The sequence below is a fragment of the Aricia agestis genome, chromosome 17 (assembly GCF_905147365.1).
Source record: "Aricia agestis chromosome 17, ilAriAges1.1, whole genome shotgun sequence".
NCBI lineage: Eukaryota > Metazoa > Arthropoda > Insecta > Lepidoptera > Lycaenidae > Aricia > Aricia agestis.
In genome coordinates, this window is record NC_056422.1 from 288777 (window position 1) to 577134 (window position 288358).

Sequence of the window (288358 nt, forward strand, 5' to 3'; positions counted from 1 at the left end):
AATATGAAAGACTTATCCGAGGTGTAGCGAGCAGCTACATTCATCTGAACGTGACTCAATTCACTCACATATTATTTTCATTTGTGTACGATGTTTTGTGTCCGAGTATGTTTAAAATGTAAATGCATTAAGTAGCAGTTTAATCGAAGCTTACATCAAGTAGAGCTGTGGGTTGCCTTAGCAAGCTTCGATTAAACGTCTTAACGTTAACTGGTTTGTTAAGAGGATACAACAGGGGCTAGAGAAATGAAAAAAAAGTACGTGTAATATCTATAGTCGTCTCCCTTACCTCAAGCCTATACCGCAGAACGCGATAGAGACAACTGCAGAAAATCCAGAAAATCAACGATTCGTTGTCCCCTGATTCCTTCTCCAAAACTTAACCGATTTAAGTACTTTTTTCATTAAGGATTAAAAAAAGGCTTGAGCTGTGTTCCTATGTTTTGCTTTTTTTGTATAATCTAGCCAAATCTGTTTTCTGGACGTTTGAACACAGCGGAAAATCTGGCCATTTTTTTGGGTTTTTGAACGTTCATATCTTATTAAATAATTAAATTATGAAAAAAAAGAAAACATAGGGACATTGTATTAGTGGCCGTAGATATTCAGGAAAAAAATTATAACTCTACTAGCATTATCCAGGGAGGAAACAGGGGACAACATATTTTGTATGGAAAAAAGGGCGGTGTGGAATCCTCTTAAGTTCTCTTTGATGTACTCATAGTTAAATATCTATATGTAAGTATGTAGTTTCTTCCGAAATACCTACCATAGATAGTACACTTGTAATTTGTAATTTCTCACATTTACTACGAATAATAATAAATATCTCTCATGAACAAAAAATGTGCTGGGCGCCGCGCTGGCAGTAAGAGTTGTTATCTCATATCGTCTATTCGAGCGTCGCGTCGTGAATTGCAATATCGCTGTCATGACGTGGAACCCTAAACCTGTCCCTTATCTTTTTTCGCAGTCGTGTGTCGGTCCCGGGGGGCGAGGAGGAGGGGAAGGGATCACGCGGATCAGAACAGGTGGTTCGGGGTTGCGCGTTCTTTTGTTCCGTGCACCGGAGCCGGCTTTGTGTACACTATACGTGACCGTAAGCCCTCTTTTGAATTTGGAAGCACCCCGAAGTGGGCCGAACCGACCAATAGCGGGACGGCATTATCACGCCACGGCCGAAAATACTTTCGCCGGTTGAGGCAAATTATTTGTAGAGCTTACTTCAGATGCGGTTATGAAATAAGGCTCTTTGCCAACTGCCGACCGATCTCCGGTGTGAGCTGACTCCGAGCACTGATCGAGCCATGTGTGTATACTATATAACTGTGATAATGCTGAATCTATATCAACCTCTATTTATGCAATAGAATTTGTTAAATTACCTACCAGACTTATTATTCCAGACATACTATTGGCTGAGCTTTCATTTAAGTGACTGAAAACTCAAATATTAAATAATTTAGTTAGGTTTGCTACCGCCTACCGGTAAACCTTATAAGTAGTAAAGAAAACTTCATAAATCATAATATGTAAGTAACATATTATGAAGTTTTCAAACATGCTAATACCACGTAATACATAATCTCTCGCATTTATTATTTTGTGTTTCTCAATTTATTCCAAATTGTTGATTCGAGTTGAAATAACTCAGGACGATTTGTGCGACATTGAAACAAAGTTATATGTAAGTATACTTACATAAGTACTTATAACATTTGGAATACTCACGAAGCTTTTACCTTCGCGATCGTTTTCGCTCGGAGCTTAGAGTTATTGATTTATGATATACTCGGGAACTACACAGTACCTACACAGTCATTTTGAGACTTCATTTCATGAGCTGACTCATGAAAATAAAGAAATTAAAGATTAAAGATAAAATTGTAAAGACGTCTGAGTTGCATAACTCATAACTCATAAGTCATAACATATTCGCTGCATACACGTAGGTGCATAAGGTGGATGGTGGATAAGTGGATAAAATTTTAAGATGTACCTATCTACTAAATATCTAGGTAATAACTAGATCATTTTAAAGAATTAAGTAAAATAAACATGTTGCGACAATGTTGAATAATATTATTATGTACAAAGAATCACTGCAACTGAATCAATAACAACAGCTGCCATAATATGCCGGCTATAGCCTGTATGTAACTGTCTGTCAAGTGTCAACCTGATGGTGGCGACGTGACGCTGGAGCCATACATCTAGAAACCACGACATGACACCGCGGACCGAACCCAGCTATGATCTCACTCGTTACTTTTACATTCTCCACTAATTAATTGCTCATTTTAAAATGGCTGCCCCGAGTCGTTTGAAGGGCGATTTGACCTCGACCGTGATTGCGGCCTCCGTCTCGCTCCTCCCCGTACGCCAGAGCGGGACGGTCGCGCCCAGCGCCGCTGACGTAGGCATCAGCCGGTGTTTCGAGTCGGCTGTCTCCGTCGCTCGCCCGACGCGGAGTATCGCCGTCCCGCTCGCGCACGCGCGCCGGTAGACAGGGTGTCGCCGCAGTATCGGCTCGGCGAGGCGTGACATCGCGAGTGGGTTCCTGACGATCGTGGACGATGTTCGATTTCCGGAATTCCTTTGTACCTTATTAGTTATTACTTATATTTATTTGGCAATCTAAAAAATATCTTAAATCATAGAGTAGACGTAGATTTCCTTAGAAATCCCTCGCTTTCAGTGAAAAAATGAAATGACAAGGGTCCTTATTACACGAAATCGTCGATGCAAAGTTATGGACAGCTCACAGCCTCGGATAATCCGCGCGGCGTGCCACGGGCCTCGGCCGTGACCGAACGATGGCACCGATTACTAACCCACCTCGGGTCCAAGGTCGACCCAAATTATATCTCTCAGTTAATTTCGATCCAATTTGTGAGGTAACCTCGCGCGTTGCTAGGCGGCGGCGGCGGCGGTGGATGCCCTTTTCAATATTTTTTGTACCTTTTGCCGGATTACACGTCACGAAGCACTCTTCGTGCTTATAACGATACCATTGGACGATCTGCGTGTGTCTCATAGCACGAAGCTTCGTACGATAGACGCATGTGCGGCCGCGGCATAACATTTTATTTTATTTGCTTGGTAACATGAACCTCCTCTTCGCATGTATTTAAATATTGTTTACTAAAGTCCGAGAAATAGAGTAACAAATGAATAAGACGGGCTACAGTATTGTTCTATTCCCAAAGGAAGGAAGGCTCTGGGTGAAGTCAAACGAGTCGTGAATCGCAGAATTTCGGTCGCGTATTATCTTTTCTTACATATCATGACTGACAAAATTACGCTCGTGTCTATACTCTAGGATCAAAGTACAGCTGGACTTTTGTATGAAACTGAATGCAGCAAAATTTCTGCCAGCCAAAATTCTGTGACTCACAACTCACAAGTCACAAATTATAAAATTACGCTCGTTTGGATTCACCCTAACTGTTAACAGGTTTAAATGGAGTAGTATTTACTAGATATTTTTCTAAACATCTAAATCAGCTTAATGATATAATATTTGTTCCTCAAACAACTACTACCTACCATTTATTTAATTTCTGAATGTTCGGTGGGTAAACAATAATGTAAACACCAAACCACGTCTTTTTAGTTTTGACTCTAGCAGTACCTACCGGCTACCACCCACACAATATCATTCGTCAATGACATTATGAAGAAATGGAAGCAAACATACTTATTTTATTCTCTTCCAGTCCTATTTGCGTCACTCTATAAATATGCCTGCAAAAGGTTCTAGGGATAAATAGAAGCAGTCATTCTAATTTTCTCATAAGTATTTGCCTCACCCCGACAAATGGAGCATGTATGCCTTTAGGTTTATTTACTTCGCCCTTCCGCGTATGCCTGGCGGTGGAGGTGTAGGTGCGAGCAATTCCGGCGAAATGAGGCGACGTGACTTCCCTCTGCGGAGCCCTCCACCTCCGTATCGGCTGTCGGCTGTCACGTTTCCGCCCTGAGGTTAGCGCCGCTCCGGGTCGCGTATTCCCAGGGTATCTATTCCATTCCTGGAGCTTCAGCTGTTTTATTGTCCTATACATATTTGAATCCCTCGATGCTGTTGTAGTTTGTTGTTGTTACTTGTTAGCCGCAATACTTATACCTGTAGGGACTCTTTTAAACTCCCCCATAGGACAGGCCTTGCCTAGTTCGGGGACTGTTAATTATTGTAAAAACCCTTTGTAAACATTATGGTCAATAAACGTTTTGTATTTGTTTGTATTTGCTTCCGTTAAGGGTCTTGGATATTTCTCAGAAAATCCTTGACAGTTTTTCTTTTATCAATAACATTTATTTAATTTAATTATTTTAGCAACGTTTTTGACTCTCGGCCAAAAATATCATTCCTGTCGCGATGTCTCCCGAGACCTGTGACAGGGATTTGCAAATGCGATTTAGTAATATTGGAAATTGAGTTCTAGCCGAGTGCCAACATTTGGGAAAAGTCAACAAAAAACCTTTGAAGCTGGCACGCGCTAAATTGGGGACTGAAATAAATTTTGCGTCATCGAAAACAAATACACCTTGTCGCTGCGGAATCTTCATAAATCAAAGTATTCCGCTCTCTAGAATTTTCCGTCATTTCTTTATGCTACTGGAAAACTTTTATAGTATTTTTTTCGTAACCTGACAGATTTAACGTGACTGTTTCCTACAGATAGGACTGATCACAGAATGGGCATTGTCCAAAAAAAATCACATGTACTTTTTATATTTTTTTTCATTAAAATAGGGTATTTTAAGAATATAAATTAAATAATTTTGAAATTCGTTGGCTAGTTTTTTCTCAATAAATTTTTAAAGTTTCGCTCTGACGTCATCATCGGCCGCAATTGACCTCTGTAGTATGTTTTAAATTTCCTTTCAATCTTATTTATAATGGCTGGTTCGTCAAATACAAGTTCTCATTATGTGAAAGCTGATAGGAGAAGCTTACCAAAAGTTCGAAACGTAATGTTGGTCGAATTTATTGCTAATTTAACGCCATTGAAGGTCAAACAAAAGTTAAACATATTTGTTCAAAAATATAAGTAACTAATAGATATTTTTTTCGTTTATATACAGAAAAACGATCACTGACCTTATTCCTCGAAATGTTTTTGTAATGAGCAAAATTAAAAAAAAAATGGACAATCCCCATTACTTGTGCTTAAAACATCAGCTACTCCTACAATAATTCAGGTCTTACAGAATATTATTATTATTTCTGTCTGCCAAAATATTTTGTACAACGCCGGCAAGTAGTTTGAGCCTAGGGGTAGGATTCTAATCAGACTTTCTTGTAATAAGGATTCTTCGGATTATTTGCGCTCTATAATAATTAATAATATTATAGAGCACCCTGGGTACTGCTATTTCTCTTTGTACACTCAGACTAAAGACTCACCAAATATGTAATTTTCTTGCATTGGTTCAGGTTTCAGAGCGAATTGGCTTTAATGAGAGTGATCCTTACTTTATCATTATAAAGGTCCTAAGTGGGTCACACTGAAAGTGTTTAGAACTAGCCAGTTAGAAACATTACTAATGAAAACTTTTTTTAAATTACAATTTTAGAACTCTTTGGTAACATAATCTGGTATATTACATTTATTTGTCGTTTGTTTTGGTGAATTGGCGGCAAATCTAAAACTCTTGTTACACGTGAAAATGAACTTAACGCGAGAATATTTTCAGTTAATGATTTATTATGACTTTCGTTGTGGGCTTACTCAATAACAAAGCTTTGATAGGCTGCTATTATCATTTTATAATGAAGTCCCATCTCGTGTCACTATTTACAATTGGTTTAACGAGTTTAAACGTGGACGTAGCAATCTCATTGATGATCCGCGTGCGGGACGTCCTTTAACAGCGACTACTGAAGTTAACATTAGTGTTGTGCGACGCACGATAGAGGGAGATAAAAGAGTGACCTACCAGCAGATACGGGCAAGCCTAGGCATTGCTATGAGTCAAGTTCAAAAAATATTACATGAACATTTAGGCGTCAGGAAGCTTTGTACCAGATGCATTCCCCATACTTCAATCGACGACCAGAAACGCCTTCGCATGGACTAGTGTCGCCAAATGTTAGATAAGTTCAACGGCGGTGACTCAAATGCTGTATTTGACAACCTCACAGGTGGTGAAAGCTGGATATATTGCTACGAACCCGAAACCAAAAGACAATCTGCTCAAGGGGTGTTTTCTTTCGAGGTTTGGCCAACTAAGGTAAAGAAAGGAAGAAGTCAAGGCAAAAAGATGATTGTCTCATTCTTTGGTCGGAAATGTAATTTTGCGACAGTTGTGCTAGAAGATGAAAGGACAGTTACTGCAGAATGGTATGTCAGTCGCTGTATGCCTGTCGTCTTGGAAAAATTTCGACAGCAGCGCCCTCGAAGCAGGACACTCCTTCACCACAACAATGCTTCAGCGCACTCCGCGAGACGGACTGTTGAATATTTGACTATGGCACGTGTTGAGATATTGAGTCAGGCCTGACGCCCTGCGGCTTTAATTTATTCTCAAGAAATAAAGATAAAATTCGAGGTACTCGCTTTACGAGCCCTGAAGATGCGATGAAAGCGTACCAAAATACCACAGAAGAGACCCCTAAGGAAGACCGGGCCCACTGCTTTTTTCGGTGGTTCCATCGAATGCGACGATGTGTAGAGAGGAACGGAGATTACTTCTAAAAACAATAAAAGTATTTTCAACTTTCTACATTAAGCCGTTTTTCATTTTCTAAACATTTTCAGTGTTACCTAGGTATCAGAGGTGAAATCACTGAGAGCTGTCTGTACAATCAGCGATTAAAACGCTTAGCTGAAAGCGGCCTGAAGAAGCCGCTAATGAAAGCTGACGATGTGCCGGCTGCTGTCACTCCGCACACTCGCCGTGACACCTCGTGGCTCGTGCGTCACGCCGCTGTTGCCAGCCAGCCCCGAGCCAGCTGCTGCTGTCTCTGATGTTTACCGTACATCAGCTTATGTATTTTTTATTAAAATTACGAACTTATAAAATATTGGTCTGAGATTTTGATCGCAATAAAAATTTGGTTTTATAACTTGCCAAAAAGTGTAAACTATGAAGGTCATTTCTAACGAGAGATTTTTAATCAATTTTCTTTCGAATAAGATAATATTGTTATTTCGGTGCCTATAGATCGTCGTAAGTACTCTCTTCATAATGTTAATTAGTTGATGCTATTCCTGAAGAACTTTACAATTTACATGATAATAGTAGTTGCTTTATAACCTTATAAGAGACCTCTCTTCACAAGTTCCATCTTTTACTGATATATTTAAAGTCGTCCAATTTCATAAAAATGTTTCCAGAGAGATTTCCCGTTGTGATTGGTCAGTTCGGATATTATTTCACAGTTCGCACTAATTTAGCAGTTTAACATGGACCGTGTCGGTGGCGGTTTTTTGCGTAAGTAAAAATAATAATCAATGATCCGCGGTGTCAGGGCCACCATCATCGATTCTCCACGCCTGTCCCCCTCGGTCCTCGTCCCCCCATATGCCTGTCAGTTGGGCCCGCCCCCCCACGCCCCTCCCGCCGCCTGTGTCATCTGCGCCCGCGCAAAAAGTTCGGAATATTCCGTCAGCTCATCACCGCGTTACCGAGCAAATATTGTTTCGTCGTGCTCTCCTTTATTGGAGTTAATAGCTCCGCCATGAAAACTGTTCACATGATTGTTTTATTTAGGGGACAAAAAGTATAAATTAACATCTATGACGATATGAATACATTATCGAGTTACATCTTTTCTTTCTATAACTGTAGCACGTCGCTTTACATGACACGAATTTTCTTCTCTTATCTTTGCAATTTTACTTCCTTTTCTCTATTCGTAAATATTTATGTTGCTAAATGTGCAATTATGTTCTCGACTCAGAAGTCAGAGTTCGCAAAGTCTTCAATCTTCATCAGCTCGATGAATAATTTCCTTTGCTTTAATTACTTTTATGTTATTTAACTAATGCTATAAAATCCATAGGTACAGCATTTAATTGCCGCTGCAGCGAAGTGAGCGACTGTACTGTAATGACAGCAATTACCGCGCACGGCGCAGCCAGCTTGGCGACAGCGGCTCAAGAGCGCCGCGCGACCTTAGCATTAGCAGTTAGCACGTAGTCTGTTGGCAACAGTCGTCTGTAACAGCTCGGGAACTAATGGGTTCGGCCTCTGACGCGTTTCCTCCGGAGATAAACATGTATACTATACAGTGTACATAGTTATATTAAAACGCGTAAGTATTTATCCTCTTGTCTGCAATTTCTTCAAGCCCAAACTGCTAACCGATTTAAATGAACATTAGCTACGTCCACACTGTGCACTTTCATCTTCAATTTTCGTTATCAACTTTTATGGCGCATTCAATAATTGAATGCGTCAAGGAACGCAACGCCAATTTATACGTGGGAGAGCCATGCTTCGGCACGAATGGGCCGGCTCGACCGGAGAAATACCACGTTCTCACAGAAAACCGGCGTGAAACAGCGCTAGCGCTGTGTTTCGCCGAGTGAGTGAGTTTACCGGGCGGAGGCCCAATCTTCTACCCTATTCTCTTCCCTACTCTCCCCTATTCCCTTCCCATCCTTACCCTCCCCTATTACCCTATTCCCTCTTAAAAGGCCGGCAACGCACCTGCAGCTCTTCTGATGCGGCGAGTGTCCATGGGTGACGGAAGTTGCTTTCCATCAGGTGACCGTTTGCTCGTTTGCCCCCTTATTTCATTAAAAAAAAATGACATTTTATAAGTTTTGGATACGGTCAGATTTGGATGCGTCGCGGGCATGCCTCACGTTCGCTGTTGACTGCGCTATAACGCATGCCCTTGACGAACAGAAAAAGGCACAGTGTGGACAAAGCTATACATATACTTTGAGTCACGACTCACGGGAAACGACATAGTATATTTTTGTTTACTTACTGCAAAATGTAATATATTGTATATGTATGATAATTGATAATATTATTTCGCGTTATATGCGAATATCTGCGCAACGATGAACAAAGTCCAGGGTAGATCTAAGCTGAATCGAACTGAAATTGGAACGGAAAACTCTCGCCTTTCGAGAGTTCAATTTTCAGCTCTTTCGTATTAACCCAGAGTTCGAGGGCCTGCGAAATCTTGAACCCAGAGAATAGAAACCCATGGGTGCAACCGGCATAACTTGGTGACTATAATATGGTGCACATCACTAATGACTAAAACTAATATAGTCACTTCTTTAGGGGCGTGCTGCGAAGTAACAAGAAAGGTTAAGAGTTAAGACCGGTTCAGAGTAAAAAAATATATACTTACATATTGTGTTTGCTCGCTCCTGGATACTGGAAAAAATAGTAAGTATGACCTCATTCGAGCAAGGAGGAACGTGTAAGGCCTTTTGTCTATTTTACACAATTCGCTGATCAATTTTGATTGTGTTTAGTATGTGTGTTGTTTCTCAGGCGGTCACCTTGCCGCTATCGGTGCTCAGCGGAGCGAGACTGGAATACTAATAGCAGCCTGAGTCCTTGCTACACTCCGAGTTGTTACTTCACGATACTGATCCTTAGGTACTTGGCTTAAAGATGTTTTCAGAGGTAAAACTACTTTGAACGCTACGTACACCCTAGATAAAACAACACAGTCACGTGTAAGCGCAGAAAAAACTACAAGTGCAATGTTATTTAGAAAGGACAAATACTGGGTAAAGTCAATAGATTTGGACACTGGCTTTAGACAGGAGTCTCATCGAAAGAATGAACATACAAATAAGTATTTATCCCATTTGTATCTTTTGTAGCCTAGAACCATGTAGCATACCGTAGGCCGTAGCAAAAAAGAGTGGCCAAAAAAGTGCCACTTGGGATATTTTAGTTTTTTGTCACTTTTGATAATATTATTATGATGTTGACTTTAATATCGTTACTTTTTATTGTTTTACCATTTACGCTATTGATGATGATACACCTAGTAAGTAACAATACATACATACATAGTCAAATAGATTGACTCGCGAACAGTACCTCTTTATTTATTCTGAAAGGCTCCGTTCATTGAATGCAGATAAGATCAACAATGATAGTGCCAATACTGATTGTAATAGGATTTGGCTAGATCGGTGGGCTGGTGGGATCGGTGGGAGCGGTGGGAGAAGGCGGTTCGTTAGCCGCAGAGGGCAGGGGTCACGGGGATGGGGCTGGGAGTAGCGGACCTGCTGGCGGAGAGCGGGGCGCGGGGCTGGTAGCTGATGTGATTGCTGCTATGAAGAATCGCTATGGCAGTCATAGAGGAGAACGGCACTCTTCAAATAGAGACCAGCGGGGCTAAAATGGCCGCTTTGGAGAATCATATTATGAATCATAATATGATTCATTTTTTTTAAATCGCAAAATGCAAGTCTGCTTGCAATTCATGTCTAGTAATTCTTAAGTTAATTTGACATTTGTCAGTTTGACAGTTTTGACAATTCATTTGCTGAATTGATTGAGAGGAATTAATTGCTAAATGTAACCATTTTAGCCCCGCAGTACTTTCTCATTCAACAAAATGATCCTCATTCCAAAGTATTATGGCGTTAGCTGTTTTTGCGAGAAAATGTGGCGTAAAACCCAGCGGTGTCTTATGTTTTTCGATTTAAAACCACAACTCAACTTATGTGAAAAATCTTGAGAAACCTTGCATGAGTAGATGAATCTAGATCTCGTAAATGAAATTCCGACCTCTCGAGCGCTAGCACAGAATATATATATATTAGTAGTACCAACTTACAGTTCGATACCTACACTCACGAGTGGGACAGGCCTTGCGCTAGCGAGAAGCGACATCTCCGCCTGTCTCAGTGCACCACCCTACTCCCTAGCGATGACTTTTTGTCTGTGAAACTGACAGTCATTGTCTTAATACCGGCTTAGTATTTAACTATTTACTATTTACAATCAGCTGTTCTGTTGCTACGCCGTGTGCCACCGCCCCGTAATTATTATCTACTTTCTTTTAACGTTACCATCGTGGACGGCGGCGGTGAAGCGGCCCGAGTAACTGTCTTTTAGTAGTCAACTTAAACAATAGAACTAGTTATTAAAAGAAATGCTTAGACAATTTTATAAATTGATTGACGATTTGAGGTGGTGATGAACGATCACATGGATCGTAGATCGTAGTCTTTATTATACTTTATTATTAAGTATACTTCATTCTGCATTCTATAGACTATACTACAGTATACTTACTGCTCTTGTTTATTTAGTATTCTGTAGTACATTATAACTCTTGAAACGTTGAATCGTTCGTCCTTCCACAGAACCTTTCTGTCCTCGAAAGTTTAGTTCAATATTGTTCCCGACGTTACCCGGAGCATCCCGACCTCCCCCGAGCCCCCCGGGGGTGCGGGGGAGCGGGGGGAGCTGACGTCAGCCAACAGGTTCGGGATCGCACTTCAAGTTTACTCGGTTTATTTTTGGACGACCACAAAAAAGGTTTTACGATGATATCGTATGGATCTAAGCCCACGCGAGAAGCTTTAGAGACTTGGAACTTTTTATTTACTTACCTACTTGAGTATTCTGTGGCTGAGCAAAGGATTGAATTTTAACAATTTTAATTTTCCGTTTTAAATGCCGAAAATGAATTTAAGGTCTTTGCCTAAAGTTTTAAGATCTTCAAGTCCCGAAAACTGACAAAAGAAAACAAAAATTTAATGCGACATTCGGAATGTATTAGGTACTTAATGGAATTGTCAGTGGGGCTAAAATGGTCACATTTAGCAATTCCTCTCAATCAATTCAACAAATGAATTGTCAAAACTGTCAAACTGACCAATGTCAAATTAGTACGAAATTACTAGACATGAATTGCAAGCAGAGTGACCATTTTACGATTTAAAAAAAATGAATCATATTATGGTTCATAATATGATTTTCCAAAGCGACCATTTTAGCCCCGCAGGAGTCATCAGTCAGGAGTCAGGAAGGGTTGTGTGTTACGCAGGTCAAGGTCACAGGGTAACATTATAAGGGCAGGTAACGTGGCCGTCGCGGGAAGGGCGAGGAATGTAATTTAAAATGGGAAGGGTGAAGTCGTGACGTTAATGTTATTTATATGATGTTAAATATGTTTGTATTGTTGGAGCTATATTATAATACAAGGGTAATGTCGCTAATAGTACAGAAAACAGACGAGAAAGCTGCATCGTCCACACTCCACAAAATATAAATGACAATCCCAAGTGCTACGCTAGAAAAAAAAACGTGTGTATTACCCATTGCCACAGAATAGATGTATTGCATAGAAATTTCCTTATTAGTGTACGTAATTATGTACATTAATCATCAGCTATATATAAACGACACTAATTGTCTGCCTGGTTCAGTTGGATCTTGAAATCGTATTATTAAGCTGCCACGAGCACAAAGCTGTAACAGCACGTACACGATGCAGCCCTTACAGCTCAAGTACAGACAGCATGAAGGTGGCGTTTAATATTATCTAAAACGTCTGCTCCAATAACACAGAGTCACATAAAGCGAACTTGAGACTCTCTCACTTGAGATACGACAGTCTTAGGATAGACTAAAATAATTTATATTGTAATTGGTATACATAATACTAATAAATAATACTTATAATATTATGATGTTGCATCCGCAGAAACTAATAAACCACACGGGTATCAGTTAGAAACAGACTGACGTTTGTTGAAGTAAAAAGTAAGTTTTTCACATGCTTAACTAGGTGGCGCTAACAGTATCATTTTATACTTGTTACAACAAAAATTACAGAAATACTTAAATGTGTGTTTTGTGTATAACAATTTACTTTATAAAATATATGTAAATTGTAAAACTATTACCTGCTTACTAAATAAATTTTCAATTAAAATGATTTTTAAAATGTTCGACTTAAAATTAAAATGTTTGAATTTGAATACATTTATAAAAATTAATAAGTTAGTTTTGGGAACGATAGCATCAGTGCAATATTGTAATAATAATAGTACCTGCGTGCCTACTTATTTAGTGTAGAATAATTCTAAAACCAATTCTAAAACACAATAAATCTTGTGTACAATAACATGCACAAAAGATGAAGCTCGACATGTTTTCATGTTGTTTTGTGTTCAAAATACATATAAAAAATTACAGTAATTTGAATGTAAACAGTGGAAAAACACAATAGCCCTCCTGTTTTCAAGACGTATTTGTTGTTTTATCTACTTACGAATAAGATCCAGAAGTTTGAACTAAAGAAATTTGTAGAACTCTACATTCTATAGTTGAGAATAGAGACCCTAGGACCTAAAACAAGCGAGCTATACAAAATTATATAAGTACTTACTTACTTACTATTTACTTACAAGTTACCACTTCAATTCTATTATGTTACGTTAAAAGTATATCATCATTATTCAAAGCAGCTTAGAGTAAGAGGATTTAATAGAAAGGAAAGAAGATTACAGTACCTTCATGCAAAAACAATTCAGTAAACAATAAACGCTTTAATTGAATGTGACTTGTGAGCTATGATTTATGAACCATCCTAATTTTTCTGTGTCGTTTCTAAATCACTGAGGTGATTATCATCAAAGGTGAAATAATTCCAGTCTCTATCGAGATTCGAGAGAGGAGAGTATATAATATTATGTTAAAATGAACTATAATGTCAATGCGTGATAAACAAATTCCTCCGCAATTCCGCAAACATAGTTGCGGGCTCCATCTACTAGATAGTTAAGTCTAAACAAACTAGTCAGCGTGTGCTTTTGACAAAGATAAAGACATCCATTAATAACGCTTAAGTTGTAAGGCGTGAGCCCCCACCAGTCACATCACACATGTATGAATACAACTGTTACAGAACTATTAATATCACTTGCCACTCACACTAATGATGAATAAGACGATTATAAAGAAGTAGGTATTAAATAAGTTTTAGTTTAGTAAGTAATCGACGAAATATGATCTACGTTCTAAGTGATGTAAAAGATCAGCGGGGCTAAAATGGTCACATTTAGCAATTCCTCTCAATCAAATCAGCATTTATGAATTGTCAAAACTGTCAAACTGACAAATGTCAAATCAGTACAAAAATACAGTTATGAATTGCAAGCAGAGTTGCATTTTGCGATTTTAGAAAAATGAATAATATTATGATTCATATCATGATTCTTCAACGCGACCATTTTAGCCCCGCAGAATTGTGATCTTATCAATAACGATTCTTCCTGTTAAACTCGTCTACGTAAATATCAAAGACTATGATACCTAATTAAGATTTAAGATGTGTTAATATATTAAGTACATATATGAAACTTTACAATGTTTTGCACTGACTATATTCGAAAGAACTACCTACATTAAATATATTCTTTAAGTCATCTTCAAATGTTCCACAGAATTTGGAATGACTTTGTAGATGACTTTAGTTTAACATTATGGACACAAAGTCATTGCATCGGACTCGTGATGACTCCTGTGACATCCACAACCTTCGTGTCAGATCCTTATCACCAAGACGGATGACAGGAACATTTAAAACATCATCAGAAGTCATTAATCCTCATCAACATCCAAAACGTGCAGTTAATTTTAACAATCGTCTTATCCTTATCTAGATTTGTGATTATTCTTAGCTTAATATCAATTTAGATTTGTTTTTTTGGTAAGAAATAATGTGTATATACATTACTGTATAATATTATGTTTATTTGTACATTATAATATATGTAATTTTTGTAAGGTGGAGAAATAGTAGGTACATAACAATTTTATACAGTGTGTAACAAAAATAAGTGATAATACTGTAGGGAGTGTACGTGTTCCTTGTAGAGAGTTCACTGTGAAAGTAGCAGCGCTGATAGACGAAAAAAAATTTACTTTTGTATGGGCAAGGGCCCGAGCGTCACGAGTTTCCCCATACAAAAATGAAAAAAAAAATTGGTCTTTCAGTGCTGCTACTTTCACAGTAAACTCTCTACAAGGAACACGTACACACCCTAAAGTATTATCAATTATTTTTGTTACACCCTGTATGAATGATCTGAAAAAGTCATAAAGTTAATATACCTAGCGGAATAGAGAAACAAAGGCCTGAGCAAGAGAGATGTCACTATCAGTTACACTGCGTGGTAAAAAGAGACGTATGATACATGACAGCAGAACTCTTTTTTTGACGTCCAGTCGGCACGTATCGACAATTTAATCTTATAGAATTCATGTCCAATCATGCTTGTGTAAGTGTATACGTACCACTGACCTCTATAATGTAGGTACCATCGAGGAAGTTGATTCCTATGCAGTTGACAGACCAACGTTATTTGGTCGAATATGTCAATTCAATGTTAATTGTGATCTGTCAGCTGGGTTTGACGTAACGCAACCAAACTACTTAGGTCCCCGATTTGCATAGGAATCAACTTCTCTGATAGTAGGTACGTACACATATTATTCACACAGATGTAAACCAATTTTGGTTTCGTTCGACAGCTCGAGATTGTTGCTCTATTTCGCTAGATATTAACTTTACGGAAAAAGTAGAACATTTCAGTTCTACTTTGTTAGTTATATTTTACTTTGAAGCGTTTAGTTCTTGTATTTCTTTCTATCGGAAAGACGATATATTTTATCGCTCTCCCTGGTGCCGGTCCTTAAAATATGATATCACCCATTACAACTTCTGTACGATCATCCAGCACGCCATTACGGTCGTTATATCCACACACATTAGCATCACACTAGCATGAATTCGTTTGATACTAAGTAACATAAGATTTGATCCGTAATCACAGTCGGCTCGGGGATCCTATCGCGCTGTCATAAAGGCTTATTTCGCGTGGCACGGTTCGTTAGTGTAATAATAATGATGGGAGAGTGGTCTGACATAATGCGGCAAAAAATATGCCTGTAACATATTTTGTCTGTGCGTTGCCATGGCGACGGTGACGTCACACGGCCACGCTCCACCGCGCTTCGCCAAATGATGTAATTTGCTTCCAATCAAAATAAGAGAAGTTTGTATAGGAGACCAACGCATTGTTTGTTTTGGCCGATAATGATGTTGATCGGTGTTTGTTTTGGCCACTTTTGGCTGGGTAATGTTATTCGTTAGAGTACCGACTATTCCTACTTATGTCTATGTAACATAACACCCAAACATGAGAGTTTGGAAGGATTGGGTGTTTGGTAAGTACTGTTGGGCAAAAACTACGCGCATAAAGGGGCAGACGAAGGCTAGACTCGAATACTCTAAAACACGCAACACAATGGTAAGAACAACTGAAATGTTTACAATGCAATGCTACAACGTTAAACATAATAGTCACTAATTGTCTCTTTACCTTCTGAGTTCTACATATTTTTAGACTGGAGCTGGCTGCTGATGCCTGATGATGATGGCGAGTAAGTCACGTCGCTAGTTGCTAATTCAATTATCACAACATTAGTATTCTGTTCAAAAACAAGTAATTGACATCAAACCACTTACTTCCGTTTCCTTTGAAAACAACTATTAAGTGATACATCAGTGCGCCATCTATCTCTATTCGGCAAAAGCTTTTAAATAAGGACGCAGATATATTGTTACATTGTAAGTATAGCGAGGTAAACACGACTAGGCATTTTAGAACGACTATCATCATGAATAATATTGAGCTCTATGCTGTGTAAGCTAAGGTATAAAATAACTTAGGGTGTGATGAATTTGAGCTGTCACGTTGCGGAGTGTACAGCGAAACCGGCGAACAATAAAACATAACCGGCGCGGCGCTTTACAGCGGTGTGCCTACAGCAAATAGATACCACGAGTCGAGTAATAACGACTTACATGTACTGCGCGGACAACATAAATTACACCCTATCGTGTACGAGTAAAGTCTAAAGCCGAATGAAATGACGGAGAAAATATGATGTGCCCGTATGTAACAGAGCAACGAGATGTTAGATTAGAGCGTAAACAAGCGATATGGACACGTGCACACGCACACATGAACACACACGCAGGTATACACACATACACACGCTCATTATTACCACATTAACTGAGTTAATTGGTAGTTCTGTTGATTTATACCGACGACGCTTACGGCGGCTTAAAAACCCGCGACAGATTTATATGGATTACAGATTACTAGCGATGTAGCGACTTCGTAACCACTCGTTATTAATGGAAGTATTTACGGACACTCAGAAGAACTGAATAGCTTGTAAGATGTTATGTAGTATGTACATCCAGTACTTGTTCTAAGAACAAAGAAATAGGTCGGCAAAAACATTACAATACACAGCTCTGCCCACCAGATGGCTGGAACACCATTGTTTCCAATTGTTTCAAATTAATTTCGGCAAACGCAAAAGAATATTTTAGATATTTTCACAAACATTTCGCCGCCTAATCTCGAAGTATAATTAGGTGCTCGTCGAGGAATATTTTGGCCTAATTTTGGGCGATTAACATTCAGCTGAGCTTTATAATTATTTGAAGTCTTTCTAAGTTGATGAGAGATAATCACTACCCCACAATCCACATAAAAAGTTAACCGTACCATCATAGTTGCACGAAAATCAGACTATTGATAAGGAATATCCATGAAGATAGAGAACTTATAATATTATCTTCATGGAATTCCGCGAAGCACAAACTATGGCCGGTGAAACTTTAGGAGTTTTCTGTACAGTGTACCTACTTATTAGGATGTTTTAAATTTTTTAGAGACCGAGTTAGTGGTGTGTCCTTTCCGTGTCCGTTTATTCTTGATTGATTAATCGTCTATAGGTATGGAAGATTATATTTGAATTACCACGCGTTCTACAAAATATTTTTACTTTTACTACATAATTATATTGCACTATTATTTATAAAATATCCATAATTCCATACTATACGTACTAATATTATTACTGTATGTCTGGCGCAACGTAGTTGCGAGCATCAACTAGTAGTATTATATTTAAATTAAGTAAGTATATAAATAAAAATAAAGCTAAATTTTTATAATTTATTAAGATCAGATTACCTTATATTTAAAAAAAACAACAAACAATAACACGTTGCGGCAGACAGACAGACAGTAATTATATTAGCACGGATATTATGGAACTATGGATATTTTCAAATAATAATGAAAAACACGTTATGCAGTGATTAAGTAAAAGAAAAAATATTTTGTAGTACGCGTGGTAATTCAAATATAATCTTTCATACCTATGGACGATTAATCAATCAAGAACAAATCAAGAAGAAAAACGAATAGCATATCAGCCACGAGTGCCACGACACGAATTTCGCGTTATGGTCTTTTTGTGATTGCCAGAACGCGTTGTGGCCGTTTTCACTAGGGCCACGACGCGAATTTCGCGTCATGGTTGTTTCACTGTGACCACAACGCGTTGTGAGCCATTTTTTCGCTCATTGAGCGATTTCGGTCTTTGAGCGTAACATTTATACGTCAGTGGACGACCCTAAAATTTTATTTCGTTTGATGTTTTGAGAAAAGAATACAGTAAGTATCATTTCCATTTTCCAAGTTCCATTACCGTTTCAATTCATTCTACAAATCTCTGTAGTCTGTCTTCATTAAGTACTTACTTATTATTTTTTATATATTTTAAGTAAGTACCGTACTTAATTTGATCTTAGGTTCATAGTTTTTTGTTACAGAAAAAGCCCTCAGCTGTTGTTTTGCCTGGAGTTTGTAAGGACAATTATGATTTCGTAGAATACACAGGTCTAAATTAGTCTCTTCCACCATGTTTTTGTCATAGCCTACTGTCGCTAATGATGTTATTACATTTTTCGATCTTATTGCTATAGTGACAAAGTTGAAAATCATACTTCTCAGTGAATGTGCATCTTTCGTGGAATAAATCGACGGGTGAAAGCAGAAGTGGCGTATCTCGAAAAACCCAACTTTTTTCACACAGATGAAAACAATTTTGGTTACGTTTGACAGCTCGAGATTGTTGCTCTATTCCGCTAGGTATACTTCATGATCGACACACAAAATATTATCTTTGAAACTACGTCTACATTCTTTACTACCGCAAGTGAATCAGCAGGAAATTGTACGACGAGGCAGTATCTAAAATCTTTTAAATGAAATCTTTCGTCGAACGTGCGTGGCGCGGCGCGGCGCGGCGCTGCTCTTTTACGACGCAATAACATGCGATTTCTCCGCCCTTATACAAATCAAGTATTCCTTATTAAAAACCAAATAGACTCGTAAACATTTTACGAGTTTTTCATCATCGGGGCACGGCCTGGATCGACGAAAAGAAAGTAAACGGGCCCGGGTTTATTTGGTTTTATCGTAAATTGAGTTCGGAATGAGTTAATCAATCTGTTCTATGTCTCGAAGTTCGAACCTTTCGCCCTTTATTCCTTTACTAACTAAACTTATTTAAAAACAATTGAGTTCCTGCTGCTAAAGTGCAAATGGCGCGGGCGTATCGAGGCTCAAAACTTCGTATAAAATGAAAAAAAGATATATTAAGTAAGTATAAGGAATTTTGTGCCTCCTTATTTTATTTTATATTCAGTGTATGATAACTCTAGAGTTATCATACACTACTATAAAACGTGAGTGATAACACAAACGTACTTAACAATAATAATTATAATGGCCTGTAGGCTCGAAAGTGGGTCACTATAATTGACGAAAACTGGATACAATATAGCGCCTTGTATTTTGCCATTAAAGTTTTAAGCATTAAATCAATGACAGAAAAGCAGATTTTATGCAAAAAATAAAGAAAACAATAGAATGTGCAGGGGCGGGGGGCACCTCGGTATTCAGTATCGCAGCGACGCTCGATTAAGAGTCACGCATTTGCCTCGCTAAGCTGAATACACTATACACAGGTAGACGGCGCAGTGTGTGTATGATTCTTGGTAGTGTGGGTGAGCTGGAAAACGGCTAATTTACCTTTAATCCTTGTTTCTCATATTTCGCGTTATTTCACCTTTCAATATGAGCGCACCCGGGAAACGAGTCAACATGTGTTTAACGTTACGGGAGAAGGTGGACATAATAAACGCCATCGACAACGGCGCCACGCGGAAGAAGGTCATGTCGGAGTACCGGGTGCCTGCGAGCACCCTGAGCTGCATCATCCGTCATCGGGACCAGCTGCTGAAGAGGATGGAGGAGAGGGCGACTAACCCGTCCTCCAAGAGGATCCGAGCGGTGGAGAGTCCCGAACTTGAGGAGAAGATGAAGGAGTTCGTGAGCGAGTGTCGCAGAAATGGAGACGCTCTTACCGGTAAGTTTGTTTGATCACCTGGATGGCGAATGCGCGATAGGTATGCAGCAGATGTTTTAAAGCAGATCGCACAAAATCTTCTGTTCGTCTGTATCAAGTCTTGAGCAATATTTGCTGTCAACCTGTTTCATATTTGTCGCAAGATATTTGGCTATTTCTCCAGATCGCAAAATTTAGTTTTCTATTTTTTTATAAGTAAGTATAGATTTATTTATTTTTTATAGTAATTTAATAAATTAATATCGTAATCTAATAGCTGACGCAACGCTGCCGTTGCGTTATTTTACATACAAATAACCAAGGTGTTCACACGGTGCGCTGCATCGTGACAGCAGCGCGCAACGCACGCGTGACGGACAGCAGCCCCCGAGACAAAGCGGGGGGGGGTGCTGACGTTAAGACTGCTTCGTAATAAAATAATAACGCTGCGAAGACGCAACACGCCGTGTGGACAGACTCTGAGTTCTGACTTGGCCACTTAGGTAGAAAAACTTAATTGTAAATGTAATCAAAAAATTCAAAAGTATTAAAATTGATTCCCTTGTCATTTCCCCAAAATTCACCAGAAAATCCTAAAATATACCCACAAATATATAAAAGTATAAATAAATATAATTATGATATATCGTTATATAAATAGAAAAAATCAATCAAAGATAGTGCACATAGTGATTACCTTAGCGAGGCGCGTACCTCCCTAGTTACAAGTAGCACGTGGTACCGGATGTGCGGGGAAGTGGGGCGGGGGATCAGTTGCGCTCTAAGCATCGTGGAGGAAGGTCACGCAACTCGTTGCTCTGATTCCGAGTAACGAAGGTAATTATTTGATTCCCTATCCTATATATTTTGTTCTGTTTGTAGTCTATTACACTATTGTGTATTTCATTTATCTGATTGGTACACATATTTTTATTTTTATATGAAAATAAATGACATTCTCTTCATATTCTGATTTCTGATACAAGTCAATAACATCAATAAAAATAATGTGTATGTAGAAAAAATTAAAATGGATAATATTATTATAATATAAGCTTACATATTATATTATAATTTAAAATGTGTTGACCCAGTATTGGTACTCATTTTAAAGTCGGACGTTAGTTATTGGTTTTATTATTAGTTACATTAGTTATGTAGTTATTTTATTTCTAAAAAAATTTTACAGATTGTCAAAATGCCACGTCAACAAAAAATGAGTAAAGAAGAGATTAGAGAGAAAAAAAAACTTGCCGCTAGTCGTAGGTTGGAAGAAATAAAAAAAGACCCAATTCGATATGCAGAGTTAAAGGAAAAAGAAAGACTGAAATATTTGAGAAAAAAAAGATTAAGACAAGTCGTTCCTGTAAGCGAGATGAACCATAGGCAGCGAGATCTAGCGAGACAAAGAAGTCGACAAAGTTCATATCGTTACAACATTAAGCGAAAATTAAAGAGATTATGCGAGAATAAAGAAGAAGTTGTTATCTTCGAGGTCCAGTCACCTACCTCGTCAAACCATTCACTTTCTGAGTCTTTTCAAAACCAAGAAAATACTGATTTTGATCCTCTCACTCCGTCTTCTAGTACGTTACAAAAACTATGTTTATATAATTGAACATATCAACGCCGAAAAAGCTTTATTAAATTTTGATTCCCTGTATTATGATTATTATTTTTTTTATAATTCACTTAAAAAATTATTTGTGATTTGTAGTTTAAAAGTATGCAGAAATAAAAAAAATGCTAGGGAATCAACTGGAGAATCCAAATCCGGAGAAATGCCCATTCCCCAACCAGAAACGAGTTGATCCGGCGATGAATTAAGAAAACCGGCATCTTTTACTAATTATAGTTTGGTATTTTCCAGGTAACCTGATATTATCGAAGGCTCGGGAGTTCGCGGGAGAGCTGGGCCTGACCACCTTCCGCGCCAGCAACGGCTGGCTCTACAACTTCAAGAAGAGACAGGGCTTTCCCTCCAGGAGGAGTAAACCCATGATCGATTCGCCGAAAACTGATAGTACAAAGGTATCGTATCTTTTCTTTCCTTCTTATTTTCTTTTATAGATCTGGTGTACTAAGTTGCCTGATTAGCATATTTCTTCAAAGAGACTGTATACTGGATATTTAAACGAGTGTCTGCTACAGTGTAGTCGCCGTATTTATAGTAGTTTAATAGTTTTAATTGCATAAATAACTAATTTACCAGGGAGTACCCTAATTTTAACTAACTCCCTATATTCCAGGCTAAACACTCAGAAGAGAGAGACACCGAAGACAATGAACAAGCGAAACCTACGAGCGAATCGCATCAAGAGGAATACAATCCTATTAACGACGAAGATTTAATTGCAGTCGACGTAACATCACACGAGAGAGATGCACTCAAATTGGAGGCGCTCGATACAGACGACGACCAACAGGACAACAACGATATCGCTATAGATTTTGTTAATGCTAAAGATTTTGATGATGCTGTAGATTTTAATGATTCTACCGAGCAGAACGATACTCGAGTTAGTACCACAGAGGCTGGAAAAGCAGGTGGATGTCCAAGAGGAATAGAGGACGAGTTCTCGTGCTTCGGGCGGTACATAGCTCAGGCGCTGCGGGCGATGCCGCCGCGTATGTCGGTGCTGGCGCGCTCCGAGCTGCAAGCCGCGCTCGCGAGGGTCCAGATGAAGTGCTTCGACATGAAGACTGATCGTTGATTTGACTGTGTAAAATTATTATTATACTGTTATGAGAAATTAATCATTAGCCATCCTTAAAGTGATTGTTAAGTTTAAACATTAAATAATTCAGTTTACGTTATATCTTGTTTATGTTCTAAATTCGTTATTAACCGTACAATTTCAAGCATGAAGTACGTCCTTTTCCGGGACTCTAAGTACTAAATCTTAGCACTTATAAATCTTAAAATACAAAACTTAATCAAAATCGTTTCAGTGTCTCAATCTGAACTGAGATTTGAGAAACAGACAGACGATACACTTTTTCATTTATTATAGCATCAGAGTCAAGGTATGAATTTTACAATTTGAATATTAGGTAGACCATACTAAACAGTATTTGACAAAACTTTGTAAATTCATACATTCAATCTTGTAGGCACTGACTAAATACGACATAAGATTTTGTTAAACGATACTTATGACAAAGCTTTAATTAAACCTCTAAAGTACTTAAGTGTTAAGTATTCAACTTTACACTAGTTATACACAATAATTAACAGCTCCCATTGAGGCACTGAGCTGCCAACCGGAAGTGTCCGGAAGGCGTAATACGTCGAGTTCTAAAGCCTCAACTCAAAGGATCCGAAAGAGTTAATGCTAAGCGAGGGACAATTACAGCTTTAAATATTTCCTCGCGCCGCCCCGACGCGCATTGCGACTTCCTGTGACTCTCTAAAGTCACTTTAGAGTCGTCTTGAGTGCCACTAAGTCCCCCTGAGTAGCTGTGAGTCATTCTGAGTCGTCCTGAGTACCGCGTGTCGCCGTCAGCACCGTCTTTGTGCTCGCGCCTCGCGGGAATATTTCTTCGCCCGGCTCTTAGAAATCCTCTGAAATTTATCACCCGTCGATTGCACTGAAGGTAATTGTGCGGTGTAAATTATTGGCGTTTTGTTTCTTCTTTGCGGATCGGCTCCATGTTAAATAAAAATACTTTGATATCTTTTTGGTTTTTTTATAACAAATTACATAGATGTAAGTAAGTTAGTTTTTGTTACATCTTAGCTTAGCAGTTAGCACTAATATACAGTATTCTGCGATCTTTTGTTACGATTTTCTGCATAGTTACGTTGCTACATCATTTTTTCTGAAAATCTATATCTATATATATAAAACTCAAAGGTGACTGACTGACATGGTGATCTATCAACGCACAGCCAAAACCACTGGACGGATCGGGCTGAAATTTGGCATGTAGGTAGATGTTATGACGTAGGCATCCGCTAAGAAAGGATTTTGATCAATTCTACCCCCAAGGGGTCAAAATAGTGGATGAAAGTTTGTATATAATAACACTTGCTAAAGCGAGCGAAGCCGCGGGCAAAAGCTCGTACAAGTATTAAAATCCATACGGTAGTAACTAATAACTCTAGTAAGTGACAAGAAGGCATATTCAGCACACTGTACAAGAAAAATAATTTAATATACTCTGTTGTTACTAGTTACTTACTACCTATAATATAAGCTATGGTTGTTGACCTTATAGTCAGACTACTTAGGGTGGGTTGCACCAGAGGCGTAGTTAATGTTAAGGTTAAGGTTATCGTCAAATATGGCGTCCATTATGGACTTTTACTACGGAATTTGAAGGTTCATTTGACATTTTGTTAAAGTTAAAATGATAGTTAAAGTAAGTTGGTGCAACCCACCCTTAGTAGTTAGATTGTAGATAAATACTACGTACTTATATTAGAAATTAGAATGCTATTCGAACCACATTCGACGATTGATACGATCTATCTCCTATTGTCCCCTGTGTTGTGGGGGGAGAGGAGGGAGGGGAGAGTGTGTCACTCATTACTATTCCGCGTCCATTTTAATAAGCGACACGTACTTCTTAGTACTAATACATGAGTATTTTGTAACACAATACAGTACTGTGAACCGCGCAAGTTGTGCCTTACTGTAACAATTAGTTTATGCAATATTATGCTGTATTGCCCATGTAATGAGTACGGGAATCCCTTGCAATGTTCTCGGTGACGCGACCGCCGTAGACCTTGGGTCGGCAGACTGGGCGACGCCCGCGCTGTTGCCAGTCTCATTGGTCTCAACTCTCAACTGAACCTAGGTTATCTATTTGCAGTAACTCTAGACCTAGAATATGAAATTAACTACTATTGAATATTGATGTCACTTTATATGCTAGCTAATGGGATTCGAAGGTTAATCTAATACTTATATAAAATTCTCGTGTAACAATGTTAGGCCGCGTACTCCTTCGGCTTTAAGTACGGTACTGATTTTAACTAAATTTTATATGGATATTCAGTGGGTCTGAGAATCGACTACTGGGTACTTTTTAACCCCCGACAAAAAAGAGGGGTGTTATAAGTTTGACGTGTCTGTCTGTCTGTCTGTCTGTGGCATCGTAGCATCCAAACGGGTGGACCGATATTGATCTAGTTTTTTTTTGTTTGAAAGCTGACTTAATCGAGAGTGTTCTTAGCTATAGTTCATCATCATCAGCCTGCTCCGTGCTGGAAAATCACGGTTCATCTGGTTCATGAAGGGACGATTAGCAACTTGCAGTCGTTTGGTGGGCTTTATATTTTGCATTCTACTTCGTGACATTTAAGAATATTTACACATTAATGGAAAGTTGACCTGGTGCTGCAGCATCACCTGGTAATCAATAGGATACCCAACTCCTCGCCAACTTCAAGCAATGGTTTCGTGTTTATTTCTTTTAATTTCGACAACTAGTAAGACGTAGATAAACAGTAAACTTTTGCATGTTGCTGCTGCAGTATCACCTGGATTCTATAGGAGCCGAGCTCCATATGAACTCAAAGTGGAGGTTTCATGTTTGGACTCATATTGAAGGTCTCATCCAAAAGGTCATTGCTAGATGGTATTCATTGGGATATAATATGATCCTGTTGATAGGAATTATTATGCACTATAACCAACACAAGTTTAAAAAGCATGAAATAAAATTAAATTAGGAAATTTAAAAAAAACCCCGCCAAAGAACTTTAAAAAGTAATGAAATAATATATTTTACTGACTTTAAGTTTAAATAATTCGTGTAAAGTGATATTTTAGTCCATAATTGTTATCACGGTGTGTCGGGGGACCGCTAATGTAGAATGTAGATGTTTGATTTCACGTTACATTATAGTTTAAGGGTCAGTTCACAGCGAACCGAATCGAGACAATCGGTGACATACCGATACAAAAGGCAAAAGACACTGTTGGCGGTCCCCCGACACACCGTGACAGCAATTATGGACTAAAATATAACTTTACGCTTAAGAATTATTTAAACTTAAAGTCAGTAAAATATATTATTTCATTACTTTTTAAAGTTGTTTGGCGGGGATTTTTTTAAATTTCCTAATTATATTGATAAGTGCATTTGTTGAATAAATAATATTAGAAAATATTTCGACGACGACCATTGTTTGTGCGACGGGATAGCGATGGCGATGGACGTTGCCATGATGACATACTTATTTAGTCACGTGACACGTCTTCAATAAAATAATACTGGCGAATCAATACTATATAAGTATGGCAAAGAAACGTTTGCCGGGACAGCTAGTACTGATTAAGTAAGTTCTGCTGGGGGAAAGCGGGTTTGTTTTAAAGTTAAAACTGCTAGATTTTACAAGATCTTGTTGACAAGAGCCACAATATGATAACAGGTATTAAAAATCTACATCGTATCCATACCTACTAATATGCGAAAATGTGTCTGTCTGTCTGTCTGACTGTCTGTTACCTCTTCACGCCCAAATTTGCCGAACCGAAATTGCTAAAATTATGTATGGACATACATTTGAGTCCCGGGAAAGGACATAGGAAACTTTTTATCCCGAAAAAGTGTACGGTTCCAGCGCCATTTAAACGAATTTTGGCACAACCACAAAATTGAATTAATATAATACTTATTACTCAGTACAACCACAGAATAGATAATAGTACAAGTAGTACAACTTACAAGTAGCGGCACGGAGTGCAACGGAGTCGCGGGCGGTTAAAACTGAGAACCAGAAATTAATTAAATACTTACCTATTATATCTAAGTACTTAATTATTTTAAAATATGTATAAATTGATGAAAATTTTTCATCGATATGCAAATGAGGTAGTTTACTTTGGTCAGCCGAGAGATGTCGCTAGCAACATCATTTGTGAATATGGAGGCCGTAAATTTCGTAAGTTTATGCAAAATATCATAAGGGAGTTTATATTATAAGAGCTTAAATTATAGTGAATTTATATTAAAATCCCATTTTATTATCATCTATTTGTGCAATTTCTATAATATTTTGTATTGCACAAACGAATCTCACGGGAAGCCCACATTTTTTTATGATAAAAAACCTTTGTCCTTTTCTGCGGCTTAATCTCAGACCAAATTAAAAGTTAAGAGTTTAAGACAGATCGCTGTGAACAATACTACGCCAGCCTGAGTACACATTTACTTAAACTACGCCAGTATTGTCAGTAGCTATTGTACTCGTGAGAGCACAACACGTTTCGTCACAAATCATTGTTAACCATTTAACAATGCCGAGCTGTGTCGTGAAAGGGTGTACAAATAATTCGTCCAAAGATAAAAAGCGAGATGGAACCACATTTCACACGTAAGTTGTTTGAAATTTAATATTTTTAATATAATTACTTATCAAAATATATAATTACTTATCAAAATATATTTTGAGATTATCGCAGTCAAATATGCAAGAAAACACTAGTGTTGCACTGCCAACAAAAAAACGTGTTCTTATTTAACCTATATTTTATGATTTTGCCTTAAATATTTTGACATCATACTACGTAATCATAAGAATTTATAAGATAGTTCTCAGTAAATTGTAACTGACTTATAAAATTGAGGATATGCTCAATTCGACTTTATTTTTTCGCCTAGTTATTTGTTTATGACTACGCATAACGCAACGTGATATTATCTTCGCTGTTTTTGATTCGATTTTTTTCAAATTGGTTTCAAAATGAAAATGGCTATTTGACAGTTTTGTTGCTATATAAAATATTAATACGACATTATTTGGTCTGAGGTCAAAGTATGGAGAAGTAAAATGAAATAGTTTAGCACATTCAGACGGGAGATGGCGCTAGCAGTTTCGTTAATTTTATGAAGCATTAAGCTCTGACGTGTGAGTTGCTTGTTTACGAAAACGCGCCGGTATAAAAATTATTATCATATCTAATATGAGCGTAAAATTTATTTTAAGGTGACGCCGCGTTAAAGTCAAAAACCGTGTTGGATATGTTTTAGATTGCTTGTTTTCTATGAGAGGCCGACCCGGCCTCTCATAGAAAACAAGCAATGGAACAGCAAGAAATGGAACGGGCGTAGCGAAATTTCTTAGCTTTAGTCATTGCTGAGAAAAATCGCTTCACTGCTACAGCCAAATTATCAAGGCGTCGCCTTAACTTATTTTCATCTTAACACAGCTTTGCCTGCAATTTTGCGGAAACCGCAAATTTTGTCCGGGATAAAAGATACTGTTATTTGTTATTAAGTAGGTATATCTTTTCCTTTTAAGGTTGGATTGCACTAACTTATTTTAACTATAACTGTAACTTTAACTATAAATACAGTGCAAAATGTCAAATCTTTGGTTAAGACGCCATATTTAACGGTAAACATAACCGCTCATTCATACTACAAATGTTTTCGTGTTTCACAGTGTTCTTATAGCAAATATTTTTCCTGTCGATTTTTACGGTTACTTCAATTTTTTATTTAGTCTCAAATCTCAATCCCATTAACTGTAGCTTTGTTAAAAAAATAAACGCAACAGACATCTGTCAAATTCTGTGGTCAAAGTGAAGGTTAAAGTTAAGTTAGCTTTAACTATAACCATAACTTTAATTTTAACCACGCCTCTGGTACAAGTTGCAATTTGTAAGTTGCAACTAGGGTTGCCAACCGTACTTAATAATAAAGTATTGTACGTTATTTGAGGTAATTGTACTTTGTACTTATATTAATAATAAAGTACGCGAAAATACTTTATTTCTCATAATTTGAGATTTCTCTTGAAGTCGTAAGTATTTTTCGTTTAACGAAATTTATGGATTAATGTTGAATCGATGTCGCCACTCGCCAGCGCCACCTTTTAATACGATCAAATTAATAAAATCAGCGGAAATATTTCGTGTAGTTTTGAAAATCGCTACAGTTATTCCTTGTGATATCCAGATGAACATGTCAAAAGTCCTCAAGGGTGGGGGGTGAGCTAAGAGTGTAGGGGGGGGTCAAAGGACCCTTTTTTTAGGTTTTTGCTCATACGTAAAAAACCTGTACAAATAGCATTACGGTTACTTCTAGGAAAATTTTCTACATAAAATTTCCTCTAAATTATGTCCTATAAATTTTTTTGTACGGTCGATACTTTAGGAACTACAGGGGGGGTCAAATTCCTCAAAAGTGCGAATCGCGAAAATAACACGCATCGAACGTCCGAGACTAAGAAAACAACTTATTCTGATTCAAATACCTGCTATTCACAGATAATTATTTGTCCTAGCTGCTATTATTACAAAACGTTAGACTAGTCACCATGGAATTAGGAAGTACTATACAGCTGGAAGGCTTACTTCATCATTTTGAAATATTAAAATGAACCTTACTTCCATGTGCTAAAGTATTATTTTTATTAACTAATATCTCCTTATAGTAGCGACTAGCGAGCACGAGCGAGAAATCGATTTTCTTGGTTTGTCCCTTTCGCACAATTGCCATGTAAAATATACGATAATACATTGGTAGTAAATTGAAAAAAGCATTTTTCGTAGAAAACGATAAAATAAGGCATAAATATTATATAAACGACATGTTTTAATACTGCGCTTTCCTGCTTCAGTTTAATATTATTTAATTTCAATAATTGTTATTAAACTGAGCTTCTCAGTTGTGCGATTTTCTTTTAAAATGTCTTAAGATTTACACATAGGCAAGAAGCATGGTTACACTAGTTTGAAAGGGACAGACCAAGATGAATGAAAGTGGAAATGCAAATATTTTCCTCACAAGAACTCCAAAAACTCTCATTTTGCTCTTCCATTCTTTTCCTACATAGCTTCAGCGGTTGCGACACAACTTCAGCTATTTACAGGAAAGGCAAAGTGTCAGTTGTTAAGCTATTTGATCAAAAACCAAAAATCAAGTACAAGAGTGGTTAGGTAACGCACTGCCTCCTGAAATGTGGGGATGGAAGCGAGGAGCTGATGGAAACCTCGAGCCTGTTACCACTCATGATCCTCCAGCTCCTGACACCGTGCTGAAGTCAATATTTTGTCGCTGCAAAAGTGATTGCACTGGTAATTGTGGATGCCGAAAAGCTGGTATCACGTGCAGTCTAGTATGCAACGGCTGCTTGGGTTCGTGTACAAATGGCGTACCTGTAGTATTGGTAGATATAGAAGGTGAAGATGATGATGATGTAGTAGAAGAAAATTATTGATTTAATTAAGACTGTCTTATTATTATTTTCTAGTTTTGAATACATTTTGAAAACATACCAATTTTATTTTATTTATAAAACCGTCTCATTTTTTATACCTATATAAAGTTGAACACTCTGTAACTTCTAAAGTATCGACCATACAAAAAAAATTATAGGATCAAATTTAAAGGAAATTTTATGTAGAATGTTTTCCTAGAAGTAATCGTTACGCTATTTGTGCAGGTTTTAGACTTATGAGCTAAAATCTAAAAAAAGGGTCCTTTGACCCCTCCCTACACCTTTAGCTCACCCCCCACCCTTGGGGATTTTCGATACGTTTATCTGGATATCTCAAGGAATAACTGTAGCGATTTTCAAAACTACACGAATTATTTCCGCTGATCGTCCATTTTCGGCTTAATTTTCTTAGGCTATTTAAGCAATTTCTGAACGCAACTGAACCTGAAATGTCAACAATGCCGGGCTGTCATCAGTCAGCTGTCACTTGTCAGCGCAGCGTCATTGTCACAAGTCACCTGCACAAATTTAGCACCCCATCGAAGGATTTTTGAAATCAAAATGACCTTAATCGATAGGTCTACGTTAGGTATGTATAGGTCCACCACAATTTTCGTTAGGTTAGGGTTAGGTATAGTTTTTTAATAAATAATTTTGCAAAAAAAAAATGGTATCTTAGCACCTCATCTAAGCCGAAACTGATTATTTTTTTATATTTTTGCATTTTTTATCGTTAGGTCTGTATAGGTCCACAATAATTTTTGTTAGGTCCCCTATAGTTTTTTAATAAATATATTTTTTTAATTTTGCAAAAAAAAACTAATTGCATATTAGCATCTCATCTAAACCGAAACTGATTAATTTTTATAGTTTTACATTCCTTATCGTTAGGCGGATCAGTGCTGGCAGTGAGATGTCATTGCCAATGACAGCCCTGAGGGCCGTCCGTTGTCCACTCCAGGAGGGACAGGCCGTCAGGGTATGCTCAGCCGTGTCCCTATCCGCGTCGCAGTGATGGCACCTTGGTGTTTCCTCTCTTCCAACGACCTCGCAAAGGTACCAACCGAAGCATCCGTGCCCGGTCAGTACCTGTGTCAGTCGGAAGGAGAGGGCGCCGGTCTCTCTGCTGATCCAGTCCCTTAGCACTGGGCGGATGGCCAGCACGCTATGGCACGCTCTCGTGCATTGTCCCTCCACCGACCTATACAGACCTAACGATATAGAATGCAAAAATATAAAAAATAATCAGTTTCGGTTTAGATGAGGTGCTAAGATACCATTGTTTTTTGCAAAATTATTAAAATATTACCTAACGTAGACCTATCGATTAAGGTCATTTTGATTTCAAAAATCCTTCGATGGGGTGCTAAATTTGTGCAGGTTCACAAGTCATAGTCACAACTAAAACACAAGTTACTACTTACAAGACTCCATACTTACAAGTTGATAAAAATATAATTACTTGTTTATTTATAAATTATAATTGAAATATAGACTGTAATTCTTTAATAAAGATGCTCATATACTGCAAAAATCAATACAACTGTTTCTTTAAATCAATACAACTATATTTTTAAATAAAATAATAAAAAAACTAAATTGTACTTTATTTTTATCCATATTAATATTATAAATGCGAAAGTATCTCTGTCTGTCTGTCTGTCTGTCTGTCTCGCTTTCACGCCAAAATTACTGAACCGATTGCAATGAAATTTTGTACACAGTTATTCTAGAGTCTGAGAAAGGACATAGGCTACATTTTAATGTGGGAAAATATCTTATTTCCATGAAAATATCGATGAAAATTAATGCGCATTGCGCGTGGCCAGCGCTCATCCCGGGGGTCCTGGGTTCGAGTCCCGCAGGCGGAACAAAAAGTTTTCAATGTTCCTGGGTCTTGGATGTGTATTAAAATAATATTTCAAAAATCTTAAATATATTTTATGTATAATATTATAAAAAATCCAGAAATATATCGATGCAATGAACATTTTAGTTCTAATACGATTCAACAGATGGCGTTTTATTTTTTACTTCATTGTAACATAGAACTAATCATACTTATTAGTTATTATGTTTTTGTTTATATTTTTTAATACGTTAGAATATTATGTTTAATAATATTATCACTTGGTATAATAATAATAATCAATATATCTTATCTTATAGAACTCCTACTGCATTTCTAATATATCTGACAAATTGACAACAGAAGGCGCTCTAAAATCAAGGAGTTCGAGTGTACCGTGTTGGCCTATATTCCATCCAGAAAACATATCAATGCAATCAACATTTTAATTCTAATATATGAAAACAGATGGCGTTTTAATTTTTACTTCATTATTGTAACAGAACTAATCATACCTACTTTATTATATTATATTGTTTTTATTCATAACTAGCTGTTGCCAGCGACTTCGTCCGCGTGGACTTTAGTTTATAGCGCGCGGTGTCAACAAAATTTGTGTCAAATTTAAAAACTTTTTAAAACCCTGGTAAGTGGTACCCCTCTTAGGGCCGCGCTACACCGGAATGGCAGCGCTGAAAGGGCTCGCCTCGCTGCTGCCATTCCGGTGTAGCGCGGCCCTTAATTAATCAAAATAACCAAAAACAGCTGTGCAGTGTGCACATAATCTATACTAATATTATAAATGTGAAAGTATCTCTGTCTGTCTGTCTGTTTGTCAGTCTCGCTTTCACGCCAAACGCCAAAACTACCGAACCGATTGTAATGAAATTTTGTATACAGATAGTCTAAAGCCTGAGAAAGGACATAGGCTACTTTTTTACTGGAAAAAAGGTTTGTAAGGGGGTGAAAATGCGTAAATTTGTTCAAATTAAGTTAGTTCCAAAAATTCATAATAGATGGCACCGTGCGTCTTCTACATCGCGCTGACGCTTGCTTAAAAGTCTTTCTATAAGAGGTGGTATCATCTTACATTTAAGTTTTGATTTTTTTCGATTGTTATATCTATTCTACGGTATTAAATAACTCAGTACTTTATCTGTGCAGTGACGTAACCTTAAACCTATCAATGATAAATAGTTTATGGGTAAAATTGTGTAATTGGGGGGTTAAATAAGCTTTAAAATTTGGCATAAAATATAAAGTTTAATATAAAAAATGAAATACTTATTGTGTGCACACTGCACAGCTGTATTGATTTAATTATTTAATGATTGACCAGGGTTTTTTTATAAAAGCTTTTGACACCAATTTTGTTGACATCGCGCGCTTTAAACTGAAGTCCACGCGGACGAAGTCGCGGGCAACAGCTAGTACTGTATACTTTATTTTTCGTAGGTACTTAAAGTAACCAATGTACTTTAAATGCAAAAAAAAAAGTTTCTGCTCAATATCGTAGCCATTGCTAGCAAAAATTGGGCACTCGAGTAGAAGGTGAGGAACCGTCTCCTCAACTCCGGGCTGACACAGGCACGACGGATCCTCCTTCAGCTTGAGTCTGTTCAAGTAGAAGGCGAATCCGCCGTGACCGGTCAGAATCTGTGTGGTTATATTATTTATTATATTAAGTAAGTACTTATTCCTATTTAGTAGGATTTATTTTAAAATTATTATTATTAATAAAAGTGTATTAATTATAGTCTGTCAAGAAAGTGAAGAAATTAAAAAGTGGCAACATCGTAGTGTCATCCCTTTTTTTAGGGTTCCGTACCCGAAGGGTAAAAACGGGACCTTATTACTGAGACTTCGATGTCTGTCCGTCTGTCTGTCCGTCTGTCTGTCCGTCTGTCTGTCCGTCTGTATGACCGTCTGTCTGTCTGTCTCCAGGCTGTAACTCAAGAACGGTAATAGCTAAAGAGTTGAATTTTTTCAGATTATGTTTATCTGTTGCCGCTATAACAAAAAATACTAAAAACAAAATGATATTAATATTTAAGGGGGGCTCCCATACAAGTAACGTGATTTTTTTGTCCTTTTTTGCTTTATATCAATAATGGCAACAGATAGGTACTTGAACTACTTTTTCTCAAAGTCCTTAGATATATCATGTGTATTTTATTATTTAATAATAATATAAAAATAAAATAAAAAATTAAGGGGGTTCCCATACAAAAAACAATTATTTTTGGCCTAATTTTGCTCTATAATGGTACGGAACCCTTAGTGCGCGAGTCCGACTCGCACTTGGCCGATTTTTTTTTTTTCATTAATCTAAAAGATATGACGCTACGATGTTGCCACTTTTTAATTTCTTTACTTTTTTACAGACTATAGGGTGACTTCCGGGCAAACAATCATACAATGCTTAAAATGACACTTCTCCTTATTTTTAATAGGTAAGTACTAAGTATAGGTAGGTAGGTACCTACACGTTCAGTTTGGATGATATAAGTGATAACACGATAATATGGTATGTGTAATGTGACATCAGTATAAATAAGTACTTACTTATTTATACTGATGTCACATTATGACATTACACATACCATATTATCGTGTTATCACATAAATCATCCAAACTGAACGTGTAGGTACCTACCTACCTATACTTACAAACTTTCAGCTCAATCGATTAAATATGAATTAAGTACTTCAAAATTAAGTTCAAACATTCCACCCGAACAAACATATTATGTTGCAAAGCTTTTATTTAGCTTTCTCTGTATACAGACTACAGAGGAATTTAAATAAAAGCTTTTAAAAAGCTAAAATAAACAGAGTGAAGTTGTCAACAGGCGGTGCGCATTGCCCTCTGCTAACTTCACTTCAGTAGCGTCCCGGCTTTGGAACGGAGTGGAAGTTTGTAACAGTTTGTTAACAAATAATATAAAATTGCGCGACCGAACTTCAGTGTGTAAACCAGATTAAGCCAGATTATACCTGCAGTAATTTTTAAGGTACCTACTTACTTGTTAATTCTGTCGAAAATTTCATCGCGGTCGCGCGTGAATCGCGACTTACTTAGCGGTAACGTACCATACAAACTTCATACAAATTCACAAACTATACAGTGTATTATGTACCTACCTACTGTACCCAAAAAATAAGAGACTGATTACATAATAATAGGTAATATTGTGACGTATATATTTTAGTATATCTGTGTATTATATTATGTAAATTATGTGTCCATGGATGTAATATACAAAGACTTGTACCGTATGTTTTGACGTGGGAGAACCATGCTTCGGCACGAATGGGCCGGCTCGACCGGAGAGATACCACGTCCTCACAGAAAACCGGCGTGAAACAGCGCTTCCGCTGTGTTTCGCCGAGTAAGTGAGTTTACCGGAGGCCCAATCCCCTACCCTTTTCCTTTCCCTACCCTCCCCTATTTCCTTCCGTACCCTCCCCTATTCCCTTCCCTACCCTCCCCTATTACCCCTTAGAAGGCCGGCAACGCACCTGCAGCTCTTTTGATGCTGCGAGTGTCCATGGGCGACGGAAGTTGCTTTCCATCAGGTGATCCGTTTGCTCGTTTGCCCCCTTATTTCATTAAAAAAAAATGTCAAGGCAATAGAATATCACGCACGCACGCGTTAGCGAGCACACAATATACTCGTAGTCGTAAGTGGCAAATCCAAGTAGTCCGACCAACGCTGATTGGCCTCGCAGAAGTAATATATGCGTAAAGCAGGCGCCAGACATAGCTTCACTTGTTTGAACACTTATTTGATTGCTATGTGTGGCACGATACTTTGAATATGTGTTCAAAGTTTGAACAAAGATTTGCACTTTGCCATGCGGAGTAGGTTTATTAGCGCACATTAAAGCGTTCAAAGTTTTCTGTGTTCAAATGTTTGCGTAGCCTGCCACACTTGCGCAAACTCCATTTGCCAAACAGTGTTGAGCAGAACGGTTGTCTGTGTCTATGCGCGTAAACACGTCCCAGATATTCGAAATGGACTGAATTTTTGAATTTTCGAAATGGACAAGTGTGTCCTTGAATTTGTAGAGTTGCTACAAGTTGCTGCTGTTGCTCACGCCTTCTTCTCGGACGTTTACTTAATTTTTTTAAAAGCACTCAAATAATATAAGTATATCGCGTCCACCAATCCGTCGTCCATCTTGTTTGTCGTTCTTGCAACAACTGTGAAGTGAAAATGTCTGTGAAACATGTCTGGCAGTGGCAGGTAAAACATACAAGTGTTCAAATGTGTGAGCAAAGTCTTAAAAGTCTTTGTTCAAACATTTGTCTGTGGCTGGCGCCGGCATTACGCTCTGGAGTTAAGGTTGAATTTTCTGTGTTCAGTTTCTGGGAATTCGCTTCGCCTCTGCGCTAGTATAAATTGTCCCTTAGCTGTTTGATGCACAGCATCATGCAATTCATTTACGTCACGTACTTAAGAAATTCAGCGCCACTTAAATTTAGAAGAGCTTCAATTGATTACATTTAGAGTATAATAATATATTGGAACTGAGTATGAAGCTATTGCTCGCAGATCCGCCCGAATAAATATCAAATACTTACCTATATTAGGTGAGTCGCAAAAAATATTCGGATTGAAAAAGGCAGTAGCGTCACAGTATAGCAATATGATACTAATATTGCTATACTGTGGTAGCGTCATGCACTACGTACATAAAAATAGGCATAGTTTGTTGTTGGTAGAACTCTGTCTAAACTTTTCGTTCCGTATGACTTATGAGGTATGTACTTAACTACTAATTACTAAGAGTGTCACTGTGAAAGTATCAGCGCTAAAAGATCTTTTTTTTTTCACTTTTGTATGGGGGAACTAGTGAGTCGTGAGTCGTGACGCTGGGGCGCTTGCCCATGTAATGTCCATGATTTGTTACTAAAGTTAATCCATAATATTATGACTGGCTCAAAAAACAGTCCTTGTCTTCGTACGTCCTGTGTATCATTTCCATGGCCATTTCAATTTATTCCATTTCCCACCCCGAATGTTCGACTTTCGACCTCAAGACATCGCCGGGTGAGGGTCGTCACCGAATTAAGGGTCAAGACGTCGCGCGTTTGTATGAAGATAGCTCGCCGAATTAGGGGTTATGACACTATTTCACCGAAGTTCGGTCGCGGTAGCTCAGCTTACCGTGTGTAGCATATTATAGTCTACCGCGTCTTTAAAACCTCGTCTGCAGGAGCTCGAGCTTAGTTTTACGGAAACGACATGCCCCCCGCGCACGCCTCGGCTCTTCGACGACGTCGGTGGAGGGTAAAACGGGCCAACGAAACCGCGGTCGAGAGGGAAACGCGCCTGCAGAAACGACGGGACTGGAGGTTCCATCAACTCCTCAACGAGCCGCTGCAGGACAGGTTCTTCAGGCACTACATCGACAGGATCCACGCTCAGGACAGACGGAAAGGCGAAACTCCCGAGGAGCGCGCGGTGAGAAACGAAAAATGCCGGCTTCGAGCACGAGAGAGAAGGATGGTAATGCAGACGTGCAGTCGTTGCGGAAAGAGTTACCGTCCCCATCAACTGATCAAGTCCAACGGACCGTCCGATCCCCTCCTGCAGGAGCCCCGGCCCGCGGAGTTGATGCTGTGTACCCAGTGTTATCGTGTAAGTTAAGATGACGTTTGTAATTCATATTTCATAGTGATTAGTGGCCCGCTTAAGACATATAAATACATATTATAAATATTATGCACGTTCTTCAATTACATATTGCAGTCTATGGAGTATGGAGTTATTTTTAGTTCGCAAGTTCGCATTACTCCCAAAAGTAACTGCAGTACTAATTAAAACGAAAACCTCAGACCAAATAAAAAGTGAAGACAGAATTCTGCGAACCACTGTGATCGCTTTACTTTGTAGTGTGTCACGCACACATGAAACTACGCGCCCGATCAATACTACGCCTCGCCGTATAAATTACGCTACGTCACGCACACATCAATCTACGCCTCGCCTCAACAGTCGTCTACGAGCACTCGCGGCATCGGTCGCGCTTTTTAACCTGGGACTAATTAAATAAAAATGTAGCATTAATTTTTTTCTGAAATGGTAAACTGCGTCGTAAAAAAATGTGCTAGTCAATCCTCTAAAAATAAAAAGCAAGATGGAGTCACGTTTCACATGTGAGTTGACATCGATCGGTCGGGAACCACTAGGTTGCCTTCGACTTTGACGGATTTATCCATTTTGTACGGTGCAACCGTTGGGTAAATTCATCGAAAAACGACAACTCAGCAAAGTACGTTGTAACAACTCGTCAAAGTATTAATAAGTACTTAATACTAATAACTAACAACAGCAATCTAAAAACTATCTTGTTTGTTACCTACTTCACTGCAGTATATCTAGGTATATAAAAACCGCTGTCTTTATCTGTCGAAGGACTTTTCAAACGTGCCAGACTAAAACAGACACACCACTCTACGTATTATTTATCAGGACGAGCTAAGCGAGCCCTAGTAGATCCCACAATCTGTACATTTTGTCATACACTTTACGGAAAAACTATTACGCCTATTGATTTGTGCTTTAACATAGTAATTTTTTAGATTTCCGTCTCGCCACCAACACATGCAGCAGCTGGACAAGTGGGTCGATGTGATCCGCGTGAGCCGCAATGACCCCACCTGGCTCCCCGGCTCCCGCACCGTCATCTGCTCCATGCACTTCCACGATGATGACTTCTACACCACCAAGAAAGGGCTACGACGGATAAAAAAGAACGCGTACCCCAAGGTCGTCTACACACTGCAAAAACAGAATGTATTTCATGAAGTAAATGAGGTATATAGCACGTTATGTTTTTAAATGTGTGTTTTAACTTTAATGTAATACGTAACTTAATTATTATATTCAGAATATTGTCAATTATGGTGATACGGTCGCCATTTTTCGCCTATATTAAGTGTATTAAACCGGCCGCAGTTTAATTCACAATCGTCACTTTTTATTTGGTCTGAGCGCGGAATATTATAATTTATAAGTTGTGTAGACTGTAGGTATTCATGGAGCTAACAAAAATACGGACGTAACATCACAATATTAAATTGTTTAAAATATTATGTACTTAGTCGTATTTCGTACGTTGCGCATTACGTAGACACAACTCACGCAGTCCCACACACTCACATGTAATGCAGTCGGCACTCGGCAGTACACACTGACGCACTAGGTCCGACAAACGCCGCCAGTATAGCTCGGGCAGCCGCGCCGGTTTCGCCGATTTCTGAAATGCCGTCCTGCGTGGTGAAATGTTGCAAAAACTACATCAGTAAAGTCAAGAAGCCCCAAGGAATCACCTACCACGTGTAAGTGATTTTTCTGTGTTCGCTTTTAATATATTACTTACATGTAATTAATTAATATATAGGACAAAAGTAAAGCTGCTGTGCTGCCACTTTCTATATAGATGTGTATACGCAGTATACGTAGCGCTCGCTGTGTTGTAGGTTTCCTAGAAACAAAAGATTGAAGGACAGCTGGATTTTAATGATTCGGAAAGCCAGAGGGGATAGCGACTGGAACCCAACACCGTTCAGCACGGTCTGCAGCGCCCATTTTGATGAACAAGATTTTATGATCACACCAAAGGGGCTCCGTCGTTTGTATCCATGTGTCATTCCAAAAAATGTGAGTCTCGTTGCATTAATACTCGCATTATACTTGCGAGTGTGCATGTCTGTCTGTTAACTCTCAAATTAATTGTCTGTTAGCTTGAGTGCCTAAAAACCTAAAAACTAAAAAGGCTACTATTCCCCGGAAATATTTACGGCTCTCACAAGTTAATAATATTACTGTTAAAAATATTCGTTTAACAGTTATTATAATTACTGTTAAACGAATATTGGCGAAACGGAGTTGCTGAAGTTATCTAGTTTCTTATAATATTATAATATGTATTGTTTCATTTATTTTTGTTATTACTTGCAGCTACTTACGGACCCGGAAACAGATACACTGAGCAGGTTTTCACCAACACGGCAGGTACAGTTATTAATATTATTGACAATGTAGGGCTGAGGTTCCCATAAAAGACTTCTTCGTTATAATATTGTGTGATGACACTACGACGCGATGTTGCCACTTTTTAATTTCTTCACTTTCTTGACAGACTGTACACGATGATGTTATCCAATTAAATTGTGACACTACGCAATTTCGATTACACGTACTTTTTTTTCATATCTCTAGCCCCTCGTGTATCCTCTTAATACGTCGTATAACGTATTATATAGTCGCACGCACACGGCACATGTAAACATTGTGCCGAAGTCTGGCAACGTCGCACCAACAAGCACAGCGAAGCGGCAACGTCGCGCCGCACCGCGCGCGGCTTGTATGTGTGCGCCATAGTATCAATGCGTCGCCAACTCGCCACACGGATCTCGATTCTCGGAGTGTTTTCGCAGAGTAACAGTCGGGGCTAGCACTTTACAATGCACGCCCGCGCCACGCCGCGCCGCGGCTAAACGAATCAAAAATGTCCGATCGTAATCGCAGGAATAATAATAATAAATATTGCTGTGTGTTTGGGTGTTTTAATACTAATGCAACAATTCCAGAATTGTCTTTCTTTAAATTACCTGTTGAACAGGAAAGGTAAGTACTTACTACTCACTTATTCTAGCATAATATTATATTTTTTACTTGATGATCAGATAGGTACCTAGTTACTTCTTTTTTATTGTATTAGTTTTCTATCATACAAAGGAAGTAGGTAGGTAGGTAGGTCTACTTTCCCACTAGAACATAGTATAAATAAGATAATGTTTTAGGTACTTTTGATCCGTTAACTAATTTGCCGCTATTGCTTTGTTTACGTTTAGTAATGCCGATTTCTCTGTATTGTTGGTACTTATATTAACTAACTACTTACAGTATTGACTGTAAGTAGTTAGTTAATATACTGTAATAAGTAATTGTACTTATTTTAAGTAATTGACTAATTGTAAGTCGAATATGTCATAATATATGTAACACATAAAGCAAAGTTCGAATCATAACAACAGATATCATTATAGTTTAAGAGACAGGCGTTAGTTTTTAATGTTGTTTTCCAGGGTAAGTATAATAATTATAATATTATAGACTAAAAATTCAATATTTGATTTTGAATGTTTAATATAGGTACCTAATGTGTCGTGTAATAAACGTGCTTTTCATTTCAGACGTCTTCAGTGGCTGCGCATAATTGACCGCGAGGATTTGATAAATAAACCCGAATTTCACAAAAAAAATGTTTGGCATGCTGTTTGTGAAGCCCATTTCCGCAAAGAAGACATAACGGAAAACAGTGTTAGAAAATTACTGAAGAAAAATTGTGTGCCGAGTTTAAATTTGCGTAATCTCAAAAAAGTTGACAAATATACACAAGTAGAACTAATTAGTGCTTCAGGGTCGAATGAAATCGATTTAACTATTGAGACTTTATCGTGCCAAACGGATATTAACACCACGGATAACCCTGGTTTTTCTGTAAGTACTCCATGCAAGAGAAAACTAAAATCTGAGTTATTATTATACAATATTATTAGACCGTAGAAAGCGTTTACGATCAAATTAATCGGCAAATTCTTCACAAGATATGTTTTATAAATTATTATGTGATCGTTTTTTGTCTAAGGACTTAGCCGAACTTGTTAAAGCTCAAACAATACTTAAAATATTATGCTAACAAAGCTCAAAGGAAACAGATACTTACTATAAACTCTAATGTCTACAAAATGTTTTGCTTAAGAGGGCTACTGACCCAAAAAATTAAACATCGTCCTTCTCTCTTCACACTCACGCCCGTCTTTCATATGCCAGGTGAAAAAGGACGACGCGGAATCATCGCCAAGTTAGTTTTACTTGACTAAAAGACGAACTATAATGATTATGAAAATCATCAGGTCACCACTTTTGTGAACATGGTACCAAATTCGAACTAAACCCTATACAACACAAAAAGAATTTTGAAAATCGGATCATAAACGGCTGAGTAATCGTTGAACATACAAAAAAGTGAATATTTCAAGTGCCTATGTATGCCGTTATTGATATCGAGCGAAAAATAAAAAACAATCACGTTTGTTGTAAGTATAGCCCCATATATTTTTTTAGTATTTGTTGTTATGGTGGCAACAGATATAGGTACACAATGTGTGAAAATTTCAGAAGTCTAGCTATAGAGGTTCTTGAGATACAGCCTGGAGACACACAGACAGACAGACAGACGGACAGTATGAAGATCTTAAGCAAGAGAAATATCAATACATTCTGACAAAACGTCTTAATCAGGACATGATTGAGAATACTCTGGACTCTAGAGTCTAGAACCAACTAGCAGACAATAATTTATATATTATCTGCTTATCGTAAAATTTTCTTTGGCAATATTACCCGAAAGAAGGCAATTGTACGGAAAATTTGACAGAATCCCTCGTTCAATAAAGTAAATAAAAAAATCGGCCAAGTGCGAGTTGAACTCGCACACGAAGGGTGCCGTACCACAGAGCAAAAATAGGCTGAAAATAGTGTTTTTTTTTTGTATTGGAGCCCCCCTTAATTATTTAATTTGAATTTTATTATTAAAGTACAATTATACAACTGAGTGTTTCGTGAATTCATTACTAAATGTATATCACATAATAATATTATGTTTAGACTTTAGAGCTGTTCTGGCTTCTGCCCCCCTCCCTCCTTCCGAGTCCCGACGCAATCTGTATCACACGACGAGGTTACGTCCGTATTTAAGCCCGTGGTCTCATATAAAAATAACTTATAAGTTATAACAAAACATTCACACATTTAATTGAAATATTTCAATTGGTGAACCAAAGGGAAAAGACACATATACTATTAGGGCTCCATTCCACCGCGGCGCACTGAGAGACTACGCACGTGCGTCAAGCTTCGCTTTGTAAGAAAATAATATATGTGACTGTGTCCACTGCAACCCACGGACACGCTACGCACGACTCACGTAGCTTGCTCGAATATGGTGCACACGTAGCTCAACGCTGGCCACGCTACGCATGCTATAGATCAGTTAACTAAAGCTGGCACGTTCACAGTGCTCACACTTATGCGATTTCACTATATATGTAGTATGTTTAAATATATAATATGTTTGCATCATGATAAAAAATATCGTATAATCTACGTACGATAATAAAATGCTATCGTACATCGTACGTACGCACAAAATTATCGTATGTGTACGATAATTATCGTACGGTTCCGAAAGCTGGCCGAGCGCCGTGCCGATCACACGTTACCGACTTGTAACATCACGCTGTATAACTATTATTTTTATTTTTTTGGTCATCATTGCGGCCATAGTGTGAGAAGTGAGAACTGAGAGTAGAAAAAAGATTATTAAACAACTAGCTGTTGCCCGCGACTTCGTCCGCGTTAGCATTGTAGATCACGTCCCAAGTATTATTTATTGTACAAAAATATTCAATGAACAGAATTGATTTTCCTACGATTTTATTATCTATAGACGTTCCGCGCGGCTTCGCCCGCGTAAATTAGATATTTCACAGAAAAATAATTAGTCCACAAAAAAAAAGCCTATGATCCTTCACGTGGTCTACTTCTTATCTGATCCAAATAACAAAAAAAATTCGTGAAAAACAGTTCGTGAGATAAGCCTTTTTAAATAATTTCCCCCGTTTTTTCTTATTTGCCTCTATTTCTTGGCTCCTATTAGTCTTAGCTAGATAAAATATAACCTATAGCCTTCCTTGATAATTAGGCTATCTAACACTGAAAGAATTGTTTAAATCGGATAAGTAGTTCCTGAGATTATCGCGTTCAAATAAGCCCTTTCAAATAATTTCCCCCGTTTTTTTCACATTTTCCTCTATTTCTTCGCACATATTAGTCTTAGCGTAATAAAATGTAGCATATAGCCTTTCTCAATAACAGAGGGGTTAGTGCGAGTTTTATTCGATCATACGCATCGAGCACGTTTACGCGAATTTATATGGGATCTAAGCAGTATCTACGTTAGCCAGTAGATGGCGCTGCTTGATTGCTTGATTTGATTGGTTAAAATCGCTTCGAAAATTAGCCATTATTTGAAGTTAAAAGTAAATGACAAAAAAATATGTTATTGTGGGATATATCCATAAGAGATATACTTATACGTGGGAGAGCCCTGCTTCGGCACGAATGGGCTGGCTCGACCGGAGAAATACCACATTCTCACTGAAAACCGGCGTAAAACAGCGCTTACGCTGTGTTTCGCCGAGTGAGTTTACCGGAGGCCCAATCCCCTACCCTATTCCCTTCCCTACCCTCCCTTATTCCCTTCCCATCCCTGCCCTCCCCTATTACCCTATTCCCTCTTAAAAGGCCGGTAACGCACCTGCAGCTCTTCTGATGCTGCGAGTGTCCATGGGCGACGGAAGTTGCTTTCCATCAGGTGACCCGTTTGCTCGTTTGCCCCCTTATTTCATAAAAAAAAAAAATACCATCGCGAAGTTTTCTGTAGACCTTTTCAATGTGTACAATGCGCACCCCTGCATTGGTACTTGTACTGTTATCTATTCTGTGGCATTGGTAGCGCCCACTTCGAAACGGGCGTAAATCGCAATATTTTAATTTCGCCATAACTTCTAAACCAAACGTCCAATTTTAATCATTCAAAGAGCAAATATAATCTACATAAACTGTACTTAGTGATGAAATTATTTATTTTGATAAGGATTATTAGCATGAGTAAAATAAGTGCGTTTAAATGTAGTCCAAAAAAAAACAAAATTTTTAACATTTACATTTTTCCGCAAAAAAATAGCTCATGTCCCTTAACGTGGTCTATTCTTTATGTTTACCAAATAACATAAAAATTGCTCCAGTAGTTCTTAAGAATCTTAAGATAATAAGCAATTTTATACAATTTCCCCCGTTTTTTCCACATTTTCCTCTATTTCTTCGCCCCTATTAGTCGTAGAATAATAAAATATAGCTTATGGCCTTCCTCGATAAATAGGCTATCTAACCCTGAAAGAATTTTTCAAATCGGACCAGTAGTTCCTGAGATTAGCGCGTTCAAACAAACAAACCGCCCATGACTATTAACAATGTCGGATGTGCAAAATCGTCATTTTTGTTTTATTTACGAGTATAACCAAGGCTATCATGAGCTGAAAAGAAAAAATCTATATTATGCGTAGTTTCTGAAATAGCCACATTCAAAATGTCGTATATTACTAAGATAGCCGGCTAACAATGTCGGATAGTCACTATCTACGTTATGAACGGAATGCGGAAGCGAGTAAGAGCGCATGATGTGCCACATCTGACTGTGTTAAGAGGATACCACAGCGGCTAGAGAAATGAAAAAAAAGTACGTGTAATATCTATAGCTGTCTCCCTTACCTCAAGCCTATACCGCAGAACGCGATAGAGACAACTGCAGAAAATCCAGAAAATCAACGATTCGTTGTCCCCTGATTCCTTCTCCAAAACTTAACCGATTTAAGTATTTTTTTCATTAAAGATTAAAAAAAGGCTTGAGCTGTGTTCCTATGTTTTGCTTTTTTTGAATAATCTATCCAAATCTGTTTTCTGGACGTTTGAACACAGTGGAAAATCTGGCCATTTTTTTGGGTTTTTGAACGTTCATATCTTATTTAATAATTAAATTATGAAAAAAAAGAAAACATAGGGACATTGTATTAGTGGCCGTAGATATTCAGGAAAAAAATTATAACTCTACTAGCATTATCCAGGGAGGAAACAGGGGACAACGTTTGTATGGAAAAAATGGCGGTGTGGAATCCTCTTAACGGAGGGAATGGACGTCGCGCTGTCACTTGTTTTTTTGCTACCGTAGTTAGGTATATTTTTTTACTTTTCGACGCTATTTTCAATGTCTACAAGATCAGCACGGTCAATTAAAACTTGGTACTCAACGAAATTAAGAAAAATATAGTAAAAGGCAAAAAATGCTGATGGTAATATTATGTCTAAAGCTAACGCTAGTGCGGAAAATGGTATTTACTATTCTTTATAATATTTTTTAAATATTTTTAACAGTATAGCTTATGTTTTATTGCTTTAAATTTGATTATGAGATGATTCTTAACTTCATCAACATTAATTTATCGTAGGTAACTTAAAATTGATGGACCACATCCAACGTTCTTAACCGGTTTTTCAAATGTGTAAAATGTCGGTAGTACCACATACGATATTTTAATCGGTTTTATGAATGGTTAAATTGTCGGTAGTACCACTTCTGACATTGATATGTGGATTTATCTCTTCTGTCTATTACGTCTGTCCGTCTCTCTGTGTGTCTATATGTCTCCAGGCTGTATCTCAAGAACCGCTATAGCTAGACTTCTGAAATTTTCACAGATTGTGTATTGCTGTTGCCGCTATAACAACAAATACTAAAAATAAAATAAAGTTAATATTTAAGGGGGGCTCCCATACAAGAAACGTGACTTTTTTGGCCTGTTTTGCTCGTAATCAATAATAGTAACAGCGAGGCACTTGAAAATTTCACAAAATCCTTAATTATATTTTTACTTCAATAATTAATAATAAAATTAAAATAAAGTAAATTTTTAAGGGCGGCTCCCATACATAAAAATATTTTTTGTCTACTTTTGCTAAGATAAAAAAAAGATATAAACAATGATTTTTTTTAAATCTCTATTATTATTCTATTATCAATATTATTAACTATTGTAAAGAGAATTTAAAAAAATATATTACTTAGACATTTTTTTTTATGTTTTTCATGGGTCGAAACTCAAAAGTAGTAATTTGAGATTTTTCGAACCTTTAAAAATTCACATCTTTAAAAATATTAACTTTATCGTGAAAAGTAATAGGACCATTTTTATTGGCATTTCATTTAATAAATCACGTTTCTTGTATGGGATTTTTTCAGAAGTCTTTGTAATAGGGTTTACTAAGACTTCGTTGTCTGTCCGTCTGTCTGTTTGTCTATATGTCTCCAGGCTGGATCTCAAGAACCGCTATAGCTATACTTCTGAAATTTTCACAGATTGTGTATATCTGTTGCCGCTAATCAGGTGTGGAGATCTGGTAAATGGGTCACAGATTGGAAAGAATCCCTTATAGTACCAATACACAAAAAGGGATCAATGAAAAAATGCGAAAACTACCGTACAGTGTCACTTATATCGCATGCGAGCAAGATACTCCTTCACGTCATCAACAATCGCTTACAAGCATATCTACAGTGGCAAATACCCAAAGAGCAAGCAGGTTTTGTTAAAGGCCGAGGGACGAGAGAGCAAATAGTCAATATGAGACACATAATTGAGAAATGTCGAGAATTTAACTCCCCACTCCTAATGTGCTTTATTCACTACTCAAAAGCCTTTGACTGTGTAAAAGGGGAACATCTGTGGGATATACTACGCGAAATGGGAGTACCTCAACATCTTGTGACCTTAATCGCGAATCTATATCAGACTCTATGGTGAAAATCAATGACACAATGTACATAGTCGTAAGCAACGCGTTTGTATAGCGTGTGCTGCAGTGGAAACGTTGACTCACGTAGTCAAAGAAATAAATCCGTGCACGTCCAAGCGTACGCGTGGCCGTGCACAGCGTGCGCCGCGGTGGAATGGAGCCTTTATGTATGCGTCGGAATTTGGGAACAGCAGAGAGATTGTACGAGTGGGAAGTTATAGTTCTAATACAAAATATTGCTCGCAGATCTCGGAGTCGTCCAGCGTGGAACAACCCTCGTGCTCGTCCTTCGCCGACTCCGACATGGAGCAGGAGCACCCTGAGGAAAAATTGGTGAGTCTGCACTCGTCACCAAAAATAATACCTATCTCTAATACCTAAGTACTTATTATTTTTGGTGACGCTCTTACAGTGTACAACATTACTTACGCAGGATCCGACGACGTTTATGGAGATCAAGCAGGAGGTTCTGTGGGGCGGCGAGCAGAGCTCCAAGGAGCCGGGCGCAGCTCAGGCGGAGCAGGGGGCCGGGGAAGCGGCGCCACCCCGGGGGGTGCTTGGCGAGCGGGGGGAGCGGGGGATCCTGGAGGAGCTGCGGCGGGAGATGGGCACGGTGGCGCGGCGCGACGAGGTCAGCTCGGGACTGGAGGAGATCCGACAGGAGATCAGGGGGCTGGCGCAGGGGGACGAGTTCGACGCCTTCGGGCGGTACGTGGCCTCGCTGCTGCGGAACATGCGGCCGCGCCGGGCCAGCCACGCGCAGCCGCTCCTCATCAACCTGCTGGCCGCCGAGATGATGAAGCAGAACGATGATGACTTGGCCTAGTTCGTGTCCTCGACGTTATGAGTCTGAAAACTCTACAGTTGAATACTTTCTACGAGGCCAGGTGGAACGAAACAATGTGATAATGTTATGTACTTTAGGATGTATATTGTATATAATATGTCCCTTGAATATGTAGAGCTCATTGTGCAAGTTGCAGCTCTACAAAGTCATGAATTTATTTGCCTATACAGAATGCAAATAATATAAGTTACTATTTCAGCGCTGCCACTGTCACAGTAAAGTGTAAACTCTATACAGGTGAGCCGTGAGCGGTGCCGCATAAACGCCCTACACTCTACAGTATTATCATTGTTTTGTTACATCCTTAAGGGCGGATTCGACCAAACTGGAGTAAAATTTTACTCGAGTATAACTGTCTCCTAATCTAAGAGTAAACTGAGAATAGTTGCAAAACAGGGTTCAACTGTCACGGTCGGTATCATTGTGAACTATAATTAACATTTTATTTCATACTCTTTGAGTAACTTGGTAAAATGCAAACGATAATACCCTAGAGTAAATTAAAGGAGTAAAATTATTCTCATGATGGTTATACTCGTGTAACTTCAAGTTTTGTCGAATCGGGCCTAAGGCGGGGATTAATCTCAATCAAAAACGATAACCTTGCACACAACCAAAGACCAAGCGTATACGCATTGCAATAAAATTTATTTTAGCTAAGCATAAAACTGTAACTACTCGGGCGGATCTTCTCTATTTTTCATGTTTTTTTTTAAATATCTTTGGAAGAAAGAGATTTTAATATAGATATACTAACAATTTATTCAAATAAATTGTATAATTATCCTAGTTAATACTTATATTTCGATGAAATAGAGTTTTTTCGGAGGTGAGTTTGTAAATTAATTACAGCCAAAGTATTTCGTTTTATTAAAATGTTTATGGTTTAAGATATTTTAAATATTGTGCTCTATATCTCATATTTTTAACACTTCGTCATTATATTGGAACTAGGTAAACCGGGAGTCATGGAATAACAAATTGGGGTTTATCCTCGTCTTAATAATAAGAAGATGGCATTACTGGCGCAGCATTTGCCACTGAATATGAATTTGATGATAGCATTGATGATCCTAAGTCCTAACACAATGTTACCTGCCTACTGGCTCGAAAACATACTGTTGTTGATAGGTTCATAGGAAATTGTTTCAATATTCATTTTAGGTTTTGTAAATAAAAATTGGTTTCTTATTTGTCATTGTTTATTTTTTTTATATTTATGTTCAACATAAATCCCAGCTTCGCATGTGCATATTCTAGAAACGATATCAGCGGGGCTAAAATGGTCACATTTAGCAATTCCTCGCATAAAATTCAGCAAATGAATTGTCAAAACTGTTAAACTGATGAATGTCAAATTAGTACGAATTACTAGACATGTAGTTTAGTTAAATTGTATTTTTGCTAGGAAAGTTTTGGGGTAGTTCTGATTTTTTCATTCCATATTATGTGTTTTGGGGTGCTAAATTCGAATCTGAGGTTTGCGGACAAAATAAACACTTTTAATAATTATAGTTAGGTTAAGCAAGTAAATAATAATAAACAAAATATATTTAATCATATGCCTATATTTAATTCAGTACCTGGATGACCGAGCTTTGCTCGGTAATAGCAGACACTCATTGTCTTCGTGTTACTTAACAACGCCATCTGCTGGAATAGCTGTTGTTGTGTCGTCAAAGCAATTAGTTGCTCACAAAATAGTATTATTATTCGCCAATAGATGTCAGGAAGAGTCATATTTTTCAGTTTATCGATTATCGATTAAAAAACACGAATAAAAAGACATTTTCTAAAAATGATTCCTAGCTATAGTGCGTCAAGAATATCTAGGAGGCGAAACTTTTTTTTTTAAGCAATAACAACACTCTTTTGACATTTGTCCCTTTGTTGTATCAATACACTATGACATAAAATTTACAAAACAAAGATTTTCAATTTGCTTAAATTTAGTTTTACAATGTGAAAACTACATGTTACTGTGATTAATATGAATAATTAAAGTAAAAGACGTGTCATAAGTGCTGAAAATTTGAATACCATAATATGTACACACTGAACCAGGGGGTTAGCCTACAGTGAACCAACACCAAAATTTTATTAATTTGGAGGTGATATAATTTGTTTAATAAAGTTATTAGTGATATAATTTGTTTAGTAAAATTATTAATAATCAAAACATCAGTTAAGTAAGTAAGTATATATATGGAAATAAGGTCAATGTGTCGAAGTCCGGCATACTTTTCTAAAATTAAAGTTTAACATAATTTATTGACTTGAGATTCGCTTTTTAAAGTAACTTGTGTCATCGGAAATCATAGGCTATAAGTATATTAATTAGACCTATAATGATCTAAAAACAATCTTAGTTGCCGTATTTTTTTACTTTGTTTGAGGTAAGTCCGTCTAGCAGTTATTTTTACCGCTCAATTAAAATTATAAGGGTTGTTGGTCCGGGAGGTAGGATTTTTAAGAAAAGTTCCTGCTCTTTAAGGATCTTTTTTCAAATTTTGATTATCTCAAATAATTTTTGGTTTTTGGAATATTAAAAAAACCAAACCCTTCTTTTTTACTTAGTAGTTAATAACTTTTGCAATTTTTATCAGCCCCTCTTATATGCTATTTTCGTGCAGTAGAATTTGGGCAATGCTATGATTTAGTAGTCCATAGTTTAAATGCAAATTAACAATAAGGACATGTATATTTGAAAAGGTTGACAATATCTGATTCGAGGCAAGACCGGCATATGACGGCCTTTCCTTATGAAAACTAGACGGACTTCCCAATTATTGCAATTTTAGGTTAGACACATATTGCAGGTGATAATAACGAAATTAAAGCGATATTAACGAATCGAACACCAGTAATAAGTAAAAGGATCACTAAATTACTTATGTACTCGTAATCCAAGAAACTCCAAAAACTCCTTCGTATTCCCACTTTTTTTTTTAATTTTTTGGCAGAGACTTACACTCCGATTGCGAGTACAAAATGGAAAAAAAAATTTGAGATCGTTTTTTTCGTAAGAGGTAGTTAGTAGCGACATGTCTGGTTCTTAGATCAAACTAACTTTGCAATTTTGTTTTAGCATTCTTTTACGGCCGTTCCCAATATTTGATCTATCTCTGGTTTTGCCCTACTAGAGATAGGAATAGCTCACATTAGAAATGTCAATTGTGAGCTATTCCTATCTCTAGTAGGGCAAAACCAGAGATAGATCAAATATTGGGAACGGCCGTTAGTGGCTCAACATAGGACGGTACTTTATTTTCTTTTGAGTTTAAATATGTTAATAAAGTAAACGCTTATAATAATTATTAGTATACACATACGATGCGTCAATAGTCAGTCTATAAGCGTGTAATATGTAGGTAATGAAAAACAATAACAAAAATGTACTAGAAATCAAAATTGTATTTACGTAATTTTCAAGTTTTTCGTATGCAAAACAATAATTATAGTCTCCCTTCGCGACTGTTTACGGCGGGATGGGCATGGATGATGGAAGATTGAGTCGAAAAACAAGTTTATTCGCGTTTATGGCACGAATTTTCAACGTCGCATTCGTAAGATATGAATGGTGGGCCACTGTATATTACTGGTTCACTGTCCAACATCTGACCCCTTTGCAAGAATTGCTCGTTTAAAGATATAAGATTTTATAATTTTATTTTATAATATTTGTGGTTATGGATAATGATGGAGGATCAACTCACGGCGCCCCTCTTACCTTTCCACGGCGCACCAGGGCGCCGCGGCGCACAGTTTGGGAACGCCTGATATAGGGGGATTTTATACGTGGGAGAGCCATGCTTCGGCACGAATGGGCCGGCTCGACCGGATAAATACCACGTTCTCACAGAAAACCGGCGTGAAACAGTTTACCGGAGGCCCAATCCCCTAACCCCTACCCTATTCCCTTCCCTACCCTTAACTATTCCCTTCCCTTCCCTTCCCTACCCTCCCCTATTACCCTATTCCCTCTTAAAAGGCCGGCAACGCACTTGCAGCTCTTCTGATGCTGCGAGTGTCCATGGGCGACGGAAGTTGCTTTCCATCAGGTGACCCGTTTGCTCGTTTGCCCCCTTATTTCATTAAAAAAAAATCCGGGGTTTCCGGGGGCGATAAATCGATCTAGCTAGGAATCATTTTTAGAAAATGTCATTTTATTCGTGTTTTATCTAGCTAGTAAATTATAATATGCAAAATTTATATGAGCCGTTGTCTTTTGGAAGGCCCTGAGGATATTCGATAACGATGAGTCCGTTCTGCTTGTTCTGGAAAATAAAAGTTTAAAGTTAAGTCATATTTTATCAAGAAGAGATGAAGATTGCAAAATAGATTAAGGCTTGTGAGATTAAAGTTAAACATACCTTCCGCATCGTACTGAGGTTTTTCGATGGCATCGAGTCCTGGCTCAGGGTCTGATTGCTCCATCGTCAGCGTCGGGAGTCGTTCTCCTGGAAAATAAAAAGAGGTGAGACACATATCATATTATATCAAGGATTTTCCGGTAAGTAATACCTACCGAATACCGATTACCGGTATCCATGCCCTAATCACAACTAAACGCGGCCAATGGCCATCATGTAGAGGCGTTGCGAAAATTGCATAGCCATTCGATCGGCCAGCGCTGGCCACTCATGTAGAGGAGCAATTATTATAGTCGCACGTACACGGCACATGTAAACATTGTGCCGAAGTCTGGCAACGTCGCACCAACAAGCACAGCGAAGCGGCAACGTCGCGCCGCACCGCGCGCGGCGAATGTATGTGTGCGCCATAGTATCAATGCGTCGCCACACGGATCTCGGAGTGTTTTCGCTGGGTAATAGTCGGGGCTAGCACTTCACGCTGCACGCCCGCGCCGCGCCGCGCCACGCCGCGCCGCGTCTAAACGAATCAAATATGTCAGATCGTAATCGCAGGAGTAATAAAAGTAAATATTATTGCTGTGTGTTTGGGTGTTTTAATACTAATGCAACTATTCCAGAATTGTCTTTCTTCAAATTACCTGTTGAACAGGAAAGGTAAGTACTACTCACTTATTCTAGCATAATATTATATTTTTTACTTGATGATCATATACCTACCTACTTCTTTTTTATTGTAATATTAGTTTTCTATCACACAAAGGAAGTAGGTAGGTAGGTTGGTCTACTTTCGCACTAGAACATAGTATAAATAAGATAATGTTTTAGGTACGTCAACTAATTTGCCGCTATTGCTTTGTTTACGTTTAGTAATGCCGATTTATCTGTATTGTAGGTATATAAACTAACTACTTACAGTTAATTACTTATTTTAAATAGTAGGTACTTAATTGACATTTGACTATGTAATTGTAAGTCAGATACCTATGTAACACATAAAGCAAAGTTCGAATCATAACAACAGATATCATTATAGTTTAAGAGACAGGCGTTAGTTTTTAATGTTATTTTTCAAATTCCGGGGTATAATTTATAATATTGACTAGAAAGTCAATATTTGTTTTTCAAATTTCAATGTTTAATATACCTAGGGTTGCCATCCGTCCGGATTTCTTCGGATTTGTCCTAGTTTGAAGGGCGTCGCGTTTTTGAAAAGTGTCCGGTTAAAATCCAGACACTTTTGATTAGAGAAATTTAACTTTTAAGTCATGCAGCAATAAACGAAAGATAAAAACTCGCTAAGCATACCTACACACGGTTTCTTGCACGGACTTGAGTTAGTCAGATTTTTACAAATTCTTGTTGAAAAAGCAAAAATTGGCAAGACGTTATCGTAAATACTGTTTAAGAGGTGTCCGGGGAAATAACCACATTTCGGCCAAATGTCCGGGAAGTTTGTCGTGCCTGACCGGCGAAGGGAATTTGGGTGATGGCAACCCTAATTACATAGCTAATGTGGAGGGTAATAAACGTGCTTTTCATTTCAGACGTCTTCAGTGGCTGCGCTTAATTGACCGCGAGGATTTAATAAATAGATTCCAATCCTGCCATCTTGTTTGCGAAGCCCATTTCCGTAAAGAAGACATAACGAAAAACAATGTTAGAAAATTACTAACAAAAAATTGTTTGCCGAGTTTAAATTTACCTACTGATCCCAAAAAAGTTGACAAATATACACAAGTAGAAATAATTAGTGCTTCAGGGTCGAATGAAATCGATTTAGCTATTGGGACTTCATCGTGCCAAACGGATATTAACACCACGAATAACCCTGGTTTTTCTGTAAGTAATCCATGCAAGAGAAAACTAAAATCTGAGTTATTATATAGTATTATTATTTATTAGACTGTAAGAAGCGTTAATACGAGCAAATTAATCAGCAAATTCTTCACAAGATAGTCTTCTGAAGAATTTGCTTATTAATTTGCTATAAGTAAGTATATATTTGTTTTATAAATAAGTAGGTAAGTATACTATGTTTTATTAATTATGTGATCGTTTTGTGTCTAAGGACTTAGGCTGCGTCCCCATCAGACACGGCACGGCGCCGCCACCGTGTTACGGCACGACGCCGCCACCGTGATACAGTACGGCGCCGCACCGTGACACGGTGCCGTGTATGGTGCACCGCGCGCCCCTATTCTGGTGAAACTTCCGAACAAAATTTGTGTCCAAACTTAAACGAGGCATAATATGAAAATACATATCAAAGTCGCGTAATACAAATATTGTCATGTATACCGAGGAAATTTTATCTATAATAAATAATAGATTAAATTTCCTCGGTTTCTTTTTAACCGACTTCAAAAAATATTTAATGATTCTTGTTCAATCTTCGTCTTAGTAACAACAAGAGAATAATTTTTTCGCGATCCATATCCATTATCCAGACAAGCACTCTCGTTCGAGCGCAAATATCGACTGAATAAGGACGCACCGTACGCGGCACCGTGACACGGTGCGGCGCCGTACCGTATCACGGTGGCGGCGTCGTGCCGTAACACGGTGCCGGCGTTGCGCCGTGTCTGATGGGGACAGAGCCTGACGAACTTGTTAAAGCTCAAACAATACTTAAAATATGCTAACAAAGAAAACAGATACTTACTCTAAACTCTAATGCCTAAAAATTTTTTGCTTATTTAGTTTATAGTTGACATTACGTCAACTACTCAGTCCACAAGCTTACCGTTTATTCGGTTTATGAGACAAAACTCTTGTCTGCCTTGCAGAATGTTAAGGTACTTACTTGTACTATTATCTATTGTGGTTAAGGTTCGTTGCACCAGAGGCGTGGTTAAAGTTAAAGTTATGGTTATTATTCAAACTATGACAAATCCGGGGAAATCCGAACGGATGGCAACCCTAAATATTTATCACATAATATTATTATGTTTAGACTTTAGAGCTGTTCTGGCTACTGCCCGGTGCCGCCCTCCTTACTCCCGACACAATCTGTATCACACGACGAGGTTACGTCCGTATTTTTAAGCCCGTGGTCTGATATAAAAGTTATAACTTATAAGTTATAATTATAACAAAACATTCACACATTAAAATTGTAGTATTTCAATTAGTGAACCAAAGGGAAAAGTCACATATACTTAGGTACTTATACTATTATGTAATGGGTCGAAATTTGGGAACAGCTGCAGCAGAGAGATTTTAGGAGTGGGAAGTAGTTCTAATACAAAATATTGCTCGCAGATCTGGGAGTCGTCCGGCGTGGAGCAACCCTCGTGCTCGTCCTTCGCCGACTCCGACATGGAGCAGGAGCACCCTGAGGAAAAATTGGTGAGTCTGCGCTCGTAAATAATACCTATCTCTAATACCTACTTATTATTTTTGGTGACGCTCTTACTGTGTACAACATTACTTACGCAGGATCCGACGACGTTTATGGAGATCAAGCAGGAGGTTCTGTGGGGCGGCGAGCAGAGCTCCAAGGAGCATGGCGCTGCTCAGACGGAGCAGGGGGCCGGGGAAGCGGCGCCACCCCGGGGGGTGCAGGAGCGGGGGATCCTGGAGGAGCTGCGGCGGGAGATGGGCACGGTGGCGCGGCGCGACGAGGTCAGCTCGGGACTGGAGGAGATCCGACAGGAGATCAGGGGGCTGGCGCAGGGGGACGAGTTCGACGCCTTCGGGCGGTACGTGGCCTCGCTGCTGCGGAACATGCGGCCGCGCCGGGCCAGCCACGCGCAGCCGCTCCTCATCAACCTGCTGGCCGCCGAGATGATGAAACAGAACGATGATGACTTGGCCTAGTTCGTGTCCTCGACGTCATGAGTCTGAAAACTCTACAGTTGAATACTTTCTACGAGGCCAGGTGGAACGAAACAATGTGATAATGTTATGTACTTTAGGATGTGAATTGTATATAATATGTCCCTTGAATATGTAGAGCTCACTGTGCACAGTGCAAGTAGCAGCTCTACAAAGTCATGAATTTATTTGCCTATACAGAATGCAAATAATATAAGTTACTATTTCAGCGCTGCCACTGTCACAGTAAAGTGTAAACTCTATACAGGTGAGCCGTGAGCGGTGCCGCATAAACGCCCTACACTCTACAGCATTATCATTGTTTTGTTACAGTCTAAATAATATGAAGATGGCATTACTGGTGCAGCATTTGCCACTGAATATGAATTTGATGATAGCATTGATGATCCTAACACAATGTTACCTGCCTACTGGCTCAAAAACATACTGTTGTTGATAGGTTCATAGGAAATTGTTTCAATATTCATTTTAGGTTTTGTAAATAAAAATTGGTTTCTTTTTTGTCATTGTTTATTTTTTAATATTTATGTTCAACATAAATCCCAGCTTCGCATGTGCATATTCTAGAAACGATATCTGTACTTTGTAAACTTTCCAAAACATCTGAAAACGAGTACAAAATAACCTATCACGTTTGGCAGCGGTTCAAGCCGGCCATTTCACTAAACTACTCGCCATTTCCATGATACATATAAACAAGGAGCCGGCCAAATCGATTAGACCTGTCCAAACACCAGCGGGAAGACTTTCCGAGAAGTTCCCCCTTCACTCCCCACTCCGTCCGCCTCTCGCTCTGGGACCGAAGACAGCTCCGCGGGGCTAAAATGGTCGTATAGCAATTTCTCTCAATCAATTCACAAAATGAATTGTCAAAACTGACAAAGTCACGAATGTCAAATTTAGACCAATTCAATTGGTCTAAATTCGTACTAATTTGACATTCGTGAGTTTGACCAATTCAATTGGTTTATAACTTTATATTCGTACTAATTTGACATTCGTGACTTTGACAGTTTTGACAATTCATTTTGTGAATTGATTGAGATTTGAGAGAAATAATTGCTATACGACCATTTTAGCCCCGCCGATCAGTTTTTTACTCCATTGTTTGTTATTATGTATATTGAGACACGGCGTGATGTCATCCGCCGGGCAAAAACATAGTCCGATGAATTTTTATCGTGCTTCTTAATTGAGTGCTTTAATTTAGTCATGTCGCGGTCGGAATTTTTTATTTATTTTGCTCCGAACTTTCATCACAGTGATTCCGGGCCATTTTTGTTCGAAATGAAAACAACCACACAATACGTCGCTTGATACTATCAGCGTCTCGGCCGGGACTATCAACTATCAAGTTGATAGTCCCGGCCGAGACGCTCGGAGACTGCCCGTGTACCGGCAGTGCCGAGCAGACTGGAGAGATCTATAGCTGAAGATGTTACGTCGACCGCAGACACTGCCGAGCTTCTGACGTCAAACCCAGGGGACCTGCCACTCTCGGACGACCGGCGCAGATGAGTCGCCAAAACTGTGAGCTCGTGGCGTGTCCTGTCGACCGCGAGCCGTGCCCTCCAAATCACCTCCATTCCGGCGATGACCTAAACAATAGACCCGGCAAATTACGTGTAATGATACCGATTCTCCGCAGTTCATTAGCCCCCGCGGGTTCCGCCGCCCCCTCCCCTCGGCTCAATTAAGCGGCCTGTCAATCACAATGAATGATTTACGTCATCCCGCGGCCTCGGGCCTGTGTCAAGTTCGCGGGGTCAGCGGCCCCGGGGGGAGGGGGTCGCGGTGTTGCCGGGCGAGCACACGCGGACCCCCCGCCCCCCGGGCCGGGGGTCACGCGTTACATCACCGCCGCCGATGGTAACTTTCCGACGCTTTCTTACCGGCCAGCCACTCGTGGTTTTTGCTCGTCCGCCGGACACCGCCCGTCCTGGATCCTGATCGAGTGTTCCTCTAGTGTTGTCACTTTTTATGCCTTAATCCTCGTCATTATCATACAATCGAGTTGTATTTTTTTAACTGATACTTGATAGTTAACAATTTCAATGTTTATTTTGTTGGCAGCTAGGCTAAGCGGCTATAGTGAGTAACACCAATCACCATTCTTCCGGCAAACATTTGGGGAACGACGCGAGCTATCTCGAAAGTGAGTCCTCTAATATCTCAGGATAAAGTCTGGGCGTAAGTCCCAACAGGCTGAGAGGGCTCGCAGACGGTGCACGTGTGGAGGGCTCTCCCCGGCCCTCAGCCCTGGAGGGCCCTTTGTCTCGGGTGCAGTTCTCGCCGGCTCAAATTTAACCTTTCAAATTGTAAACTGACTTTATGCGATGCGGGCTCCTCCCTCGCGCAATTCACGAGAAAAACAAAAGAGTTGTCAGCCCTTGTGTTATAGATACGCCCGCTGTTTGGCGTTTTTTCAACGAGTTTTGAAAAACGATCTTTTACGAAATACGAGTTTGCTCCATTTGTATTCTGCAGGTACTTCAACACAACAAATCACATTTGATATTACATACTGATTAATGATAATAGTGATTAGACAGTAGCAGCGTTGCCAGACGTCCCGATTTTGGCGGGACTTCCCGATTTTTTCATCAAAATTAAATGTCCCGCGCGGGACAAGCTCAGTCCCGCTTTTCTGGCAAAGCCCGAACGTACGTGCAGCGTGCTGAGAAAGAAAGGAGCGTAATGAAGATAAGAGTGTGGGAGGTGGAGGGGTGGATTTTCTTTGGCTACTTTTGGTATCTATTGTCCCGTAAACGTTATTTAACGCAAATAAAATGATGAAAATTAAAAAAAAACTTTGGATTTTTGACCTTTTTTTACTTTGTCCTGCTTTTGACTGGAGAATCCCGCTTTTTCACTCAAAATGTTCCAAAGTCCCGACTTGGCACAAAAAAAATCTGGCAACGCTGGACAGTAGACACATGGTACGAAATTCTTTACCTATAAAGAATTTCGTACCAAAGGCCAATTTACATTTTAGGATAGTATCTTGAGCCTAAAGAGTTTTTTTTTATACTTACATAAGTATTTATGGTTATGCATAAGTATCTGTCGTCTGTAAGATGACACAGCCTGATCAAATAAAAAGACCATGGAAGCATTATCAGCTCTGAGCAATACCGGCTACCTACACATTTAGCATTCAGTAATAGTGTTCCCACATCGGACACGGAGCCTCAATAAACGTCTCGGCCCGGATACCTTCAGGTGGTGACGATGCGGGCTCCCCCGCCAGTCAGCTGTCCCCGAACCTTGGCGCGGCGCGGCGTCTCAAACAGCTGTTTTCTGTTGTCACGTCCTAGCGTCTTATAATAAATTATATTCGAGAGATTTGGGAACACTGAGTTATTTTGAGAAACTGTAATGCAAAACTGCAATGGAGCAACGCGTATGTAAGCGAGCATAGGCAATAGGCAGATCATTCAGCGAGATTTGAGGAATGAGAATTGAATTTTTTCAGAAAATTTGAGGAATGAACCCGAACAAACGTGTGTATGGGTGTGTATCTCTACATAGAGTTTACTGTAAAAGTAGCAGCCCTGAAAGCGACTTTTATAATTTTGATTGGGAAAATTATTCCTATAAGTGCTAGTTCACATTGTTTAATGTAATATTTTATATTGTTTATAATTCTTACCTGCAGGCACCACAGAGCACAATATATTTTGGCGCCAACGTCGTCGTGCTAAGGTGTGGCAAGCAAATAATCATCTCGTGATACATAAACCAATTAAGATGGGTTGCACCAGAAGCGTGGTTAAAGTTATGGTTAAAGTTAAGGCTAAATTTAACTTCAACTTTGACCGGAGAAATTGACAGATGACAGCTGGTCCAACAAGGTTATAAATGAACTGTCAAAAATGGCGTTTTTATGATGACAGCGTTAGTTCCTTTTTGAGCTCGACCTTGTCGAGCTCTATGGTTATGGTTAAATATGGCGTCTTGATGGCGGCCATTTTTAACTTTAACCCAAGATTTGACATTTTGCATTGTAGTTGAAGTTAAAGACTATAGTTAAAGTTACAGTTACCTATAGTTAAAGTTAGTTGATGCAACCGAACCTTAGATTAAAGCAGAATTCTAATTTAAATAATAATTGTTTCATAATAAACCGGTAGCTGCAAAAAACAAACAAAAACTCGTAGAACACAGTCAACGTAATCTAGACTCTAGGATAAGGAGCTAAAGTTCAATTTTAAAATTTGAAGCGCTAACACTTATAAGTATACGATGTAATTTCAACTTTATGTCCGTGTGTTAGGGTTCAATTTCAAACGTTTGTTGTCATTTCTGTAGTCGATAAATTGATTATTTTGAGATTTCCGCGACACTCCTGGACAAGTGGCAGCGTGAGCTCACCGCACGTGGCCCGCAACAATGTGTTATCATAGCACAAAATAATTTCAACCTTATTTCAATTTCATTACGATTCAATTTCGCTTGAACGGTACACACGTGTGCTTTACTTGTTCTTCCAACTACCCACAATTTATTATCAACTCTACAACGCGGTAACAAGGTGCATTTTTGCACAACGATGTTGACATCTTAGTTAAAATTAAGTTTGCAAATACCTAAATGGAGCTGTCTCGTGTTTAATTGTCTTGCGAGTTTATGAGTCACACACAATAACACATACACAAACAAAACAAATTAGAATAAAAGGTACACATTAAATTCGACCCCTTTGTCATTTTGCATAATTGAGGTTTGCTAAATATGTGTGAGTGTGACGAAGACTGCGACTTCCTGTAAACTAAGTACTTTTTATAAAGTCACACACATGACACAATAGTCATTACTCATTAGTCATTATAGTTCGTGCGTTATAAGATGATATGGGTGACAGTTTTCATATTCCTTGCTACGGGTTTTTTTACAAGAAAACAAAAAAAAATCTAAATGTAATAAATTATATTCCATCTACAAAAACAAATGTTTCCTATAATTGTAAATGAATAAAAATGAAAAGATGCTAAATGCTAACTTATTACTTAATAAAAATTATAAATATTAACTGTGAAATAGGAGTAAGTATAAAATTATTTTTACGAAAACATTTGAAAAATGTCATATTATGCATGAAACGGAACTTATGTCAAAAGAGATTGACTCTGTTGAATTGAAATCAAATCGATAAAAAAGGGCGGCCATCTTAAATCGCCGGCACCACTGAAATGTCAGTACGAAATCGATAATTTCGATTGCAATTCCTTTACGAAGTGATTCGATATTTTTAAACTATCGATTAATTTTTGTTAGGTCACTTCCCTACTATTGTCAATTATAATGTGTCACGCATATCATCATAAAACGCACAAACTATAGTTAGTAATTAGGTCTTATAATTTAACTGCAATTACCGTCTATTCGCGTTTTACAATGAGTCTTAGTTGAAATGTCAAAATGGCTTACCTTAACAGACAAAATAATATGTGAACACGGCCCAAGCCATCTTCCATAAACTATTATTAAAATAATAAAAGAATAGAAAATGCTTTATTTGTACGTACAACTTTAAAACTAAACTTCAAATAAACACTACAAATATTATTTATTAATTATTATGGAGCATAAAATACACATGCACAAAGAATCTTAATAGTCTTAAAATCACTTTAAATGAAAGCAAAAATAACAAACGAAAAAGTTTTAAAAGTGTGCGGTCCCAGCGCTGACCCCTGCGGCACTCCCACTTTCTACATGCAGTGGGCAGCGCGCACGTACATTATCTGATGACCCACTGAACTGAACGCACTTCTGTATTCCATTTCACGAAAGAAAGTTCATTGTTAAGAGGAGTCCACACCGCAGTTTTTCCATACAAACGCTGTCCCCTGTTTCCTCCCTGGATAATGCCGGTAGAGTTATGATTTTTTTCATGAATATCTATGGCCACTATTAGCATGCCCCTATGTTTTCTTTTTTTTTCATAATTTTATTATTAAAAAAGATAAGAACGTCCAAAAACCCAAAAAAATTGCAAGATTGTCCTGTGTTCTAACACCCAGAAAACAAAATTGGCTAGAATATACAAAAAAAAACATAGGAACACAGCTCAAGCCTAGCTTTAATACACGTTACACGATACACGTTATAACAACTTCAAGAAAACAAAAACTCCTTAACATGTTATTATCTCGCTATACACTGTCTCACACTTATAATGGCTTGCAATAATTTTAATCCATACTATCCATACTAATATTATAAATGCGAAAGTATCTCTGTCTGTCTGTCTCGCTTTCACGCCAAAACTACTGAACCGATTGCAATGAAATTTTGTACACAGTTATTCTAGAATCTGAGAAAGGACGTAGGCTACATTTTGATGTGGGAAAATATCTTATTTCCATGAAAATATCGATGAAAATTAATTCGCATTGCGCGTGGCCAGCGCTCATCCCGGGGGTCCTGGGTTCGAGTCCCGCAGGCGGAACAAAAAGTTTTCAATGTTCCTGGGTCTTGGATGTGTATTAAAATAATATTTCAAAAATCTTAAATATATTTTATGTATAATATTACAAAAAATCCAGAAATATATCGATGCAATGAACATTTTAGTTCTAATACGATTCAACAGATGGCGTTTTATTTTTACTTCATTGTAACATAGAACTAATCATAGGTACTTATAATTAGTTATTATGTTTTTGTTTATAGTTTTTAATACGTTAGAATAATATGTTTAATAATATTATCACTTGGTATAATAATAATCAATCTATCTTATCTTATAGAACTCCTACTGCATTTCTAATATAATATATTAGAAATGCGTGCATTATGAATGAATGAATGAATATACTTTATTGCGCACATCACAGTTACAAACACACACATAAAATAAAGAACATATAAAATGAAGAGTTGACAACAGAAGGCGCTCTAAAATAAAGGAGTTCGAGTGTACCGTGTTGGCCTGTATTCCATCCAGAAAATATATCAATGCAATCAACATTTTATTTCTAATATATGAAAACAGTGAAAATAGATGGCGTTTTATTTTTTACTTCATTATTGTAAGAGAACTAATCATACCTACTTTATTATATATTGTTTTTATTCATAACAAGCTGTTGCCCGCGACTTCGTCCGCGTGGACTTTAGTTTATAGCGCGCGGTGTCAACAAAATTTGTGTCAAATTTAAAAACTTTTTAAAACCCTGGTAAGTGGTACCCCTCTTAGGGCCGCGCTACACTGGATTGGCAGCGCTGAAAGTGCTCGCGTCGCCGCTGCCATTCCAGTGTAGCGCGGCCCTTAATTAATCAAAATTCCCAAAAACAGCTGTGCAGTGTGCACATAATCTATACTAATATTATAAATGCGAAAGTATCTCTGTCTGTCTGTCAGTCTCGCTTTCACGTCAAACGCCAAAACTACCGAACCGATTGTAATGAAATTTTGTATACAGATAGTCTAAAGCCTGAGAAAGGACATAGGCTACTTTTTTACTGAAAAAAAAAGGGTTGTCAGGGGGGTAAATGCGTAAATTTGTTCAAATTAAGTTAGTTCCAAAAATTCATAATAGATGGTGCCGTGCGTCTTCTACATCGCGCTGACGCTTGCTCAAAAGTCTTTCTATAAGAGGTGGTATCATCTTCCATCTAAGTTTCGATTTTTTTCGATTGTTGATGTATTCTACGGTAGGTATTAAATAACTCAGTACTTTATCTGTGCAGTGACGTAACCTTAAACCTATCAATGATAAATAGTTTATGGGTAAAGTTGTGTAATTGGGGGGCTAAATAAGCTTTAAAATTTGGCATAAAATATAAAGTTTAATATAAAAAAAATGAAATACTTATTGTGTGCACACTGGACAGCTGTATTGATTTAAGGGGTACCAGGGTTTTTTTATAAAAGCAATTGACACCAATTTTGTTGACATCGCGCGCTATAAACTGAAGTCCACGCGGACGAAGTCGCGGGCAACAGCTAGTTTAAATATATATCACCAAAATACGCGAAGACTCAGAACTTAAACACATACTTTTAAAGAAATCTTATGCACGTCGAGATGTATCCGACAAAACATGAGCTCTATTTCTCATTGTACCATCTAATATTGTCATTACCATGTTTTTGCAAATAAACGTTATTATTATTATTATTATTATTATGTTAAATGACTTTCATGCGATATCTTTAACTGAAACGTGGCTGCTCGACAGCGTGTGCGACGGTGAACTGTTCGACAACCGATATGTTGTATACTCGTATCGTAGGGATAGGGACTATAACTTAACTCGTGAGAAATACGGCGGTGGCGTATTATTTGCTATAAAAAAAGAGTACACAGCCATCGGACGTCCGGAATGGTCATCCTCTGCAGAGGATATTTGGATAACTATTTCCTTAAAAACATCTTCTCAGTCAAGTGCAAAGTTACATTTGTGTACTATCTACCTATGTAAGGCTAATCTAGGCAATTTTTTTAACTTCCAACTTTATAACTTTGTACAAAACTTATCCTTAATTGTAAATTCGTGTCCTAATGACTTATTTCTTATAATGGGCGATTTCAACTTGAGCAACATTATTTGGAGCTCAGACTGCAATAGTAATGTTCTATACTCAGGTGCAATAGGCGAAACACAGATGTGCTTTTTAGATACTTTAACTGAATGTAACTTAACGCAGTTTAATTTCTGCAAAAACATAAATGAAAGAATATTAGATCTGGTTCTTTCCAATACTCAATGTGTGGTCTCAGCTTGTGGTTCACCGCTGGTACCTGAAGATGCCCACCATAAATCTCTAGACATAAACTTAATCCTACGAAGCCAAAAGCCACTAGAAGTTAAGCCACGAAAAAAGCACATATATTCCTTAGGTGACTATAACAAAATTAACTGTGAATTAAACAACATCAATTGGAAAGATTGTCTTAACAGAGGTTCACTTAATGACGCAACCACTATGTTCTATGATTATTTATAAACTCAAACTCAAACTCAAAATTTTTTATTCAGAATAAATTTTTTCAAATATTCTCTGAACGTCGGGGCTACACAGATGCCTACCACCGGTTCGGGAACTAACCCGGCGAGAAGAACCGGCGTAAGAAACTCGCACGGGGCCATCTTTTTCTAAAAAGATGGAAAATTACAAAAAATATATTATTATAAAATAACAGTGTCATTATGACTAAATAAAATACAACGAAAGTACAATTATTATACATATTATAATGAAACAGCTCTGCAGGGGGCGACCTTATTCCCATGGTGTACTATCATTCATGAAATCAGTAACTTTATAGTACGCTTTGGTACACAAACGTTCTTTAACAACTTTTTTAAATCTATTAATTGAGAGATTTTGAACGCTTTCTGGGATCTTATTATAAAGGCGTATACATTGACCTTTAAAAGAATTTTTGACTTTAGTAAGTCTAGTCACCGGAATTTCAAGCTTATGTTTATTACGAGTATTTCTCCCATGGGTATCACATTTTTTCGTGAATTGATATATATTCTTTTTAACATATAATACATTTGATAGGACATATTGAGAAGCAACAGTTAAGATTCCAGTTTCCTTAAATTTTTCTCTAAGTGAAGTATTACGGGCCAACTTGTAGATTGCCCGCACAGCTCGCTTCTGCAGCACAAAAATTGTATTTATATCTGCAGCATTGCCCCACAGCAAAATGCCGTAGGACATAATACTATGAAAGTAACTAAAATACACTAGACGTGCTGTTGTTTCATCTGAAAATTGTCTAATCTTACTTACTGCATATGCTGCTGAACTGAGTCTGTCGGCCAACCCAGCAATATGAGGGCCCCACTGAAGCTTGGAGTCTAGTGTAATACCTAAAAATACAGCTGTATCCACTAGCTCCATAACATCACCATTTAAAAGCACATTGGTTTCCGTTTGCCTTACATTGGGCAATTTGAATTTAATACATTTTGTTTTTTTACTATTAAGTAAAAGATTATTAACACTAAACCAATGTACAATCTTTGAGAGAGCATTATTTACTTCGTCATAACACGCATTAAGCCGTTTGATATTGAATGTAAGAGATGTATCATCAGCAAATAATACTATCCCATGTTTATCTTTAATTAAGAATGGCAGGTCATTTATATAAATAAGAAACAGGAAGGGTCCTAATATAGACCCCTGTGGGACCCCCATTTCAATTTTTGCACCAGCAGATTTTTTACCGTTTATCTCAACCCTCTGAGTTCTATTTGACAAGTACGATTTTAGGAGGGCGAGTGCTGTGCCTTTTATGCCATAGTGACAGAGTTTCCTGACCAATGTTTTGTGTTGCACGCAATCAAAGGCCTTTGAGAGATCGCAAAAAACTCCTAGAGCATCCTGCGACGTCTCCCAGGCATTAAAAATACTACTGATCAATTCAACGCCTGCGTCTGTAGTATATCACACCATTAACTCTCACGTTCCTCAAAAATATATAAATAATAGTAGAAACCTTTCAGCTTGGTATAGTTCTGCCTTAAAAAAAAAGTACTTAAGGAGAAATACAAATTCTCAAATCCTAAATATTAATAAGTGTTATACGATAACGTTTAGCCGGGCAGATAAGACCATAAAGAACCTTTCCTACTCACTGCGTGAACAGTCTTTAAAGAAAGTATCAGAGATTCGTGACCTAGGCGTTATTCACGATTCGAAATTCTCATACTCCAAGCATCTGGATCACATTATCTCGAAGGCCAACAAGTCGCTTGGATTTGTAATCAGAATGAGCTCCCAATTCAAAAACATAAAAATTCTAAAAGTACTGTATTGCTCGTATGTACGTAGTGTCCTTGAATATTGCTCCCAAATTTGGAACCCTCAGTACATTACCTATATTAACAGGCTGGAATCCATCCAGAAACGATTTGTGAGATTTCTACAATATAAATGCGGAACATCTGACACTGACTATGAATCGAGATGCAGAAGATATCACATGCTAACCCTGCATCTCAGTCGTCAAGTAGCTGACATTTGCACATTCGTAAATATTGCCCAAAATAAAATAGATTCCTCCCTTCTTGTTTCCAAAATTACCCTGAAAGTCCCTTCCCGCTCATCCAGAATATGCTCCTTCAACCCCTTTTATATTCCAATTTCCCACTCCAATTATAGGAAGAATTCCTTCTTCGTTAGAACACCTGCTTGCCTGAATGATTTGAGTAAACACCATGACATTGTCATTTTTAATTCATCTATGTATGCTATCAGAAAGTCAATCAATAAAAATTGGTTTGAAGCTGGTCACTGATTGTTGGATTCATTACTCTTGTACTATGGATATTATTATTGGGATTGCTTTTGTAACGTGTACTATTGTATCATTGCTAAATACTTTTGTCTACCTAAATGTAAAGCAATGTTGTTAATGTTTAGACTTCTATTTGTGGAAACATGTTAATAGTGCTTAGATACTAATCAGCTTTAATTTTTAATTTAAGTTTTATCACTGTATGTTTTCCGTTCAAATAAAAATAAAAATAAAATTAATTCTTAATGAGTAAAAGTAAAGTAAAAGTACTTAAATCGGTTAAGTTTTGGAGAAGGAATCAGCGGACAACGAATCGAAGATTTTCTGTTCTTTTATTAGAACTGTTGTCGTGTTGTCTCTATCGCGCTCTGCGGTGGAAGACTTGAGATTGGTGAGACAGCAATACATTTTCAAATACCTATTTTCAGTTTCTCTCGCCCCTGGTGTATCCTCTTAAGGCGCAGACAGCTGCCAATTTGATATCTTTGTGCAGTTTTCTAGACGTATGTATTTCATTGATTGGCACAAAAAAATATATGTGATTTTTGATTATATTTGGGAAAGCTTGTTCGATTTAAATAATAAAATAATGTACTCCTACTGGATGAAAAAAAAAATAGGTACCAAAGTCACATCTTTCGGGAACTTTAAACAGTTCTTACTAAAGTAATAATACAATCTATGCTTTAAAATTTTGTTTATTTGATACCTTTTACAAAAATCCAAAGATTGCCCGATTTAATTTTCGGCTCTGACATCTAGGTTTCCCACAATATTTATTTTTCCTCTAACAAACGAAAAATGTATCCACGCTTCTGAGTGAACATTTCACATCTCTCTCTCTCGCATGAAAACCGACAGTGATCGCTGAGGCGCGGTGCTATGTGGACGTGTGACGGATTTCGCTCTGCCGATATCGTGATTTTAGTGTAATTGAAGCGTTTAGTTCTGAAAATTTGTATATAGGTATTTCTCATTGTTTTATAATATTTTAAGTTTATTTTGTAAATATTTGAAATTATATTGCGCGTCTGTAAAAATGGGTGACAAGAAAAATAAAAGACGTCCAGCAAAAAAGCGACAGCTTCGTGAAAGCCAAAAACACATGATGGAAGTAAAGTAAGTTCAATTTTATCTATTTTCTTGTTGCGTACTTTATTTTGAAAAAAAAAACGAACAATTACGACCCCGAATCAAAATATTTCGTCACTCTCAATGTGTTTTAGGATAGCCAGGATCGTTGTGTCAAATAAAACATAAAAAAACTGTATTACGATTGATTACGATTTACGAAAATCCTCTAAGATTCGAACCATAGACCTTGGAAATTGACATAATAATGTTATCACAATCGTTGTGATGACATTATTTATGATTATCAATTTCCAATCGGCCTATGGTTCGAATCTTCGAGGATTTTCGTAAATCGTAATACAGTTTTTTATGTTTTATTTTATCACTGATAATAATTTTGCTTTGTATCTGAACATTTATGTTGGAGTTTTGCACTCCAAAATAAATGTTCAAAAAGTTAAAAAAATCACCACTCATAAAGTTGATTATTTCGTTAGCCTATGTTTTAGGATAGCGTCGCGCGTCGGGGATTGTTCTGATAAATCAATATTCAATCGGTCTATGGATCGAGTTTCAGAGAATTTTCGTAATACTTTTTATGTTTTTTTTATCACTATTAGCACAGAATAAATAATAGTACAAGTACTATTAGGTACAAGTACTATTAGGTACAATGAGTTCATTTTGCTTTGAATCTGAAGTTTTATTTAGGCCTTTATGATTTAAATTTTTATTTCAGGCGGCGGAAAACCATGGATAGTGCAATTATTGATAACCCAAACGAATCACCAAATGCCAAATCAGATCCAGCGGCAGGCAGTATGTTGGAAAGGTAATATAAGTTTAATTAGGTACCTACTTATTATAAGTTGTAAGTTGTAACCAAACGTCCTTCACGACTACGAAACACAGCGCAAGGGCTGTTTCACGCCGGTTTTCCTGTGAGTCCGTGGTATTTCTCTAGTCGAGTCGGCCCATTCGTGCCAAAGCATGGCTCATTCATTGTATTTTTTATGATCCAGTTTATCTATTACAAGCTATTTTAGCCTTTTTATGATATTATTATGATTTAATTTTTTTCTAGTCGACCGAAAACGATGGAATTAGATAATAACGCAGTGGAAAATGTAGCAAATGCCAATCGCAATATATATGTCGCAGCCCACTGGTTTAAATAGCCGTTCAATCAAACAGCTAGCCCTTTGACTGAACAACGGCATTCAATCACACGGCTATACGTCGTTTAGCCGACTTGTTGACTACAACGTTCAACACTACAGCTAGACGACGCTTAGCCAACTGGTTTGTTTTTGTTTTGGCGGGGGGCTGCGCCTCCTCTATTTGACGGCGGTCGCCGGCTGCTGCCGCAGCACGCTTGCTGCGCTCGCTCGGCTCCCTCTGCGTTGTGGTCTAAGTTCTAACCTAACCTAACCAACTTTTGGACTTTCTGGATTGTGTTTGTTTTTGTTTTGACGGGGGGCTGTGCCCCCCGAACCCCCCTTTCGGCAGAGGCTGCGTCCATCCATTTCATAATCCCGTAGTTTCTCCTCGAATATTTGTTGAAATTTTAATTCACTCTTTTGTGCCTCCACAATTTTTGTCTCTTTAATAACACTTGTAACTTTTATTAACTACTTTCTTTCCGAAAAACAACCACAAACACCAACAAACACCTGCTAGTTGACGCCATATTGTAAATAAAACGCACCTAGCGCCGCAGCGGTGCGCGCTGAACTACTTCAATTAGACGGCGGCTTTTGAATCAGCTGTAGTGTTGAACGTTTTGAGCGACAAAAATATTCAATATTAAAGCTAGACGTGTGATTGAATGGCGTTGTTCAGTCAAAGGATCCCCCCCCTGGATCATGTTGACGTCCCTACTAAGTAAATTATCTAGTACTGTGCTAGTACTTTTATCTATAAAAATTAAAAAATAAGAAAACGAATTTTTGCCATTTGTTTGCAATACTTACAAATTACAATATTTTTAACGAAACGAAACGAATTTTCAACTAGCTTATAAAAAATCTGATTTGCCCCAATATATAATTTTGAAATAGTAATAAAGAATGACATCATACTATAATGTGCATTAGTATTATACTAGAGATCGCCCAATGGTCCAAATTCGACCTTAGTTTCAACAACAACATATCCTAACTACCTACTACCTATATTTTATAAAAAAATATTGACTTTATCATATTTTTTCAACTCTTGTTTCTGGGACTCAGCTGATCTCAAACTGGCCGTGAAAGCATTGTCTTATAGTATCTAAGATTCAATAAAAAAACTTTAATCCATTTTCAATTTGTCACCTTGTTGTCAATGTTGTCAACAGACTTCAACCATAAATAAAAGAGTATACTTCGTATGTATAGGCTTGTCACTCAAAAATCTGTCATTTTTCTTAGTGTGTGTGTTGTAGTGTGTGTAATGTTTTATTTGTAAAAAAAATCTATGATAAAAGCACGGACGTAAAAAAAATACGGACATATCCTTCTTATAATCACGAGTGAAGCCTAGTTATGGCCGCCCGTGTAGGACGTGTGCGTGATATGAGGGTTGCCATATAAATCATAAATTTCCCTACTTTTTAAATTTTGTAAACTCAGACAAGTTAAATGTATTTTTTATACTTAAACATTATGTTTTTTTCGCTTCAGAAATGTAAGCGGTTGTTAAAGATGTCATAATGAAAATATTATTTTTATGACACAATAGATAGAAAAAAAACACATGTTACGTACAGAGAAGTATATTATTTACATAACATTATTAGTAATAATGATTATGTACAAACATTTACAATAATAAAATTATTACTAGCTATTTGACACGAACAAAATGACATTTTCTAAAAATAATTCCTAGCTACATAGATTTATCGCCCCCGAAACCTATATACGAAACCTGTATACGAAAAGATATAAGATACTTAAGTCCCGTAACCCGTTTCATCAAACAATCAAGTAATGTTAAATAAATAATGGCTTGTTAAATCAGTTAACGGCCTGTTAGAGCTATCGAGAGTTCTACCATGCGCTAACGTCAAATCAAATCACCTAACATGGTGTTAAATTTATTCCTGGTCTAGAGGTCCATTCAATATTTTCATTCCTACTAGGTCTCAATGACGCTCGGGTGACTACACCAATAGCACCTTCCCTCCCCTACTACTGAAGGAAATCTAAGACAGGAACTTTGAAAACTTTTTGTTCCGTCGGCAGGATTCGAACCCGCGACCCCCGGCTTGAGCTACCGACAGCCCACCCACTGAACCACAGAGGTCGTCAAACAACAATTATATCCACTTTTGTAAATTAAGAAATTAATAGGGGTGTAGACTATTTTTAGGAAATATATTTATTTTAGAGATGTACCATCAAGGAAGTTGATTCCTATGCAATTGACAGACCAACGTTATTTGGTCGAATACTTATGTCAATTCAATGTTAATTGTGATCTGTCAGCTGGGTTTGACGTAACGCAACCAAACTACTTATGTCTCCGATTTGCATAGGAATCAACTTCTCTGATAGTACATAAGTATTTTGTTACACCTAAAAATATGAATAAAAAATTAATACACTCTTATTTCAATTAAAAAAATCACTTATTAAATATAAAAAATATTATAAAGTTAGTATGTCCATTTTTATAATACAAACAAATTCTATAATACAAACTCTCAAAAAAACAATAATTTGTATTAGATTTCGTTTACTGTCTACACCCCTATTAATGTATTCCTGCCTAATTACTGGTCAATAGTATGCTAAATACTTACATGACACTAATAAAAGACAATAAAATTTATTATTTGATTATTTAAAAATAATTTAAAATTTTCCCCGGTTTGGGGAAAATTTCCCCACTTTGTTATGGACATTACTGACCTGTTGAAGTTGAATTAATATTTACATTATTTTATCAAAATACTTTAAAAATATGTTATCTTACCTATGAAATATTATTCCTTGATGTTTTTTGTGTAAGGTTGTATTGTTCTTGCACCATTTTACAACACAAGATGGCATATTTATTTTTATTTATGAATGACAAAGACGTGTCACCGCGATGCAGTCTAATTGCGTAATGGCGGTACGATCGGCTTATTACAGTGCGAGTGCGTGTGCAAGATGTGTACGTATGATCGCCTGGGCTTATTAAGGGTGCTTCACTCATTTCTTAATGGCGATCCGTCCGTATTTTTTTTACGTCCGTGGATAAAAGCATAATTTCAAAAAAATATTAGCTCGATGCACTCCTTCACCATATAAACTATAACTGTGCAAATTTTCATTCACCTACGTTTCCCTATTGTTCGTCAAAAGGGATACAAAGTTTTTGGCTCACGTATTGACATAAAGATATGCAGTGGCGGGACGGAGGTGCATGTGCCTGGTACTCCAGAGTTCGTGTCTCCACTATCGGCACGTGACTTATCAGTACCACTAGTACCAGACACAATGACTCTTATCACAGTCACCGTCAGCAAGTCATGACCACATAATAATATCATACAGCATACAGCGGAGTAACTCAGCCAGCCTGATTCTGCAGACTGCATCGTATTGCAACTTCAAGTTGTCTGAAATTACGCTAATGTGTGCGCGCGCTCGATTCGAACGGTTGTGTTAATAATTTTAGGTAAAGATAGTAAACTGTGTTTTATAATCTGCCATCAGTAGTCCGAAAACTGATCGATCAAACGTATAGGTACTTACATAAATCCTACTTAAATACTGAAAATAGCGTACCTCCTTTGGTACTCCCTTTCCCATTTAATTTTTGTAAACAATCTTAAAAATTTTACCTGTCACATTATTCAAGTTTACCTCATCGACTTTATTGTCTATTTGTTAATCGCTTTGTACTAATGCTAATCAGGGGAATAAATTATGACACCATCGTGAAGTGGAGTCAGGTTGAGTGTGAATCACCAGAAGTCACGACTATGACCAGCTAACGGCCACGATGGTGACTGGAGGACAAAGAGCATGACTCAGAAGTCAGAGCGGAGGTACAGAAATTACATAAGAAAGACATTGAAATCAAGTGCACCAAGGGTTTCATCACACAATCCGTTTAAGCACTTGTTTGCCCATTATTTTATTAAAAAAACGAGCTTTTGCCCACGGCTGCGCTCGCGATAAGAAGTATAATTATATACAAACATTCATCCCTTATTTGAACCCCTTGGGGTTGGAATTTATCAAAATCCTTTCTTAGCAGATGCCTACGTCATAACATCTACCTGCATGCCAAATTTCAGTCCGATCCGTCCAGTGGTTTGGGCTGTGCGTTAATAGATCACTATGTCAATCAGTCAGTCAGTCACCTTTAAGCTTTATATATTTAGATAATCTGTGTGAATTGTGAGATAACAAAATTCTTCCATTTAAAAACAGTCTGAGATAAGATAATGTTTAATGATTGACAGATTGACAAAGTTAACCAAATTGCTCAACTTTCAACTTGGAGTCTCATAGTCTAAAAGAGAGCTCGGTCTCATAGTCATTATACAAACAATCACACCCTCGCAACAAAACTGTGTCGTGTAAATGACAAACACATAAAGTTATAAATAACCGACTCCGCAATAAAAAGGTAATGTGGGGAAAACATTCGAAAGTGCACCTTGGCCGGAAAGGTTAAGGATTGTGCTATTGGCATTTAAATTAAAACTAATTTAATGCAATAATAATTGTATCAAAATTTTCATATTACGTTAACGAAAGAAATGACTAAAGTGAATATAATATGAAGTAGCAGCTACCAGCCGTGTTTAATATTAAGATTCAGGATATTTGAGATTCAGGAAAATTCAATCTAGGAAATTACCACAACAATACATTTTCAAATAGGTACAAGGGTTTCCGACATAAACAACAATAACAACTTCGATGATTCAGGAATCAAAACAAAGAGGCGCGTGTACATCCTCAAGAGCCTTCGCAATAACAAAAGTAATCCCATTTTAATTGAGTTATTACGAGCCCTGAACGACGCGGCGTGGGCACATCCATCCATCAGCTCTCGACCTCCAGATAATTGGCAAATTTGTTAAATGTTCAACAACTTAGTAACATTCGATCTTTTGTCTCCCATTGTTTCGCCCGATAATAACGGTTTGGCGACTTGGCGAACTTTGCCATTGTTGGGTCCATTGGAATGCTATTTTGGAAGCGCTGGTGAAAATTAGGTGTGATGGGATGTCATTCGTCAACAAATAAAGAGTCTTGAGACATAACGCGTATCTCATCAGAACTAGCCCCGCTCCACGTTATCGTATCGACAATCGATACGTTTGCGATACGAAAGTTCGTGCTGGGCGTACAAGTTGTGGTGATTTCTTAGTTGGTGGTGCTCAAATCTGTGGTAAAACTATGAAGAATACTCGTAAAAATATTCTTCGTAGTTGGAGCATAGATTTGAGCACTTGCTGATTTTGTTGCGAGGCACTTTACTTTTTCCCGATGTTTCAGGTGCTCTCACGGGTTTCGAGTGTCCGTTTTGCTGAAATTACCCAAGATTCATCTCGACGCAAAATATATCGCTCCTTTAAGTTAGTTAGTATTAGATTGAAGCTAGAAAATTATCTCGGCTTATGTGTCGTGACTCGTCACGTCTACAGGAGCTGCCGGTGTCGTGACACGTTCGGTAATTAGGAGGGCTCCGAACATAAATTAGTATTTTTATGTTTTAGCGTGCGCGGATCGCGTGTCCGACGGCTCAGTCACTTTTATACGTTTTTTACAGTTATTTAGACTTCGTAATTAATAACGAGCTGAAAGCCTTCATTTTGAATGCATGAAAATAGCGCTATTGCCGTGAATAATTTCCGACAAGCTGGTGTTAAATGTTAAGTTAATTTTTAACCGACTTCCAAAAAGGAGGAGGTTATACGTTCGTCTGTTTATATATATATATATATATATATATATATATATATATATATATATATATATATATATATATATATTTTGAAGGTTTATAATTTTCATGCTGCTTTTCTAAAGTTACAAATAAGCAGCAAATCGACTATTTATCTGTTTTTGAGTTTTCGCTACTCGGTTACAAATTACAATGTTGTGTGTATTTTTAGAGGATTTTTTACATCGTCCGTAAAGTTTTGCTCACACAAGTAGTGTTTGTGTTTGCACAGCCCGAGCTTGTCCACATCTTATCGTCGACTTAACAGAGATAAACTTGTAAACTTTGTGGGTGTACACATTTGTTGACAGTTTTCATACAAGACCGCATGACATAATATTTGATAATTGTACGATATCTTTAGAGAACAGGCTACTATGCAGAACCACTTCGTTTGTTCCGTGAATATTAAGGTGACGTCTGATTACGACTTACGAGTACAATATACGATAGACCTACAGGCTACAGCACACTGCAACTATTAGTATATTTCTCATTGTTTCATCTTATAAATTTTAATTTGTTTCACCTAGGGGGTGAAACATTGGCATATTATGGTTAACTTCAATAGGGAATCTGAAAAAATGGTATTGCATCCGTTGTGCTCGTTTTATACAATATTATTCCAGTCACCACAACAGCTGTACTATGTCGCTATATCTGAACTGTCAGCGAGCAAACACCTCAGATAACCACAAGGGTTAGTCTGTTTGTGCAGTGCCTGGCAGGAGGGGGGAGGAGGGGAGAAGAGGGGGAGCCAATAGGCAACACGTGTAAGGAGAAACCATAGCTTGTAGATTAGGTCACAAAGTATAATACAATGTATGACCACAGATTTTAAAGCTCTTGACTCTTGAGTCTTGAGGGAAGATGTTATCAAAAGATGTTGCTTGGTGTCCGTAAAAGTCTAAAGAACAAGAATTGTATCCACTCATAAGAAATAATTTGCATTTTGTAGTTAAAACCAAATGATAGTACCTTTGTATTGTAACTAGTTATTAGTTATATCAGTATGTTATCAGTTATCACTGAAGCCACCTTTGTCTACCGAAGTTAAACTATGCATGAATAAATGAATATTACTACGCTACTTGCGATATCGTTTGTGCGTAGTTCGACTACACGTAAACGAAAAATCGGCCTTTCTTATCTCCTGACTAGTAAGGGGGGGGGGGGGGGGGGTTTCAGGCCATTTATTGTGTGAACAAGGCCGGGGGTCATAAGCAATTAGTGTTTTCGATAGCGCGTTTGTTCTGCTCCGGAAGCGGAAAGCGGGGAGGGGGGAGAGAGGGGAGCGTTCGTGTCGGGAATGGCTGTGTTAATTAACTATAAATTACTTTAATCCTACATTATAACAATCTTATCTTCGTTTTATTTCTTTATGTCACAAACAGGGTGCTTGGAAGGCTCCAGTTCAAATAGTTCCAAACGTGTAGCTACTAACTGAACGCAATAAAGATAAACGTGAAGAACTATAATAATTTATTTGTAACTGTAACGTGTGGTGTCTAGGTATAATTAATCATTCATCATGTTATATGATATACTTACCTATCCCTTTTTAAATTACTACTTCAAGCAATAACTTCTGAACGGATATCACCTTTGGTATAGCAGTAATTAAGTTAATGTGGATCAATTAATATTCATATCACAATCTTATATGTATAAGTATAAAATTCTCGTGTCACAATGTTAGCACTTAGGCCGTGTACTCCTCCGAAACGGCTTTACTGATTTAAACCTTTATAATATGCATATTCAGTGGGTCTGAGAATCGGCTACTGGGTACTTATTTTATTGATACTTATGTACATTTGTTGAATAAATAATAGTAAATTATGACAACTCGAGAGTCGAGACTGACGGCGACCATTGTTTGTGCGACGGGATAGCGATGGACGTTGCCATGGTGACATACTTATTTAGTCACTTCAATAAAATAATACGGGCGAAATACTTTATATGGCAAAGAAACGTTTGCCGGGCCCGGGACAGCTAGTGTTATTATAATATTTAATTTGTAACAAAACCATCTAAGGTACTTATACCGAACCAACTAAGTATAATGCTGACAAACAGACGGCTATAATTAGCAAAGATTTATTATGTAATATGTATCGAAACGATAACATTTATCCCGAGACTAATGAATAATGATGGGGTATGGTATGCCTTATGGCGTATGCCGTATGCCGTAGGGGGTATGGGGATATACACCGACATGGGCGTTACACCTAATGGAAGTAAGCAGAAGAAAAAAAAAATATGTAAGTATGTATAGTTACTTTGTCTGCTAAGGGTTTAGTCTTCGCATGCGAATTGATACAAGTACCTATTTCTCTAGGATTGTGACATCGTACAGCAAAATAGTACTGAATTCTAAATTCTAATATACATATTATACTTAATAATAATTAATAATATTGTAACGATTGACTTTTAAGAGACTACCACTTTAGTTTATTGAACTTGGTGAAGCAAGACTGCATCGAAATGTAATTGAAGATTTATCGTGCAGCGTGCTTCTGTAATGTTCGGGCCACACTAACGAGAAACGCCGTTAATTATCGCGTAAATTCTAAAACACGTTATAGCATTATCGCCTTTAATTAGTGGCATGTAAAGGCGATAATGCTATAACATGTTTTAGAATTAACGCGATAATTAACGGCGTTTCTCGTTAGTGTGGCCCGAACATAATGAAGTGAATTTGTGCACAAAATCTACTTTAGAGGGTTCCGGGGTTTAAACGTTTTAAATACATACTTACATACATTATACATTCATAATCCCTTAAAATTAAAATCAAACCTTTGATTTTAATTTTAAGGTAAGTAAAGTATTTTAACCCTATTGTTAAAATGTTAACACAAAGTCGTCGATACCATATAAGGTAAGACCAGTTCCGCTGCACCATCAGATGATAGGACCGGACCATTAATTGTCCGTCCCCGATGACAAACAAACAACACAACCGGTCCGCTACCGGACAAACCGCTTCGTCGGTGTTTTCATTCGAGTCTTACCGCTTGACTGTCCGCCTAGTCAGGTTGGAGTTTCACGACCACAGAATTACATAAACTTTGAATGTAACTAACTGTACTTATTAAGCTATAAGTATAACCCGCAACTCCGTTGCACCATAATTGGTTTATAGTATGGGAACCGTATATTTTTCAGGGATAAAAAGTATCTTAATATGTCCGACTCAATGTATCTCCATTAGAGATGTGCCGACTAGTCGGTAATGCTGACTATCCGGCCACTTTCGTAGTCGGCGAATAGTCGGTAAAAAAGCCGATTATGCGGCTTTTTACTTTTTTCATTTTTATTTTTTACTATTATTGGAATTACATTAAGTTAAAGAAAAACCTTGATTATTTATGTGTTCATATCACACTCAATCAGTCTTACACATTTTAAAGTCGTAACCCTGTGCCTCAAAATAAACAAAAAGTGGTTTCAACTAATCAATATTCAAATCTCGTAAGAAACTTACTGCTACTGTATTTATAGCACACTATGTTCCGCATAGCAACAATCTTAGGGTCAATTCATACCGCAACGCGACGAGGCGAGGCGCAGCGCGACATAAAGTATGGATTTGACAGATTCCAATTGCGTGAATCTACGATACGCCCTTTTCATTTTTTGCTGTTCCATTGCTTGTTTTCTGTAGAAAACAAGCAATCTAAAACATCTCCAACACGGTTTTTTACTTACTTGCCGATTTCGCTGATTAACAGACGTGATTTAACAGTTAAAATACAGTATTTCTATAAGTTTTAATGCACAACATGTAAGATCATTTCAATTATAATCTAATGTTGGAGCTAGATTTTTGTTTTTTTTTAAGTATTTTTAAATAATCCAACTCAAACCCGTGACAGTTTTGTGATTTTTGCTGTAAAAGGTGTAGAATATTATCACCTGTTTATGGATTGTATTGATGTATTAACGGTATGAAAAAAATACAATGTACTGTTGAGAAAGTCGTCTATACAATGTTGGAATTACTTTTTCCCACTTTAATATGAAATAGTTGAGTAAAAAAATATGTAACTCGGCAAAATTTTAGAGAAAATGGGCAAAGAATTGCTGTTAATTTCGGCAACTTGGAGCTGTAATTCATAAAAAGAAAACGACAGAAATAATCTATTAGATAAAATTCTATCCGATTCGTGAAAAAAGAAAAGCAAATTGTGCCAAAAAACACGATTCAAAACAGCCTAAATCTCACATTAGCCTTGCGGCGAGTAATATAATGTGAGAGATTTAGGTTGTTTTTAACCGACTTCCAAAAAACGAGGAGGTTATATATTCGGCTGTGGATTTTTTTTTTTTTGAATCGTGTTTTTTGGCACAATTTGTTTTTTTTTTCCTTTTTTCTCGAATTGGATAGAATTTTATCTAAGTATATAGATTATTTCTGTCGTTTTCTTCAAAATTTCGACAAGATTCCGTATACGGACTCTTGAGTACATAATATTTGTCGAAACCCGACCTACGGTGGCTCAAACCGCATCCCGCAGTGCGAACAAACGTCTGCGGTGTCGCTTCCTGCGTATGCGTCGGTTTCGAGGAACTACATAATATACCCTTATTCTAGGCATGGAGGGTGGTTAAGTGTTCTTGCATGACAGTCGTTCCCAGACGCATCGACTAGTTCCTCTGGACCAAGACTATGACGCTTGGTTCACACGGCTGAGGGTTGCCATCACCCAAATTCCCTTCGCCGGTCAGGCACGACAAAATTCCCGCACATTTGACCGAAATGTGGTTATTTCCCGGACACCTCTTAAACAGTATTTACGATAACGTCTTGCCAATTTTTGCTTTTTCAACAAGAATTTGTAAAAATCTGACTAACTCAAGTCCGTGCAAGAAACCGTGTGTATGCTTAGCGAGTTTTTATCTTTCGTTTATTGCCGAATGCCGCATGACTTAGAAGTTAAATTTCTCTCTTCAAAAGTGTCTAGATTTCAACCGGACACTTTTCAAAAACCCGGCCGGACGCACCCCGGACTAACTTCAAACTAGGACAAATCCGGGGAAATCCGGACGGATGGCAACCCTGTCACGGCACAATCCTGCACTTTTTTGCAGCTTTACATACGTCATAAGTTCATAACTCATAACGAATGAATAGTGGCGCACACAATGCAGACCATAATATTATTATAGAATCATTCCCACGTCGATTGTACGTGTGTGAAATATGGGGGCAAACGAGCAAACGGGTCACCTGATGGAAAGCAACTTCCGTCGCCCATGGACACTAACAGAAGAGCTGCAGGTGCGTTGCCGGCCTTTTAAGAGAGAATAGGGTAATAGGGGAGGGTAAGGAAGGAAATAGGAGAGGGTAGGGAAGGGAAAAGGGTAGGGGATTGGGCCTCCGGTAAACTCAGCGCAAACGCTGTTTCACGCCGGTTTTCTGTGAGCCCGTGGTATTTCTCCGGTCGAGCCGGCTCGTGCCGAAGCATGGCTCTCCCACGTCCAATCCATGTCATCCAATCGTGTCCACTACAAGCCATCGCCAAACAAATAGCTACATATAATAAAAAAACGTGCAAGACAATGCCGTGTGAGCCTGGCCTTAGTAATAGTGGCGCATATGTACAATGTATAGAACGGCCATTCACACGTCGATTGTACTGGAACAAATCGTGCAGACTGCAGAATTATGCCGTGTGAACCAACCGTTAGCTTTGTCTCTTTCATACGGCACGTTTTTTATCGAATAGCAACCGACTGAACGTAGTACGAGAGCGTCTTTTGGAGAGGCCGTACATATTTTATGTTTGTTCTTCAAAATGGTTGAGGAATATTCCATAGATAACGAACTATTAATCTCTTTAGTGGAACAAAAGCCCGTTTTATGGGATAAAACTATGGAATTGTATAAAAATCGCGTCGCAACTCAAGCGGCTTGGAAGGAAATCCTGGTAATGATTGTTCCTAATTTGGAGACAAAGGAAGAAAAGACAAGACAAGCCTTAGGTACGTATCTCTTATTATTATTAATTAATTAAATTGCTTTAAAACATAATTATTAACTAGCTCTACTAATGTTGTAGATAATATGTAGTTCTAAACTAGGGCTGGTATAAATAGTCAGTACTCAAGATGCATCTCGGTCTCAAGACTCGGTTCAGGCTCTGTGATTGGTTGGCTGTCAAAATTTGGACCAATCATAGAGCCGAACCGCGTCTTGAGAGCGGGTCGCATCTTAAGTACTATTTATACCAGCCTAAGACTACACGGGAAAAACAATGAATGTCACCGTTTTTGTGAAACTGATTTTTAATGCCAGGGAAATATTCTATTACAAAAATCAGAATTGGGTAAAATCATCGTAGTCAAGTGTCAACTGTTACTTATAGGGACCGTGCAGAAGCTATAGAGGGCGTTGTAATTCGACAGTAGCGTCACGGTGCGAGTAGTGTCTTTTATCTGTGACAAAAAGTAATTTGTGAATTGTGAGTCATATTCACTGACCTCTATTAAACAAGTACGCTGGACTTAAATGATACCCACCTGCTTTTTGTGCCTATCCTACTACCAATGCAATAAAATATTCTATTCTACCTATTTATATTGTGATCAGCGCCCTCAATGCGGGGGAAGAGAACTAAATCTGATGTAACTTGCAATTAATAGCCGCTTAATCGCTATTGGTTGTAGAAACTAGTATTAGTTCCAAGTACTCCCACTACTGCTATCAGCGCCAATATGGCGACTTTCAAACGTCATTTTACGTCAGATTGGGGGCGCTGATTCCGCTTCAAATAGGCACAAAAAATAGCTGTCATTTCAAAGGGTATTGTAAGGTAAAGTAAAGCGTACTTGTATAAAGGAGGTCAATAGTCATATTGGTTTCACATTCTCTTTGACACCGACCACCGACGCGACGCTTCGATCAAATATTCCTGAATCATCGAAGCACCATCTAGTCTTTTTTTTATTTTAGAATCATATAAAGGGATTAAAATTATTATACTTCGATATTTTTATAAAATAAGGGGTCAAACGAGCATACGGGTCACCTGATGGAAAGCAACTTCCGCCGCCCATGGACACTCGCAACATCAGAAGAGCTGCAGGTGCGTTTCCGGCCTTTTTAGAGGGAATAGGGTTGGCCGTAGGGTAATAGGGTAGGGGAAGGGAGGAGCTGGGACATAAGCCGGCATCCACTATACAGAATATTACTTTAAATCTATTATTTAATATATAAATTTATATTTAAAATACAGATTTGGTTCGTCACATAGTATTAGCGCAATTTTTGGGTACATTGGGCACAAAAAATTGTTTTGGTTTAGTACCGTATTTAAAAAAAAATAAACATACGGGTTAGGGGAAGTCGGCTTGTATGCACGCCTCGCCTGTGCGTGAACGTATAACTACCAACTTACCATATTTGTATTTTACAGCAAAACTCATCATGCAAAAGTGGACTCATATAAGAGACAGTTATCATCGGTCATATAAAAAGATACAAGATCAGAAGAGGTCAGGAAGTGGCGGCAAAACAGCTAAGCCTTACGTATATAGTAAACAGCTATCTTTTCTGCAGAAAGTAATACAACCTAAAGAGATAATATGCGATGTTACCGCCGAATACGACACAGAATCGGATAATAGCACAGAATACGAAAACCAGAAAAACGATGCTGAGGTAAACGAAACATTCGAAACATACTCTATAGAGACACATGATAATATGACGTTGACGACAGAGAGTCCAATACCTAAACGTATAGCTAAAAGATCTTTAGAGAATGCCATTAGTCCTGTAGACGCGAAGATAATTAAATTTATGGACTCTTATTCAAATGAACCTAAAACAATGAACCGGCATCTTTCGTTTTTTAATGGGATATTACCATCACTAGATAAGTTTGACGACGATGAAGTCCTGGAATTTCAAATGGGAGTGCTACAATTGATCAAAAAAATTAAAAACAATCGCCAAAACAGTCGTCTAGTCCATTGAAATGTTACGTATGAGCTTTGAATTTTTTGCCGGCGAGACCGTTGATGCCTTCGATACCAATATTAAAGTACAACCAAGAGTGGATTCGTCACCGATGACAGGATGACGTCTGCTCCCTGTGACATTTGTGAGAAAACTGCGGCTATTCGTTTTACACGATTCACGAATAAAAATCTACCACGTGAACATCCAGCTGATTGTACGTTCAAAAAACGAATTTAAAGAAACGTGCAGGACAATGGTGGTTGCTTGGTGGTTGGTCAATCGTTCGGAAATTAAATATCTCGTCAATAACAATATCTTATCTGTAATTAAATGAAGATTTTGAGTTTTAACCTAAGCCCCAAACATTACTGTCAAAATCTCCAATAATTAATTAAAACAAAGTAATTAATGATTGTCTCTGAATGCGACAGTTAGCTGTTAGTTATAAATTATACTTAATTAAGTTCAGCACCAACTACTTCATACAGAATTTAATGGTGTCTAACAAAATAGTATGTAGAAAATGTAAATATGTAGGTAAAGTATTTCGTATATTTTTTTTTGTATTATTTTCTTTCCCTTTACCTTGCTGCGAGTATACTGTTACCGTGACAGAACTAGCAGACAACAGTATATACGTGATGAATAAACAAACAGAATATTATACAATACCTATGTATAAATGATTTTGCGATAGCTCATGGCTCTTACATAAGGCTGTATTTTTCCGATATTCATATTACCACTCTCGACCTTAATACTATATCAATAAGTAAGTATAGTAAACATCATCAGCCTATTGCCGTCCACTGCTGAACGGCCTCCCCCAATGAGCGTCAGCCGCCAACCATTCCGATCTCGGACAGCCATCATCCACCCACTGCCAGCCACTTTCTTCAAATCATAAAATCAAATCAAATAAGTAAGTATAGTAAACTGTAATTCCCAATGTTAGTACAGTGTAAAGGAGTAAAACTGTACATTAATGATGGTTGTAACAGTTTAGCCCAAACCGTGTCGTGTGTAGGAGGTGGCAACATCTTATGTTCACTATTTTGTAATCATACCTCGAATGCTAACTTCGACCGCAAACTTAGGTAACTTTACTTGCGGATGATACAGCATTACAGACTGTGATCGAAGTATTACAGAATACAGGGTTTTGGCCAACCATACATTCCCACCACTGTATCTCCTCTGTCGCACGACGCTGAATCTCAAGGTCAACGGGTAAAACTCCGGCTAACACGGGCAAGGCTTCGGTACTTATGTTTCTGTAAGCTTTGCATAAGAATATAAGAGCAAGACAAGAATACAGGGTGTGAGAATCAGACACCTCACACCGATTCAAAGAGTTTTAAGTAGTTTTAACAGTAACGTCAAATAAAGAAAAATATTGACCCTAGCCCCTAGGCCCTAGCATTTCCTGCGATTTGTTGCGTGTAACAACAATCACGTAGAAAACACATTTTGTCACGATGAAAGTCCTTCTTTGTTGAGGTAGGCAGGTAGGAGGCATCAGGCAGGCCCTCCACAGCCTCGGTACTTCGGTAGCATTAAAATTTAAACCTACCTTATATTATCTTCAGTCCACAGCCTCAGTAGCAAGCAATCAAATATTCATTGTTCTCCATCACATAATATTATGGATGGTAATTTTCACAAGAGGAACTTTCCTATCTGTTCGTTCAAGGCTGCTTATAGAGATTGGAGATACGCACGTGTATGTAAATCCGCAGCACCCGGCGACAGGCGGCTGCGGTGTTGTTGTTAGTTGTTACATCACGGGCACCTTACAAGTTACAATATTACATCATACTTGTTGTGGAGCAAAAACATGAGTTGCAAAAACTGTGGTGTTTAGTTAGACTCGATTTAAATCTATGGTTACACTTACATCATGTAGGGTTGCCACCTTTTTTTATTGCAAATAAAATATATTGGCTACTTTAGGTGAGAAAAAAACAGTACACAGTATAAAAATAAAGTACAATTTATAAAATCATCTGTATAAATAAAAATGAATTCTGTACTTTGTTAGTTTCTTTAAAACTCGAAAAATAGGTGATACGAAGTTCATCGGGTCATCTAGTTTGAAATAAAGTATTTTTGCGTACTTTATTATTTTCGTAAAGTACAAAGTACAATTGCCTGAAATAACGTACAATACTTTATAATAAAGTACGGGTGGCAAGGGTAACCCTAGGCACGGCAATGCACCCAGCCGTTTGAATTTTCACCGGCTTTACCAATTTACTAGTAACATGTCCCACCGAGGCCCGAGCAAGGGCCTCTAACTCTACCAGTCTACCATCTTCCAGAATATGTAATTCATTTTAAAAATCCCCCATTTAGTAGAATTTTGTTAATTAGCGAAACAATAATACTTACTTATACTTATAATAATGAATTGGTGCATAAGTTTCAGTTCCGTAAATGCATACAATGTGATAAGTACTTAATACATAATCACTACATAATACATTAATTATATATTATTAAAAACAAGGATTTATAGTAGTAGCACAGAATACATATTAGTTTAACAAGTAGTAATTACTACATAAATAACAGGTATCTATTGTGATACAATGTGTAGTGTGTACATATACTACATTCAATATTGAAAACAATCAATTAAATTAACATTACAAGAACAAAGACAAAAACCCGTGTAGGTGGTATACTCATTACCTCATAAGTAATAACTCATACTAAAGTATACTTAATTTATTATTATTAAAAATTATTGTTACAAAAATAATACAATATTGTGTGTTTTTCTTTAAAACACAAAATGTTCCAGTGTCTAGTTGGTTAGTTTTATGAGTCATGATCCATGATCTTTAAATATAAAAGTACCTATAAAACGAAAACACTCAAGTCAACGTTGTTTGACAACGAGACATGGACAACTCAGACAAATTTCTGAGTTTTTTGACTTTAAGTTTATCTAATATTCACACCATTTTTGACAAAAAATAAACCAATTAGGCACTGTAGATTACTTAACTATAAGCTCAGCGGTCAAAAAACTTAAAAAACTTAATTTATGAAAAAAAAAAAGAGTTAAAATATTATTATAAATAAAATAGTGCATATTGAAACGTATTTGGACTGTCTGTCTGTAAATAGTGTGTAGTGACTAGTGTGTGTGTATACTGTATAATGTATACAGGGTGTAACAAAAATAAGTGATAATACTTTAGGGTGTGCACGTGTTCCTTGCAGAGAGTTCACTGTGAAAGTAGCAGCGCTGAAAGACCAAAAATTTTTTTCACTTTTGTATGGGGAAACTCGTGACGCTCGGGCCGTTGCCCATACAAAAGTGAAAATTTTTTTTCGTCTTTCAGCACTGCTACTTTCACAGTGAACTCTCTACAAGGAACACGTACACACCCTAAAGTATTATCACTTATTTTTGTTACACCCTGTATAATATTATATCCCTTGGCCAGCCTCAGGCTCTGACACGTTAACAAACACCAAATAAATGAAACCTCCACATAACATTTGAAAAATGAGATCCCTTTGTAAATTACATTTTCATGTTCTGATGTTTGTGAAAACTGGCTTTGACAGCTGGTGCGAGCGGGACGCGCTTACCTGCGCCGTACTCGGCCGAGCGAGACGGATATACACTCGACGTTTACAAGCCGTAGAGTCGTAAGATCGCACTCGTGCGTTTGAAATCAAATCTTACCCTTATGTGTTAGAGTTGAGTATTGTAATATAGTGTCCGGCGGATACGTGAAATGCGAAGTCAATACACGTGTGTCGAGAAACCGGTCGGTTCGGGAGGCTCGGCCGCGCGCTAGGGCCGTCAACTTCATACAGCATACTTATTAATTCTCTCTCGTATTTTTTCTTATTTATCTTTTAAAGAAACTCGTTTTATTAAAGGATGTAAGTAATGAATTTTAAAAGCTACTTAGCGAGATTGGATTCGTTTCCCGCGGCGATATCGTGCGTTTATATTGAAGATGGCACAATACCTATGTACCTATTAATTATTGTTGAGTTTCATTTTAAAACTTTGTTATGGATTTTCTAAGGTGCTTTGCCTGTTAAGAAGACACAGTAAAACTTGTACTCCGTGTCAGACTGTCTGTTCAAACTTCAAAGGTTTACTCTTACTGACATTAATAGACATTAATAGTTTTTTCATAAACTTTAATGAAGAGTTACAAACTTACGACTTACAAACAATCAAAAGTAAAAACAAACTTAATATTATCTATTCCTATTATGTATAATATTTAACTAGAGGTAAAGACTTAAGTGTACAAAGATATTTCTTCAATTATTTTTTATTCAAGAACGAATAATTAAGAACTTACAAAAAATAGTCCTTAACTCCTCAGATCCCCAAATAACAATAATTTCATTACCACCCCATTGTGGCTTAGTGGCTACACTAATAGAATTTCACGGGCTGTCCAACATTCAAACCGTCCGTCAAAAATTTGAGGTCCAAAAAAACTCTCAAATCCCAACCCTACTTCGCTACCGACTTACGCGTCTTTTACTGACCTTAGTAGCTGTGCAGCCACACATACAACTTATCTAACTCAGCAACAACGGACACAGAGAACTATACCTTAAATTTACGCAATACGGTTGATAGTCGCGTGTATTATTTCGAGGTTACAGCTAGCGGGAAGTTGTTACTTGTTGCTAAGTTACAATACTGCCTGGAGCGAGTTCTGTCGGTTCAGGGACAGACCTACGAGATGATTCTGCCAAATCGAATCTAAATATCGAAAGATCTGCGGGGCTAAAATGGTAACTTTTAGCAATTCCTCTCAATCAATTCAGCGACGATATTACGAGCAATATCGTCGGTGATTCATCTAATTTTGTAAAATAACGTCCTACGTCAACGGCAATTCAATTCATTAGCAGATTCATAATTGAAACTGTATTGCCATTCTGAAAAACATAAAACGAACATGACCGGTTTTTTTTCTACATTTATTTATGATTTTATGAATGATCCACGAAATATTTGATATAATTGTTATATTTTATGTATTAAACTACATTTATTGTATATTTGTTAATTAAAATCATTTTATAACTAAAAACAAAATGTTGTTTAATAATTTCACCATAATCTTCAAATATCGTTATATTTTCGTAACGTTATTGCCGCAAGGGCATCTATGCCCATATAACAATATGAAAATTTAACCGATACTTGAAATTATTCATTATATGGAAACATAATATGGTGATTTTGATTTAAAGAGAAGTATCCTAAGCAGATGCTACCAAAAAGTAAGATTTTGCACCAAGGTATGCTATGGTTCCGAAGATACTAAGAGAACTCCGGATTCCTTATAGATAAAAGTTTGGGGGTTCCGGCGTTGTTTTACGAAGAAAGCATATTATTATGCTACTATGTAAATTACATTCATCATCATCATCATCACTACCATCACACCACAGACCAATTATACATAAGACTCTTGAGTCCCATAAAAATCAGCTTGTCTGCAGTTTTTAGTTCTCATCTGAACGATAGATGGCGTTGAGTGTATCAAATTAGTCTAACAAATAAAAAATACAAAATGCACCATCTAGGAGACTATTTTTAAAACACGTTCACAAAATGCAAAATTCTCCCAAAGATGTCGCTGATTAATTTTAATCGGAAATGACATTTATTAAAGCTTTCTTAACTCTTTTAGTTTTTGGCTCTTTTAAAATATCTATTTTTTTTATAAAAATAGATACTAAAAAAATTTTTTTTTTTTTCGCGTAACTTTCTGCTGCGCACTGTAAAACTCTGGAACGAACTGTCACCAGCAGTATTTCCGGACCTATACGACCTGCAAACCTTCAAGAAGAGAGCGTATTCCCTCTTAAAAGGCCGGCAACGCACCTGCAGCTCTTCTGATGTTGCGAGTGTCCATGGGCGACGGTAGTTGCTTTCCATCAGGTGACTCACGACTCACAAAATTACGCTCGTTTGGCCTCACCCTAAGGGTTCTCTGTTGACTACGGAACCCTAAAATATGCGTCATGTCCATTTTTTTTTTATGAAATAAGGGGGCAAACGAGCAAACGGGTCACGGCTCACGGATCACTGAATAATTAAATTAATCAACAATCTTGCGCGTAAATTAATAGTACGAGCACACCCGCGTGCACTATGCAGTGTTAAAACGGTAAGTATAGATGTCCGCATCTAGCACAGTAAAATTTAATACAGACAGACAGACAGACGCCTGACAGACCGAAACTATAAGGGTTCATTGTTGACTACGGAACCCTAAAAAGTAGGTAAGCACAAATCTTGCGAAAAAACTTTGGTGCTCGAAGTTGGGCTTTGAGTGAGATTTCGTGCGTCTACTAACATGAACGGAAGGTATTGCGTCGAACTGGCATCGTTGCATATCAAAACTTACCATTAAAAATATCATTATTAATAACGTTATTTTTATAATTTTTATACCTATAGGTAAGTATCTAAAAATGTTACCCACAGACTTGTATGAATATAAACGAAATGTGTCGCGTCGAACTGGCAACGTCGCATACCAGAAAATAACGATATTTTTACCGGTAATAATAACAGCATTTTTTAAACTATATTTAAATGTTATGTTACCTACTAGATATCGTTAAAAATATCGTTAAGCTACCCTTATAAAAATAACGGTACGTAACGGTAATTATTCTAGTACTCGATAACATTATGAAGCCATGCTATATGCTGGCGACATTTTTTACTTTAGTCATGTTTGTATACAATCTTCAAAGTTTTGAAACCGACTTTGTAATTTTAAATTTCTTTAGTTAAACAATTTCTATAATGTATTACGACATAAGAATAGTTCTAAGATCAAAGATGACGTTTAAAGTAACATTTGATGATTCTGATTTTTACGACTTTTCATAGAAAAATGTCAAACAAATGAATTGCTTAGTACGAATCACTAATGAATTGCACGTTAAGAGAAGTTTAAAAATGAATCGTAAATGATTCATTGTATGATTCAACTAAGCGACCATTTTAGCCCCGCTGTATCTGTGTATCGGTATAACAAATCTTGATAGAGCCGTTTGCTAAGCTTGTCTTGTATGCCAAAGACATAAATAACAATGAATGCAGGAGAACCATTGGAGAACCATTGTTCGGCAGTCGGCACAAATGGGTTGTTCTGTAAAGGTTGGCGGGATACAAATTACAAATCAACGAACAATGAAATTATACAAGTTGTATTTCGTTGAGTGCTTTATCAGGAGTCTGGACTGGAGGCCTAAGAGTTGTGGAGATATTTTAAGGGACTAGATAACGCAAACTCGCAATGTTTACAACACTTATAAAAAAGTGCATGGGCGATGGCTATGTAGTATGTAGTTAGGGTTGCCACCCGTACTAAACTTTAAAATATTGTACGTTATTTCAGGCAATTGTACTTTGTACTTTACGAAAATAATAAAGTACCTACCCAAAAATACATTATTTCAAACTAGATGACCCGATGAACCTCGTATCACCAATCTCTCGAGTTTTAAAGAAACTAACAAAGTACAGAATTCACTTTTATTATTTATACAGATAATTTTATAAATTGTACTTTATTTTTATACTGTGTACTGTTTTTTTCTCACCTAAAGTAGCCAATGTACTTTATTTGCAATAAACAAAGGTGGCAAACCCTATAATATGTAGTCCCATTCCATTCTCCAAATTTTTTTTGTATATTTTGTGCATATTTCGGCCAATTTATCGTGCATACTTGCATGCATATTTCGGCACTTTGATCGTGCATATAATCCGATGTCTAATAAATAATAATATGCTTTTCTCTACTTATACAAGTTTCGCTGAAAACGCTACTAAATAGTTTATAGACCCATTTATGACTATTGACTATACTTATATTATCTATATAATTAAAAAAAAAAGGAAAAAGCTTGAACTGTGAATTGTGATATTACAGTACAAATTGCAATTACTGTCGTTAGCAGTTAGCGCGCTCCGGGCCATTAAATAATTATACGAATATAATAATCATCGCTATTATCTTCCATTCGGCTAAGCGTAAAAATATACGGTTTTCCCCGTACATACCACTTCATACCTAAAGATTCTATTATTAAGGTTCAAATTCGCTTTAAAAATTGAGATGTCAGTTCTTCGTTATGCAAGTTTGTAACGTATCTGTCAAAGTTAAAGTCTAAATTAGATTGTATTAGTGTAATTTAGCGTTATGTAGGGTAGTTGGGTGCTGCGGTTGTAATCAGTTATTATCGTGTTTCGGCTAATGCGAGTAATGCTGTAATGGCTGTGTTATTTACTTTATACTTACTTATACAGGAATAATATTTCTGCCGATACTAATTTTATGTCTGTCACTTCTTCACGCTTTTTTTGACAGTTCATCTTTTCATGAAAGCTGTTGTTGTTTTGACTTTTGACGGTAGATAATCACAAACGGTAGTCCGAACATAATATTTTGTTCTGTATAATGTATTCTGACTTCTGAGTGATTAATGCTGTGAAAAAACTTCAGAAGCCAGTGATCGAGTGTTTTTTGTCACCGGGTAGGATAGGTTGCGGGCTGTAGCCTGTATCTAGTGTTTGTAATTTGTGAAACTTGTGTAGCTCCCTAGTGTTGCTAAAAATCTTTACATTGTATTGCAATTTCCAGGACGGATATATTATTATGAAAGTAAAAAATATTACGCGCTACATCGCCAGGCACCTCACACTAAAAGTAAGTAGAAACAAAGACAACAAAGTTTGCATTTTACAAAGAAAACGAAAAGCATACTTCCATTTTGGTGGATCGTGATCGCCGGTCCCGCGGGAGTCAGGACTACTCACTGCTGGTTTTGGGAGTTTATGATGTGGACGAGCCGTAAACTGACCGGCATTCAATGTAAATGTGCCTTAAGTTATTGACAACCCCGTGCTTCGTTTGCAAGAGCCAGTCACTCGCCGTTTGCTAATGTTATTCTATTAATAGGATTTAAGAAACTTTTGTACTCACCAATTTTTTTTTTGAGACAATGGCTGCAAGATTGTATTCATTCATATTATGTTTAGTTCGTTACCGTTAAAAAAACAAAAAAGAACTACTTAGTTAGATATTATTCCTGAATCCTGGGAAACTTAGCATTTTTGAGTTTTTTAGTATGTGTCTTTATTCATTATTAATATTGTGTCATTCGTTTTGTACATCTATACTAATATTATAATTGGGAAGAGTTTGTTTGTTTGTTTGTTTGAACGCGCTAATCTCAGGAACTACTGATCCGATTTAAAAAATTCTTTTACTGTTGGATAGCCCATTTATCGAGGAAGGTTATAGGCTATATTTTATCACGCTACGTATAATAGGAGCGAAGAAATAGAGGAAAATGTGGAAAAAACGGGAAGAAATTATTTGAAAGGGCTTATTTGAACGCGCAAATCTCAGGAACTACTGGTCCGATTTGAAAAATTATTTCAATGTTAGATAGCCCATTCATCGAGGTAGGCTATAAGCTATATTTTATCACGCTTAGACTGATAGGAACTAAGAAATAGAGGAAAATGTGGAAAAAACGTGGGAAATTATATGAAAGGGCTTATTTGAACGCGCTAATCTCAGGAACTACTGCGGGGCTAAAATGGTAACATTTAGCAATTCCTTTCAATCAACTCATCAAATGAATTGTCAAAACTGTCAAACTGACAAATGTCAAATCAGTACAAAAATACAGAAATGAATTGCAAGCAGAGTTGCATTTTGCGATTTTAGAAAAATGAATCATATTATGATTCATATCATGATTCTTCAAAGCGACCATTTTAGCCCCGCTGATCATTTAAAAAATTCTTTCAGTGTTAGATAGCCCATTTGTCGAGGAAGGCTATAGGCTATATTTTATCAGGCTTTGACTAATAAGAGCGATGAAATAGATGAAAATGTGGGAGAAACGGGGGAAATTATATGGGATTGCTTATTATCTTATGAACTACTGGAGCAATTTTTATGTTATTTGGCAAACATGAAGAATAGACCACGTGAAGGGACATAGGGTATTTTTTGCTGCAAAATGTACGGTTGCGTGAAATTCCTAAATTACGCAAGCGAAGCCGCGCGGAACATCTATAATAAAATAATAGGAAAGTCAATTCTGTATATTGAATATTTTTGTACAATAAATAATACTTGGGATGTGATCTACTACGCTAACGCGGACGAAGTCGCGGGCAACAGCTAGTAATTTCATAATAACACCATGCCAGTAAGCGCAGCATGGTTTTTCGTCGGCACCGTGTAACCGGTCCTTCGCCCCCTCCCCCCTGGTTCGTCCTCCCCGCTCGTCCGCCGCACCTAGTGACAGGCTGACGGGTCCTTCGAGTTTTTGTCTCCCGCCCGCGGCCCGACTCCCGAGTCCCGAGTACAGCTACTAATGTTTATTCAGCTCTCATAATGATTATACTTAATTGTTTCATCATTGATTATTTTATATCAAGTGTAATATTATGATTTATGACTATTGACTTATAATGATGAGGTACGTACGTAAGTCGTAACGTAAGTTGAGCTTAAGATGTGTTTTTTATTATGACCCGGATCAGCTTTTTTAAGTACCTATATTGTAACTTGTAAGTAAAGCATAATTCATTTCTGTGTTGCTGTGTAATTGCTATGCAATATGCATAACTCATGTAATGGTTCCCGCACACCGCACACGCTTGCAAATAGCTTGACAAGATTTTTGCTTGGCAAACGTTTTTAGCTTTAAATTACAAGTTAATTTAATCCAATACTTAAATAATAAGCAAACGGTAAATGCGAAAGCACGTGTCTGTCAGCTGGCTGTTTTAAACCACCAAAGATCAAACCTATTTTGAAATAATCCGTTATCCGTGTAATAAGACAAAATATATTATGTACGTATTTCGTAGAATTTTATGTATCCTCGTAAAGTTGTAGGAACCTCAAATATAAATCGATACCATCTATATATATAAAAATGCATTTTCAATTGTGTTAGTAACGCTAAAACTCGAAAACGGCTGAACGGATTGGGCTAATCTTAGTCTTAAAATGTTCGTAGAAGTCCAGGGAAGGTTTTAAAGTGACACGAAGTTTACCGGGACAGCTATCTCTTATATTTTTGATTAACCTGCGGAGCAACAAACAATGGCTCATCTGTCGGCCACCTTCGTGAATAATGCAGCAGGTTCGGGAGATCATTTGTCCGATACCGACTGACAAATAGACCTGTGTACCAATTCTGATGAAAGCAAAAAATACATTGAAATTCGACGTTTATATTTTGATCTTTAATGTTGAAATATAGTGAAGATTTTGTCTCTAATGACAATTTGATATTCATGCCTACAGATTTTAAAAGCTTTTACAAGGTGTAACAAAACTGAGTGAAAATACTTTAGGGTGTGTATGTGTTCCTGGTAGAGAATTTCAAATTTTTTTTTTACTTTTGTATGGGGAAACTCGTGACACTGTGGCGCTTGCGCCTTGCCCATACAAAAATTTAAAAAAATTTTTGGTCTTTCAGCGCTGCTACTTTCACAGTGAACTCTTTACAAGGAACACGTACACACCCTAAACTAATTATCATTTAGTTTTGTTACACCATACAGGATGTTGGATGTAACGAAACTAAAATTTAATGATCGAAGTTCTTGGTAGATCAATCTGACTTCTAGCGTATACTGTTTATTTTATACCTGTTTATACTCACAAATATAACGATGAAATTAACATTCGCGTAAAACTCGTTTGCGCCAGTAGTCCGTTACAGTAAATTTATTTTGTCCTTGAACGAGCACAGCGAAAAACAACATGCTACTTAAAAATACGTGTACATTTGCGAGCACCCGCGGTGTACACACGTGTACCTTATTACCTTTGTAATAACGATCAAAATTGTAATGTTATACCTGATTTATAATATATAATATTATATACAAGGACACAGTACCAGTGCCTCACTGGCCTACATCTGCGATAACATACAATATAATATAATATTATGTCGCACGCCTGCCGAACACAAGGCCACGCGTGTTTATAATATTTTACCTGATAACCACATATTTTATTTTTGATAAAAAGACGATCTAACCGCCTATAAGTATTATGATTAGTTCTACAGTTTTGTATTGACATTAACCTACCACATATTAAGGATAACCATGATTTGGAAGTTGTCTACTCTCTGTAACTATAGTAAAACTTTAGAAAGAACTGCTCGTCAGCAGTATTTCCGGACATTAAATACATTCCGGTGTCCGGACACAAAATAAACTCCTAATTGAGTTGTGTTATAAAATATTTAGTATAATTTAATTATGTAAGTAAGTTAGTATTTAATAAAATTTCGTTTAAATATCTAGGATTTTTGCAGGTCGCTGTAGCCCATAAGGGTCTATTGTGACTCCTTCGCACTAGAGTATCATCCCCAACCCAATATTGCTCATAAATTGAACGATATGGTTGGGGTTGGTGCCACGAATTTCCTCTGTGGATAAGTATTCGTGGCGACCAAGGTGCCTCTTCCTGCTCTGTAGTAGAGCAGGGCAGTCGAGGAGAAGCTGAATGGGTGTCTTATCCTGCTCCTCACAGGTGTATCAAGACTTTTATGATATCTCATATCCTAGGATATGAGATATCATATAAGTCATACTTTTACTTGGGTGTTTATTCGTAAATCGTATGTTTAAAAAATATATAAAAGGAATTTGGTACACAATTTTACAAAACGGCGGCGCAGCGTCCGCACACGCTTGCCAATCAAACAACACAAATGTTTGTCTGCTTGCTGTTTGTGTACCATTCATATCTAATTACTAATGATTGCATGATTGAGTAATGTTTATTTTTCTATATACCTATTTGTCTATTACATTGGTGACCTAAGTCTAGGTAAAATCCGCATCTTTCCTAGAACCGTGCAACAATTTAGCGGTAATGGCGCGAAATACTGAGCAAATACCGCATTAGCACACCCCGAGCAAACACGCGGACAAACACACACCCAAGGCTGGGCAAACAGACACACGCGACCACAATGTGTGTTATTACATAAATAATATTATCTACCAGAATATTCGCCATGTGTAGACGCGATAATGCATGAAATACGAGTGCAAGATTCGTCTTTATCTAAATTTATTTTTTATGCCGAACGATCAAATACCCGAGTCCTGACTTTTAATAGTCAATATAACCAAACTGACTTCCAAAAAGGAGGACTTTTTTGGAGTCGGTTAAAAGCCAACCGACACTGGCAAAAAAAATCTAACTCCTCTGGTGTTACTACTGACATAGTATGTACTACGTACTAGTACTTACTACCTCAGTGGGTGTTACGGATATGTTTGAAACCTGTTTTTATGACCCAACCATAATTTCTTCAAATTAAATACTCCCTTAGTTTTTAGAGTAATAGTCATAATTATCCCGAGCCAAACCATGGTAAAAGAATTAGAATATATTTTTGACGTGATTCAACATTCACAGGGTTCGCCAAATACACTTGAAAACATAGCCCGCGGTCGGGTTATTTCATAACATTTTAAGTAAACAAAGTTTTGTGTGGTTTTGTCGTCTAAAATTAGAAATGCAAAAATAGCCCGTGAGTAAAGGCCGAGTGCCGACATAAAGTTAATAATTAAATACCGCTCGTAAAAACTAAAACCTTGATTGTGGTGAGGGGCGATTAATTACTAACTAAATTAATTTTACTCGAAATTCTTTATTCTTATTTTATATTTATAGTCCTTACGGTTAAAAATAACCAGAAACCCTTTCGCATTCACGTTAATAGTAATTATGTATTGTCTTTGTCACGACCCACGATTCCCCTCGTCCTACGTACTTCTGTCAATTCAAATTAATTTCTCATTTGCATATGCAACTAATAACAGCTCGAAATGAATCGGCAAGGGCAGGGTATGTAGGTCAGAAGGGCCAATTAGTTCAATACAAGGGCTCGTAAAGCCCACTGACCGCAGGCAACAGTAAAACGCACATAGAACCGACCGCGCTGCAGATACTAAACTATACCGTCTACAGCTACTCCACTTGAATTGAGTGCCAAGTGCTGGTTATGTTTGGAGTAGCCATAAGCCACTGTTAATATTACCTCTTATATTATAGGAGAATCATTCTCCTATAATATCTCCGAGAATGGACCAAAGTGTATTTATTTATGCGGCTTCTCCACGTTGGCCATGGGCCATGATGGGCAAGCGATTACGAGTAGGTTGACGGACATATTTTTGCATTTAATTACTTATGACACCTATTACCTAGTCATATTGTAAGACAGCTAAACATAACATACTGCAGTGTGGCCTTTATTAATAATCTGCAAAGGTCCTTAAAGAACGAAAAGAGATTTTCATGTAAGTCAAACTACGCTAGTACCCGGCCAGTCAGAGTCAACCGATCTGCAAGTTGCAACGAAAGTAGTGTACTTCTATGCATGTGTGCGTAAGCGTGCTCACTTCACAACAACAGCTGCTAGTGTTTTTTATCTGGAGTATATATTTTAGTGTATTAGTATTACCAGCGTGAGCTAGACTTGTGGCAATCACGCGGAGACGGCGTGGCACGGCATTGACAACATCCACTTCACCGTCATTCGCGGTTTATTTAGAAAATGACAAGTTTAAGTTAACATGAAAACCAAACTACATAATATTAAGTATGTGCGTGCGCTAGACGCAATGTGCTAACTAATTTCGATAAACAAAAGGTTGACTGGAAGAGATTGCTTGTTAGCAATAAGTTCGCCTTTTGTGCATCATCAGTTTAAGCTGTCATATGTAAAATGATTTTATTTTGTATTTTTTTGGTGTGCAATAAAGTGTTATTGTATTGTATTGTAATTTCGTTTCTATTTCTGATCAAGCCTTAATTCCCTATCACGTTGTCGTAGGACGTAGATCAAAACAAACGAAAGAATATTATATTGCATCACCCCCACAATCTACATTGTATAAATTAGGCTAGGACCAGCTCGTATAAGGAAATTCGCTGATTGTGTTTTCGTAAACATGATAACTTCACAAATAGGTGATAGTCACGCGGTCGAGCCGTGCCCGCTAAATATACTTAGTAAGTTACAATATTATGTAGCACCTAGCAAGTAGCAACTATACAATGTTTATACATGTGGTGGTTTAGATAGTGGAATATTGGGAGATGATGGTAGCTGGAGTCTGGACCCTGCAGGCCTGCAAGGACAGAAGATGATTTGACAATCGCGTTCCTTTTTTGGTATATGTATATTCTTGATTCCTAACTTGCAGCAAACCTAAGAGACAGCTGTAGTGAATAGATCGTAGAACTTAGTAATAACAATAATATTAATATACAGTTTGCTGCTGCCTGCTTTTTCTGCTGTTGGTAATATTAATATCCTAGCCCTGCTTCGTACAGTCCAATCATTCATAGTTTGAGGAATTTACACATAAAATTATTGCTTTCAACACTGGTGTATAATTAGCGAATTATTCACTGGCAACTGACTGCCCACCCCCTGTCTCCCCTGACGCTGACGAGGAGATATCGACGCTAACCTCCGACCTAATTAAGGAATAAAAATGCAAATGGCCCCCGACTCCCTTGCATTTAAAAAACCGTAAAAAGTAAAAACCAAATTTCTATCATCTCTATTAAACGAGGAGAAAATTGCCCGTTTGAGCCGAGCCTCGTTTCTGGAAATAAACGAGGCACATTATAATAATTATCGCCCGCTGAGAAATTGAAATTCTTTTTTGGAATTAAGTATGAAAATTTTAACGAAGTCGAGTCGGATGGAGGGAAACAGTTTTGACGAGATGGCTTTTGTCAGATGTATTTCTCATTCCCTCTTTATACCTCTAGAAAATATAATACTTATTAAAAAAAAAACCGGCCAAGTGCGAGTCGGACTCGCGCACCGAGGGTTCCGACAGCTTAAAGGTATTATAGACCTGAGTATTTGGTATGAATTTCAATTACCTCTACGCGTTTATGAGGAAATGGGTAGTAAGTTTAAAATTATTAAAAAAAAATATATTATGTGATGTAACTAAAAATTTATGGTTTTCGTAATTTTTCCTTTATCTATGCTATAAGACGTTGCTTCGTACCAAATTTCAAGATTCTGAGTTCACGGGAAGCACCCTGTAGGTTTTGATTCCCTTGCAAGTGTCGAAAATTTGCGGCATAAACGGCTGTATCTTTTGATTGCGTTGGCTTAGAAGTTTGATTTTTTCACAGCTTCAAGGGACAGTAGACCTGAGCAATTGATATAAATTTCAGCTTCATACCTCCACGCGTTCCTGAGAAAAAGGGTCTTGACAGACGGACAGACGGACAACAAAGTGATCCTATAAGGGTTCCGTTTTTTCCTTTTGAGGTACGGAACCCTAATAATTAAAAAACTGTGTGAGATATTTTCATCTGTAGTTTCTCACGTGTACGATGCTCCGTCATCAACTCAATCTCCAAAGAATCGTTGGACAAGTCTTCTCGTCAAGAGTGTCAAGACCGAGAGCTAACAGTATTTTTTACGTAACGTTAACGATCAAAACAATACTTTATTATAGATTACGCAAAAACGACTATAAAATATTTTATGATCGAATATAATGGCGACCATTAAATGAGTCGCGAAAGTAAAAATGTGTCAAAAACAACCGCGACCCCCGCGGGCGAGGGGACAGACAGACACATCGGAATTAACATTTTTATTGCGTCGTAAACTATCGCATACAATTTACAAAGTATTGTATGGTAGCAGCCAGGTGCTGGCAATTGCTCCTCCCTGCGTCGGATTAGCGGGGCCGGGCTCGCATATCTCCGTGACTGACGGATCATCATAAACTAGACGCACAATAGTGACAGTCATTAGTCGACGAACAAAAGTAGTAAAGTTTACAGTCCCAGGGGTTGCGCTTACACTTTCATGTTGCTGTTAATAGCTAACAAAGTTGTGTTTCTAAATAAATAAATGTTTATTTAAAATTAAAAGGCACTGTTGATATCGCTATTACATACATCGATATTAGGTAGGTACTAAACAGTATCAACGGACCGCATCTAGTAAGAAATGATCTGAGTATTTCGCATGTGAGCTCGACCGTTTATGAGACCCATATTTCAGTAATGCTAAATGCGCCTTAATAAAACTTTGTATTATTCTGTACTCTGTAGATATTATTTACGACTCCTGCGGTCCACGTGACACGTCGGGTGTATTTCGGCCTATAAATAAATACCCTGAAAGCAATAACGTTCACGTTGACATTGTTTTATTGCCAATGAACGTTCGACGTAGACCGTAGTAGGCCGCACGTAGAATACGGGAACAATAAGAAATGCGGAAATCATTTTGATACCGATTCTCTTATGCGGGGAGCTTTGTTGGCCATAAAAAGGAACGTGGGCCGTGGCGTACCACGGTCTTAAAGGAAACCGACGTTTCTGCATACGGTACTGGAGTACAAGAGTAGCGTTCAAGTTTTCGGTATAAAATAAAGGCTCGAGAAATACCACAACCTCCAACAAATCCTACGTTTTTTAATAGACCAATACGACCTGCAAACCTTCAATAAGATAGCGTAAGGCCGGCAACGCACCTGCAGCTCTTCTAAAATCTAATGTTGCGAGTGTCTAAATTCTAAAATCTAATGACCCGTTTGCTCGTTTGCCCCTTTAATTTAAAAAAACATAGGGTGCTAAAGACCCCCAAGGTGATGCATTTTTATGATTACCTCTAGTATGCTCTAGTTTTGTACAGACTTGTGTCGGTTGCTATCAGACATTTATATTATGCTCCTTAAAAACAAGACGACCGAATAGATGTTGAGTAATGCATGTACTACATCAAATTACAAAACACGACTATCAGCGGATAACGCTACAAAAACACCGTTATCAATATCTAGATTTAGTGCTAATGATATAATCCTGTACGATAAACAGGGCTAGATGATGCGAGGATGTTTGTACAGTAAACACCGCTGACGGACTGACAGACACGATATTATGAATTGGGATTACTATTGTCGGATTATAATTTACAGGAAACTGATCGTGCAGTTAGGAATTTACTATAAGTAGTGTTTTTTTTTTATTAAAACTTTAGCAGTTTAGCGTAATATCATCCTAATCCTTGTAGGTATGGTATTTGTAGACGTCCACAAATTACGTGAGGTGTTTAAGGAGGAGGAGGGGGTCTAGTCAAATCTAACGTATTTTCATTATTACAAAAAATATATACTTTTGTGGTTCATTTCATCCAGATTGTATGTTTGCTTAAGATTTAAACGTAAGCGTAATCGTAATACGAATAAGATCATTCACAAAGGATGATGGGCATTATGGTAAGTATATGGTCTCAACAACTCTTACTATTTAGTAGTACTTACTACTCTTAGTGAGTAGGTAAAAAAAATTTTTGGCGCCCAGTCCCTAACATTTGTACTTTACGAAATAATGTACAGTCAATGTACAAGGCTGGCGACACTGAAGTAGTTTTTATCGTCTATGTGGTAAGATTTTTTGCGCTTAGAAAGGTAACGAATGTCTTATCTTGGACTGTACAGTGTACACCCTAGATTTACGCTCACAGTAGTAGTTTAAACTCTCCCTCATACCGCTCACCCTTGGACGGCGGATCACGTAACAAAGCGCAGGCGATTTTCGCTCTCTCTTTTAATCAGTCAGTCGTTCGCTTACATTTTTTGTGTAATAATATGTCAATTCACAATATAAGTACCACTATTGGGTTTAAAACCGGCCAAGTGCGTATCAGGCCACGCGCAATATAGGGTTCCGTAGTACCGCTACTTTTTGATATTTTTGTATGGTCAATTTTATAACGTGTTGTTATAGCCCATACATTTTTGCCCATCAATCATTAATTGTCCGAAAGAAAATACTTATATAACTTCATTCATACTTTGATCTTTGATGTAACACGGAGAAACCTATATTTTGAAATCTCACGAAATCTCACCAGGAGGGAGGGAGGAACAGAAAAAAAAAAACACCTCACATAATTTGTGGACGCCCCCTAGAATCATAATTCATAAGGATGGTATATTAGAGGCGTGGATGAGGAGAAAATAATTAATATAAATAGTCATTCAAAGTGACACCATCAGCTTACATTTCGTAAATGGGTCGCAGAATTTCGGTCGCGTACCGTAAATATCTTTTCATACAAATCATAAAAATTACGCTCGCGTGAATCAAACAGGACTTTTCAAGTATGAAACTGAATGCAGAATTTCTGCCAGCAGAAATTCTACGACTCACAAGTCACAAAATATTACGCTCGTTTGGCTTCACCCTAAGAACGGGCTGTATGCTGTGTTTTCTAATAAGTATATTACGATCCCGGAAGACGATTGACTTAAATGAAATTGAGATTTATTTAATCATTGTTTATTTATCTGATATTTGCCTAACGGTAAAACACGATTCGCTTATTTTGACTCGATAGTTATATTTTTCGAAATTATGAATCTTTCTGGGCTTTTCAACAAAATATATCAGTTACACTTATTGAGTTACTATCATTAAATAACTTGCACTACTAAAATCATTCACTTTATAAAATAATGGCTAAAGGAGTAATTAATATTAGTTTTGTATTTAATTTTAAGTAAGTACTTACTTACTTAATTTTAAATAAATATTTTAAGCAATCATCAAAAACATTTTTGGGACTTGCGACCTTTACTTTCGTGCTGTTACGCGATATTGTTCACTATTAGCTGCAGCGCCTGCAGCGCAAAGCACAATGCCCGGGGGGCGGGGCACGATTTTGGAATCTAGAATCAGTCCCGCGCCGCGCGCTTTCGCGGGAGGATTTATGCTCGTCGCGCTTCTGATTATCAAACACGATGGGGAATAAAACAAATAGAAAATATGTTGCGAAAAGAAAATCTTCACAATTTTACAAGGATTTAGCTAGACGAGGAAGAGAGTCTAGACTGTAAGTATCGTATCATTTGTTTCTTAGTGATAATTTGAGGGAGTTGCTCGAAAAAAAAATATTTTTCGTGAAAGTTTACCTAGGTTCTAGGTCCTAGGTACCTACTACCTAGTAACAAATTCTATGAACTGAGAATAATAGGTAAGTACTTAGCTTTTTTTTCGCGATTTCGTACGCGTGGCGCGTGGAAATCATCATCTATCGCTGGAAGTAAGTATATCATATGCCCAGCAGTGGGATAAAAATTATATAATATGTACAGCCATTTAACCGCCTTATTTTTTTAAAGTCGTTTAAAAATTCAAATTAGTTAATTTACGTAAATGCCAAACTTTATCTTCATCCGGGTCCAGACGAGTGTAACGTGTAATGTAATTCATCGTGCAATGTAACACGAATTCTACGTGTGGACGGCACTACGAGCATTACATGTAACGCTCGGGGTTTATCCATCGGCTGTCGGTTTGGACAATTCGCTTTGAGTTCGTGTGCCGTCCACACTGTTGACGCTAAATTACACGTAATCTTACATAACACGTTACACCCGTCTGGACCCGGCTTTAAGTCTAGTTTTTTATAAATTTATTAAGTTTAATAGTACTAAACTAGTAGCTGTTTACGTAAATTCCTTGCTAAACAGATAATTGTAAAAAACTGAGCAAAATATTTTTTTGTGTTAGCTATTTAATTCACACGAGTATAATAAACTTGTACTTATTTAAAAAATCATATATTATGTGGTCTTTGTTACCCTCCCTACCCAACACAAAAAATAAAAATAAAAGTGACAAGACAACTCTATGCTTTCTATGTTCGTAATTTTTGACACCGACCGACCGCGTGGTTGACGCTTGCGTGTGCGTAGTGTATCATCGCCACTGACCTCCTTAAGAGGATTCCACACCGCCATTTTTCCCATACAAACGCTGTCCCCTGTTTCCTCCCTGGATAATGCTAGTAGAGTTATAATTTTTTTCCTGAATATCTACGGCCACTAATACAATGTCCCTATGTTTTCCTTTTTTTCATAATTTAATTATTAAATAAGATATGAACGTTCAAAAACCCAAAAAAATGGCCAGATTTTCCACTGTGTTCAAACGTCCAGAAAACAGATTTGGATAGATTATACAAAAAAAGCAAAACATAGGAACACAGCTCAAGCCTTTTTTAAATCTTTAATGAAAAAAGTACTTAAATCGGTTAAGTTTTGGAGAAGGAATCAGGGGACAACGAATCGTTGATTTTCTGGATTTTCTGCAGTTGTCTCTATCGCGTTCTGCGGTATAGGCTTGAGGTAAGGGAGACAGCTATAGATATTACACGTACTTTTTTTTCATTTCTCTAGCTGCTGTGGTATCCTCTTAAAGGAAGAAGATCTCGATAAGGAGACACTTATCTCAATTCTCAAGCAATACTTTCCTGATTCAAGATGGCACTAGTTCTAAAGAAATAAGCCTTGTATTTACTCGGATCTTTAATTCTGAACCAACATCATGATTCATGCTGTAATTTCTTCTTTAAAAGTAGCTTTTGCATTAACAGAAAATAACTACTAAGGACGCCTTTGTGATAACTTATATTATGTTAACACTTAACTACCTACAAGTTAGTTCATCAGGAAGTTGCTAACGAGTGACTTGTTCACTCTGGGGAATGGGGAGTTGGGGACGGAATCATATCTAATTGGCTATCTCCAAGTTAAGCTAAGTTTCCAGCTAGCTATCGGGGCAAGAGTCAAAATGGCTGCAATTTTGATTCAGGAAGATCTAATAAAGCGAATAATATGTCTATTGTTTCGTTATTAGAAATAGAATATTGTGATGACATGAAACAAATGTCGGCCATCTTGTGACATCAGCGGAGGCCCAAATATAATGAGCGTTTGTCCTTCCCCGGGCCCATGGGCAGAGGAAATGTTAATTACGGAATTATTATGTCCGAATTCTGACGGCTTCTGTCCATTTCCGAATATGGATGATATTGTTTTGTTTCTGGAACTTCCTGGACGTTGGATTGTATATTAAACGTGGTGTTTATGTCGCAGCCAACTGGTTTAAATAGCATCAAACAGCTAGCCCTTTGACTGAACAATGCCATTCAACAACACGTCTAGCTTTTTAATTGAATAATTAAGTCGCTCAAAACATTCAACACCACGGATGATTCAAAAGCCGCCGTTTGATTGAATTAGTTCATCGCTCACCACCGCGGCGCTAGGTGCGTTTTGTTTACAATATGGCGTCAACCAACCGGTGCTTTGTGGTTGTATTAAGATATTTTTCGTAAATATACGTTACAAGTATTATTAAAGAGACAGAAATTATGAGGGCATATACGAGTGAATCTAAATTTAAACTAATATTCGAGGAGAAATTACGGGATTATGAAATGCATCACCAAGGTATTTATTGCAATTGTGTTCAAACTTCAAAATGAGCAATTAATCTGCTTATTATCATTATGCTAGTGTAATAATAGTAAGTACTAAAGTAATGGTCACCTTAGTTAATTTTCCATTAACCAGTTGGCTAAGCGTCATCTAGCTGTAGTATTTAACGTTGCAGACTGCTGTCAACAAGTCGGCTAAACGACGTATAGCCGTGTGATTGAATGGCGTTGTTCAGTCAAAGGGCTAGCTGTTTGATTGAATCGCTTTTTTAACCAGTCGACTGCGACATTTATATCACCATTTCTGTTGTAAAAGTTTTCCACCATAAGTTCGGTGCGTCGCTAGTTTTTACAACTACGTCTAAGCCCAAAGGAAGAATAATGACTAATGACAGTCTCTCTTTTCTGTAAGTACCTTAGTCAAATTTCAAAGTTTTCACCAAAACAGGACAAAGTTAATTGTTGATTTACCATGGTTCTTTCTAGTTCTTCGAAATGATAAAGAGGGCAAGATAAATAGGCGTTTAAAGCAACAAACAGACGATGAGTCGGTCATTTTCGTGCGAATATGCAAATCTCTCCAGCTGGATTCTACACACAATTTCACACAGAATATGCAATTAATGAGGCGAGCTCGTCACTAGGAAGGATACCTCTCATCAGTGATCAGAACAACCTCCTCCCCCCATCCCCTTCTTCCCCCTCGAAGGTCATTTAGGGGTAGGATTCTCGTTATTCTTAGTCTTACTCAAGAATTGATATTATTTCTCGTTAAGTGAGAGTTGAGACGGAACGAAAGGAATTGTTTCAAGGGATTCATCATTCAAGTCCTCAATTAATAAGGACTTATAATTAACTGATCACCAGAAATAGTAACATTTCACAGACAAAAATAGTAAACGATCACCAAAATACAGACCACCATTTTAATGTAAAATGATAACCAAAGATTTAACATCTTAAAACCAAAAATAGTAAATGATCACCAAAATAAGTAAATGATCAACAACATTATACTAGCATTTTAAAGTTAAATGATCACCAAAATTAGTAAATGATCACCAACATTATAGGTACTAGCATTTTAAAGTAAAATGATCACCAAAATTAGTAAATGATCACCAACATTATACTAGCATTTTAATGTAAAATGATCACCAAAATTAGTAAATGATCACAAACATTATACTAGCATTTTAATGTAAAATGATCACTTAAGATTTATTATCTCGCTATCCTATTTATGCAAAATGACTCCAAATAAATCATTGTTACTTAAACCAAAAGTAGTAAACGATCACCAACATTATACGTTAGCATTTTAATGTTAAATTATAACCAAATATATTTTTATTTAGCAAATGTCGTATTAAAGAGAAGAAGACAGATAGACGGACAGACAGACATTGAAGTCTTAGTAAAAGAGTCCCGTTTGTACCCTTTGGGTTCTCTAGGGCCTAGGCTGTAGCTCAAGAACCGCTCCAGCTAGACTTCTAAAAATTTCACAGATTGTGTACATTTGTTACCGCTATAACAACAAGAACTAAAACAAAATAAAATTACTATTTAAGGGGGACTCCCATACAATAAACGTTATTTTTTGGCCTTTTTTACTCGATATCAATAATGGCAACCGGTAGGCACGTTGATATTTTCGCAAAGGCCTTGATTATGTTAACTTTAATAATTAGGTAATAATAATAAAATAATAATTTAAAAGGGGCTCCCATACAAAAACACAATTTTAGGTCTAATTTTGTTCTATAAAGGTACGGAACCCTCCATGTCCGACTCACACTTGGCCGATTATTTTGTTATTAATATGCTTACATGTTTTGTCACATGTAAGCATATTGTCACATTTATTTGGACAGAAATATCGCATTGATTTGCTCACTAGGATTTACTATATTTGGTGATCATTTACTATATTTAGTGATCATTTACTATGTTTGGTGATCATTTACTATATTTGGTGGTCATCTACTATATTTGGTGATCATTTACTATATTTAGTGATCATTTACTATGTTTGGTGATCATTTACTATATTTGGTGGTCATCTACTATATTTGGTGATCATTTACTTTATTTGGTGATCATTTACTTTATTTGGTGATCATTTACTATATTTGGTGTTCGATTACAATTTGAAGTGTTGTCACTACTAAAATAGCTGGTAGTAAGTACTTATTGCAATTTTAGACTTTATTTTTTTGGTGTTAATTATCTTTTTCTGGTAAACAAGTTTAGGGTATCAGTGCCTTTTTTGGTGGTCATTATATTTGTTCCCATTAATAAGTACATACTCGCCAGGCAAATAATAATATAGATATCGTAAGTATCTTGTTACATTATTATTCTTGCTGACAACTACAAGTTTTAATTTGTCTCAACATTAGCTTTCTCCAGCTTGTTTCTAATGTGGTCGTGAACCGGCATATGCGTGCCGAGGCACGGTTCTCATTCGTCAATTTCACGGCCAAGTGGCGGTCGCGAGGCGGAACAACAATAATTCAAAGTAAAAAAACCGGTTTAGTTTGACCCATATTATTGTGAAGTATTTCGTTTTTACAATAAGTTAACGAAGTTTCGCCAAGGTTCAAGTGAAGGACAAAAAAATCCAGTTTTGTTGTTTTCTTGACTACTAATTCTACCGTATCCATGTATCTTTTAACTACCAAGTAAGGAAAAGTCATTTTAAAACTATTACAATCAATAGGTAATTTTTGACCGTGTAATGGGATATTAGTTATTTTTTTTTTTTTTTTTATTTATTTGGAAAACATACAGTGTTTTTTAATTTATAGAAGGCTGTATAAAATCTAGACACCATTTACACGTTTTCACATTTAGAAACTAATTAATTACGAAAGCTTACAAAAATTTACATAAACTCACTTATAGAAAAATTATAGCTTATTAAAGGATAAGTACAGACATTTATAATTATATTCAATGTTATATTCAATGAAACATCTTAAAACTATTAAATAAAGAAATTTATTGAAAACGACTTGACCATTGACAATACCAGCATGAGAGATACAATACAATGAAATTTACACCTTATGTCTCTACATTTAGGACCATATTACAGCGACAATAATAACACTGTACTATTTCAGTTTAATTAGTAATTATTGTTCCTAACTAATACGTTGACTCTGTCCAGAAATAGATTATCAGTTGGTGCTAAGCTCGGCTTTATGGCTAAAGGAATAAAGGCGAGAGTCGCGCGACGTGTCAAGTGGTTAGTTACGACTTACGACTTACGGGCTTACGGGAGGTCCGAAGTGCCTCGTATGATTATCACGTAATGACCGCCTGAAATAAAGTTTCAGATAGTGATGGACAGCATGACATATGTCGATAATTTTCTTTCATATTTTCGGTCTAGATGAGTCTAGCTAGACTGCTAGACTTTAGTAGTTCCGACAAAGTTTCGATAATAATTACAATACCGAAGGTAGAAATAATTTATAATGAAAAACCGGCCAAGTGCGTGTCGGGCCACGCGCAATATAGGCTTCTGTAGTACCGCTAATTTTTGATTGGTCAATGACAAGACTTTCATAACTAGGTCCCAAAAAAAATATACCTTTTTAAGATTTTATATAAGTACTTTAAGTACAATTTTGTCGGCACCATTAAGAGGGCGACTAACCCCAAAAATCAAACATCGTCCTTCTCTCTTCACACTCACGCCCGTCTTTCATATGCCAGGTGAAAAAGAACGACGCGGATTCATGGCCAAATTAGTTTTTTCTCAATAACCACAAAATATAGTTAGTAGTACCAACAATAACTCGATAATTATACAACATTTTAAAAATCCGCTAGGTCGATCTCTCAATGATAGAGTTTTATACAATGTGTAATGTGTTAAAATATTAACTATTAGTTCAATGCACGGTTATGGCAATAAATGAAAAATTGCCATTATTATATTAAAGCCTACCTGTTGCCATTATTGATATCGAGCAAAAATGGCCAAAAAAATCACGTTTGTTGTACAAGACTCTCCTTTAAATATTAATGTTATTTTGTTTTTAGTATTTGTTGTTATAGCGGTTACCGATATTACACAATTTGTTAAAATTTCAGAACTCTAGCTGTAGCGGTTCTTGAGATACAGCCTGGAGACAGACAGACCGACAGATAGACGGACAGACAGACATTGAAGTCTCATGAATAGGGTCCCGTTTTCACCCTTTGGGTACGGAACTCTAAAATGATTCTTTTAGGTTTTAACATTTAAAATAAGTCTTACCCCTTTTCTAACCTTGTTAATAAAATTATGGAAATGTACAATTTGAATAAGTATACTCAGAAGTTAGAAGTCAGAACTCAGAACTTTACCAAAAATTATGATGTCCAGAACAAAAATATCAAAAACTTAGTACTTACTTACTAAAAAAATAAAATATATTCAAGGTGCACAATAAGTACAATGTACGTAGGTACTTATGGTACTATGAATTCTATAATATCAATATTAAATTAAAATAATCATTGAATTCATAATTTTCTAGCAAATAAACCAATACATCACATCTATTACGATTACGATTGTAATTAATTTCAACAACAGGTTTAAGAGGATACACCAGGGGCTAGAGAAATGAAAAAAAGTACGTGTAATATCTATAGCTGTCTCCCTTACCTCAAGCCTATACCGCAGAACGCGATAGAGACAACTGCAGAAAATCCAGAAAATCAACGATTCGTTGTCCCCTGATTCCTTCTCCAAAACTTAACCGATTTAAGTACTTTTTTCATTAAAGATTAAAAAAAGGCTTGAGCTGTGTTCCTGTTTTGCTTTTTTTGTATAATCTAGCCAAATCTGTTTTCTGGATGTTTGAACACAGCGGAAAATCTGGCCATTTTTTTTGGTTTTTGAACGTTCATATTTTATTTAATAATTAAATTATGAAAAAAAAGAAAACATAGGGACATTGTATTAGTGGCCGTAGATATTCAGGAAAAAAATTATAACTCTACTAGCATTATCCAGGGAGGAAACAGGGGACAACGTTTGTATGGAAAAAATGGCGGTGTGGAATCCTCTTAAGATGAAGTGGTAGGGCCAGAAGCGTATAATATCGCGATCTAGGGTATCTTTGAACTTGTTTTTAGATATCAACCGCTAAAATTCATACAATGTTATTCATACCGGCGTAAGGGTGAAGATATGCCTAATAACGTTATATTCTTCGAAATACGATTATAGTAATTTGCCTCGATAGAAAAAAATCGTGAAAATCATCATAAATTGCCATTTTATTGCAATTTTTCGATTTTACGGCGAATTTAGATACAATTCTAGTAAACAAATTATGTTTTCATAAACCTTTCATCAAATCCCATAAGGTAGTATTTATGGTTTTCACTAAAATGATAGTTAGTCATTCAAAATAAAATAATACCTATAACGCTCGCACTGTATGAGGGCGGCGGGGATGCGGGGTGGCGATTCAGTCGGCCGCGGAGCCTCGTCGCAAGCAGAGTGCAGACACGTACTACTCGTCGGCCCGCTCTTTACCAGAATTTGATGTGAAAATGGGAAATAAAAACTGCAGAGGAAAAAAAATATCCCTTTTGCGGAAAAGAAGAATAATTCAAAATAATGTATCTCGGTGCGTACCTACCTACTTTTCCTACGAAATTTAATTAGATAGTTACCTACCTACCTACCATTTCCTTAGCATTTTACAACCGGTAATTCTCAATATTTTGGCCGTGCACTTGATCTGGTAGTTAGGTAAGTATTAGCTATAGGTACCTAGGTGTACGGCATGGGTAAGTATGCTACTCCGAGTATCAATACCATTATATTTTTTCCTCTCTCCTCAGTTTTTGACACATTTTTTTTTCTTAGTAGGCATGCATGAATGAGTAGAGTTGAGAATAAGGGTGACACACTTGACCAGGGCTTGCAAGTGTACTCATACCATGCAAAGTCCACACGGAAGAAGAACAGAGTACTTATAGGTATTATCGGTATTATCTTTTTTTAGTTTTTAGTTTTTTTCCTCATTAGATACGAATGAGTAGAAATAAGGGTCACCGTACACTTGACTGAGTATCGGTATTATCTTTTTTTTGACGTTATTTTTTTCCTCAGTAGGCATGAGAATAAGGGTCACCGCATATTTGACCGGGTACCGGTATGGGTATTGGGTATCTTGTTTTGACTATTCTTTTCCTCTGTAGGCATGAATTAGTAGAAATAAGAATAAGCGTCACCGCACACTTGATCTGGTATCGGTATTGGTATTATCTTGTTTTAGACTATTTTTTTCCTCAATAGGCATGAATGAGTAGAAATAAGGGTCACCGTACACGTGACTGGGTATCGGTACTTATAATATTTTTTTGACACAATTTGACTTAGTAGGTATGAATGAGTATTTAGGGACTCCTAACAAATAGGATGGTAATGTGTATTTTGCTTTGTCTTTTGCTTTTGAAGACCGAAGAGATAGAATGAAGAAGAACGTTATTACATGTTTCTTACAGATATCGAGCTATGGTTGTGCAAAAAAATATAAAAAAAATTGTTCTGATAATTCTGTTCAAGTTTTAGAAGGGTGAGACTTACACATAATTTATTATGCATTAATATAGGTGTCGACGGCGAATATATATTCGTAGTATTCAAATAAAAATAGTGTATAAATAAATAATAATAATTATATACAAAGAAAGAAAACATTGATTACAACGTTTATAATATTATGTACTTACATTGCAGAACTCGAATAGTACATGACCAACCAACACCAATAGAACTTACTCCCGAGTATGCTAACCTAATGCCATCCACGTCTTGCGAGCGGAACAGAGAAATTACAAAAATGAGTTCAGAGGACCATGTTCAAGTTCCATCCACGTCTAGGATACATTCAACTAGTGGTGGTTAATATAACGTATAGCTGATAAAAATAGCGCGCTAGTTCTTCGCAACGAATAGCGCGCGCTATAAATCTATGCTTAAGACGCTACGTTATAACGTACCGCGCGGTCACTGACCTAGCGCTACCGATCGCGCGCGGTTTCGTTCGATCGTTGTCGTGTCGTTTCGTTGTCAAATCGGGTGAATTCGGCTGTCATTGCATTTGCAGTGTTGCGTTGCGTGATAAGTAAATTATGGGTAAATTATAATATTATTATCATGACTTCCATGTGAACGTATTTTTTCTAAATCTGGATACGTTATTGGTGAGTAGTGACAGAAGAAATCGTTTGTCGTCGACAGAAGTGGCGCAAATAATATTTTTAAATGTAAAAAAAACTGACATTGTAAAAAAAGATGAAAAAATATGTACATATTATGTAGTACCAAAAAGAAAAAAAAAGATTTAAAGATTTTTTAAATAATAAAATTGTATACAAAAATAAGTGATAATACTTTAGGGTGTGTACGTGTTCCTTGTAGAGAGTTCACTGTGAAAACGGCAGCGCTGTATTCATTCATTTATTTATGTTTGTTTGTTTGTAAAAGGAATCTGCCTGAAGTTAGCCAGGGATTAGTTTACTCGCGTTCAATGCGAGGCCTATACATACTAGCATAGACTTTGAGTCGGGAATTAAGGATAGGTATGGGCTACGGCTACGGGTCTGGGGCCAGCACTAAAGAGCATCTGTGAGCGTACGGAAGCATTCGAGACAATTTGGAATCGGTAACTAATGAGGTAAGTATCGGTATTCTCTTGTACAATCAACCGATAAGTGTGTACATCAAGTGTACGGTAAACCTTATTCTCATTTTTACTCATTCATACCTACTGAAGTTAAAAAATGCTTCAAACAAGATAATACCGATACCCGGTCAAGTGTACGGTGACCCTTATTTCTATTCATACAATACCAACTAAGGAAAAATTTTTCAAAAACAATATAATACCAATAACAAGTAAAAGTGTTACAAACAGCTTGGACCCCTTGAAATTACGCCGAGATGTAGCTTCACTCTGCATCCTCTATCGGTTGTATCACGGGGAGTGCTCTGAGGAATTGTTCGGAATCATACCACCTGCAACTTTTCGCCATCATCCCACGCGAAAAACATACCATCCTCATCACCTTGATGAGTGGCAGTCTTCCACAGTGCGTTTTTCGCGTAACTTTCTGCCGCGCACTGTAAAACTCTGGAACGAACTGTCACCAGCAGTATTTCCGGACCTATACGACCTGCAAACATTCAAGAAAAGAGCGTATTCCCTCTTAAAAGGCTGGCAACGCACCTGCAGTTCTTCTGATGTTGCGAGTGTCCATGGGCGACGGTAGTTGCTTACCATCAGGTGACCCGTTTGCTCGTTTGCCCCCTTATTTAATAAAAAAAAAAAAAAAAAAACTATACCCGGTCAAGTGTGCGGCGACTCTTATTCTCATTTATGCCTACTAAGCAGGGCTCGAAAAACGTTATATTTTTCGAAACGTTATCGCCTTAAATACCTAAAGAACATTATATTTCGGTTTCGTTCGGAACGGAACGCTATTCGGAACACTATTTGAGAACATTATGATTTCTTCGTTTTTGATCCTTAAAACGGTTTTAACCGGTTTTTGCCATTTCCTCGATCGATATAACAAAAACTATTATATTTATTTTTTGGTCATTTATTCGCGGGATCGCGGCCATGGTGTGAGAAATGAGAACTGAGAGTAGAAAAATAGATTATTAAACAATTTAAAAACATGAAAGAAGTCTTAGTAATAGGGTTTACTAAGATTTTGTTGTCTGTCCGTTTCTCTGTGTGTCTATATTTCTCCAGGCTGTATCTCAAGAACCGCTATAGCTAGACTTCTGAAATTTTCACAGAATGTGAATATCTGTTGCCGCTATAACAACAAATACTAAAAATAAAATAAAGTTAATATTTAAGGGGGGCTCCCATACAAGAAACGTGACTTTTTTGGCCTGTTTTGCTCGTAATCAATAATAATAACAGCGAGGCACTTGAAATTTTCACAAAATCCTTAATTATATTTGTAGTTCAATAATTAATAATAAAATTAAAATAAAGTAAATGTTTAAGGGCGGCTCCCATACAAAAAAAAATTGTCTACTTTTGCTAAGATAAAAAAAGATATAAACAATTATTTTTTTTTAAATCTCTATTATCAACATTATTAACTATTGTAAAGAAAATATAAAAAATATATTACTTAGACATTTTTTTATATGTTTTTCATTGGTCGAAAGTACCCAAATTTGAAATTTTTTGAAGCTTTAAAATTTCATATCTTTAAAAATATTAACTTTATCGTGAAAAGTCGTAGGACCTTTTTATTGGTATTTCAATAAAGAATATAAAAAAAATTGTCCGGTTGAAAAATAACAATTCCTTGCAATTGTTTAAACAATGTTTGTTTAAACAATATGGCACCGGGTTGCGCCCTGGCAACATGCATTTATATCATCAGGAGCCAGGAGGGCAATTTGAAGAGGATGGCATAAAAAAATTGAGGTTGAATAATTTCCGGTACTCATGCGCCGACTCGTGCTGCACTATGTAGTATTTCGACTTTCGAAGCTATTGTCTCGGGAACCATAAATTTTTCCGCAAAAAAGAAACCTATGTCCTTTCATGTTCCTTGTTCCTTCATGTGTGCCAAATAACTTAAAAATTGCTCAAGTATTTTCATAACATAATAAGCAATTTTATATAATTTCCTCCGTTTTTTCCACATTTTCCTCTGTTTCCTATTAGTCTTAGAGTTATAAAATATATCCTAGCCTTCCTCAATAAATGGTCTATCTAACACAGAATTATTTTTTTTTAATCGGACCAGTACTTCCTGAGATTAGCGCGTTCAAAAAAGCCCTTTTAAATAATTTCCCCCGTTTTTTCTACACTTTCCTCTATTTATTCGCTCCTATTAGTTGTAGCGTGTTAAAATATAGCCTATAGCCTTCCTCAACAAATGCGCTATCTAACACTGAAATAATTTTTCAAATCGGACCAGTAGTTCCTGATATTAGCGCGTTCAAATAAGCCCTTTCAATTTATTTCCTTCCGTTTTTTCCACACTTTCCTCTATTTCTTCGCTCCTATTAGTATTAACACTAATACTAACTAATACTGATAAAATAATATAGTCTATAGCCTTCCTCGATAAAATATGGGCTATCTAACACTGAAATAACTTTTTAAATCGGACCAGTAGTTCCTGAGATTAGCGCGTTCAAACAAACAAACTAACTAACAAACTTTTCCGCTTTATAATATTAGTATAGACTAGCTGTTGCCCGCGACTTCGTCCGCGTGGACTTTAGTTTACAGTTGTTCCCGTACATCGATTGAGTCGTTTACGCGCAAATAAGAAAAGTATATAGTGTGGAAACCACACATTTTTACGGGACAAAAAACATTCCTTAACCCATTCAAATTGTGTAGGCAAATATCAAATCCCGGTATGTACACCATAAGAGAAATTATGTTTTTTTTAACTTTATTCTCGGCATTTTTCTTTTTAACTTTTGATACAGACATCTTCTTTACTCTTTCAGGATTCACCGCACTAATTTGTATATACTGCGTTGTTACATTTTTCTCAAAAAATTCAATAAAATCGACAAGAGTTCAGTTTCGAGTATATCAAAACCCGGCAAGTCGGTGTGACTTGCCGAATATCAAAACCCGGCAAGTCACACCGACTTGCCGGGTTTTGATATTCACCTAGACAATTAGTATCTCCAATCTCCATGCCAAATTTCATCAAAATAGATTAAATAGTTTAGGCGAGAATCATAAAAGTTGATTGTGCGGGAACCGTATATTTTCCGGGATAAAAAGTATCCCTTGCCCTTTCCCGAGACTGAAAGTATTGCCATACCAAATTTCATCAAAATAGATTGAATAGTTTAGGCGATAATCATAAAAGTTTATTGTGCGGGAACCGTACATTTTCCGGAACAAAATTAGTATATATTACTTGTCCTTTCCCGAGACTCAAAGTATCTCCATACCAAATTCCATCAAAATAGATTGAATAGTTTACGCGCAAATCATAAAAATGTATCCTTTTTTCTTTTTCGGGACTCAAAATATCTTTATACCAAATTTCTGCAAAATGGGTCCAGGCGTTTACGCGTGATGTCGTGACCACGCGAAATATAACGTTCCGCGCAGCTTCACCCGCGTAAATTAGATATTTCATAGACAAATTAGTACACAAAAATAGCCTATGATCCTTCACGTGGTCTACTTCTTATCTGTTCTAAATAACAGATAAATTGCTCCAGTAGGTCGTGATATAAGCCCTTTCAAATAATTTCCCGCTTTTTTCCACATTTTCCTCTATTTCATCGCTCTTATTAGTCTTAGCGTGATAAAATATAGCCTTTCTCGATAAATGTTCTATCTAACACTGAAATAATTTTTCAAATCGGAAAAGTAGTTCCTGAGATTAGCGCGTTCAAACAAACAAACAAACTCTTCCCAATTATAATATTAGTATCGGAGCCTTCCTCAATAAATGGGCTATCAAACACTGAAAGAATTTTTAAAATCGGACCCCTAGTTCCTGAGATTAGCGCGTTCAAATAAGCCCTTTCATATAATTTCTCACGTTTTTTCCACATTTTCCTCTACTTCTTAGCTCCTATTAGTCGTAGTGACATAAAATATAACCTATAACCTTTATCGATAAATAGGCTATCTAACACTGAAAGAATTTTTCAAATCGGACCAGTAGTTCCTGAGATTAGCGCGTTCAAATAAGCCCTTTCTTATGATTTCCCCCGTTTTTTCCACATTTTCCTCTATTTATTTGCTACAATTAGTCTATGCGTAATAAGGATATAGCCTATAGCCTTTCTCAATCAATGAGCTATCTTACATTGAAATAATTTTTCAAATCGGCCCAGTAGTTCCTGAGATTAGCGCGTTCAAATAAGTACTATCATATAATTTCTCCCGTTTTTTCCACATTTTCCTCTATTTCTTCGCTCCTATTAGTCTTGGCGCAATAAAATATAGCCTATAGCCTTCTTCGATAAATGGGCTATCCAACAGTAAAAGAATTATTCAAATCGGACCAGTACTTCCTAAGATTAGCGCGTTCAAACAAACAAACTCTGCAGAATTATAATATTAGTATAGATTTTTTTTGTTTAAACTTAAAAAGTTATAACAAAAAATCTTTTCACTTACAAAAAATATAACAATTATAATTAATTACCTATATTAACTTTATTAATATCTGAGAAACGCCTTGTATTATTAATTTATTCATAGCACGTTTTGTTTCTTGGATATTAAAATCATCCATTATTAGATTTTCTAAATTACAGTTTATTAGATTATTTTTAGTTTATAAAAAAATCTAATAAACTGTAGTTGAACAATATAATTTATATAATATAACTTAAACAATATGGCACCGGATTGCGCCATGGCAACATGCATTTATATCATCAGGAGGGCAATTTGAAGAGGATCGCATAAAAAAATTGAGGTGGAATAGTTTCCGGTACTCATGCGCCGACTCGTGCTGCACTAAGTATATCCAAAGTACTCAAAATCCGCCAAAGCGATGCGACCCGGCCAAGTCAGCATTCAGCGGTCCCGCTGTGTGGATTTAACCGTTTTATTTCGGTTTTCAAAACGTTCTCATTTTGTTTTCGTTCCCAAAAACGTTATTGCAAAGACCTGTTCCGAACGATTTGAAACCTTTAATTAAATAACGTTCTCATTTCGTTTTCGTTCCCAAAAAACGTTATCGCAAGGAACTGTTTCGAACGATTTGAAACAATTATTTAAAATAACGTTTTCGAGCCCTGCTTCTAAGGAAAAAATTTGTCTAAAACAAGATAATAAGAGGGTAAAATATTGAACTCGCATGCCCGGTCGCCGCTGCCTCTACGCTACGCACCTACTACCAGGCGTGCGCATAGAAAGCGCGGGGCGGAAGATGGTTGCCCCGCGCATGCTCCCGCCACGCTTCATACCTCACCCCCTCAGAAACGCGATGCGCACTGCATCCCACTTCATCTTAATAGCTTTTGAACAAAAAATAAAACAATTTGTTCGTCTGTTGCTAAAAATATTTTCAACAAAAAACAATTAACCATGTTCCGAACATGTGGCATGTTAATTATTTCAAATTGACCCACATTTACAGAACATAATAAATATTATTATGTACATAAAATTAATTTTATTGTTGTACTTTTATACACATGTTATTTTTAATTCTATTTTTGGACAGTTACCTTAAATAGTTTTCAACTGCTTCGTTTTAAACGTTTTTTTTTAACAATTTGCTGTCGGCTGACTATAATATCGTATTTTTTTAAATATTTTAACAGTAGCATCTGACCTCAGCAAAATCTCTCTAAGGTGGTCTTCGTGCTCTTCCCGCTGTCGACACTAGACCTCACTGCAATAGTTTTGGAACCTATTTAATATTTATTATAACAATTTATTGTCCTAGTATATTCTGAATGTCATATTTTCCAAATTTATACTTATTCCATATTTTCTAAATAAAATATTATTTGTTACAATAGCTACACTGATAACACGCCACCGCCCACCACCCCACTCTGGTTCCGTCCGACGCGACGGGACGGAACGGAGGGGAGGTGGACGGGTCTATAAGCAGAGCTCATCCTGCAGGCTGCAAAGGTATCTATTCCATTCTGCAACTCGGCTACAAGTGACTATTGTACTCGACGGTAGTTATTCAGAATAATAAACAACTAAGTATTGAGTGTTTTCTTCAAATCAAGATTCAAATTAAAGTTCGTTTCACTACTAGTAAATAAATAAACAGTAATAAATGTAATACTATCGACTGTCGATATGAAAACTCCACTAGCACAATCTATCGACACACCTGATCCCTTCACTGGTAAAGTCACAAGTGGTGTATCAAGTGCATCAATATCAGCATTTCTATTTGTAGTGTCTCTGCACTCTTGTTAAGTGATAACAGATATCAGCCCCCCGCGCCGTCGCCACCACCAGAGTAGACAGAACCACAGGACCGCCATAAGCTATGTCCACACTGTGCACTTTCATCTTCAATTTTAGTCATCAACTTTCATATTGGCGCATTCAATAATTGAATGCGTCAAGGAACGCAACGCCAATATTGTCATTTGTGAAGTTTTGGACACGGTCAGAGGGCATGCGTCGCGGCCATGCCTCACGTTCGCTGTTGACTGCGCTATAACGCATGCCCTTGACGAACAGAAAAAGGCACAGTGTGGACAAAGCTATGTAACACATTCCTGTGATAACAACAGAAGAGGCTATTGTCGATATAATTAGAATCGTTAAAGCGAGCAGAAACCACATTTTGTTATTAATTATTGACTCCGGGATTACCTAGTTCCATTATAATAACGAAGTGAAGAAAAATATGAGATATAGAGCACAATATTTAAAAGTGTTTAAACCATAAACTTTTTAATAAACAATGATACTTTCGCTGTAAGTAATCAATTTACAAACTCACCTTTGACAAAAAAAATTAACATCGATATAAATTAAAAGTTATCATTGATAAAATGTATTTTATTTTAATAAATAGTTAATAAATCCATATTAATAAAGTATGAACCGACCAGTTTTGTTTCTTTTTGTTTATAGCAAAAGATATTTAAAAAAAAACATGAAAAATAAAATAGAGATGCTAAGCTTTGTGATGCGTACACACTTGCCGCTTGGTATTCGCGTCGCAACTCGCAAGACGCAATGCTTTCAGAATTCAGATTTCAGTGATCAGTCCAGCGTTGCCAGAATGTTACTTTTATAACATTTTACGTTACTTTTGACCCTTGCATGCTACATTCATGTGACATGACTACAGATGTTACTTTTACGTTACTTTTGGTAATTGAAAAAAAAAGATGTTTGAAACCAAAAATGCGAAAACGAAACACTTAGTTTTATTGAGTTTTGTCGTTACAGCTGACAATGCTTTGAATGAACGTGGCGAAAAAAGCAACTAATGCTGCCATCATACAAAAACAAATTTTTGACAGTTCTCCTTTATCAGCAGCGCCCCCGCCCACGAGTCTGACTCGCTCATAAAGGGTTCCGTACCGTGATAGAGCAAAAATAGGCCAAAAATTGTGTTTTTTTGTATAAGAGCTTATGTTATTATATTTTCATTTTAATAGGTATATAATAATAAAATAATTATACGGAATCCAAAAAAAATCACTTCATCTCTATATCTCTATACTTATGTACTTATAGTATGTTTTCGTGCATTGTTGATAACCCCCCCCCCCCCCTGCATTTAAAATATTATATAAGTAATACGAAATGTTACTTTTCCCCTCAAAATGTTACTTTTCGCATGACAATAAGTAACTTTCGAACATACAGCTCTGGCAACACTGGATCAGTCGGCCACCGGCCTACATACAGTGAGGTTGTCTCCGGACGCTCGTGGCTGGATCGCTCCTGAGTTCCGACTTCCGACGCGACGGAACACGTAAAATTAAAATATTTTTGTCGTGATATTAAAATATAGTGACTGGTGAAGAGCGTAAAATATATGGGAAATAAAGGAAGCAAAAAGTTAGCTAAAATAATGATAAGAAAAAGAAAGAAAGTTAACAGAAATGACGGAATGTTCGGGTATAATTATTTTTCAATAAAATATTATTATTACTTATAATTAAAAAACCCGGCCAAGTGCGTGTCGGGCCACGCGCAATATGTATCTAACGGGTTCCGTAGTACCGCTAGTTTTTTAAATTTTTGTATGGTCAATAAATGTACATTTACAACACTACTATACTCCACTCGGGCTAGCTTGTCGCTAGCCGTCGTTGACTCCCTGTCAAAAACTTGTCATTTTCCATATAAAACCACGATAAACAATATCTGACACTTCATTGTCAATCGCGGTTTATATGGGAAATGACAAGTTTTTGACAGGTAGTCAATGACCGCTAGCGACAAGTTAGCCCGAGTGGAGTATAACAACATCATATCAGTTACTTTTAAAGGAATTTGAACGAAAAGCTCCTTTATGCTTCGCCGAATACATTTTTTTAGGTAATTTCTGTCTCTTTAATAATACTTGTAACGTATGTTAACGACAAATATCTTAATACAACCACAAAACATCGGTTAGTTGACGCCATATTGTAAACAAAGGACACCTAGCGCCGCGGTGGTGAGCGCTGAACTAATTCAATCAAACGGCGGCTTTTGAATCAGCTGTAGTGTTGAACGTTTTGACTTTTGAGCGACTTAAATATTCAGTTAAAAAGCTAGACGTGTGATTGGTCAGCGTTGTTCAGTCAAAGGGCTAGTTGTTTGATTGAACGGCTATTTAAACCAGTTGGATGCGACATATAAGTAAAAATATTCTTATTCCTATACTGAATAAGGTTTTTTTTACCGTAACAATGTTAAAGTTTTAACAGACTGCATTTTAGTTATTATTATCTAGGTAAAAAATAATTATAATTGATTGCTTTCAGTTCGAAGAAAAGACGACACGGTCACGATGACGGGCTAACAACCAACGCTCCGACACATGTATCTACGGAGTGAGTATTCTTCATGAATTATTGTATTTTTTAAGTTTATATCACATAGGTAATGAAAACATTTAAGGTGAATGGTAAAGGAAAATGCGTTTTAAGCTGCGCGTGCACTGGATCGGATATTGATTTGTATGGTACTGCGTGCACTGGATCGGCATTTCTGCGCCTGAGACCAGAATTTATGCCGATGAGTCATCCGCAGCCGCGTCTATGGGTCAATTTATATATGTATTTAGTGCAGAGTCAAAGCGCATCGAAACAAAGTATCAAAACTGAACATAGCAAATCCAACCTTAACTCTCACATTTCATATATATAAGCGTTAACGCACACATTTCATATATACATTAATTACTAAATTGCCGATGCGGAATCAGAATGCAGTGGATGCACCCCATCGGCATTTCGTAAATGACGACGCTCCGTACGCTCCGATTCCGATGCAGTGGACGCGCAGCTTTAGACGTCTTTTTGTCCATGTCTTTCAGCTAAATTACAGATTGGAGAAATACAGAAGTTTTGTGTAATTCTTAAGTGTATGTATCTTGAAATAATTTTATATATCGTGGCCGATATTTTTGGTGATCTTTATTCAGTTATCAGAAAATACATTTTTAAAGTGCTATAACTCGCGTGAGATTAATATCTTAGGTCCATTTTTTTTGGTTTAGCTAATCCGTTTATAATGAATATTTGCATACATGTTTCTTTACTTTTTATCCTGGTGCTCACGGTCTATTTTGCAATACTGTTTGTGACAAACAGTATTGCAAAATAGAAGTTTCATAAAACTCTTTGGTGCCTACTGTAAATCAAACTTCACTAGTAAATGTAGTAAAGTATTTGCTCACAAAAAGCAGGCGAAATTAGTTACGGAATGCGACGTTGTCACTTGTCAGTTCGGCGCAAGCCGCGCAACTCATGTACAGTTCGACAAGGCTTGACAAGGCTTTATTTGAACGTGGCGAGTAAAGGAACTAAACGCTTCTATCATAGAAAAACGTCATTTTTGACATGTGTTTGACAGTTCTCCTTTACCAGCAGCGCTCCTGTCAATGTCACCCACGTTCAAATAAAGCCTTGTCGAACTGTACAACGCAGTTGCCGTTCCGCGCACAAGGCAGTGCGTGCTCTTCTAATTGATTTGTCACATTTGAGTATTTGACATTTACCGGCTTAAAAGTTTTAATTTAGTTTGCGCGCGTGTTCTGTGTACATGTTGTGTGATTACGGTTCGATTTTGAAACAAAGTGAAAAATATATTATTTCTTCTTTTGGTGGGCTGTGCAAATGTGAAACAAGATATAAAAGAATTGCGAAACAAAGTAAGAAACCATCATTGAAGTTGCTAAATAATAGAAGATCTCGTCTTGCAAATCAGGCAAAAGTAAAAAAAGCCAAACCAAATAATATTGAAAAGTAAGTACCTAGGTACCTACTTAAATATAGTACTCCTACGGTAATGACATGCATCTATGATCTACGTGACATTAATTGTTGCATGACATGGCGATCGCGAAACGAACATGCGTGCATGTAATGCACAGTCGCAGCCGACTGGTTTAAATAGCCGTTCAATCAAACAGCTAGCCCTTTGACTGAACAACGCCATTCAATCACACGTCTAGCTTTTAGATTGAATATTTTAGTCACTCAAAACGTTCAACACTACAGCTGATTCAAAAGCCGCCGTTTAATTGAAGTAGTTCAGCGCGCACCGCTGCGGCGCTAGGTGCGTTTTGTTCACAATATGGCGTCAACTAGCCGGTGTTTGTTGGTGTTTGTGGCTGTTTTTCGGAAAGAAAGTAGTTAATAAAAGTTACAAGTGTTATTAAAGAGACAAAAATTATGGAGGCACATACGAGTGAATCAAAATTTCAACAAATATTCGAGGAGAAATAACGGGTTTATGAAATACATCACCAAGGTATTTATTGCAATTCCATAAATAATAAATCAGGTATAATTATTGTATGTGCTAAATATGTTTAAAATTAGTTAGAATACAGTTTTTCAGCTTCACCGAAAGGGGGGTTCGGACGGCACAGTCCCCCGCCAAAACAAAAACAAACACAATCCAGGAAGTCCAAAAGTTGGTTAGGTTAGGTTAGAACTTAGACCACAACACAGAGGGAGCCGAGCGAGCGCAGCGAGCGTGCAGCGGCAGCAGCCGGCCACCGTCATCAAATAAAAGGGGGGCTCGGGGGGCGCAGCCCCCTGCCAAAACAAAAACAAACACAATCCAGAAAGTCCAAAAGTATAAGTTCTAACCTAACCAGGTTAGAACTGTGACTGTGCTGGGGCAGCAGCCGGCGACCGTCACACAACACGCCTCAGAATTTTTTATTTTTACTTATTGCATTAAGCTTTTGGTCACCCCTTAAACTTAATCCGAGAATAATCTTCCAATAAAATACAAAAGTTTTCCTATTCTCCCAAATTACATATTAAACTAATGGTTACCCTAGTTAATTTGACATTAAACCAGTTGGCTAAGCGTCGTCTAGCGGTAATGTTGAACGTTGTAGTCAACAAGTCGACTAAACGACGTAAAGCCGTGTGATTGAATGATGCCGTTGTTCAGTCAAAGGGCTAGCTGTTTGATTGAACGGCTATTTAAACCAGTCGGCTGCGACACACATATTGCAGGACGAAAAATTAAAGAACTGCGGGGCTAAAATGGTCGCTTTGAAGAATCATGATATGAATAATATGATTCATTTTTCTAAAATCGCTAATTGCAACTCTGCTTGCAATTCATTTCTGTATTTTTGTACTGATTTGACATTTGTCAGTTTGAAAGTTTTGACAATTCATTTGCTGAATTGATTGAGAGGAATTGCTAAATGTGACCATTTTAGCCCCGCTGGTCAATCTATGTACAGCACGTAGTTTGCATGTCATTCACAAATCACATCAATCAATACAATAAACGATCATGCGTGCATGGCAGCACGTAACGCATGTAATGCTGAATTATCGTCTATTATGTGCCTAATGTCACTAACTTTCCTTAATACAACCAGAAAACACCGATTAGTTGACGCCATATTGTGAACAAAACGCACCTAGCGCCGCGGTGGTCAGCGCTGAACTAATTCAATCAAACGGCGGCTTTTGAATCAGCTGCAGTAGCACGTATTGAGCGACATAAATCTTCAATTAACTCTAGGATGGTAACAGGGGTGCCCCAACACCCCACGTAAGCAATCACGCGCCGATTTATCGAAAATTATTGGCTTTGTCGCTCTAGCATTTTGTGTATTCTTTTGTTTTACTGTAAGTTATCAGTAGCCTTGCGCTGTGGGACCAGCAACACGTCAACTTGGTTTTGCAGGTATGTGTGGGGTGATGCGTCACCCCTGTTACTATTTACGTAGGTAGTTTTTTTGTTCATGTATTTTATTTATACATTATTTTCAGTTCACAATGGCGTTTCATAATGATGAAGGGCTTGAGCGGTACTTAAATACGATATGTTGGAATGATGAGAGTTAAACAGAGCCATTAGATTTATTATTAGCAACCTTCTGAAAATGAAGATATTGCCTCCGTGCATTTCGAAGAAGATGGTCAAGCAGGAATCAATTCTATGATTCTCAGTTCTCTATCTAGAAGTAAAACATGAAAACACGCCAGCTAACAAATTTAGAAGCAATTTCCTTAAAAAACTAGCAATACAGCTAGCCGAGCCGCACATGAAACGACGCTTGGAGTCCAATTTACCTCGAATACTATGGGGAAATATAAGGGTCATTCTAAATGTCCCCGAAGAAGTTACAGCAAGCGAAATCCCCGCCAAATTATCAAAGCAAGCTCGATGTGCATTGTGTCCTTGAAAAAAATACAAAAAAGTAAAGATTTTTTGTTCCAAATGCAAAAGACCTGCGTGCCCTGAATACCGCTTGAAAATTTGTATCAATTGTGTTTAATTTAGAAAAACTAAAAAAAAATAGTTTTATTTTGTTTAGTTACCGATTAATCTGAAGAAAAGTGTTCCTTTATTTTGTTTTTATATTTAAAAGTTTTATTTTTCATTAAACAAAAGTTTTTTATTTATTCATAAGTAACTGGGGTGACCTGGAACCCCTGTTACCATGCGTGGTCGTGTAAATTATGTTACCATCCTAGGGTTAAAAAGCTAGACGTGTGATTGAATGGCGTTGTTCAGTCAAAGGGCTAGCTGTTTGATCGAACGCCTATTTAAACCAGTTGGCTGCGACATTTACACAATAAGAAATATAAACGATTACATTTCATAAACTGTTACCGGAGTGTTACGCCATACTTGATACTTACATACTTTCCGCACACTTGTTTTATTTTAAAAACTCATCGAATCGCTACGTATTTTTCCTAGAACTACAGCTAATATTGTGTAGTTACAGAAAGTCTTCAAAAGTTAGGCAATATCATAGAATTAGAACGTATTTTGATATCGTTAAGTAATATAATAAATTTTCATTCATCATCTTTATCTCTCGAAAATTTCCAACGCGCTGGTATCATGCCGATCCGCTCGCACGACAGAGACAGACTACAGAGCGGCGGCCTAGCGGGTATAGTGGGGTAGTACGCGAAAACGTGAATTCACGTACCTACATTATTGTTGTTGTTTTGATAGCTTTTCGTGATAGTTGAAGAAAATTGCTTGAACAAATATTGTGATTTGTGGTGCTTGAATTTTTGATAATAATGGATACCGAAAGATCGGATATATCACACAGTAAGTACTTATCATATTAATATTATTTTTCTATAAGTTCTTAGTATTTTGTAATTTATAACGTTCAGGAATAGCGATAGGATTTCTCAAAGTGGGGTTCGCCATTCGACGGCTCACGGCATGGGCAGGGGATTTGCGACAAGATTTAGGGCCGGAATACATAAACACGATACGACGTCGTGTCGTATCACGATGCGGCGTCGTTTCACGATGCAACGTCCTGTTCCTGTGTATGCCACAGTTGTTATTCAAAATTTAAAGATGACGTATCGTCAGTTTCTACGACGCGACGTCGTACCGTGTGTCGTGGCACGTTACGATGTCGCGACGTAGTTTTTTGCGATGCTCGTCAGTCGTCAGTCGTCACTCGTCGTAGATTCCCACGACGCGACCTCGCACCGTGAATTCGTGAAACTACGCCGCATCGTGGTACGACACGACGTCGTGTCGTGTTTAACACTGCAGTACACGCGTGAACTACCATGGTAGACCAGTCACTTTTTCAGCGATATTTTTTCAGTAAAGCTCGCTAGAAACCTGCCATTCCAGGTAATCCTCGTTTGATAAATTTGACAAAACCTCAGTACCTCCTGTAACCTTATAGTCAATGGAAATTATAGATATTTAGCATCAAACACGCTGGACTACCATAGTAGTCCGCGCGAGTATTGGTGACATACTAAATTCAACCATGTATGTTTTTTTAATCATTGATTTATAACATTTTTATTGTTTATGATTGCATATTTTATGCATTCACACTAAAATACATTTATGATAAATTGATTACAAACACTTAAACTTATAGACATGACGACCTCTGTGGCTCAGTGGGTGAGCTGTCCGTAGCTCAAGCCGGGGGTCGCGGGTTCGATTCCCGCCGACGGAACAAAAAGTTTTCAAAGTTCCTGGGTCATGGATGTGTATTGAATATGTGTATTATGTAATAAAAATCTTAAATATAATATGTATAGTATAAAAAGTATTAAATATATTTCCGTTGTCTGGTACCTGTAACACAAGTCCTTCAGGTACTTAGCACGGGGCCAGACTGACGTGGTGTGATTCGTCCATAGATATTATTATTACATTTAGAAATTCCTCTCAATCAATTCAGCAAATGAATTGTCAAAACTGTCATACTGACAAATGTTAGATCAGTACAAAAATACAGAAATAAATTGCAAGCAGACTTAAACTTAATTTTTTAATAAGATATAGTGACCTGTGCAGATTGACGTCGTAACCATATTATGAATAACCAGAAACATAGGAAATCTCACCAAATTGCAAAAATATAATCAAAACATTATTAAAAAATGACATTTAACTAGTGTTAAGTATTTAATTAATCAATAAATAAACTATTTTGTAGTTTTCACAATGAAAACTTAGCGTCATCAGTGCCGGTTGTCTAATTTCATCGTCAAGCTTTTGATGTGAATTTTGTAATGGAAAATTGTTATAATTGGCTGTTAACAAAATAAGCGATCAAGAGTAATACAAGTGACAAATAGTGACCAGTTTTGTAAACCCCAGTCTAGGAGTCACACTTGTACGAAAATGAGCTAATCTGATGAGTTCTGAAGTTTAGGGTCATTTATTCTTAGAAAAAAACAATCAAAATATAAAAATAATTGCGTTTTTAAACAGACGAAATAACTTATAAGTATTTTATGTAGTAAAGTTCGGGATTTTTTAAGAATCCAACACGATTTAGCCCCACTGATATGACGTATGGGGCAATGTCAATGCTGCATGTTAACTAGGGAATGCAATCTCGTTCTCGCGAGATCTCGGCCTTTTTTAGCGAGATTGATCTCGGACGAAAACAAGTCGAGATCTCGCGAGTTTGACGAGATTGCACTTGAGCATAAAAACGTCTTATTTGAAGCGCGAGACAGAGTTGCGATCACGGAGTCAAAACAAAGAGGAGCTGGCCTAAGCAACTGTGCGCTGTGATTCTCAACTAGGTTCTGAATTTTGACTTCTCGTTGTTTTGTTAGTTATAAAAGAACGTCACGCTTAAATCGTGGACGCCGGCTTCCATGATAAAATGTTGGGTGTACGTTAAATGCCCTTTTGATTTTACGCACCGCGGACGTTTTGTGCGGTTCAGAAAGGTAAACGTTGTGATGTCCTCTAACGTGCACGTTAAAAAGTTATCGTCGACGAAAATTTAAAGGCGTCTCCATATATTTCCATACATTTTACTTCCCTATGTTATCGTTTTACCGCGGACGTCCACGATATTACCGCCCAAACAGAACAGAAGACTGGCTGTTTCTTTCATTTGTTATTTGATAGATAGTAGATACATAATTATGTCAAAGTTTACTACTTAAAAATTATATATAGACAGATACATCAAACAATGTTTGATGCATAAAATTCTATAAAAAAATTATAATTATAATACTTATTACTTTTTTTTGTAATATATATTCAAATATTGTGATTATTTGCAAAAAAAACCCTCCAAACTGCTAATCTCGCGAGATCTCGACATTGGCGAGATCTCGCGGTATTGTATTCATAAAGTCGCGGGATCTCGCTTGAGCCCCAATCTCGCGAGATTTGCATTCCCTAATGTTAACCCAAATTTTATTGCCAAGAAAGTGGTGATAGATTTGTGATTTCTGGTTTTATTCTGACCTGTAAGTAGGATAGAATCTTGAATAACATAAAACAAACAAAAGTCTAACTTATTTTAATTTCACGTTAGAAATACACATGTTTGATTTCACCAGTACGATTTTTGTCACATTTTTATAGAAATTCACAAATTTGAAGTTGATTTTTCAGTAATTTAATAATTAATTAAATAGTTTTTTATTATAAAAGTAAGTTAATTAATTATGTTTTTGATTTTATTTGTCATTTTAATTTAACAATAATTATTATGAAAATAATTATGATTTTTAGATGGCCTACCATGGTCCATGGTAGGCCACGCGAGTACTCGTGTAAAAAAAAGGGGCGCGTGTACTGCAGTGTTAAAATAATGTGTCCTGGCCCTGCCTGACACAGGAACGCATCGTGGTTTATATAGCTTAAAGTTACATGAAATTTTTAAGTCAGTTTAATTTTTTTTTTATATATTTACTTACTTGTTAAGTAGTAATAAGGGGAAAATTATTCGAACACTCTAAAAAAATTGAATTATCTAACTTCTTTGTGTTGACTTTTTTAATTAATTTGCATTTTGTTGTATAGAACCACGGCGATCAAGCAAAACTCGTTTGTGGCCATCAGTTCCCAGAAAGAAACGACGAGGGAATAAAAAAAAACAAAATGGGCGTCCATTGAAGTGAGTGTCGCATTTAGATTTAAATTTATTATTACACCAACTGATATTTATTAAGTATACAAAATATCACAGACTGTAACTATAAAAATAGTCGTTTTTATTGCAGTCAGAAGTTAATGAATTACTCCCAAGTCCCACTATGCGGTTTACAATGTATGATAAATGATAATACAACATCGTACAGTCCACCTCACACCGGTTCCTGGTGATAAGAGATAACAGTATGGTTATCACTCTTATTCCACTCACATAAAGTCCACAATCCCTCGGGAAGGTGTGATCGTGTTCTGCCCATACAGTCGCTATCGGTGACGCGTGTATGTTTGTCAACATGCGCTAAACCATTGTTTCCCAAAGTGGTCCAGGTGGATCCCAAGGGGTCCACTGAGGACATTTACCATTAGGAATTGGTAGATATTAGGTTTTACTGGAAAATCTTAGGTTTTACTTACTGTAGTTCGAGCTTTTACAGTAACATAATACATAATAAGTATATATGTTACCGTAAAAGCTCGAACTGCAGTAAATTCTAAGATTTTCTAGTAAAACTTAAGATCTACCAACTCCTAATGGTAAATGTCCAAAAAGGTTTGCGATACGAACTTTCAATCTTAGGATTTACGTTAAGGGGCTCCAATACGCGAATGACCTTGGGCAAACGAGTGTTTCCACACCCCACTTCCGTACCTCACCCCCGCGCCATTCGCAATAACGACATCTAGTGCAATATCGAACAATCAACACAACGCAGTCTAAAATACATATTTTAATGTGAAGAGAAAAACTATTATAGACAGTTTGCCTATTTCACATGGTAGCGCAATGAGCAGAAGCATGAATAGTTTACTCTAAATACGGGGTCTCAGGTTCGCTACGTGATGAAAGTTTGTTTTTTATTAATTTCTTTTTTACAACATTTTTTTTGGAATATTTTATTATTATTTGGGTAAAACAATTTTCTTCAAAATGTTATTTATTCAAATTGCTGTTTTAAAATCCCTTTAGTTAAAATGTAACTAGAGTAAGTACTCAAAAAATACGTAGGTAATGAATGATAGCTTATTTATTGACCTTTTTTTTAAATTTTTTTATTCAGAAGTAACGCGGCGGACGGTAGCGTTTAGCGTTTTAGCCTCGTTTTTGAGCAGTCGTGACTCGTGAGCAGTCGGCTGAGCGCTTTCGCACGGGTAGGATGTATGTTGAAACGCTTCGCCGCGGCTGCGCATACGTTTTTAAATATTACGTAAAAACGAGGGAGATCAACTTCAGCTTGAAGTGATTGTTTTGTGATAGGACACCTAAATAAATAAATGTGTAGTGACAGGACACATAATATATAAGTTTTTAAGTTGTTTGTGTGATTTAGTATATTAAGTTATTATTTGTTTACTAACTATAGCTAGTGATAGGACACAATTCTTTGTAATTTATATTAGTAATAGTAACTGATAAGAGTTACACGGTGAAAATAGCTGTTAGATAATAAATACTTGCCAAAATGGGAAGACTGTCAAAACTAAAAAAAATTAGACTACAAAAAATTCAACACTGCCTAGAAATAACGTAAGTATGCCAATGAGTAATGACTATAGTTGCAAAACTTCTGAAAAATTCCGAATAATTCCGGAATACTTCTGGGAAAGTTTCTTTAAATTTGAATTATTCAAAATGAATTCAATAAAAAAAATATATGAATTTTTATTTATGCTGAAAAATCGTATTTTGCATCAATCATCGATCGCCGCTGCGCATAGAGCGTCGCCCGCCGGCCGCTATCACCGCTTCGCACGCGCCGACTGCCACGGCGAAATATTCGACGGAAACATTCAACGGAACATCAACGGAAGGGAGATGCTCCCCGGAGAAGTTTTACCTCACCCCGCGGAAAGATTCGTACCCCGCAATCGAATGTTTCCGTCGAATATTTCGCCGGAATAATTCAATGGAAATATACGTGTTTGTTTGTGGTTTGTGGTGGTTGAGTGAATTATTTGTTCAGTGGCACATTACGTACAAATAAAATATAAATTGTTTATCTATACCTACTTCTAGGTTTAATATTATAAATGCGAAAGTGCGTCTGTTTGCCTGTCTGTCTGTTACCTCTTCACGCTCGAACCGCTGAACCGATTTGGCTGAAAATTGACATGGAAATACTTTGAGTTCCGTGAAAGGACATAGGATAGTTTTTATCGCGGATAAATGTACGGTTCCGGCGCGATAAACGAATTTTGGCGCAACGGAGTTGCGGGCGTCATCTAGTTTTATCATAAATTAGTAATGGCCAATGGGATTGATTAATCTATACTTACCTACTTATTACTTACTTATATCCATACTATTCATACTAATATATCCTATTGTAAGTAAATCAGAATAAAAACCATAAAAAATAAACGAACTTATATGATTAGGTATTATCAAAGAAAAGTAACAAGCCGTTACCAGCCGCTATTTATCGCTAGTAATGATAATAAGCCAAAAAAGCCGTTTCTCGCCGCTTGGCTAATAATGTTAGTAAGCGGCATCACATATTCTTAGATACACAACTAAAGATAAATAGTTTACAACTTCCAAGCGCAATTTTCCTCGTTATTTTTGACAGTTGAAATATTCCCAAAGTTTCGGAATATTTCGGAATACTTCCGAAGTATTCGACGGGAATAATTCGGAATCTTTCCCGCCAGCATCTATAGTAATGACTAATGAGTACTTATTTCATAAGGGTTTTGTAGCCAAATGGCAAAAAAGGATTTATTATTATTTTCTTTTCAGTAAAAGAAGAAAATTGGGCCTCACTGACAAAAATATTGATCCGAATAGTGAGAATACCATTACACAAGACCAAACTCGAGAAATCAATTTAGAAAAAAATACCTCAAAGTAAGTACGTATAATATACCTACATTAGGTAAGTATAAGTATACAAATTCGCAAACAGCCGATCAAACTTGGTTCGGACTGCACCACGAACATGGTGCGCTCCGTTATTTGTACCAAGTTCGATAGTTTGGCGCATGGGGTGCCGCACATGATTATTATAATCATTGCGGCTGGTTCTGAGTCGAGCGCCTGCACATCGAACGCGGTGCGCTCCGCAGACCGCACCATACCGTTCGTATGGAAAAGCATGAACACAATCATGATCGAATTTGGTTCGGGCCGCACCACGCCGTCGTTTTTGAGCTAGCACACGTTACGTTTCGATATGCCGCCTATTCTATCAAAACAGCCCAAAATTATATAATATTATATTGGTTGGATTATGTCAATTTGTCTCAAATGTAAATCAAAGAATTAATTTCTCTGATAGTACCTTGTACAATATAATATATATATATATTATTTGTAAATGACATAAATACTCATAATTTGAGCCAAAATTTCTGGCAATATATTTTGAAACAACAGAATTAAAACAATATTTGTAGGAAAATTATTGCGTTCTAATTTTTTTTTTCTCGTAAACTATACTTCTAAATTAGATTTTTTTTAAAAGGAAATGAAGGTCAATTAATTAGCTATCATTACGTATTTTATATTGAGTACTCTCTTTACATTTGAATGAGCAATAAAGGAAAACTCTGCGGGCAATATGGTATTTCACGTAATGAAGCCCCTTAATGGCACGGTACATGTTGAAAAAAAAATGGCCAAGTGCGAGTCGAACTCACGCACAAAGGGTTTCGTATTGTTATAACTTATAGAGCAAAAACAGGCCAGAAATTGTGTTTTTGGTATTGAAGGCCCCCTTAAATCTTTATTTTATTTTAATATTATTAAAAATTTGTAAAGTATTGCCCAGCACTGCAGGCTGCTTAGTGCTTATAATAATAATAAAGTGGTATTAACCGTAGGAGAGCCATGCTTCGGCACGAATGGTCCGGCTAATGAGATATTCAAAGATGTTGTATGTTGTACGAAAATGATTTAAATAGGTTAGTATTACTTATTATAACTATATGTACCTACTTGTTTTGTCTAATAGTTTATTAAGGTTAATAATTAAGAATTACTCCTTGTTTTATTTTTAAAACCAACATTTACCAATTTACAGTAGTAAAACCTAGCATACTTAAACCGAATTGTAATGGTAAATGTTCGAAAAAATCGTCGTATTTTTAGAAATACTTACATTTAACAAATCGTAGACGTGGGAGAGCCATGCTTCGGCACGAATGGGCCGGCTCGACCGGAGAAATACCACGTTCTCACAGAAAACCGGCGTGAAACAGCGCTTGCGCTGTGTTTCGCCGAGTGAGTGAGTTTATCGGAGGCCCAATCCCCTACCCTATTCCCATCCCTACCCTCCCCTATTCCCTTGCCTTCCCTTCCCATCCCTATCCTCCTCTATTACCCTATTCCCTCTTAAAAGGCCGGCAACGCACCTGCAGCTCTTCTGATGCTGCGAGTGTCCATGGGCGACGGAAGTTGCTTTCCATCAGGTGACCCGTTTGCTCGTTTGCCCCCTTATTTCATAAAAAAAAATCGTATCGGTAAATCCTAAGATTTACACTCAAATCTTAAGATTTACCGATGTTCGAGCTTTTACAATAACATATACAAGAATTGCTCGTTTAAAGATATTTAAAGATAATAATCTAGATGCTGTTGATAAGATGATGAATGTACTTGTTTTGTGTTGCTAACTGTGACTGTGTTGTGACGTTTGTTATGTCAACAAGCGCCAGAAGTCAGAACATGTAAAGGGGGTGACAGACGTGCGAGTAAGTACGCGGACTTATGGCTCGACAATCTTAAGGCGAATAGAGTCGTAAAATGGTCATTTTGTTTTTATGACTTCTCATTCATTTCTGGCAGGAAAAATTGAAAAAAATATATTATGTGAAAGATCAGTTCAACAACTAATAGATCAACATTTTTTGCTGCTGTATATCAACCCTTGCTTCAATAAAAAAATAAAATACGTGACATCGATTTTCGATTTGAAATCGGGACTCCTCCTAAACGGCCGTGATATACGATATTTTTTTTGCGTAGATATATTTGGAATCTATTATTCTTGAATATCAGCATTTTGTATAAAAATCAAACAATATTTTCTTTTGAAAAATATCGAAAAACAGTATTTACGAACGATTTGGTTCGAAGGTGGTCTGCGCGGGCGCGGGCGGCAGTCGTCCGCTAGCATTCAGACGGGGAGGTTGTGCTAGTCGTTTCCAAATCTTGCCGAGCTATCGAGCGTCTGCTTGTGTGCATTAGAACACTACTATATTTGCATGAGTATTTATGTAGAGTAGTTAGACTTAGAGTACAATCAAGTTCAACGAAGATTGTAACGCGGCTCGCGAGTCGCGCATGGACGCTCTTATGAACAGTACATTATTTACTTCATGATTATTTTTAGTTATAAGTTGATTGTTTCACGCGTGCAGACGTTATTATATTAATATTTTAAGTGTTTAAATAAAACAAGTGTATATCTATATATATAAAAATGGATTTTCAATTGTGTTAGTAACGCTAAAACTCGAAAACGGCTGAAGGATTGGGCTAACTTTAGTCTTAAAATATTCGTAGAAGTCCAGGGAAGGTTTTAAAGTGACACGAAGTTCACCGGGACAGCTAGTAAATATATAAGTGTAAATAATTTTCTAAGTGTAGTTTTAAATAAGTACTTAAATAAAAATGCCTCCAACGAATAAATTGAAGAAGCAAGCTGCTAAGAAAGCCTCACTCATGCACGCAGTATTGTAAGTACCAATAGTAGCTGATTAAATTACGATAATATATGGACATAATATATTACGTTCATGATTGTTATTTGTTACTAAGTTAATCCTTCAAGCCTATAAGGGCACCGGTGATCGCGACAACAATAGAATACAATAGCATTTCCAAGAATCCCCGATCGAAGGATTAATGTATTTGTTTAAAAGAAGTAGTAGGTGCAAATAGTTTTCGATCTTATGATTTGTTTTAAATATAATTTCAGACGAGCTAGAAAGAAAGGTTCAGGATTGGCAGACAATGCTGCAATGCTCGAAGACTCGATACAGGTATAATTTAATTATTTATTTATCTACTTAATTATTAAACTTAGCACGTAGGTATACTTAATATACCTTCTTTCTTAGTTGAGTACCCACACCTAACTAGACTAATTAGGTACCTACTTACTTCCTTACCAAATGGCTAAATTACAAGCGTAAAGTAACTACCAACAATCAAGATCGAAAAAAAATAGGTACCAAACTACTACTTGCCTAAACTAGGTATTAACGACGCGGCTCTGTAGTTACCACCAGGGCTCGGAACCGTTTTGTATGGGATTTGTACCTAGCGATGCTCATGGGAGTGAGCCCTGGGCCCATAAAAAATCTTAGTAAACTTCAAACGCGTTCACGATCGAATGTCAAACAAAAAACTCACACACGGCACACAGGTTAAAACACTCTGTAACTAGGTTTTTGGATAATTAGTACATAGATGCATTTCTAAATTTGTATGGATTTGACAGATTTCAATTGCGTGAGACGTCTTGCAAATCTCAAATCCATACAAATTTAGAAATGCATCTACGCGTCGCGTTGCGGTCTGAATTGACCCTAATACCTGATTTTAAATACTCGCGTCTCGTAAAAACTTGTTGATTCTTGCGCAGGCAATTCAACCTGAAAAGAAACCTAAATTTTAGCTATGAAACAAAATATAATATTCTCGAATCTCGCGCGTTGGCTATCTCATCCATGGTCCAATAAAAATGCTCTTACCGTCAAGTTTTTGACAGAATCATGATCATGTACTGAATCTTTTCCTTGATGTTATAATAAAACATGTGATTGGTTGGTTAGTTCTTCTGAAGGTGTGATTACTGATTACAAAATATAGGCGCGTATAGGCGAAAGTCTAGGCGCGATCTGTGGCCTGTCGGCTGGGTATTACGCAACGAAATCACGATGGTATGCGATCTGCCTATGGATCAACATCGCTGATGGTGCATTTTCATAAATTATAGTTGATTTTGCTTACTATAACCAAAGTCGTACATATTATATCCCCGCCGTAAACCTGTATTTTTAGCACAAACCACTCCCCTCGTCCTACCGACGCGTCGTCATATTTACGACTAACTCGATCACAATTTTCGGAGATCCTGCGATTACCTTTATATTTGGGAGGCCGGAATTGAAATATCACCCACGTCCCACACCATCCCACACCACCCGAAGTGGTGTGGCGTCAGTGACTTGATGAGAAATAAGAAAACCTATGCAGGAAAATGAGATTGAACTTCCTGGTTTAAGACGCTCCCCCTACGGACTACGCTACGGAGATGCCGTAATTTACCGTTTTTAGAGCCTTGTCAACTCATAATTTGAAAGCTACATAATTATAATAAAAATACAGCAGTAATCTTCAGTATATGAACGTTCCTTTCATAGTTATTAATTTCCTATTCTAACAGCATGTTTAGGGCTTCCCTAATGAATCAAAAATCAAAATATTTATTTCTAAGTAGGTTATAAGTTAACAAAAAAATTAGGGGAAGTCCCTAAACACGCTGATGGACAATCACAAGAACTATGTAATATGTATATTGGACAAACTCACTTTCTATGATCTAAATTCTAAGCCAAGAAGCAAGAAGTACAGAATACAGATTACATAATATACTTATAATAAGTAGGTAATTAACTATTAAGTATAATAGTTAACTTATTAGTTTTTAGTAACAAGGAGCTGGTTACTAGATTTTATAAAATGTTTACTTTGCTATTTTCAAAGTAAACGATGTCACACTAAAATCAGCTGTTCTGTTTGCAAGCCCATGTGGGCGGAAGGCCATCCTGCACTTTCGAGTCCCCTAACAGCTGATCTTTATATTTAGATTTTGTTTAGTTTCACAGTTTATAGTTTATACCTACTGTTTATACACAAACAAGCCGGCGGCGCGGCGGGCGGTGTCTGGATTCTGCGTATTAAGATCTGTTCGTTTAAACTCTAAAGGTTTTATTGTTCCTGGGAGAAATAACCTTATGGCTTAGACCAAATAAATAGGAATCACAGGCACTGCCGTGAGCCGTCTCACACCCGGCTGTCAGCCGGGTCAGCCGGGTGTGAGACGGCTCACGGCAGTGCCTCACCACCTCTCGGACGGGGAACCTGCGGGCTGCGTCTCTCCTGGGAAGTGGGTACCTTCATAAGTGTCGATTCTTGTGATTTCAATGCCGAAACTTAAAGCAGTTTTCCGGCTAAGGAAAAAGAGAGCGCAGATAATGAACGAAATTATGTAAGTACCTAATTAATATTATACTTACTTAAGTTATTCACCATCATAGGTACATGTTATGTGTATGTATGGCAAGACAGCAAAGCTTATAGCAACTAGAAGTAATAATGTTCAATTGTTATTTTACCTCTTTCGAACAGCTGTTCCTGTAAAATCGCTGTAGGTTGTTAGTTGAAATAATCATCAATGTAAAAAAAAAATGTTTTAGACGCATGAAAAAGTTACGTGGCTGGGTGAAAGAAGAATGTAAGCCGTCATTATCAACGCTGCAATCGAATGAAAATGATAACAGGTAAGATTATTTTATAGGAACGACTGTGCAGTGCGTAGCTATTAATGGCTTTGAATCACGTACATATTGTTTCGTGCTAGGGTTCGAGGATTTGGAGAGAAAGACCTGGTAACTCTCTTGAAGACTTTATTAACACTGCACTAAACACTAATTCACAACACTTAGCACTAAGTCCAAACACTAATCACTAGGTCCAATCACTAAGCACTATCACTGTCCTAGGTCGTAGCCAAGTCGCAGGATTCACTGGTTCACTCACTATTGATCACTTGTTGTCGCCTCGAAGATCGCTCAGATCGAACTGACTCGCCGGGCCTACCTGCGGCTTTTTATATGGCGAGACGAATTCCAGAAAGTTCCCGATTCACGTAAACAAGTAAACAACCGTGGGAACTTTCTAGGAGGCTCGAGCATGTACCACAATAAAACGCCGTCCTTACGATAAGTGCGGTAAGTTGAATTTAATTTAGACCTTATGGACTCAGTCATAAGGTCTAAATTAAAACACGTAAACACGCAAACAAATAAACGGTAAACACGTAAACAAACATTGGACCTTTCTAGAAGGTTCGAGTATGTACTTGCGCACCTCATGCCATCTAGTATTGAGTAGGGGATTTATGTTGCCTGTGCTCCCTCGGTAAGCGTCGCTAGATGGCACCACGTGTCCGTATACCATATACCGTAACAATATTATGCTGAGCCTGACTCAGCATAATATGTACGTCCCACAAAGCTCTCATCTAGGTCCCGCCCTCTTTCTACTGTTCATAAATGATATTACGTTACGAATTCAACATTGCTATAAATCCTATATTCCAAAAAGACTTAGACGCAATAAAAGCCTGGGGCGACTCGAGCTTAACGTTAACAAATGTTGCCATATAAAATATACTCGTAAATTAAAACGCATAGCTTCCGTGTATAAAATCGACGGCATTGCATTAAAAGAGGTTGAAGTTGTTAAAGATCTAGGCGTGACTATCGACAGTAGATTAAAATATAACAAACAGATCGATGCTGTTGTAACTAAAGCTGCTCGTATGCTCGGTTTTATAAAAAGAAACTCTACAAAGTTTAAGCAGCCGGAAACCATAACCTTATTATATAAAGCTCCAGTCCGTACACTCCGTAGCCACATCGAATACGACAGCATAGTTTGGAGTCCTTTTTATACAATCCATTCCCAGCGCGTGGAAAGCATACAGGGAGCATTCACAAAATATCTCGCTTTCGGCACTCATAATTTCTCATACACTTTACGTGGGAGAACCATGCTTCGGCACGGATGGGCCGGCTCGACCGGAGAAATACCACGTTCTCACAGAAAACCGGCGTGAAGCAGCGCTTGCGCTGTGTTTCGCCGAGTGAGTGAGTTTACCGGAGGCCCAATCCACTACCCTATTCCCTTCCATACACTCCCCTATTCCCTTCCCTTCCCTTCCCATCCCCTACCTCCCCTATTACCCTATTCCCTCTTAAAAGGCCGGCAACGCACCTGCAGCTCTTCTGAGTGTCCATGGGCGACGGAAGTCTATTTCCATCAGGTGACCCGTTTGCTCGTTTGCCCCCTTGTTTCATAAAAAAAAAATACAAGCAGCCATATCAACAACGTATGCGAAAATTTGGCATGATGACTACAAAACAGAAAGCTATTGCAAACAAATTGTTATGGCGCCTCTACAAGATGGCCCAGCGCTGGCCCATCAAATGGCGGTGTGGCGCCTCTATAAGATGGCCCAGCGCTGGCCCATCAAATGGCGCATGCAGTGGCTATAGCTAGGGAATGCAATCCTGCAAGATAATTTCAATCCCGGTTTTTGTGGGATTGAACCATCACAATCAATCAACAATTGGATATTAGTCTGTAATGATAGTTGTAAGAATGTTTAATAAATAAATAAATAAATAAAAAAATCCCGCTGGATTCCGGTATTTGCGGGATCCCGCAGGGTGGACTTAAACTTTTAAAATAAATCGTTATAAAGACTATACTAATCAGCGTTGCCAGACGTCCCGATTTTGGCGGGACGTCCCCATTTTTTCATCAAAATTAAATGTCCCGTGACAGTGACAGGCACAGTCCCGCTTTTCGGGAAAAGCCCGAACGTAGGAATGTGCAGCGTGCTGAGAAAGAAAGGTGCATAATGAAGATAAAAGTACAGGAGGTAGAGTTGTGGATTTTCTTTGGCTACTTTAGCTATCTTTTGTCACGAAAACGTTATTCTAACGCAAATAAAAAGATAAAAATTAAAAAAAAAAACTTTTGATTTTATACTTTTTCTTACATTGTCCCGCTTTAGGCTGAAGAATCCCGCTTTTTTTCTCAAAAAGTTTCAAAGTCCCGACTTGGCACAAAAAAAATCTGGCAACGCTGATACTAATTGATAGAAACCGTTTTATTCTTAGAAACTCAAATAAACTCGGTCACTTTTCTTTACAAGGGCTTATTAATACCTACTTCATACCTTAGATATAAAAAAAAACTAAACATTTTATGTTATAATAATGGTTAAAAAACTAAAAAACACGCCTATTTTATTTTCATATATTATTAAAATTATTTATTTTTTCGAAATATAGAGAAAGTTGTGCTAAAAGATTATGTTACATTTATAGGTACAGCCCAAGCTTATAAAATTATGTTAAAAAATTGTTTAAAAAAAGTTAAGGTATTAGTTGTGTCTGCCAAACGGCACAACGACACAAGACGACATTCGACACAAGGTAGCCACTACTCACTAGCCAGCAGCTGAAAAAGTTGGCTCAGCCTCCACGCTGGTTGATACAATCATTGTCATTTAAAGTGAATTATTATAGGTGAACTGAATGTAAATTGTTTAGTGGGTTGCCTGTAGCCAGTTCACGCACCCCCGCGCGCAGAGCACGTATGAATCACGCTTCTTTGTAATCCCGCCAGTCCCGCGGGATCCCGCAAAATTTTCGACCGGGATTAGTCCCGCAAAATACATGCGGGATCCCGGTATCCCGGTATTGCATTCCCTAGCTATAGCTATACAATGGTCGCAACGTCTCTACATGATGGCCGTGTTCAGTTGTGACTTGTGATCTAAACGTCGTTCAAGATGGACGTGGAAGCATTAGCCGCTGCGGCAATATCTGTGCAGCACATACCATCATTTCAGTAATGTGCACACTGCACAATGTTTGTTATTATACATACTATACTGTCGCAGACGGAGTCGCGGGCAACAGCTAGTATAATAGTATCTATGGTCAATCTATGGTCAATATATTTATACAGCACGTACAATTTTCAATTTTGTAACTTCACTAGCTGACCCGGCAAACGTTGGTTTACCACATAAATTATTTCTAATAGGCAATAGAAATCTTATATCTTTAAACGAGCAATTCTTGTAATAATTGGGATCTCGGAACCAATCGGCTCCAACGATTTTCATGAAATTTAGTATATAGGGGGTTTCAGGGGCGATAAATCGATCTAGCTAGGAATCATTTTTAGAAAATGTCATTTTATTCGTGTTTTATCGAATTCCGAGCAAAGCTCGGTCAAATAGCTAGTAATATAAAAATGAGATAGAAACCCATTCTCAGGATTCTAACGAATGTACATACAAAATTTCGTTGAGCCGTTTTGGAGGAGTTCGTGCACAAATACTGTGAGTTGTGACACGAGAATTTTATTTATAAGATTATTATGAGACGACGTACTCGTACTCGTCATTTTGAATGAAATTCTTAAATTGACATACGACGTCCTCAGTCACCTTCCTCGACCGCTCGCTGGGCATTGATACACAAACCCAAGATACACAGTTGCGAACAAAAGTAAGACTCAAAACTGTCGCCAAATACTCGTCTTTACTATAATAGGTACTTGTAATCAAACTATCAACAGTTTTTTTTACATAGGAGTCCACAAAAAGCAATAAAATTTTATGATCGAACTTCGCCGGTAGGACAAGGCATGGTGGTGAGACGTATTTTTCATATATATATTTTTTAATTCAATGAAATAATTAGGTTGTAAGAGTTAATTAAATTGTGTTCTAAACACAAATCACAATTCACAATACAAAGATACTTAGGTTTCACAACTTTCATCTAAGAGTTTATGTTAAATAAATAAATATGTATATGTTTTGCGTATGATATAAATATGTATAAATGAACGAAACAAATATTTATTAGATAAACTGTTATAAGTCAGAAAAAAATAAAAACTGAAAATCGATTTTCTTCGTTTTAATGGCCCCCATAAGGGATAGCCGACTAAAAAAGAGTTAATAATGTAGCTTTTTGTATGTCCTACAAGTATTATATTATAGGTTTTTTTTCTAATCTGTACCAATTTTGAAATATAATAACTTTTCACTTTTTAATGAACGCGGGATTGGGATTTTCTTTTCGAGATAATTCAAAAACTATTAAAGCGAGACACCTGGGTGTTTTTTTCGGGGATTTGTAATTAAGTACTCTTTCGAATCAACAAATAAAAAGACGATGTCCGTTTTTTGGGCTACAATAAACCCTGTTCTCGACCACGTTCGAACGTGGTCGAGAATTCGGAGCACGAAAAGCACTTCTTAAACAACAAAGTTATGTAAAAAATAAAATTGCCGCAGAAGAAATTCAAACTGCTGGTCCATCACCCGACAATCGAGTCCCTGGACTCTTTGAAATAAGGGCGATTGAAAAAAGAGCAAAGTCTGCAGAGGCAACACGTAGATGGAGAATGAAAAGAAGAGGCGTTAGTGAGTTAACAAATAAACTGGCGAAAACTGCAGCTCAACGCATGCGAGAATACCGAAAGAGAAAAAAATTGTAACTATTCATTTATTTATGAAACTAATGCTATTATAGGCTCGTAAAATTGTAAAACAATATTGTGATATATGTATTTTATCAAACATAAATCGAGCAGTTTTAAGTTTATACTGTACTTACTTATACTTACTAATTTTAAAGATATTATAAAAAACATGACAAAGAAGATTTGCCATACAAACTACAATATTATGCTAACGTACTTTCTTAGATGAGTAGGTAATAGAAAAAATATTTGTAGAGGCTGTACAACTGAAAACTTTTTACTGTGTGCGACCCTATGTTAGGTGTTAAGGCCATCCCCCGAGCAAACGACCTTGACCACACATTTGCCGCGTTGCCGAGATCGCACCAAAAACCAATTTTTTTACTTATCATAGTTCAAAGTTGAACTAAAAAAAATTAAAACGGCAAATGATAATATGTAGTTAATGAAGTTGTATTTCTATTGGCGTGTGTTTCAAATAAACGTAATTTGTAAATTACATACACGGGAGATATACTGAATGTATGCTTGAATAAATCGTTATTACTTTGAAAGCTGATATCATTATGCTGAAGATTATTGCTGTATTCAGTATTTTTATTATAATTTTGTAGCTTTCAAATTATAAGTTAATAAGGCTCTGAAAACGATAAATTACGGTGTATGTGATTTTTGATTATATTTGGAAAAGCTTGTCCAATTTAAATAATAAAATAATGTACTCCTACTGGATGAAAAAAATACCAAAGTCACATCTTTCGGGAACTTTAAACAGTTCTAACTAAAGTAATAATACAATCTATGCTTTAAAAAATTGTTTATTTGATACCTTTTACAAAAATCCAAAGATTGCCCGATTTAATTTTCGGCCTGACATCTAGATTTCCCACAATATTTATTTTTCCTCTAACAAACTAAAAATGTATCCACGCTCCTGAGTGAACATTTCACATCTCTCTCTCTCGCATGAAAACCGACAGTGATCGCTGAGGCGCGGTGCTATGTGGACGTGTGACGGATTTCGCTCTGCCGATAACGTGATTTTAGTGTAATTGAAGCGTTTAGTTCTTAAAATTTGTATATAGGTATTTTTCATTGTTTTATAGTATATTAAGTTTATTCTGTAAATATTTAAAATTATATTGCGCGTCTGTAAAAATGGGTGACAAGAAAAATAAAAGACGTCCAGCAAAAAAGCGACAGCTTCGTGAAAGCCACAAACACATGATGGAAGTAAAGTAAGTTCAATTTTATCTACTTTCTTGTTGCGTACTTTATTTTGAAAAAAAAACGAACAATTACGACCCCGAATCAAAATATTTCGTCACTCTCAATGTGTTTTAGGATAGCCAGGATCGTTGTGTCAAATAAAACATAAAATAAAGTAACATAGAATATCATTGAAATAAACTATTATGATTGATTACGATTTACGAAAATCCTCTAAGATTCGAACCATAGACCTTGGAAATTGACATAATAATGTTATCACAATCTTTCGTTGTAATAACATTATATTAATCATAGACATAATATATACTTATGTCTATGATATTAATTTCCAATCGGCCTATGGTTCGAATCTTAGAGGATTTTCGTAAATCGTAATACAGTTTTTTTATGTTTTATTTTATCACTGATAATAATTTTGCTTTGTATCTGAACATTTATGTTGGAGTTTTGCACTCCAAAATAAATGTTCAAAAAGTAAAAAAATCTCCACTCATCGAGTTGATTATATCGTTAGCCTAAATAAGTTTAGGATAGCGTCGCGCGTCGGGGATCGTTCTGATAAATCAATGTTCAATCGGTCTATGGATCGAGTTTCAGAGAATTTTCGTATTACTTTTTATGTTTTTTTTTATCACTATTAGCACAGAATAAATAATAGTACAAGTACTATTAGGTACTATGAGTTCATTTTGCTTTGAATCTGATGTTTTATTTAGGCCTTTATGATTTAAATTTTTATTTCAGGCGGCGGAAAACCATGGATTGTGCAATTATTGATAATCCAAACGAATCACCAAATGCCAATTCAGATCCAGCGGCAGGTAGTATGTTGGAAAGGTAATATAAGTTTATTTACCTACTTATTATAAGTTGTAACTTGTAAAAAACGTCCTTACTCCTTCACGACTACGAAACACAGCGCAAGGGCTGTTTCACGCCGGTTTTCCTGTGAGTCCGTGGTATTTCTCTGGTCGAGTCGGCCCATTCGTGCCAAAACATGGCTCATTCATTGTATTTTTTATGATCCAGTTTATCTATTACAAGCTATTTTACCCTTTTTATGATATTATTTTGGCTATTTGGGTGGAGAAGCTTCAGAGGCAAGGAAGAAAGAATTTAGAAATACTAGAGAGATGCATACTAGAAAGACGAGTCGAGCAGAAACTAATGAAGATTTGTTGCACAACTTTTTAATGAGCTCTGATCCATATTTGTCTTGTCACATTCGTCCAAAGTTGTCTAAAAATAAACACCAAGAATTTCATCCAGACACAGTCGACATGTTGCTTGAAATACCTCTTTTATCAGAAGATTACGAAGAAAGTGAAGTTGTGTCATTACAAGGCGATGATAGCATTGGAGATCCACTATGTTTGTAAAGCGCGTTGGTTTAATTGATTATTATTTAGGTATTATTGTTTATTTATAAGTTTCATTTGAAATTGTTTGAGTTATTAGTGTGTGTAACAATTTTTATTTTATTATAATTACAATAGTTTAGTCAGTAGTTAATTTTACTTTAATGTTGTTTTTGCTATCCATGTTTGCAAGTACATAATAAGTATTGTTGCTTTTTAAGGACTCGTTTTATATATTATTTTATACGTGGGAGAGCCATGCTTCGGCACGAATGGGCCGGCTCGACCGGAGAAATACCACGTTCTCACAGAAAACCGGCGTGAAACAGCGCTTGCGCTGTTTTTCGCCGAGTGAGTGAGTTTACTGGAGGCCCAATCCCCTACCCTATTCCCTTCCCTACTATCCCCTATTCCCTTTCCTACCCTCCCCTATTACCCTATTCCCTCTCAAAAGGCCGGCAACGCACTTGTAGCTCTACAGTCTACTGATGCTGCGAGTGTCCATGGGCGACGGAAGTTGCTTTCCATCAGGTGACCCGTTTGCTCGTTTGCCCCCTTATTTCATAAAAAAAAAACCCATACAATTTTCGTAATTATTTTTTTTCGCCTTAAAACATCATTCTTGTACAAAATTTATAAAGAATTTATTGTTACTCTTTAGGAAATCTATCGAATAGTATTTTTTTCCACACCTAAAAAGTTAGTAAAATTATTTCAAAATTTTGAATCCCTCTACTGCAAAAGGCTGCTCGTAAATTTTCGTATTTTTTTTTCTAAACCTTATACTTATACCACTATAACTTTACTTGTTTCAAAAATGAACCAGAATGACTTAGTAGTTTTTGCAAAAAATCTATTTATAGATTCTTTCCCATACAACATTTTCGTAATTATTTTTTTTCACCTTAAATATACATTTTTATAAAAAACTTAATAAGGATTTATTGTTACTGCTCTTAAAATCTATCGGATGGTATTTTTTTCCACACCAAAATCATCAACGTTGCCATGGTGACATACTTACCTATTTAGTCACTTCAATAAAATAATATTATCGTAAATATAATATTGTGACAAAGCAACGTTTGCCGGGACCAATGATATTCTATGTTACTAACGTAACGCCGGGACAGTAAAAAACGATTCCTGAATTTCGTTTTATTTCTTGCTGTACTTATGTAACTGTAATTTTAATGTACAATGTAATTTAACAGAAAAAATGTTTATGAAAAAATTGAATGTGTTTACGCAGTTGGGTTTTGTGGTTTTGTCATTATTTTATAATATAATAGGTATATTATAAAAGAATAACTGTGTTTTATTTACCATAAGTAAGCCAAGCTACGGTCTACCGGAGACGGGAGAGATCCACCTGTACAGCACGCAGGTATGCCTGCACAGGTATACCGGTAGGTGTGTGGGACCTGGTCGCCTGCGCAGATCCAAAAAACTGCACAGGTATATTCCCACACACATTCCGGTCTACCTGCGTGACGTGTATGGCTTACATTACTACCACAATAGACATAACGAATCAGTATAATATCGACTTCAAACTTTTAAAGATTCCCGCGTATCCTCGAGGACAAACGTGCATTTTTGTAAGGTTCAAGCATTTATGCACTTCAGTTGAATGATTATAAAGTTTATTTTCAAGTGCGTTTATATTACCTCTCCGCTGTGCTCCGTTCTATCTGCATTCTGCACTAATCTTAACATGAGTAAACAATATAATTTATCATCATCGAAAATCGCTTCCGCTCCTCAGTGGAGCCGCACTCTTATAGTTCGCTCATGGAAGTATAGTACATAGTACGCGCTTGTTACGCGCCTTCTATTGAAATCTCTATGCGACAGCTCAATAATAATCAGGTTTATCTTTTAGAAGTTCCCGGTTTAGCCGCTAGCAAAGCTGGCGCTGTCTTATCGGACAATTAGGGGGCGTGGCTTAGAAATGCGAATCCTCAAGGTCATTGGCAGTTGTCAGCGTCTTAACCGATTCAGTGCGGATGACACGGGAGCCGTATCATACATGTTTTTAACGTGTGGCGTATGAATCTCCCTCAAATTACACTTTAGAAGGTTCTACTCTGAACAAAATCATCTTAATTTTCCACGTAGAACAAGCCTTTAGGCTTCGCCTCTGAATATTCTGTGAATTGAAAAAAAGTAGGGGCCGTCAACCTTTTTTAAAAGGTGCTTTCATTGCGGATTACACGACAGCCGCGTCTTATGGGTTTTTTACGTGTGGCGTATGACACGAGAGCCGTGTCATTTAGAAAGCGATTGTATCTCCCTCAAATTACACTTTAGAAGGTTCTAATCCTAACAAAACCGTCTTAACTTTCCACGTAAAACAAGCCTATAGGCTTCGTTTCTGAATATTCTGTTCATTGAAAAAAGTAGGGGCTGTCTTCTTTTTTTGCCCGGCCGTACGCCTGCCGGACCCCCGCCGGAACGCACTCTGTTCATACATTTTGTTGTGGACCCCGCATGCTATCAGAATTTTGACGTGTCAAAATGTATTTTTCTGATCAGAAATTCGGATAATGTGCGGCCGGGCTTTTTAGTAGTGAACTTTTAATAAAAAATAAAGAAGTAATATTGGAAGCCCATATTATTCTATATTATTTTAGTCTTTCAAGTTCTCGCAATTTTTTTTAAACATTAACGTAGAAAAATACTCGCGATGACATCAAAGTATTACTAATCCACTAACGATTTTTGTTTTAATCTAAGTTGTTTCTTTCGAAAATATTTCTATCTAACTGTTTCCGCAAACTTCCTTATCCATAGGAATAAAACGTTTCCCTGCAGTTGAAAGTGGTCTTGTACCTATAAGCTTTATTACTGGAACCCAATTACCGTGCTTATAAAATTTATCGAAAATCGATATAATATTTTATCGAGAACACTTAGTTTTTATGTATGGGATTGTCTAGTTCATATATTTTTTTTATTTCTCTTATGGTTCCCATCATCAGACTACCACTTTTGTGAACATGGTACCAAATCGGAACCGGATTAATCGGAACAAATATGAAATATCCCATACAACAAAAGAAAAATTTTGAAAATCGGTTCTCAAACAGCGGAGTAATCGTTGAACACACATAAAAAAATATCCACAGCTGAACGTATAACCTCCTCCTTTTTGGAAGTGGGTTAAAAAAACTTAACAACGAACTTCTTTAAATTTATCTACGAACGTATAATTTACATCGGAAACCCAGATCTATTTCATATACTCATTTTTCTAACTTTGAAACCTACAAAAGGTTTGCAACACCTGAATAAAAAAATCGCTTAACTGCCATTTTCAGGTTAAAACTTAGTAAAACTACTCGAAATCCACTCAAAACAACGTAGCCTTCCGTTAATATCAATGGTTGGGGTTCAATTAAATAAATTAAGTTAATAAACACGTAAAAATCAAGAAAAACAATAAATCTTTTTGAACGTGGCGGGTGACACGGTAGCCGTGTCATCTGCTTCTATGGCGTGTGACACGGCTCACGTGTCACGAGAAAACTTTATGCCGCCACGACTGAAAGTCTTCAAAAACGTGCGCCGCATTGAATCGGTTAAATGCCTGAACGTCCATTGTAAGCCGGCCCCTTGATGATCGACGACGAGTATTGTGCAATATCACGCTTCAATTTTATTGAACAGTTTATTTGACAATTAGATTGAAGGCGCGCGATGTTCAATATCAACCCTAGACGGTCAATAAATAATAAATTTGATTATTACGCAATACGTGGTGTGCCGTATGGGCTATGGTCTATGGCGCAATAAAATTGCTCGTATAGGGGCCCGCTTAGAGTGTCTTTCGTGGTGACTGGTGTCCCCTTAACAGTTTTATTTAATTTCAGATTAGCAGCCGGAAAAGTACCATCAGCAACAACAGAAGGCAGTGCCTGCAATACGTCATACTCACAAACAATATTTCAAAACTTGGTAAATATAAAATAAATATTATGTATTTGGATCTTTTGACATCTCTATATGGTATGAGTTATGACCACGGAATATAACTAGTCAAAACAAAATGAGGGCCACCACGTTTTTTAAGTGCCTTCAAGAATTTATGCGAATACAGGATAAATTAATGAAAAAATTAGATACATTAATTAAGTAATTTTAAACTTAAAATAATGATAAAAATAATTGAAAAACTGTTTTAAAACATATTTTACTGAAAAATAAAATATTAAAAACATTATGGAGATAAAAAGAACTGTTAACAAGAAAATAAAAAGGTTAAAGGTTTATACTATGACCACAGATATAGATCAAGATAGCTGATACCGCATGTGTAATGTACTTCGCGTGCCATCGCGTTCCCAAACGACCAGCGAATAGCAATGCTCGTCTTTCGAAAGTGTGTTCTTTAGTCTGCGCTCCACCGTTATCGGAATCGGACGTCAATCGGAATTTTAAAAATGCCTAATTGTGCCATATTGAGCTGTACAAATTCGAATAGAAACGTTGACCCAGATAATGGACACGTTTCTTATCATCGGTAAGTAATTTTGTTATTAAATCATGTTTCCTTTATTTTAAAATCAATTATTTGATGTTAAGCGTTGCTGGCTGTAGTTTTTATCATGAAATTACGTAACTCCGTGTGTAGGTACCGCATGATTTACCGCTTTTAGTTACTTATCTTATAGAATATAGAGCCCGTTCTGTTTATTAAGCGCGCAATGAAAAAAAACGGCCAAGTGCGAGTTGGACTTGCCCATGAAGGGTTCCGCAGCAGCAATAAGGTATATTTTTATGAAATTAAAAGGTTTTTAATTTATTTTCATATTTCAGTTGATTTAATGAAAGTTAAATTAAGGCTTGCCATTTATGACGTATAAAAAAAACTACTGGCTAGATCTCGTTCGAACCAATTTTCGTTGGTAGTTTTTGTAGTAATGTACATCATATATTTTTTTTAGACTTATCATGCCCTTACTTTACAAGTTAGAGGGGGGGGGGGGACACACATTTTACCACTTTGGAAGAGTCTCTCTCGCAAACTATTCAGATTAGAAAAAAATGAAATTAGAAACTTTAATATGATTTTTAAATACCTATCCATAAATACCCCACACGCATAGGTTAGATGAAAAAAAAAATTTTTGTTTCTGTTGTATCTATGGGGACCCCTAAAATTTTTAATTTTTTTCCATTTTTGTTTCAAAATCTTAAAGCGGTTTACAGACTACATCTACTTACCAAGTTTCAATAGTATAGCTCTTATAGTTTCGGAGAAAAGTGGCTGTGACATACGGACGGACAGATAGACAGACAGACATGACGGATGTATAAGGGTTCCGTAGCCAAATGGCAAAAAACGGAAAAGCCAAAAAATCACTTTTGTTGTATGGGTGCCCCCACGGAATATATAACACTAAGGCAGACTAAGGGAAAGGGCATGTGGGCGTGGCCCACGTGCCATAGTTATGTTCTCCTGGACATAACTTAACTCGACGTTTGGGTCGAATTGGGTCTCCACCCCATTTCGACAGCTGGAACAGTCTCTCAGTGAATCACCTATCATGGCCATGCCATCAGATGCCATGATCAAGGTGTATAGCTTTTCGAAGCAGTACCAGGTTTTTATACCTTCCAGGGAGGACTGGGAAAGGAAAAATCCAATCGATGTCCGCCCTAGCGACATAGTTTGGTTCACGGATGGATCAAGGAAAGACAATCGTGCGGGAGCCGGAATCTACGGAGGCAGGCCACCAAAAGGCAAATACGCCTGTTTGGGGGAGTTTGCGACCGTGTTTCAGGCTGAAGTCTTCGCTATCCTCGGTTGTTCACTAGAAAGCCTGGAGATGGCCCTAGTTAATAAAAACGTTTTTATCTTCTCCGATAGTCAAGCTGCACTTAAAGCACTGACTGCCGCTGAAGTCTCGTCCAAATTAGTTCTGGAATGCATTGAGACGTTAAACATGCTAGGAAGGAACAACAACATCCGCCTAGTATGGGTCCCGGGCCACAGCAACGTCCCCGGCAATGAAACCGCTGACGAGCTGGCTAGGCTTGGGGCCGAGAGTCTCATATATGGTCCAGAACCAGTCTGTGGTATAACTCCCAGTACCACAAGGCAAGTGCTCAAGGAATAGGGTCACAGACTATGCAGGAAGCAATGGGACCCCTGGCCTTGAACACTCCAAGGCACTAATTCCTGACTTCAACAAGAAACAATCAGAATTAGTGCTCACCTTGGGTAGGAACCAATTAAGAATCCTTACCAGAAGCCTAACTGGGCACTGCAAGCTCAACAAACACCTAAACAGAATGGGTATTTGTAGCATAGTGACTTGCAGATTCTGTGAGGAGGAGGATGAAACACCTATTCACCTTCTCCTCGACTGCCCTGCTCTACTACAGAGCAGGAACAGGCACCTTGGTCGCCACGAATACTCGTCCACAGAGGAAATTCGTGGCACCAACCCCAACCATATCGTTCAATTTATGAGCAGTATAGGGTTGGGGATGATACTCTAGTGCGAAGGAGTCACAATAGATCCTCATGGGTCGCAGTGACGTCAGGGCTACAGTGACCTGCCTTCTTAAAAAAAAAAAATGGGAGCCCCCCTTAAATATTTACTAATACAATTAAGGATTTTCTGAAAATTTCAATTGCCTAGCTGTTACTATTATTGATTACGAGCGAAGAAAACCTTAAAAAAAAGTCTAGCTATAGTGGTTCTTGAGTTAGAGCCTGGAGACAGACGAACAGCCATCGAACTCTCAGTAATAGGGTCCCGTAAAAAAGGGACCCTTTTTAGGGTTCCGTGCCCAAAGGGTAAAAACCCTTTGGGCACGGAACCCTAAAAATGAACTTAAACTAAAAAGTATCAAAAATAAAAAGTTAAAATCGAATAATTTTACGGACGGACCGTAAGGGGAAACAGGCAAAACAACGTTTGCCGGGACGGCTAGTTTTCTATATAAACACAAAAACCATAAAAACAAACAATAAATGTATATTAAAACTAATTAACTAACAGACCTTTAGCATAATTATTATTTTTCCGATTGATTTTATCGATATAATCGATCGACATTATGCCATCCCTTTTTGAGTAACGGCTAGTGACGTCACAAATCATGGTCATGATAGAACATTCTAGAAAAAAGGAAGTGCGCGAGTACGAATTAAAACCTTACTCTAATTGACCTAAGGTGTAGAATTGCGTACAACTTCAAGTCTTTTATCATATTAAGCCGTCAAGCGCCATCTAGCGTTGAATAGCTGAACTTGGTAGTCAAGAGCCGGTATTGCTAAATTTAAGCTAAATTCTTCTTTATTTCAAAAGTGTTATGGTGGTTTTTACGACATGGTATTTTTTTAAAATTCTTTTTGTGATTGGTTATTTTTTTGTGTGCGTAAAATGTTACTGCGTGAGTTTGGCGACAGCAGTTTCTAATGAAACTTATCGCTATGGCCTTTCCATTAGTGTTATGTTATATATTCCGTGGGTGCCCCCCTTAAATATATATTTTTTTGTTTTTAGGATTTGTTGTTATAGCGGCACGAGATATACACAATCTGTAAAATTTTCAACTCTCTAGCTATTACCGTTCTTGAGTTACAGCCTGGAGACAGACAGACAGACGGACAGACATCGAGGTCTCAGTAAAAGGGTCCCGTTCACAGAAATGGATCTAGTTAGATAGGCCATGTGTATGTACTTCGCGTGCCATCGCGTTCCCAAACGTTGTACAATGTAATCTTTCGAAAGTCTGTTCTTTAGTCTGCGCTCCACCGTTATCGGAATCGGACGTCAGTCGGAATTCTAAATAAAAATGTCTAATTGTGCCGTATTGGGCTGTGGAAATTCGACTAGAAACGTTGGTCTAAATAGTGGATACGTTTCTTTTCATCTGTAAGTAATTTTATTATTAAATCATTTGTCCTTTATTTTAAAATCAATTATTTAATGTTAATCGTGGGTGGTTGTAGTTTTTACCATGAAATCTACGTAACTGCGTGTGTACCGCATGATTCATAATACATTGCCGCTTTAGTTAGAAAGTTTGTCCGCTATTGAGCGCGCAATGGAAATAAAACAATCGATATTTTCACTCATCGCTTAGTTTCGAGGTACACTCAATATTCTCATTTTTCTGTCAAATGAAGCAAATAGTGTTGTACATATTCTCGATTATAATTAATCGATTTTCGAAACAGACATGAAACAGAGGAATTTGGGATTTCGCTTTGGGATATTTTGTGACTCGGTAATTATATTTTATGTAATGTGAACTTCGTGTCACTTAAAAACCTTCCCTGGACTTCTACGAATATTAAGACCAAAATCAGCCCAATCCGTTCAGCCGTTTGCAAGTTTTAGCGCGACTAACACATTTGAAAATCCATTTTTATATATAGATGTGTTTATGTTCCTGTTTAGTGTCTGTCTATCTGTCTGTCTGCCTGTCTGTCTGTCTGTCTGTCCGTCTGTCCGTCTGTCCGTCTATCCGTCTGTCCGTCTGTCGGTCTGTCGGTCTGTCGGTCTGTCGGTCTGTCGGTCTGTCGGTCTGTCGGTCTGTCCGTCTGTCCGTCTGTCCGTCTGTCCGTCTGTCCGTCTGTCCGTCTGTCCGTCCGTCCGTCTGTAACTCAAGAACAGCTATAGCTAGACCTTTTATATAATCAAAGAGTATATCTGTTGCCGCTATAACAACAAATACTAAAAATAAAATAAAGTTAATATTTAAAGGGGGCTCCCATACAAGAAACGTGATTTTTTTGGCCTTTTTAGCTCACAATCAATAATGGTAACGGCTAGGCACTTGAAATTTTCACAAAAAACTTAAATATATTGTCACTTTAATAATTAATAATAAAATTAAATAAAAGTAAATATTTAAGGGGGGCTCTCATACAAAAAACACATTTTTTTGTCTACTTTCGCTCTATACCGGTACGGAACCCTTCGTGCGCGAGTCCGACTTGCACTTGGCCGATTATTCTGTCAAATCAAGCAAATAGTGTTGTACGCATCCTCGATTCTAATCGATTTTAGAAACAGAGGAATGATAATGTTCGCTTTGGGATATTTTATGTTTGTTTCTGTTTAGTGATTTATTTCAGAATAATATTATATTTTATAATTACAGGTTTCCAAGTGACCCCGATCTCAAGAATAAATGGATCGAAGCGACGGGCAAAAGAAATTGGTTCCCTACAAAATATAGTCGAATTTGTTCTGCTCATTTTAATGAACGCAGCTTTAAGAAAACAAATAAGTTTCGACGACTATCTTCAAAAGCAATACCGACTATTAATATACTAAAAATATCAAATAATGATGAAGTAAGTGGCAAGACATTTGGCTTGAATATGGCACCATTTTCTCAAACCTAAAATTCTCTAATACATATTTGACAATAAATAGTAGACGTTGTCAATGTTGGATGGAACTCTTTATTCTTCTTGTATTTTATAGACCTCTTGCTCTATCCGATCCGATATTGTTTTTTTTTATTAAATAAGGGGGCAAACGAGCAAACGGGTCACCTGATGGAAAGCAACTTCTGTCGCCCATGGACACTCGCAGCATCAAAAGAGCTGCAGGTGCGTTGCCGGCCTTTTAAGAGGGAATAGGGTAATAGGGGAGGGTGTAGATGGGAAGGGAACGGAATAGGGGAGGATAGGGAAGGGAATTGGGCCTCCGGTAAACTAACTCACTCGGCGAAACAAAGCGCAAGCGCTGTTTCACGCCGGTTTTTTGAGAGAACGTGGTATTTCTCCGGTCGAGTCAGCCCATTCGTGCCGTGGTGCCATTTTTATACGTGGGAGAGCCAAGCGATCGAATATCGATTTCGATAATGATCGATAATGAATCGAGGGAATTCCATCACTAAAGCGCTCTTGTGACCTCACAGTTGGTAGGAAAACATGCGGTATCTATCTTGATCTATATCTGCGTTGTAGCCCGAGACCGCGTCCCCATCAGACACTGCACCGCCACCGTGTTACGGTACGGTGCCGCGAACCGTGCGCCACCCGCGGGCGACCCGTGTCTTTATTCAGTCCAGTGTTGCCAGGCCGTGGGTAATTGCCTACGCCATGGACAATTTTAGGATTATTTTGGAAAAAGGGGAAAAGGGCGGAAGTAGTAAAAAATATTACTTAATATACTTACCTAATACTTAGTATTTCTTTTCTGAAACAAAATTACAAATAAATATATTATAAATGTCATAACTCATAATATTATAGTAACAATACTATCATACTATATCATAATATTATGGCACTTAACAACGTTATTTAATAATTATTAAGTAACTTAACATATTGAAAGAACTAAATATCTAATCAACTTTATATAAAACTAGCTGTTGCCCGCGACTTCGCCCGCGTCAGCAAAATGTGATAACGAAGATAATAAAAAAGAGATAATTTTTCGAACAAAATACTTATATAAAAAAATAAAATATTATATGTTCCTCCTTTATTGAAAGTCAGTTAAAAAGTAGCCTAAGTTACTCCTTATTACATCAGCTGTCTGCCAAAAAAAGTCCCGTCAAAATCGCTCCAGCCGTTTCGGAGATTAGCCGGAACAAACAGACAGACATACAGACAGGCAAAAATTGTAAAAGATGCTATTTTGGTATACGTATCGTAAGTACATTCATATGCATGTAGTAAGAAACGGTTCTTTCAATATTACAAACAGACACTTCAATTTTATTTATATGTATAGAATGTATAGAATTATTATTATATGTAAGTAATATGATATTATCATTGCTTTGCATAAATAGTTTTATTATGTTTTTTGAGGTGATCCTCAGTGACCTCATGGTAAAAAGCGATCTTTTTTATGATGCAAAATAAAAAAAATGAGTGTGTCAAGCTAAAGTTTAATAGATTTCCTTAATTTTGTCTTAATGAGTGTGGGCGTTTTTTGTAGTGATGTCCAACTCGGAAAAAATAAAACTCGATTTAACCCGAGTTAAAATTCACGTAACTCGGGTAGAACTCGAGTTACGTAACTCCAGTTAACAGGATGGACAAGTGAATGCTTTTTTGAATTTTTACCAGTTTATTCCCTCAGCTTCGCATAAATAGTAAAAAAATTGGAACCGACCATGGAACCGACAAAATATGATATTTTTATCTGTAAAAAAGAAAATTATTGTTTGAAATATAATCATTTATTTATGTATTTTTGGCGGTTTACGAACTCGATAAGTGAGAATTGAACTCGAGTGGGTTCGAGTTACGCCCAACTCGTGTTAACTCGAGTTAGTTACTCGAGTTGACCATCACTAGTTTTTGATCAGGTCTGGCAACACTGATTCCATCTGATTGTGACTTCAGTCGATATTTGCGCTCGAACGAAAGTGCTTGTCTGGATATGGATCGCAAAAAAATTCTTCTCTTGTTGTTACTAAGACGAAGATTGAAACAGAAACAGAGGCAATTTTGGGTAAATCTGTATATTTGTACGATGAACCCAGACAGCCAGACAAAAGTCTGATACGAGTCATCGATGTAAATCGTTAAAATTATAAACTTTAGGTATAAAGCTGACCATATTAATATTATTGCGATATTGTTTATACTGGTGACTTGGTTGCAAATAAAGTTTGAGTTTTGAGTTATGCTAGTGAGATGCTAATAATAATAAGTACTTAATTAATATAGGCTGATTCCTATATTAATTAATTATTATTATTATTAGTCCAATATCACATTACTCACTACTCAGTCCCTGTTTCAAAAGTACTGAAGCGCCATAATTATAAGTATAAAGTACCTATCAAGATAAAATATTATCTGCCAGATAAATCCGTCCGATATATCCCTGTCATGGCTTCACAAACTAGTCTCCGTAGGCAGTCATTATCGGGCGGTCGGAGCGGCAACGTCGCATTTACGATCGTACCGCGTACGTTCCAGTTAACGATTGACTTGTTTATTTACTTTAACAACTTTTGTATGGCAGTGGTTTTTTCTTCTTTCTACGGTTTTTGAAGTGGTTTTTATAAGTAAATAACTTAAATAAGTAAGTACCTACTCATAAAGTCGTTCGTCGTTTAAAATCAAGTGGTGTGATAAGTGCATAATGGAAGGGAAGAAACGCGAGAGGAATTCAAATTTTTCCCGTGAAGACACAGAAATACTAGTGAATCTCGTGCAAAAATATAAAAACATACTAGAAAATAAGAAAAGTGATGCCGCGACTTGGCAGGAGAAGGAACGGGCGTGGAAGGCCCTAGAAGCAGAATACAACTGCTCTGGAGCGGAGATCTACAGAGACGCGAAACACCTCAAAATAAAATATGAAGCTCTCAAAAGGGACACCCGTAAGAGATTTAGAAATGGCGGTGGCGCTGATAGAGAACCCCCTTTAACACCAGCACAGCAAAAAGTCAAACAATTGATTTTATCATCTGTTGAAGGGGGTGAGAGTACTTGCGACTTTGATCAACCCGGTAAGAGCCATTTTACTTACTCATTAATCATCATTAATCGTCTTTACTAATATTATAATTGGGAAGAGTTTGTTTGTTTGTTTGTTTGAACGCGCTAATCTCAGGAACTACTGGTCCGATTTTAAAAATTCTTTCAGTGTTAGATAGCCCATTTATCGACGAAGGCTATAGGCTATATTTTATCGCGCTAAGACTAATAGGAGCGAAGAAATAGAGGAAAGTGTGGAAAAAACGGGAGAAATTATTTGAAAGGGCTTTTTTGAACGTACTGGAGCATTTTTTATGTTATTTGGCACACATGAAGAATAGACCACGTGAAAGGCCATAGGTTTCTTTTTTTGCGGAAAAATGAACGGTTGCCGTGACGTTCCTAAATTACGCGGGCGAAGCCGCGCGGAACATCTAGTTACCTATAACACAGAATATATATTAGTAGCACCAACCTATAAATAACATAACAGTCTTGTCGGATATTAATATTATACAGTTTATGTGAATAAACTTATCTGTATTATTTATGCCATCGTTTATATTTTAAATACTTTAATAAAGTATTTGATATTATAAATGCGAAAAAATGTCTGTCTGTTACATCTTCACGCTCAAACCGCTGAACCGATTTTTCTGAATTTTAGTATGAAAATACTTCCCGGTAAAGGACGTAGCATAGGGTACTTTTTATCCCGGAAAAATGTACGGTTCCCGCGCGATAAACGAGTTTTGGCGCAATAAGCACATAATATGCAAGCGTGCGTGCGTGTGTGGCGTCAATGGTGAATGTGTGTGTATTGTGTATGTCCAGTGATGGGCGCATGCAAATATGCTATTCCTATACCTATTATCTGCGGCTTCATTTATTTTATTTTTTCATTTTTGTAGATATTGGTGCCACCGAATCTATTGATATCCCAGAATGGATGGGCTCCGCAGACAATTCAGTGATGTCAATGCCAGATAGTGATAGAGCCAATGGTAAATAAATATTTCCATAATTACTAAATCCTTGACAAATAAACTTTCAAAAATTACTTATATTTTAACTAAGTACTGCTTATTTTCAGATTCAGAAACAACAAAAAATATATTAGAAGAAAATCCATCGCCGAAAATGCCAATGGATTACGTAGATGATCCCGGGCCTAGTACTTCCTGGGTGGATGTGGAAGTTGTGGAAACTCCACCAAAACAATGGGCGGAGTGGAAGCACTCAAACTTAAAACCAGAACATCCTGGCATGTGTAAGTGAAAATGAAGTGCAAATGCTTTTCTTTCTTCCTTCTTTTCTTTCAAAGCTAATGTCCTGCCTATAACCTAGTTACTTACCTCTTATAAGTAATAGAGATGGTTCATGCTGTCAGATGATCCTCCTCCTGTTCTGAGCATGACCTCTTTCTGGTCATGTTAGGTTCTTGTCCCATCGGATATTGGGATCGAACTTAGTGTGTTGCGACTTGCGCATATACCCACTACCCAGGCAGTACCCGGCACTATAAAAAGAACTGGTTTACTGGCCGACTTAGCTGTAGTAGTTGGCAGGACGCCATTATTTAATTAATATTAAGTAATTAAGTATTGTCAGGTAATGAATAATGATTGTATCGACCGCGGTCACAAAATAATGTGGTGAATATTTTTTTTTTATCTGCGCCCTCGGACGGTTCTGGGTTCACAGGTCGGACGAAGTGGTGGTTAGGGGATAGCTAGAAATTTCCTTTTATTATTTAGCAATATTTTGAGATTTTGAGATTTTACCTTAATTAGATACAATTACAATATTACAAAATAAATTACAAATTAATAATAGGTATATTTGCAGGTAAACCCGAAGCAAAAAAACCTGTTAATAGATTAGCTGAGGAAAAGTTACAACTCGTCCAACTGCAAAAAACACTCATCGAGGAGGAATTACAAGAGAAGAAAATGAAGAAACAAATGATGATGATGGAGATGCGTCATAAAAAAGAATTGCACGAGTTGGAGAAGGAAGAAAGACTTTTAAAAATAAGTATTTTAAAAAGTGAATTAGAAAATAATGAGTGGTATTAATATAAATTCTGAATAAATAATTTGATTGCATATTATGTGATTTATTACTTAGATATAACATGCTTACTTTAATATATTTTTGAGGTCATAATAAGACACAATAATGAAAGACAGTAAAAAACCGTCGTACATACTTTGACAGTAATGAGAAAAATAGTCTAATACTATAATTTATAATATACTTGGACCTGTTTCACCACTTTCTGATAAAGTGCCTAATAGGCTATTCACAACTTTTTTGACTGATTCTCCATACTTGATCTGTCAAGTTAATTGGTGGATAGCCTTATCAGGAAGTAGTGAAACAGGCCCTAACCTGAATGAAATATGACTTAATTAGGGGATTTACAATTTACATTAAGTATTCCAATCCAGTGACAAGAGGCACTGGAATGCAATTTAGTACATTCCAGCACCGGCCTACAGCATTCCAGTAGCAATCCAGCGCTGCATTGGAATCATGTAAACCGGCCCCAATGCTACAAACTTGATACAAAGATGTTCTATTTTTATTTTCTATCTTTTTAGGCAAAAACATCGCAAGAAGATCAGCCTTCGACTTCGTTGAGCGAACCAGTAGTATCCTATGGAGAAGACTCAACACATGTGCAAGACCCGCTGGTAAGTTTGAATGTCTGTAGCTCTTTCCTGGTAAAACGGCTAAGTCGTAAACAAAAACGTTCTCCAAAATTTAAGAGGGCATTTCTATATTTTTCTACTTAGTCGTTGGACAGTAATGTGATGACGAATAATGTTTAAATAATATTATGAATATGACTAAATGTATGTATAACATGCTGCATACTACCTACTAAGTTATAATAGTAATAATTACTCAGAGACATTTAATGATGATTAAACTTCAGTTACTCTCATTAACTAAGAGTTTGACAGATAATGGATGGGATAACGAAATATAAGTATTTCGATCACATAATATTATTATTTATTATACATATACCAGATACACAATCCGCGGCAAACAACGACCTCACGAATGCAGGTAGGGTTGCCAACCATACTTTATATTTAAAAACATAAAATTTAAAAAATACTTTCTTTTTGTCCCTAAATTCCCTAATACTAATTTTTTTTCCTATCCAAACTTGTTTAATACGTTTTTTTTTGTCAAAAAAAGTTGGCAACCCTAAATGCAGGGGCCACACTAACGAGAAATGCCATTAATCATTAGAAGAGTGATTTAAGCTTCCATTTGTACATAGATTGGTTCAAGCAAACACTTTAATTTGCCCATAGGTTATATGAAATATATGGTTTTTAAATTACGCGACAAAAACCATTTTGTCGCTTACGCCCTTTCCATTTCTTGTTTTCTATGAGAGGCCGGCCCGGCCTCTCATAGAAAACAAGCAAATCTAAAACAAATCCAACACGGTTTTTTACTATAACACGGCGCGGCGTCACCTTAATGGTATTTCTCGTTAGTGTGGCCCTGGCATAAAATAGCACCAATGCAAACGCAACATTCTGGTGGACTTTTGATTTAGTAGTGCTCGAACGCTCCGCCGGGAAACATGCCTCAGTGCTCGTTCAGCAATTGTAAAAATCATACGTCTACAACGCAAAAAAAGGATGCAGTTTCATATTTCCGGTAAGTATTACTCTCTTCCTAATATATTTCTTACAATTGAATTGTAAATATTGGTATTTCGTTAATAAATCACCAAAATAAATCAACAGGAGGTATAATTATTTATAAACCATCTCATCATCATAGTGCGAATACGTGGCGAATACTCATACTAACTTATCGTAGTATAACATGCCCATTTGAAATGTTCGGGTTATAGGCTACGTTTCTGTTCCATTCGATGGAGTCGCTATTTATTTTTTTTTTTTTTATTGAGGAATTATTTTATTCAGGTTTCCTCGAGATCCAGTTAAATGTGGAAATTGGACATCAGTTATAGCACGGCAAAGAGGCGACGAATTTTTCAAGCCGACTGCAGCGAGCGTTGTATGTTCTAACCATTTTTTTGAGAGTGATGTATATGTGACTCCGACAGGCATGAAGAGACTACACAAAACAGCTACACCTCGAATAGTAAGTGAAATGTCAATATACAGGATGTAACAAAACTAAACTGATAATAATTAGGATGTGTAATGTGTATGAGTCTCCACTATCCTGTATAGTTCACTGTGAAAGTAGCAACGCTAAAATAGTAACTTAAAAAATATGGGCAAATCTCATGAATGTGCCCATACAAATCACAAATAAAATACTTTTAGGGCTGCTACCTACTTTCACAGTGATCTGTTACAATTTAGTACAATAATTTATATAATATATAATTAGTAATTACAATTATTATTTATTACAATCAACAAAAAAATGTTGAACAGTTCGACTCCACTCTTCACTTCGCCCTGTTCCAGCGGAAGTGCGGCCACAGAATACATATTAGTGCGGCCGTAAAATTTGGCACTGTAAGAATTTGAACTTTAAGACGTACACGCGGATGGTTGAATTTAGTTTGAAGCGAGCGTCGGTCGTAAAAAATATTGCTCTTTGTACATTGTTTTATAAAAAGATCTATAATTACTATGATTAAGGTTGATTTTAGATAAATATAAACTTTTTTAAACTATTACTCGGCGACAGATTTTCGAGAGGGTTTGTACGGGACTGTGTATCTACTACTAGTAATGTCATAAATAGTCTTAATGTGATCGAAGGGCTTATGTCTCATTTAATCTGGGGGCACGGGAGTGCCCCCGCCAAGATGAGCCAAGCGAAGCGCGCAAGGGCACTACCTACCTTTTCTCGAAACGTTTCGTCGTATTACAATTTACTTTATTTACAAAACTTAATTAATAATATTCGACTCTGAGTGCGCCAGTAAGTATAACATACCGTGGTTATTACGTACATGGTTATTCGTATCTAAAATGTCCAAAACTACTCATATTATACTTACTTACATATTTAGCGGTATCCACATTCCACACAATAGCAAATTTTACTATGGTGCATTACTATTATTATAACAATAAGAGTTTTAACATATTTTTATTACAATACACAATAAGTATTGTTAGTGTCGGGAATCGAACCCCGACAGCGCTGTGGGAACAGAAAGGGTTATTATGGGCTTAAGGGCTCTTCACATAAAAATGGTGGATTCAATAAAGTATTGTTTAAAATGCGTTATTTTACAGCTTCAGCCTAAACCGGGAGAGGAAATTAAGTCAAGTCTGAATGACACTTAATATTTAAGAAATAATGACCTTTCACACATCTTGTAACTGGTGTAAAGGTATGACCACATTAGGCCGCATTATTCATACAAATTTTATGACTGAATACGCATTGGGTCATAACTCATAATATGTTGTATTAAGTAATAACATAATATTATGTTGAAAAATGCGTCCCACCCCCGCTGCGCCCCGTCGCAATGCATACGTAAATTAACAAGACAAAGACAATAGACATAAATGATAATACTGTCTTAAGGGTGTGTAAGTTTCCCTTGTAATACAATTTACTGTGAAAATAGCAACAGTGACAACACTGATAAAACTTCTTTTTGTATGGACTATCATGAATTCATGACGTTAGGGCATTTCTTAAAAAACACAATTTAAGCCGGTAACGCACTTGCAACTCTTCTGATGTTACAAGTGCCATGGGCGACGGCAGTTGCTTTCAGTCAGATGACCCGTTTGCCCGTTTACCTTCTAATTTTATCAAAAAACTTATTATAAATTAACTAAACTAAGCGTTGTTACGCACACTTCGCTTCACTCTTCACTGCAGTGTTCCCAACTTAGGGGTTTTCCCCCCAGATTTAGGGGTTAAATAAGTGAGATGGGATTTTTTTAGGGGTCTGAAATTTTTAGGGGTATTTTCAGGGATTTTTTTACTTTTTAATATTTTTAAATTGTTGATATTAATATTAATTATTTCTTGACCTAGCGACTTCTAGCGACATCTATTGCCGGCTCTTGATATAGGCGAACGCGTTGGCCAACGCGTCTGCAGACGCGTTGGCCCAATGTGTAGAACGGGCGTTCGCGCGTTGGCCGTAGGTATTTAGACGTTGGCCGACGCATCTGCGAGCTTGCCGCGCGGGTCGGAAATGCCGGCAAAAGATCAAAGGACATTTGTCGCAAGCTTCGCGCTCCATCCACACATAGGCCGCGCGATCAGTTCGCCCGGAGCGGCGATGAAGAGTGCACGTTTCCTTCTTGTGGCGAATTAACATCTAACTTGACGAAATGGCGAACAATATGAGTATCGAGAAAACATTTAAATTTATTGGGCCCTATGGGTCTATACAAACGGACCGCATTTCAACTGCAATCCAACCGCAAATTGCAGTTGAAGTGCAGTTTGAACGCAGTTGACACGACTGCAATAGAACTGCAAACCGAACGCGCAGTCGGATTGCAGTTGACTGCAGTCGTGTGAACTTCATACCGACTGCATCCAAAATGCACTATCCCACCCACCCGCACGCTCCACTCTCCCGCGCATGGAATCAGTAGCAGTGCAGTTTGGATGCAGTCGGTATGCGGTTCACACGACTGCACGCCAACTGCAACTGAACTGCAATCCTACTGCGCATTTGGTTTGCAGTTTTATTGCAGTCATGTCAACTGCATTCAAACTGCACTTGAACTGCAATTTGCGGTTGGATTGCAGTTGAAATGCGGTCCGTCTGTATAGACCCTATCAGAGTAAAAACTGCCTGTGGAACCAAAAATCGTATCAAAAGTTGCAAAAAAAAAATAAGGTTATTGGACATTCTATTTTCCTCACGATGTTTTTAGGGTTCCGTACCCAACGGGTAAAAACGGGACCCTATTACTAAGACTTCAACGTCTGTCTGCATTTCTGTCTGTCCGTCTGTCTGTCTGTCCATCTGTCTGTCCGTCTGTCTGTCTCCAGGCTGTATCTCAAGAACCGCTATACTTAGCTAGATTTCTGAAATTTTCGCAGATAATGTACCTATATCTGTTGTCGCTATAACAACAAAATATACTAAGAACAAAATAAATTAAATATTTAATAAATAATAAATATATATTATTAATTATTAATCATGATAATTATAATAAGTAATAAGTAGATAATAATTTTTATATATAATAAATAATAAGTAATAAAAAAATTAAATTATTTTAATATTAGGTATAAAATATGTAAAAGTGAGTTTATTTCTTTGTTTGTTACGTTTTCTCGCCTTTTACTTATTTAATTCGAGAATACCCTTTTAAAACTTTTTCTTGTCCACATTTACAAAGTAATTATAAGCTGTGAATAAATATACAGCTGCAGCTGTTAGCGACTCAACATCCATTTTGAATCCGTCCGCACATTGGCGCGATCCAAAGCATACTGAACGACCTTCCTATGTGTGGATTACTCACAAACGCCGTTGCAAGCGCACTGCCAACGCGTCTGCAGACGCGTTGGCCAACGCGTTCGCCTATATCAAGAGCCGGCATATTACGTAATTCTATGACCACTCTGTGGTGACTGGCGGCAATACTGGCGCCACTGGCGGTCATTTTATTGTCTGTGCTGTGCATGGACAAAAAACCATAGACTATTTTTTTTAAACAATCATTATACATGTTTGACGTTTGAGTGGGTCTGAGTGGCACCAATTATGTAATAAAAAATGGACAAATACCTCTTCTTCAGCTGATTTTTAATTTGAAGTTTATAATGACTGTGACGCAGCGGGCTGTAAGCATTTTGAAAATATTTCAAAATTTGGATTAGCATTTGTCACTGTTCCAATTTCAAACGCGAGTGTCGAACGTGCATTCTCTGTCTATAATGTTGTTAAAAATAAGTTGAGGAATAGACTATCTATTGAAATGTTGCAAAGCATCCTGATGGTCCGATTTACATTAAATCGTAATGATGTCACTTGTGCAACATTTAATCCAACAAATAAAATGTTGAATTTATTCAATAATAAGATGTACGACTTCAAAACATCTGAATCTTCAGATGAAGATGAAATATTTAATATATTAAATCAATTATTATAATAAAAATGTTTTAAAACATATTTCAGTATATTATTTCTAAACTATTATAAATTTATATATATATATATATATGCATATTTTAGGGGGAAAACAGAAAAATTAAGGCGATTTTAGGGGTTTTTGACACCAATTTAGGGATAAATATTTTTGAGAGGTGGTAACACTGCTCTTCAGTCGCGTCCCGACCTCGCGCCCGGCCAGTCGGTTTTTTTGCGTTTTTTGTTTACGTGATTTTACACAAGCATGCCATATTGTGCCATTCTGCAGTGCAAAAATGATAGTAGGAAAATAAATGTTAAAAAGGGAGGAGTTTCGTACCACAGGTGAGTAATAATTTTATATTTTTTTAAGGAAATGTATTGGAATTCAGCAAATTAAAAAGGAATTTTCAAACCAAAATCAATCATACTGCCTTATAAATGAAGATTATTTTAGATTGGATCCTTTAATTCTGGAATATTCTCCGCTACTCAGTGATGTAGTCTGATCGCGCGGAAACCGTACATATTTCCTTTCAGCAAAATGGGTTCAGTGACAGACAGACTGATGCACTATCGCATTCATGTTATTAGTATGGGTTGATATTATATGGTACGTATACTTGAAGGTTTCCCCATGACTCTGCTATGAGGGAGAAATGGACAGACGCAACTGGTAGGGTGGATTGGCAGCCAACACCATTCAGTACGATATGCTCGGAACACTTCTCCGAGGAAGATTTTACTATATCGAAAAGCGGTTCGAGACACATGACACCCACCGCGATTCCGAAGACAAGAGTGCTGAGGTATTTTAATCAGGTAAACCGGGTTTTTCTTAGCCTATACTATCCCACTGCTGGGATATCCCCCCCGTGTGCGGTGTGGGGTATCCCGGCACCCGTGTGGGGTTTGGACGGTAATTTGCCACGCTGGTCCTTTGCGTGTTGGCAGATATATATCTATATATATAAAAATGGATTTTTAATTGTGTTAGTAACGCTAAAACTCGAAAACGGCTGAACGGATTGGGCTAATTTTAGTCTTAAAATATTCGTAGAAGTCCAGGGAAAGTTTTAAAGTGACACGAAGTTCACCGGGCCAGCTAGTATATGTCTAAATATAATGAAATACATATTTTATATAATAAATATACATAATACTAAATATAATACATACAAAATATACTTTAGGGTGAAACTTACTGAAAAACCAGAAGAGTCGCAGGTACGTTTCCTCTTTCGGGCGTCCGGAAACCTCACTCACTCGGCGAAACACAGTGCCAGCCCTATTTCACGCCGGTATTCTGTGAGGCTGTAGCCTTTCACTGGATGAGCCTGCTGCCTTTGATTATTTACACATCTAGATTGAGAGTTCGAGCGGCTAAACGTCAAAAATATCAGCCAACTGTTGGCTCATAGGCGCGACCCGCCCCGCGCCTGCTGACCGCCCAGTGGCTCAGTCCGCAGTCGCGACACTGTCGTTGTGCGTTAAACACGTGTTTTTTTCATTTGTGTTCTGAGATTTAAAAATGGCGATTTGCGTTATTAAAGTGTGCAGGAATTACAAAGGCCGATTAAGATCAATTAAAAACATCACCTATCATCGGTAAGTAAGCTTTAATTCATTATTTAGTAAAAGAAACAATTACTTAATAAAGTAAAATTTTGTCATATTAAACGACACCATTCGTCGCCATGTTTACAGGGTGGCCAGTTATTTAAATTTAAATTGCCTATCACAGAACTATCGATAGTTACTATTGTCGGTATTATATTATAGACTATTGCATTTTTGATTCTGTATAATTTGTTAGTTGAAAAAAATAAGTTTTTTTCCGTGTTTTAGTATTGTTACTTCTTTATGTTGTCGCGGCTGGATGTATAAATTTGCGAAAAATGTTAAATAGAGATATACTGAACCTTGGATTAACACATAGGCTACTTTAATTTTTGTTTCTTATCAATAATCTTAAATTGTGACCGGTTTGTATAGTGTAAGCCGGTGTAAAGTTTTAATTTAGTTTACTTTATACATATGCATTATTACCAGCATTCCTAACGACCCCATCTTAAGAAGTAAGTGGATAGAAATAATAAGAAAAAGTCGTGGAGAGGATGTCTGGCAACCAGCTAAAACGACTCTTATTTGCTCTGACCATTTCCGTGCCAAAGACTTGTATTTTGTCAGCAACCAAAAGCGCCGAAGATTAAAGAAGGAAGCCATCCCGTGTAAGGTAATTTTAACCAACTTAAAAAAAGAAACCTATTCTCAATAATTCATTGTATTTATTTAGGCGAATATTATGTGGAAAGTAACCAATCAGATACGCGAAACAAATTAAAATAAATTGTGTTTACTTATGTTTTTTTATTATTATTTGCAGGCATTGTTCTTAGCCTCATCAAAGGATGTTGACGAAAGTGGCGATTCAGTTGAAGATACCGAAAAAATAAGCGATTGTTTAACGAATGACTTAGACGGCACAGTAAGTATTTTTTAAATTTTAATGTAAAAAAAAACAAAACAACCGACCGCGTTATCTATACTTATTTAAATATTAATACGCGAGCGAAAAATGGAAAAACCTTGGATCCTTTTTGACGACAAATGCGGAAACGTAGGTGATTGAAATTTTGCACAGTTATAGTTTAAATATGGTGATGGTATGGCATCGAGCTAATATTATTTTGAAATTATTCTTTTATCATACATACATTTTTTTAACAAATAAAACATTATACACACTACAACACACACACTAGGAGATTTTGATTGACAAGCTGTCTACGCCCAACGCGAGACATCACTAGCGCGACCATCCCATCACTAGCGCGTCGATCCCAACTCTTGCGTTTCCGCCTCCGTGCCGCCATCTTGTCAATCAATCGACCCTCAAGAAGATATTTTCAATAAGTGTAAATCTTACATATTAACATATGAATAAAAGTTGTAAATTTACTTGTAGACTGGTTTTGTGTGCAAATTAGTGTTTCTACATATATCACGCTTCCTAAGAATAAACATTTGGCGACCGTGACAGGACACGAACCTGCAATCTTCGGATATTCAAGTCCAATGCACCTGATATTTTCCCCATCTCGACGGTTGACTTGCAAGGAAAATTGAGCTTGAGTGACGCCTCGAGCGCGCTCGGCTTGGGCTGGAGTCCACAATCAGACGAGCTATACTTTACTATCGAAGCTCCGACCTCTGGCTTGCTTGAAAATGTTACAAAGCGAACAATACTATCGTCAACATTCAGTATCTACGATCCACTCGGCCTCCTGTCGCCGTGCACCGTTCAGCCCAAACTGCTCATGCAGCAGCTGTGGCAGCGTGGGCTGGACTGGGACGTACCGGTTCCTGACGATCTACAAAAGGAATGGAAGAAAATCACGGCCAGTCTCTCATCACTAGCGAACATCACAATCCCCAGGAGAGCCTTGTCTGGAGATCCAGTCGAAATACAATTACATTCGTTCTGCGATGCATCAATGCATGCCTACGGCGCATGCATCTATCTAAGATGTAAAGACAAAGAAGGTATCATATCAGTCAATCTACTATGCGCTAAATCGAGAGTGGCACCTACCAAGCCACCCCTCACGATACCAAAATTGGAGCTACTTGGAGCGCTACTCGCTGCTAACCTAACCAAGAACGTTCTCGAGTCACTGCGCTGCTCTATATCGTCGTGCACACACTGGTGCGACTCCAACGTCGTGCTCGCGTGGCTCCACAGCAGTCCTAGCAAACTGAAGAGCTTCGTCGCAAACAAGGTTGTGGAGATATGCGAGCACACCGCGCTGTCGGCGTGGCGCCACGTGCCCGGCGCCGCCAACCCCGCCGACGTGATCTCCCGCGGTGCGCCTGCTGACCAGCTAGCCGCGCACGAGCTGTGGTGGTGCGGACCCCCGTACCTCGCCGCGGACGATTCCCAATGGCCGCAGGCTCCATCTGAAACAAAGAAACAAGATGACGACTTACCTGAGATTATAGTCCTCCCTTCGACGAGCTCCGACTGCGACGATCTATCTATCCCGTTTGAAAATTTCTCTACACTAGGGAAACTTCAGCGAACTTACGCCTACGTTCTACGACTAAAGCACAACCTGAAAAACAAAAACAATAAATTATCAGGTCCACTCTCTGTACAAGAGATTAATAATTCATTTTTATTTCTAGCAATACGAGCACAAAAGCAATCTTTCGACAAAGAATATCATGCACTATCTACAAAGCAAGATATCACTTCAAAAAGCAACATTCTATCACTCAACCCGTTCCTCGATAAGGAGGGAGTGATGAGAGTAGGTGGTCGACTGGACCACTCCACCTATAGCCATGATAAGAAGCACCCAATTATTTTAGACTCTACTCACCATTTTACGAAATTAATCTTTCAGTATGAACACGTCCGCCTGATGCACGCAGGTCCCCAGCATCTCCTATATTCTATTCGTGATTCTATATGGCCCGTGTGCGGTAGGAGGCTAGCTCGCACCACTGTTCATCGCTGCGTAACTTGTCGACGTCACCGAGGACAAACTCTGACGCCCATGATGGGTAATTTGCCCCAACAACGTGTCACACCCGCACTTCCTTTCCAGACCATCGGAATGGACTTCGCAGGACCGTTCAATATTTCAAGTAAGAAGGGTCGTGGCGCTCGCCTCTCCAAATGCTATCTGTGTCTATTTATCTGTCAAGCCTATAAATGTGTACACCTAGAGGCGGTAAGCGAATTATCTAAAGACGCCTTTTTACTCAGCTTGCGTCGATTCATCTCCCGGAGGGGGAAGCCACTTGAAATATTTTGCGACAATGGTCGAAACTTCACTGCAGCTTCTAAAGAAGTAGGTCAATTTCTTAAAAACAATTCTAATGCTATATCTGATCTTGCAACTAACTTACACATAAAGTTCAATTTTCATCCCCCTTACGCTCCACATTTCTCTGGTCTGGCAGAGGCCGGCATAAAATCGGCAAAGCACCATATCAAAAGAGTTATGGGCAATTCCAATCTTACTTTCGAAGAGTTGTCCACACTTTTCGCACAGGTCGAAGGCATAATGAATAGTCGCCCCCTGTCCCCACTATCTTCCCATCCTACAGACTACCTTCCTCTCTCCCCCGCCCACTTCATAATCGGCCGGCCGCTAACATCGGTACCGACGCCTGCCATTGACGACACACGCCCCAGCCGGTCCCGCTATGAAACGATCGAGAGGATGCGCCAACAATTCTGGCAACGCTGGCAACACGAATACATCAGCGAGCTGCAACAGCGTACAAAATGGAAGCGAAACATGAATACGCTACAAGTAAATGACATGGTCTTGATACAAGAGGACAACGTCCAGCCCCTCAGTTGGCGCCTCGGACGCATTGAGAAACTTATTCCTGGAAAGGACGGAATCTCGCGTGTCGCTGATATAAGGACAGCGAGAGGAACAATACGCAGAGCTCTCACTCGTCTCTGCCCACTACCAAATGAAAACTAAATACTAACCTGACAGCATCAAGAAGCTCACTGGAAACCTGCAATAAACTCTACTACTTAACTACAGCAAACTATATTCTACAACTACTTTCTACAAGATATCTAGCTGCAAACTTACCTTTAACGATGACTACACCTACACCTACTTGGAGGTGACCCCGCAGCACCTGGAAAGAAACTCACCAGCTGCCTCGTCACTTTAACCCGGCCCGGAGTATGTCTACGCCCAACGCGAGACATCACTAGCGCGACCATCCCATCACTAGCGCGTCGATCCCAACTCTTGCGTTTCCGCCTCCGTGCCGCCATCTTGTCAATCAATCGACCCTCAAGAAGATATTTTCAATAAGTGTAAATCTTACATATTAACATATGAATAAAAGTTGTAAATTTACTTGTAGACTGGTTTTGTGTGCAAATTAGTGTTTCTACATATATCACGCTTCCTAAGAATAAACACAAGCCTTTACACACGAATTGTACTCTTTTATGTATGGTTGAAGTCTTTTGTCAACAAACACCTATTTGACAAATTGACAGAAGATATTTTTTTATTGAATCTTAAATACAAGTTACACAATTATTATATTTTATTACACGGCCAGTCGGTCATCATTTGACTTCATTAATCTGAAACTGTCGCAGTAATTATGTCTAAGAAATAATAAATTCAATATTTTGACAATAGAATATCAGTAGAAAAGCGTTGGAAACTTATAATTTAATTTTTTATTTGAGGTCGAATTTCGACCATTGGGCGATCGCTAGTTAATACTTATTACTTACTAAAAAGGAAATTCCTTTGGACTATAATTCCTTCTATTTCTTGAACTGCGGGGTTTATTTATTTCTTTTTTTTAGTACTTACCTATTTATTGAAGCAGTCGGGTGCCTGTTTTTTTTTATTTTCACAGTTATTATTCATTTATTAAACTCTCTTATTCTATTTTTTATTAGTATTGCCACGTATTGTGGTAACTTTAATCATGATTTGAAATCCAACTTTTTGAAGCCTTTCATTTGATACATAATGATGTGAGTTTGACGACAGTGTTGCCATATACGGCGCTTCCACTTTTCCTGTGTCCTTGGCGGTTGGCCTGACCGGAGCGGCTGCCGAGTGCCGGCTTCAGTCCACGCGCGCGCCGCAGCCGGGCGGACGTGTAACATGTCGCAGGCCACGTGGTCCAGGGAGTTCCTATTGGAGTTTATCGCGCTATTTAAAACCCTCGAACCCCTCTGGCTGATAAAACACGACGACTACTACAAGAAAGAGACTAGGAACGAATGCTACGACGTGCTGGTGGATAAAGTATTGAGTATAGACCCGTTGGCGACGCGCGAGACGATCACTAGAAAGATTAATAATCTAAGGAGTTCCTTCCGAAAGGAGTACAAGAAAGTTAGGAGAGCTCCGAATTCCTACGTGCCTAAACTCTGGTACTATAGTGACCTTCTGTTTCTGAAGAATCAGGACGAACCCACTGCACCAAAAATCGAAATAGAAGTGAGCGGACTTCCACCGAGTGTCGGGGAGGTGAGTAGAGAGTTGTCAACTTGAAAAAAAAAACAGAAGATTGAAAACCGGGACACTTGCGTTAATCAAATACAAATTAAAATAATAATACAAGTACAAATTGAAATTAAAGTTTTAACTGTTAATAATGAATTAAAACTATATACTCAGCTATAAAAATGTAAAACAAAGTACAAACACTGTAGTCTATTCTTTTTAAATTTAAACTAAGTTATTTAAATAAGCCTGTAGTACACCCAGGACTTCTACAACCCAAAAACTATTCAGGATGGACTACCCTGGGACTCCTAAAGAATTATTAAAACTAGGACGTGTTCCGGGAAATGAAATGAGTGAAAGGAAACGAGTTTGCTTTTGCTAATCAAACGTAAAGAAGATAGTATTTAGTAATACACATGTAGTAAGTATATCGTATGAGCACATAGTGTGATACATGAATCGTGATACGTCCTGACTCCTAGCGTAACGTAGTTCTCTATATCGCCTGGCCATTTAGCCAAGACTTTTTCGTTATCGCTTCGTTGTAGAATCGCTGATCAAAATGTATGGAATTGGCATAAGCGTTCGTTACGGTGACGCCGCGTTAAAGTAAAAAACCGTGTTGGATATGTTTTAGATTGCTTGTTTTCTATGAGAGGCCAAAATGGAACAGCAAAAAATGGAAAGGGCGTATGCGACAAAATGGTTTATGTCGCGTAATTTAAAAACCATAAATACATTTCATAATATTATGTATAAGCTATGGGCAAATTAAAGTGTATGCTTGAACCAATCTATGTACAAAGGGTATGAAGATTTTTGTATGGAGCCTGGCCGACCTACTGTCCGATAAATGTGTTTTTTCGCGTTCACGAATATTATTTTCAAAAATGGATAGCTAACATCAATACAAACAAAAATAATCTTGGACAAAACCGCGTAAGGTGTCACATTTCGAAGATTTGAGCTGCCAAAGTTGCAATATCTTAAATTGGTAAAACTTTAGCAGCTCATATCTTCGAAATGTGACTCCTTACGTGGTTTTGTCTAAGATTACTTTTTGTTTGTATTGATGTTAGCTATCCAGTTTTGAAAAAAATATTCGTCAACTCAAAAAAACACATTTAGCGAAAGTAGGTCGGCCAAAATCTTCGTACCCCTTTTGGAAGCTTAAATTACTCTCCTCTGTTGGCAAAATAGGAAACCCTTTTTGACAGTCTAGGTCTTTTTGATTGATTATTCTGTGTTATGAAAGTTGACCAATCGTGTTATGCTATGGGTAATTCAAAGACAAAGACATGATGAATACTGATAATGAAATTTAATTTCTTAGCTTTAGTCATTGCTGAGAAATCGATATCGCTACAGCAAAATTATCAAGGCGTCGCCTTAATAATATTATGACGTTGACATTTGACTCGTCTTATATCAATTCCATACATTTTGATCGGCGATTGTATAAAGAAGCGATAAAGAAAATATCTTGACTCACCCAGCTGCTTTGCATGTACGAGTATGCTATAGCTTTCATATTAAGGCCTCTCTGTATTCAAAGCGGGTCGATCGAATTCGGTCGGAGTTCGGACTGACACAGACCGACCTAACCGGAATGAGTGGAATCGTTCACTCTCACACACGGGAATAGGGAACGCCCGTAACTCTGCAACTATATGCCGCATACTGGAGGCCTACTATGACGACTGATGTTTTAGCTGGTTCTTTTGAATGTCGTTTCAACAAACATGAAGTCTATTTTATTAGCAAATCAAATAATAACATAACATTTTTTCTGACGTTTGACAACGTCAACTATTATCTATTCTGTGACAACGTCAATATTCTGATTATTTACTGTTTATGTGCTAGTGGCGCCCTCTGCTCTGACCTTTTCCTCTTGTACGTAATATTCCTGATTCTTATTCAACTGACAGTTTCATAAAACACATGGTGGACGGTAACACACCTGGAGGCTGCAACAGCTGTGTCCTGCATGTCCCAACTCCCATGGGCAACGGTAGTTGTTTTCCATCAGAGGACCCGTTTGCTCGATTGCCGCATAATGTTTTTTGGCCTAAAAAAGAGTTGAAGTCCAATCCAATGCCAAGTTCAGATGCACAAATGACAAAAGTGCGTCAAAACTGTTCGTGTAAGTAAATACTGCATGGCAAGCGTTTCCTATGGCGCGGCCTATAGCTGGAACTTGGCCAGCGCACTTCCGTGCACTTTGATTCAATACTGCACAATATACATATTACAGACATTATTGAGGATCAACGAAGTACATATTTAATTAAAAATGTATAGTCATTAGTCGCATCGAAAATAATTATTTCAGCGAAAGAAATATTAAAATTTTACAAAAATGACGATGTTAGAGCTCCATTACCCGTTTGCTAGTTTGCCTCCTTATTTAATAAAAATAACACATTTGTGTAAAGCTATTAAAATTGTTTATAGCGTGGGATCTTCCATCTTTGTGCATAATACTTTTTAATAATAATAAACTGTATTGAAAACCAAACATATTCTATAGAACTTTCGTTATTCTATGCGGAGGAAAATCTGTGGTGTTTTAGAAGTAACAGTTGTAATATGTGGGGGTGTGGCATATCTCGTCAATCCCTGCGCATATGCGCGGGAAGTTGTCACTTGTCATTTGTCAGTCGCATGCGAACCACTCCACGGCGTACACGTTGCCACTTCGTCGTTAATTATTGTGAACAAAATGCCGACTTGTGCTATAATTACGTGCAGAAATCGCAGCGACATTGTGAATTCCAAAAATCGCGGTATAACCTATCACAGGCAAGTGTCATTTATAGGATTTTTTCATTAAACGGCCATCATTCTTCACGGATAATTATTCGCCGCCACACGGCCATATTCAGGCCGCTGACGGCCGCTGACGTTCCGTGAACTATCAAACTACTGTCTCACAGTAGTGATGTGGTGCATCAGCATATTCTGGAATCGATATTTTTTAGGCGGTAGCATTATTCTTTTTTTATTTCTACGACCTAGAAAATAAAAATATGTGGAAGTATTTTTATATACTTAGTTATGAAATTACTTACAATTAGTGCATTTTTGAAGAATGATTCGTGTTACCTACATTGCTTTTAATCGTATTTCAGTTTCCCTAAAGACTCAAAAATCAAAGAGAAATGGATAGAGGCTGCGGCGAGAGGACCTAACTGGTTTCCTCCAAAATCAAGTTCCATCTGTTCAATCCACTTTGAGCAGAGTTGTTTTCAACTTTTAAAAATTAACAAGAAGTTGTTACCGTCGGCAGTTCCAACATTGGAAATTCCAATTTTAACGTCTTCTGTAAGTTGAAACTCCACAAATGATTTATATTTCATGTTATTGACTGCCTATACTTACTTACATGCTGTGTTGTAGTATGTGTAATGTTTTATTTGTATAAAAATGTATGAGAAAAGCATAATAATTTTAAAATAATATTGGGTAGATGCACTCTTTCACCATCTGTGCAAAATTTCAATCACCTATGTTTCCCCATTTTTCGTCAAAAGGGATACAAAGTTTTTCACTCGCGTATTAATATTGTAATGATAATAAGAATCATTAAATAGTGGAGAAATACTGGTGGGCAAAAATGGTCGTATAGCAATTCCTCTCAATCAATTCACAAAATGAATTGTCAAAACTGTCAAAGTCATGAATGTCAAATTAGTACGAAATATGTAGAAAAATGCAAAACATATCTGTTAACTTAAGGCGACGCCTTGATAATTTGGCTGTAGCGATACCAATTTTTCTCAGCAATGACTAAAGCTAAGAAATTAAAGTTCATTGTCAGCATTCATCATGTCTTTGTCTTTGAATTACCCATAGCATAACACGATTGGTCAAATTTTATAACAAAGAATAATCAATAAAAATACCTAGATGTAAAAAAAGAGATTCCTATTTTGCCAACAGAGGAGAGAGATTTAAGCTTCCAAAATTTGTACATAAATTGGTTCAAGCATATACTTTAATTTGCCCATAGCTTATATTATGAATTAATGTATTTATGGTTTTTAAATTACGCGACAAAAACCATTTTTTCGCTTACGCCCTTTTATGAGAGGCCGGGCCGGCGCCAAATCGCCATCCTTATGGGGGCCAAAACCAAGGAGGAAAAAATTGTTTGGTCTATTTTTGCACTTTAACGGTACGGAACTCTTTTGCGCGAGTCCGACTCGCACTTGGCCGATTTTTATCTCCATTATTTCACCTACCTACCTATATAATAAAAAAGATTATAAATGCCTTTAGGGGCGCTAAAGTCCTTTTTTGCACATAGACGCCAGTATCCCTTACGGGGGCCCTGGTCGTGTGTGTTTCGAAAATGTACCAATTATGACTCGAAAGTAAAAAAAAAACATATGGAATACCTACAAAAAACCGCAAAAAAGTAATTAAGTAAGTACCTACAAAAAATATAATACATTTTACTATAAATTATCTAATTCCATTGTAAAACACAACAAAAATACAAAAAAAATAATGTTAAAAACACTGATAATAATTATTACAATAATGTCTGCGTAAGATGTCCCGAAATTGTTACACTGACTGCGGGGATGGGTCTCACATACCTTATCCAACTTTGTGCCCCTGTTACTACCGCTGCGGCCGTCGCAACACTAACGCGTTACGTGTGACTCATAGACCAACTCAACAGCTCCAGCTATTGAGAAATTTGGCAACGCCGAACGCATGGTAACCGAATTACAAGTGAAATAAAAAGTGATGGGTCTCACAGACCCAACCCCCATGACGCCGGGTTAACACTACAAGAAACAATAAAGATACTGGCATCACATACCATCAGTAAATATATAAATCGTCAATCGTCATAAGCACAGAAAAATAATATAAACCTGAAAATTCGGATCGGAGTACCGCTTGATGTTCAGTGTTGCCAATAGGGATGATGACAAGGTCAAAGATTAGCGAATTTTGTTAATAAAATAAAGAAATATCGGTAAAAAATAAGTGTTCCCAAAATTTCAGCTTGATAGCATTTGTATTTTTTTTGTTATGCGCCTTCAAAGTTGGATATTCAAGTCGAATTTTTTTTCAAATAAATTTCTTAATATTTGTATACAATTCGATAACTTAAGCAATTAAAAGCAACTTTTGTTATGAAACCACTTTCATAAACGCAATATTCAATATACCTGTCGAACAAAGTTGTCTCCCGATGCGTACAAACTACGAAAGACTGACGTCATACTTTCGTAGCACTTTGTACGGAGCGTTTCGAGCAGGTCTTTTGTATGAGATATTTGTATTGTCATATCTTGGTGAATTTTTAAGCTATCAGAGTCATTCTTTCAACGATGTTTCTATTTTTTAAGTGTCTTTCAATAACCGATAAGAAAAAAAATCAGTCATCTTGCCTATTACCAGAAACTAAAAATTCCCAAATTTTTCTGAGATTGTGATTTTTATTTATTTATTTATTTATTATATCTTATTTTTTATATTTACATAGTGGCTGAATGGATGAGCGCATTAAAATCTCTAGCTAGGGTAGCTGGTTCAAATTCCGCCAACGGAACAAAAAGTTTTCAAAGTTCCTGGATCATGAATGTGTGTTGTGTATTAATAAATATTAATTATGAGTATCATATTATAATAAAAATCTTAAATACAATTTATATTTTATGTAATTACATATAACACAATAAAGTAACAAATGAGAAAACAAATTTAACATTTGCTTTTTTATGACTCATTCTTAACTTTCGTTAAACTTCCTACCATTGTTTTTGTATTGTTTTCTAATTAATTTCTAATTAGAAAAAAATAATAACCTATTGACAAGATCCTTAAGCAAATAGCAGAAAAAAATATTTCATTTTGGTATGTAACTAAATAAGTATAAGAAATTTCAATATAATAATAGCTTCATATGATAGAAGAACTCTTTAATTAAAAACATTATTTTTAAAAAATCTACAAATATTTTGCCTTTTTTTTCTACAAATATTTTCGCAAACGGCAAAGCATGAAAGCCAAAGCTATTCAAATTAGTCCGCCGCGAGGCTTGCTGCAGGGAGGACGTATCGCTCCGTGCTGCGCATGACCTTCGTTGACCCTTGTCGCGCATACCAGACTAGTGAACATTTATAGCGCGATCGAAAAATATTTTATTTTGTTGGTAAGTAATATATTATATTTTATGTATGTATTTTTTATGGCGGAAAATAATTTTACTATTAAAAAACATTACATTACAGAACTAATGGGAAACAAATTTAAGATGTTTTTAGCAAAGAAAAGAAAACGCAAAAATTTGGAAAACTTGGAAAAGGCAAGAGAGGCTAAAAGGTTGCTATAATTATCAATGTTATCCTTACTTATTTTTTCATTTAATTACTTACTTACAAATAACATGTTTTGTGTGTTTTCTGTTTGTATTTCAGGCAATATAAAATTAAATCAACTGAAGAAACAATAACGGAAGAAGATGAATGTGAAAACCAACACGCAGAAAAGGTACCTTGAATTGTATTTGAATAGCAGTATTTTTGACCGACTTGCAAAGCTGAAAGCTATTAGAAAAGCTGAAAGTTTGCCTGTTTGTGACCTCTACAGAGAAAAGAACGACCAACAACTATGGAGTTTTGGTCGCGATTAATTAAGGAGGTATCCAGTTCTGATGAAATACCTGACCTTCGAGAAAGAGTAAAGCTGAATTTCTTATATTATTATATTATTATTTATATTATTTACAGTAAGTGTAGCAATCACTTCTTCCAGTGCCGGACATTTTTAACCGACTTCCAAAAAGGAGGAGGTTATAATATGTTCGGCTGTGGATATATATATATTTTTTGTTTTTAAATTTTTATTTGTGTATGTTCAACGATTACTCCGCCGTTTGTGAACCGATTTTTGAAATTTTTGTTTTGTTGTATGAGGTTTCACTCCAATTTGGTCCCATTTTCACAAAAGTGGTGACCTGATGATGGGAACCATGAGTAATCGAGGAAACTCCTCGAAATTTATATGGAAACATATGGTGATTTTGGTTTTATGAGAAGCATCCTAAGTATATGCTACTAAAACGCAAGATTTTGCACCGAGTATACTATGGTTCCGAAGATACTAAGAGAACGCCGGATTCCTTATAGATATAAGTTTGGGGGTTTAGGCGTTGTTTTAAGAACTGAAAGCATATGCTACTATGCAAATTACATTCATCATCATCATCATCATTACCACGACAGGGTCACCAATGTCACAATAAATTAACAAAACAAATTCAACCTTAACTCCAGAGCGTAAGGCATACGTTTGACATTACTTCTGAGAAGTAAGTTTCTAAGTTTCTTCAATAATATTTTTAAATGTAATGTACAAATGTTATATATATATATATATATATATATATATATATATATATATATATATATATATATATATATATATATATATATATATATAATATTTATTAAATAAGGGGGCAAACGAGCAAACGGGTCACCTGATGGTAAGCAACTACCGTCGCCCATGGACACTCGCAACATCAGAAGAGCTGCAGGTGCGTTATATATATATATATATATATATATATATATATATATATATATATATATATATATATATATATATATATATATATATATATATATATATATATATATATATATTATTTTATAGTTATATTTATTTATAAAATTATTTATTTCTGGATATGGACACTCACAACATCAGAAGAGCTGCAGGTGCGTTGCCGGCCTGTTAAGAGAGAATACGCTCTTTTCTTGAAGGTTTGCAGGTCGTATCGGTCTGGAAATACTTAAATTTTGTATGTGTGACCTCCATAAGTAAGCGCGAGTCGCGACCGAAACTCCATAGTTGCTGGTCATTCTTACCTCTGTAGAGGTCAGAAACAGGCAAACTTTCAGCTTTTATTAAATATACAAAAGTCTGGCTTTCGCTAGCTATTTATGAATGCTTCACGACACATCAGTCTGGTCCCGTAATTGATTATTTCAGAGAAAAATAATTATTGTTTTTTTTAATGTATTTTAAAACCTTATTATTAATTACTTATATTGATATTTAATGCAAAAAGATTAAAAAAATGTTTACAAAAAAATGTTATAGTCAAATACATCATATAAATTCAAAATAACCATATGTTCCCATTTGAATATCAAGGAGTCACCTCGATATCTCATGGTTTCCATTACCATACCACCACTTTTGTGAACATGGTACCTACTCGGAACAATACAATGTACAACAAAAGAAAAATTTTGAAAATCGGTTCACAAACGGCGGAGTCATCGTTGAACATACATAAAAAATATATCCACAGCCGAACGTATAACCTCCTCCTTTTTGGAAACGAAAATGTGTATCTATTTTTCAATCGTCACCTTTTGCCAATTAAAATTTATGATAAGTACCTAATTTGAAATATAAAATCTGTCAAAGTTGCATATTATTTATTTCTTATAGAAACTCAGGTAAAATAACTCGAACGGACTATACTATCGATAACAAAATACTATACTATCGATAGTAAAATATACATCACTAGCACACGCACACATTGACAGATCGAAAATGGTCACGCATTTTCGGGTTATCAGGTGGTCTATACGACAGTATATATTAAGTCTATGGTAGTAATAGTATGCTAAAATGTAATAGTAAATCATAATCAATAATAATAAATCGACTCGCATCGACATTGCATCCGCATTCCGCACGGATCAAAATCTTTTGATTTGACTATAATGAACCAACTCACGCACACAGTCGCACTTGCTTCTGTGTGAATAAAAGTGCACTGAATTACATGAAACTTGAAATTATTATGCGTACGACGTAAACTCTCTTAACGCGGCGACACTTTAACCGCGCGCGTTATGAAGATTCAAAATATACGTCCCAATTCAGACGTCTTTTATTTAGTCTGCATCGAGCGCAGTCACGAACGTGCCGCCGGCCGCTTCGTTTGTTCCTTTCTCCTCAGACCTCACCGAAATAAATTAAAAATGCCGTCGTGTGTGTTTCGGTATTGTACGAATTATGACTCAAAAATAAACAAAACACATGGAATCTCTTACCACATGTAAGTATGCATAAATACTTCGATTACTTACATAGATTTACAATTATTTTTCCGATCAATCTGGAAACAATCGAGTAACATACACAGCTTGCGTCGTAGCTCAGGCGAAGAAAGAGACAGCGATATGGTTTTGACGCTAGAACGATAAGGATGGTTGCGCTGCAGACATAGATTAGTTAGTGCAGACTTAGATGGTGACTTAAATGCCTACAATAATTGCAGTACTTATATATTTTGTTTTCTATTTTTATACGCTATGCGATGACATAATATAAAACTGTGCTGTGTTTTTAGGTTTCCTTGTGATCAAGTGAAACAAGATTGGATAGCAATTGTTCGTAAACAAAGAAGCGAACCAGGCTGGACACCATCAAAGAGTAGCAGAGTCTGTAGCAATCACTTCAAAACTACTGACTTATATGTTTCCAAAAAAGGACGAATACTATTAAAAAAAAAATCTGTACCATTTGTAGAGGTAAACTTTGATACAATGTATCTATATATATATAATACTCAAAGGTGACTGACTGACATGGTGATCTATCAACGCACAGCCCAAGCCACTGGACGGATCGGGCTGAAATTTGACATGCAGGTAGATATTATGACGTAGGCATCCGCTAAGAAAGGGTTTTGATCAATTCCACCTCCAAGGGACTAAATTGGGGGATGAAAGTTTTTATATAATAATACTTCTTAACGCGAGCGAAGCCGCGGGCAAAAGCTCGTTTAAAAATATGTAGCCATCGCTTCCATTTAAAATTAATTAAGTATTTGGTCATTCCGTAGTTAACAAGGAACCCTTATAGTTGCCGTCTGTCCGTCCGTCTGTCCGCGGTTTTACTCAGAGATTACAGGTAACAGGACCTACAAAGCTGCAATTCGGCATATTACCGATGGCGACAAAATGGTACTTATATAATATTATAAAATCTTTAAAAAAATAATTATGGTAAGAACATAAGTAAGTAATGGTAAGTGTATCTCCCCTACAGGCTACACATCAATCGGGGACGTTTTTTTTCACGTCCATCACACCGTGTGGGGTGTCGTTAGATAAGTTTAAAAAAAAATTGCCAGTATCATAGATCAAAGTTTCAATCAGCTAAACGGTTGCTTCTGGAAATGTGAAAATTCACGGGAATAGGAATTAGTATGCTGAATTTAAAAGGAAAATTATCACGGCTTAGAAGACTTCATATAACTTATAAATTATAATTGAGTAATAGTCGATCAAAAAGATATAAAATGTTTCAGCGAAGTATAAATGAACTTTTCGTTCAAATTCCTTAATATACTTACGTAATTGAGATAATATTATGATATTGTTAGTTATAGTTTAAAACATGTTATAAATGTACATTCATTGACCATACAAAAAATAAAAGTAGCGATACTACGGAACCTTATATTGCGCGTGGCCCGACACGCACTTGGCCGATTTTTTGTTTTATTATTTAGCACACGGTGTCTTCGACTGACGTACCGCGGAGATCTATATCTATACTATTAAATACTTACCTAAAAAGAAAATATATTTTGATTGTTTACTCCGAAATTGGCTCCGAAACTACTGCCCGTGAATTGTAATATGACGTAAATCATTATGTATTTCGTTTATGTGGCAAAAATAAACATTGTAAGTATATTATGTTGTAATTTGATTATTATATTGTATAACGTTAATAATTACTACACATAACACACCTAACTCTCCTTGGGAAAGTTGAAATGAGATGTATTTTTATTCTTTTTATTATTATTCAAACAGACAGTACAACTTACAATGAATAACCATTTTTTGTACGTAATATAATATGTGGGAAAAGAAAATAAAACCTACACAATGAACTACAAATGATAGCTGATATTAGTATGTACTTATGCGATTTAGAAGTAAAACAAGTCGTAACCGTCGCGAATGGTCGCGCTCGCGACACGCGAGACACGAGTCACGACGCGGGCTGCCGCGGCCGGCTGCCGTCTGCCGGTTAGGGTGCTTACACACGCACCGCGGCGCGGGCGGTACCGCTGTAGGCGGTAGAGCTATGTCCACACTATGCGTTTTCGTCTTCAATTTTCGTCATCTTCTTTCATTCAACTTTCATTTTGGCGCATTCATTAATTGGATGCGTCAACGAACGCAACGCCAACAATGTCATTTTTGTTTTTTTGATACGGTCAGAGAGCATGCGTCGCGGCCCGCGGGCATGCCTCACGTTTGCTGTTGACTGCGCTATAACGCATGCCCTTGACGAACAGAAAAATCCGCCGCGGTGGCGCCGTATGTAACTTGTAAGGGCTCATAGAAATACAGGGATGAGTAATGGAGCGGCATAGCCGCGGTGGCGCGGGCCGTGCCGCTGCCGCTGCGGCGCCGTGTGTAAACAGCCTTACGGCGCGCTGTGATGTCATCGTACACCCCGCTCAGTCTGGCTCACTCAGTCCGCTCGCCGTCGCGCGCCCGTGCACTGTGCAGTCGGAATTATACCTAAATACTTTTAAAAATGTCCAATCCGAATACTAAGAAATCATGTGTTGTGCCTAAATGTACAACTACGACTAGAAATTCGCCGGAAAAGTTGTTTTTTATAGTTCCAAAGGACGGCAAAATGCGAAAAACATGGATAAAAGCTATGAAGAGGTTGATTCCATTTGGAGATAAAAGTACAGTTTATTGTTGTGAAGACCATTTTGACGTGAGTATATCATAATTTATTATTTATGTCTTAAATTGAAATATCTTATAATCAACAATTGCGTGGTTACTGTTTATTTATTTAAGATTTACATTGGCAGTAAAATTTAAAATCAATAAGCACGCGATTAATCTGGTTAAAATTATAAAATAGTAAATACAGTCATTAGACATTACTTTTATAATCTTTTGTAGTTTGTACTGACATTCGGTTTTGCTCGATGATCGAGCAATAACGTCGAGCAAAATCCGCGGCTCGGGAATTCGTCCACACATTCAGCATCAGCATTGCTCTATAGTTTTATTCTAAATCGATATATTTAATTCCATCGAGCCGGCTCGATGCGAGCCTTCGAGCTGTCAGTTTTGCGGTCCACACAATAATAATTATTACTCGATTTGGAGTAAAACTATCGAGCAAAACCGCATGTCAGTACTTAGCATTACATTTATTTAATAGTCAGAGAGCCAGAGCCAGAGAGTAATTTTTTTTATTACTATCAAGCTATTTTTTTGTGAGTAGTTTCATTTTGATATTAAGACAAACAACATCTTTATCTGCGAAAAATCTTGAAAGTGGTAGCTAACAGAGATAGAAAGGATTTCATACTTTGATGTGATGGTCCTAAAGTATGGATTGTTAAGTATATTTACAGGACAATGTTACTCTAAAATTATATAACTGTTAACCTACCAATATACAAAAAATCAGCTGGTTAGGGTTCCGTTTTAGGGTTCCGTAGTCAACCAAGTTTTGTTGATTTCAGAACAAAAAGAAAAAAATAGAAGAATATAGATTGTTCTATATTTTTAGTTTGCTCTCCGTTGCGCCAAAATTCATTTATCGCGGGGGAACCGTACATTTTTCCAGGATAAAGAGCATCCTATGTCCATTCTCGGGTGTCAAAATATCCCCATACCAAATTTCATTAAAAGTGAAGAGGTAACAGACAGACAGACACACTTACGCATTTATAATATTAGTTTGGAAGTATGGACGTGACTAGTTCTCTATCGCGTCGGCTAGGTGTAGACGGTAGATGGCTAGTAAGATTTTTTCTTGTTCTAGATTGAAAATGATATGGCGAACTATATTAAACATAAGTTGGTCGGAGGAAGACTTAAACTAAAAGAGGGTGTAGTTCCACACAAATTCATGTGTCAACAGGAAAAGGAAGAGAAACCATTAAATAAACATGAAACTTCGACGATACAAAAACTTGAAGAGATATTTGTTGCTGGAGAGCCATTAAATTTTGGAAATAATGATCAGTGTTTAGAAATATCAAAAAAAAGTAAGGGAGTGCGAGTAAATCTGAAAGCTAAAGGTGGCCATGAGCCAACCAGGACTGTTAACAAATGTTTAAAAAAAAAGAGGAAAGTAAAAATTTCACCAGATGCAGAATCGTTTGGTAGTTTGAACTACACATCTTCAAGCGCCTCTTCTCATGAAATGTTTGACCCTGATCAAGAATCAGAGAACCCTAATGAAGATTCAGATTCGAAACCGGTATGCGAAACACTTTTTTTTGAAACAGCATGCAAAAGGCTGCTCTTTTATCTTCACTGTTGTTAGGTTTACCTAAAGAATGATTTTTTTTGTATTAATATAATCTGAAACAATAAAATGTACCGCGAAATAATATATCGATTACTTACTTAAAAAATACTCTTGTATAAACCTGATTATAAGTACTATTCTGGCCTTATTCTATAAAAAAAATTAAAAGTAATTTTTTAAATAAAAAAAAAACATTAATATAATGATTAAGTATGACAAAAAAAAAACAATTTTTAAGCACATTTTTATACTTATAAAATAGAGGAAAAGAGATCGTGTATTCGTGTCGTCCATTGTGTAATATTCCAAAATTTTATGTATGTTTGTATTGCACAAAATCATCAATGGTTCATACTACTACGCGCACAATCCGCGTACATGCAGCCACGAATAACTGCCGCGCAGCCACCGCGCAGCCACCGCGCAGCCACCGCGCAGCCACCGCGCAGCCACCGCGCAGCCACCGCGCAGCCACCGCGCAGCCACCGCGCAGCGTGCACTCGGTTGCTATCTGGGTCTCCCGCACTCTCACTTCTCAGTACACCCGCAGTTTGCTAAAGGACTTCAGAACTCAAACACGTGTTTGCCATGTACTCCGCGAAAAAGCTCTTAATTTTGTATTACTTGTACAAAAAATTGAAAAATGAAGAGAATGTAAGAAAACATTGGGTGTATCCTATTTTATATATTTATAGTATTAGCTTTAGCATAGTCCACAGAAATAAATCCGAACACGTCGCAGACAATACGTGTTTAGTGTTAGCGCTAGTTTTAGTATAATTGTATGTATGTTAGTCTTTAAGGTATTTAATATTTATAATGTGGGCCAAGATGCCTGAATTAAATAAATATAAATAAAATAAATCAAGATAGAACGGCTAAGCGAGCGAGTACGCGTGTTTTAAGCCAATGCGGGGGACATTAGGTTTTTGCTATATCTGTTTTCAGTACATTTTGTATTAGGATGGTCATGTAGTTACACACCGCTGCGATAATAACGCCGCAATGGAAGTAGGTATAGATATCGCAATAGCGCATGCGATATTTCGACCGATAATAACGCGCCTGTGCGGGGGAAGCTTTAATATTGAACTGTAGTGCAAGATTCGTTGAGCGTTCATTCAGTCAGCGCGCACGTCTCGACTTGATAACACCGGAGCGGTTGTGCAAAAATGCCTTATTGTGCAGTGTCTAATTGTAAAAACAAAAGTACGGAAGTGAATCGGTCAAAAGGAGGTATTTCTTTCCACGGGTAAGTCATTTGTTTTAAGTTTTAACTAAAATCGTGATTTAATGACAAAAAAAGTGAATACATTTTCACTTTTTTTGTCACGAACGACTTATTCATATCCATTACGTGTTTCAAAATATTTTCTAGACCTCGTTTCAAGGGGAACGCGCAATGTAAATGAAATTGCACTCTACTAGTGTTGCGTCGACACTTGAACTAAGATTATCGGTAATCTCAGTTCAAAATGTATAGCAATGTAAATATATATCATATATTATAAATCTTCTATCATATTACATTATACAGTCACGTTTTGGTAAACGTGTATGAAAGACATCGCGATCAATGTAGACAATTACGGTCTTACCACAAAAACTAAACATATTCTGTTGAACAGTTGTTTTGAGATCATTTTGTACTGATTTTTTCTCTAATCAACTGTTCAAAAGGTTTTTAAATCTTTTGTAGTTAGACCGTTGTTGTCCAGAATGACGTAAATGATATAATTTCAGAGTTATGACAGTCTAGTAATGTAAAATAGTAATTAATTATTTACATAATATTTAAAAGGTTAATACTGAATACCAAGAAGGCTCAATGGTTTTTACAGGTTTCCCAAGGATCCAGATACCAAGGCCAAATGGATCGATGCCACAGGTCTGAAATATTGGTTCCCAAATAAAAACAGCACAATTTGTTCCGCTCATTTTAAAGAAGAAAATTATAGCATCACCAAGAAATGGCGAAGATTGTTGCCCAATGCATATCCGACAGTTGAAGTATGGAAGTCGGAAACAAAAGTAAGTGTACGGGTCTGTACACCTTACACGCTGATAATGATGATTGATTATAAAAACAACCGTAAAATGATAACTGTTTATTGATACACTAACAAAGGTACAGTGATATAAGAGAATTGATATAAGAGTAATGATATAAGAATAACTGATCGCGTATTATAGCAGACACATTTTATATACACAAAGATAATGATGAGTATAGCAAAAATTAAAACATTACGAAATCGTTTAAATATTGAGATATTTACAAAATTGATAAACTAATTATTATGCTGACCTAGGAATGTGCGATGCTTGCATCGTACATATTCCCGGCCGCGAGATGAAGATAAAAAAATTTTGAAAAATTAAATTAAGTGAGATCAAATTTAAATGAAATTAAATTAAATACGATCAAATTCAAATGCTGTAGGGACGTTAACTGTAGCGTAGTGGCTTGTTGTGTACTTGTGTCCCGCTTGGTTCTTTGGTGATGCCGTACATTAATAATAAATGTACGGCATCACCATCATTATTTGTGTAAGTCAAAGATATTTGACTGTAAGTCATCTATGTTTAAATTATGTATGTTGCATACCTATATAGTTAGCATTATTAAGCCATTACGTTACAATACATATTAATTATCAGAACTTATACAATAAAGGAGATTCAGAAAATTTGTCTTTTGTATGAAATCGTAGTTGCCTTTGCCCTTTATTCACCTTTCTTTAGAAAGCCATTTATACATATATCAGAATACAGATCACAGAACAAACCAGAAACCATCAACGCACTTGAAAGCGAGGCGGTCACAGCCAGTGGCGTAACTATAACATCCGGGGCCCGTGGCAAATTGATGGGGCCCTATCAGTAAAATTCGTCACGTTAATAATAAAACAATGTTTAAAAAATCGGCCAAGTGCGAGTTGGATTCGCCCATGAAGGGTTCCGCAGCAGCAATAAGGTATATTTTTATGAAATTAAGAGGTTTTTGATTTATTTTCATATTTCAGTTGATTTAATGAAAGTTAAATTAAGGTTTACTATTTATGACGTATACAAAAAAACTACTGGCTAGATCTCGTTCGAACCAATTTTCGTTGGTAGTTTTTGTAGTAATGTACATCATATATTTTTTTAGACTTATCATGCCCCTACTTTAGAAGTTAGAGGGGGGGGGACACACATTTTACCACTTTGGAAGAAGAGTCTCTCTCGCAAACTATTCAGGTTAGAACAAAATGATATAAGAAACCTCCATATTATGACTTTTGAAGACCTATCCATAGATACCCCACACGCATAGATTAGACGAAAAAAATTTTTTTTTGTTTCAGTTGTATCTATGGAGACCCCTAAAATTTTTAATACTTTTTCCATTTTTGTATTAAAATCTTAAAGCGGTTCACAGATTACATCTACTTACCAAGTTTCAATAGTATAGCTCTTATAGTTTCGGAGAAAAGTGGCTGTGACATACGGACGGACAGACAGACAGACATGACGAATCTATAAGGGTTCCGTTTTTGCCATTTGGCTACGGAACCCTAAAAAATCGGCCAAGTGCGAGTTGGACTCGTGCACAAAGGGTTCCATACCATTTATATGGGAGCCCCCCTTAAATATTTATTTAATTTTAATTTTATTAGTAATTATTAAAGTGCTAATACTACTAGGTATTTTGAGAATACACATTTCAATTGCCTACGTTGCCGCGACTGCAAAGAAATCGCATGGGATCACGTTCCATCTGTAAGTAGTACATTTTCAAATCATTGTATTAAAAAATTCAGCCACAGGTGACTGGACGCTTGCGTTTATCATAACTAAACTCGGGATTGAAACTTCTGTACCGTAGTCCGTAACTCGTAAGGTACTAAGGTTGGTTGCACCAGAGACCTGGTTTAAGTTAAGTTATGGTCAAAGTTATACTTATAGTTAAGGCTAATTTAACTTTAACCTTAACTTTGACCACAGAATTTGACAGAAGACGTTGCTGGTCCGACAAGGCTTTATAAGAACGTGGGCGGGGGCGCTGCTGGTAAAGAAACAAAAATGGCGTTTTTGTATGATGACAGCGTTAGTTCCTTTTTTCGCCACGTGCATTTAAAGCCTTGTCGAGCTCTATGGTTATGGTTAAATATGGCGTCTTGATGGCGTCCATTTTTAACTTTAACCAAAGATTTGACATTTTGCATTGTAGTTACTTAAATTTTAAGTTACAGTTATAGTTGGTGCAACCCACCCTAATTACTTATATTATATTCTGGGGTTATGGCCAAAATAAAATATTACGATTTCTGCTGCACGGGCCATTGTGCATTGCGAAGTGGGCGTCACCAAGGCGGGGGTGCGCGTGCGGGAGGGGACTGGGGAGTTCAGATATAGATGAGATACCCGCGCCGGTCAGACGCGATGACGGCTTCCTACGCAGCGGTCGTGCGCGAAGTCTTCATTTTCGTGGGATTTTTTTAGATTTCGTTCTTATTATAACTACGCAAAAGTTCTCAGGAGGAAACAACGGTTCTTTTTAGTGCTAGAATATAACACGCTATTAACATTTTCTTAAACATTTGAAAATGCCTAGGAAAGCCAGGTCACACCTTTCTAAAGTTAGTTATCAAGCAAGGGCAGCAAGAGCACGTCGTATGGGAGAATCTTCACGTGTACAACGCCTCGCTGAGCAAAATCGGAGAAACTGTCAGGTACGCGCACGAGAGTCGATGGTCGAACGTTCGAACCGCCTTGCACAACAGAATCTGAGAAGCTCTGAGTTAGGTGCTCGAGAGTCGAGGCTGGAGCGTTCCCAAGGTCTTCATGAACAGAATATAAGGACGAGTCGTCGAGTGCTGGGTAGACTTTTTGCAGCGGTAACCGACATCCACGCGGGCGGGGCCACGGGCGACCGCTAGTAAATTATAAAAAAAAATATTTACTTGTTATTTATGTATAATTCTGTTAAATATACTAAATATTAAATATGTGATTAAGATTTTTTTTGTCTCCTTTTTATCACTTACTTAGGTATAATATGATTTTGTTTGCTATAACTACTTATAAGTTCGAGTTTGAACTTCGACCAAATTACGGTAGTTTACCATCTGCCTACCAACTTAAAACGACCTATCTCCTAATAGTATCTAATAAATTATATTTAGGACCATATTGAGACATTTGTGTAACGATTAAAATAAGAAGTAGGTGAATTCATGCACGGGTTACCGAGTTATACCTAAACATACAAACAAAAAAAAAAAGGAGCGTTGATACGGGCCAGGCACGGCGCGAGGCGCGCGGGGCGCTGGCTTGCCAGTACACGTTGAGGTGCACGGCAGTTCGGACGCACAGGACGTTTGCGGTCAGAGTTATTTGTTTGCAGATAAAAATAAATAAGTTACTCCTTTATTAATCTATGTTTTAATGCACCATTCTATCCAATCAATCGAACATTATAATACAATACTCGAGAAAAGTAGGGTTTCCGTAACATGGACCTCATTTCTTCTGTGGGTGCGGTTCCGGATCTCCGGAATGTTACTAGTTTTACTAACCGAATCTCTATTGCAGGTCGAGTCCGAGGCTGGGATGGGTCGGCGATCGAAGGCAGCGGAGGCATTGCGGAAGCGACGCGCGGAGATGACGGAGGAGCAACGACAGGAAGTATCGAAGAAGATGGCGGCCGACTACGCGGCGCGCATCGCCACAGAGACCCCGGAGCAGAAGGAGATGCGCCTCTCCAAGCAGAGGAAAACCAGCAGGAGCAGGTACAGGAACATGAGAGCGGCGGAGGACGCGGCGAGACGGAAGGAAGTGTTCGACAAGCTCGCCGCGGAGGGGGGACTGCCGGAGAGAAGAGAGAAGAGGGCGAGAAAGTCAGTCGACGAGGTGACGGAGAAGAAGTACCCCGTGCGATACTACAGGCGCTTGGCGAACGAGGGCCAGCTGCTGGTGCCCGCCCACAGCGTCGCCCTGGACGAGCCCGGACCCAGCTACCGCGTAAGTGTATTTTAACCCATCAATCTCCAAGCGACCGCTCCCAAGCCCAACGCGACACGAATCGCGAGGCGAAGTGCGAGGCGAATTACAGCGAGCGCACTGTTTACACTTTCGTGTTCGTTAGGGTCAGCGCAGACAGAGAGGAGCGCAGCGGAGAGGATTTTTTAACGCACTTAAAAATAAACTTTAAAATTATCACAGTAAGTGCATAAATGCTTGAACCGTACAAGAAGTGATCGCGCGTCCTCGAGGATACGTGGGAATCCCTTATCGCACTTGAGTGTCATAATTTTAAAGTTTATTTTCAAGTGCGTTAGTAAAATTCTCTCCGCTGCGCTCCATTCTGTATGCGCTGGCCTTTAGGGTCAATTTATAAGAGCGCAGAGTCGAAGCGAAGCGATTTCCCAAAAAACTGAACACAGAAAATGCAACCTTAACTCCAGAACGCATACATTACTTCTGCGAGGCCAATCAGCGTTGGCAGGTCGCATTCACGCGAATTCGCGCGGATGCGCGCGCCTTTTTAAATTCTCAGAAGTAATAAAGTGGGTTAACGCTTTTGAGTTAAGGTTAAATTTGTTATGTTCAGTTTTAATAATTCGCTTCGATGCGCTTCGACTCTGCGCTAGTATAAATTGACCCTTATTCGGCTCGCGATTCGTGCGAGTGTTAAGAGGATACACCAGGGGCGAGAGAAATTGAAAATAGGTATTTGAAAATGTATTGCTGTCTCACCAATCTCAAGTCTCCCACCGCAGAGCGCGATAGAGACAACACGACAAAAGTTCTAATAAAAGAACAGAAAATCTTCGATTCGTTGTCCGCTGATTCCTGCTCCAAAACTTAACCGATTTAAGTAATTTTTTCATTAAGAATTAAAGCAAGGCTTGAGCTGTGTTCCTATGTTTTATTTTTTTTCTATATTCTAGCCAGTTTTGTTTTCTGGGTGTTTGAACACAGAGGAAAATCTGGCCATTTTTTTGGGTTTTTGGACGTTCTTATCTTTTTTAATAATTAAATTATGAAAAAAAAGAAAACATAGGGACATGCTAATAGTGGCCATAGATGTTCAGGAAAAAAAATCATAACTCTACCGGCATTATCCAGGGAGGAAACAGGGGACAGCGTTTGTATGGAAAAAGGCGGTGTAGAATCCTCTTAAATGCGGTAATCGGTTACATATAGGGTTGCCAGGTGAGTCGCGAAAAATACCGGACAAACCCAAAGTCCAAACGGGGGGTGGGGTTGTTGGAAGGTCGCCATTATATACTATAACTTACTTCACGAAATAAAGGTAAGGTAGGAGCTTCTAAAAAAATTTAAATCACCTAAAACTAGGTACCAGTAACACCTACTTTCCTCAAAATACCGGGCAGTGTCCTGTCCGGTATGACCGTTTATTTTTTACCGGACAGGCCTCGAAAATACCGGACTCTACGCTTAAAAACCGGACATCTGGCAACCCTAGTTACATAACGTCGTTTGACGGTTTAGTTCACGAGTGCGGATGAGCGGCGTTGCCACACCGCTTCATCGGTCGGTGCGAGTTGCGACGTTGCCGGTCCAGTACCTACATACAGGACACTGGACAAACGACGCGCACCACACATAAATGGTTTTGCACAGATACAAAGAGTTGCCGGCTTCGTTTAGTATCGACCAGTATTTGGAGCCGTTCGTTTTTGTCTCGTTTTTTTATTCAAGACGTACGCGGTAGGAAAATGTCGACCTGTTCTATAAAATTTTGTGGAAAGAATTCCAGAAAGTCAAACTTTACAAAAGATGGTATCACATTTCATCGGTAAATTGAATTAAAAAAAAAATCTATTTGCGCCGCAGTTCAACTTACGCTGGTTGGTAATCTTATGCTGCATTTCCATGCTTGCCAAGGTTTGCCCCGCTTGCCAAGCATCCCACAAGGCACAAGCGTCCAAAAATCTCGCTTGGCATTTGGAAGTTGTTTACACGCTTGTGAATGAGAATGAGAGTGTATTACGTACATCTAAGCATGGCGGACAGGGACACCGAACTTGTGTCGGCTATTACGTTTGGTAACCTACTGTTAGTTAAAATATAAGCAAAGTAATACAAAAGCAAGGAAAGCCGAACGACCACGAAGATGGTGGATAATAAAGATTCACTCTCGACGAAGACGACGATAAACTGTCTTCGCTCGACCAGCCACCCATTTTTAAGTCAGAAATAGACGTGCATTCGTCGCAAGATCACAGCGGTTACTAAGCGCGCGCCAACGTGAGAACGCGTCACAAGCGCTTGCCGAAAGCGCCCTTTGATCTGTGTCCAATGCCGCCTCCCCGCCAACGTGCTTGTTAGTAATCCACACGCTTGCGACAAGTGTCCTTTGATGCTAGCACCATCGCGCGGCAAGCTCGCAAGCGCGCCGACCAACGTTCAAATACCTACCGCCAGTACGCCAACGTCGTTTTACACATTGGGCCAGTGGCTGGGCCAGCGCGCTTGCCAACACGTTTGCCTATGTGGAGTGCCAGCACAAAAACCGATCTATATATTAATATGGCCTTCAGCGGTATCAGGCTGACGTTACATTCACAGTTCGGAAGGAATCTTAAGATGATATTGCGTGACACATTATAATTGACAATAGTAGGGATGTTACCTAACAAAAATTTATCGATAATTTAAAAATATCGAATCACTTCGTAAAGGAATTGCAATCGAAATTATCGATTTCGTACTGACATTTCAGTGGAGCCGGCGATTTAAGATGGCCGCCCTTTTTTATCGATTTGATTTCGATTCAACAGTGTCAATCTCTATTGACATAGGTTCCGTTTCATGCATCTGACATTTTTCAAATCTTTTCGTAAAAATTATTAAATACTCCTATTTCACAGTTAATAATATAATTTTATATTAATAAGTTAGCATTTAGAAACTTTTCATTTTTATTCATTTATAATTTTAGGAAACATTTGTTTTTATAGATGGAATATAATTTATTAAGTACATTTTTTTTGTTTACTTGTAAAAAAATCCCGTAGCAAGGAACATGAGAACTGTCACCCATATCATCATAAAATGCACAAACTATAATAAGTACGCAAGCGAAAAACTATGTATTCCTTTTGACGAAAAATGGGGAAACGTAGGTGAATGAAATTTTGCACAGTTATTGTTTATATGGTGAAGGAGTGCATCGAGCTAATATTATTTTGAAATTATGCTTTTATCATACATTTTTTAACAAATAAAACATTACACACACTACAACACAGTCATAGTAAAAGGAGGGGAAGTAGGATAACTCCGGCCCAATCCGCGATATAATTACCTACTGTCTTAGGGTTGTCAATTTTAGGCGGCGCGGAGGCGCGGCGGGTTGGTGTGGGAGCGGCCGTCCGCGCTTAGTTCGCGCCACGGAATATAATATAACACTAAGGGGAAGGGCATGTGGGCGTGGCCTGCGTGCCATAGTTATGTCCTCCTGGACATAACTCACTCGCTTCGCGGTCGTTGATGTCTCGTGACGTGCGCTGCCGGTGATTCTGATACGCGTGTTTTGTTAAAAAAACCCTCAATAATGACTCGTTGTTCCATCCTTGAGTGCAAAAACAATAGTGGTAGTGGTTTACTTCGATCAGGTGTTTCTTTTCATCGGTAAGTCGTTATTTACTTTTTATTAATTAAAAAATATTTTAGAATTATCTCCATCCATTTAAACCATCAGTGTTAAATTAATAATCTTACGTTTGTACATTGTAATAAAGTCCAAAATTGTCTGACGCCTTGTCCGCTAGAATTAGAAATGGCGTCACCTACGAATAATAAAAACTAAGGAAGAGTAACTCCGTCAAAAAACATGCTCCACAATACTTGTCAAAAAAGTGTACCTTAGGTACACATTTCAATACATTTGCAATATTTAGGTGACCTTGAGCGGTATAAAGGCTGACGTTACATGACAGATCGAATGGAACCAAATTTAAAACGGTAATAGTATGGGAGTTATGTTTCCTTAGTTTTTATTATTCGTAGGGCGTCACGATCGGAACATTAGGGTTGTGACACTGTGATATTATCGATATATCGATTTAATAGTTGTTCACTTATTATAATGTGGACACTTTTAATGGCAAGTTACTGAATTATTTACTCGTTTAATTTATACAACCTATTGATTAATTTGTTTTAGTTTTCCAAAAAATCCGCATGTAAAAGAGAAGTGGATTACTGCGACTGGAAGGGTCAATTGGAAGCCCACGAAATCGAACTGCATTTGTTCGGATCATTTTGCAGAAAATGAAATCCTCATAACAAAAAAAGGATACAGATATTTAGATCGCAATGTAGTTCCTACGAAAAAAATTATGTTTTATCAAGTAAGTATTCACACACTACACAATTTTTGGTTGTTGATTAACTGAATAATTTTCACTAGCTGTGCCCCGCGGTGTTACCCGTGGAATATTATATATTAAAAATATATTATTTATTTTACATTTTAAAAGATAAATTTTCAACTTTGTGGTAAAAAGTGACCCCGTGCGAATTTCTTACGCCGGTTCTTCTCGCACGGCTGGTTCCCGAACCGGTGGTAGGTCAACATGACAGACATTCAATTTACTTAGAAATAAATGATTTTATTTTATTTACTAATAGGGGACAATAAATTGTGAAATTTTGGCGCAGTCCATCCATTTTTATATTACAAGATGCAGTTACTTCAAACTCTTTAAAAAAAAGGATTCTAGAGGAACCAAGAAAAATTAGAAAATTGTATTTGTGCTGCAGAAGCGAGCTATACGATCTATTTATAAAATGTCGTCCTTTGAATCTATCAGTGAAAAGATTAAAGAAATAAGAATTCTGACCGTAATCTCTCAATATATTTTGGACAATGTGTTATACGTGAGAAAAAATGTAAATAATTTTAAAACGAAAAGTGATATTCACTGCAGGAACACTAGGCATAAACACAAGCTAGATATACCAATAACCAGGCTGAGCAAAGTAAGCAAATCTTTCAAAGGTATACGATTATTCAATAAAATAAAATAAAGTTCAATTAATAAATTTAAAAAAGTTGTTAAAGAACGTTTGTGTGCAAAAACTTAGTATAAGGTTACTGATTTTCTCAATGATAGCACACCTTGGGATAAATAAGCTGACAGACCAAAGGTCGCTTCTATACAAATGTACCACATTTTTACTTACTTACTTTACTTACATACTTAATGTTGATAAGCTTAAGCTATCATTGTTATTTTCCACCTTTTTGGTAAAAGGTGGACCCGTGCGAGTTTCTTACGCCGGTTCTTCTCGCCAGGTTAGTTCCCGAACCGGTGGTAGGCCTCATGTAGACACGACGTTCTAAAAGTGTTAACTTTGTTAACCTATGTGTTTGGAAATAAAAATATTTGATTTTGATTTAATTTTATAAACTTCATATAGGGTGTGTACGTGTTCCTTGTAGAGAGTTCACTGTGAAAGTAGCAGCGCTGATCGCTTTTTTATTGTATTAGTTTTCTATCACACAAGTGTGATAGAAAACTAATACAATAAAAAAGAAGTAAGTAGGTACCTGATCATCAAGTAAAAATTATTATATTACTAGCTGTTGTCCGCGACTTCGTCCGCGTGGACTTTAGTTTATTGTTGTTCCCGTACATCGATTGAGTCGTTTACGCGCAAATCAGAAAAGTATATTGTGTGGAAACCGCACATTTTTCCGGGACAAAAAACATTCCTTGTCCCAGATTCAAATAAGTATCTCCAATCTTCATGCCAAATTTCATCAAAAAAGATTAAATAGGTAGTTTAGGCGAGAATCATAAAAGTTTATTGTGCGGGAACCGTATATTTTCCGAGATAAAAAGTGTCCCTTGTCCCTTCCCGAGACTGAAAATATTTCCATACCAAATTTCATCAAAATAGATTGAATAGTTTTAGACTTTAGGCGATAATCATAAGAGTTTATTGTGCGGGAACCGTACATTTTCCTGGACAAAATTAGTATTCCTTGTCCCTTCCCGAGACTGAAAGTATTTCCGTACCAAATTTCATCAAAATAGATTGAATAGTTTACGCGCAAATCATAAAAGTATATTGTGCAGTAAACGTACATTTTTTCGGGAAAAAATGTATCCTATGTTCTTTTTCGGGACTCAAGGTATCTTTATACTTACCAAATTTCAGCAAAATGGGTCCAGCCGTTTACGCGTGATGTCGTGATCACGCGAAATATAACGTTCCGCGCACATTCGCCCGCGTAAATAAGATATATCACAGACAAATTAGTCCACAAAAAATAGCCCAAGATCAGTCACGTGGTCTACTCTGTGCCAAATAACAGAAAGAATGCTCCAGTAGTTAGTGAGATAAGCCCTTTCAAATAATTTTCCCAGTTTTTTCCTCATTTTCCTCTATTTCTTCGCTCCTATTAGCTAATATTATGCTAAGAGCATGATAAAATATAGCCTATAACCTTTCTCGATAAATGGGCTATCTAACTCTGAAAGAATTTTTCAAATCGGACCAGTAGTTCCTGAGATAAGCGCGTTCAAATAAGCCCTTTCAAAAAATTTCCCCCGTTTTTTCCACACTTTCCTCTATTTCTTCGCTCCCATAAGTATTAGCGTCATAAAATATATCCTATAGCCTTCCTCGATAAATGGAATATCTAACACTGAAAGAATTTTTCAAATCGGACGGAAGTAAAGTGTTAAAGCCGACTGGTTATGCCGAAATTTTGTCCGAGATTGGGCGTTTTCACACTGCGACGATAACGACACGACACGATAGACGATACCACAGAATAGATAAGGGCCACCGCATATATACAATTTCAAGTTGTGCAAGAGCAAGCGAGATGTCACTATCAGTATTCAGTAACACTGCGTGGTAAAAAGAGACGTGTGATACATGACAGCAGAACTCTTTTTTGACGTCCAGTCGGCACGTATCGGCACGTTGACAATTTAATCTCATAGAATTTATGTTCAATCATGCTTGGCTTGAGTAAGTGTGTACGTACACATATTTTTATACACAGAGCCCATAGACGGCCGGCAGCCCCGAATCACATAATAAAAAAAAAATATTAGTATGGAAGTATGGATAATGGATATGGATTATCACCTTTTATCTGGATTTTTTCATTAAAATTTATCTGGATAATATCGAAGTTTAACATGCAAGGTATGATCAATGATGTTTTCCTAATTTTAATCTGTCACTTAGTATTGTGACACTACGCAATTTAGTTTGTACGATGGTCGGCCAAATTGAAATTGTATATGTGCGGTGGCCCTTAGGTTCCGTGGTATCGTCTATCGTGTCGTGTGTCGTGTCGTTATCGTCGCAGTGTGAAAACGCCCATTTTGTTGTGTGCCGTGTGGCGACGCATTGATACTATGGCGTACACATACAAGCCGCGCGCGGTGCCTTTGTATGAAGATAACTTACTTCCCCTCCTTTTACTATGACACAGTCAACACACACACTAGGAACGATGACAGATTTTTGAGTGACAAGCCTATACATACGAATTATAATACCTACTCTTTTATTTATGGTTGAAGTCTGTTGACAACAAATTGACGAATTGAAAATGGATTATAGTTTTTTTATTGAATCTAAGATAAAAGCTAAGATACTAGTAGATAATGCTTACACGGCCAGTCTGAGATCAGCAGATTGGGCGATCTCTAGTCAAATTTAGAATGGTAATAATATGGCCCATAAATGGGAGTTAAGTTTCCTTAGTTTTATTATTCGTAGCCATAAGTACCTACATACTCAGCCCTAAATCTAAAAACCGCAATTTTAAACTTAAGACGCGGCAAAATACTCGATTTAATCAAAGACTTCTTTCTACATAATATTTAAACTGAGGTAGACGAGGCACCAATTGTTCCGCCGTTCCAACGGAGCTAATTCACACCCGAGTCCGACATACCGTTGCCGGTTGCAGTCAGTGTTCACTGGCGCGCTGTACGCGACGGTCGTATGCCAAACTGCAAAAAGTGGCATTTTAAGTGTAATAGGGGCTGTATTACACTTATATATTACTGAACGTGTTTAAAGTGTCAATTCGTAACACATGTTGATTTTACCGTAAGTATAGACAATTATAATTTTAGTTTTTAATAATTTTAAGACATTAGTCATTACTGTTTATTTCTTAAACCTAGGAAGCCCCAAACTCAATTCTACGCAAGGTCAGAACGTATGTACGGTTAACAAGCAAATTTTTTAAAACAAACTTTGTTTTATTTTCAGATACTAGTTATTAATATAATCAAAGGGCAAAATGCCATCTTGTGTTATAAGATTTTGTAAAAATTATACAAATAAATCAAAAAGATCTTCAGGGATTACCTTTCACAGGTAAAGTTATAATAGTTGTTCACAATATTATAGATGAATAATTTTACCCGACTACCAGCAAAGTAAAAGTAACAGTTATGTTTCTCACAAGCTATGTATGTATGTATATATTATGTATGTTGTATGTATATATTTTTAATTTGCTTTCAATTGTTATGACTTATAAAAAAACATACAATCGATTTTATTAACTATGCAATGATGCTGTTAGATGGTTGTATTATAATTATTTCGTGTGCTATAGGTTTCCTCAAGATAAACTACGGGAGCAAAAATGGGTTGAATTTGTCAGACTAGAGCGATCTGAAATGAATTGGATACCCAACGCTTACAGTCGAATTTGCTCAGATCATTTTGCGAAGGAAACGTTTTATACGACAAAAAAAGGTTTTCGAAAATTAAATAAAAATGCCCTACCCTGTGGAAAGGTAACATAAATTGAAAGTCGGTCTTTGTATAAATTAATTTATTCATTTAGAAATAAATTCTAGTTAATTGTAACGAAGCCGTTCTATATAAATTATAGATATCCTAAAACGCATTTAACTGTAGTTTAAGTTTAATTAATATTATTATTAAAAACATTATACTAAATAACGAATTTTTTTCTTATTTTGTAATAGACTTTTTTGCAGTCAGTACTAGCGGGCGACAGTATTTCGGGGAATCGCTTGCATTCGGTATGACCGAATACCATACATAGGCCATCCTTGTCAGTTGTCGCTCTTGTTACAAAATAATATTGGCATCTCGCACTTGACTACGTAGATACATTTAGTTTGTGTGTGTAATGTTTTGAGTGTATCTATATCTATACTAATATTATAATTGGGAAGAGTTTGTTTGTTTGTTTGTTTGAACGCGCTAATCTCAGGAACTACTGATCTGATTTGAAAAATTATTTCAGTGTTAGATAGCCCATCTATCGAGGAAGGCTATAGGCTATATTTTATCGCGCTAAGACTAATAGGAGCGAAGAAATAGAGGAAAGTGTGAAAAAAACGGGAGAAATTATTTGAAATAGCTTATTTGAACGCGCTAATCTCAGGAACTACTGGTCCGATTTGAAAAATTCGTTCAGTGTTATATAGCCCATTTATCGAGGAAGGCTATAAGCTATATTTTATCACGCTAAGACTAAAAGGAGCGAAGAAATAGAGGAAAATGTGGAAAAAAACGGGGGAAATTATTTGAAAGGGCTTATCTCACGAAGTACTGGAGCAATTTTTCTGTTATTTGGCACAGATAAGAAGAAGACCACGTGAAGGATCATAGGCAATTTTTTGTGGACTAATTTGTCTGTGAAATATCTAATTTACGCGGGCGAAGTTATGCTGCGCGGTACGTTATATTTCGCGTGGTCACGACATCACGTGCAAACGGCTGGACCCATTTTGCTGAAATTTGGTATAAAGACACTTTGAGTCCCGAAAAAGAACATAGGATACATTTTGTACCGGAAAAATGTACGTTTACTGCACAATATACTTTTATGATTTGCGCGTAAACTATTCAATCTATTTTGATGGAATTTGGTATGGAGATACTTTGAGTGCCGGGAAAGGACAAGGAATACTAATTTTGTCCCGGAAAATGTACGGTTCCCGCACAATAAACTTTTATGATTATCGCCTAAACTATTCAATCTATTTTGATTTAATTTGGTATGGCAATACTTTCAATCTCGGGAAAGGACAAGGGATACTTTTTATACCGGAAAATATACGGTTCCCGCACAATAAACTTTTATGATTCTCGCCTAAACTATTTAATCTATTTTGATGAAATTTGGCATGGAGGTTGGAGATGCCAATTTGAATCTGGTACAAGGAATGTTTTTTGTCCCGGAAAAATGTGCGGTTCCCATCCAATATACTTTTCTGATTTGCGCGTAAACGACTCAATCGATGTGCGGGAACAACTATAAACTAAAGTCCACGCGGACGAAGTCGCGGGCAACAGCTAATATATAATATTAATACGCAAGCGCAAAACTTTTTATCCCTTTTGACGAAAAATGGGGAAATGTAGGTGAATGAAATTTTGCACAGTTATAGTTAATATAGTAAAGGAGTACATCGAGCTAATATTATTTTGAAATTATGCTTTTATCATACATTTTTTTAACAAATAAAACATTACACACACTGCAACACACACACTAGGAAAGATGACAGATTTTTGAATGACAAGCCTATACATACGAATTGTAATCTTTTATTTCTGGTTGAAGTCTGTTGATAACAATTTGACAAATTAAAAATGGATTATAGTTGTTTTTATTGAATCTGAGATACTATTAGACAATGCTTACACGGCCAGTCTGAGAGTAGCCGAGTCCCAGAGACAAGAGTTGAAAGAAAATATGTTAAAGCCAATATTTTTTTTACAAAATATAGGTAGTAGTCCTAATGTCGTTGAAACTAAGGTCGAATTTCGACCATTGGGCGAACTCTAGTTGTTTTAACTTTTAGGATTGCTTTTCAAATGACATTTCATAGAGTACCTACACCACGTCCACCTCAGTTTAAATAGAAGTCTTTGCTCGGGGACATTTTTATACGCAGCTTGTAGTTAATGGATAGTGTGTGCATTGTTTCAGATAAATTTATTAACTTATTAAGCTGTTGAAAATTTTTGTTTTTCAGGCACTACGACCGGTAACTTTAAAAATCGACAATACAAATGAAACATCTGCGGCTGATGCTGAACTAGCTAGAGAAGTAATTACATGGAAACATATACTTTATAATCAATATAATTGATCGTTCTGATGATATTGATTTACTATTTATTATTTCGTCTTCTGTATCTTAGCTCAACTATTTAACTTTTGTATTTATGCTTACACAGAACCACTTCAGTGTGGCTTACATACTCTGCATGCCGGAAATAAATCGTACATACTTACTATATTTTATATTTATTTCAGGCATGTAGACCCACAATACAAATTACAAATGCCTACAGAATAACGTACAGTGCTCCCAAATAAAAGTGATAATGCGCATAGAAATTTTCGTAATTTTTCAGCAACGGTCGTATTTCTCGAGTGTCGGAAGACGTCGCTGCAAGCGCTGTTTTAAACTTAACTTTAAGAAAAACAGCGCTTTGCAGCGACGAAGAGGTGCCTGACGTTGCTTGGACGTTATCATGGTAACGCCGCAATGGCTTCCCGGTGAGTTATAATGGCACGCCACCGGCTATATGATATTTACTTCTATTTCCTTTGAATAAGGTGCAAAATGCAAGTGCATGGTTTGGTGCTCTTACGTTTCATAGATTCGGGTGTTTTCGTGATTACGACAATGAGCGAAGATTTCCTTGAGCATTATTAATTTGGGAGTACTGTATATATTTTTATAATAAGACATTTACTACTACCGTCAATTCTCTATGTCCATTATCGTGTCTAATAAACAAATAATTTACATATAAAAATTGTTTTATCATTATACCTCACTCGTTCTGCCACCGTTATCACTGATCGGTCGTTAAACTCCTAAGTATTTTCCAGAACGACTCGTCTGATGGCGATCAAGATATGGAAGACGACGATGAGCGGTTCGGTGCCATAATAGCTGCCGAGCTCCGGAGCATCGACGACCCAGAGGAAAAAGAGACCGTCATAGCCGCTATAAAGAAAGTCCTACACGAGTCCAGGGTGAGAAGACGGCAGAAGAAGCAGATTGAGATTAAACTTCAGCCCGAAACGCAATCTAAACCCGTCGTGTCGGTTCCCCGGCCGATCGACGACAGAACAGAGGAGGAGAAAGCGGTATCCTCCATAAAGAGTGAGCCGGACGAACCGATAGATGACGAGATTACTCCCACCGATGAATCTATTCCGAACCTGGACTGCCAACCCGAAACCCCAATCCCGATGCCAGTGGACGACAGAACGGAGGAACAAATAGCTGTTGACGCGATCAAAGAGGAGCCCGTAGATCCTTCGTACCTCGGCGACTCTTCTAGTACCTTTAGTCATCCTGAACCCGATCCGTTATGTGACCCAGCAGCCCGTCAGCCTATAACAGATATAACAGAAGCAGATGCAGCCGTAGCCGCCATCAAACAAGAGCCGGTGGAAACTTACGAAATAACAATATCAGATGTCAACATGGGCGATGTTTAGACGAATGCTGCCGGCTCGATATGTGGGTCGCGATCTGGAGCCTTAAACCAAGTTCTCGCCGCGATAATCGACAACGATGTTCGTAAAAAGAGTGAAATACGCCATAAAGGTCGCAAATTGACATTGAACGATGCTGGTGTCGACTTGTCGAGTCTCGCGCATATTATTGTGCGCTATTAATAACAACATTTCAAGCTTACGCTAATGCATATTGCTGTCATCGTCTGTCAAGTGGCTTTACCATCGTATCGGACGAAGACAACAACGTGGATTAGCGTAGAGGTAATATTTTTGTCAATATCGGCGATTATGTTGTACTAACGTCGTCGTGTTTGAAAATAACGTCTTGGTTTAGTGCTCAGGATTAGTAAGAACCATCGAAGAAGTTGATTCATAGGTAGATGCCGGACGTACGTCATTTGGTATATGTCGATTTAATATTAGTCGTGACCTGTCGATTGGGTTACATATAAAGGGAACGAATTATGTAGGTCTGTGATCTGCCTATAAATCAACTTCTCTCATAGTACATTGTACGATAGGGACATATCGAGGGTGTAGAATTCGCCTTAAATAGACGAGTAAGAAACCACGTATATTTCCCGGTGGGATGGAAAGCTCACTTGAAGAAGTAACAAGGACTTTATGAAAATTGCCATGTTATAACTTATAACGCTTATTGTGACAAAAGGTCCGTAAAGACCTTGAAATTAAAATGACTAGTATCCTCGCAAGAATAATAATTTCTTTCAAGGACATTTTTGCTCAGGCAAAGCACTGTTATTAATTCATGACCAACATAGATATTTATCATGTGCAAATAAGCACAATAATAGTTTTTTCACGGCGTCGAAACGTTGACGGAACCCAATTTTTAGTACTTAGTGTTTTATTTTAATGTTTTATGTACTACGAGAAGTATTCGTCCATTTATGTTTATTTCTTTTGAAATGTTCACGTAAATTCTATTCGGGAATAGCGAGCACCACCATGTGTTGTGTAATAATAGAATTCCTCTCCCAGCTGATTGTCGACCGGGAGTCGAACCCGCACTAAAACCCTCGCCCCGTCGCGTTGAGGCGGCTGTTTTGTATCAACATTTTATTACAAGTCGGTTAAATTACATTTCTTTGCTTGACGTTACACCTATATTTTATTTAGTGAGACAGTTTTTTTCGAAGTGTACATAAGTAATTGTTTTATTTTAAGAAATGGATATGTATGAAACTAGCTAGTGACTTCTTGTTGTTTTGATAACCGACCGCAAGATTTTTGATTTTCATTTGAAGATGCTGTACTTATTGGAATTTTTTGGTCAATTTTAAGTTTTTCATGGGCATTGTATCTCTTGTTACTAATAGCAACCTAAAGGTTTCAGAATTTTGAATTTAATTACATATTTAGTTTTTTAAAAGTAAGTAAGTTATACAATTCAATACTGACTTATTGTTTTATTAATTTTTGAAATGTTTCGTGATATTACCATGTAATACCTAAGTTAGGTAGGATTTTCAAATTATAGTTAAGTAATCGTAATTCGTAAGAAACAGGACTAGCATTCAATATTCCTTTGCCCACTGAGATATAAGTACTACGCAGGTACTTATTTCAATGTTTGCTCCTGTCCCGTTCTTTATAATCGCGATACAATATAAAATTTTATAAACCTGTTGTTTTATTTTCATAGACTTTAGCCTCCCGACAACAAAACGTCAACGAAATATAATTTCCAAGAATCCCCGATCGTGGGATTAAACTTAATACTTACTTACTTAATATATAACTTATCAACACTAACAATTAAATTAAAGATTTCTAAAATTAAGAGGTCTTATGCAGTTTATAATACTTCACAATAAGTAATAATTACTCAAGTAACACAATTTAAGTTTCAGCCGTTACACTTTATGACTGTGGAACCCTCGCTAAGTGTAGAAACAACGATGTCACGTACTTAAATCCTTTGAGTAGGTACTTATACATCGTAATCTCCGCTGTAGAGTTTATCACTTTCGACGCAGCCCTCAGCTTATCCCGTACCACAGAATAGGTAAACATATATTAGTAGTACCAACCCGTACCAACATGGTCGTAGCCAGGATTCTATATAGGGCATAGGTCTTTGCTTTCTCTTCCTTCGTAAAAGACCTAAAAACTTTGACTTAAAAGCTTGTCAACTAGACTGTATGTTTTATTCAAACAAGAACCTGTTTTATGTAGGTACTTACTTAAGTAATTTAATGAAAATAGAATACATTTTTGGCACCTTAACTGACTCACCTAGATAATCTGCACTCTGCAGAATACCTGGTTTATCTGCAGTCTAACCGGTTTACGCACATTAACGGTAACATAATATTATACTCTACGCGACCCGTACTTACTTAATTGGCCATAAAGTGCCTTTTTTGCCTCCTGTGGGTTCTATTGATCAATGGTGTAGCAACATGTCAATGAAGAAAGTGGCTGGCAGCAGATGCATGAGGGCTGCCCAAGATCGAGATGGTTGGCGCTCATTGGGGGACGGCAATAGGCTGATGATGAAGGAAATATATTGATGGTGCAGACTGCAGGGTTTGACTACATGTTTTGCCTAATAATTTGAAGTAATAATGCTGTACATAAGCCGCTTACAATGTAGGTAAGTACATAGTATTTTTTAGAAAAAAGTACTTACAATCACTGACACCGTATGTAGTAGTACTTACTACCTCAGTGCTTACAATTAAGAGCCCATATGACCCTAACTTGACTACATACTTTAACCTAGATCTCAAAATCTGTAAGGTCTATAAAACTGATTTTTTGACACAAGTAACTTCAGTTCATAAAGATTAAATGCTCAAGACGAAAACACGATTACTCAAAAAATGCTCGATAGTTTCTTTTTTACAAAAAACCTTGTTTTAGACACATTTTTGCTTGGATCTTCGAAGTTTGCTGTCTTTTCTTTAATATTTTTTAATATCTAAAAAGGTATTGATAAAACCTAAATTTGCTCAAAACACTTTTTTCATAATCATTATAGTTCGTCTTTTATTCAAGTAAAACTAACTCGGCGATGATTCCGCGCCGTCCTTTTTCACCTGGCATATGAAAGACGGGCGTGAGTGTGAGGAGAGAAGGACGATGTTTGATTTTTAGAGTCAGGTGAGCTCTTAAGAAGCTTTTATTTCCTACCAAAAACAACGTAGGTTAAGGTATTTTCCATCTACTTATATCCAGAAGTTTATTTACTATATATTTTCATATTAAATTAAAACTTTAACTACGGTAGGTACACTTAAAAAGCAACCAAGTTGTTAGACACTCACAGAAAATCATATAAAAAATATTACTTTTCGTTTTGGAATTATGTAAGTATAATAAATAATAATCAAAAGTATGATTTAAGTTTATAAATAGTAGACAGAAGCATCTTTATGAAAGCAGAAAAACGTATGCAAGGAGCTGAGGTCTTCATACAAGTCGACTTCGCAGACCTTGGTTCTCCAACGAGGCCCGCTACAGCAGCTGATCTGGGGATCCTCCTCATCATCGTGGCGAGAAGCCGGCAGTACAGGTTCACCATGTCGACTAGTCCTCAGTTTTAGGAATATAAAAATAAATATTTTTGACTAAGTATATTGGCTAGTTTTTTTTAAATACATTTTTAAAGTTTTCGGACCTATGACGTCATCATCGCAGGCCGGCAGCATTGAATAGGTAGGTACATAAAAATTAAAAAAGAGCATTGTCAAGTATCAACAATGTGTTAAAACTTAAATGAATGCAAGTTATCTTAATTTTGTGAAAACTGTTTCGAGAAGCATACTTACCAAAAGTTCAAAACGTAATGTTGGTCGAGTTTATTGCTAATTTAACGTATGGCTTCCAGTGATGACGTCATTGAAGGTCAAACTAAGGTTAAACATATTTGTTTAAAAATATAAGTAACTACTTAATGGATGTTTTTTGAATTTATATACAGAATAACGATCACTGACCTTATTCTTTGAAATGTTTTTGTAATGGGCACAATTAAAAAAAAATGGACAATCGCCATTAGCACACATTCAACTAAGCCAAGCTCAACTTTATAACAACCAAGCTATAAACCGTATCTTAACAATAAGAAACAAAAATGATAAAAGATAGGACTGCTCATTATACGTAAAAGATATTTTGTGTGGACGAGTTATGACTTATGAGAGGCGTGGGCCGATTGTAGGCGAGTTTTTAATTTTTTATTTGAGTTTTTATATCAGTAAGTAACCTTTACACTTCAAACTATTCATTAAATTAAAGTTAGCAATGCTTAAACGTCTTTGAGTGCTGCTATTACTAGCTATTAATAGCTCAGTTTAAGCTTAAGTTAGGTACTTACTAGTTACTACTTACTAGTAGTACTGTACTACATAAATTACATAATGCACACCAACAAAAACTATTTTTTACAACAATCATATTTCCAGAAGTTTCGAACCTTTTACTACCTAGAAAAGTAATCTAATGGTACAGTATTGCAATATTCCCTACAGTAGTGTAACGAATGTACGTACTTGCGCAGAGCAACGGAGGGGTACCCGCGGGGAAGCGGGCGCGGCGAAGCGGGCCCGCGGGCCGCGCTTACCAACTCGCGGAGTTTGTATTCCTGCGCGCGCAGGGGTGACGTTGGCGCGTCGTTGTCTACGAGTTTTGTGTTTTAAAAAGTCTTATCTTATATAAACAATGGGATATAAGTGTTCAGTGTACGGATGTAAATCTGATGCGAAAAACAAAGGGGATTTAAATTTTCATAGATTTCCCCGCGACGAAAGGTAAGTTTAGTTTTGTTTGTTGTCAGTGTATGCTGTATTAATAGCTATCTTATATATTATATAATTCTCGTGTCACAATGTTAGGCCGCGTACTCCTCCGAAACGGCTTTACTGATTTTAATCAAATTTTATATGCAATATGCATATTCAGTAGGTCTGAGAATCGGCTACTGGGTACTTATTATATTGGTGCATATTTGTTGAATAAATAATAGTAAATTATTACAACTCGAGACTGACAACGACCATTGTTTGTGCGACGGGATAGCGATGGACGTTGCCATGGTGACATACTTATTTAGTCAATTCAATAAAATTATTACGAAAATCGAAATAGGTACTTTATAAATTATAAGGCAATAAGTAGGTACTTACTACGTTTGCCGCGACAGCTAGTAATTTATAAATATTGTCCTTTGATTAACTGTTTTATAAAGATATAAAAATTTATAAGAGGTCTACAAAAAACCCCGGCCAAGTGCAAAACGGACTCGCGCACAAAGGGTTCCAACCTCCAACTTCCGTAGAATCCATTATGTATACAGTAACAAAAATAAGTGATAATACTTTAGGGTGTGTACGTGTTCCTTATAGAGAGTTCTTTGTGAAAGTAGCAGCGCTGAAAGACTAATTTTTTTTTTACTTTTGTATGGGGAAACTCGTGACGCTCGGTCTCTTGCCCATACAAAAGTGAAAAAAAATTTCGTCTTTCAGCGCTGCCACTTTCACAGTGAACTCTCTACAATGAACACGGACACAGCCTAAAGTATTACTTATTTTTGTTAAGTACATACTTAATGGATAGTACGGAAGTTGGAACCCTTTGTGCGCGAGTCCGTTTTGCATTTTTACGTATTAATATTATCTATTAGCATTAACTTCTTAATCGCAACCAAGTAATTCAAGATAGAAATTAAAAATAATTAGGTACGGTACCCTATTAGTTGTTACATACTTAGTACCTACCTAGCTAGGTACACAAGGCCACACATCAAGTGTAATATTTTGAGCTTTGGACCGCTCTTACCGCGCACGTAATAAGAGCGAGTTTTGTAACACCTGATGTGTGGCCTACCGTACCTACCAATTGTGTGATTAATTATTATTGGATATTTTGCATTCCAGGCGCCAATCCTGGATAAATGCTTGCCAAAGACCTGATTTAAACGATAAGAGCATCGAACAATTATATAACAAGTTCGTATGTAGTTCGCACTTTGAACGATGGATGTATATGAACAAAAAATTGAAAGACTCTGCTGTTCCCTTATTAAACTTACCGTCTGCTTCATTATATCCCATGAGCACACAAACCGAGGATCCAAAAATAGAGATTATAAAAGATTCAACTACCAGAGGCGTTCAACAAGAGGTCGACGTTGCTACAGCAGGCGTATGTAACGCTGTAATTCCCAGTAGTACCGGCGCATCGCAAAAAAAATTAACAGACCATACTCCAAGGAAGAGAGAACTTGGAATACAAGTCACAAGTTGTACCAAGAAGTTGAAATTGATAGAAGATTCTAAGTCAGCGGACATGACTCGTGAACAGTTTTTTCAAGGATGTGACAAGTTCTCACCTAACGTAAGTAAAATAATTAAAGCACATACCAATTTAAAACCTTCTTCTAAAAGTAACAGATTTTCTAAAGAATTTAAATTATTTCGCTTAAATCTTTATAATGCCAATCCAAATGCGTATAAGTTTTTGCCCAAAAACCTTATGTTCGCCCTCTAAACGTACTTTGATGACATTGACCATACCTGTTGGCACGAAAATTAGGAGCATGTCAAGGGTTTTTTGGCTCGGGCAATAAAACACTGCGGCCTGCACCTTATGAAAGTTCGAAATATTCACTTTTTGTTTACATACGCAGAGATAAAATAATACTGTGTACCCGAAATTGATGATATTCAAAGCTCATATGCAGCTAGTTACGCTGTTACAATAATGCTGCGAGGTATACTTAATAGGTAATTGGAAACAAGTAATAGGGTATGCTTTACTAACAAGTAGTAAAATCGATGAACAATTGGAGGAATGAATAATAAACAAATATTAAATATGGTAAGTAAAACAATTATTTGATTTGGGCTTTAATAGGGCTACTGTGATTTTGTAAAGTTTACCAATTCGAAAGGGATATAGAAAGAAACTCCATATTTTGATAATAAGTACTTAAATGGAAGAAAATTTATCATAATGTTATCTTTGATGTTCCTCATCAAATAAAGTGCCTGAGGAACAATTTGATGAAATTAGACAAATAAAAAGGTTTTTAGTGTGCTCCCAAATTAACCGATTCCTTCATCACATTTTTTAAAACTTTCAGTAGTGGCGGCATACAATTTTCTCGTGACATGTTAGCCGTGTGACGTGTCATACGCCATAGCAGTATATAGATGACTCGGCTCTATCACCAAACATTTCAAAAACAAAAAGCAAGTGCTTAGCAACTCTGTAAGCAGCAGTGGAGACTTACACCAAAGTTGGTACTCTTAAAGAACGTTAAGGAAAAAAAGAGATACTCTTAAAGAAAGTTAAGGAAGAAGGTACTTGAATAAAAGACGAACTATTATCATGATTATGAAAAAGGTTTTTTGAGCAAATTTAGGTTTTATCAATGCCTTTTTAGATATTGAAAATATTAAAGGAAAGACAGCAAACTTCGAAGATCCACCCAAAAATGTGTCTAAAACAAGGTTTTTTGTAAAAAAGAAACTATCGAGCATTTTTCAGTACTTAATCGTGTTTTCGTCTTGAGCATTCAATCTTCATGAACTGAAGTTACTTGACAGGTGTAAAAAATCAGTTTTCTAATGGTTTTCTAGACCTTACAGATTTTGAGATCTAGGTTTAAGTATGTAGTCAAGTTAGGGTCAGCCGTCAGGTGCTATCTTAAGGTTTTAAGGAAGCAACTCGAACGAGATCTAAAGTCTCGGTGCGTCACTGCGAAAGGAAAATACGAATACTTCTGGTAATGCCAATTTGACAGATCGTGCAAATTAGCTTACGTTACGCAGCGAACGTGTTAACGAAACAATCCAACAGTGGAGTATACTCCACTCGGGCTAACTTCATTGACTCCCTGTCAAAAACTTGTCATATCCCATATAAACCGCGATTGACAATGAAGTGTCAGATATTGTTTATCGTGGTTTTAAAGTAAAAGCACTAATGGCAGACGCTTTAAGGAAACATAAAATATTTGGATGTTATAAAATATATATTTATGAAAATAGAGGATTGATAACTTCTTCCATGTCTTCAGTAACTCTTACAAAATAAAACTATTATAATTATTCCTATTATTAGGTATTTATTTGCCGTTTTTTTTAAGATTTCATTTACTTCATCATAGTAACTACATGTATATGAAATATTATCCACGTTGTCTTCAGATTCTATCCATTCTTCTTCCATGCTGAAACTATCTTTCCTCTTATTTTTATTTTTCATATTTTTTTCCTAGTAAATTTATTTTCAGTCTTTAGTCTCCATGCTTCTCTTGCCTCTTCTTTCTTTTCTCAGCTCTCCTTTTACTGCTAAAAAACTAAAGCAATCGATTTTTAGATCAGTACAAGGTCTAATATGTCCATTTTTAGGTACAGTAGTTCTAATTTGTTAGTTTGTTAATAGAATTATATTTTCAGAATATAGTGGTTATATTTGCAGTAGAATAAACTACAAAATAACTTCAGTATGTATTGCAAAACTAATAGATGAGATCCATGTCATCTATTAGGTTTTTTACATTTTCAAGAACTAATAGTAGACATCCTTTATATTGTTAGGGAAAATGGAAAAAAATCATAAATAAACATTAATTAGTGTATACAACATGACCATTAATCCAATGAAATCAATAGTAATTACAAAAAATCAAATAAATGTATTCAAAACATACGTGCAAAATTTCGCCTTCCTTAACCTGTTTGCTAAGAAACTGCCGAGCGCGTGTTGACGCGGTCACATTATTTACGAAAACTGATCCCATTTTAAAATTTTGTTCCCGAAGGCGTCCCAAATATATTTTTTCACATCAACAGATAGCTTGAGAAGCTTATAAAATTTATAGTGTTGAGAAAAAATTTGAGTAATTCTTATTTTTATGGTATTTTTCGTCGTAAGTGTCATCTATTAGTTCCGACTTTCCGAGTCTACTATTAGTGCTCTTACCTTATATGGAAAATGACAAGTTTTTGACAGGGAGTCAATGACCGCTAGCGAAAGTTAGCCCGAGTGGAGTATAGAACCCTTTTATGTACCGACATCGAACGGATAGAAGGCAAATAGTATATAAACACGGTCACATTAACTTGACTCATCGCTGGAATGCAAAGCCCCTCCCGCTTCCCCCCGCATTCCTTTCGCCCAGCAAACGTCAGTACGATCAACATCTCTGTTACCGATACACGCGTCATTATTTTCGTTAATTTTCTGTTGCAGTTTTTGGACATTTTGTTAAGTTTTCATTATTGTTTTGTTAAGTTTGGATTATTGTTATTGGTGGACTTATTACTAGTTTTGAACATGGGGAAAGCTATACATAGTGAAGGGAGAAATCTCGTGTTGAAAGTACTGCAGTATTTTGAGCATGAAAAGAAATGTGGGCGCTTATTGTGCACACCTGTGGATCAGGTTGAGAAACGAACCTGTGCAGCAACTGGAATATCCAGAAGTACTCTTACTCGGATAAAAAGAGAGGCTAAAAATGCATGTGTACAACCGCCGCGTTTTTCGCCCGGCGCTAGTCCAAGCACAAGCACGACTCCAAGTAGTAGTACGGCTCCAGATACTACCCCCCGTTTAAGAATATCTGGCAGTCTAATGAGGGAAATAAAGGTATCCACTCTGGGTAGGGTTGCCATCCGTCCGGATTTCCCCGGATTTGTCCTAGTTTAAAGGGCGTCCGGCCGGGTTTTTGAAAAGTGTCCGGTTGAAATCCAGAGAATTTTGATGAGAGAAATTTAACTTTTAAGTCATGCAGCATTGTTGGAAAAGCAAAAATTGGCAAGACGTTATCGTAAATACTGTTTAAGAGGTGTCCGGGGAAATAACCACATTTCAGCCAAATGTCCGGGAATTTTGTCGTGCCTGACCGGCGAAGGGAATTTGGGTGATGGCAACCCTAACTCTGGGTAGAAAGCGTAAACAATCAGCGAAAAAAATTGTCATAGATGAATTTGATATTTGCGCAATCCGTAATAAGTAGGTAACTAATATCAACAACATGTTTTACACGGTAGAAAAGAAATAGGAATAGGTATATATTATTGACGAATATGCTCTTACCTCTGGCTCTCAGTTCTCACAGTCTCGTATTCGGCAAGTCTCGTGTAGTTTTGCCGGGAATGTGGTCTGTGAAGCGGGCTTTACGCACCAAAATAGGTTCCGCCGTTCCAAGTGTCACTTCCAACGGAGCTAATTCACACCCGAGTCCGACATACCGTTGCCGGTTGCAGTCAGTGTTCACTGGCGCGCTGTACGCGACGGTCGTATGCGAAACTGCAAAAAGTGTCATTTTAAGTGATAGGGGCTGTATTTTTATCACTGAACGTTTAAAGGGTCAATTCGTAACACATGTTGATTTTACCGTAAGTATAGACAATTATAATTTTAGTTTTTAATAATTTTAAGTCATTAGTCATTATTGTTTATTTCTTAAACCTAGGAAGCCCCAAACTCAATTCTACGCAAGGTCAGAACGTATGTACGGTTAGCAAGCAAATTTTTAAAACAAACTTCGTTTTATTTTCAGATACTAATTAATGTAATCAAAGGGCAAAATGCCATCTTGTGTTTTAAGATATTGTAAGAATTATACTAAAACAAAAAGATCTTCACGGATTACTTTTCACAGGTAACTATCATAGTTGAATAATTTTTACCCGACTACCAGCAAATCAAAAAGTAAGGGTATAGAGAAATTATTTTATAAATAATATATTTTCCTTAGTCTATGGTAAGGGCTATGTTTTCCACAGGCTATCTATATTATAATATTATAAAGCGGAAGAGTTTGTTAGTTTGTTTGTTTGTTTGAACGCGCTAATCTCAGGAACTACCGGTCCGATTTGAAAAATTCTTTCAGTGTTAGATAGTCCATTTACCAAGGAAGGCTATAGGCTATACTTTATCACGCTAGGACTATAAACAGGAGCGAAGAAATAGAGGAAAATGTTGAAAAAACGGGGAAAATTATTTGAAAATGCTTATTTGAACGCGCTAATCTGAGGAACTACTGGTCCGATTTAAAAAAATCGGACCAGTTATCGAGGAAGGCTATAGGCTATATTTAATCACGCTAAGACTTACAGAAGCGAAGAAATAGAGGAAAATGTGGAAAAAGCGCCCCTGCTTTTTCCACATTTTCCTCGTTCGTTCCTCGTTCGTCTCGTTCGTGAGATAAGCCCTTTCAAAATTATTTGAAAGGGCTTATCTCACCAACTACTAGAGCATTTTTTCTGTTATTTAGATGAGATAAGAAGTAGACCACCTGTCTTTTTTTGTGGATTTTCAATTGTGTTAGTAACGCTAAAACTCGAAAACGGCTGAACGGATTGACCTAATTTTAGTCTTAAAATATTCGTAGAAGTCTAGGGAAGGTTTTAAAGTGACATGAAGTTCACCGGGGCAGCTAGTATTATAATAATAATCTTTCATGTTTTTGGGGATTTTCATATTAAATGTATGTATGTATGTGTGTATGTTTTTATTGGGGTTTTAATTTTATTAACTATGCAATGATGCTGTTTGATGGATGTATTATAATTATTTCGTGTGCTATAGGTTTCCTCAAGATAAACTACGGGAGCAAAAATGGGTTGAATTTGTCAGACTAGAGCGATCTGAAATGAATTGGATACCCAACGCTTACAGTCAAATTTGCTCAGATCATTTTGCGAAGGAAATGTTTTATACAACAAAAAAAGGTTTTCGAAAATTAAATAAAAATGCCCTACCATGTGGAAAGGTAACATAAATTCCCGTCGGTCTTTGCATGGACGTACAGAAAAAGAAGTCTTTGTGTAAATGAATTTATTCATTTAGAAATAAACACTAGTTAATTGTAACGAAGGCGCTCTGTTTAAATTATGTTTACACATTCGTGTTCGTTATTCGCCTCGTGATACGCCTCGCGATTCGTGCGAATGTGTAAATGCGGTATTACAGACTGTAAGATAACGGATACGTCTAGGAGTAATCGTGCGGGGCGTGCGGGGTGAGAGAGGGGCGGTAGCGAGCCCAAGGCCCAACCCAAGCTGCCATACACTCGCTTGGGACACGACAGCCCGGGTTGACGCTTTAATTTGATTGTTTTAAGTGTTTTGCGACAGTATTTCGTTTGAGTTGTATGTAGATTGTAGGTACTTATTTACAATGGTTCGTACTACATGTGTTATGAGAGACTGCATGTCATCATCTCGTATTAATAAGAATTTGAAATTTCATCAGTTTCCACACACTGAAGAAAGGTAAGTACTTACATTATTATTTCGTTACGTTGCTAGATTCTTTCTGCGTAATAAGAATAAGTAAAATGACGCAAATATGGGTATCGTTTCCATGGTTTTCGGGGATGGGGATTACGATTTACGAATATGGAGTAGTGGTCACTGCACGACTTGATTCATCTATAAACAAATTATTAGTAGTATTTTAAAATCATATTTTTTTTATTTAACATTTATTGCACATAAGACACTATTGACACAAAAATTGACATAGAAAGACGACACAAAGGAACTGCTTATTTCAAAAGAAATTTCTTACAGCAGCCCTACGGAGAGAAATGTGATACAAGACATCAGATAAGCCGACATGATATCACAAATGTATAGCGAAGCGAGTTCCACAATCTGACTGCATGGACGGTGAAGGAGTAGGAGAAAAAGTCATATTAATTCATTTCAGATGTAAGATTTGGATTGAAGCATGTGGGAGACCCGATTTAGTTGGAAGAACTCCCGATAGCCTGAAGAACACACACATTTGCAGTTTGCATTTTCAACCATATATTTACGGCAACAAGTCACTGAAGAAAACAGCGCTCCCAGCACTACTTTTGCCTAACAAAGACACACGTTCAATTCATACACAAACCACTGAGGTAATAAGTGCTACGTACTAGAGCCGCTATTGCAAACAAAAGCACTTGAGGCATGAGTGGGGTGGGAGGCGGGGCGGTGATTGCTATATATCAGTTCCGCAGAAGTGACACAGTTTTGTGCCTACACTCAAATGAATGCAGAATCTATCCGTGACGAACTTTTTAGTCCGTGGACTTAGACTTAGACTTAGTAGTCTGTCGTCTGCGCTGCGCCTAAGTGGATAAAATAAAAATTAAAAATTACTCTTTTACATAATTTATAATTATGTATGGATCCATAGTCCACTATACCTTACCTATACTACTATACCTTATTTAAATTACTTACTCAGATATTTTCAAATACAATAATAAAATTATTATAATGTACGCATGTATAATGTACGTAATACCAAAATACAAACTCGTCTACGTGAGTACTTCATTCATCGTCGTCTTATCATAGATCTGTACTCTGCCTACATTCCACTCTGAATCTACTACTCTATGACAATGCAAAATGGCGCGCGTTTTCGCCTAGTACAGTTCGATAGAGCTTTATTTGAACGTGGGTGACATTGACGGGAGCACTGCTGGTAAAGGAGAACTGTCAAACACATGTAAAAAAGTCGGGATGGGAGTCGGGACAAAGCATTGCGTTGCAAGTCTACGTAGTACTTACCTATATCATATTATATGTCAGCAGTCAGTGACACAAACAGACCCCAAAATATGTATGTATTTTGAATGATGTAGTTATGGATTGTACTCAAAAACGTCCGTCCGATTGTACTCAAAATGAAGGCATCAAAAAAATCAAGAGTGATAAAAAAAGTGTATTAGATCATCTAATACACTTTTTATTTAGATGATAGTTCTCAGACTAATCGCAAATTTGTTGTTAAACAATAGGGAATTTTCATTCACCTTGCAACCCTTTACTCACACACACATAAGCTGCCGCCATTATGGTGCTTCAAGTGTTTCTTAACGAAATTCCGTCCGTTCTTTTTTTGTACGTCCATGGTGTGTCCATTATTTGTGAGTTTATTTACTTATATATAAGCTGTTGAATATTTTTGTTTTTCAGGCACTACGACCGGTAACTTTAAAAATCGACAATACAAATGAAACATCTGCGGTTGATGCTGAACTAGCTAGAGAAGTAATTACATGGAAACTTATACTCAATAATCAATATAATTATATCGTCGTCGATCGTTCTGATGATATTGATTCGCGCATTTATTATTCCTTCTTACTGTATCTTGGCTAAATTATTTAACTTTTGTTGTATTTGTGCTTACGCAAAACCACTTCAGTGTGGCGACTATATTTTTGTGAAACTTTCCTAAAGAAAATATGTAAATGTAGAAAATGAAAAAAAAATTTGGTGAATTACAAATACCTTACAGACTAATATACATATTGATTATTCATATAAATAAGACATTTACTACTACCGTCAATTCTCTATGTCCACTAACGTGTCTAATAAACAAAATAATAGTATATTAAAATAATTGTTTTATCATTATACCTCACTCGTTCTGCCACCGTTATCACTGATCGGTCGTTAAACTCCTAAGTATTTTCCAGAACGACTCGTCTGATGGCGATCAAGATATGGAAGACGACGATGAGCGGTTCGGTGCCATAATAGCTGCCGAGCTCCGGAGCATCGACGACCCAGAGGAGAAAGAGACCGTCATAGCCGCTATAAAGAAAGTCCTACACGAGTCCAGGGTGAGAAGACGGCAGAAGAAGCAGACTGAGATTGAATTTAAGCACGAATCGGAACCTAAACCCGTCGTGTCGGTTCCCCGGCCCATCGACGACAGAACAGAGGAGGAGAAAGCGGTATCCTCCATAAAGAGTGAGCCGGACGAACCGATAAACGACGAGATTCCTCCCACCGATGAACCCACTCCAAACCTGGACTGCAAAACCAAAACCCCAATTCCGATGCCAATGGACGACAGGACGGAGGAACAAATAGCTGTTGAGGCGATCAAAGAGGAGCCCGTAGATCCTTCGTACCTCGGCGACTCTTCTAGTGCCTTTAGTCATTCTGAACCCGATCCGTTATGTGACCCAGCAGCCCCGCAGCCTGTAACAGATATAACAGAAGCAGATGCAGCCGTAGCCGCCATCAAACAAGAGCCGGCGGAAACTTACGAGATAAAAATATCAGATGTCAACATGGGCGATGTTTAGATGAATGCTGCCGGCTCGATATGTGAATTATGATCAGTGATCAGCCTTAAACAAAGTTCTCACCGCTACTAATTACAACGATGGTCGTAAAAAGAGTGAAATACGACATAAAGGTTGCAAATTGACATTTAACGATGGTTGTGTCGAGTCTTATATTATATACTAGCTGACCCGACAGACGTTGTCCTGTCTTGACGATTTAACCATGATTAAAATGAGTATAGCTCCATGCCAAATTTCATCAAAATAGATTAAATGGTTTAGGTGAAAATCATAGTTATCATCATAGTAAACTCACAGAAAACCGGCGTGAAACAGCGCTTGCGCTGTGTTTCGCCGAGTGAGTGAGTTTACCGGAGGCCCAATCCCCTTACCCCTACCCTATTCCCTTCCCTACCCTCAACTATTCCCTTCCCAATTCCCAAATTATCTATTTGTTGACTTCTGTTGTTCGCTCGACGATTCTGCATTGCCAACCGAGCTGTTTCACGGGCTGCTTCACTTTGCTCTCGTGATTGAGAAGCACGAAGTCGAGCCATACTATTGCGGCGCTGTTCACGTGCAATTTCTTGTTCTTCTTCAGTCCTTTCATTTGCAGTATTTTGTATTCTTCTTGCATTACGGCTTTGTCGGGAAAGATTCGATCGTCTTGGTCGCGGCATTATTAATTAAACTTCACTTCACTTCAATCCACTTGTTAATTATTTATTTAATAGAAATAGTTTTAATATTGATTTCTTACAAATATCAAATTGTCATCCATACGTCATTACATAGCTGTCATTTTACGTCAATTACATAGCTGTCATTTTATTATATGATATTATTATATATTGTATGATATTATTATATTATTGTTGTATTTAGTTTGTTTATAATTTTACTTTTAGTGATTAAACTCTTATTTTACAGAGAAACAAAATTGTTTACTTGTTTTCCTCCATACATCAAAATAATCTTATAAAACGAGTTGATGAAAATTTATGTAGACGAAAATGATAATCTTCAATTTGGAGACCAACAATATCTTGAAGAACTTTTTCTTGAAGAACAGGTGATCCAAAGGAGTGAGAATGCAGGTAATATACATGAAATTAAATATCAAAGCCTTAAGGATATCGCAGAAAAATTTATAATTGATAAATTTTCAACTAAGAATATGAACGCAAACTTATGGATTGACACATTTGAAAAAGAATGTGCTCGTTTTTGCGTCACAACTAATGAACAAAAACTAGAAATTCTTAGATTATTTTTTGATAAGAGTTGCATCGACTGGTATAATTCGATGATTATGAAGCTAACACTTAACTCTGAATGGTCTATTTGGAAGTCAAAATTTTGTGAGACTTTTGCAAACAAAGGGTGGAATCCAGTCAATTTAGCTTTATCATATAGATATAGAGATGGTTCTTTACTGGAGTATGCAATAAGAAAAGAAAAGCTTCTACTGGAAATGAGAACATCTATAGATGTAGGCACATTAATAGACCTGATAGCAGCAGGCTTACCAGATCACATATTGCATAAGATTGATAGAGAGATTTTAACAGATACGATAGATTTGTTCAATGTACTAAGAAAACACGAGCATATGGTACAAAAGAAAAGTAATATGATGAATGGAAAGAAAATGTATAAGACTGCCTGGCGAGCTAATGAGTATAACGAAGCAACTCGAAATACATGTAAGATTTGTGAAAATTTAAATAAAGGAGCTCGTTATCACTCAGAAGCTACATGCTGGTTCAAACCAAAAGATGATAATAAGGTAAAGAGAAATTTAATAAGACATGTGAATAATTCCGAAATTGAGGCGGAGTTAAATGAAACTGAACAAAAAAACTAATAGTGACACCATTAATAACTATAAAATTAACAATAAATGAGAAGTTACAAATAGATGGAATTTATGATTCAGGCTCTAATGTTTCTTTGATAAATTCAAAATTACTTAAAATAAAGAATAAAGGAAGGAATGTAAACGAGGCAAGCTTAATAACTATTAATGGTGTCCAAAAAGTAACTGGTTTGACTAGATTAAGAATTAAGATTTTTGAAGTAGAAAAAGACGTGGATGTTTACGTCATTGATGAATATTCACTTTACAAATTATTATTTTAATATATTATGATATGTATGCTTATGTTATCACTTGCTGAAGAAGATCTAGGAAATAAAAACTTGAACCACAGCAATGAATAACAAAGATAACAAATTATTTACGGTAGGGCTCTTTAATGCGGGTTCATTGGGAACCAGACACGACGAGTTTACTGCCATGATGGAACGCTTATCAGTGGATGTAATGGCTATTAACGAAACCTGGCTCAGGCAGGGTGAAGATGGCAAAGCTCCTAAAGTGTCGGGGTACAAACTTCGCCATATGCCACGCCCCAGTAATATCCGAGGTGGTCGTGGAGGCGGAGTTGGGTTCTATGTTAGGCAAGGTGTTAGTTCGCGCCTGATACCTATAGCCGAGACGCAATCTGTTGAGCAAATCTGGCTCGATCTAAAACTGAACGGATTAAAAATAGCCGTGGGAACCGCATACAGGCCTCCCTGGATGGATGTAAATCTATTCATTGATGCTCTGACTCAGACGTGGTGCTCACTTGCATCACATGATTATATTATCTTAGTAGGTGATTTTAATATAAATATACTTCAGCAGTTGGATAATAAGACAAAACTACTCTCACAGTTTTTTGAATCATTGCAAATTAAGCAAATCGTTACTTCTCCCACACATTTTACAGAGCATTCTGAAACCCTCATAGATGTTATATGCACTAATGCAGTTGCACGCTCAGTGTTGGTAAACCACATTCCTGATCTGGGGAACCATGCTGTAGTGACGGCACAGTTCAATTTCAAGAAGCCCAAATTCACCCCATTCCAATGTTCTTTCAGACCACTTAACGATATTGTGTTAGAATTATTTAATCACGACTTGGAGCAAATTAACTGGGGACAACTGGAGAGCATTACCGACTTAAATGAAATGGTCTTAGAATTTAACAGGCTTATACTGCTCCTCTTCGATCTGCATGCGCCCATTAAAAATGTTTACATTAAAAAACAATCTCCTCCCTGGCTGACAGATACAGTGAAGCAAATTATGAAACTACGTGATGATAGTTTCTCCAAATGGAAGGCTACTAGGAACCTAACCTACAAAAAATTATATAAAGACCTTAAGTCTATTGTTGTATCTGCTATACACTCAGAAAAACGTGCCTATTTTAGTAAAAATATAAATTGTAATATTAATAAGCCTAAAACTCTTTGGAACAATATGAAAAAACAACTTAACTTCGGTAAAAATAAAGAACCCTGTCTCCCTGATTTTTGTAATGACCCCAATGAAATAAATAAACATTTTGTAAATATCCCTGATCAATCACGCAGCCCATTAAACTCCAACTCATTACATACATATTTTGAATCACATACAATTGGTCCATCTCGATTTAATTTCTCACCAGTATCAGAAAACGAAATTATGACTATCATTAAAAGTCTTAAATCGAACGCTATCGGGGTTGATAATATCTCTTTACAAATGTTAAATCTTACACTGCCTAACACTCTAGAAGTTATTACTAACATTGTAAATAAATCCCTACTAACCTCTACATTCCCCTCAGTCTGGAAGACAGCTCTGATCAAGCCTATTCCTAAAAACCCTAATCCTTCCTCCCTCCAAGACCTCCGCCCTATTAGCATTCTTCCCTGCCTCTCTAAAATAGTCGAAAAAGTGGTGCACAAACAAATAATGAACTACCTTGAAGCTAATAAAATTTTGCCTAAGTACCAGTCTGGATTTAGGAGAAAACATAGCACTGTTACTGCTCTATTAGACGTCTTAGACAACATTCTATCTGCTCAGGATAATGGAAAGGGTACTATTCTGGTCTTATTAGACTATTCGAGGGCATTTGAAACAATTAATATTCCCCTTCTTATTAGCAAGCTTAAATATTATGGTTTTGAACCTTCTGTAATACAGTGGCTTTCTAGCTACCTGAAACATAGATTACAGAAGGTGGAAATCATAAATCGTAATGGCAGTAAATCCTACTCTTCGGATGCTAGTGTGGATCAAGGCGTTCCTCAGGGATCAATCCTTGGCCCCCTACTGTACATCCTATTTAGTGCGGATATTTGTCAACATATAATTCACAGCAGGTACCACATGTACGCAGATGACACCCAGGTCTACCTAAGTTTTTGCCCTAAAGATTTCGATGAGGCTGTTTCTAAAATAAATGGAGACCTTCTACGAATAGCTGACTGGTCCAACTCTTGTGGTCTAGTTCTGAATGCCAGCAAAACAAAATACATTGTACTGGGCTCCAGAAAACAAGTTGCTGATATTATTGAAAAAAAACCAAAGATCATGATATCAGGACAAGAGATTGAGCAAGTAAATATCGCACGTAACTTAGGTGTTCTTTTTGACTCTAACTTAAAGTTTGAACAACACATGCTCGAGGTAGTAAGAAGCTGCTTTTATCGATTAAAAACTCTTTACAATTATCGCACCTACCTGAGCGAGGATATTAGAATCAGGGTCTGTGATACTCTCATACTCTCGAAATTGAACTACGCCGACACAGTTATTGGTCATGCTATACTTGCCAGAACAGAGAGGCTTGTACAGAGGGTCCAGAATGCCTGTATGCGTTTTTGTTATACTATCCCCCCACGAACACATGTCACACCATTTATTAACAAGGCCAACATACTTAAGATGAAAGAACGTAGAAAGCTCCACTTTGCTGCTCTTCTATTTGATTTAATCCTCACACAATGTCCATCCTACTTATATGAGAAGCTGGCCTGGGCAAGTGATATCAACAACCGTACTCGTGCCTCCCAATACCGGATCCTGACACCAGTTCATAAGACTGTAGCTTTTCGTGGATCATTCAGGTACGCTGCTTCCCGATGTTGGAACAACCTTCCACCTCCCCTCAGGATGCTAAAAACAAAAAAAACATTTAGCAAACATTATAAAACACATTTGCTTCAGTTACAACATCTTTTTGCGTAATATGTACCTTTCGATGGATGCACCTCTGGCTGCGGTGTAGGGTTGGTCCATGGTCGGAATGCGGGACAGCCATGAACAATCTTAGCCTATTTGTTCCACGATCTCCGTACTCTGGAGGTGTATAGTTATACGCCTGTTCTCACTCCACAGGTTTAAATTTTATTGTTATAACATTAAGCGGTAACATCATATTTGAATAGGTTATGCCACGTATGAAACCACGTTACAGTTTTATTTTCACAGAATAAGGTAGGTATGCATAAAAATCTTGTTTTTAACCCATCATTGTTCCAGACGTCAAATGTCATAGACAAATGAAAATTGACAGCTTTTTCTTTTCTTTTTTTTTTTTTCTCCCAATGTTAGGCACGTCATGTTATAATAATTTTTATCTTGTAGCTCTTATTTTCTTTATTAATTTATTTAGTATTTAAGTATTTTTAATTTAATATTAAATATGTTCTTAGTTCCTAATGATATTGTCCACACTTTATTATTGTGAGGTCACTCATTGGTCCCAGCAGAAAATCAGTGCAGCAACTTGCTGCTTATGCTGAGCTGGGGTCCATTTTTGTGAGATCACACAATATAATGTAAATTAAGTACTGTACTGTGTCCTGGTTTTCTCGTCCTTTGTAAATGTTGTGTTGTGTGATGTACAAAATAAACTTTTCTTATTCTTATTCTTATTCTTATTCTAAAAGAATTTCAAACATGATTTTCTCATTGGTTTGGATATGATAAAAAAGTTTGGATTGATTCAAACTGAAAAGTTAACGATTATTCAAAAGAAATATAATTGTGAGAACAAGAATAATATGATAGAAAGTGGAGATGTCAGTATGAAAAGAGAAATATGTAACGATGGAATTACAGAAAATATAAAAATAAACTTTAATGAACATGTCAAAGAAGATGATATTGAAATGAAAGTAGATCATTTAGAAACTGGTGAAAAATATAAAATAAATAAATTAATTGATGACTACAAGTCAGTTTTTGCTAAAGACAAGTATGACATAGGCACTGTAAATGGATATGAAGCTAGAATTGACTTAACAGTAGAGAAATACTGTAGTAAGAGACCTTACAGATGCACGATGGAGGATAAGAAGGAGATAGAACAGCAGATAGCAAAATTACTTGATAATAAGCTAATAGAAGACTCCTACAGTCCATTTGCAGCGCCAGTTACATTAGCATATAAAAAAGAAGACAATAAGAGAACAAGATTATGTATCGATTTTAGAGACTTAAATAAAATTGTAGTACCACAAGCTCAACCTTTCCCGTTAATTGAAGATCTAGTAATAAAAACAAGAAATTGCAAATTTTTCACGACCCTAGATGTAAATTCAGCATTTTGGTCTATTCCTTTAAGAATAGAAGACAGAAAGAAAACAGGGTTTGTAACTCAAGAAGGCCACTACCAGTGGACATGTCTTCCCTTTGGTTTAAAAACGTCTTCAGCAATATTTCAAAGAGTGTTGAGCAACATATTAAGAAAATATAAACTCAACGAATTTACCGTTAATTACATTGACGATATCTTGATCTTCTCCGAGGATTTTGATAGCCATATTAATCACTTAAGACAGTTATTAGAAGCTATAAAAAAGGAAGGATTCAGGTTAAAATTTACAAAATGCACTTTTGCCTCAAATTCTGTCAAATATCTGGGACATATCATTCAAAATAATTCAGTGCAGCCTTTAAAAGATAATATTATTTCCGTACAAAACTTTCCTACTCCTAAAAATCAAAAAAACATTAGACAGTTTCTTGGTAAAATAAATTTCTACCATGAATACATACCAAGAAAGGCTATTATATTGGACCCCTTGCATAAATTGTTAAGGAAAGGCCAAAAATTTGTTTGGTCCAATGAATGCCAAAAATCTTTTGACACTATAAAAAATCTATTATGCTCTAAACCAATATTAGAGATATATGACAGAAATTTACCTATACACATTTATACAGATGCATCCATAGAAGGAGTTGGTGCAGTCTTAAAACAGATACAGCCAGATGGACAAGAAAAAACTGTAGCATATTTTTCGAAGAAATTGACGGAAACGCAGAAGAAAAAGAAAGCTATTTATTTGGAATTGTTGGCGATAAAAGAGGCGGTGTTTTTTTGGCAATATTGGCTAATAGGAAGACCATTTACTGTTTTTTCGGACCACAAACCTTTGGAAAATATGAATTTAAAATCAAGAACGGACGAAGAATTAGGGGATCTTACCTATTACCTATCACAGTACGAATTTAATGTAGTTTATTCTCCTGGGAAAAATAATTTAGAGGCAGACTGTTTAAGTAGAAATCCAGTGTTGAATTCAGATGAAAACACTGATGAACAACTAAGAGTTGTCAATCTTATAAGCATTGAAGACATATTGAAAGATCAAGAAATTAATAAGGAAGTACAAGAACAAAAAGATAAGTTAATAAATAAACATAATGTGTACTTCAAAAGGGTTGGAAAAAGAGATAAAATAATTTTATCAAAAGAATTAAGTTTAACTTTTTTGAAAGATGTTCATGAAAATATGTGTCATATTGGAATCAACCAAATGCAAAAGATGATTGGTAAATTTTATTTTATAAGAAATTTATCAGATATTATTAAAAAGATTTGCAAAAGTTGTGAAACTTGCATAAAAAATAAAACAAGAGGACATGAAAGATTTGGATCTATGTCTCATCTAGGACCAGCAACAAGACCTTTTGAGATTATGTCTATTGATACAATAGGCGGATTTGGAGGTTCGAGATCATCAAAAAAATACTTGCATTTATTAGTTGACCATTTTAGTAGATTCGCATTTATTCATACGTCTAAAACTCAAACAGCAAATGATTTCATAAGACTTTTATCTAGTATAGTGGAAACGGAAGAAATAGGCATGATTTTGACCGATCAATATCCAGGAATCAATTCAATTGCATTAAAAAAAATTCTTGGTGACAGAAATATACCATTGGTATTTACAGCAGTAAACTGCCCTTTTTCTAATGGCTTAAATGAACGTTTGAATCAAACATTGGTGAATAAGATAAGATGCAAAGTTAACGAAGAAGAGAAGAAAAGAGCTTGGGCTAGTATAGCTAAGGAGTGTGTTAAAAAATATAATGAGACTGTTCACACAGTTACAGGATTCTCTCCAACTTATCTTTTGTATGGAACAGAAAAAGTAATGATTTTACCAAAGGAATTTAGAAATAACTTAACGAGTGAGAGTTGGATAAATGACAAAAAAATTGCTTTGGATAATTCAAAAAAGTCCCATGATTACAACAAGAAATTATTTGACAAGAATCGGAAGCATTGTAATTTTAATGTGGGAGATCTAGTTTATGTTGAGAATGGAAATAGACTTAATAGATGTAAGTTAGATGAAGTTTATATTGGACCATTTAGGATTGTAAAGAAAGTGTCGAGTTCTATATATGAAATAGATACAGGTCATAGAAAAGCTGAGTCAAACCTATTTCATGTGACTAAAATGATTCCTGTACCTATGTTAGACTTAAGTTAGACTTATGTAGGCCTTTAGATTTAGTGATGTAAAAAAAAATTGATTTTTTTTTTCTCCTTAAGGGGGGAGATGTAAGTTTACCTCTTAGGCGTTTCTTGTTATAGAGTAGGCTGGTATAAGTTCCAAAGAGAAAGTATGATTTATTTGATTTTGAAGTAAGTTGACAATTTTATTATAATGAAAAAAATGATTTAAGAGAAACGATCTGTGTTAAAAATATTTTAATATTTTATCGGAGGAATAACAATAAACGTAATTGTCGTTTCTCTTATTTTACAGGTATGATATTATTATATTATTGTTGTATTTAGTTTGTTTATAATTTTACTTTTAGTGATTAAACTCTTATTTTACAGAGAAACAAAATTGTTTACTTGTTTTCCTCCATACATCAAAATAATCTTATATATATATATATATAGAGTATATTATATTATTATGTGTGCTATAATTAATAACAACATTTCAAGCTTACGCTTATGCATGTGGCTGTCATTGTCTGTCAAGTGGCTTTACCATCGTATCGGACAAAGACAACAACGTGGATTAGCGTAGAGGTAATATTTCTTAATAATAAAGCCATTGTATTTTAATGTCATCATGATGAGGGATGAGGGACGATGTCTTGGTTTAGGGCTCAGGAATAGGATGAAAAATGCTCACAAGAAGAACAATTTCATTCAAGGACATTTTTGCTTGGGCAAAGCACTGTTATTATTTATTAATTCATGACCAACATAGATTCTACATAGTTATCATGTGCAAATGAGCACACTTGACACTGCGCTATGTCAAGAATAGACTTCTTTAGTAATTCACAGCGTCTTCAGTCTTCACATTGACGAAACCCGTGTTTGTTTTTATGTTTTTTTTTATGTTTTTATCTTCTGCAAGTATTCGTCCATTTATGTTTATTTCTTTAGAAATGCTCACGAAAATCCTATTCAGGAATAGCGGAGCCACACCATGTGTTGTGTAATAATAGAATTCCTCTCCCAGCTGATTGCTCACCGGGAGTCGAACCCGCACAAAAACTATCGCCCCATTGAGGCGGCTGTTTTGTATCAACATTTATTACAAGTCGGTTTAATTACATTTCTTTGCTTGACAGGTAGTAAGACAGCTTTTTTCTAAGTGATTGTTAATTAATTAATTGTCATATTAATTGTTTAAAAAAATGTATATATTGTATGAAACTAACTGACTGTGACTTCTTGTTTTGATAACCAGGGCCGCAAGATTTTTGATTTTCATTTGAAGATAATGTCAATTTTAAGTTTTTCATAGGTATTGAATATCTTGTAACTTAAGCAACCTAAAGGTTTCAGAACTTTGCATATTTTAATTATTAAGTTTTATAAAAGTAATACAATAAGTACGGGAGCCCTAAAACAATTTTTTTTATTACTATAGCTAACTTTTGGTAAGTAGCTTCATTTTGATAAGACGAACAATATTTAAATATTATTTAATAGTAATATAATTTAAGATTAATATTGTCCTACAAATAGAACAATCCATATTTTAGGACCATCAAGTCAAAGTATGAAATCATTTCTATTTCTGTTAGCTACCACTTTCAAGACTTTTCCCAAAATAAAAATGTTGTTCGTCTTTTCAAAATGAAGCTACGCACAAAAAATTAGATCTTGATAGTAATAAAAAAAAATTGTTCTCGGCTCCCGTACTGAATTCAAAATATTGTTTTATTAATTTTTGATAATGAATATTATGCTTTGTGATATTACTATGTTATAAGTACCTAAGTTAGGTAGGATTTTCAAATTATAATTGAGTAATCGTAAGAAACAGGACTAGCATGTAATAGTGATGTAAGTACTTAGTAGTAATATTCCTTTGCGCCCACTGAGATACTCGTATAAGTCGTACTTTTGCTCCTGTCCCATTCTTTATAACGATACAATATAAAATTTTATAAACTTGTTTTATTTCCATAGACATTAGCCTCCCATGTAGCCTCCCCTGCATTATATTATGTAATACCTACTTGTCATTGAATTTCGTTCATCAATAAATGTAGGAACTCATATTCGAATCCAGTTCAAGTCCAGATCGAACATAATGCTAACACCGTCCTGCTCAAAAGTTCTAAGATTTTTTTTAATGAAATAAGGGGGCAAACGAGCAAACGGGTCACTTGATGGAAACCAACTTCCGTCGCCCATGGACACTCGCAGCATCAGAAGAGCTGCAGGTGCGTTGCCGGCCTTTTAAGAGGGAATAGGGTAATATGGGAGGGTAGGGATGGGAATAGGGGAGGGTAAGGAAGGGAATAGGGTAGGGGATTGGGCCTCTAGTAAACTCACTCGGCGTGAAACAGTGCAAGCGCTGTTTCACGCCGGTTTTCTGTGAGAACGTGATATTTCTCCGGTCGAGCCGGCCCATTCGTGCCGAAGCATGGCTCTCACGTATAAATTAATGAAGAGAATTGTTACCCAGACTTACTTAAATAAAATTTTCCTTGCGATGATTTTTACGCTCAGTTCAGCGTCCGAAAGCACGTAGGTATTGGAATGTTAAGTCAATTTTGTAATTGGAATATTGATTATTGATATAACTCATATAACCTTAGATTATAGTTCAATGGGTTAAGTAAGTACAGTATTTTTTGACAAAATTTTGCGCACTAACAATTAAATTAAAGATTACTAAAATTAAGAGGTCTTATGCAATTTATAATATCCAGTATACAAATCACAATAATAATTATTCAAGTAACGTAATAGTTTGGTCAACTTAAATGAAGTAGGTAATAACGTTTAAGTTTCAGCCATTGCACTTTATGACTGTGGAACCCTCACTTTGTAGAAACAACGATATCACGATAAATCCTTTGAGTATACATCGTAATCTCCGCTGCAGGGTTTTATCACTTTCGACGCAGCCCTCAGCTTATCCCGTACTTTATTGGCCATAAAGTGCCTTTTTTGCCTCCTGTGGGTTCCACCACCCCTGGCGGCCATTTTTCACGCTTCACGGGACCCTGTTGATGTAGACTGTAGCCTGTAGGTCGTAGGGTTTGACAACATTATATTATAATATTCTGACTTCAATGTATTAACATTGAAGTCATAATACTGTACGTAATCCGCTTCCTTACAACCGTAAAAGAATAGGTACTAAATAAGTAGGTACTTAATTTTTTACTCTGGGTTTGTAGAAAAAGAAGCTTTAATTTACTGCTATTTCTCCTAGATAACATTAACAACCCTGTAGAACTTATACGTACATATGTATTGTACCTACTTACAAGATGTTAAAAAGTACGACACTAGTAAGTATTGAAAAACCTTTATAAAATTAGAAAAACTTGAACAATGTATGCTAGAGCTGCATGCTGACCGTGCACCGCCGCGCCGCCGCAGCAACAGATTCGGGTACTCCTCATCACCAATCACCATGTCACCAATCACCATAGTTTAGCTCTGAAGGCCAGACTTAAGAGTACCTATGTATGCTCGAACAGACCTCGGCGAATCTAGATTGATCGAATTCTAGATTGATTTTGCGTCGCACTTAGAAAACGCAGGTTTGTGAGTTGTGACGGTAGGTAGTTGTTCCCTTCCTCTGCGGGCTCAGGTAAGGATTTAGCTGTAATACAGCGGAGTTGTAAAAGCTGTGACGTTTATTAGCACACATTCAACATTAGCCAAGCTAAACTTTATAGTTATAAAGATGCTATAAGTTATAACCCGTATCTTAACAAAAGAAACAAAAAAAAAAGATAGGACTGCTCATTATACGTAAAAGATTTTTTGTGTGGACGAGTTATGAGAGGCGTGGGCCGAGTGTGGGCGAGTTTTTTATTTAATTAGGTACTAGTAACTAGTTTATGGTTGTAGATTTGTTGCAGTAGCATTAATTATTATGGACGGATCTGGAGATATGAGCATTAAAATTAAAAAACAAAGCGAGCATCAAATTGAGGGTAAGCTTTTGAGGCCTACTTATACCTACCTAATAAGTAATAATTAGAGTTAACGTTAAGCCTGTGTGAAAATATTTAACATTATCTTTTAAACTGCATAAACAATGAACGTTAAATTCCCAAACTGCCTCTATTATCCTGTATGATATGCGATTATCATTTAAAAGTAATAAATGATCATTGCCTGTTACAATTTGAATTTTTTATTAAGAACAAAAGAAACTTAACATAAAAAAGTTATTCCATGAAAAATTCTAATTTCCGTTGTCTACAAAATACTCTAGTTTTGTAGTTATCGCGAGACTCGAGACTCGAGAGTGACTAACACCTGACCTTGACTCGCCTGACCGGCGATTAGCTGTTGCGAGGACAACCTATTAGTAGGTACAGGTATTATATATAGTATAGTATAGTATATAGTGCTTATACTTCACGAGTCACGACCTAGGTCACAGAGATATCAATATTTAATATTAATATTATAAACTAGAAGACGCCCGCAGCTCCGTTGCGCCAAAATTAGTTTATTGCGTAGGAATCGTACATTCTTTCGGGATAAAAAGTATCATATGTCCTTTCCCAGGACTCAAACTATCTCCATACCAAATTTCAGCAAAATCGGTTCAGCGGTTTAAGCGTGAAGAGGTTACAGACAGACAGACACACTTTCGCATTTATAATATTAGTATGGATGCGAAAGTTTCTGTCTGTTACCTCTTCACGCCCACCGTAGGACCGGTGCTGAAATTTGGTATGGACTATGGAGATAATTTGAGTCCCGGGAAAGCACAAAGGATACTTTTTATCCCGGATAAATGTTCCTTTTGGCGCAACGTAGTTGCGGGCGTCAAAGTTAAGAGTTCATACCTCAAACTTCAAACTACTCATTAAATTAAAGTTAAGTAGCCCCTGCTGTTACTATAGCCTAGTTTAAGTATAATAACACAAACAACACAAGGCACACCAACAAAAACTTATTTTAGGACATTAAGAGCGTTTACACCTTTCACGCTCAATTTGGCTTAAAACTGTACTTTTCAAAGTTGAAAAAATTATCATCCACTTATCTTGATAAAAATTTTGATAACTTATTTTTATAGGAAATTTCACTGTCTATATAGTTAGCAGAGAACCTACCTATTTATTTAACTTTTTAATATAATATTAGCTTCATATCATAGTAGAACTCTTTAATTTAAAAAATTGTTTTTAAATATCAACAAATCTTTTGTTTTTTTTTTCTACAAACATTTTAAAACTACTATAAATCGCTGCGTGCAAAGCAATTCAAATAGTCCGCCGCACGCACAAATATTTCCAGAAGTTTCGATCCTTTTATACATATTAGCTGAAACCTAGATAAGTAATCTAATACTAAGGTACAATTTAGTTATGAACAATGATCTAATACCCCTGCCCGCTGTCACAGTTAACTCCACCAGTTTGTCGACTATTACCTACCTATTTGGTAACGTATATAACTTTTCGCCGAGCTCCGATCAATAACATGCCCATTTACATTGCAAAATACACCTTATTACGGCAAAATAGAGTAGGATCTCCCTCGGCAGGCCGTCGCTGCTTTCGTTCGGCTGTTGCTAAGCGCGTTTCAGCGAGGAGGAGGGATCACCAACCTTTTTCTGGGGCGACCCTACACTTTCACCTTTACAATATTGCTTCTAAGCCATTTTGTTTCTCGTTTATATTGTTTTCTGTAAAAGTTTCATATTCACGATTAATATTATATTTTTGCCGTGTATTTAGAAGAGAATTTTTAATATTGTTGAAAAATTTAAGCTTATGTACATATTTTTCTATTGTATAAATAAACATCTAAATTTGAATCTAATTTTTGAGTTTACTTGCTCTTTATATCGCTTCATTATATTTACTACATTTCAAGTGTTAAAATACTCCATTAAATATAAATTACTTTTAAACGTTTATTCTGCATATTTTAAAATAGTCATCAATCTAAAACAGATGTTTGGCTTTCACAAAAAAAAAAGCTATTAAGTAATTCTCACACATGCGTCCAAATTAACAATATAAAGGGCGTTAATAGTACAACTCGAAACTTTACGAGCCAAAGATTTAATAAAGTAGGAACAAAGAAAACTCGAATAATCGTTCGAAAGCGACCAATAACAATAAGCAACATAAAGCTACACGGGGCTTTTGTTTAACGCACGGAAGGAAGTCAACGTTATGTAAGGTTAACATAAATAATCGTTAAAAGTTTAAAACGAGTAAAAGGTGCAAAAAAAAGGTTGGCAACGGGGGAGCGATACCATAAATGCACTAGCGCAACGCGCGCGGGCCCCCGCAACGACACGACCGAAGCGCCCGCGTCGAGCCACGACGGAAATGAACCCTAGCTCATCGCAATAAGGGCGAAGTGAGTGTCAAAGTCTTTGTGAAGGTCGCAGGCGGTTAGGTCGTTACGTCGAACCACCGCGGCCTGGTACCGGTCACGTCCGCCAGCGAGCGATGGAACAGCTGATTGTTGTTATGATTACTACAGCGCTCGAATAATATCATTACACTGTACTCTGCCCAAATTACATACGATATTGCTGCTATAGGCTACTGTAGTTACTACCAAATAATATTATGGCCGACAAATATTTCAAAATAGTAGTTTTGATGTTAATTTATAAAACACTGAACTGTCAAAAAAGTGAAGAAATTAAAAAGTGGCAACATCGTAGTGTCATCCCTTTCTTCTTAGATTGATTTGAAAGGGATGACACTACTATGTTGCCCCTTTTTAATTTCTTCACTTTCTTGACATAAGTACTTAGAGTACTTACTATAGTTTTAGTCATAAATCGCAGTTCATGTAATAATCGACATGTTTTGTATTTAAATGTGAATTGTGATGTGTAATTTAAAATTTTAGTTGAACTGCATATAAGTACATAAATATTACATCCATTGTTGCATGCACGTAGCAATAGATTGTCAGCTGTGAACGCAGAGCGAGCGCGAACATAGCCGAGCGTCCCCGAGCGTGCCCGAACAAAGCCGAGCGCTTTTGATTGATTGATTCGCTTCTTTGTTCGCTTCGACTAAAATTGGACCATAGCAACGATTCTATTACTGTCCTCGTTGTTATGTAATGCATTTTCATTAATAACGGAGGGGAGATTAAACAACTTTATGAGTATTATCTCCGTTTGACCTTTTTAAAACACAATTTAAAAAGTTGAAATTTTATTTACAACTGAGTAATCTAATGAAATCTAAACGTAAACAAAAGGATCAAATTGGTGTAAGTAATAGTGTTTTATTGACACCTTTGTAACTAACTGCTTAGATTAAATTGGCCGAACGGAATAAACTTTCTATTATTATTATTTATTGTACATACATAAACCTCAGGCATAAACTTATATTACAGTAGGAAGTAGGAAGAATATTAATTCTTTAGGTTCTCAATTATATTTACCTAGGTTAATTGGTGTCTTATCATTCTTTTATTTTTACGCAAGTTCTCTATTGCGATTAGGGTTACCATACGTCCGGAATAATCCGGACATGTCCGGACTTTTAGACTCTTGGCCGGACTTCGTCCGGCCTTCTCATTTGTCCGGATTTTTAATTACTTGATGAAATATGAGAAATAAAACTAGTAAAGTTACATCGAGTGAGTCTTTAATCATCGTTATACTGACTTTATGGACTGGTTGGCGCCATCAGTGCTGCCAACATGAAAACAGTGTTGCCGCCTTGAAAACAGTGTTGCAAATTTTAAAAATATCGTGTCGTGCGTGGGTAGGCGAAAAATGTTTTTTTGTTCTTTTAACTAAGTACGACAAAAAGTCAAAAGTCCGGTCTTTTATTGAAATGTCCGGCTTTTTGTCAGGACTACCTAGATGGTAACCCTAATTGCGATTTGCGCCTGAACTCACTTATCGCGCAGGAACCGTACATCTTTTGCAACAAAACAGTCTATCCTACGTCCTTGCAACAAAACAGTCTATCCTACGTCCGCGTCCTTTCCCGGGGGAGATAGTATCTTTATCTTACCAAATTTTATAAAAATCGGTTCAGTTGCTCATTCGTGTAGAAGTAACAAAGACGTCACACTTTCGCATTTATAATTTTAGTATCGAGTATGGACAATGGACATGGTAACTGGTAAGGTTAGGAAAAAAAAGAGAGTAGGCTCTCATTAACTTTTTTTTCTTTGTTCGTAATCCACGGGCGGGGCGTAGAAAGGGCCAAATTAACCGATTCCCATGATAGCACCGAACCCTTTTTATATTTACGAGTGAACCCCCCGGTTATCTAACCGCTGTTGACTAGAGTTTATCGCTCGGTTAACTTTTCGCTAACGTTTTGTTACTTATCGTTATCAACTTATCACATAACTCCAACTATTAGGATTTAGATGAAATCAGTAGTATCCCCTTAGTAGGTAGTCTGTGGGTGAAATCTTTTGCGTAACTTAGCTTTTGTACTTTTGTAAGTTACTTTGAATAGTTAGGTGATTCTAATATCGCTAATTTTTAAAGCGCCCTGTGCTGTGCTTTTGTTTTTTGAAGCATTTGATATTGAATAGGACATTAGGAGCTTTGAGGATGACAACTCTTTAAACTTAAGAGGGATATTTCATAATATTCATATTAAGTATTACAAGTTACAGGTACTTATGTATAATTATTGTATTGTAACTGTTATACATAGGTATACGTAAGTTTTATTAAAAAAAAGTATTAAGCATACTCATAAATTATAATGTAAGCTTAGACAAGCATTATCTAAGAATGTAAGTAAGTAAGAACATATTATTATAAAGAACACTTTTAGCATTCTACTTTAGGCACAGAATAGATAATACTATTGAGCATTTTTTTAGGTTAAACTATTTACCATTCTGTCGTAATTATTCTTATTTCTTGGTCTTTAGTTCTTTCATCTTTGTTTTCCTTTATTTCCTTATCGCCTAACCGCTAACGTCTTCAATGGTTTTGTTTTCGTGCGTCAATTGTTTAGTTTAAAACACATAAAACAATCAGCATTCGATTTTCAATTATTGTCGTAACTCGTAACTCAAGTCGGCCATTTTGATTGGGAAGGAGAAGGACAGCCGAAAATATACGACTCTGTTTGTCCATTGTCCAATTTTTCTGACTTAATCCATATCGAGACCTCATCGAGTCTATACTGGTACTTAATTATGGTATAGATTCGAATTTCGATGAGGTCTCGGCATGATAAAACATTAAAAGAGTAGGTAATTACCTACTTTTCCTCATAATTTTTCGCGCGGTAAGCATCTGGTCAAAAACTCCAAAAATCTTTTGTTTCACGTTTAATGAATTAATTACAATCCAGTACTTACTTACTTACATTAATTTATACTCTTTAGTAGAATTTAGTATTATTTAAAAAACGTGGTACAGAGTTGTGAGGACAACTCTGTACCACGTTTTTTAAATAATATACAGGTTAAATAATATAAAGGTAGTTTATTGGCTTATAGCACTACATGAAACTGAGGAGTTTCATATTATGTAGTGCTATAAGCCAATAAACTATTACATTTTATACGTCTTAGATGAATGATTGGTCGTCTTTAGATTAATCATTAAGCAATCTAAGTTTTATATTACTAAACTTTTGGATATCGGTGAACGGTAAAACAAAATTAAGTATTAACAATTTTAAATGACAAGAGCGTATTTAAGTTATTTAGTGTGTCGTGTATGAATTTTTGTACGAAAAAAACGATTCCGTTGCGAACAAAAACTTGTAATTTATGAAACAGCTGTTCGTGTGTCCTAGTAAGACGAGGATCCCATAATAGGCCTCGCTTTAAGTTTTATGATATTTTAACGGCTTTTAGTTCGGAACAGACAATTAAGGAAGTGATATTTAGTCGTTCTAAAAATAAAGTCTTCGGAAAGAAATATAATTGGGAGATTTTGTATGAAACAAAACTCAATACATATTTGTCACGTCGAGTCGTAAGTCGTGACTCGTGATAGAAAATGTTTGTATGAAAAGTTCGCCCAACAAAAATCAGCCCCAAAGTGTAGGGTCCATTGGCCATTAATTATAATATTACCACTATTTTTGCCTGAACCTGGCATATCTAATTACGTTTTGATCGAAATAAACTAAAAATCGCTCAAGATATTAAGTTATTAACACAATGGTTGAAGATCCTTTTGAGAAAGCCATATTTTGGTTTTTTTTTATGAAATAAGGGGGCAAACGAGCAAACGGGTCACCTGATGGAAAGCAACTTCCGTCGCCCATAGACCCTCGCAGTATCAGAAGAGCTGCAGGTGCGTTGCCGGCCTTTTAAGAGGGAATAGGGTAGGGGATTGGGCCTCCGGTAAACTCACTCACTCGGCGAAACACAGCGCAAGCGCTGTTTTACGCCGATTTTCTGTGAGAACGTGGTATTTCTCCGGTCGAGCCGGCCCATTCGTGCCGAAGCATGGCTGTCTCACGTATGTTAGATAGATGTAGGTTAGATAACGATTTTTTTAATTATTCTTATGCAAAACTTTGTTTTCCAATAAATAAATAAATAAATAAATAAAACGTGACAGATTTCTACTCTTTAAAATATTATAATGTAGAATTATGATTTAGGTTAGGAGTGATCTCTTTGGGAATACACTATTTATAGCCATGACATTATAAATGAATCAAACCGAAACACATTCAAATCGTTTCTTTGTGATTTCTATCTCTACCTGTGATAAATGATTTTGACAAATAACGTAAACTACGTATAGACTTGGATTATGATAGATTTTTTTTTCATTTTTTTGTCCCTTTTTACCCACACCGTCCCCCGACACACCGTGACAACAATTATGGACTAAAATATTACTTTACACAAGTTAGAAATTATTTGAACTTAAAGTTAGTAAAATATATTATTTCATTACTTTTTAAAGTTGTTTGGCGGGGGTTTTTTTAAATTTCTTAAGAGGATTCCACACCGCCCTTTTTTCCATACAAACGTTGTCCCCTGTTTCCTCCCTGGATAATGCTAATAGAGTTATAATTTTTTTCCTGAATATCTACGGCCACTAATACAATGTCCCTATGTTTTCTTTTTTTTCATAATTTAATTATTAAATAAGGTATGAACGTTCAAAAACCCAAAAAAATGGCCAGATTTTCCACTGTGTTCAAACGTCCAGAAAACAGATTTGGCTAGATTATACATAAAAAGCAAAACATAGGAACACAGCTCAAGCCTTTTTTTAATCTTTAATGAAAAAGTACTTAAATCGGTTAAGTTTTGGAGAAGGAATCAGGGGACAACGAATCGTTGATTTTCTGGATTTTCTGCAGTTGTCCCTATCGCGTTCTGCGGTATAGGTTTGAGGTAAGGGAGACAGCTATAGATATTACACGTACTTTTTTTTCATTTCTCTAGCCCCTGTTGTATCCTCTTAATTTAATATTTTTTGTCCTGTCCCTGGGCTGACACAATTCGCGAGGACTGACGAGGGTGACAGGTGAAGTCCGTTGATCTCAGGAGCGTGTTGTCACCTGTCCGCTTCTACTAGGGTGACTATTATTTACCGAAAATACAGGACATGTCTCAAACAGCAGAAAAGGAAAGTACCGTAATTAAAAATAAAAACAAAATAAGTAAGTATAGGAAGAAAAACTATAGGAAAGTGCTGCAATTAAATATTGGATAAAAAAAGATAAAATCTTTTCAAGGTCGCTGTCAAGTTTCTGTAATAACTAATAACTGATAAATTAAGTTATTTAAGTAACTAATAAGTAACATGTTTTCAAAATAGTCATGACTCATTTTAGTTTAATAGATTGTAAAAATGCAAGTCAAACCAAGTGCAAAACATTTAAATTATACATTTATTACCAAAAAAAAGCAATGAAACTACACACCTATCGAGTAAAGTTTATTTACCAAGAAGCGCATGGGTCTGATTTCTTTTAAAAGGTTAAATTACTTGAAAAATTTTATCATCATGTTTTTAAAAATATGATTCATCTCACATCTGACATTTTTATTACTTATACCTAACAATTCCTCTACAAAATATGAGCATGAAAGAAAAAAATTAAATGACTAATAGGCCTCTTGGATATCTCTAGTGGCGCGGCGAGTGGCAGATTCAGGCAACACGTGGGTGTCAGAGTGCGATCAGCTGTGAAATACAGTTTACTAGTTAAAAATGAAAACACGTTGAAAACGTTAAAAAGTGCTCTGAATAAGGAAAATATGGGCGGTACGAGGTACTGTTGTGTTGTAGGGTGCAAAAAAGGTTTCTGAGACGGAATTGGGAAACGTATCGAAATCAACATGCTGATCATTAATCATGCTTAAATCTAAATCTCGCATGAATATTTCTAAAATATCACGTGCAAGTTATTTTTAATACCATTGTTTTATGTATAATAAATACCAAACAACGCATAATCCTCAAACTCACTTTAGGTCGAAGTTTTATTTTACGATAGGCGATACACAACGGTAGAAATAGATACACCTCACTTCATCTGTGCTTCATCGGCAATTTTCATATCCGTACTTATTAGTATTATTATAAATGTACTTATTATAAGTCCGAAAGTGTGTCTGTCTGTCTTTTACCTCTTCACGGCTAAACCGCTAAACCAATTTTGCTGTTTGGCATGGAGATACTTACTTTGAGTCCCGGAAAACGACATAGGATACTTTTTATCCTGGAAAAATGTACGGTTCCCGTGCGATAAACGATTTTTGGCGCAACGGAGTTGCGGGCGTCATCTAGTACAAACTACAAAAAATAGCACACAATAATATTATGGCAAAACAACGCTTGCCAGGTCAGCTAGCACAAATTAAAGGTGTAATGCATAGCAACAATCAAGCCCTCGTCATAACACAACTTGGTGTATCTGTCCGGCGATCTCCGGCCGGAATGAGCCGGTCCGGCCGTCCGGAACGCGGACAAAGGGCCGGGCTCGTTGTGTATCATTTTCGGACAATAGTTTATTTTTAATTAAAAACGTGGCGCACCTCCTTTGTGATCGTGAATAGCTTGATTACAATTTCAACTTGTGCCGGGTCTTTTTGATCTGTGTGTTTGTGTGTGTGTATGTTGCGTGATTTTACATCAAATAATATAATAGACAACTCCTAGAGGAATTTTATTTAATATAGAAGTTATCTCGGAAAGACCAGTTTCATTAACAAGTTTCAAATCAAATTTTAAGTAATATTATTTTATGTAAGTACTTAATTAGTTTAATATTTTGATGATTAGGTATTTTATCTTTTTGTATTAAGTACTAGCTGTCCCGGCAAACGTTGTTTTGCCCATATTTTATTGAAGTGACTAATATATAAGTATGGCGCCATGGTCGTCCGACCTGGCTCTCTTAGGCATTTTCAAATATTTAAGAAAATGTTAATAGCGTGTAATATTGTAGCTCTGAAAAGATCTAATAGATCTAAACTCACCTCTCGCACGCGACTCCCGCCTTGATTGACGCCCACTTTGCAACGGGCCGGGCCGTGCAGTAGAAATCGTAATACATATTTTAATTTCGCCATAACTTCAAAACCAGACGTCCAATTTTAGTCATTCAAAGACCAAATACTATCTACATAAACTGTACTTAGTGATTAAATAGTATGAGCAAAATAAACGCGTTTAAATGTAGTCCAAAAAAATTCAAGATTTTTTAAATTAAAAAAATGTTGTGCCTCACTCGACATAGATAGGTATAGTGTGTCGCGGACTTTTTTGTAGATATTTATAAGATCTACAATAAATATGAACATTTTATTATTCTATCTATTATACTAGGCAGCGTACGCAAAATAAGTAACTTTTCTGGTCGATTTTTTACATTTTATCTCCGAAAAACCCAAACATCTTACGGAAACCTATTTTTTCCTAAATAAAATTTAGCCTATGTTACTCGTGGAAAATGTAGTTTTTGAATAGTGAAAGAATTTTAAAAATCAGTCCAGTAGTTTTTGAGCCTATTCAATACAATTATACAAAAAAAAGTTTTCCTCTTTATAATATTAGTGTAGATTTAAATGTAACTTGAAAGTTAAAAAACAGGAACAATATTCATATGTATTAAGTAAGTAGGTATATTTATTCTAAACTCTCAAGTGCTAGGGTCTAGGATCTATTATAGGTCCTAGGTCGTTTAGAAAAATGCATTTCACCCATTATAAAAATAAATAAAATTTGTTTTGTTTCTGAGTAGATTTTAAGAAAAAACTTTCAGAACGTTGACTACGCTACGGTGCCTACCATTTTCTAATCTGTCCCTTATTTGTCCTTATGTATAGTCACCCTACTCCTCCCGTTAGGTTCCCCGAAGTGGGACCTAGATGTAGGGACAGGTTATAGGTTAGGTCTGTCTAACTGTAAGTACTATTGATTAACATTAGGCCACGACCGCACCGGTGCCACTTATCAAACTAGTTGGTCTTCTTGTTTGTTGGTCAAAACATAAATTATACAATACAATGTTATATTATTATGATATACATTTAGTGTGTGTTAACTGAATCCGAACCCTACCTAAATTAACTGGCCCTTCAATCAAAAACCTTTATTTGGAAAATGATAAGCAGACTCAAAAGTGAGTCTAGGCACAGGTCTAGAGTCTAGACTCTAGGTATGTCGTAGAAAATGGTCACGCTTCTAATAAGCTCTAATCTACCAGTTTTGATGAATTAATTTTGGTATCGGGAACATACTTTGAGAGCTGGAGAAGGACATCTAGGATAGTTTCTACCTCAGTTTCTACTTTCTATTTTATCACGAAAAGTGTCCCGAAATTCTGGCAAAAACTAGTTTTTATTCTAAATGTATTATCTATCGCTCTTCGTGGTATTCTATTCTTCTAAGTTTGTGAAGTATATGTCATAGTTTAACCAATTTGGCTATTTTTAAGTTGTAGAAACGGATTTAACATCGCCGGGTCACGATGTCTCAATCTCAGATAAGACGAATAAAGAGCTAGGCGAGTACCACGTCGATAGTTTCCGAGATACCATCAGACATACACACGATGTCATGTTGGTAGAGCTGAATAATGGTGCAGAGGTGACATTTCATACGAAATGTAATTATTATAATATACGTAAGCCGTAAGATGGTTTACCGGTGAATATAGAAAATGTCTATTACACATACCTTTTTTTGAAAAGATTGTGTTAGCTTGTAGAAGTCGCAGACTAGCATAGTCAACTTTAGAAAAGAAGTTATCCGTGACCCTTGTCTCTACATCGTTTGAAAAATACAAAACTAATATTTAAATGCACGTACATATATGTATCTTTGTGTCTCTGTTATTACTTAGTTACTGAATATTTGGTAAGGTATTTTTATTATCAGTATCCTTATTTATATTATCAGTATCAGCTAGATAGCTTGGGACCAGTTTATACTGGAAAAATGTGTGGTTTTTGCGCGATAATTTTTTTAGGAGTCCATATAAAGCACCTTTTTCAATATTTTAAAGACGTCAATAGTTTTCGCTATGTATGTATCTGCTCTGTCCGCTGTATGATCACGTGAACTACGTGGGCTGACTCTGTAAGTGGACGACACAGGTTAAGTAACAGGTTGTTGAGGCGGCTATACATTATACATTATGTATACTGGTATATACTATCGCAAGTATAGGGAACGTGCAGGTAATGCTAGCGCAATAAACACAACAAGCTTAGGACTAGCAGTATCGTGTTTATTTTTTTTTTCTTGGAAGTTATAAGTATTAAATACCTATATGATAAACCTAACTAATAAACCTACTATAAATTATAATATTATAATAAAAATCTAGTGACTTCGAAATATATATGTCGCAGCCGACTAGTTTGAATAGCCGTTCAATCAAACAGCTAGCCCTTTGACTGAACAACGCCATTCAATCACACGTCTAGCTTTTATATTGAATATTTTAGTCGCTCAAAACGTTCAACATTACAGCTGATTCAATAGCTGCCGTCTAATTAAAGTAGTTCAGCGCGCACCGCTGCGGCGCTAGGTGCGTTTTATTTACAATTTGGCGTCAACTAGCAGGTGTTTGTTGGTGTTTGTGGTTGTTTTTCGGAAAGAAAGTAGTTTATAAAAGTTACAAGTGTTTTAATAACACTTGTAACTTTTATTAACTAGAGACAAAAATTGAAGAGGCACATACGAGTGAATTAAAATTTCAACAAATATTCGAGGAGAAATTACGGGATTATGAAATGGATGGACGCAGCCGCCTCCGAAAGGGGGGTTCGGGGGGCACAGCCCCCCATCAAAACAAAAACAAACACAATCTAGAAAGTCCAAAAGTTGGTTAGGTTAGGTTAGAACATAGACCACAACACAGAGGGAGCCGAGCGAACGCAGCGAGCGTGCTGCGGCAGCAGCCGGTAACCACCGTCAAATAAAAAAGGGGGGGGGGGGGGGGGGGGCAAAACAAAAAAACCAGTTGGCTAAACGTCGTCTAGCTGTAGTGTTGAACGTTGTAGTCAACAAGTCGGCTAAACGACGTATAGCCGTGTGATTGAATGGCGTTGTTCAGTCAAAGGGCTAGCTGTTTGATTGAACGGCTATTTAAACCAGTCGGCTGCGACATATAAATCACATTAACAATTTATCACATAAAATATGTACCTATGACTCAAACATAAACGTATTGTTTTTAGGGTTCCGTTATAATAACAAAATTAAAAAATGGGCTAGCATGGTCACCAGTAGAAATGCGAAAGTATAGACAAACTGTGGACATAACCTTCAGGTGCCGTTCCGATCTTTTTTCGTTTCGAAAAATTCAATTAAAATGCCACTTTATGACAGACTATAGTCCTAAAAATTTAAATAATATCCTACTTAGGGCATCGAAACCCGGACCCAATTTTCAAAACCCGGGTTTTCGGGTTTTTTAAAATGAAAACCCGGGTACCTGGGTTTTTCGGGTTTTTTCGGGTTTTCTTAAAATTCAAAGATTAACGATGCGAAAATACTTTAAATATGATTTTCAGCGATTGCCAACACCTTTCCAGTAAAATACTATTTAAATACCATAGTGTGCGGTCACGGCAGTGCCCAACCAAGTCTCGAGTGAACGGGCACGGCCGTACCATACTTTTATAGAAGCGACTATTTACATATCCTATTATATTATATTGGATCTTATCAAAGCTAGGGATTAAGATTATGGGGCCAAGATTAAGTATTACAACAAGCTTCACCTCCAAATTACATATTATATTATGAATTATTGTATTTGTATTTTATCAAATATATAAAAATATAAAAATTTATCAATGATTTTTGAAGACAGTAAATGGAAGAATAACCTTAAATATAAAACGTATGCCAACAAATCTTTATTTAATCTTTTACATTTTTATTGCTGATTGTCACGTTATTAATAATTAATTAGTTCTAATTGATGTTGGCATACATTATACCTGTAATTAATTGTTTGTGCGTTTTTTTACTTAAAATTGCCTTTTGTCTGCCTTGCTACAGTATGAAGCCGAATGTTCTTTGCAATTTAAGGTAACTTTTCTGTCATCTAACTTAGTTGAAAATCTTAAATTATTGAAAAATCTTACATTACACTACATCTCAAAGCTTTTTGTAGTCATTAGTTCTAGACACAACAGACAAAATTCTTGTCAGATTACCATATAATTGATCAGACCAGACTATTATATTATGGCAAATGCGGAAGGTTGCTTTTAAGGAATTTGGAAGATTAACCCCATGGTTGGCATTCTGTTACACACAAGAAATTGTCTCTGGCGCTGGTGCTGGTAAAAACTCTGCTTGTTATATTTCATCTCGATTCACTAAAATAACGTGTTTTAATAATTCCGCAGTGAGTATGACATCCACGGCCGGCTAAAGAAAGCCACCATTCGTCCTATTATGTGTTACCAACATCAGTCTCTAAAGCAATGAAAAGCAATCTGCCGTATTTGCCAGACCGCAATACAAAAATATGGATTCAGATTATACTTGATGGAAACACCTTGGCATGGTTTTGTCAGTTTCTAGGGGCTGGTTGCTTTCCTGGAACCTTTTTACTGATTGCATAATCTTATTATTATCGCTTTTTGTTATGTTGTAAATACAAATAATGACAAAAAACATAACGACAAACGAAAACCTTTAAGGGTTTTTAGTAAGTTAGACGACTGAAAATAATGATTTTAAATTCCTAAGAAGACTGGGCTGACGCCACAAGCAGAGCACAAAAAATATTTTTTAGTAAAAACAATGCCAAACATCGATCAGTATAAATTACTGAGTAATTTATACACAGTAATTTATGCGATGTCCCGCGCGGCTTCGCCCGCGTAAATTGGGAATTATACGGAAACCGTACATTTTCCCATAAAAAATAGCTTATGTTCCTACTCCCTTCACTTGGTTTACTCTATATCTGTGTCAAATATTGCCATAAAAATTGCTCCAGTAGTTTGTAATTTCTAATATTTCCCTCGTTTTTTCCTCATTTTCCTGAGTTTCTTCGGTCGTATTACTCTTAGCGTGATAATATATAGAATATAGTCTTACTCGATAAATGATCTAACACTGAGATAAGTTATTAAATCGGACCTGTAGTTCCTGAGATTTACGCGTTCAAGCAAACATACTCTTCATGTTTATAATATTAGGTAGGTAAGTATAGATTTTTGTTATTATCGCTTGACAAACTCGAGTCTCGATCTAAAAGATTATGAAATGGTGATGATGATGATGATGATGATGATGATGATGAAGATGAATGTAATTTGCATAGTAGCATATGCTTTCCGTTCTTAAAACAACGCCGAAACTCCCAAACTTGTATCTATAAAGAATCAGGAGTTCTCTCAGCACCTTCCGAACTATAGTATACCAGTGGTATACCTCGGTGCAAAATATTACTGGTTGGTAGCATATGCTTAGAATACTTCTCACGAAACCACATGTTTCCCTATAAATTTTAAGGAGTTCCCTCGATTACTTATGGATCCTTCATCAGATAACCACTTTTGTGAATATTATACCAAATTGGGATGATACCCTATATACCAAAAGAAAAATTTTGAAAATCGGTTAACAAACGGCGAAGTAATCGTTTAATATAAGAAAACAAACATAACACCTCCCCCGTTTTGAAAGTCGGTTAAAATTGTAGCCTATGTGTTATTCTGATGTATAAGCTATATTATTGTAAAGTTTCATTAAAATCCGTTCAGTAGTTTTTGTGTGAAAGAGTAACAAACATCCATACATCCACACATCCATACATCCACCCATCCATACATCCACACATCCATACAACCACACATCCATACATCCAAACAAACTTTCGCCTTTATAATATTAGTAGGATTACTATTAATTTGACAATCAGCTATAAAAATATCTCATTCGAATGAAATTTTCAGTTTATAAAACGAAATAAAGATTTGTTGACTTGTCATTGATTTTTATGACTGTTGATACCTGTGATTGCTTTAGAAACGATAAAATTCGGAAAAGTGTTTTAATAATATGTTTTTTTAAATACCAAAAAATAAGCTATCATTGTTCCAAACACTGTCTTCAAAAATTCCTGACAGGTTTTTAGATATTCCAAAAATACAAATGTCCCGAAGACTTTGTTGATGGGTGTATTTTATCAGCAATTACGGTCCATACAAGTTTCAACGTTTTGTCACTAACTACTCACTAATCAAAAGTCTACGGTACTTTCAGCAGACTTAGAAGTTAGAACCCTTTGAAGCTGTCCATACTTTATTTTGTAAGGCTTTGATCACATAATAAACAAAACTGTGGTCAATCACTGAATGTTGATTGAAAACTATAAAATAAGTTTAACAGGACTTGGCTTCTATGAAATTTGAAAAGTTTTTGCGAAGGATAGATTGTTTGAAGACACTTGGCTTTTTTTACATTGAATAGTTTTGGTAGGATTTTTAAAATATGTATTATTAATAAATATTTTTATGACAATTAGTCTTTAATGCTCTTAAAACTAAACTTTTACTTTAAAATATTATATTTTTATTTAATTATGATTTATGACCAATATAAATAATTAAACCTATACAATATGTTATAAAAATAAATAATTTGTATGTTAGTTTGTTATAAATACCTTAAATCAGGCCTGGCCTTTATTAATTATCAAAAAAATGAAAAACCCGAAAAGCTCGAAAAACCATTTTTGAAAGCCGGGTTTTTTCATGATTCGATCTCGATGCCCTAATCCTACTCTATGAGATAATATACTAATAGTCTGTCATAAAGCGGCATTTTAATTGAATTTTTGTCAGTAGTGATTAGCCGCGGTAAAGATCGGAACGACACCTTAAGTTTATGTCCACAGTTTGTCTATACTTTCGCATTTCTACCGGTGACCATGCTAGGGCTACTGGTAGGGCTACTAACATGTTTTAGTCGTCTACATAGTCTACATAGTCATAAAGGGCGCACACCTCCGAATAGCTATTGATTGGCCCTTTGTCTGTGAATCTACTGGGATCTAGCAGACAATTGTTGAAGGTTTCTCTGACGAACTCGTACGCTGTTGGCGAATGACCGTACAGCGTGAAGCAGAAGTTCCTGAACTCCTCAGAGCATATAATATCCGTATTGGAGTCCTTGTGGTAGATGTGACGGAAGAGTTCTGACGCTATCCGGTTCTCGCTCGAGGAAGTCACATCACGCTGAATCTTCTTGGCGATTATAGTCTTCAGCGCGAATTTCCTCTCCTCCAACCGTCGAATCTTCTGCTGCGCGCTTCTCAGCTTCGACCTGTAACTATTACAGAGGCTCTCGCTTTTCCTTAACTTCTTCCTCAATCTGTTCTCCATCGCGGTATCGTACACGGAGTCCAGATCAGATTCTCTGATATCATCTTGTTCTAAAAAGCTTCTGGGCATTTCGTGCATTTGGATGGAATTTGAAGGTTCTGTTGATGGTAATTCTTCAAAGGACATCAATTTCACAATATTAGGAGTAGAATCAGGCTCCACTTTTACGTTGATTCCGTCCAAGGGATCCAACTGCTCCTGCTTTATGTCTTGCATATTCACCGAGAGACTCGATTCCTCTATCTTTACGGTCGTTATACGTTGAGATGGACCCGATTCTTCCATCTTCACATTCGATACACCATTAGAGGGACTGCATTGTACTTTTTTTATATTTGGTACATGTTCGAAGGATATTTCCATGGATGTACCCGCTTTGTCTTGGTTTGCCCCTGCTATATCCTCCCTAGTGATGCCGAGGTTTCTCGACGGTTTAGCTTTCTTTTTGGTTAAGCGTCTACCTTTCATGGTGAAGTACATGTCGTCGTCGTCAAAATGCAGCGAGCAGACGACGCAGAATTTCGACGGCGTCCAGTCTTTGTCCTCCCTGCTTTGACGGATGATGCGGATCCACGCGTTGCGGAGATCGAAGTCAGTCGGGAATCTGAAAAGGAACAAGTGTGGTAAAAAAAATATAAGTAATCTAATATCACGGACGTAAAAAAAGTATCTAATATATGAAATTCTCGTGTCACGGAGTGCGTGGCTGAATACCTCTGAAACGGCTCGACCAATTTTCGTGAATCTTAGCGCGGCTTGGGTAGAGAATCGGACAACATCTATTTTTTTTTATATTGTTATTTCCATTTGTTCAATAAATAATAGTAAAATCTAAAATATACTAAATTATTACAACTCGAGACCATAAAGTTAATATACCTAGCGGAATAGAGAAACAAAGGCCTGAGCAAGAGAGATGTCACTATCAGTAACACTGAGTGGTAAAAAGAGACGTGTGATACATGACAGTAGCACTCTTTTTTTGACGTCCAGTCGGCACGTGCCGCACGTTGACAATTTAATCTCATAGAATTCATGTTCAATCGTTTGACAGCTCGAGATTGTTGCTCTATTCCGCTAGGTATATTAACTTTATGCTCGAGACTGACGGCGACCATTGTTTATGCGACTAGGACGGGACAGCGATGATGGACGTTGTCATGGTGACATACTTATTTAGTCACGTCAATAAAATGTGGGCGAAATCATGGCGAAATACTTTGTATGGCAAAACAACGTTTGCTCGGACAGGTAGTATAATAATTATAATATTATATAACCTACTTGGAATCGAAGTAAAATTACAGCAAAATTGTGGTAGTATGTTACATAAACAATTTTACATTTTTTTTACATACACTTGTGTTTTTATAGGATGCCCTAGAATATAATACAAACTTCATACACCCTGATAAAGCTGGAGACAAAAACAGTCGCGGGTGATGCACGCGGCTTGTTTGTATCTGATTAATTGCAAATTGGCTGGCTGGACGTTTTTTTGCGTCCGCGGACGGTATGAACGAGAAACGTGCACATTGTTGACAGCTTAACTCTCGAAAAGTCCCAAAATTCGTTCCCAGGTTAACACTCGTAAATCGATCGCTCAGAATTCAGATATGGGCCCAGTTACCTACTGACATATACGCGTAAATTGTATGACCGACCCGAGTACGACTATCGACAAGCAACCAAAAGTACGAGAGTGCATTTCATCGAAGTTGGAATTTTCGTACTTTTGACACTTTAATTATAAGTTATAACAGCTGTCGTTCTCGTTACTAAACAGTAAACAACAGCATTTTGCTAAACTTCAAAATTATAATATACCTGTGAAACGAAACTCCGTCATCTTTCTTCTGTTTTTGTGAACAACTTTTACAGTGTTTTAATACACAAGACGGCATTTTGACTCGATGAAACAGCACACACCAAAACGTGCGAACAGCGCGGCGGTCCGCGCGGTACTGAAGTGAAGTTGTATTCGCTTACAAGTTTGTATTGACTTTTGCGGCTTCACTCCGTCACTGTCTTGCTCGCTCTATGAGTTCTATGGCAATTTGGCATAACATAGAGTGACGTTAGGGCTGCACACACGGCGGCTATAATGTATGTATATCGTATACTCTTAACTTTTAGTAAATATTGTATATTAATACAATTGCAATATAACTAAAAGTGAAGAGTATACGATAGTACCATCGAGGAAATTGATTCCTAGGCAGTTGACGGACCTATGTCATGTGGTCGGCGTATGTCACTTCAATGTTAGCTGAATCGCAGCGTCAGAAATGCTGCAGGTGCGTTACCGGCCTTCAAGAGGGAATAGGGTAATAGGGGAGATTAGGGATGGGAAGGGAAGGGAATAAACTCACTCACTCGGCGAAACACAGCGCAAGCGCTGTTTCACGCCGGTTTTCTGTGAGAACGTGGTATTTCTCCGGTCGAGCCGGCCCATTCGTGCCGAAGCATGGCTCTCCCACGTATATATATAGGATGAACATATTATTATGTTCATCCTAAGCACAGAATATATATTAGTAATTGTCCTAAGTTATTTATACTTATAATATCATTTCTTTCATTAATACGAAGAACGACAGAAATAAGGAACATCCTTCCAATAACATAATAATTATTTAACCCAGGTTAACCAAGTTACTAAATAGCCTTAAACAAAATAATAAGTACGTACGCCATAAAAATTCACACACACATTTAATATTGGACCTCTACAAATCAACAAAATGCAACATCTATTTTAGGAAACAAAAATGTCTGTAAAATAAATGATGTGATCATCTGTCATTTGTCAAGAGTCACAACTCAGGCTCCTGCTGATATTCATACAATGATCGTCTCTGACTGTGTACAAATATTATTCGTTATTTTGTCACATTGTCGCCAGCTGGTCCTTAATGATGGTGGGAATATTATTGTAATTATTGTACTTACTATTTAAAGAATTAAACGTTTTAACAAAATCAATTACTTAATCATTAAAACTAGAGATCGCCCAATGGTCGAAATTCGAACTCAAATAAAAATTTCAACGCTTTTCTGTTGTCAAAACATTGACTTTATTATTTTTTAGACATAATTTTACGACAGTCTCAGACTAATAAAGTCGAATGATGACAGACTGGCCGTGTAATAATTGTCTAACAGTATAGTAGGTATAAGATTCAATAAAAAAACTAAATCTATTTTCAATTTGACAACAGACTTCAATCATAAATAAAATAGTACAATTCGTGTGTATAGGCTTGTCAATCAATAGCTCTAGCGTGTGTGTTCTAGTGTGTGTAATGTTTTATTTGTTAAAAAAATGTATGATAAAAGCATAATTTCAAAATAATATTAGCTCGATGCACTCCTTCACCATATATCCTACTATCCTACTTAATATTATAAAGACGAAAGTTTGGATATTTGTTACTCTTTCACGCAAAAACTACTGAATGGATTTTAATGAAACTTTACAGTAGTAAAGCTTATACATCAAAATAACACATAACACATAGGCTATAATTTTAACCGACTTTCAAAATAGGGAGGTGTTATGTTCATTTTTATGTTCAACGCTTACTCTGCCGTTTGTAAACCGATTTTCAAAAATTTTCTTTTAGTGTAAAGGGTATCATACCAATTTGGTACTATATTCACAAAAGTGGTGACGAGGGCACTGTAGCGCTACTTTGATAATATTAGAAATGAAATTAGAAAATACAATACTACAAAGTTTTCGTTAGAAGCTTATCTTCAGTTTTGTTTTTAGTTTTTCGTAGTGCTAACTGCTAAAAATAAATGGATTATACATAGGTACTGCTACTTCACGTTATCTACGTATGAAATCGTTGTTAATTTATTACGCCTATCTAAATTACGGAGAGGAAGTCTGTAATCTGGAAACATTTAATCGATAATAGAAAAGACAGTTGTACATCACTAGTATTAGTTAAAATTCTCCCACTACTGCTATCAGCGCCAATATGGCGACATGATGGCGACTTTCAAACATCATTTTTACGTCAAATTTAGTTCCTATCCCTAATAATGGGGGAGCTGCCGCTTCAAATAGGCAATAGGCACAAAAAATAGCTGTCATTTCAAAGAGTATCATCAGTCCAGCGTACTTGTATAATGGAGGTCAGTGGAAATTTCGGACAGTGTGCGGCCGGACTTACTATGTAATTCTATTGTCAGTCTTTTATAAAGGATTTTAAAAATAAGGATAGGCTTCGAGCGTATGACGATTATTTTGTCAGAAAAATGGTTGTAAAAAATTACTTAGTAAGTACCAATGTTTTTTTTAATGTCAAAATTTTACTTTTTATTCGTGGATGTTAAATAGGACTATGTTTTCAAATCCAAGACCAGACGGACTGTGATTTTTATCCAAATCGGTCCAACAGTTTAATGAATTATGGAATGCAGTTATTTTAACAGCAGTTCGGTAGCGGGCGATTAATGTAAATCAAAATGGCTGTTTAAATGTATACAGCGATCATATATCCAGTATTTTATCTTTATTACCCTCCATTAAGAAAGTAACGATCCAAAAATACATTCCGAATATGAGCGAGGGCCCTTAAAGGGTTATAGTTAATCCCCGATGCCAATTAAGTTTAATTAACCCTTGGGGCCTCCCATCAGGTGCGTGATGAGCTCTTCTATTGACCAATATTTTGCTACATTTCCGAAATTAATTTATTACACGGAACCGTACATTTTTCGATATTCCTTTCCCGGGAATTACAGTTTCTACACACCGATTTCATCAAAATCGGTTTAGCGGTTAATCGAGAAGAGGCATTACAGACAGAAAGGCTGACAGACAGACAGCCAGACAAACAAACCATATTTCGCATTTACAATATTCGTATGGTCGGTGGATGATTGGTATGGATTCAAATTCCAACATTTTTAAGCTCTCCCCCTGCTTTCACCTTCAATAGGAAACATGGAGTTTATGGTTATAGGGTGATGCATTGCGCAAGGGTAGGCGACGTCATGATTACACAGAGATAGGTGACAGTCTGTCTCTCTCGTCACGACTCACGGTATAGTACTTTGTTCTTTGTTCTGCAGGGTTGCCAGAAAAACCAGATTGTGGTCATCGTACATTATACCGACTCCACTCCAACTTAACTCACAGTTTGTCATTTAATTTTTAACTTTATGTAGTGTGAGTGTCCACGCGGTTTGCGTTTGCTCTTGTGTCCTAACAATAAAGCTTACATTTCCATGCCATGCTGTGAGTTGGGTAATGGGTTGGCCCTTGGCGTCGAGTCGGTCTAATGTGCGATGACCAAAGGCTGGAATCACACTGGAATCTCCGCTTTTAAGAATTTTCATTTCAACGCTTAGAATGTTTATGGGTCAAGCAAAAATATTTATTCTGTTTGATAAGCACTTTAAATACCTATCCTAAACATTAGACTTCCATATTAATTGGAGATGCAAAGTTCTACAAAACCAAACTTAAGTTTTGTCCGAACGCGCAATCAAAAGTCCGGCTAGATAGTCAACCCCATTGGGGTATAATTTTTTCTGTTTGTACATAAGGTTTTTTCCACTTGTAGTGGAATATAACTTAATATTCCACGTACTTAAGTGGAATAATTTACAAGATACTCAATTTCTAATGCAAAATTATACTAATATTATGTCTTAACATGCTTTTAATTAGCATTTAGCTGTGAAGATACTATATTATATAGCATACCCCGAAATCCTAATCAAAACGAAGCTGTTTGTGGTTAGCGAGACCCTGTCTTTACTTTATAATTTGTAATCTAATTCTGCTATACGTATTTTAGATTATTATTTATGATAAAATATTATTATAGTGATATCAAAAAGGATGGGCATCGGGTTTATATAATTAATAATAATATTAAGTAACATAATATTGTGTTATAATGTTGAAAATATGCTATTTTAGCTGTGTATTTTATTGAAAAACTAGCTGTCCCGACAAACGTTGTTTTGCCAAAAAGTGATTTTCCCTGTTTTCCTGCTTTTCTCTTGAAGTTTTTTCTGAATTTTTTTCTATAGACCTCACGGAGCCCGAGACCTTTCCAACGAATGCAAAACCGTGGAAATCGGTTCGTGCGTCCTGAAATATTTTTATATATTAGATTAAGATAAGCTGGTAAAAAGTGCACTTTGGAGGTAGAAATAAATAAACAGTGTTGTATTTGAGCTAAATAATTAATAAACCACTTAAGTAATTATTATTTATTTATTTTATATACAAGTATACAATTTGCATCACTCTATACTAGTCCGAAATGTCATTTTCTGGAGTAATTTGTTACTCTAGTACAAGGTTTCTCAAATTTTCGTCTCCACGAACCACTATTAAATTTCCAGGTGACAGCGAACCCCTTACTTATATTGAAATCCCCTCTCCCCCTCCCCTTTAGGAAGGGGAATTCACCGCTTTGCGTGAGAGTTCAAAATACTCTGCCTGTCTAGCTGCCCTAAAATCTATCAAAGACCTCCATTTGAAATCAGCTTGAAGAGTTTCATTTACGGACATAATATCTAATAATGACTCCTGTTGCCACCATTACGTAAATCTTGCCGCGAACCCCCTGCCGTCGAATGGCGAACCCCTAGGGGTTCTCGTACCCCACTTCGAGAAACCCTGCTCTAGTAAAATATTTCCAAAATCAGAAGTCGCCTTCCTCCTTTATGACAACTCGGTCCTGGCCGCACGCTGCACAATTCATATTCTGGCTATCCATCTCCATGATAACCTGCATCACTCTTGTCCTAAACATCAGCTTCTGGTAATTTGTAAACCTCTTTAAACTGGGCTGCAGCGATTGGAAAAAGGCTAAATCTTCGCCTTCTAACTCCAGCCGATGTCTCTTTGGATGTTCTGTTAAACTATTTTCATATTCAGACGTCGCTCTTCTCTTCTGTGGTGGATGTGCTGGGTTGGCCTGCTGGTGGGTTGGATCTGACGAAGGTATAAGGGGTACAAAAGTGAACGGCGGCATGGTGGGTGAAGATGGCTCGTCATCGGCTTCAGGCAACGAGTCCTCTGTCCCTTCGATCTCCTTGTCCAGAAAAGTCAAACTTTTAAAATGTTCGTACTTTTTTTTCTTCTTCGCTCCGAAACCTTGATTGTCGGCCATTTTCTCCTTTTTGTACATATCCCGGGCTGTGCGCCATCTCTGTTGAATTTTTTTGTCTGTAATAAAACAAAATTAAAATTTAGTTATTAAAATGCAGACATAAAAACAGCTCTACTTATGTAACTATTTACCCCGACTTATACATACAATATGTATAATAATACCTAAACATATAATATTATCACAGCGTAATAATTAATTGAACGTGTTGTGGTTAGGGAGCATACCCATACTACGTGACCCATTTAGGGGGGGGGGGGGGGAGGGGGGTCTTCAAAATACTACGCTTGGTCACGAGAGGGGGGGAGGGGGTCTAGAGTTTTGTCACGTAGTCAATTTCGCCGAGAGAAACGTCATACGATTTTTTTTCCTCGCCATTTAATACTTGACACTGGCATTTATTATGGTTATTTATAGCCAACAGCCATAAAAAAAGCAGGCACTGTTGTCACTTGTCAGGCATTTTGAAGTTTGGTGAAGCTGTCAAGTTTGGTGATCATTTACTATATTTGGTGTTCGATTACAATTTGAACTACAGTCGTGACTAAAATAGCTCTTATGTACCATCGAGGAAATTGATTCCTATGTGACAGACCAACGTCATGTAGTCGGATCATGTCAATTCAATGTTAATTGTGATCTGTCGGTTGGGTTTAACTTTAAAAGCGACCAAATTACTTGGGTCCGCCATCTGCCTAGAAATTAATTTCTCTCATTGTTCTATTGTAATTTTAGACTATTAATATATATATTATACATAAGTCTAAGTGATAATACTTTAGGATGTGTATATTGTGTTCCTTTCATAGAGTTCACTGTGATAGTAGCAGCGCTGAAAGACCAAATTTTTATTCACTTTTGTATGGAGAAACTCGTTACACTGGGGCGCTTGCCCATACATTTACCGCTGCTATTTGCACTAAGTATATAAGGAATACGTACACATCCTAAAGTACTATCACTTAGTTTTGGTACACCTTGTATAGTATATCTTAATTAATATTAGTGTCAAGTATTTCTTTTTGGCAAACTATTGGGTATTAATGTATTTTTGGTAATCGTTATTTTTATTCTGATCTTTAATTAAGTAGTAATAATCTATATATTAATACTGGAGCTAAATACTTTGTATCCCTTTTGACGAAAAATGGGGAAACGTATGTGAATGAAATTTTGCACAGCTATAGTTTATATGGTGAAGGAGTGAATCGAGCTAATATTATTTTGAAATTATGCTTTTATCATACATTTTTTAACAAATAAAACATTACATACACTACAACACACACACAAGGAAAAATGACAGATTTTTGAGTGACAAGCCTATACATATACGAATTATATATACTCTTTTATTTATAGTTGAAGTCTGTTGACAACAAGTTGACAAATTGAAAATGGATTATAGTTTTTTTTATTGAATCTTAGATACTATTAGACAATGCTTACACGGCCAGTCTCCGATAAGCTGAGTCCCAGAGACAATAGTTGAAAAAAATATTATAATAAAGACAATATTTTTTTACAAAATATAGGTAGTAGTCCTAATGTCGTTGAAGCTAAGGTCGAATTTCGACCATTGGGCGATCTCTAGTTATTATAAACATGGAAAGAGTCTTTTGTAATAAATAACTTAAGAGGATACACCAAGGGTAGAGAAATGAAAAACAAGTATTCGTAAAATCTATTGCTGTCTCCCTAAACCTCAAGCCTCCCGCCGCAGAGCGCGATAGAGACAACTACAGCTTGAATTGAAAATCAACGATTCGTTGTCCCTGATTTCTTCTCCAAAACTTAACCGATTTAAGTACTTATTCATTAAAAATTAAAACAAGGCTTGAACTGTGTTCCTTTGTTTTATTTTTTTCTAATCTAGCCAAATTTGTTTTCTGGATGTTTGAACACAGCGGAAAATCTGGCCATTTTTTTGGTTTTTGAACGTTCATATCTTTTTTGTAATTAAAGTATAAAAAGACTGAAAACAGAGGGACATGCTAATAGTGGCCATAGATATTAGATATTCAGGAAAAAAATTATAACTCTATCGGCATTATCCAGGGAGGAAACAGGGGGGCAACGTTTGTATAGAAAAAAGGCCCTAGTGTTTCCTCTTAATAAACACAAACATGAGTCAAAATATTTTCATTTTCTAGATACTTTTTCTACTTACAAAATGATTAAAAATTATTATTGTCAATACCACGTGAACAATTGTCACGTCACGAGGTGGAGGGGGGGGGGGATCTTAAAAAGTTGGTCACGTAGTATGGGCATGCTCCCTTATGTACAAAAGAAAAAATATATAAGTAGGGTATGTTCCGATATGCACTGCGAGCACTGCGGGGCTAAAATGGTCACATTTAGCAATTCTTCTCAATCAATTCAGCAAATGAATTGTCAAAACTGTCAAAGTGACAAATGTCAAATCAGTACAAAATACAGAAATGAATTGCAAGCAGAGTTGCATTTTGCGATTTTAGAAAAATGATTCATATTATGATTCATATCATGATTCTTCAAAGCGACCATTTTAGCCCCACAGCACACTGCACATTGCTATCACTGTAGAAAAATTTGTTCCGTTATGGACTGCCAGTATACTGCCGTAGTACCCTAGGGAAATATATGACGTCGTCAGTCATCGCCATATTCTACTGTGAGCACTGCGGGGCTAAAATGGTCACATTTAGCAATTCCTCTCAATCAATTCAGCAAATGAATTGTCAAAACTGTCCAACTGACAAATGTCAAATCAGTACAAAAATACAGAAATGAATTGCAAACAGAGTTGCATTTTGCGATTTTAGGAAAATTAATAATATTATGATTCATATCATGATTCTTCAAAGCGACCATTTTAGCCCCGCAGTTTAATCCCAAAGTTATAAAGTTCTGTTATTAATTTGGATTAATAAATAAAACAATGGAAGAATTGCCAAAATTAACGTTTAAATATATAAGTACTTAAGTACTTACACGAAGTTAATATTTAAGTTAAGTATTGAAAAACATATTCTTTTTAATAATAAATTATAAAACTACTTACTTTTATTATATATACGGGATTCTTTTCCGTTTTAAATAGTAACCAGTAATAACTAACTACAAAGAAACGGCTTCACACATAGATTAAGGATATAGGACCTCCATCATCCATGGCTTCACAGTATACTAAATTGACGTCACACCGCAGTCTGCACTGTACAGTGGTCGCAGTGCATATCGGAACATACCCTTAATACGTTTGACGTTCCTTCAATGACGTCACAAAATGGCGACTAACGGTTTGGAGGGAACATTTAGCAATAAAATTTTAAATCAATTGATTTAAAATTGACACTATTTCAAGCAATAAAAATACCAGATAATCATCTAATAATATTTTAAGAAATATTTCAAAAGATTTGAATATAATACCTAATTATATTATAATGTTATGTTGTTCTAATATTATCATAGCCGTTTTGAATACGAATAGAGATACTGATTTTATAAGAGCGAATGAAAGTAAATATGTATAGGTTCCTGGTACATATTATATAAATGTATAGACTATAGAACTCACCGATATCCGTCTGTTCATCCTCAGTGAGGTCCTCGAAATTTGGAATTACTTCATGGCAGATCTCCAGCCAAGCAGCAGCTCTCGCGGCCCGGCTTTTGTACAATTCATTTCGTCTGTGCCACAATAAGGGCCGCTGTTGCACTTCATAAATTACTTTTTCTGTATCTATTTTCATTTTATCGTGCGTGCGGCCCGCGTCAGTGTAAAAGCGGTACTGAGGAGCGCGCCCCGCGCGCGTGCAGCCCGCGTGACAGGAAAAACATCGATTATTATTATAGCAGCTGGCTGCGGCCGATGCGGGCAACACGCGGACCGCAGCGCGAGGCCGATAACACGCATGACGGGAGGACGGGAGGAGGCTGTTACAGTTACAACTTTTGACTTGAAAGTCATTGAGTCATAAGTAAGTAAGTACTTATGACTCAATTTTGAGAGTAATAATAATTATATTTAAAAAATTTAAAAAATAAGTCTAAAAGACTTTTAACCTATTTTTATGAAACTCGCAGATTGAACAATTTGAAATTATGCACATTTGTTCAGATACTAATATAGACCAACAAATGCGATTACTGGGCAGTTCTGGAAAATATACTACGATAAACGATTATTAAATGAAACTTTAAACTCCAAGCAAAACTCGGTCTTCTAACTCCTAGCCCCTATACCTAGTACTTATCGAATGTTACCACTTACCAACATCCGCACAACACACCGGTCGAATCTCGTCCGATCACCGAAGACTAGATTATAGTAACAATAGACTTTGGCACACATACTAATGTTGTACGCCAATGCTGACCGGGATCATTATATGCTAATAGATTTAAAATAAAGCTCTATCAACTCTCTCATCTGTTTAATTTTTTATTTATGATTCGGGCCATAGGGCACAAAATGAATGGAGATTTCTATCTGCGTTAAAACTTTAATAAGTAGACTAGTGTGGTGGGTAGGCGGTAGGCCGAATAAAATCGAACAAAGTCAGAGTTTACGATTGTTTGTCCAAAAAAGATTAAAAGGAGTTCAATTTTTGTAGGGCTTTGAATCTGTATTTTGATATATGAATAATTATGATCTATAAAGTTAAAAATCTGACGAAACAAACTTAAACAAAATGACAAACAAACGTGTTTTATTTTTAACCCCCGACAAAAAGAGGGGTGTTATAAGTTTGACGTGTCTGTCTGTCTGTCTGTTTGTCTGTGTGTGTATCTGTCCGTGGCATCGTAGAATCCAAACGGATGGAACAATTTTGATCTACTTTTTTTTGTTTGAAAGCTGACATGATCGAGAGTGTTCTTAGCTATAATTCATCATCATCAGCCTGCTCAGTGCTGGACAGTTAGGGTTTATCTGGTTCATGAAAGGCCGTTTGCAACTTTGTATTCGTTTGATGGGTTTTATATTTTATTCTAGTTCGTGACATTTGTGAATATACAATATACGTATGCACATATTAATGGAAAGTTGACCTGGTGCTGCAGCATCACCTGGTTATCAATAGGATATCCAACTCCTCGCCAACTTAGAGCAGAGGTTTCGTGTTTGGGCTCATTTTAATTGCGACAACCAGTAAGAAGTAGTCCCCCGACACATCGTGACAACAATTATGGACTAAAATATTACTTTACACAAGTTAGGAATTATTTGAACTTAAAGGCATTAAATATTATTTCATTACTTTTTAAAGTTTTTTGGCGGTGGTTTTTTTTAAATTTCTTAATTTAATTTTATGTTTATTTGGAGTTTGGACGCATTAACTTTGAGAATGGCTGGGCTAGACAGATCAGCCGTTTAGTTTGTCTGGCTATAGATTTAACAACCTGGTAATCCCTATGATGCTAATGGTACCAGAAGTAGAAAACTTGGAAACAAAATAAAATAAAAACATTTGAGTACATATTATTTCGTAAGTATAAGTAAACAAAAGTACGATAACGAAGCTTCTCACAAACACCGATAGCACCAACTTAAAGTAATATAAAAATATCAAACATTCAAATCAAATCAAATTATTTTTTATTTAGAGTAATTTTTTTACAAAAACATTTCCGAACGTCGATACTAAGGTGCCTACCACCGGTTCGGGAACTAACCCGGCGAGATGAACCGGCGTAAGAAAGTCGCACGGGGCCATCTTTTACTAAAAATATGGAAAATTACGATTTAAAACATAAAATATAGGCTTTAAATGAATGTCAATGGGTGCTGCTGGTAAATTGGAGAACTGTCAAAATGACGTTTTTGTATGAAAACAGCGTTAGTTCCTTTTCTTTTAATCCTCACACTTTACAATTAATCCAATTCACAATTAATCCAATTTACAATTAATCCTTACAATTAATCCAAACACTTTTTATATCTCTTCAAGATTCTCATCATTTTGACTCCCGTCTTTTCAAGTTCATTTCTGTCCGTCTTCAAACGAATAAGTACATATTATAATACAAGTTCTACCTGTCTTAGAACATTGTAAGACGTTAGACGTGTTATAAGCAAGACAATATCTGAAGTCTTTGATTTTCCACCCGGGTTCCTCCCCCCTCCCTGGAGTGTGTCAAAGGCTTTGACGCTTTGAGTCCGACGCCTTTTAGCTACACAATATGCAGCCCAGTCGCTAGATCTTTAGTGAAACTAGAACTAGTAGTTAGAGCATATACTGCTATGTATAAAATACCTATATAAAATATACATTATGTATTTTGTTACGTGACCTGGTGGCCAAGTGGTTACCAAGATATTATTATAGCTTAGAGTCTAAAACTCAAAGGGTGAGTTGCACCAACTTACTTTAACTATAACTGTAACTTTAACAATTAACTATAACTTTAGGCCTCATGTAGAGACGACGTTCTAAAAGTGTTAACTTGGTAACCTACTTAGAAATAAACATTTTTCATTTCATTTCATTTAACTACAATGCAAAATGTCAAATCTTCGGTTAAAGTTAAAAATGGACGCCATCAAGACGCCATATTTAACCATAACCATAGAGCTCGACAAGGCTTTAAATGCACGTGGCGAAAAAAGGAACTAACGCTGTCATCATACAAAAACGCCTTTTTGACAGTTCTCCTTTACCCGCAGCGCCCCCGCCCACGTTCTTATAATGTCGTCTAGCCAGCAACGTCTTCTGTCAAATTCTGTGGTCAAAGTTAAATTAGCCTTAACTATAACCATAACTTTAACCACGCCTCTGGTGCAACCCATTACCCAACCTAAACTATCTCTCTAAATTTTAGACATTATCTTTACTAGATGACGTACGCAACTCGGTTGCGCAATTTTTTTTATTTCGTTGCGTTTATCGCACAGAAACCATTTGGTAGGATAAAAATTATACTTACTACGTCCTTTCCAGGGACTTGTGCCTGTTTTCACCAACGGTCTCCTAACGCTAAGTGTTCCCTAGCGATCTTTGCGAGTCAAATATCTCTTAAAACAAACACATTTAAATAAAAAGTAATGTTTTGCTAAAGTTCTTACGCCCTAAGCACGAACGTGACACACAAAAATTCGTGAAATCTTGAAGGATATTGTACCCTTAATGGCCGCTAGGGGACCACAGCCACAATAGACATAACTACTGTCTACTCTGCCACAGCGTTAGGAGGCGGTTGGTGAAAACAGGCATTAAAGTATCATACCAAATTTCAGCAAAATCGGTTAGGCGGCTTAGGCGTGATTCGTGAAGAGGCACCTGACAGACAGACAAACAGACACGCTTTTGCATATATAATATTATTTGTATGCGATGTCAGCTAGAAAGTTAACACTTAACAGACATAAGTCATAACCTAGCATTTTTAGTAAGTAAGTATTTTATTTTTATCTTTGTTTTGACTATTCCTGTAAACGATTTAGGGCCCATAACCACTTACGTTTCGTACCTGGCCGGTCAAATTTCTTCGGTTGTTAATTATTTTTTCTGCTCCCCACTTGCCTATGGCTATAAGCCATTAAAAGTGTAGAGTTACAACTGACATACACGTGTTAACGCACACACACACACAAACGGGCTCTCTTCACCCATTTTTTTGTGATCTTCACAAAACCTGCATAAATCTTCACTTTTTGTGCCCTTAGCAGTACCTGTCTCTAAGCCGGTGCATTGCATAATTAAACCCTGCTGCCACGGGCGGAATATACTCTATGTCGAATGGAATAAAGCTCAAAATCATTTACGCTGTATTATAGTGATTATCCAGCTTTTGAGAACGATTGCAAACGAGAATTAACCTTATGACTTCGCATGAGAATTGACAATTAAATGTAACAAAATAAAAAACTTCTTGCAGTGCAATTCACACCTTATTCTATAAGTAACAGAGTTGGTATTCGGTCGAGTAGATAAAGTGCCCTTGCAAGGGCAGGCCGGTCGTATGACGTCACAGGGTGGCTAGATCCCACATACGCTACTCCGAGCCCTTACAAACTCTGATATTTTCTCGGCTATTACTTTGTTGCTGAAGGGAAAAGGGCGCCGGAGCCCATTAGGGCTGATAAGTACTCATATTCTCAGGGAAACTGCCGCCGCCTGGGCTGAAGGGACGCCTCGAGGGCTGGCTTATTAAGCATTGTCTTTTAGATGGGCCTGTTGTGCGATTTTGGTTATTTTGGGCAAATTTTATGGAAATAATCCGGCGCCGCGGAGGCCTTGTAATACTGGATGGGTGAGTATCATGGGCTGAAGAGCATAAGGAAGTGTGGAGTTCTACATTATAAGACTACGGAAGACCATAGTAATAACCATAAAACAATAGCCGTGCTGTGTTTGATAATAATATTCTAGCCAGGCTTATTCCTTGCACATAATAACACCTTTCAAATCAAGCGAACTTTAAAAGTTTTCCTTTTCCGTAGATTGGGGTCGCGATCAGGGGATGACATCTCAGCAAACATCCTCAGCAAACGCGGGACTATCCCGGTCCACCCCCGGCCCGGGTACTTCTTGCCCTAATAATCCCTGACTCACTTTTTGCGACAGTTTACTTTTTACCTGCTGGCAACAGTGCCCTTCTCAAACGAAATCAGAATCCTTTACAAATACTCCGGGGTCAATAGGGGCCGCTTACGTGTCAGCATATTTAAGGAGGTCATCTTGATCAGATGTAAAACATACGAAAAATCTGAAGTAATATGTAGTACAAGACATTGTGACAAGACGTTCCATGACTTTGCCCCCATAAATAAGAAACTCGATGGTAGCCGCACATTTATCCACAAAAAAGTATAATATGACCTTCCTTATACTCTGCTTTATGTCTGTGCCAAATTACATAAAAATCGGTGCAGCAGTTGGAGAGACTAGCGCTTTCAAACAAACCAAACAACTTTTCAGCTTTAAAATAATACCATGGAAATAATCCTTAATATAGTGGCAAAAGTTTCCGAGTTTTGACTTAGTTCTGATGAAAACTGAAACCAACTTCCGGAACCGGTTCACTTCCTTATTTTCATCAAAGTATCGCAGTCCGGTAAACAAATACTCTGTCGTTAAAACTTGCGGGGGATTTCTGAGAATTACGTTTAATGCGGTTAAATCTTTGAAATTTATCGCGAAGCCCTCAAGGCTCGGTGCTGAGGGCTCAGCTCTTAATTACTTACTTTATTACTGGGCTTTGGAGATGTTTAGCGTGTATCAGCAGTTTATGAGCGTCGTTAGCTGTTGTGGTGAGCTGGTAAGCCTTATCTTGCTTATTAATTACTAGAGGCCCGCGAATCAGCGGGGCTAAAATGGTCACATTTAGCAATTCCTCTCAATCAATTCAGCAAATGAATTGTCAAAACTGTCAAACGGATAAATGTCAAATTAGTACGAATTACTACAGTGCGACAAGACTATAAATGAACGTGGGCGGTGCGCTGCTGATAAAGGAGAACTGTCAAAAATGACGTTTTGTATGATGGCAGCGTTAGTTCCTTTTTTCGCCACGTTCATTTAAAGCCTTGTCGAGTTGCTGACATGAATTGCAAGCGAATCATAAAAAATGATTCATAATGTGATTCTCCAAAGCGACTATTTTGGCCCCGCGGTGTCTTAACAGAGAACGGCAATGGTTCATTTTGTATCATGTTTAGAGCCTAAACCTTATTCACCGTGAGACGAGGCGAGACAGTGCTCTCGGTGAAGCACTCGGTATGTTTTGTATGGATGTGCTCGGCCGAGTGCTCGGCCGAGAGCCCTGTCTTACCACTCTTCTCGGTAGATGTAATCAAGGCATTAAAGATTATACTGTCTTCTTAAAAAATACTTCAAACTACAGTATTATAAAGGTATTTCCACATAATATTTTGTTCAGGTTACAGACTCACAGTGTATGGCTGTGTATTGAAAGCATACATTTTGTTTTTAATTGCAGAAATGTTACACTCAGCGCCATTTTTACCTCTTCTTTTTATGTACTAACAAAAGAAAAGGCACAACAAACACGTACACTGTTGAAATAGAAACTTATTTTCGTGAAATCCTTGATTACATCCTAACACTCAAAGGGAATCGCAAAACATTACTTGCGTAAACACGCTCGCTTTAATTGTCACTTAGGCGCTTATTCGCGGGGGGAAGAAAGGGGGGGGGGAGAGGGGGGGGGGATTAATCCTCTGATGAGAAGACACAGAACAAGGGGAGACAGAAAGCAAGGTTTCCTTGGAACTTACGGGTGTCAAATTTGATAACATAATTTTGCTGAAAAGGTTTGTGTTTGTTAATTCTTCATAACTATCTAACGGATTAAGATCAATTTAGGCATGCTAGTTTAAGCTTTGGATAAATTCATCTATTTCTTACTTTAAAAAGTTTTGGACAAACATAATATACTTACTTATACATTTTTGACCTTGTAAGTTGCATCGTCCTGCCATTGTTCTGGCCAAGTTGTGTTCTATCCATCGTTAGTCTGTGATGCGTGAAGTAACGCACCGGGGGACCTCCGTGTACTGCAGATTACAAGTCGAAGTAATCTGTAACGGTCTTGTTAATAAATTATTCGCGCTCATGTCGCAGTTCCGAGATTAGATTTGGGTTACTAATGTCGTCGACAGCGGGTTTTGGTGGCATGTTACAAGTAACGAGCAAAACCATAGCGTTTAGTGATAAACTTAGCCAGTTTATAACTTCATAATATATTAATTCCCTTACCAATAAAGATATAGACGCAGCGTATAACACAAGGGTTAATGATTTTATCGGTCATATTGTGATGTTTACAAGATACAAGAAGCAGTCCTATAGTTACATAATATAGGGAGGTTGGACGAAGGAATATGAAGATAATGTGCTAAAATTTTAGTCAATTTTAGTTTTTTTCTCATACATTATTATTTATTATACAAGATCTAACCTAACCCAATCTGAGTTCTGACTAATATATCATGCCTTTTCTATCACAACTACAAATAATCAAAGAGTATATTAGCCTTTGGCTCTTGTTTTTCGTGTTTTGGCCTAAGCTACGTCTATAAAAAGCAACAAAGAAAACATGTTTAGTTAATGGCAATATCAAAGATATAGTTTCCTGTAGCCGGGCCGTAAGTCACACTAAGAGGGTCGCAATTCACGGTAATTGTTACTCCCCCTTCCCTGCCCTTCCCCGCCCTTCAGCCCTCACTGCTGAGTCGCCGACTTGCTGGCGTCAGCACATCATCAGCTCTGGGAGATCAGAGGCAGCTCGCATCTTCAGAATTCGTTTGTATTGACAAAGGAAGTCAATACCATTGTGAATCGTCCCTAGAATCAGTATTTCTATACCTACTCTTGCATTTACTGAGGTCATGCCTGAATATTTTTCATTGGAATGTTGGTTCCAGTTTTATATTGATTATTATGTCAACTTATTTCCTTTCTCTCTCAATCTTTCTAGACTCAAAACTCTTTAGTCTGTAATTTCTTGCATCCATCGTCCTTAGTATATTGATACCACGTAATATTAGAACAAGATCTTGGATACTACCACACCTTTGTATTCTGTGAACAATATCTAACCCTTTGTCGAAACTTGAAAGTTACCAGCGACACAATGGCGACTTTTATTATAAGTGAAAACATAACGCTTTGTTATCAAATGAATTACGCAGCATTAGCTGCATGAGTGTCCCCTCTCTCCCCTTCGTCTCCCGGCCTGTCCCCGGACAGGGGACAAAGGCCCATTACCGTAACTCACGGGGCGCAAGGGGCCGCTGGATTAAAATTCAAATGGCCCCAAAAATGTGAGAGTATCGGCCTAAAGAGAATGGTGTCGGAATAATTTGACCTTCCCGACGAACAATCTGTGGAAATTGAATCTGTTTTAGGGTTTTATACTTATGTAAAAATAAAATTTCCCATGGTGAAGTAGTTAGGCGTGTCATTTCAAGTTAGACAACTTTACAGGACTGGGGACATAATATTTTAAGTAACCTGTACCCAGGTCCCAGCCACTGCAGTATTTAAGGATTGGCTACTTTGCTCTGACGCAAAGGTCTTAGCCCTTACGTTTTAAAAATATTACGTAAGTAATTAATTCGATTTTAAAATGATATGTATTTTAGTAAGTATGTGTGTTAACTCTTACGTTATCTAACCGAATTCTTTTAAGTACAGCGGGGCTAAAATGATCGTATAGCAATTCCTCTCAATCAATTCACAAAATGAATTGTCAAAACTGTCAAAGTCACGAATGTCAAATTTAGACCAATTCAATTGGTCTAAATTCGTACTAATTTGACATTATGAATTTGACCAATTCAATTGGTTTATATTCGTACTAATTTGACATTCGTGACTGACAGTTTTGACAATTCATTTCGTGAATTGATTGAGAGGAATTGCTATGCGTCTATTTTTTTGGCTGAGATGGAAAAGACATCAGCGGGGATAAAATGGTCGCTTTGAAGAATCATGATATGAATCATAATATGATTCATTTTTCTAAAATCGCAAAATGCAACTCTGCTTGCAAATATTTTTGTACTGATTTGACATTTGTCAGTTTGACAGTTTTGACAATTCATAAATGCTGAATTGATTGAGAGGAATTGCTAAATGTGACCATTTTAGCCCCGCTGAAGCAGTACAGATGTCACAAGGTACTGTTCCATCATATCGTGGGGTATAGCTGGTGATATTTTCCGAGTTATTGTCACAGTTCCACAAAGTAATTACTAACCGCGGTTAACGTTTGATCTCGCCGCTAACCGCATAACGCGCGGTTAAGATAAAGTACAATAACACTGACACATATTATTGCTTCTATTGAATTAGTAATTATTTTTCTCAAGGTTTCTTGTAATTACACATAATTGATTGGAAACAGTGATGAAACATGCAGTACGGTATAAAATAATAATATACGGTATAAAATAATATTTATACGTGGGAGAGCCATGCTTCGGCACGAATGGGCCGGCTCGACCGGAGAAATACCACGTTGTCACAGAAAACCGGCGTGAAACAGCGCTTGCGCTGTGTTTCGCCGAGTGAGTGAGTTTACCGGAGGCCCAATCCCCTATTCCCTTCCCATCCCTACCCTTCCCTATTCCCTCTTAAAAGGCCGGCAACGCACCTGCAGCTCTTCTGATGCTGCGAGTGTCCATGGGCGACGGAAGTTGCTTTCCATCAGGTGACCCGTTTGCTCGTTTGCCCCCTTATCTCATAAAAAAAAAATAAAAAAAATAATACATTGAAACAGATTCTTTAAATTAAGAGAGAACGCGGGTGCAGTAGAATTTAAATGAATAAACTATTGCCATCACGCTTCACCCTGCGCCGGCACGTGTATTGTGATAGAGACAGATACAGTAAATCGAGGTAACGTAGTCCTCTGATTTCTCCTTTAAAATAGAGCATAAATAATATTTTTTAAAGATCTTCAGGAAGAGTGAGTCCATGCCTCTACGTTTTTATTTTATCTAGATCGGTGAATTAGCGGGGTACGTTATATTAGTGATCGGAGGGTACGGGGCATTCATTTTTTGCGATATTTGAAGAGTCATATTTTTTATTTATTAGTGAATTTAGAAAAAGTCGAACGTAGAGGCATAGCTCTTTTAACCCCCGACAAAGAATGGGTATCAAAATTTTTACTTGACTGTCTGACTGCAAGTCTCAACGATCATTTAATTGCTTGTTAATTGTCAAAACGATTCGATTTTGACAATTAACAAGCAATTTCTAATGTGTTGCAGATTAATATTTTACATCGATTCCTGAGAGTCATTAGAGTTTTGGATTGGGGCTTGTTTTAAATTTCCTATTTTAAACATTATCATTTTTAAGTTAGTTAATCATCTTGTCCCTTCGTCCAAGGACGTCCAAAACAGTACAGCGGGTTCGACTTAACTCGCCCTGACACGCAACAACAATTTTACGACGATTTCGTCAAATCTTCCAAACTTGGTTGATGGTTAGATTGCTTTTACTTTGGGGTTATTTCAGAATAGATTTATAGGCAATATTAGGGTAATTTAAATTCTTTGTTATATAATAACCTACGGCTACGTATGATTTCTTATAATAGGTATCTTAACAGGGTTCGTATGTCTACATAATATTCTGCGCAAAATGAAAATAATTGAAAGAAGATACATTTCGGTAATAAAACTTAAAAGTAGTCTGTGGTCCACCGTTTTCTCCACAATCTGTGCAAAATTTTAATCAATTACGGTTCAGTAGTTTTAAAGCTTATTCGATACAAGCAAACGAACAATAGAAAATAATATAACACATTGATGTGGACTAGATGTAATGCGCAGATTTCCGTCATAAAACTATCCAATGTTCTTTCACGAGACTCAAATAACATTTTTTAAATCTCAATCGGCTAGCCCTGCGTTGGTTTTATTCTTTTATAGCTTGTAACGTAACTTCTTACGTTCGATTTGTAAGTTATGACACCTTTCCCCTTAGGCCTATGATATACTAACTACTAACCTCCCCCTGGCATTCCCCCTGCCCCACTCTGTGGGGCCAAACCGGTGCGGTCAACCGACCTATAGCGCGGCGGTCGAAGTAACGAGATAGAGGAGAGGAGTTCATATTATTGTAGTTTATGGTCAAATTGCATGGAGATAGAGGTAGAGATATTAATAATATTATGGTAAAGTTACGTACGTACATACAGTTTGCAGAACTTTACAGAAAAGCAAAAAAGTGTATTAATAATATTTTGTTATTGAGAAATTTCCAGATTTTACATTCCTAATTTTCGCAGAAGATATTCATTAGAGTGTGTTCTCCGAAAATTAGGAGAGCTATGAATCCTCAGTTATAAAAAACAATGGACGTATAAAAATATTAAACTATAATTTATTACAATCTGCTGTTGTTATCTGCTGTTTTAATCCTATCTCTCTCCGTAGGGCTGCTAGAAGAGATTTCTTTTGGAAATAAGCAGATCCTTTGTGTCGTCTTTCTGTGTAAACTGTTATATTGTTATATTTCCTGTGCACAATAAAATTATAAAATAAAAAATAAAAGATCAGGCATAGTGTGTTATCCACTATCCAGACTATTCAACAATTGCTCGAAAACGGTCGACTTTGATTTTAGCTAAAATAAAGCTTTTTAGCTTGCAGCTGGAGCTAAGCGATCATGCAGCTAGGCTAAGCAAGTAGGTCACTCGCCAAAAAGTACAGCTAAGGTCAAAGAAAATAAGATCGCTCCTATTTTGCACCACACGTCGTAACTTTCTTGGGCTATCGCGGGCGATCGTGGCGCACAATGGAAGTAACGGGTCGCCACGTATTGTCCCGGAAACCGCCATCACAGAGACATAATATTATTAGCCGCCATGGCCCATGTTACATCTGACTCAAGATGGATGACGTTAAACGCGTTTTAAAGTGTCCCATGTTTTACGTCGTACTTAAATTCCCTTGCTCATCAAGCTGTCTTCAACTTAATGAGACTTTGAGTCCGGGAGGCTGTCGTTTAGCGGCGTTAACTTTACTGCCAGGTTTATAGTCCAGGAGTTAATAGGCCGAGGCAGCCCTTCGCCTGAGGGCTGAGGGCTGGATTAATTAAAACCATAAATTACTTATTGTGAATTGTCCATGGTGTTTTAATACTGTCGTTACTGTTTGTAATTTTGGTGGTTGTTATTAATTCAAGCAGATTATGAATAACGCTATTCATAATGAGATGAGGCAAACGCAGTTCTTCAATCTTCGATGTACGATGATCCTAACCTACAATAAAGATGTTATTTTAATGTCGTATGAAGCTTCATTTCTTGCTCGATTCAGCCCTTTTCCTATGGTCGTTAGTTAACAATTTCTTCTCTATCTAGTCCTAATTGAAAAGAAAACAAAGATTCATGAATATTGGATTAAACCAGTACAATAAAATATTAATGCAATAACCACTTTTGAAAGCAACAACAGTTAACATGAAGCATCCATTGAGTGTTTTTCCATCGACCGGTCATTGGACGTCTTCCTGGGCTCGTTTACATACCTACAGCCATTACTGGCGGTACTCCTGGCGCCAGTCCTACTGGTTTGGCGAGTCACTTCCGCGTCCACTTCCTAGCTTTTAGGAAGTCTTCCTAGTATGGAAACTCTGGTGCGATTATGTTTTTATTTCTCCAATATTGCCGGTATGCAAAGTGACGCGGCGATGCAATTTAAAATGTCATTCAAATGTGAACTTTATTAATTACTACTAAAGATACACATTGAATTGACTTGTCATCTGCGGTGTCGTGTTGCCTGTTCCTTTGAGCCTAGTGTCGTTGACAATGTGAATTGATAAATACTGTTTTACAATATTACTGAGGCCTATTAAAGTTTAAGCTTCAATACATCAAAAATTATTCATGACAATCACACATCATAATATTTAGGGCCTGTTTCACCACTTTCTGATAAAGTGCCTAATAGGCAATTCACAACTTTATTGACAGATTCTCCATACTTGATCTGTCAAGTTAATTGGTGGATAGCCTTATCAGGAAGTGGCGAAACAGGGCCTTAGAGTTTAGACGTCTGCACAGACAATCCGCTACAGTATTATCTCGACTTCACCTTTGAGTTAGAGTCTATAAAATCTACAACCACTGCAAGTTTCCGGCGCGTCCGGCCATACAACCAGTCGGAACCGGTTCCGGCTGGTTGCAGACCGGTTACGACAACCGGCCCGCGGAGAAAATGGATTACTGTGTAACCGCAACCGTACAGAACAAATACTGATAACTGATAACCTAGCCGGTCCACTGACTCGTACCGACTTGAATCGGTGACGAATAAACAATACTATCGCTATTAATAATAATTAAGTAAGTACATTCAAACGTTGTAAATAAAATTTTATATAGAAACTTTGGTATTATGATCTCTGAACGTTTAGCATGGCGAACGTAGAAAGGAGAGAATAGAAGAGACTGAAAAAAACAGTAATTTTAGCCTTAAAATAATATCTGTGATTTTGTGTCTAAAATATTGAATATTTTAATGCCTTTGCTTTTCACTGTGGTCATACTGAGCTAGCTGGCTTCATATAAATCATTAATAAGAGAGAGCGAAAACGTCTCATTTCAAAACTTCGCAGCTCATCATTCCCCAAGCGGCAGCCGGCTGCCACAAACAGCGGCTGCGAAAGTTTGTGAGTATGGATATACATCCATACTCACAAACTTTCGCCTTTATGATATTAGTAGGATAAAAATATGAAATTATTTAAAAAATCTAGCCGAAAAATCACTTCACAGTCCACAATTTCGTCAAGAAGTCTAGAACGACGTGTCTTCTATCAAGAAGTTTCGCTTTGATTTCACTATCTTATAATATCATAATAATTAATAACTATAACATCCAGGGTCGAAAGCACGCGCCTTTTTTCATTGTAATCCTCATAAGTCGATATAATCTGGTCTCTACAGGGTCGATTCAGACCGCTACGCGACGCGTAGATGCTAAATTTGTACTGAATTGACAGATTTTAATTGCGTGAGACATCGTACAAATCTGTCAAATCCATACAAATTTAGAAATGCATCTACGCGTCCCGTTGCGGTCTTAATTGACCCATAATCACCAACTACTACCGACTACGCATTTCCTAGTACTTACTAATCCCAGACGGCTACTAGACTAGCGATAACGGCACGTGCGCCCTTTGCCCTTGTTATCATTGGCTTGCATCAGCTGGCATCGGCCAAGGTGATGGTACATTGCGTCAGAAAACCCCCGCTGATGAAATAGGGCATATTTTTAGGTGTTCACTACAAAGTAATAAAAGTAGGTGGGCATATAAATAGCGCTTATATTTACTACAGCTTATCTAAAAGATAAGCGCTGTATAAATATTGTTGTCTTATATAAACGTCTGTTCAAACAATTTGTTAGAATTGGAATCATCTAGAAATTGGACTGCTCTACAACATTACACATTATTTACACACGTATCGGCCTACACGATCAAGTATCAACATCCCAAGAGAATGCAACTTTTTAGACTCAAAGAGATGTATCGATCTCTAATTTTAGTCTAAAAAGATCCAGAGCTTAAACTCCTATAGCTTTTTTTCAGTTTTGCATGTGAGATCCATTCAACTGTTTTTATGGACTTATATTTTGCATTGGTAAAACATCAAAACATACCCTTATCTTCTTATCTAAAATATTGTTTATGTTAAGTATATTTATCTGATCAAAATGTATTCCTTTCTATTTTTATACCAATTTGCGATAAAACATCACGTTGTTAAAACGTGTACTTTTAATTTTTGGTGCACTGCAGCGAGATAATTGATAAACTTTGACCTGTGATCTGACGCGATAACCTCGTAAGTCATAACTCAATTTCCTTGTAAGCAATAACTATTTAATGCGTTATTATCGGTCGCATGTGCTTAACCTGGCATGATGTGCGTATTGCATCAGAATTTAGAACCCCAATTCTCGTATTGGAGCTACCCTTGCTAGACACGAACCGTCCCGATACTGACTTGATATCGTGGACAGATTTTTGAAGATGTAACCGATTACTTCTGAGTTACGTTGATTTAATATTTTTAAATAACACGTACCTATTACCTGAAAATACTCAGTGAAAAGTTGGTCAGCCCCCTCCTGAAGCACTGGCTCCTGCATGCTCACGTGCATGTAATCCGGTGCGCCAGAGGGTGGCAAATATTTAAATTAATAATAATTATTTCCTTCTAGTTTAAGAATTTTCCTATGGGTTATTACCTGAAATAAACGCTTTTTTTATTTTATTACATTACTATCTTTGTCTGAGATTGCAGCGTCCAGATCGTGTTGAAACTGCGTTATTTAATATTTTAATTGTGTTTAGAGGAAACAAGGCCATTATAATCATCGCGTCTTAACTCTTATCGTTAACTAGATGACGCCCGCAACTCCGTTGCGCCAAAATTCGTTTACCGCGCGGGAACCGTAAATTTTTCCAGGATAAAGAGTATCCTATGTCCTTTCTCGGGACTCCAATTATCTCCATACCAAATTTCAGCAAAATCAAAATAGTATGGACGGTGTTATTTATGTTTTTTGTACAAAACCACACTTTTGTCCTTTTGTATTGATGATATTTTTCCAGTTTCGCCAACGCCAATAATATTACTGGTAGGCGCCACAGAACAAAGACGTCGGGACAGCTTCTATAATATAGTCCGTGTACTAAGTAGTTCATTGTACTGTATCATGTTGACTGTTGACTGTGGACAAACATACGGCGGAAGAAACAGGATCGTTCACCTGTTTACTGTCGCACTGTCTGTTTGTCCGTCACAGACATCATCATCATGATTATACAATACGGCGTCATTACCTTATACCACAGACAATACCGACAAATATCTTCCTCCAAGAACGTTTTTTTTTTTATGAAATAAGGGGGCAAACGAGCAAACGGGTCACCTGATGGAAAGCAACTTCCGTCGCCCATGGACACTCGCAGCATCAGAAGAGCTGCAAGTGCGTTGCCGACCTTTTAAGAGGGAATAGGGTAATAGGGAAGGGTAGAGAAGGGAAGGGAATAGGGTAGGGGTTAGGGGATTGGGCCTCCGGTAAACTTACTCACTCGGCGAAACACAGCGCAAGCGCTGTTTGACCCCGGTTTTCTGTGAGAACGTGGTATTTATCCGGTCAAGCCGGCCCATTCGTGCCGAAGCATGGCTCTCCCACGTATAATTTGCAAAAACATGGTATTAAAAATAAAATTTGTATAAAACATTGGTCCACCAATAAAAGATGTAGAGTAAATGTGTAGCAACTAGCAAATGAAGTAAAGGAATTGCATTTGCTCGGAATCATACCTCCTGCAACTTTCAACACGCGACAAACATACCATCCTCATCACCTTGTTGAGTGGCAGTCTTCCACCGTGCGTTTTTCGCGTAAGTTTCTCCCACACACTGTAAAACTATGAACTCTGAAGCAAACTGTCGCGAGCAGTATTTCTAGACTAATACGACGCATACCTTTAAGAAGAGAGAGCGTATTCCCTCTTAATAGGCCAGCAACGCACCTGCAGCTCTTCTGATGTTGCGAGTTTACATGGGCGACGGTAGTTGTTTTTCATCAGGTGACCCGCTCGTTTGCTTCCTAATTTTATGAAAAGAACAGAGAAATCGTAAATTGCGTAGATCATAACTTTAACATCTTGTGCTTATTGTTGAATCGCCTCGTTTTTCCCGCTTTTTAGGGTTCCGTACCTAAAGGGTAAAAACGGGGCCCAATTACTAAGACTTCGTTGTCTGTCCGTCTGTCTGTCTGTATGTCTCCAGGTTGTAACTCAAGAACGGTAATAGGTAGAGACTAGAGAGTGCTAGAGAGTTGAAATTTTCACAGATCTGTTGCCGCTATAACAACAAATACTAAAAAATAAAATTAATATTTAAGGGGGCTCCCATACCACAAACGTGATTTTTTGGCCTTTTTTGCTCTATATCAATAACAGCCACAGGTAGGTACTTGAATTTTTCACACAATCCTTAGTTTTATGTGTACTTTAATATTTTAAATTCAAATTCAAATTCTTTATTAAGCATACAATAGTATACAATAGTATAAAAGCTAGGTAGCGTACATTACGTCGTCTACTCCCATGCTAAGTAAAAACTTGTGTTATGTTTATGGTTTATTTTATTTAAATATTATTTAATAATAATATTTATTTAATAATATATTCCGACTCGCACTTGGCCGATTATTTGTAATCTAGTCTTTACTATACTTACCTACTCCTACAATCTCATTTCCGTATTAACAATAACGAGAATATTATACATTTTACAAAAACATACATTTCATAAAATTGGCACCAAAATTGCAAAAAACGAGCAGGTGTTGTTGGCGTGACCGTGCTAGCTGATATAGATTAAGTACAACCATTGTGAAATGCACCTTAAACCATTACAATAAGGTGCAAATTCTATTATACCGTGTTGTACCAAGTACTAAATATAGTATAGAAAATGTAATACGAATTACCATTGCAAAATGCACCTTAGCATACAGTTGTAGGGTTCATAATAGGGTGTAGAGTGTAACAAGTAGAAATATTACATCATCCAAAGGCAAGATCAAGGCTGGGACCTTCGATCGGTAACTGTTACGGTTATTTTAACTGCAATCTGTCAGGTGGCAACTGGTAAATGGACGGGAGATGAAAAAAAACTGCCAAGTTTGAGTTTTTCCAGAAATCTAGCTATAGCGGTTCTTGAGATATAGCCTGGAGACAGAGAAACGGACGGACAGGGGTCCTTTGGGTACGGAACCCTAAGAAGATTTGGTACCTACTGCCTACATCATACAATTCGGCTTGTCTATTAACCCATCAAACAATTGACAATACGTGGGAGAGCCATGCTTCGGCACGAATGGGCCGGCTCGACCGGAGAAATACCACGTTCTCACAGAAAACCGGCGTGAAACAGCACTTGCGCTGTGTTTCGTCGAGTGAGTGAGTTTACCGGAGGCCCAATCCCCTACCCTATTCCCCTCTCTTCCCTCCCCTATTCCCTTCCCTTCCTTACTATATTAACCTATTCCCTCTTAAAAGGCCGGCAACGCACTTGCAGCTCTTCTGATGCTGCGAGTGTCCATGGGCGACGGAAGTTGCTTTCCATCAGGTGACCCGTTTGCTCGTTTGCCCCCTTATTTCATAAAAAAAAAAAATTGTGTCTGCGATACCCACGATGGAGGTACTACAGAAGGCACAACAAGTACATTCTGATCATTCGGTGGTAGAGAAGTAAGTGATAGCTGATAATATATTTTTCGAGTTTAGGCCTTTAGGATATCTAACCCTTGTATAGAGTTCCCTGTGAAAGTTGCAGCGCAGAAAGAGTTATGTTTTTTTAATTATTTTATGGGCAAATTCACGACGTGGCATTTGACTTTGTTCATAGAAAGTAGAAACATAGAAGTCAGAGTAACTCTTTCAGTGCTCTAACTTTCTCACTACTGTATAATATTATACGTCCTACATAGGTGAAGTGTCTATAAGATAATATTTTGTGTTCCATAAAACTTTTAAACAGAAAAATAATTGACAAAAAAGAATCAAATTTATTTAAGTTATACAAAGAAGTGGCGAGTTGACCAATTCCAAATTTTTACACAATTGACAATTCTAATTCATTAGCAATGTAAATTGACGAAAATTAAGTTATACGCTTGAGTTCACAGGTTGTTAGAAGCGCAGTTAAAATCTAACCCAACACAGTTACCCATTCGGTTAGCAACAACGAGATATTCCGCACAAAGAGATGTGCACTAGTGATGTAAACTGTCTAGATCGATAAATGCGTTAAATTACCTAACAGTAAAAAATAATGTCGATAAAAGTTATCGATACAATTATATTTAGGTATACAAGCTAAGGATTTCAGGTATACAATTATATTTAGGTATACAAGCAAAGGATATCAGGTACTTAAATATGAGAAATTTTTAATGCAAAAAAATTAAAAAATCTCTTTGTAACATCTGCTTCATTATAATCATTAAGTATCACTCGCATACATCACACAATGTCAGATTTATAGAACTATGTATAGTTTAATATATACTTAGTTGTTAAGGCGACATATAGCCGCCTAAAACTATTAAGGTGACGCCGCGTTAAACTAAATAATAGTTTTGGATATGTTGTAGATCGCTTGTTTTCTACGAGAGACGTAAGCGACAAAATGGTTTATGTCACGTAATTTATAGTGTATGCTTGAACTAATCTATGTACTAATTTTGGAAGCTTAAATCACTCTCCTCTGTTGGCAAAATTAGAATCCTTTTTTTATAGAGGTCTTTTTGATTAATTATTCTGTGTTATAAAAGTTGACCAATCGTGTTATGCTATGGGTAACTGAAAGATAAAGACATGATGAATACTGACAATGAACGTTATTTTTTTAGCTTTAGTCATCGTTGAGAGAAATCGATATCGCTGCAGCCAAATTATCAAGGCGTCACCTTAAGTATCAAATAATTATGCAAATATATTGACGAGGCGAAACGAAAATGTAAAGTTACAGCGGATATCGACTTCCTGCCCAGCTGTAGAGCTGGTACAAGTGGGTCACTAAGTCGACTGCTTTAATGAGGGGTGATTAAATTACTGTTTTCACTCGGTTTTTAACACTTTTCTTTTTTATCTTTTTATTTTCGAATTATGTAAATCCTCCGGGCCATTCAAGACTTTATTATTAATATTTTTGTGGTCGATAAAAATTTTACTCGAAATATTTTTTGGATTATTATGTTTGTCGATGATTTTTTTACATCCCTTCGGTCACGGGCCGTCGTGTTTTGTCAGTTCGCTTGTTTGTGTCCGTTGTAGTGTACAAAAGTACAAAAGTACATTGTACCAACACTCATTACATGCAAATTTCTTTATCTCACGAATTTATACTATCAACCGTGACGGAGAGAATGGAGGCATCAAGTGTAAAAAAGCTCTTTTTTTATTTCACGAATATATTATGTTAGTACTGACTAATATATATTCTGTGGTAACTGGTACTGCTAAGTAGGTAAGAGGTATACTCGGTGTGAATTTTTAATCACCCACAATATTTTAAAGCATGCTTGTTTTTATATCCTCGAACAAAAACAGAAGTGTATGTATGCTAATCCTACTAATATTATAAAGGCGAAAGTTTGTTTGGATGTGTGGATGTGTGGATGTGTCGATGTATGGATGTTTGTTACTCTTTCACGCAAAAACTACTGAACGGATTTTAATGAAACTTTACAATAATATAGCTTATACATCAGAATAACACATAGGCTACAATTTTAACCGACTTTCAAAATGGGGGAGGTGTTATGTTCGTTTTCTTATATTCAACGATTACTCCGCCGTTTGTTAACCGATTTTCAAAATTTTTCTTTTGGTATATAGGGTATCATCCCAATTTGTTATTATATTCACAAAAGTGGTGATCTGATGAAGGATCCATAAGTAATCGAGGGAACTCCTCAAAACTTATAGGGAAACATGTGGTGACTTCGGTTTCGTGAGAAGTATTCTAAGCATATGCTACCAACAAGTAAGATTTTGCACCGAGGTATACCTGGTATACCGTGGTTCGGAAGGTGCTGAGAGAACTCCTGATTCTTTATAGATACGAGTTTGGGAGTTTCGGCGTTGTTTTAAGAACAGAAAGCATATGCTACTACGCAAATTACATTCATCATCATCATCATCACTACCATATTATACAATTTCATAGTCTTTTAGATCGAGACTCGAGTTTGTCAAGCGATAATGAAAAAAAATCTATACCTACCTAATATTATAAACCTGAAGAGTATGTTTGCTTGAACGCGTCAATCTCAGGAACTACAGGTCCGATTTAAAAACTTATATCAGTGTTAGATAGATCATTTATCGAGTAAGACTATAGGTTATATTATATTATCACGCTAAGACTAATACGACCCAAGAAACTCAGGAAAATGTGGGAAAAACGGGGGAAATATTTTTTATGAGAAAATGTACGGTTTCTTTAAAATTCCTAATTTACGCGGGCGAAGCCGCGCGGGACATCTAGTTGGTAATATTTTGATTGTAGCTCCCAAAAAGAAGAATCGATTATGATCTAGAATTCTAGATTCTTGAATTCTTTTGAATATCCGAGAGTTTTAAGCTCTAGTTTATCATTGGCTTGCTACCAGCATTTTAAGGGGATGCAAAATTGCAAATATTATAACAATTCTAATTTTACATAGACTTTTCCTTTTTATAAACCTTTCTGACAAAATATAACATTCGTTAAACTGTTTTAACATTGTGCCAACTTATTGTGTCTAAAATATTTTTAGCAAATTCATTTTTTTTCTTTGGTACTACAGCAAATACGAGCTAATTGGTACTTATTACTTTCCTGGTTTTCTGTGCTTTATCTAGGTCAATAGAACGTCATACCATGGTCGTTGCATCTGTGATAATACAGGTTTATTTCCTCAACAACAAGCACTACGGTGATTAAGAAAGAAATTAATTAATTAATTATTCAAATACAATGTTTTTCCTCGACCAACCGGACACACACACAGGCGGTGCTATTTATAACAATTATTATTCAAATTATAACGTACCCGAGCCGAAAGCAGATAACACAACAATAGATAATTAAATATTAATCAAACAACCTACAACGCGCTGCGAGGTAGATCGTATCTGCTAATAACAGTTTTTGTTACTACTTGCCGCTAACATTTCAATAATATCTTCTAGTAAGTAAGTATTACAATTTTAATAAAAAATGTTAAATTTCTAAATAGGCTAGAAACTACTATTTTTTGGCCAACATTGGCATAATATCTAGCTTGTGCTTAATTTACTTAATATCTAGCACTTAATTACACCCTGTATACATTTCCTGAAAGCACCTCCTAAGGCTTGCTTCTAAAGAGCTTCTAGAGAGAAGTAAAAAGACGCAGCTTATAACTATTCAAGTTCCGATGTCTTTGTCTCTCATGGCTCATGTAACGTTTCTAACAAAAAGCTTGTAAATATTTATAAAAGAGAAAGATATTTTGCAATAAAGGCGTACCAACTTACCAGTTACCACCAGACAATCTAGTGGTTACCTTTCAGCCTGGAAGAGGGGGGCGCCCACCCCCAGGGCGCAGGGCCATGATCCGATTACAGTAAACTGTTTAGTCTGCAGTGCGCAGGGCTTCTGCATAATTGTATTAACCTAAACCTTCGATGGGCGAGCCCTTTTGCGCTTTACCGTCTAATGCACTTTACTCTGCGACTATGGTAATAAAAAATATGCTGCAATTCTTATGAACAGTTTGATGCGAAGCAAGTTTAATAGTTAATACCTAATGTAACAAAAGACGATAATATAATATTTAAACATTCTTCGAGTAACATACTCTCATTAGTTCATTACTGAAACTGCCGTAAAAGCCAACCACGAAAAACCATTGATATGATCTCAGGGGTTTCTAAAAGGACATGCTTAATCTGTTTTAGGAGTCAGGACTCAGGACTCAGGACTCACTGGAGAAAAAAATTAAATAATAAATAAATTGTCCCAGACGTTGACTTTGCTAAAAGAGTATTGTTAACTATACTTACAAAAATATCATCCATAAATGATGCAGAGGCCTATAAGGTACAAAACAACCAAAAGGTAAAACATAAAACGTCAGTAGTAACAATACAACCACCGTGCGTAATTTCAGTAGAAGGAACGTCTCTAACAACCGCGACGGAGATGATGGAGATTGGTGGCTCCCAAACTTTACTAAACTTTTATAGCCTCTATCAGTTACTGCTTACTGTTCGTAACTAATTTGTAATATAGCGATATCGATATCGATATGTGGAAGTTGCGCATCACTGTGAGTAGATCATCAAGATTACTATTGAACACAATAAAACAGAACACTCCAACGAATACTTAAAAAGAGACAATCTCTAGTCTCTAGGCTAGGTCCATTTTCGTTCTGTCTATTATTTTATGTCTACCTATAATTATTTTACTGCTTATTTTTTTTTTTAAGAGTCGTTTGGCTATTCCAAAGTCTGCCGTATGTACGTAAAAATAAATGTACGGAAAATGCTACCTGTCCAAGTCATAATGTGTCCGTACCACAAAGTTGTTTTTGTGGAAAAACTTGTAACGGTCAGCAGCTAGCTAATGATCCCGAATAAACAATATTCGATTCGCGGCTCGTTAGCGGCCATTTGCAAAACAACATGGCGCCCAAATTAGCGCAAAATAAAACAATACGTTTGTGTGTTTGTTCGCGTGTGATAATGAAAGTGTTTTTGTGACTCATCGTAACGATGCTCTATTGTAGATATTGACACTGGGGAGCTCCTAACAAGCTCCTAACAAGATTATTTTTTCTTTGGTACATTTGTTAGCAATAATGTATATTATTAACACTGCCCCATTCAATAACAAAACTAGAAGTTGCCTTCGACTTTGTTCTCGGGGAGTCTACATAACAGGAAACACAGGAACCGAACCTTTTCCCGCTATAAAATATATATATTGCCTAATTTTTGAGGTTACCCAACAACGCCATTGAAAAGAAAAACTCCTGTCAGAAACCACAGGCTGGACATAATATTACCGCACTTTCTTTAAGACTTAAGACAAGGGCTAAGTGCACAAATCCTTTTGGAAATGGTTAGAACCATGAAGATATTATAGAGCTCTATAATAGCTTCAATGTTAGAACTTATACCCTGTCCTATCTAAGATACGTTATGTCCTATGTGATATGTCCTTTTTTTTGAAAGGGTCTAAGCTACTGATCTGGGTAAGACCATGGTAGTTTAATCGTGGCTATAATTAGTCTATTGCTAACTGGTTTGGATGAAATGTCCTATCGGTGCTAAATATTTTAAGAATCCCTGTTTCGACGACTTATGTTCGAAGTAGGTATCTTCAAGAAGTATCTAGAAGTTACCAATCGCTGTTGGGACAGGTGACGAATCCATTTCCATTACAAATACTCGGAGGTCAGGGAACAGAGGTTCGTGGTCGAGTTACCTACCTGTTGCGACATTAGCCGAGTTACACGCCTGGTTCAATTATTATCATCATCAAGCGTTGGTATATCAATTCTCGTACTTCGAATTTCACTGTAGCTAACTCTCACAATACGCTGAAAACGAAAACTTTAGCATCGTCACAGTAGAAATGCGAAAGAATAGAAACACTGTGGTGATAAACTAAAGGTACCGCTCCAAACTTTACCACGGCTAACACTTTATTTGAATTTTGAGACTAGTCTAGTCTTTTATTTGATTTTGATCAGTCGCGGACCGCGGTTAGCCTCGGAACGGTAGGTACCTTTAGTTTATCTCCGTAGTGTTTCTATTCTTTCGCATCTCTACTGTGGCCTGTAAAGAGACTGATGCTTGTACGGGAAGCATTATTAATTTCAAAGCGGTAGAAAAGAAGAGATAAGGTAAAAACACTAGCGAATAGTTTTGCACTGGCTTAAAGTTGTTTTTTGTTACGTCATCGGATCATGGTGTCCTGATCTCCAATGAAAGGAATTAAGCTGCTAGCTCTAGCATACTTTCAACTCTTTCGTCTTCCCAGGAAGGAACCCCAGGGTATTTTCTAAATAAGAAGATCTCATTCAGAAGAATGCTCCACGCCAGCCTTAGTTCTTTAACTGCACATCAATTATGTGACGGTCAGTTTAATGTGTAACATAATGGCGGAGTCGTGTCAGTGCTAGTCATCAGTCATCAGTCATTAGTCATGATAATCAGAGTCCACGGCGACGGGACACACCTCGTATTATGTGCTAATGATGTTGAGCATGAACACTGATATGCGTTATATTATACAAGTCGGTAAATTGAGTAATGAATGACAAAAGATCAAAGGTCATCAGAAAAAAATGTTCTTTATTTCGATACTATGTATTTAGATTTGAGAGTCTAATGGAGTCTACATATTACGGCTTTGAATAGAAGTTATAAAACTGGTCAAAAATCTTGTAGTCGTTGGAATGTCCTTTTTAAAATATTATATTTCAAATAAATACAAAATCACAAGAATATTACGATACACAACATGACATTAAATTCGCTATTGCTACTCTTACTTGTGTCAGCTTACAAAAACAACGACACATTACAAATCTTCAGTCTGAGTGGTTATACCGGCCTTATAATTATTATTATTAGTTACTCCATAGATGAATCAGACTCAGACTTTTTCTCCTGTCGGTTCGACATTTTACTAATTTTCATTACTACTTTCATAACCTCGATGCGAAAATTCAGCTTTTGCTGAACGGAGAAATCCTTCGTTATCGGCAGAAGAGACAAACAGAACGCCACATCGTCATTCTTCAGTAGACTAGAATTCTCTCTGAGCAAGCCCATCATTTCTTTTTGGAAATTATCGTTAATATTATTCGAAAGTTTCCTTTTTCGTACAAGTCTAGGCTTCTTGGAAGGTACTTCTTCGTCTTCATCGTCTTCTTTCTCTATCTCTGGTTCATGGATTTCTGGTTTCTGAATTAAAGGCTGCAAAACCAGCGTTTGGACACCGGATTGCGTGAACGGTTCCTGGACTTGAGTTTCGCCCACTGGGTCTTGAATCGAAGGATTTGAACTGTCGAATTCGTGAGGTTCCACTTTGATTTCTACAGTTGCATCTGGCGTGCGGCTGTCCTCGTAGACGCACTCCACATAGTTGGGAGTAGCTGCCTCGTTGCTGGAGTCTGCCTCGCCCTGTCCCTGTTCTATCTTGTCCAGGAACCGCAGTTCGTCTGAGAACCCGTAGTGCTTCTTATTAATCCCTTTCTTTTGGTACTTTTTGGAGCGTATGTAGGCGTCCCTCGCCGTCTTCCACCGCTGCTGTATCATCTTCCCTGCAAGATAATATAAGATTTAGATATCACTGGAACTTTTATAAATACACTAGCTGTCCCGGCAAATGTTGTTTTGGCATATAAATAATTTTTGGTATGAAAAATAGATGTTGGCCGATTCTCAGACCTACTCAATATGCTCACAAAATTTCATGAGAATCGGTCAAGCCGTTTCGGAGGAGTACGGGAGCAAACATTGTGACACGAGAATTTTATATAATAAGATAATATAATATTTATTAGTACCCTTATTATTTCTAGTAGTGTTAAAATCTAAATTGGATCGGAATGACAGTTTTATTTGCTAATCTTATATCTTTAAACGAGCAATTCTTGTATATATTATACGAGCTTTTGGCCGCGGCTTCGCTCGCGTTAAGAAGTATTATTATTTACAAACTTTTATCTCCTATTTGAACCCCTTGGGGTTGGAATTTATCAAAATCCTTTCTTAGCGGATGCCTACGTCATAACATCTACCTGCATACCAAATTTCAGCCCGATCCGTCCAGTGGTTTGGGCTGTGCTTTGATAGATCACTATATATATAGCAGCTGCCCCCCCCTGGATCATGTTGTCGTCCCTACTAAGTATATTATCTAGTACTTTTATCTATAAAAATTAAAAATTAAGAAAACGATTTTTGCCATTTGTTTGCAATAACTACATTTTTTATTTTATTTTTTATTATGAAATAAGGGGGCAAACGAGCTAACGGGTCACCTGATGGAAAGCAACTTCCGTCGCCCATGGACACTTGCAGCATCAGAAGAGCTGCAGGTGCGTTGCCGGCCTTTTAAGGGGTAATAGGGGAGGGTACGGAAGGGAATAGGGCCCTCCCCTATTCCCTTCCGTACCCTCCCCTATTCCCTTATTACGGAAGGAAATAGGGGAGGGAGGGAGGGAAGGGAAAAGGGTAGGAGATTGGGCCTCCGGTAAACTCACTCACTCGGCGAAAC

At 37.0% G+C, this 288358-nt stretch overlaps 9 protein-coding genes and 1 long non-coding RNA gene across 24 annotated transcripts in view; 7 read left to right on the plus strand and 3 right to left on the minus strand.

The window, feature by feature from the left end:
• Positions 1-19379: 19379 nt before the first annotated feature.
• Positions 19380-22969, plus strand: LOC121735364 (major centromere autoantigen B-like). 4 transcript variants are annotated; one of them, XM_042126170.1, is made up of 4 exons: positions 19380-19487; positions 19856-20256; positions 22106-22266; positions 22485-22969. In XM_042126170.1, exons 2-4 carry the CDS (start codon positions 19965-19967, stop codon positions 22947-22949), a joined length of 918 nt encoding a protein of 305 aa, XP_041982104.1. In that variant the 5' UTR covers positions 19380-19487; positions 19856-19964; the 3' UTR covers positions 22950-22969. The 4 variants fall into 4 exon arrangements, with proteins under 4 accessions (XP_041982104.1, XP_041982102.1, XP_041982103.1 ...); XM_042126168.1 differs by having other exon boundaries at positions 19970-20256; XM_042126167.1 differs by lacking the exons at positions 19380-19487; positions 19856-20256 and adding exons at positions 21032-21072; positions 21425-21821.
• Positions 22970-38282: 15313 nt separating this feature from the next.
• On the plus strand, positions 38283-48926 carry LOC121735623. Its single transcript, XM_042126518.1, has 7 exons — positions 38283-38430; positions 38857-39102; positions 39448-39615; positions 39757-39937; positions 40238-40291; positions 48002-48088; positions 48189-48926. Exons 1-7 carry the CDS (start codon positions 38354-38356, stop codon positions 48579-48581), a joined length of 1206 nt encoding a protein of 401 aa, XP_041982452.1. The 5' UTR covers positions 38283-38353; the 3' UTR covers positions 48582-48926.
• Positions 48927-53504: 4578 nt separating this feature from the next.
• On the plus strand, positions 53505-56797 carry LOC121735624. The gene is made up of 4 exons (XM_042126519.1): positions 53505-53632; positions 54523-54817; positions 56240-56326; positions 56417-56797. The coding sequence occupies exons 1-4, from the start codon at positions 53511-53513 to the stop codon at positions 56795-56797; spliced, it is 885 nt and encodes a 294-aa protein (XP_041982453.1). The 5' UTR covers positions 53505-53510.
• A 12312-nt stretch (positions 56798-69109) lies between these two features.
• On the plus strand, positions 69110-207239 carry LOC121735701 (stress response protein NST1-like). 6 transcript variants are annotated; one of them, XM_042126604.1, is made up of 7 exons: positions 69110-69204; positions 69899-69991; positions 122916-122984; positions 150828-150912; positions 161986-162078; positions 193439-193867; positions 205755-207239. In XM_042126604.1, the coding sequence occupies exons 1-7, from the start codon at positions 69125-69127 to the stop codon at positions 206370-206372; spliced, it is 1467 nt and encodes a 488-aa protein (XP_041982538.1). In that variant the 5' UTR covers positions 69110-69124; the 3' UTR covers positions 206373-207239. The 6 variants fall into 6 exon arrangements, with proteins under 6 accessions (XP_041982538.1, XP_041982539.1, XP_041982540.1 ...); XM_042126605.1 differs by lacking the exons at positions 69110-69204; positions 69899-69991 and adding an exon at positions 121744-122061; XM_042126606.1 differs by lacking the exons at positions 69110-69204; positions 69899-69991; positions 122916-122984 and adding exons at positions 127581-127707; positions 130924-131017.
• LOC121735704 lies at positions 81565-84612 on the plus strand. The gene is made up of 3 exons (XM_042126617.1): positions 81565-82101; positions 83535-84126; positions 84171-84612. Exons 1-2 carry the CDS (start codon positions 81915-81917, stop codon positions 84095-84097), a joined length of 750 nt encoding a protein of 249 aa, XP_041982551.1. The 5' UTR covers positions 81565-81914; the 3' UTR covers positions 84098-84126; positions 84171-84612.
• Positions 104412-114134, plus strand: LOC121735705. 2 transcript variants are annotated; one of them, XR_006036894.1, is made up of 3 exons: positions 104412-104626; positions 112691-112697; positions 114125-114134. It is a non-coding gene; the product is annotated as an uncharacterized LOC121735705 (long non-coding RNA). The 2 variants fall into 2 exon arrangements; XR_006036893.1 differs by lacking the exons at positions 112691-112697; positions 114125-114134 and adding exons at positions 105871-105882; positions 108303-108313.
• Positions 194169-221637, plus strand: LOC121735703 (nucleolar protein dao-5-like). Of its 6 annotated transcripts, XM_042126616.1 has the most exons (5): positions 218585-218650; positions 218951-219010; positions 219090-219285; positions 220355-220429; positions 220864-221637. In XM_042126616.1, exons 2-5 carry the CDS (start codon positions 218997-218999, stop codon positions 221479-221481), a joined length of 903 nt encoding a protein of 300 aa, XP_041982550.1. In that variant the 5' UTR covers positions 218585-218650; positions 218951-218996; the 3' UTR covers positions 221482-221637. The 6 variants fall into 6 exon arrangements, with proteins under 6 accessions (XP_041982547.1, XP_041982545.1, XP_041982544.1 ...); XM_042126610.1 differs by lacking the exon at positions 218951-219010 and having other exon boundaries at positions 218366-218650; XM_042126614.1 differs by having other exon boundaries at positions 218951-219285.
• Positions 221638-250451: 28814 nt separating this feature from the next.
• Positions 250452-252813, minus strand: LOC121735625. The gene is made up of 2 exons (XM_042126521.1): positions 252699-252813; positions 250452-251475 (listed from the first exon to the last, which is right to left on the minus strand). The coding sequence occupies exons 1-2, from the start codon at positions 252773-252775 to the stop codon at positions 250452-250454; spliced, it is 1101 nt and encodes a 366-aa protein (XP_041982455.1). The 5' UTR covers positions 252776-252813.
• A 4646-nt stretch (positions 252814-257459) lies between these two features.
• LOC121735352 lies at positions 257460-261779 on the minus strand. The gene is made up of 2 exons (XM_042126152.1): positions 261585-261779; positions 257460-258075 (listed from the first exon to the last, which is right to left on the minus strand). The coding sequence occupies exons 1-2, from the start codon at positions 261757-261759 to the stop codon at positions 257549-257551; spliced, it is 702 nt and encodes a 233-aa protein (XP_041982086.1). The 5' UTR covers positions 261760-261779; the 3' UTR covers positions 257460-257548.
• Positions 261780-286463: 24684 nt separating this feature from the next.
• Positions 286464-288358, minus strand: part of LOC121735307 — a 3211-nt gene continuing 1316 nt past the window's right edge. The window contains exon 2 of the mRNA XM_042126090.1: positions 286464-287399. Coding sequence (XP_041982024.1) covers positions 286708-287399 — 692 coding nt within the window. The 3' untranslated portion in view covers positions 286464-286707. The remainder of the gene's footprint in view (positions 287400-288358) is intronic.

Excerpts from the sequence above, each read along its gene's own strand:
- LOC121735364 (XM_042126167.1), top strand. The coding sequence starts at position 21,434 with ATGCCACGTCAACAAAAAATGAGTAAAGAAGAGATTAGAGAGAAAAAA. Across the intron at positions 21,822-22,105 it reads TCCTCTCACTCCGTCTTCTA|GTAACCTGATATTATCGAAG; the intron begins GTACGTTACAAA and ends GGTATTTTCCAG. Across the intron at positions 22,267-22,484 it reads CGAAAACTGATAGTACAAAG|GCTAAACACTCAGAAGAGAG; the intron begins GTATCGTATCTT and ends CCTATATTCCAG.
- LOC121735623 (XM_042126518.1), top strand. The coding sequence starts at position 38,354 with ATGGTAAACTGCGTCGTAAAAAAATGTGCTAGTCAATCCTCTAAAAAT. Across the intron at positions 40,292-48,001 it reads GGTTTTCACCAACACGGCAG|ATCTCGGAGTCGTCCAGCGT; the intron begins GTACAGTTATTA and ends TATTGCTCGCAG. Across the intron at positions 48,089-48,188 it reads AGCACCCTGAGGAAAAATTG|GATCCGACGACGTTTATGGA; the intron begins GTGAGTCTGCAC and ends TTACTTACGCAG.
- LOC121735624 (XM_042126519.1), top strand. The coding sequence starts at position 53,511 with ATGTCAGATCGTAATCGCAGGAGTAATAAAAGTAAATATTATTGCTGT. Across the intron at positions 53,633-54,522 it reads TTACCTGTTGAACAGGAAAG|ACGTCTTCAGTGGCTGCGCT; the intron begins GTAAGTACTACT and ends TTTTCATTTCAG. Across the intron at positions 56,327-56,416 it reads AGCACCCTGAGGAAAAATTG|GATCCGACGACGTTTATGGA; the intron begins GTGAGTCTGCGC and ends TTACTTACGCAG.
- LOC121735701 (XM_042126604.1), top strand. The coding sequence starts at position 69,125 with ATGGGTGACAAGAAAAATAAAAGACGTCCAGCAAAAAAGCGACAGCTT. Across the intron at positions 69,992-122,915 it reads GCAGGCAGTATGTTGGAAAG|TTCGAAGAAAAGACGACACG; the intron begins GTAATATAAGTT and ends GATTGCTTTCAG. Across the intron at positions 193,868-205,754 it reads AGCCCGGACCCAGCTACCGC|AACGACTCGTCTGATGGCGA; the intron begins GTAAGTGTATTT and ends AGTATTTTCCAG.
- LOC121735704 (XM_042126617.1), top strand. The coding sequence starts at position 81,915 with ATGGTTGAGGAATATTCCATAGATAACGAACTATTAATCTCTTTAGTG. Across the intron at positions 82,102-83,534 it reads AAAGACAAGACAAGCCTTAG|CAAAACTCATCATGCAAAAG; the intron begins GTACGTATCTCT and ends TGTATTTTACAG.
- LOC121735703 (XM_042126610.1), top strand. The coding sequence starts at position 218,556 with ATGGTTCGTACTACATGTGTTATGAGAGACTGCATGTCATCATCTCGT. Across the intron at positions 219,286-220,354 it reads TTCATACACAAACCACTGAG|GCACTACGACCGGTAACTTT; the intron begins GTAATAAGTGCT and ends TTTGTTTTTCAG. Across the intron at positions 220,430-220,863 it reads ATGCTGAACTAGCTAGAGAA|AACGACTCGTCTGATGGCGA; the intron begins GTAATTACATGG and ends AGTATTTTCCAG.
- LOC121735625 (XM_042126521.1), bottom strand. The coding sequence starts at position 252,775 with ATGCCGTCTTGTGTATTAAAACACTGTAAAAGTTGTTCACAAAAACAG. Across the intron at positions 251,476-252,698 it reads GACGGAGTTTCGTTTCACAG|ATTCCCGACTGACTTCGATC; the intron begins GTATATTATAAT and ends GTTCCTTTTCAG.
- LOC121735352 (XM_042126152.1), bottom strand. The coding sequence starts at position 261,759 with ATGAAAATAGATACAGAAAAAGTAATTTATGAAGTGCAACAGCGGCCC. Across the intron at positions 258,076-261,584 it reads GGATGAACAGACGGATATCG|ACAAAAAAATTCAACAGAGA; the intron begins GTGAGTTCTATA and ends GTTTTATTACAG.